Here is a 283078-nt window from a genome sequence, read left to right on the forward strand (position 1 = left end):
TCAGTGGCTTGTATCCACCCAGTAATTTTAAACCAACTGAACTGTTCTCACTGACACTCGTGTCAGCATGTATGAAAAAAGACAAGATTTTCAGAAGAGTGTATATCTGATTTGCATACACAGTTATGGAGGCAGCACATGTAAATCATTGAAATTTACCATTACTGGCTGCTTGTGACACATTTGCTAACCAAATGGCATGGGACTACCAAACCTGAACCAAATGCCTATTAGATACCTTGCTTGGGGGAGAGAAGAAAGACTTGCAAAAATAAAAATGTTGCAACTATGAACCCAAATTACACTGAGCTCCCTGCCAGGCACTATAGAAATACACAACAAACCCCAGATTCTACCTCCAATTAGAGATGTGCGTAATAAAACCTGTGATACCCTATTTTTGTAATATGGCTGCTTTCTTACAGTAAATTGCATGAACACCTGCATGGTAAAACACTGCCTTGTTCTTAGTAGACAATATGGTATGTCTTTCTGTTTCTAAAAGTTTTAACAGTTCCCATATAAAGAGATACTTGTTCTCATAATAACAGACAGACACTTAACTTTTGGTGTTGTCTTGTCCCCGCCTCTTTCAGACCATTAGGTATCTATGGTGGTTTATGTGTTATCTTCTCGGAAAATTCCAAATGCTTGCAATGGCTTCATATGCTTGTCATATTACAATGCAGCACTGGGAGTTTAGAAATCCATTTAGTATAGGCATATGGTTAAGTAATATCTTACTATAAATAATAAAAAAGCAGAAGGAGTAAGAGATTAAAAAAAAAAAGCAACATTACTTCCTTTCTGCACCAGCTAATTCAAACAAAGCCAAAACACAACCAAGACATTTGGAGACAAACAATTTCACTGCATTATGCCTTTCAGCACAGTCAATCAGATAGGAAAGACCTTGAGTAACCTGATTTTCACACACTCAGAAAGCATGGGTGCATTGCCATTGCTCTGTGAAGAGGCCACAAGCCAGGTCACAGAGTTAATCACTCAGAAAGCTGTGAGGTCTGAGCAGAAAGAGATCCACAGTTACAAGGAAATAATGTGCGCATAATCAGTGAAATCCCCTGTAATTTTGTTGCATGCATTCAGAAGCTGAGAAAGAGGAAGCCTGGGGATCTTGCTAGCATTCCCACAAATCTGCTTTGGCTCCTACACCAGTTGCAAGACCTAACATTTTGCTAGCAATCCAGCTAGCCAAAGAGAACTACAGCAAACAGTACAGCTGGTCTTGGGTTAATAAGGAGCCACTGCCATGTAACGTGATTTTTCCTCAGCCCAGTACAACCATTTCTAGGCTCTGCTGGAATACAGCACACACTGTAGTGCTGTTCAACCATGGAGAGAGCTTGGAGTGAGGCAGAATGGGAGAATGGTTTATGCCAAAGAATTTATTGGCCAGGCTGGTTTAGATCTGGCTCATATTTTGTCTGAAACCTCAAAATTTGTTGATAACATGGCTTGGATGACTTTGATTACGGCTTATCCTTATATGTCAATGCCCATCCTCTAAGATTACCTGTTTCACCCCTTATTGGCGTGGGTGTGTTTTCCATATACCACAACCTCACACTGATATGTCAGTCTACAAAGTATTTTACTCCAGATTAAGGAAAGAAACAGAGAACAAGTACAGGTCTCTTATGTGACCCGTCCTCTAACACATACCTGTAATTTGTATGTAGAATAACCTACAGTTTCTGTCAGCAGATGGCAAGTTGGTTCATGTAAAGATACAGAAAGCAGAAAATAGGATCAGAATCTCTTTCCTATTCTAACATTGTAACACATATGAAAGTTTAGCACAAGATACATAGACAAATATTAAAAATGTCCCAGGCCTTTGCTCTCTGTGCCAATGTGAGATTGAGCCAACATGTCATGGTAAGATTACTGTGGTAGCTGAAAAAGGTACTTTTCTATGGTGTGAACCTTGGCAGCCTTGTTCACTGGTTAGCTTTTTCTACAGTGCTAAATCCAAGCATTTGGAAGCAAGAATAGAGCTTCCCAAGCTATCAGATTGCCTTAAAAGGCACGAGTTTTTACAGAATTTAAAACTGCTGTGTTCTCTGTTAGCCTCAGTAAGGATTCATGTTTTGAAGGTTTTCTCTCCAATCTCAAAAGCTATGCATCCACTTGAAAATGAAAGAAATGCTCTCACAAATCATGGCTACTTTCCTAAAGCAGTAGTGGCATATCCTTAATGACAGGGTACGTGAAGCCAAGCCTAGAAATTACTTGTTTCTAACCAGATGTCACTCAAAATAGCTCTGACTAAGGAGACTGAATTAGAATTATTTCATCCAGAGGTCTCATAAAAAAGTGATCACATACTCTTCCTCCACTCTTCTAACATCTCTGTACTTTGATGAGAAAACAGGAAACACATTTATTTTTTAAATGATGAGGACAGATAGGACAATATTATGGTTAAACTCTATGGAACTTCAGAACCAACGGGACAACACATCAATCTTTGCAAATAACCATTTATGATCCCAAAAAAGGGAAGAAAAGATATGCAGCCTTCAAACTCAGTAGCTACCAACCAGGTAATCAAACTGCTAGGAACAGCACTGTGAATATGGCAGATACACATATATTTGCACATGAGTGTGTTATGTCTATTTTACAGCCTTCTAAAGTAAAAGCAAAAATGTCAATGTTGGCCTGTCAGAGAAAGAATAGCCATCAACATGGTAACGGTGGAAGAGACTAGGAGTTCTGCCCTTTACATGGTTAGGGGTGCTTTTGGTTGGTGGTTTGACATGGTATTAGGAGCCCCTTTGCCCTCCTGATAAGTCTCTACCTGCTCGCTATATCATAAAAAAAGTTTTAGTCTACATTACATTTGAACAGCGCCTTCTTTCACCTGAGCACCCAATGTGCCTGGGCTTTCCAACACATGGCATAATATCTTAATGTCTTCCAGCCCACATAATGGCTTAATCTCCCAAGACACACAGTTCTAATGTCAAATTAGACACACTCAGCAAACAGTGCTCTCATCACACTGAAATGAGATTTTGCAACTAACTGCAGGGAAAGAATAATGGGTTTGGTATCATTCTCAGAACTATTTTCAGAGTCTTTTAATTCTTTTCCTCAAAATATTTTATGATCACATTAGCTGTTTTTCTGAGGGAGAAGGTGTTATGTGGCTAATTCAAAAGCAACATAGACTAGCTCAACATTATTACTGAACATAGCACCGTGCTGCATACAGAGTTTAATTGCATGATGCGATTCATGGTTCAAGGCATACAAGGAAAGAAGCCTTTCAAGTAGAACAGAAGGCAGATAAACAGGGAAAGAATACATGTATCTGCATGTATGTGTTTGCAAGTGAATTCAGTGCCAATTACAATTACTATTAAACTGATGTAAAGAGCTAGTTGTAGCAAATATGTCTGTAGTGCAAGACATAAATCAAGAGCATACAATGCCTAACAGGTGGACACAGTTCACAGTTTGTATAAGCTACTTCCTTGGCAAGAAGCTTCTCTGGATTTCTGCCCAAGGGCCAGGTGCTCCTCACTGATTGACAGGGCTAACCTCACAGAACTTCCCCCACTGGCATATTGCTACATATTTTGCATTAGGAAGAAAACCTCACCCTAAAAGAAGATGCAGAATGGACAGGAAAATTCTTGGGAAAACAGCACTGATCTGTACTGTAGCTCAGTTCCCAGCCCAGCATTAGCAGAAATTCCTTGTAGATCTTCTTTTCCCTTGTGCCATTTTTAATCATTTCCATAGGGATTGATTCTATTTATTCTACATGGCTTCTAGCTGTTTTCCCTGCTGTCCAGTAATGTACTTATTAGTGGATTTCCCAGGGGACTCCACATTTGATTCACTGTCTCAGCTCTGTAAATTTTTTCCAGTTCAACACTGCATGCCCTAAAATCAATAAATCCAGATGGTAAAGTTCTCCCATTGCTAACAGTGTAATTGAGGTAACTGAAGGATTACTAAAACAAATTATTAAGTGGGTATTTATATGAGTATTTGGGTGGTATTAGCAAGACATTTCATCATGAGGTTTATACACAGTTCTCTCCCTCTCATTCCCACTGTTTTATTCAAATCCAGATCTCAGACCTTCTGTATCTTTCTGACCAACATACTGCCAGCAATCTCACACTGAACTTGCATTCCTACCCAGGGCAGCTCTGTAATTTGAGAAAAGGACACTGACAATATATCTAAACAGCACCAGGCAATGTCATCATATGAAAAAAAATCCTTTGACAGGAGAGCCAATATAGCTGTATTTACACAGTGCTGTGCCAGACAAATTAGACCAGCTGTTTCTGTAATTAGTCCACATACAGCACTCCACTAATGCACGGATACTCTTCTACCTCCACAGTCATGCCTCTGAAACCTACAACAGTACCCCTGCACAGTGCTGATATTTTACCTTTTACCTTAATATTTTACCTTGAAGAAATTTACAAAGGGTAATAGCCATATATGGAATACGTGAGATTTATACAATTCTAATTCAATAAAAATTAAATTCTTCTTTCCTTACAAAGCCAGCAGGACTGATCAGGTTTTCAGCTGTCTCTCTTACAAGGTAACTTGGACTTTCTTATAAAAAAAATCTGAAAAACTAACATTTTGGCTAAACCCAAAATCTACAGTTTCATATTTTTTGCATTTCAGAGGATCAGCAATATATCCAAAGAAAGCAGACACTTCTCCCACAGAGTAATTTTGTTAAAATCCCACATTTCAATGAAAAACAAACTAGAGATTTTTTTTTAGTAGTCCTCGCAGAAGGAGCCCCTTACTGAAAGCACTAGTGGTCTGGTATGTATTGGGTAGACTACAAGACTCACATGACTCAGGACTGTAAACCACATCTTCAGATGTGCTATACAGAAGCAGGTAAAGGCACTTCAATCCTGAACTGCAGTCTCTGCCTATTGTCATAATAACAAATAATATGTAACAGTAATAGCATCTGTTAGGAGTATAACAGTGTTTAGACAACCAGAGATGCAATAGAATCTAAAGATCAAATTCTAAATCTAAGTGTTCACATATCCAAATAGGATTACCTTCATGGCCTATTTTACTGAACACCCACTGCTCCCACTGACTGATATCACTGTGTGCTTCTGGTCGGTAGCAGTGCTAAAAACAGTCATTTTAAGAAGCTTAACATACTCAGGCTTGAAAATTTGAGACTATTTTCCTTTTATAGTCTTTAGAACCATGTTTAGGCCAGAAAAGCTTACAATTACCTAAATATATATAAACATTAGAAACAACTTGCCTTTAAAAAAAATAAGTGTATTTATTTTTTAAAAATAGCAGCCAGAGTGAGAGAGCAGATGGGAAAAATATTTTTGCCAATCACTGCTCTTGACTGCAGAGTGAGAAGTCTAATTGAGTGGAAAGACACAAATGAAATTGAGTAGCTCTCACACCCTGAAGTGCCTGAGAGGTGGAAGACCCAGAGCTGGATAATCACTCACTTGCAATTTTTCCTGTCTGAGAGGTGATAATGAGACTTTATTTGCCATGCAAGCAAGTGCTAGTTAGACTTGCACGTATCTGAATGCCACAGGACTGCCTTGTTACACACTCTATCTGGTGCACAGAAAAGCCTGTTTTGCATTGTATTTTGCTTTTCAACATAGGTAATAGTGTAACTATTCAGATTTTGTTGACAGAAACCTTGTATTCAGTAAAAATGAAGGAAACAGAACACTAAGCTACCAAAGATCCTGTCTTACAATATAACAAAATCCTGTCAGAATTTCTTAAACCGAAAAGAGTTGAACAACGTTTACAGATTTATAGGATTTAGCAATTGCTTTCCACCTCTGAAACACACGCCTGTGCATCGGTCCTGATTTTGCTTACAAGTGGGATGACTTCAGTCACAAGGAGAGCTATTAGTAGCACCAGGAATTAAATTGATAAATGACCTTCTCTCTGACCTTTCATCTGATCTTTATATCTCATCATTTCTTGTGAGAAACTCAGAGAGTCATCAAGAAATGTCCCCGGCTTTTACCATACAGTACAGATTTTATTCATGCATGTGCAGAATTCTTCATGTTTTTCATAAAGCTGTTTTTCAAGACAGTTCCTTGGCTCCTTGATTCCGATTTAAGACGACTTGTTTCCTTTCCTCTCAGCAGGAAAGGCTTCCTCTCTCTGCTTATTACTGTATTCATTTATTCTCGATTTGCTGTTAGGTATTCTTTAGAGGACTCTTCATTTAAACAAAAGGAGCTTTGTTCTGGTTTTGCCTCTTGTACCTTCTGCCTCCTGGGCCAGAATTAACATGTGCAACCCAACGGGTCTAGTGAGCTCTCCAGTCACCCTTATTTTAATTAAGCTTCATTTTCTTTATCCTTCCAGTGTTTCACAAATACTTTATGAGACTAAATATTACTGGAACAAAAGAAACATATCGACAAAACTGAAGTGTGTGCGTGTGGAGAAATTTGGGGTATGGGACTGATTCTTTCTCTCTCCCTCCAGACTGGTGAGTTTATAAAGTGCAAAATGATTTTTCTATGCTCTTGTCACTGGAAACTTTTCCACAACCTACTAGAATGTGTCTGTCTCATCATAATGTTGGCTCTTTCGGCCATATTTTTAAAACTGGTATTTTAGTGCTCTGGTTTCCCCCTATATCTTTGTACTTCATTACTTAAAAGCCAGCTACCATTTTAAGGAAACCTCCTATGCAAAAATTTAGTTGCAATATGTTGTACTGACATAGAAGGAAGGAGCTCTTAACTGTCCTGATCTGCTGTTATTAGGAAGCTTGTTCAATCTGAAACTGAAGTGTTCTGTAATTTGTTCAGTCAGTAGAGTGGCAAAATAATTTCTGTATCAGAGGTCATTCAGATGAAATGTGGAGACGCAGATTTACTGAACCCACTGCCCTCCACCCTTATGCACACACGTATTGTCAATGACTTCAGCTGGACTATTTGTATGATTACCTTGCACAAGCTTTCTTCGTTGCTGTGACCTGGTGCATAACAAACAGAAATCTAGCCAAAGCCTAACTTCACATGCAAAACACTCTTATACCCCTCTAGAGGAGCACAGGAAAGATGGGGCTCTGCAGCGATTTTGGTGCTTGAACACTGAAAATACAGCTCTAGTGCAAGTCATGCCCAAAGCATCAGCCATTCAAAAAGTGTGCTTTGTCTGCACACTTTCTAAAGAGGTGTTTCCTCTCCCTGTGCTTGGGAGAAAGCAAACGTAAATGGCATTTTGCCATCTTCCCCAGGAAATGGCAAAGCTCAGGGCTGCTGTCTGAAGTCTGCAAGGACTTTCAGAAGAGTCTGAATTGTGGAGGTCCATTTCAGGTCTTGGGACTATTTATGCAATAAATCATCGTGTAGATCAGCAATACGTGTAAAATCCGCTGCACAATCTAGTTCAAGTCAACATCCTCAGAAAGGGAAAGAAAATCCTGCTTAGCATTTTGTACTTTATAGTCGCTTAACAGCAGGGTGCACCTATGAGCTACAAAATTCAAATGTCATGCATGCTGAAGACAAACACCTTAAGACTTCGGTAAGCATTTTTTTGTTTAAACAAAGCATTCTGTAACATGTTAGCTACATTCAGTTCAAATTAACTCCCCCCCCCGCCCCCCCCCCCCATCAATTCCGTCATAGCATTGAGTCTACATGGTGATATTTTCCTACAGTTTTGAAAAGGAAAGAGTATTTTTTCACTTCTACTCCAATCAAGCATTCTAAACAAAACTTACATTTTTTACCTCTGGACTAGAAGGGTTTGGCCAAAATGAGGATTTCTCAAAAGTACTGAGCTTCTGAAAGCAAAGAAGCCATAACTGACATGTTTGCCATTGTTAATGCAATTTTGTTGTTAAGAAAAGCTGCAAGAAAAACAGATCTGCCCCATTTCCTTCCATTTTCAGTCGAAGACCTTCTGCATGCTGTGTTCTGGGCCATTAGTGTTTACACCAAGTTCCATCTTCTGTGGCAAAGCATGTAGGCCTCCTAACTTTAATCTGCTATCACTGGTTTCCTGTTATGACTTGTACAGCATTTACACTGTAATTCAAATGAAAGTGTTCTGTGATTTCACGAGTGATACTGTCAGTTTAACGGCATTTTTATTGCTACATCTAATTTTAATGTTTCTGCACAAAATCAGCAAGAGAAAAAAAAAAAAAGCCTTCTTTGAAAATATCAATAAGGCAGAAAAAAGTCTGATTCCCATTCTTAGTGGGACTGTTGTAGTCAATTAGTATTCTGTTAGAGCTGGGTGATGATTTCCCAGAATGTCTTTCTACTCCTACACTGTGAGCTCACAGCCCATGCACTGACCTTATATAAGTGGTTGTAATTCCATGGACTGCATCCAGCATTGATGCACGCAGCAGGGTAAAGCTATAGTTTCACAAATGGCTTTAAACTGATCTGCATATGAGTTACTGCCAAAGGAGGCAGTCCCATCCTTCCCCCAACCCTGCCCTTACCACAAGACCTTACGCCTCCTCTCATGCCAGCAGTAGCTCTCAGAGATTGCACACTGAGCCAGTCAGGGAGCAAATCTGACTGAAAAAGGACCTTTTGTTTGTTTGCCTTCCGGTTAATTTTCATCTGGATCAGCTGATCAGTTGCTGATCCCGTTCACCACAGTGTCACAAAGGATGTGGTGAAAACATGCAGCAACGTAGAAAGGGGAAAAAGGGTAGCTCACACTTAGATTGACTCAAGTCCAACCATAAAACCACAGTCTAAGTTACAGAAAGGATTAAATTTTTCCCAATTACATGAAATCAGCCCTATGGATATAAAATATGTGCGCTACAATAACCATGGAAAGAGTTTTACCCTGAATAGAAGATGCCCAGGGAGACTGTAAATGGCAAAGTTATGTATTATGACAAAGCTATCTATTTTGTGCCAATGTGATATCTAACTGTTTCAGCCCATATTTAGTAAAAGATCTTTAGTTTATCAAATGCAGACCTTCCTTACTCTTAGTATTTAGTGGAGAAGAGTTCACATACCATATCACAAATGTACATTAGGTTACTCATGTCCTCCACTATTAAAAAAGGGGGAAAAAAAGTCTATCTGACAAAAATTGCAGGTGCGGACAAAAAACAGAAATCACATCTCTGTTCAAATACATTTGGAGCAAGACCAGATTGGACGGGGCTTTGAGCAACCTGGTCTAGTGGAAGGTGTCCCTGCCCATGGCAGGGGGTTGGAACTGGGTGATCTTTAAGGTCCCTCCCAACCCAAACCATTCTGTGATTCTGTGACTCTACACTGAGTGTCAAAGCAGTGGCTGATGCAGCATGACGTTATGTCTTGCTCCTTTCCCTTACACCAGCACAGGGAGTAGGCCCCAGCTGAGTCAATCACTTAAGCATGATCTGAACTTGAGCATGTGAATGATCCATCAAACCTCTTAATCATGTTGCAGTGGAAAGCCAGAAGACGACAGATTGCTGAGCTGTTGCCAATCCCTAGCCCCCCAAATCAAGATCCACATCTTCAAAACCACTGAGGTGCATGGGAGAAAGCAGAGAATAAAACTGGAGAAAAGAGCAGATGGGTGGATGCCTGCTGGATAGCATGTAAAACATTTTCTCTCTGATCTTCAAATCTCTGCTCCATGAGCTCCGGTTATGAAAATGAGTTTAGAAGTGGCTGCATGATTCTAGTCTCCACCTCTTCATTGCCTTTTTATATACATTGGTTGTGCTGACACAAAAGTAGGTGACTTTTCCTGCAAGATGTACTGATGGTTGAAAATAATACACGTGCCATTAGGAAGAAGCAATTTATAAACAAAACCAAGCACCATCATTCGTGTTATTTTTTCTTCATGTACTTATAGAGAAAAAAATACAAAAGGTGACTTTTGCTTGGTTGTGTTAGCTCAGGGCAAATACTTACTTGCAATACAATCTACAAAAGTTCCAGCAGTCTCTCTTAGTACTCCCCCAAAACAATAAATTTCATAAGAATGTTTATTTGTCAGCAAAAAATGTAAGGAATTGCAAACTTGTAAAAGGTTTCATATAGGAAAAAAAATCACTTAATTGACTATTTCATCAAAATCTGACAAACTTCCAATCTGCAAAATAAAAAAATGTATTAGCAAAACTAAAAAAAATCATCCTACTTCAAGCATATTTGTTTGATTCATCTTGTTTTCCCCACCCCTAATTCTGGTGCTTGAGATAAAAGTACCTAAGCCTTCTGTCAAGACAATGTTTCTCAACTTTAGAGGGTAAAGAGCATATCACATAACATTATATGTCAGGAATAATAGAAATGTTTTCTGTACATTACTTAAAACCAAAATTGCTTAAAAATACCCTGAATTGAGCAGACCTTTTGATTAATTAAACCAAAAATCTTCTCTCAGCTCAAGAGCCCAATGAGAACCCTTAATTACATAATCAAAAATTACGCCAGGAAAGAGCATCATGAAAATCTAATTATGCACTTTTTAGTACGTGATTAGTTTTAAGTAGGTGGGTATGATTGAGGAAGAGCAAAAGAAGGGAAATATGATAAAAGAGGTGAATCAGGCAGTGGAAAGAAAAGAGGTATCAGAGAAGTGAGTAATAACAAATACAACCTCCTCCCAGGGTGTCTTCAAAAATTGGGTGTCTTGATTATAGAATGTATGAAATAAGACATGCTTCTTCCTCAATTATATGCATTTAGGATTTGACACAAAGCTCACTGAAGCCTATGAAAAGGAAACAGGCTGCATTTCCAATTAATTAGTGAGTTCAATACCAGGAATATGTTCAAAAATTTTGTCTATCTCACCTGACCTTACCATGGAAACAACTGTCCATTCTCATTGTGCTGTCCCTCTGCTAAGTGAAACTGATATAACGTTTTACAAAATGTTGTGTGCAGGTCTCATGACATAGTTTATAGTATCTCCCTCTTCTCAAATCCTCAATCCTTTTTGTCATGAAGTTGTGTTAACCTTCAGTTTTCTCTGGGATATTAGAGTTATCAAGTAAGTAGGTGCATGGGGACGCCACGGAGAAGCACAAGCTTCAGCACTGCTGTCTAATCACACTCCCAGATGGCCTGAACAACACCATGGTTAAAGTCTGAGCTGCTGACTGGAAACTTGTGTGACATCGTGGGGGCCCCTTTGAGTGGGCTCTGTAAGTCGACGCTGGGAGTCATGAATTCCTGAATTCCAGCTTTGCACATATTGACACTGTGTTCTTGGGCAGCCACTTCAGCTGTCTATATCTCAGTTTCTCCATTTTCAAATGGACATAATAATACTTACCTCCTTCTGCCACACACTGTGAGTCTAATTAAGTGCTTTCAGAGTTTAACTGAATGTGTGTACAATATTATCCTCTAATCAAAGAGAATTGCACCCAACCCTGCCTAGCAATTGTTTCTTTGTTCTCCGTGCTCACTCTAAGCCTCCCTCTATTTGTTCCAAGTCACTCTGCAGTCAAGTTACCCAAGCATTTTTATTCTAAAATTATTTTTATGCTGATGTTAAAAAGGGAAATGCAAATGCTCCACTGGCAGTCTAGGTTCCTGGAGAGTGAGAACCTAAGAAATTATTTCTGAAAAGCTTATTGCAAAATACCTCTGTATATCTTGCCTGAAGATAAATCATTTGTAGAAATCAAAGGGATTAATTCTTAGCTAGAATAAATCAGCAGTGGCTTTAGTGAAATCAGTAAGCTGCAATGAATTATATAGCGGTAGGTGAAAGGTGATTCATGTCCACTACACACAGGCCAGAATGTGATTTCAATTACACTGATGGAAATCTCTATTAACTACATTATTTTGACTGAAGTTTCTAGAATTACTCTGCATATCTACAGAAACAATGACGGGTTTTAAATTAGCCACTGCCATTCAATAAACAGTTCCTGGAGTCAGGGTTTATTCTCTGCTCAGCAGCAGCCATAAAAGCAAGCAGCATTTTAGAACCTATATGGAAACATCATACAGGACATCATGGTACCACTGAACAAGTCCCTGACACACATACATCTTTAATGTATTGCAGAAGTCCATTACTGCCATCTCTAAAAGGATATAGTAGAACTGCTATAGGTAGAGAAGGGCAATAAAGATGGTCAGCCATGCGAAATGGCTTCAATATGAGGAGAATCTAACAGATTAAGGTATTTCAAGTTCACGTGGACACCACTGAGAGGAAATATACTAAAGATCTGCAAAATCTTAAGTGATGAGTAAAGCATGGACAGTGACTAAGCTCTGTTTCTTGCAAGAGTTAAAGTGCAACCCAGAAAATGATCAGATCTGAAGCAAAAGGATTTTTTTTTTTCATACGGTACATCATTAAATGTGGAACCAACTGGTAAAGGATCCTGGAAAAGCCAAAAGTTTAAATGTGTGAAAAAGGCTTTAGGAGCATTCGTTAGGAAATAGGCCCATTGGTGACTATTAAAAACAATGATCCATATCCAACCTTTAGCTCAGGAAATCCTTAAACTACCTTGAGCCAGGTACATCATACACAGGGCTTGAGTGCCAAAATTGTTTTTGGGATCCACCAACCTATTGATTTTCCATGAGTCCTTGGGCACTTCTGTACTGCTCAGTGAAACGGCCTGTGGATTAGTAAATGCTGAACTGAGATGGTAAATTTAGGGTGCCCCGTGGACATCATGTACCAGCTCTGGAAAGAGTGTAACTGTGATGATGTGAGCAGCAGCTCTGTGATGGCCTGCCTTTCTGCAGCACTTACTAGCTCATACGCAGCTCCACGCAAAGCTTGCTCCCAGCTTTAAGCTTCTCTTAAAGTTAGTTTGGACTGTTTGAGACCCATATGCACTAAGAGATCCAGACAAACCACCTTGTACACTAACGTACAGGAACTTATAATTCAGCAGCTCTTTTAACACAACAGTAAGACCATCCACACAAAGACCCAGTGCAGATCAATACAGGAAAGTAATGTTCAGACACCTTGTCTCTTAGATGCACACTGTACCCAACACTCTTGATTGTCCACATGCTTTTCACCACAGAGAGGCTCAATAAACTGTGAAATTGCGGTGTACTAAATTCCACTGAAAAGCTGTATAAACATTTTCATAAATCAAAGCATGTGAGGCTGGAGTTTATTTAGCACCACAAAAAATAAATAAATGTATGGGATTGGTTCATATAAATCATATATACAATGTGTGCACAGACAAGGCGTCATGCAGAATGTGTAAAGCACTTGAACATCTGCCTTTGCCATTAAGTCACATTGAAACTAAGCATAAGTGGTAATTTTTTGATGTCAGAAATAGGGATTTGATTCAAAATTTCCTTGAGTTAGCAGAAAGAACATCATTAACTTCAGCAAACTTCAGAACGGTATGCTTTTGGGCAGCCTGATGAACAGATACTCCTTTCAGAAAGAAGGTACAATGGTTAAAGGAGAATAAAAAGACACTGGGGAAGAGGCAGGTGGGTGGTTTATCAGATCTTCCTTGCTGAGGCTAAAGGGTATATCAGTATAAATTAACAAATTCTACAATCACTGTGGATTTCTAAATCTTATTCTACAGCAAATAGGGTCCCAATCACATCCCATGCAACTCTCTGGGAGCTTTCCTAGAGCCTTCAGCAGGCCAATAGTGAATAATGTTTTCTCCTGCAAGAGTGAATACAGCCAGTAAGCAGACAAACACGTAATTGATGATTATTTTCTTTGGTACTGTGATACCATGTAGCGACCTTACCACCTTGGTGCTACTGTGGTAGACAATGTACAAATATCACAGCCCCAAACAACTTACAAGGACATGTAAATTAATTACATCTTAACGAAAGATGGTGAATTTCATGGTAATTGATATGTCAGCCTCCTGATAATTGACTCCCTGACTGTTTTACAAAGTAGCAGCATTTTTTGTTTGCTTTTGAAGTGCTCACTTGAAAGAATTACTGGCAGTAAAAATTCTCTTCAAAACTGAACAGTAGTTGTAAACTACTTCCTTTTTAAAAATATAAAAAAATGAAAAAGAAGCAAAAAGAAAACAAGCTAGAAGGGACATATATTCTGTTGAAGCTTCATTCAGTTAACACACAATATCCCTTTAAAAAAATGAAAGGGCTTGCTGGCTAATTACAGATTTTTGTCTTTAAAATGAAAAGGCTTGCTAGCTACTAATAAAGTATCCATTCTGAAGTGAGGATTATGTGTATGTCTGAGATAACCATTTCTAAAAAGAGTGAAAAATCTCCCTTTAATTTTAATGTAAACTTTTTCTTAACATTTTAATCTCTGCAGCCACAAGTAACGTCCTTTTAAAAATCCTTACATAGTAACGCTTCTAATGCTGACAATAAAGCTAGAAAAGTATTTTGACGCAATGTAGCTCACACATAATGTCAAAAAAAAGGCACACACACCACAGCAGTTCAGGCATTGCTCAGATAACATCCCACTGATTCTATGATGGTCTCCTGTCCCAGTATTTGCTATGGAAATGAAATTATTGTAAGACTTTTGAGGCAAACACAAGAGACGGTTAAGAAATTAACAACTTTAACAACTTTCTCATTCAGCCACAGGGTGGGGGCGTAGCTTTGGGGATGCTGATTTTTTCTAACAGTGTATTGTTATTTAAACAGGATCTTTTAGAACAGAGTCTTGCTACTTTCCCCAAACAGCAAAACATTCGATTTTTAAAAAGACATCAGCTGGAGACACAATGAGTAAATAAATGAAAATGCTGTAGTGACTTTCAGAAGAAATCGAAAGGTTAAATATAAACAACTTGAAAGAAAACCAGTGAATTTAGAGTCTAATCTGACTTTCTGAAGACTTTGCTTCCCTGTCCTTGTCTCAGGCCTGTGCTGTGGTGCTCTTCCATCCCCCATAGTGCTCCTCAGTACAGCTGAGATCTGCATAAAACCCAGAGTTATCCCTTGCTATTCCCTTCCCCTCAGTGCTTTTCCCCCAGAGCCCCTACATTTAGGGACACAAGAGCTTTCCCGTATTTTTCTTCCCATTTTGAGCAATCGTGTTTCGGACTGACTTAGAGTGAAGGAAACATTTCTCGTTGATGAGGTTGCAGAAAGTGGTATGACAACGTATCACGAGTCATGTTTGTGAAGGTGCACGTTGTGCACCTTGACCCGAGGCAACATCATAAGGAGACGTGGCAAAGTAATATATTATTGTTACTTGATAAAGGCAATTTCCACACCTAGGACTGAAAACATCTTAGATATTTTCTTTATACTGCAGACCTGCAGCCTGCTGCAACTATATCTTGACCAAAGAGCTGTTTTTTCATTTCATGTAATAGGATATCCATGAAGCCTTCAGGATGACAGGATTGTCTATGTTAGACTGCCACCATTTGCTCCTGAATAGAAAACTTAACCAGAATAAAGAAAATCAGTCACGACAGAAAAAAAGTTGCTGTTAAGGTAGAATACCCAAAGAGGTATTTTGTTTTAGCCTGAGGAAGATGATGATTTATTACATTATTTGTGTGATTAAGGGAATAGATTTGATGTGTCTCTACCCTTATGCCACTTAAAAGTTCACATTAAAATTTCCTCTTGAAACTATTTTTCTTAATTCAAAATAAATATGTATTTGTAGTTTGACAAAAGCATGGCAGCTTTCTTATGGTGCAATGAAGATGTTTGGGTACGAATCAAGTTACCTTTTTGGAAGTCAGTGGGAGCAGCACTCAGTCACAGGATTCGGTCTATTTTTGTGCGCAATTTGCCCTGTTCACCCCCCCCCCCCCCATGCCTCGCGCTCACTTTGCACAAGCAGTTACAACTAACCTAAAAAACCAGTTATGAAACACATTTGTCGTGTATATTCTCTGTTGGCATGGATGTCTCGATAGCTATTTCTGCGTATGTGTCCGTTCTGGTGCGTGTGCTCCCTTCGCGCTCCTGGGTTCGAGTTGTGTTTGTGTGTCCGCCCCTCGGCGCTGCGCGGGGCGGGGGGGCGGGGGCACCCTGGGTGCTCTGTCCGTGCAGAGCCGCGGGTGTTTCTCTAACACTGTGCTAATGTGAGGGGGGGGAGGGGGGGGTCCCGTGGCCGGGTGTGCTGTGTCAACGTAGTGCGTGGGGTGCGAGTGCGGTGTAGGGGGTGCAGGTGCATGTGGAGCGCGGGGAGATGGGGGACGTGGGTGCGGGGTGCGCGAGGCACGTGGGAGGGTGTAGGTGTGGGGGGTGAGGGAGTGCGGGTGCGAGGCAGGTGTGAGGGGGTTTGTGCTGTGAGGGGCTGCGGGGGGGGTGAGGAGGGAGCGCGGGCGTGTGCGTGTGTGTGGGGGTGTGTGTGTGTGGGTGTTGTAGCTGTGCGGGAGTTGGGGGGGGGGGGGCCAGGACGCGCTCCCGCCGCCCCGCCCCCGCCGCCTGACCCCCACCCGCCCGCGCTCTCGCCCCGCCAGGCCGCTGCCCGCCGCTGGCCCGGCCAGGCCCCCAGGGGCCGGGCTCCGCCGCCTTCGCCCTCCCCGTCCCGCCCTCCCCGCCCGCCTCTCGCTCCCCCGCCTCTCCCCGCCGCCGCCGGGGCTTCCCTTCCCTCTTCATTCAGCGCTGCCTCGCCGCGCCGCTACCCCGGCATGTCCCGCAGCCGGGCTCCCCTCAGCGACCGGCCCCTGTAGCGCCTCCACCCGCGGGCGAGGCAGGGCCGAGGGGCGGCAGGGGCTGCCGTTGCCCACCCGCGCCGGGCACCGCGCGGCCATGGGGGGCTCCTGAGGCGGCCGAGGAGAGTGGCGGGGAAGCGGAACGCCTCGCCCCGCGGCCGCCACCATGGAGGCGCCGCCGCCGCCGCCACCCGGCGCCCCCAGCGCCGCGGAGCCCGCCGGCTGCCCCAAGGACACCGACCGCCAGCTGCGCCTCCGCCTCTGCGTCCTCAACGAGATCCTCAGCACCGAGCGGGACTACGTGGGGACCCTCCACTTCCTGCAGTCGGTGAGCGGCGCCGCGGGGCGCGGGCGGGGGAAGCCCCCTAAGGGGCACCGGCGGGGCTGGGCGGCCCAGCGCGGAGCGGAGCCGGCTCCTCCCCGCGCGGGCCGGGGGCTGCGAGTGTGTCGCGGCGGCGCTTGGCACAACTTGTGGGAAGTACCCGGGGCCAGGCCCGCTCCGCCGAGGGGGAGTTTCTTCAGCTCGGGAGGCTGGGAGCGGGGGGATGTGCGAGGGGCCGGCGTGGGTCCGCCGCGGGCAGAGCGAGACCGCCAGCAACCGCGTTTTCTCCTCCGGCGAGGACGAGCGCCCCGGCCGGGGCGCGGGCGGGGCCGGCTCGGGCCGCGGGAAGCACGCGGGTGTCGCTGCCGAGCGGCGGGGGGACGGGGACGGCTCCAGAAACGAATGTGCCTTTCGGAACGCCTCGTCCCTTTTGTTGGTGTGGTTTAGAAGTTGCTGTTACACCCACTTGGAAACTCCACCCTTACTGCCTGTTATTTATAAATAAATATTGTATGTATTTTGCTTTAATGGTAAACATAAATATGTGATTGGGCCGGGTGTGGCTGTGCATGTGGAGACGATTATACCCGCCTCTGAAATTATCCGTGGACTAGTGCAGAAGTAAAGCTCCATCTGGACATTTCCTTTTTCTTATATAGGTTCTAGATGTGGAATTCATCAGCATACCACCACACTCCTGCAAATAACCTAGAGCCTGCAGTAAAAGTTACTAGATAACAGATATGCCATAAAAAAGAAGAAGAATAAACTATTTGATCACACAGAGATCAAGAATCAAAGCAAGGGAAGTCTCTGCAGAGATTTCAAAAAGATTTGGACAGGGCAGAAATTCTTTTTGGTCTTTTGCTAGATAACTGCTAAACCCTGATTTCATCTAAATGGGCTTAGACTCTGGACCCTTTTTGACTTGTCTTTCTGGCAAGGTTTTTGTTTGGTTTTTAAAATTAGTTTCTCTTCAGTGTTTTTCAGATTCACCAAAGTGGCAAACTGTCTAGCAAAAAAACCTGAAAAGGATGTAGTTGCTTTAGGAACTAGTCTCTACGTAAACCCTCCATTTCTCTCTCAAATAGTTGAACTCAGAGTCTTTCACTTCAGAAAGCTTCTGACTGAAGTGCCAGTTAGCTTCCTTTAGAACTGGGATTCTGTCTCAGTGGGAGGAGATTCTTAAAAAAGCTGCAAGTTGCAGATGTGCCCCACCCTACAGACAAAACAAAACAAAAAAACCCTCAGAAAACTCCTCTGTCCTAAGTACTGAATTTGAGATTTTGTCAGCTGCAGGCTGGAATGTGGATTCAAGCTGCCTATATTTTTAGCTTCAGTTCTTACAGCTAAATGCATTCACAGTGTTAACTAATGGCATTTTCGTATATTAAAAACCAAAACAAGTCTTTTATTTATTTATATTCATTAACTTGGCAGTTTTCATGAGAGCAGTAGTGAGTAATATGCCTTAGGTAATGGCAGGAGAAGATGCAGAGAACACTTGGCTGTGATCTCAGGATGGCACTGCAGTCAGAGGCCTTTGCAGTCACTTTGTTATTAGCTACTAGGTGTAGCTTGACTGTAGTAGTATCTGGGGGGGTTGATTCTGATAGTATGGCTTTACCCCCTATGGAGTTTGTGTTTTGGTGATTAAGTTTGAATAAAGCACTGAGGGATAGCATCTTTCTGATCTCTAGGCCTTGGTTTAGAGCAGCATTCACACACAGGCTTAACTTTAAGCATGTGTCGAATGTTCATGTGCTGTGCTAAATAATGACAGTTTCTTCAATCACTGACCTAGTTCTAATGGGCTGAATCTCTGTACAACTGCATTCAGATAGTTGAATGGTGTTGGCACCAAGGAAGGGAGAATGAGGATCTACTGCAGTATGTAAGGGTAAAAAGAGCAGTAGTGGGATGAAATTTTTAAAAATAAAATTTGGAGTGAGAAATATTTTCTGTATAAAGTTCGTGGATGACCATAACTTAAAGCCTCCTAACAAGATATCACAAATAAAATAATTCTGCCCTACTCCCACAGCTGACGTGACATGCAAGGATAAGGTCATCTAGATGGTCACTGGAATTGCAGGCAGTTATAGGGCAAAAGTTTTGCCTTACGACAACAATTAAAGTAATGCTGTAGCACTGGGACCCTGTATTCTCAAATCTACTTGGGCCTCACAAATGAAGTCCACTTTACTCCCATTAGTTTGTTTTTCTGAGTGCTCTGACGTTACTGCATAGGAACTGCTGCTCCTGCCCCATGGGTCTCTTTCTTATCATCTCATGTTCTATGTGAGTAGCACTTACCCAGTGCAAAATAAATGTAAACTATTACACCTTCTGGGGTAATGCACCTAGTTAACACTCAGATGTGGCTGGGTGATGTTAGGGCTTTTTTTAATAGTGTGAATTGTACTGAAAGTGATTATACTTCCTTATGTTGCAGAAGCAATTTTGACTTGTGGAGAAAAGACTGCAGTTCCTCTGTACAGGACAGCTGCAGTTCCCAGATCTTATGGAAACTTGTTCCTGTCAAACACGAGAGGAGAGATATGCAGGGCACAGGTTCCTTTGCTTAAGAAACTTTAATAGCTTTGATAAGTAAAGGAAGGCTAAATCTCATATATTTCTATCGTCAGAATGAGTTTTCTGGACAGTTGTGCTTTAGAAAAAGGTTAGGTGAGGGAATTTGTGCTCTTTGTTAAATATTTGCTATTGAAGCCCTAGTCCTCATTAAGTATTCTCAATAAACAATGTTCTAAAAAGCAAACAACTAAATTCTATGGGTTTATTCACAGCACTGAGGTTGCTTGCTAGCAGCAGCTTCCTGTGTTCCCTAGTAATGCAGAAGAATCTCTTAAGTGTTTTAATACTATGGATTTGAAAATAAATCAAAGTAACTTCGATTTATTAGGAGTATTTTGGTCCTTTTTAGAAGACCAATATGTGACCATGTTAAAGGAAAAGTATGCTTAGAAACCTTTTCTTGCTAAGCTGCAGGAAAAGTAGGTTTGCTGTAAACATAAGGGCTCAATCCTTATTTGCTTTGCCTAAAAGATTGTGGTCTTATTTTGCTTCTATAGATCAATAAAGTGGGTATCGTTAAAGTTATAGAGCATGGAGTTCTCTTTTCTCACGATAAAAATTGCGTTACTCACCATGAAGAACATTTTTGCTGTGAGATTTGTACACATTTAATAAAAATGCTCCAGATGTTTACCTATTTTAAAAAAATTTAGTCTCTAGAATCTGTTAGATTTCACACCTCAAGTAATTTTGACAAATATCTGCAAATTTAACTTAGATGTCCCATGCCACTACAGCTAAATTAGGCTTTTCAGTCTGTTAGGTTTAATACATACAGTTATTTTTCACTGTGTATGTTGTTTGTAACATTTTTATTACATTGAGTTTTGGACACAAGAAGGCGTTCCTAGCCAGTTTTGCTCCCGTTTAGTTTCTGGAACTCCTGTTGATAGGTCGTGTTACAGTATTATGTATCAGAACTGTCAAGAGAGTGAAACCCAGTAGTGTTTCTCTGTGGTTTGTTCCAGATCTCAGAAGATGAGATGATCAATTCTGAGGGATACAGCTTTTTTTTTTTTTTAACCAGTCTGGTTTTTATATTAAATGGTAATACAATACAGATATGATACTCATGCATCTAATGGTTTTGATGGTCTTACTTTTCCCAGATTAAGCCTCAAAATGAGGAGTTACCATGCTGAGAGAAGACTAACTCTTTTCCAGCAGCTCATAGCTGATGGTCTGAAGTTACTAATTTAATCATGAATATCCACAAGCTGTGTTGTGTCCTGTCTTATCTGCCATTTTGTTAGGTAGGTATGATGTTGCAAAATAGGGGCTTCTCCTTGAAGAAATGCTGTGTAAATCAGGAGTATTAATAGATAATACTGCAGATATGTTACTAACTTTACTAATAAAGGCTCGTTACACAGCCAAGCCTTTTAAGCAGCAGGGAGAACTACAGGGAATGGATGAAAAGGTACTGCTGCCAACGTCATTAAAGAACTACTGATCAAATAAGAAGCAAGTGGAAAATTGTTAGAAGCTAATGGAACTTTACTAAAAGTTACTGATGGAGTAAGATAAACTTCAAAGAGATAAAGGCAGATAATTCTGTTGTAAGTCTCTGGTGAGATCACAAACCATAAGGATTTTCAGTCTCCAGACTTCAAGATTCAATTAATCCTTTGGCCTCTTTTAACTCTGCAAGGTACGCAGAAATGTTTACATTTTATATGTGATCTTGTAAATATTTCTTTTCTATGTGACAAAATTAAACCAGGGGAGAATTTAGTTTGAGTGACCAGTTGGGTAAATGTCAAAGCATTTGTCTGGTGCCATGCAGTCTTGTACATGAATACGCAGCTGACAGCAGAGTCTTTGGGAACCAAGGTGCAATGTCCGCATGTTGCAGCCCTTAAGCTTACCCATTTTCTAGGTATCTGTTCTTGCCTGTGTTGTCAATCTGTATGGAAAAGTCGCAGACAATTCATTGAGAAAAGAAAGGTTGTGGTTGGTTTGAATGCCACATGGTCATTCCACAGAATCCCAGTCAAATCTGTGATACTAATATTGCAGTAATTAAAGACCAACTTTCAAGTAAGGAGATACAGGAGCCCTGAGCAATTTCAGACATACTCATTGACCATCATTCTACAAACAGGTTGAATAGTGGCCACTCACTGTTAGATGTTTATTTAAAGGTTTGGTTTACCAGTTTGTAGATATAATCATATGAATTACATGTGGAAGTGTAGTAACAGTAATTATCCAATACACTAGATTGCAAAGGTAGGTATTTTGTTGCATACACATTTTTTTTTTTTTGCCATCCTTTAATTTCACTGAGGACTTAGCTCTAGCCTGCATATGCAGCTCCCACAACTTAGGTAATTGCAAGTATGGAAAGCCAAATTCTTCTCCACATTGTATATAAATGCAGCTCTTTTATCTTTCCAGAGACAAACCACCAACTTGTAAATTTTAATGTCAGAATGACAGGATGTACTTTGGCTTGAGCAATTGCTGTGTGTTCTGTGCATGCATGAAAACTATGAAAGTTGAACTGTCTTTATCAGACAGGTATCAAGTTGGATAAGTAGTTGTACCAGGACTATTTTTAGGTTTTAACATTATGCCATCCTTTATTTTTATATGAAGGCTTGAAGTCTTTTTCCATCTTATTAGTTGTATAAATATGTTACGTTAGGACGCGTGCCATCAGATAAATTAACCCACATCCTACAGGCTCAAAATATTTATGTTATGCTCCCTTTTTTTGCTTGCTTTGTAGTTGTAATTGATCTAGTATCTCTGGATTTTGCACTCCACCCATCTTGAAATATGATAAGTATCACAGGCTTTTTTTTTTTTTGTATTTCACAATCTTGTTTGCATCCAAGATTAGGGCTCTGGTGCTCAGATAGAGTAGCAAACAGACCATTTGTCTCAGCTGTGAGGTGTGGTTTCCTGTCCTACCCTGTTCTCTGCCTGTTTCACCCTCAGTAGATACAGATAAACTCTGGTTATGGAAGGTGAACCATATGGTTTGGGTAATGTTGCTCCTTTATTATAAGACAGCTAAAAGAGCAATTGGGGCGAGGAAGGAGAAGGAAAAGGAAATTTGTTTGGAAATGACCTAAATTAGCTTTGCTGTTCTGTTATTTCAGTCAGTTGGTCACGTGCAGTCACCTATAGCCAGTTATGATTGCAAATGATCAAGATTTTCTACTGTTGAGACTTAACATGGGACATTCTTCTTAAAAGTCTGGTTCCTGACATATGTAAATTGAGGAAGATTGCAGCTTTCATTTTAAATGGCACGTTTGTAGCCCTCCTGGTGGTAAAGCAAAGTTTGAAGATATAACATTAGGGTAATATAAATGCTCATGAGCTTTTAGGGGCTTGTGTCATGACTCTTGAATATTTGGGACCGGAAATTCTGCTGTTGGAGTTTTCTATTTGGACTAAATGTAGTGCAAAATTAGCCGCTAAAGGCTGAAATGCAAACAGATGAAAAGGTTCTTCTGCACTGGATACAAAGAGAGAATGTGAAGAAAACAGTCTGGATGTAGAAAGTGAAGCAGAAGTGAAAAACAGAAAAGCAAAACAGCAAATAGAAAGCTCTGAAAATATTTATTCATCTGAGCCTGTGGTCTGCAGAGCGCAGTTTACAAGCCACAGGTCTAAGAGCAGCGATGGAGGATACAGAATTCCCATGTTTTCTTCTGCTCTGAGATGCACATCTGAGCTTAATTTTTCACTTGGAAAATTGTGTGACCAGCCCATGCCTTTTGCAATGAGGCTTTGCAAATCAAAGGTATATGGGAGTACAGCAGATTTTTCATATGAACAAAGTTGTTTAGTTCTTTTTGCGCTCCACAATGAGAAATATCAATAAATCCCCTGTGTAGTTTCACTGGCTTACTGCCACATAGGTGAGAACTAAACCTCTTTTCTCTGTGCTCCCCTTCACTCTTTCCAGCTTGGTGTGTATCTGACCCTCGTTATCCTTTATCTCTGGCCCACTTTGGTCTCATTACATCCTTCAGAATGAGGTGTTTGACCTGACTCTGGCTCTGCATCTCTCCCTCCTCTCAACTGCAGTGATATCATCAATCAGTCCTATTGCCATTTGTCCCTCCCTCTCACTTCAGGGATGCCAGTTGTTGGCTGAACATGTGTTGTGATCTCTGGGGGGGAGGGAGAGGCTGCCCTGTGCTTCCCAGGCCCACACTGGTGCCTCTGCCACAAAACTCACTTGCAATAGTAGTCTGGGAGCTGAGTGAGTGTAAGGGAGGGACAGAGACCCTGGGCTTTGGTAGGAAAGGGCATGTGGATCAAAAAGTGAAACAAGCATCACAGCAGAAATTATTTGAGTGAGTTGGATGCATGTTTGTTTTTACACAATTTTGGGCTGATTTTTATAGGAAGCAGACTGATACCCATTACGGGAGCTTGTTTGTCCCTATAGTAAGAGAAAAAGTTTGAAAGCTTTACTAATTTTCCACTTCCCAGGTCACACAGTGTTTGTGCTGTAGGCAGGAATACTGCCTTGCAGGGATGGGAAATGTGGTTCTACAATTTTACATCATAGAATCATGAAAAGCAGTCTTGGAGAAGATCTTGACAAACCATCCCATCATGTTCTCATCTGAAAGGAGGATCATTTCTGATGGTTTATCCTGGTGTTCAGATGTCCTTATTAGAAATGTCTTTCTAATGCCTAGCGTAATGGCTAATGCCCTCTTTTTGCAGTGAGCACAGAGGTAATCTATTTCTCATAGAAAAATGTGCATCAAACCCTCAAGTATGTCATGGATGTTTTCACATTTTGTTTCAAACTACACTAAATTGTCAAATTATTTAACTTTTTTCCTCAAAAACTATTTAATTTTACCTCTGATAATTCCTGTGCTATTATCTGGGTTCTCTAATCTATATCTTTCTTGAACTCTAGTGCCTGAAATGCAGGCACGAGACACTCTGAGGCTTTAGCAGTACTGAGTGAGGGAGTGAATTACTTCACATTTTTTGTTCATTATACAGAAGTATTATTGTGGCACAGGAGCCTTAAGAAACATTTATCTGAGTTTGTACCTATGTTTGAGGACAACTCATGGCTCATACCAGTGACCATGACTAGGTGCCTGCATAGTGGATTTATGGAAGCGGTCTAACATTTAGACTTCTGGGATGTACCACAGTGTTCTGGGCAACACTGAACCCTACTTATTGGGAAGAGAGTGATGTGTTTTCAAGCCAGCTTTCCTATGTTCAGATCCTGGCAGTCCCAGAGGCATCTCACTCTCTCAGAGTGAGGCTTGAAAAAGCAGGATCTCCCAAGTGAAGTGTCTGCCTACAGGCACCCAGATGAGTCCGTGACAGATGAAGCTTTTGAGAAATTACTTATTTCTGTTGCCTGCCTATTGTTTCCTTCAGGCACTTGCAAGAAAATATAAGGGACTATGTGTGAATTTCCCTCTTTTTCCAGCTATAGAATCCCTTTTCTGTTTTTGTTTTCAGCCTCAAATGGATTTGCAGCCTGCAATGGGTGTTTTCCTGCTAAAGGCCTTGCACAGTTGTGATGTGTTTTAGAATGTGAATGGCAGCGTATATTTTGACTTTGCACAGTGATTTCAAGAATCACCAATGGCAGTCTATACTGGTCACCACCAGAGACCATATATCTGCTTATCCCCTTGGCCTTCATTATCTACAAAGACTACCATCAGTTTTCTTGTATGAAGTGGGGATTTAATGAAAAAGCTTTGCAGAAACCTTATTTGACTTCTTGCATCTTATTGGACCAGTCCTTTCCTGTGGCAAAGACTTTCAAATCTCCTGCACTTCATCTCCTTTATTGAGATACTCTTGAAATTAGGAAATAGAAATATATTCTGTGGCCTCATCTAGTTTGTGAAGATTTTTATTTTTCATTGGCAAATAGCAATTGCCATGATTGCAGAAATCAGTTTTGTGGATCAAATCTTTGAAATTGTCCCAAATGGTTGTAACTCCCTGTTTCTCTGACTGCATGGCTAGGTTTCTTTGCAGTCATCTTTCAGCTAGGCCCTTTTGTTTTGTGCTTTAGATGACATGAAAGCACGTGTAGTTCACTAATGCTGCTGCTTATTACCATTGCCTTTGTATTGTGGTGGGATACTTAATCCATATTTACATGGCAGTATTTCCATTAAATGCTCTGAATTGACAGATGATCCCTTGATTAGCGTAATCAAAGGTGATGCTGTTTCAGAGCGCATGAAGGCTGTTTGAATTAAGGACATAAAAAATAGGGTTGGACTTGTGGCACAGGCTGGCTGCTCTTTCCTCCTCTGTCAGGGTGGCTTCAATCCATTCCTCCCCTGCCCCCCTTTTTGTCTTGTCTCAGTGTTTTGCGTTGTGTTTTCAACTTGTGTTGAAGCAACCAGTCCTGTCTATTTGAAGGATGGACTGGAAGCATCACTGTCTCCCCATGTTTCTTATCTATTTTGAAGAGTTCCCATTTAGCAGTGGGAATGACTGCAGCATTCTCAGCCTTTAACAGCTAGAGGCAAGAAAACGATTTGAAATAAGCAACAGTGTAATTTCTCAATCAGCTACAGAGACTTCATTGTGGAGCAGTGCAGTTCATGCAAAGCCATCTCTCATACAGAGACTGAATGCTACCTTTTACTACTTTTCCCTGCTGGATCACAAACTGAGGCTTGGACTGGGGGTTGCACCAAGAGCGTGCTTAAGACCAGAGCAAAGTCTTGGATTTTAATATTACTGCAGATGAAGATTCCTGCTTGATTGCCTAGCCAAGCCTGGTTAACACTGCCTTCTGCACATGTGAGTGAGTCAAGCTGTAGCAGACATTCAGAACTGCAGTAGGTCTGTACTGGGAGAGAACCTTAAGGTTGTTATCTGGAGACTAAAATGCCTGACTCCTGCATATACGCTCTCCTTCACCTTTCTGTAGAAGCCACTCATCTGAAGAGGCCTTGGCTCCTTTTGAACTGCAGATCTCAAGACCAGAGTAAGCGAAAACAGCTCTGTGGCAAGAAAACAGTTCCTTCACTCTTCCTAATGAGCCCTCCTCCATAGAAGAGTAACTCATTGCTTACACAGCTGATAGCCATATGTCAAGCCATGAGATAGCAATTGCCCAAAGCTGAATGGGAGCTCTGATGGGTCCCTTGAAACCTAGTGACAGAAAGACAGCTATTGACCATTTTGGGCATCATGATGCTTATGTATGAAAGCCCACCTGCTTTTCCACCCAGTGCTATTGGCAGAAGAACTTGTCACAAACTGGTTGGCAACGTGACTTCCTACAGTTCCGGAAACAGCTGCAATTTTATGCCATGTATCTTTGAGTTGCAAAAAGGGCAATAGATTTCAACACCTTGGTTATTTCAAGGTAGGGTGGTTATTGAGATGATGGGACTGTGGAACTGAATTAAAGGAACATCTCTGTTCATGTAAGGGTATTGGGCCAATCTCACTGCTATTGCCATTGCTATAATTATTTTTATGGAAGCATATCAGCCATACAAATAATACCTTGCTGCAACTTATCTGATGTCTCGTGACTCACTGAGTAAATTTTGTGACCGTTCTCAACCCAACTTTCATTTTCTACTTCTGGTTTTGCTTGTGGTCAGTTCTTGTGCCAACAGGTGAATTTGTTGGTTCCCAAACCACTTAGGTTATGTAAAGTGAAGGCACTTTTTTTTTTAACAGGTACTGTATTTTAGTCATTAAAAATCTTTGTAGACTAGTCATCATTTAGTTGGCCTAGTCATACAGTGGTGGTTTTTTTTTTTTTTTTTTTTGAAGGAGCAAACACTCTAATATGCTGGGTGCTGATTATATATTCCCTGTGGGTTTGTCAGTTGTTTAGTTGCCACTGTCTAAGAGCTAGGGCCAACATTTTCAGGGCTTCTTCAAGGATATATTAGGAACTGCTTGGTTGTATGTTTTGGGTGTGAACTTGATGTGATTGGGCTAGGAGTCTGACTTGCACAAATCAGGCTGCTGGTTTAATTGTGAACCAGTGTCATTACCAGTGATACCAAACCCACGTTCTTTCTGCTAATGTGTCTTCCCTTAATGTGTCAGAATGAGCAAATATTGATAGTTGAAAGGGCACACTACTCACCTCTTCCCTGACTGGACCACTTTTAAAGAGAGAGGCTAGCACAGTCCTCTGCAGCTGGTGACCCTGACTGCTGGGATTGCCACCAAGGAGTGATGCTTGTCTTTGTGATCTGAGCAATTTATTAAGAAGCAACTTTGAACCCGTGAGACTTATTTTACTGGATGGCTGTCAGATGTTAACTACCTTTGTACATGATAGAATGGGCTTAGATTTAAAAAAGTTTAACATCGTCCACATCTTCTTATACATTTTCTTATCTACAATCACTTCGGTGATAACACTTTTGTGTTGAAAGTTTTGCCTGCTCATACTTCTGGCATCCTAGTGTGGTTTGAGTAATTTGAAACAACCTGCCATGGGATACATGAGGGAAATACATGTCAGGAAAGAGGGGAAAACATTAAAGGTTGCATTTGGGGTTAGTTTGGAGGCTGAAGAAGCTCACAATGAGAGGAGTTCCCTGATATTCAAAGTGTTGTGTGTTGCTGGTGAAGGCCCTGCTCTGGGGAGAGTGTCCTGATAAGAATTTGCATTTTAGTGAGTTCTTATCTCGGATAGGTGGGTGGGTTTTAGCTACACAGCAAAGTCTCTGGTCCCATGGGACTTTCTGTCTAATCTGACAACTGCTTTGAATTCATCACCTCACAGGGAGCCGTTTTCTGTTAACCTCATCACTAGGTGGCTAAAGAAGCCCCTTTCATTTTGTTTGAAGGGGCAATAACAGAAGGTTGTAAAACTTTTGACCTGGTAAAATGTTTCGGACTCTGAAACCCGATTCTTAAACAGAATCCAGGTGGTTCTGAGAACAATGGATAAGCCTAATATATTAGTAGGCTGTGTGCTATTTAATATGTAGGTCACAGAGGAGAAGGCATAGAGGCAAAAGTTTATCTGTCTTGTTAGATCTGATCAGTGGTTAATGCCCTGTATTGTTAAGCAAGAGACGTAGGCTACAAATGTAGTAAACAAAACAGTGCCAGGCTTTATTCTCTGTCCCTGAGGCCGACTGGCATGATCTGGTCTTGTCTAGTACCACTGAACTCTCCGAGTCTCAAAGTAGGATGACTGCATTCAGACTGCCTACTGGGAATGGTCCTTGGCCCATCCTAATGCTGGCACCGTGCCTATGAATTGTTTAGGAGAATGCTAGTAGGCTGGAGCCAAAGGGTGTCAGGAGTATTCTAACAGTTTTCTAACAGAATTGCAGGGCTTAGGTCCGTGTCCTGGCACTGTTAGCTTACTAGTATAGGCATAGCATGAGGACCCACCCCAGGCTGTGGCACATCTTGCTGAAACAGGACTCTGGTAGAACAGTGATGCCCATGTCTGACACCCAGGCCCAGTGCTAGCTTTTCTGGTGCAAGTGGGTTTATTTCCAATGCTTTGTTATTATGTGAAAGTTCTAGGTGCCAGGCCAGAAGTGTTGGAAATACATTTTGTCAGCCTTCCTTGGATTTTTGTTATTACTGACTCTGTTGTCATCATTACTCAAGGTCTTCTATTTTCTTGATCTGTGGAGGAGACAGAAAGGAAATACAATTTGAATGTGTGGGGACTACTTTAGGACAGTGTGAAAAGGAACTGGATGTTAATTACCAAATTCTGAGTGTCATTAATAACAGTTGTGAGCTGAGATATTGTAGACTGAAAGCACTTTCCTCCTTCACATGAAGTGCTGCTTGCTCACTTCTGTTTTATTTACTTCCCTGTTTAATGTGGAAAATCAAAGGCTTTAAATGATAATCACTGGACACTTGCATATAATTTTCTAGCTCATATGCCTCTGGGTGCTGGTGGTTCTGTCTCTGTGTTACTGACGCTGTGCTCAGAAATCAGCTCAGATGGGAAGCAGCTGTTTGTGAGGAGAGGGTGTTGACAAGACACAGAATAAGGGAAGAACAGCAGGGGAAGATTTCCAAAGAGAGCTGCAGAAGTGTGTTTGCTGTGAGCATTTAGTTGTCAGAGGCATGATCCCTCAACAGGAAAAGGAGAGATGGATTTTGGGAAGACACTTTGTTCCCAGAGTTTGGCTCCTTTGTCGGCTCTTAAACTATCCCTGTTACAAATACATATCTCCTTGTTTGTATTGGCACAGGTGTTTTGCTCACATGAGGAGAACATGTTCTGAAAACTTAGCAGTAAATAAATAATGATTTTCAGGCTATATGGACCAAAGATGGTTTTTTTGGGAGGTATAGTTGAAAAGTGAAATTGACCAATTAAGTTATTTATACAAGGCAGAAGTACCACTGAAGTTTCGAATTTAGTCATTAAATGGTACAGTGCATGCAAAATCCAGTGCATTTAGTGTTGCAGTATCTGTTTTGCTGGGCTTTTTACTGAGTCAGAGCTCCAGCATTGCCACCACTGAATTTCTAGATTTCTGCTGCATTCAGTCTTCTGGCCTTCATGTTGCACTCACATTCTTGGTTTACCATTGCCTTCCCTTGCAGTGAATTGCAAAGCCATTGCACAAGGACAGATAATCTTACTGCACGTGTCTTTCTCACTCCTGTGCATTCCTTTCTCTGTTCAGCACTTACAGAATAACTGCACTTAGAACTGAGGGAGTGAGAGCAAAAAGCATTTAGAAGCAAAAATGGACCAGTAAATTTAAAGTATAGTCAAGGCTTTCGAACTAAATGCAATTGGAAAGAGTATTGGTTCTAGATGAATGGAAGAAGTCAAAAAGAAGGACAGATCAGTACTTCTGGAATTAGAACAGGTCATTGCAGACATATTACGTCATTACATAGTCTTCCACTGTTCACCAGCTATGATGGTTGTGTGAAAAAATCAGCTGTGGGCAGTTCTGTTATAAATTAAAGATTGTGCACAGTTTTTATTACTTCGCTTTGGTTTTGGTTGTTGGTTGGGTGTGAGTTTTTTGTATGTTTACCAAATGGGGCAAAGCTTTCTCAATCTTAGTGAGAAAAACATTCCCTGGAGAAATGCATGTTTTCCTCTTTTTTTTTGGACTGTTAAGCCTCTCTTCCTTTAAATATTTAATGTACTCAGCTGCATCTTGATTCTGACATGGTGAACAGATTAAGCTGATGAAACTTTGCTTTAGGGGTCGATTTGCTGGTGAAGGGTGCTGGAAGTTTTCTGCAGTTACACTGAGTAGAAGAGGAAAAAGAAAAAAGAAAGATTACTTAGGATGATATTCTGTTTGCATTATGTCTGGTAGAGCACCTTTTGAGGATTCTTTTATGTCTATGGAGCTTATCCTGTGGGGTGCTGAAGCCAGGAGGAGCTGGGAAAGCTCAGCCTGTTCTAGCAGGTGCCTGTCACCTTGCAGTATCAGCATTTTCTTTGTATAGAATATGACCATCATAAACAGCAAGGTACATCCGGGAATTTCACTTTGACCTGTTTCCTTCCCCATTTAAAAACAGCTTAATGTGCATCTTGACATAAAATAAAGCTAGAAAGAACAGCCAGCCTCACAATTGGTTTTGTCTGTTGTTCTATGTATGCAGTATATATGCATGTGTCATAAGAGATCCTTTTGCACAATAGAGTCCAATGCATCTTTCTTAAGCAATTGCACAAGAAAAGCCACAATATTTGGAAAGTAAAGTATGAATCAAAAACTTTTACAGCACACAACCAGAGGAACTGAAATTTGCAATCAGCAAGCAAGAATAAAATTGCAGTGGCAGCAGTTGCTATGTCCAGGTGGTGTGTGTTTGGAGGCAAGGCTGCATGACATCAGTACTCTCTTAATGTGGTTCTGGGTTAGCTGCTGGGGCAGCATGGTATCAAAAAAACAGCTTAACCCAGTGGAAAGAAGAGTCTCAGGCTATTTTAATTAGAAGAAAATTTTGCTTTGAAGTCCATTAAGAATAAAGATACTAGTCTGTGTTTATGCAGCACTTTTTTGGCTGTATTATCTCAGAATAGAAAACTGGTATTTAGCAGATAGAGAAACTGAGGCACAGAAAGGCAAAGTGACTTGTCCAGAGGTTGCAGGGGAAGTAACTAACAGAGTCAGCAACTGAAGCTAAATATCTTGTATTCATTCCTTACCTCTTTTAGGAGAAAAACCTGAGCAGAAAATGTCACACAAGGTATACATATTTTTTGTGAAAAAGTGCAACAAAAATTTTCATTCTTTAATTCAGTCTTCTGGCAACCAGCTGACACATCCTTGGCAGTTAGTTCATGATGGATTGATGGTCTTAGCTCAATTCCAGGGGGACTGTTAGGCATAACCAGAACTGGTATTGACAATCTCTGTGCACAGACCAAGAATCAATGGGGATGGGAGGCATTAATGATTCTGCGTTCTGGGAGCACCTCTGCTGGATGCAAGAGACTGCTGGGAGAGTTTTCCTGCTGTAGTCCTGTGTGAACATACGGTCTAGAATGTAAGTCTTGGCTCTTCAGGAATTGCCAGTCAGCAGCTTCCCATTGCTCTCAGTGAGTAATAAAAATGTAAATAAAGAAGCTATGTTATGTCTCAGAATTACTCAATGGCAGTTGTCTGAACAGTTGTGCTTATGCTAGAATCTCAGCAAGTGCAAGCGCACTCAGACATCTGGTTGTTTCACACTTGCCTAATCTGCTTGTGTATGTGTTAGCTGCTGAAACTAACTCTCTCAACACTGTGCAGAAGTACTTTTTAAAGCAGCAAGTGCAAGCCTGAGTTCTGCAATCTAGCACACATTGAGCACAAAGGGTGTAAAAGACAGAAATGAAGTGAAAATGTCTGGTTTGAATGTACTGCTGGTGCTGCCCCTGTGTTCGCTAGGAAAAGCCAGTCTGTTTCAGCAAACTGTCTAAGGCCAAACTGAATCCAAGGAGAGATTTGGAGAAAGTTTAGTTATGAAAGTCAGTATAGAGAACATTTCACTTGTGTGGCTTCCCGGCACTTCTTGATATTTGGTGAGGAGCTGGAACTTCAGAGATGCCACAGAAAGGAAGTTTCTTTCTCTAAGTTTTTAGCTCCAAGGTTCAGACTTAAAGTTTGAAGGTGAGTTAAAGAAGTAGTTGAATCCTGAAATTCACTGTACAAGCCTGTCCTTCAGAAAAGGAGGGTTTATTTTTGGTATGTGTTGCACTTCTCTGCACATTTCTGATCTTCCAAGACTTCGGCTGCCTCCTTTTCATTAATTTTGAAGATATATCTTCAGTCAACACCCTTGTTGGGTATTGTCCTAATTCTCCTTATTTTCACGTAAAAAGACTTTTGTTTACCAGTTATGACTCAGAGGCCACTACTGCGTTTTTCAAACTAACACAGTACCAAAATAAAAACAGTAGCCTAACATAACTCTGCAAATCATGATACTATTGAACCTTTTGAATAAGAGATTGGTGAGATTTTGAGGGAGAGTGGGTTGGGGAGAGGTGAAGTAGTGCCCTCATAGGAACATTACTTTCCTTTTCTCTCACCCCAGCTGATGTGATAGACTTATGCTTGAGACACCTGGTGTGATGGGTACTGTAGCCCAAAATGGTGTTATATTGCTTTTCTCCACCTAGTTCAGCATCCCTGCACCAGTACAACCTCCTGCCACATCTTGTTTCCCACATCACAAGTTCTTGGTTGTTCGCGCTTATATTTGTATTCTGCTCCACTCCAGAGGTGGGGTGGAGGTACCTTTGTCTAGGGAGGAGAGGAGAGAGCATAGTGTTTTCACTTTCCTTATACCTACTGCTGGAGCAGACAAGAGGCGTTGTTGCATGACTCAAAGGAGACGGACACGTGAAGGTCCACTGGGACTGGTTGGTGCAGAGCAGAACACAATATTAATATTATGAATGCTTTGGGATTATAATTTCAGTATTTCCTGGCCATTGCAGACAGTTGGGAATGCCAATATATGTGATATGCCATTATCCTGGAATCCCTATTTCACATCATTGTCTTAGAGTACCGTAGACCAAACCAGAAGATGTTCCCACCAATTTCACTCCAATTCACTGCTTAGGGCTTTGATTTATGTTTGTAAGCATGTTTAAGTGGATTGCCCATGACAGTTATCACTGTGCCTGTTTGCCCTGCCACATTCCTAGAAGTTGAAGTCCCATGGTACAAGTGGATGTCTGGGGTTTGTATCCTCAGTTGCTATAGTTTACATCTTAATGTATAAATGCACACTAAAGGCTGCAGTGGTTTGTTTAAATGCTTAAATGCTGAGTTGTAGAGGGCAGAGCTTAAGCAACAGATGTATATTCTGTGCAGCCTTTTCTGAGACAGAGGTGTGACCTTCAGGAGAGGAAGGAACAGAGAGTAGAGGACAATAACTGCTTCAGCTGTTTCATTTTGCAAATGAAAGTCAGAGACCTTAGCCCGAATGGATGTTAATTAACAGTTTATAGTTATCTGTAGAATGGCAGCTGGAGCTGCTCACCGTTAGGCATTTACCTATTTTGCCACGTATACTTAAGACGGAGTGAATGCTAGGAAGGTGGTGGGGAAGATACCTGGGGGCTTTCAAACACAGTATTTGCCAGAGGTTCTCTGTTGGAGATCTGAGTTGGTACCGTGTACCTGGGCTGGCTGAGAGTATGTTATGGATATTGGTTTTATTTGTACTGTGTGAGGGCAGGAGCTGTGAGGGTAGGAGAGCTCAGGCACAGCCTTGCTGTACGACGGCTTGCTCCTAGACTGCACTCTGATGGATCTTCCAACCCTTTGCTGGTCACCTAAGTCATCTGCAGTGAACCCCCACCGTAAGACTAGAGCTTGCTTTTTGGAATCAAGAAATGTTAAATACAGAAATGTTAAATACAGATGATATTTGAGGGACAATGTCAAAGGAGGAAGAGAAACGTGCTGTCTTAGTGTGCTTCTGTTTTCTAGGCTTATGTTATTTTCTTATATTTGCTGTGTAAGCAAGTTTCAGCTGAGGTGGTGGAATTGGTCAGAAGGGTAGAGACTTTCAGATGAAGTGAAAACAAATTCCCTAGTGTTTTTTTGTGATTTTTTTTTTTTTTTTTTAATGTGGGGAGTAATTTGGGCTTGAGTGTACTTTCCTGTGACTAATGATACACCAGCTGTGGCACTAATGACAGAAATATCATGATTTTTAAATTGCTGAGCTTTTTATTTAGAGATGTATTATTACCTGTCCATTCTAATGTGCATTTAAGTGGAATTTGGCTAAATGAATAATTTCTGTCTTCAGTCATCATTATATAAATCTTCTCTTAAAGGAAAAAAAAGTCTGTCTTTCCCAACAGTCTGAACACCAGGCAGTGACATGAACTAGTTACAGTTTCCCTGTATGTGGTGTGTCTTGGTAACAAGATACTCAGTTGTCATACCTCCCTGTTCTACTGGGGCAACTCTGCTGCCTTTAGAAGCTTTTGGGTAGGATGCACAATGCCATCCACCAGGAGTGTCACTCCAATTAGAGACACCCAGCATTATTTGCAGCACATAGCATCACGGAGCCTCACACAAAGAGCTGTCAGGATTCTGGGATGCCTCTCCAAAGGGGTGATCTGCTTTGAAGTACCTGGAAGAAAACAGTTTGATGCTCCATGATACTTAGATCTCTTTAACAACACTCTTCTGAAAATGTGTGTTCCGTTTGTGCCTGATGGGGCAGCTTTTATCACACTTTGTCCTTGTTGATGGAGTTATTCAGTTTGTAGGAATGAGGGAGAAGGGAAAGAAAAGATGTCGATCCATTTCAGATTAGTTTCAAATATGGAGCGATGTGCAGTGAAATCCTATAGCAGATTCTTTCTCCACATCTTTCTCTAATCAGCACTGAAATGAGATCTACATGAAGTGTGCCTGTTGTGCATACCAGAATTTCGTACCCAGTGAAGAAGTTCTCATTGGTTTCGGGCAGAATATATTTCAAGAGGGAGATGGAGAGAAACCATGAAATGCCAATTCTCCATGTGTCCTGTTTCTTCCTGTAGAGTTATTAGTGTGGTCAGGGGAGGGTTAGTATGAGACAGAAAAAGTTTTTGATCTCGGATACCATCAACTAGGAAAGTTTTCATGGGTCTAGAACTTGAGGAAAGTAATTGTATAAAAGTCTCCTGACTCACGATCATGGGAGAATGCTGAAAAGTTGTTAATTTAATCTTCAGAGCTATGGGGCAGGTTTTTTTGTTATTTTTGGTGTTACTTGCACAAACCTCTACTTTTTCCTGGATTCATCTGACCTTGCTGTTCATTTGCCAGCTCTGATTGAAGCTGCCCCTATAGCAATTATAGTATAAAATAACTATTTTCAAAGTGACTCTAGTACTTATTTTAACCTTCAAGGTGATAAACAGAAGGGTGTGAAGTGCTGAGAAATCAAGTATTCTTTTTTCTTCATGTAAAGATTCTCACTAATTTTGCTTATAAAGGAAGTACCCAAAGATGTAAAGAAGATAGTAAGAGAACAGAGTAGAAAAATGTATTTTGCATAGTTCAGATTCAGCTGAATTTATAGTCTGTGTATATATGTAAAAACATTTTTGCAGGCAATATTACCAAAGCAGGAGTGGTAATATTTCTAAAACACCTCTGACATTGGTTTTCTGTGCAGTAAGTGGTGAATATACAACAGAAGAGGGAAGAGATTCAGTTAGGTTTGTACCCACACAAAAAGAGGTGTTGTGCAAGTCCCTGCCTGCACAGGGCCTGGGGTCTGCCCGCTCCACAGCAGGAAGGTACTGCACCCTGCTTTACTGCCCAGGAGGAGTAAAACACGAGGCCTGGCTGGAATACTGGCACCATCCTACCTAAACATCTTGTTTGGCAGTAAATTGCTGCTAGTTTGAGGCAGTTGCCTGCTTTCTATGTGTCTATGTTTTTAGTTCCTAAAACTTGTGCCAGGATAGTTCCTCCCACACCACATATGTACTTTGCCCATTTATTGATGGAATGTACCTTCTAGACTATAGCAGAGTTATGGGATTCTTGTTTCTTGGTAGTGAATTCTTGGCTATTACTGATTCAAGTGGAGTCTTGACGAGTTTACAGAGCAGTCATAACTCCAAATTCATAACCTATTGATGTGTGTGATGTGTGGTACCAACTGCTAAAGCATTCATGAGCTGGAAATCTTTGCAGAGTCTGGAGTGAGTTAGGGAGGGTATTCATGCATAAAGAGTGTGGTGCTAAATATTGGATGATGCTTCTCCTCAGCAGCTCATATCTGCTTTCCAGGTCTTGAATTCTCCAGTTGCAGTGGCTGTTTCTTCAATAAAATGAATAAAAATAAAACAACAACAAAAAATCTGCAATTTTTTCATATACCACTATGTAAATCTTTCATTCGATAAAATGTCAGAGAGGTATAGAATCACTTCAGTGGTGGGAACACAATAGAAACTTCAATCCCTGCTGCTCTGAATTTTAAGACAAAAAAATTGAATGTACAAATGAGTGGAGGAAACAGAGGCCAGCAGTTCTTCAGGGGCAGAAATAACTCAAACAGAATAACATGATTGCTCCAACGTCTGGTTATGAGGGAGCAACAAGAAAGCATTTCTGGGTGATAGCTTTCTTTGTTGGAGAACAGATGAGCTCACAGCAGAGCCAAGAGTAGGCACAGTAAGGAACAGGCATGCCCGTGGAAGAGAATTAAAAGAAAGGATTTTTGAAAAGAGAAGAAAAAGGCTAAAAAATCCAATCAGAAGATCAGGAACTGAGATCTACTTTTCCCTTGCAAAACAACTGAAGTGCCATTAGCATGAGAAGAAACTGAAATGCCTTTTGTCTGACATATTACTTCATACCCTTTCCTGTGTGTAAACCCTAAGAGTTTGTATACAAGAGCAGGGAGGCAATCTATGTTTCTCTGTCTGGATTTCCCACCTAGAATGTACTGCTTGGACGCAGTGCTAGTTGGCGTATGCAGCCTTGGCTCTGATCCTTAGAAAATGAGCTTGGTGATCATAGCATTTACTGAATAAACAGCTGAATACCATAGTCTGTTTTTTTGTTTTTCTGTATTCGTGACAGACATAATCATCATATAAGAGCACAAGGAAGGCTATGGGAGACAGTCTGGACATGGGAAGAAGATTAATGGGCTATAAAGCAAGTATGACTACATTCTGGAAAGCTCTTTTTAATTAATCTGTTACTGTTAGAAATCAGGCACAAGTAATAAATTCTTACATCTGTACAGCTAAAATTGAAAGATTTCTTAATTTAATAATTTTATTGAAGTTCTTTGCTTAACAGGACGTCTAGTTTGGTGTTAAAACTTCCCAAGTTGTTGGTATCCAGAAAAGGACAACAAGAATGTTCCAAAGCAAAACTTGAATTCATTTGGATTGGTCAGGCAGAAAATGTTGCTGGGATGAAGAGAGTAAACTCTTCTCTGTGTACATGGTTGATAGGACAAGAAGTAATGGGTTTAAATGGCAGCAACTGAGAAAATTAGGAGATGCTTTCAAAAAGTCAGGATAATGAAGCAGTGGAATAGATAAAGGGAATGTTGTGAAGCATCTGAATCTCGTTCTTGTTGAGAATGAATGAGGCAGACTGCTCACAGAAGTGTAAAAGATGCTGTGTGCCTGCCTTGGGGTACAGGGTGGCATTCTGATCTTGTATAGTCCTGATTTCTTTCATTCTTTGATTTTAAACAGTGGAAAGGAATTAGTCAAAGGCTTTTAAAATTGCTTTTAGGCAGCCTTCCTTTGATTATTTCCTCTTACCTTACTTTATGTATTCATAACTCTTATCCTTTTGGTCTCACTGAAATTTGTGAGGGCTTTTTAATATATCTGAGTGAGAAGTTAGGGAGTTGTCTGACACTATGCCAAAGCAAAGGAGTAGTGCGCACAGACTGGCTGAGAGCAGACATGGTAACTTCCAGCAGCAAAGTGGTAACCGAGTAGAAGGGGTGGTGAAGTCCTAAATCACTCCAGTCCTTAGCAAAGTAAATGACTTAGCTTTGTAAGCTACTCTAAACAAGTTAACCTAAGTTCTCCAAAAGCCAAGCATGTTTAAAAACAGAACAAATCCCTAAAACCACATAAAAAGTGTGGATTTTTTTTGTGAAAAATAATAGTAAAACAAGTGAAACAGAAGTAACCTTGGAGCTACAAATTTCCCCAGTCAGGATGTGGAATCCAGTTTTATGATGCTGTTACCAATGGTAGAAAGGGGTACCATGGGGACATCCTGTGATACTGGGTGGATGTTTCACATTTGGGGGATATTAGTAATTTAAAATTATTGTCTAGATCCTCCCTTTTTGCCAGGTTATTTCTTGTCTTTCCAGTTTCAGATATGTCCAGCAAATATGGTGATCTGAAGATTTTTGTAGCAATCTATATATCATGTTGGGAAGCTCTCACCTTGTACAAAATTGGCCAAAGTCTCTTTAAGTGAGCTGGTTTATATATTTTAAATTCAGAATGTTTCAGAAAACTTTTTCGGTTATATATTTCATTATTACCTGAAAAGTATCGGCTGGATTTAAACTATCTTGGCATCCAAAAGACAACAATATAAATTTGTGACTGGACTGTCAGAATGCTAATAGCCTCCATCATATGAGGAACACTGTTAGTTATTTTACACCTGTTTGTGTGCTTTTGTAGATACACAAAATCACTTAACTTTGATTAAGAATTTTCTCCTTTTAATTGGGAAAGTGTGCAACTCCCCAGCGTTTCTGGCTAGTCACTTGGGTCAAAACAGTAACAGCATGTTCTGTCTGCCTGGATTCTCAAAGGTATAAATCACTGGACCATTTTCAATTGTACATTGAAATCCTCTTTCCAGGTTCTCCCCAGAGAACTAGACACTGCCTGTCAGCTTTCCCTACAGGCCTGGCTCTGCTATCCCTGCACAGAGGAGCACCATAGTAGAATGGAAGTTTGCGGTGCAGATGAAAGAATATTGCCCATTGCTCAGAAGTTACAATTTAGCTCCAGAACCTGGCTGGTTTCACCTTTTTTGAATATTCTTGGCATTGAACTGCCTCATTTCCAGTCATCTTTGTCCTGGCTAGTTTTGTTTTGCTGTGAAGTGGCTTCCTCACACCACTTCCTTAGTGGTACAGCTGCATTTTTCAGTCTTGTAGGCAGCATTTTCCCCTTAGCACTCTTGCCTCTCAGCCCAATATTCCCACACTTTATAAATATGCTTGCAGTGGTGCCATAAGCTGTCCCTTCTTATTTATGGATAGAGTTGCAAATTTGATCCAGATGGTGCTGTTTTCTAAAGTCTGCTTCTGAAATCTGTTTGCAAGATACGATCTGCCTGAGCATATGCCTGATCGGCTGTTTTCAGGAGATCTCCTTTCAGGACTCCTGGTTATTTTTGCTGTATCAAAGCTGTGTTTCCTTAAATGCCTCGAGTCAGTGGGATTGGATCCTTTTGTTTCCCACAACAGCACAGGCAGTGTCTAAAAGCTGCTTAGACTTAATTGTTATTTTGTCATAATTGTTTCCAAGAGACTTTGTGCTCTTTGAGCTTAATGAGAACAAAATATTATTTTACAATATGTAGTAAAATGACAATTAATGATACCATTAGTAATAATTACTAGCTTTGTATCAAGAGACATTTGACAGTAGCTGTAGCTATAATAGGGGATGTGGTTTCTCAGAATGCCTAGCAGAGTGCCAGCCACATTTAATGGTATATGTGCTGACTGGGTGTGTCCAAACTACCCAAGACCACTTGCAGGTTGCACACTAGTCCGTTGGTTTCTCTTGTGGACTTAATCTCAGACAATTCGTATTGCTTCTTTTTCTTTTCTCTCCCTCTGTTATCTCTTTATGTGCTTACATTCCTTTGTTCTCAAAACTGAAAAAAAAAAAATTATCTTTGGAGTGTAGTCTTAAGCATGCAAATTATCACAGAAGGCCCTGAGGAGGTCTTTGACAGCTTCAGTTTTACAGATTTGTATGTCTGGAGAGCAGAATAAAAAAACCCACAATTGGACAGCAGAGGTGTGTAATGAAGTGTGGTGAAGTCTGTGCTTCAGTCAAATTGAGACCAGCTTGTGGAATAAGAGTGTACCAGCACTGAAAGGCTCAGAATTAAAATACCACTCTCCCCATCCCCCACTCCCAAAAAATCCCTTCCAAAAAACCCTTTTGATTTTAAAGACGGCTAAACTCTTATGGTTGGAGGGCTCTGTATCGTTTGTCCTGTAGTTCATTTGTTGGTCCATAATTATCTGTTTACACATTGAGCTGCTTGTTTTTCTAGGTAGAAATCATATTGGCAGTTTAGCAGGAGGAGCATGGGTGGCATTGTCTTCTTCCATGGTAAGCATGAACTGTGCTTCTTCATGGGACAGAGCTCTGGTTTGTCCATACGTTTAAGGCTTTGAGGAGACTGAATAACTAATGACTGTGTGTGTGTGGGGGAAGTAATGCGAATGGCTTTTGTCCTGAGCTTTTAAATTACAGTGATTCCATTGCAAAAAAAGAGACTTGCAAAATGGAAGTGTTTTACCATCACCTTCCACAAATTTGGGGTCAGGGGAACTTAGCAAAACCTGCTTTTGAGTGTTAGTGCCACGCTGCACAAAGCATGTAGGACAGTGACCCAAAACCTCTTTCGGGTGACCTCCAGCTGCTGTTGACAACTACTGAACAGACACATGCTTTGATGTATTGAATTGTTGAGGCAATTTGACTTCTCTGTTTCAATGGATATAAAACTTCAAGAGTGTGTTAAGTGCTTGGTAAAAGAGAGGCTGGAGCTCTTCCTGCAGCAGAAGGGCAGTTGTTCTGTTGCCTTGCATTGGTGTTGCAGCTTTCTGATAGTTCTGTTTCCATAACCTTTGAACACAGAAGCAATGCATGTATCTTCACACAACCTAAGACTAGCCGCTGGAAGAGGTTGTGATACCAGAAGCCATTGTTATTTGTGGACCACTACTTGATTATTTGGCAAAATTGTTATGTAGGACTGGGAGAAGAGTTACTTCTGCCTCCTCTATCTTACCAAGAGTCGCCATCCTACAGTGACAAACTGTTAAAAATTCATTCTTCTGACAATAAAATAATGTTAACTGAGGGCAGTCTTGAGAGAAGTTTGACTTTGCTGTTGCCACTGCCCCTCTGTGTGCAGCTCTGGAAGTGTTGTGAAGTGTCATATGCATGTCATGAACGCTCTCAGTCAGAAGAGATGAGTGTAGAGCACAGAGAGAGAGAACACATGAACAAACTGATGTGGCTGCCTTCTGGTGTTATGGTGTTATTTTTACAGCTCTGCAAAGAGATGATTACTGCTCCAAGTTGTGTTCATGTTCGTGAAGTGCTGAGGCAGCATATTTAGAATATGGACTTGTCCTTTCTTTGTGTGTTGTGCAGTATACTGCTGAGTAAACTTTGTAAATGTTTGTTTTAAATCACATAGATCTCCAAAATTGGGGAGAGTTTTCTAAGTCCATGTCAATATTTGCTCAAACAGCCACATTAAAAATATAGACAATTATGCTTTCTCACAGCAGAACGCTCAGGATTGTACTAACCCTTGCTGAGAAGGCCTCCTCCCTTCTGCACTGCTTTTTAACTAATTGGAATAAAATATAACAATAAAATGTTCTTTTTTTATGTCCTCAAATCAGATTTGCTTATAGTTTTTATAATTTTTGTTGTTATTAGCAGGGAAATCATAACTAGTTTCCACATGCCTTGTCTTTTATCGAGCTGCTGGGGCAGGACCTGAGTTGTTGGGGTCCCGAGGATGTGAAAGAAAGAAGGGTGTCAGAGAGGTGCCTGGTTGCCCTTTTTTAACTGATTTGAAAGAATAAGTTGTCTTGATTTCATTAATATTTTTGGAAACTTTATGAAAGAAACAATGGATGAATTTTCTCTGCTTCCCTTCCTCTCTGCTGCCCCACCTTTAGATTTTCTTTTGGGCAAATGCTCTTCCATATACCCATAAAGCAGATTCTTCAATTGCTCCTTCCAAGTAAGGTATTTGAAATGAAACATTCTATCATCATATGTATAGCTTAGTTGAAAACTAAGATGTTTCCTGATTTTATTTTCTTTTTTTTTTTCCTGCAGATCATAACATTCCTTTCTCTATATGAAGATTTTCACAAACCCCAGGAATTTCCTACCACACAATTAGCTTGATTTCAGATTTCTGGTTCAAAGTTTTGGTTTTTTACATTTTTATGTTGAAAGAATACTGGGAGTAGAAGACAGAGTTTTCCTGATGAGAGTTTTACTTCAGTAAATCCAGTGTTTTCAGTGGGGAAAGTATTTAATCTCAAATTTGTGAGTTAACTCTTGTGTCAGGTGGCTGTCTCTAACACTGGCAGGTGATGATTTAGGAGCCCTTTCTAATAGCTGACTGCTGTTGAATGTCGTCTCAACAAGGGCTGAGGCAGGAGCCTACAGTTTCCAATGCTGGGAGCTAGGGTGGGAGGGCTGCGCATCCTGATCTTATAGAGGGTAAAAGCAGTTTTGTCACTGATTTAGCGGACTGTGGGCTTCACGATCAGGTTCTCTTCCTGCTTTCACAGTGGTTCAGCAGATGGATTAGACTGGGCAGTTTACTCTTCTGTGCCTGCTTCTGTAAAAAAGGATAATAACTACAGAGTGGTTTTGAATCCTACTTAATTGTTTTCTGTAATATATCTTCGGAAGTCCTGCAGGACGGTAAGTTTTAACACTAGTGTTTTGAGTTTTGTGAGCCAGAGGTTCAGTGAACAAGGATTCGTGAGCAGAATGACAGGGGGAAAGAGTAGTACAATGGTAACCCTGGTACACCATGAATTTGCTTTTATGATTGTTTTGGGGCGAATTCTTTAGTAAGGGCATAAAATCATGATGATGTAGGTGTCCAGAGAGCTTGGAAAGAGGGGAGATGGAAGAAAGCGGTGAAATTTTGGTTAACATATGGCACAATTAACTATTTAGTGCTGGGGGTTTGTGTCTTGGGTTTCACTGGGCAATGGTTGTTTTACTGTGGCTCTTGGTTTTGGCACAGATTTTCCCCTTTTTGATATAGCAACTGTCAAAAAAGAGGCCAATGTGGACTCTAGCTCCTTTCACACTGACACCTGTTGCAATAGTTATTTCCTCTTTTTTTTTTTTTTTTTTTTTACACTGCAGACAGTGGTGATAAACTAGTTTTGCCCAGTGAGAGCAGAAAGTGACATCACTGCAGTCAGAATTCATGTCTGGATGAGTGTGTGTTGTTTATCCTTACTGCTTCTTCTCCATAGTTAACTATTGCAGAAGTAACAGCTTCAGTTTACATATTTTCCTTTGAAACTTGCTGTACATCCCAAAGGATATCCCACCTTTGCAAAGGTTTAGTTATCAGTGAACTGCTGTTCAGGTACATTAACACGAAGCAGCCTGCCCACGCATTTAGCATGAGAGAGAGCAGTGGGTTGTTTCGTTATGTTCTGCCACAGACTTTGACACAGACTAGAAATTCCTGCAGAAGCCTGGGAGCCATTTTAAGAACAAGTGCCAGGGTTTGAGAGCTTTGCCTTCCCTCCCCTGCCGCACATCAACATCTCTGAGACGTGTGAATTTGATTTATAGGGAGACAGAGAAAGAAATGTAGGATGGGAAAGGGAACAGGAAAGAGAAAAATTAGTGAGGAGGGAGGGGGAAGGGGAGAAGTGACCAAGGAAGGGGAAATGGAGACAGACAGAGGCACAGACAAAGAACTGTTTCCCCTTTTATGAGGAAAGGGAGCCTTCAAATCAAGATGACTTAGTTCAGCTGTGCAGGCCACTTAATACCCATGAACTTGCAATTAAATGCGGAAGTGGCAGACAAGAGGCAAGCTAAAAGAAGATATTGTTAAATACTCAGCATTGGAGGATACAGGGGGAAACTCAGAAAATGGACAGAGCCCAAGTCATGAATAAGCACTCAGTTTCCTGGGATTCTGCTGCTGGTGGGAGGAGTGCTGGAGGTGCTGGAGGCCTCTGTCATTCAGAAACGCTGCAGTGGCAGAGGCCCTTTGTCCTTCTCCCCTGGATGCTGCCACAAAGAGGTTTTATTCAATTTCATGGTGCTGAGTCGACAGGCCTCTTTCTACTAAGCGAACGGTTTCTTCCCCAGGCCAAGCTCTCGGAGAGCTTTGCAGAGAGGCTCTGTGAACCTCGATTGTTGTTTGGCTTGGAAGTACATTGTTTGCTGCTTGAATTTTTCTTGATCTTTTGCCTAGATAACCTCAACTGGTTCCTATTTTGCTTTGGAAAATTACATGTGCCTGATCAGTTTTTCCTGGATTATTTTACAGTATGGAGACACCCAAAAGGAGTCAGGACTGTTACTTTGTGGGCTGGCCAGAAGGTTCCGAAGTGTTTTTGTTTTCTTTTGGGTTAAAGGGTAAGAGCTTACCTACTCTCCTAATGACAGTTTGCACGTAATTTGTGTGTTTCTGGTAACCTCTGCTGGCTGGTGAGAGGTGATCCACACTTATTCCTGTAAGTCAGTTTTACTTCTTGCTTCTAGCCAGAAGGTGAACTCTTGCAGTTGAAGCATCAGCTAAGACTTTGGAAGCATTTTGGGATTCTTTAGGCTGGAAGATGCTGGGTGTATGTGAGATTCCTGGGACGCAGGAACAGACAGTGATTTGACAGGATAGGATAAAGCTATCATGTTTATTCCCCTGTCAAATGCCTTTTGAGTATTGGAATGGGAAAAGAGTTTCTTAATGTTTATGAAGACCTTAGTGGAACACAAAGGATGCTTTTCTAACTTTAACAACATCTGATCTGCAAAATTCATAACCTCTGAGAGCAAAAAGGGGGTTCTTGCACCATAATCTGCCAAACTCACTGAAGAAAAGGAGGTTTAACTTCAATAAGGGCTTAACAGAAAGTGAACACATTCTTTGGGATCAAACCTTATCTCATGAATCTGTGGCAAGCATCTGAAATGCTCATGTATTAAAGATGTTTCTGTAAACTAGGTTTTTGATTTTTTTTTTTATTACTCTAAGGACTAAAGCAATATTCAGATTATAGCACATGATTTAAATTGAAGTGTGTATATTATTAATAGGGACTAGGATGTGTCTCAGCTTGTAGAGAGTGAAAGTAGGTCATTCTGACTCCTCTGTAGCATTACAACTCCAACACCAATTTGCCTCAGCATATGAAATGAGGCTTGAGGGAAGCCCTTGAATGGGGTGGTTATTTTGATAGCCTCTCTGACTGGTACTGTCATAACATTCTGCCAATTCTTTTTAACTTGGTTCTCTTCCCAAAGTTGTGTCTGTTTGGAATGGTTTAGAAGGTTATTTTATTTCTTTCACATGCACAGGGTTGGGTTTGAGAGGCTGACCTGTGTTAGTTCTGCTGTGGAAGGGACAACAAGCAGTTTTTCCTGCTATCATTTGGCAGGGAAGAGATCCAGAAAGCTGATGCAAAGCTAGTAGTTCTTTTTGTTACTACAGTGCTGTGTGGATTAGGCATTGTTGTAAAGGAGACATTTGGCTGCCTGATACCAGTTGTCTGCAAATTGTCTCTACAATGCAAATGTAGCTGTTAACTGTTGTATTTATAACTTCTCACAGTCGAGTATACTGGCACTGGATAATATACTGCACTACCCACTATCGAATATAGATTCCTGGTAATTACAGACATATGGTGGGACCAGCTTTGTGTGATTTCTTATTCTGTGTCCATCACACCTTGCTACCCACATAATATGCTCTGTCACACCAACAAGGTGCACCCAGGCATGACTGGGATAACTACTGCAAATTTCACCTCTTGTATCAGTATAAGCAACTGCTTTGATCGCAAACCATGAAATGATTGGAAGTCTGGGAATGACATGCAGTCTTAAGCATGTTATGACATTTCTTTGGATTGGAGGAGCCCCCTAAAAGCTTTATGGAACATTTCAGGTTTCAGAAGAACTGCGTTGGTAATCACAGAACAGGATGTGTCTTAAAAACGCGCTATCAATATATGCCTACTGCTTGTAATCAACACTGTCAGACCTGGATGGAATGTGAAATAAAGCAGCTCCCCAAACTGAGACTGCTTGTGTCTCCCAAACTTTTGTTTGTGGTTAGGGAAAGCATTGCTGGGAATTTTACTCAGAGTAGTTCATCTCTCCCATCATTTCCAGCTCTCAGTACTCCTGGCTAATTTGGTGATTTGGCCCTTGTGCAAAGATTCCTGTCTAAGGGAAGAAGTGTCTGTTTATAATTTTTATTTTGTTCCTCTCCATTTTAAAGCATATGGAAAAACTGTGGAATAAACAATGTTGAATAAAATTGCTCTGCACTGTCATCTCCACGATTTAGTCACAAACTACTGGGCCTGCATTGTGCTTTGCTGGCATGAACGTTTTGTCTCATGAGGCCTTTCAGGCTGCTGCATGAGTTGTCTTTGCTGCCTAAACCAAATCCCTGGAAAGGATTATTGCCCCATGGCAGGCAGCCATTTGACTCTTTCTTGAAACACCCAATTCCAGTGGATAGTTCTATTTCTGTTACTGTGGCCAGTTGGCCAGCATGTAACCTGTGATTCTTTGCTTGTGGAAATGGACAGTGGATTCGTGGGAGGATGGGATGAACAGTGGGTAAAAGGACAAGATTAAATTCAAGTGGGAGTCAAAGACAGGTAGAGGAAATAAACTTTTTTTTTCCTATCAAGATTGATTACGCATTAGCAGCTGGAATAGACATGTGTCAAAGATCTCTTTTGTTGCAGTCCCACACCAACAACCATATGGTAGCACTGTTAAGGAGTTACACGTCACACACAGTCCAGCTGTCCCTACCTTCAGTTGAACTCTCATACTCTTTTTGCCCCTATGTAAACAGATGCCCTTTCTGCTCTTACTCATGTTTCACTGGGATTTCAGAATAAGGAGACAGGAATTATTTTCTTGGTTTGGGTAATACTTCTTTTTCAGTGTAGATCATAGAGCTGTTAAGAGCCCAGTGTAAAGAAACAGTATCACAGTAACAACTTGAATTGTATCTTAGCAGGACTCTCAGTAATGTAGCATAGAATACAAACAGATGCAGCAGCCAAAATGCCCCTGGTAACACCACCAGCATTTTAAAAACATACACACATGTGCATGTTTAAATGGGGAAGTAAGAAAAGATGGCAAGGAAAGCTGATCAGTATCAGCCAACATCTTGGTAGAGGCAAGGGCAAGATCTCAGAGTTGGGTTGGGTGAAGTGTTGCAATGGAGACAGATTGTCCTCTACTGTAAATTGGCTGAATTATCTGATGCATTCAGTGCAGGCAGACGCTTTTCAGGAAGAAACTAGTTCTGTCAGAGACCAAAGCACAGTCATAGTATACAAGGAGAGAGATCCAGCACTGCGAGTTAGCATGGCTGAGTATCCTGTAGCCAGGACGAGCAGTGTTAAAGAGGAAATACTGTCTGTTCATGGAACACTAAGGGACACATCTGCATCCTAACTCAGCGCATCTGAGGTGGAATAAGTTACGTGATGGACTTTGTGTATAGCTCAAGTGCAGATTCAGCGGAGCTTAGTAATATCACACCATGGTGTGCATTATGTCTTTCCTGCGCTCTTTGTGTTTCATGACTGTTGTGACTCCCTTATTTTCTCCTGGGAGTTTGCATCCTTTTGCATATGTAGACCTGACCAGCCTCACCGATATGGGATGTGTGAATAAAATCTTGCAGTTGAAACACCTTAATGCACTTCTCTCTAGAAGGGTGATCTTCTTCCGTGATTCCTCAGAATGGTCCTGGCTAGTAGTCCTGTTGGCATTTGTACAAAAAGTTCAGGCTATTGTGAGAACAGATACATGCATCTTTCTCTCTGCCTGAAGAATGCAGGGCTGCAGCATATTGGCTGGACAGTCTTGAGATCTCAAGTGTAAGTGGAATGAATTTTGTGTTCTTCTAAAGTGTGAATCCAGCTTTTTTTATCAACACTTGAATCCTGTCAAAAATTTTTTTTTTTTAAAACCTTAATGAAATCTGTTGCCAAACAATTTTGCCTAAGGATGAAGTAGCTGAGGGCAGTAGAGTGGGATATAGAGGATCAAGAAAACAAATTTTTCACTTTGTAATGTCTGGTACAGGTTCTGGAGTCACCTGGATTTTAGCTGGGAAAACTGTGAGCAGAATGTGATTTTGTAATTTTGTTTCAGTCCTGAGTGAACTATCAGGTGTTCTTTGTTCTTGCAGCACATGTATTTTTTAATGATCTGAATCTTTCTTGACTAAATCTGTGTTGTTCTGGTACCCCCACAATGCTTTTGAAAGCTGGAGCACAGCAATGGGCTCACTTAGCTGCTGTTGGCTGGAGCTCCCTTGGCACTTGCTGTCGCTCATCTGTTGTTGTACATTTTTCAGAGGCAGTTGAGTGGAGACAGTTTTATACAAGTTCACAGGAAGAAAATGAGGGCAGATCTCCAGGAGATGGTTCTGGCTGATAGTAAGTTCTCCCAGATGAGACCACTGCAGAGAGGAGCTGCTCAAAATGATTGCATTTCCTTCTCATAAGTTACTTGTTACGGACACCAAATCAAAGTGAGCTCAGGAATAATGCAGAGGAGTTTTTAAATCCTCATATATTCCCTGCATCTTAAAGACCTTTTGTAGTTGTTTAATGCAGCATTTACAAGGTTTAAGGCTGTGTCTGCAAAGATAATGATAAATAATAAAAATACTTAGCAAGACCCCAGAGTTTGGCAGTGAATCACTGCTACTCACAGGATTTATCTATCTGAAGTCTAAAGAAGTATCTTAAGTTTAGAGGACAAAGGGAAAACTAAACAATTAATCTTGCTTACAGTCTGAGATCACCAGGAAGTTTTGGCACTGATTCTAAGGGCAGCTATAGGAAGTCTGAAGGTGTATGTACATTACACCCTGGTCTAAAAACCAGGTGAGATGTCTCTCTGTATTGTTTCAGTATTTTTTTATGTATCATCTATGCTAATTTTTTTTTTTTTTTTGCTGAGGTACCACAGTCTTACCAGCAACTATTTTGGTGGGAAAAAAAGATCGTTTTGGTTTAGTCTTCCTGAAGAAGCTTTGTCAACTATTGAATTAAATGTCATCTCATAATTAGCCCTTTCTATGAAAGGAATATGACATCTGAATCCAGTCAGTGACCTAAAGATCTCGCATTACAGCCTTTAATACTAAGGGGGATATTTTGTATAATAACAGACTGGTTCTCACCTTTAACTGACATTCCCAGGTGTACTGCTTTCTCTTGTAGTCACTTGAGCCAGAGGATGGTTTCATATCTGCAGCCTTGTTTTGCATCTGAGACAGTGTAGGTGCTAAATATTTACTGTAACAATAACATTGACATATGCAAACAGAGCTAACCTGTATCATTGTAATTTTATTATGTAGCCTCTATATTTTTATTGCTTGCAATTGAATTAATTCCAGTGAACATCATTCCGCTGCATCAAATGAAATCAAACAAATGGAATGCTGCCCATAGAAGTTTTGGAGCCTTCTTCAGTCTTCCCTTATCCCTTTTTCCTGCATTCATGTATCTTACTGGAATAATTTCTGGATCAATTGTGTATTTCCAGGGGCAGAATTAAAAAAGGTGTTGTGAATTCTAAATCATGTTGTGGCCTGCAGGCTGCTTTTGTAGATAGCTTTGATTTCATGTATGTTGATGTTCAGCACTTGCTTTGACTGCTCTGTGTTGCTGCTGGAGATGAATAAGACATGTTCTTTGCAGCCTAGTAGTCGGGAGAGAGGGAGATGGACAAAGACAGGCCCATCTCATCTGTGATTTGTAGCAGAGAGCTGTTAGTTGCTGGAAAGGGGATGTGATCTTATAGTTAACTGCAACAAAAGAAGAAACTGTACTTCATGTGCTCTGTAGTTCAGCAAGAGAATTATGCTGTAGTTTGGATCACTTTTCTGTGCAGAAAATATTATTTTGCACCTCTTGGGGTTTCATAGTTTCTGGATAAAAGCTTATTTTTTCCTGTTTTTCTATATTCCTTTCATTGGATCAGATGTGGTTCCCAGGATGACTGCAAACAATTCCTTTAGAAGGAGCTTCATGTGGCAGTCTTGAGGCAAATTCAGCACATAGTGTGTAACCAAATGGTCTGCTTTATGGTACGGACTGACTTTCAATATTCCCCTCTGCAGTACAGATGCGTGCTTGCAGAGGGCTGGAATGATGATGAAACTGCACTGAGGCATTAGGAGGAGGAAGCAAGTCAGAAATGAAGCAATAGAGAAGGTGAACCAGTGGGGAAGTGGACTGGGAACACTCTCCTTTTTTCATACACACCATTAGGAACAGTGGAAGTGACAGAAAAGAAATGGAACTGAAGGCGTTAGATACAGCCATGACTTTTGCTCATGGCCTATCTATTTTTGCCTTTTCTTCTGAACCAGCTCTTCTTAACATGCAAGCCAATAAATGTGGTTACCCAGAAGCATCAGGTTTTCTGTACACATGCAGCATAGACAGTATTTTCCAGGAAGCGATGGGTTCTTACACGCTACTCCAGTTTGGCTTTGAAAAGGAAATCCTATGCTTCCAAACACAGAAAGAAGATAGATAACCTACCTATCCATCAGGTTAAATACCTCTGGCTTAGAGCATCAAACAGTGCAAGGCTTTTCCAGGCAATCCCCTCGGGAGCTGCTGCCCCAGCTGGAGGTTTTCTGTTGCCACAACAATTTTGGAATTGGTTTCCTGCACCCTTCCCTCCTATTTTGTGTGACTAATTGCTGTGGTAAATCTAAGTCCTCTCACCCTGAAGGGTTAAAAATGATTTCTCAAGAACTGCTTTGTATCACATCTCTGCTTGGGGAAGTCTTTCTTTGGGATTTCTTGCCACTAGGAACTCAATTGAAATAAAAACAGGCCTGAAATCCAGGGCCCCATGCCTATCAGGTAAGTGCTGTGATCCCCCATGGAGCTCTGTGTTTGAAATTATTCACAGCTTGGCCAGACTCCACATAGAGGGAACAACGCTATCTCTGAATTGGTGTCTAGGCAGTGTCTAGCAGTCTAGCTCTCACTGTGTCACCTCTACTGATAGATCCAAATGTCCTTGTAGATATATCAGTTCATTGGCATTGCAGATTTGCTGCTGAGACTTCAACACTTCAGCAGGGGGTGGAGTAGGTCGGGGGTGTGTGGGGGGATGCACAAGGACTGCCCATCAGACAGCTTGGTAGTTAGCCTCCTTTTCCTTCTGTTATCCTGTAGGAGATACCACAGTGCCTAATTGCTGAAGCAGATGGCTGGGTGGAACCGGCCTCAGAGTGCCAGCACTTTAGGCCTACATGCGTATACTTAATGCCACATCATAGACTGTGGTATAAATAGAAGTGTGATGCTGGAGTATCCTGAGAAGTCAACCCTAAATTAGAGGTGTAGTCTGAGGCTGTTCCCATGGGTGGAAAGAATAGGGAAAGGAGAGACTTCCATAACGTGTACTTTCCTGTTTAACCCCAACAGTACTGGTTAATATGTTACTTTGGAGGAAATGAAGTGCAGAGTAAAGTAGCTTAGTGGTTTGGGGGAGGAGGAAAAGAGAAAGGTTTAGATGACACTCATCAGTGGGCTGTAGATCACAGGTATCTATAATTTCCTCTTAGGAGAGTGGAAGAAAAGCACAGTGCTAACTTTTGGGGCGTACAACTGACTGCACGGCTCGGGCATCTTTGAGAGGAGTCAGACTAAGAAGCTAAACTTTAAAGAACCCAGATCAATTCCTTTAGCATGTTATGGAAGAATCCAGAGTAGTTATACTGACTGGGTAGAAATTATCCTCAGGGAAGTCAAGAGCCAGTTAGCTCTGAATGTTTTGCTCAGAGAGATTTTATCTTTTCTCTGTTTGGGTAAATCCAGGTAATTCCACTCTGTATTTAGGTAAAAGAGAAGCTGACGTGGCTGCCATTTGCGTCTGTGCTAGCCAATGCACGTGCAGTGGGCAGGATAGACTATGCTTTTTTCTTGTATAACTCCCCTGGGATCCTTAAAGACTCCATGGGCACAATGGAGTGACAAAGAGAAGAATCAGGCCTAGTGATTTTCTGAATATTATGTAAGAATTTAAATGCTTTCTGTCCTGCTTAGTTCAGAGGAATAATTGTGGCTGCAGTAAAGAAAGTGGAGGTGCGTTGCAGTGAGTGCATGGATGTTACTCATTTTAGGAGGCCTTTAGACTCACTGTTCCCTGCTAATGCATTTAGGACTGTGACGCATTACAGGCTGAACATCTGGCTTGGTTTTTACAGGCATCACTAGAGTGTCATCTTCTCCTGAAGTGTTAAATTCCACAAAATACTGTAATTCTAGCCAAGCTGAGAAGTTAACCTCTACAACATCATGAAGTTTGAGCTTCATATGGCTGCTTGCATAAGGCTGGAAAGCAAGCAAACATTAGTTGTGATGCCATTAGGAATTGTACAGGACTTAAGTCAGGTAGGTAGTAACTCTCCCTCACTTCCTTCCATAGTAATGTTTTAGATGTGTCTGAAAAATATATCCCAAATCAGCCATTGCTGTTGGTATCTTATTGGTTTCACTTCCATGCAATTTTGGTGAGGCTGATGGGCTTGACGCTTTTTGAGACTGAGGCTGTCTGTTGCAGTGGGGCAAACACAGGCAGTAGCAGCACACTTTATTTAACCTTTCTGTTTGAAAGGAAAGTGAAATTTCTCTCTACTTGGACCACCACCAAGATTGCAGATGAGTGCCTACAGCAGTGGTGGTTTTAGAAAAATTAATTTGTGACCCATAGAACCTTTTTCATGCAGTTGCAAAAGGAGAAAAATATTAGGACATTACTAGAGTGAGCTAAATTCAACTTGATGGCCAAATTTTTACATAACCATATAAAAATTTAGATGAACGTATTTTAAATATTCTTTACCAACTCCAAGCCCCTGAAGTACCTAGTCTTCTATTCCCTGTATTGTAATTGATTAACAGTTGTAATTGATTAACACTTGTACAGCAGCAGGATGTATCAGCTTGTGTCTTCACACATCTTGTCCCAGGTGAGACTTGCTGCTGAGATGGTAAATAATTAAATTACAAAAGGGTCCCTATTCAAAAGAAGGAGGGAGATCAAAGTAAAATGTTGGACAAATGATGCTACAAAGTGTCACTGAAGGTTTGCTGTACTTGGATAATGCCAAGGTGATCAGCTGATTGTTCTGGTACATGCCTTGGCTGCCAGAAGATGTCAGAGTCATTGAGAAAAGATGTCACTTCTGAGGTATGAAGGCCATCAGTTCTGCAGGAAAATCTTGAAATTATTTTGGCCATGGTGTTTATGGAATTCTAATTCTTACTGAGGTAACTCATGGCATCATCTTACTTTTTTCTAGATAATCTTGATTTTTTTTTTCTCTTGACTAAAGAAAAGAGAAGTCTCATGTACTTAAGAGTATGACATCAGGTTGAGCAGTTCTGTATGTGCAGCCCTTGCAAACGTGTAATTGTGCACATAATAGGATGACTCCATTTTGTGGATCTTTGGGCCTCTCCGATTTCCTCTGGAAGTGATTTCCCATGAGCTGAGATGGATTTTAGTAAAGCAGAGAGAATGTTCACAACAGGGAGCCACTTGAATGGTATTTTTTGTACAGGCATAACGTGAACAAAGCAAAATGATAAATTGACATCAGCATGTCTGTCTTCCTCAAAGGGTGATTTGGTGTCATATTTACCAACAGATTCTGAGGTCAATTCTTTGCTAGAAACAATGGGTCTGTTGTTCAAAAGCCACTTCTATAAAACAAAATTTAATTAACAGCTACAAATGACAGAAATGTAAAAAGATGTTCAGTATATGTGTGTTTAAATCAGTTAATTAAGGAACCTAAAGCAGGTCAAGATAAATGCATGGATTCTTGAGTTGTAAGCCAGAGGACACATTTGAACAGAAAGGACAAGTAAAGAAAGAAGTTTTGCTCAGTTAGTCAGACCTCAGGACCCTTTTGAAAACAAACATAGCATTGGATGAAGCCATACGAATCAGCACTGGCTATGAGAGCCTGGATCCCACCACGGCCCTCGCTATTCTGTCCTGTCCTAGACAGCATCTGCTTCCATTTTGTTTAAAAATTAGCCCCAACTTGTCTTCTGTGTGACTAAAAAGAAAACATCACAGCACATAGTTTAGAGATGTCTGCTGTTGTGATGGGGTAAGTATGCTAGATATGGCTACCCATATATTGCTAAATGCAGTGTAGGTGTACTTTTGAGTCTGCAGAAAGCCTGAAAGAGTAGATCTGAGATGTGTGACGTAGGCCACATCAAGTGTTGCACTGTGAGGACACTGTTAGTAATAGCAACTGTGTTAACATTTTTCCTGAGACGTGAACAAAGGTGAGGACTTATCTGCAGAGTTTACTGTGAGCAGCATCACCTGGGTACCATGAGTAGATCACATGGGGAGATCCTACCAATTATTTCTAAAGAAAGTATTCTCCAGTTATTTGGATGGTGAATTCCAATATAGCCCTTTAAGAGACACAAACATGCTTTCACTCCCAGGGCAGTAGGAGGTGAATGCAGCTGATGTCTTGCACTGGTTTTCTCACCCCCCAGCCAAAGTGTCCCTAGCGCAGCTGTTCAGGAGACAGTGGATAATGGGGACAGATTGTGTAACACAGCTCAGTGGAAGCACAGTTATAAAAGGTGTTCCATATTAGAAAGGAAAACCATCCAAGATCTATCCGAATAGTTACCTGAGTTTCAGAGCAGTTTGGCGTCCAGCAGATATCACTGGTGTCACTAAGCAAATGCGTACTCAGGATGCTGGAAAATTAGATATATTTCTGAAGCTGATTGGAGCAAGTGAAAGTTACTTTTCTGGTTTGGAAACTGCTGGCCTAAACCCTTGTTTCTCTGTTATTGTTTCTCTATTAGTACAACTTTGAGTATTCAAGAATAGAATTCATGAATAAACAATAAAATACAGGAAAGATGGGGAGGGACTCTTTATCAGGGAGTGTAGTGTTAGGATGAGGGGTAATGGTTTTAAACTGAAAGAGGGTAGATTAGATTAGATATAAGGAAGAAATTCTTTACTGTGAGGGTGGTGAGACACTGGCACAGGTTGCCCAGAGAGGTTGTGGCTGCTCCCTTCCTGAAGTGTTGGACCTCCCAGGGCCAGGTTGGACGGGGCTTTGAGCAACCTGGTCTAGTGGAAGGTGTCCCTGCCCATGGCAGGATCTTTAAGGTTCCTTCCAACCCAAACCATTGTGTGATTCTATGAAAATTTACATGTTATAATTAGTACTGACTTTCAGTAATTTTGTTATTATGGAAGGAAGGTTTGCATCTTGAAAATACTCTTCACTTCTTAAGTGCATGGTGAATACGTATGTATATATTTTGAAGAATGGAGTCTTGATTGTTATCCAGTGAAGACCCTTTTAGAGTAAAAAAATATGTAATGGAAAAGTTTGTACTAGTTTCCTATTATTAAAAAATGTATCTCCTTGTGAAATGTGTATACTTTAGGGCCTGACAATGTTTTTAATTATGAAAGCATTCTATAGCATTTACTGAGAGATGAGAGACTGTATGCGCTTTCATGCGGATCGTCTACAAAACACTCTGTCCTCCACTGCTTGTTTTACAGAATTTAAGTTTTGTTCTACGCTAACCTCATTAACTTCATTATGCAATCCTCATCTCTTCCCTAGAGACTTGTCCATTGTCAAGGGCAGCTGCATTTGCTTGTTACAAGAACCTCAGTCATTAGTAGCATCAATACAAAGCAAAGCCTTTACTAGAACCCCAGATTACAATTGTAAATCAATCCAAATTTCTTTTTAAGTGCAGTAGCAATATATAGCTTTGGATTCATTCACCCTAAGGGATGCTACTTATATGTATTTAATTGTTTTTTCCTTTAAAATTGTCTTCTCTGAGAGGTGGAAGAATAAGTAGTTTTGTGCCTTGACAAGTCAGATTTTATTTATTTACAAGATGAATGGATAAAACTGAGAATCCTACATCTGTGGAAATTTGTGTGTGTCTCAACAGTTCTCAGACATTCTAGTCCATTGCTATGAAGCAGACTGAGTATCCTACATGCAGAGCTGGTTGAAATTCAGATCCTGCAATTCAAATAGATGCTCTTAGATGTTAACTTCTAATATTTCAGAAAGTTTTCTCATTCCAAATTAGGACTAATTGGCTAGCTCTAATTATAAGAGGAGTAGGTTCTACCATGAAGGATGAATCAACATTTCTTTTGCTCATTGTGGGGATAGGTTATAAATTGAGGCTGTCCAGGAGGAGCTACCGATCTTAAGGCTTATGCAACATGATTCCATATCTGTTTAGGCCATAGTTTCTTTTTTTAATCATTGTTTTGCAAATTACTGCTACAGAATCAATGCACAGAAATAATACATGGTAATGCTTATGTAGTAACTTGGACAACAGAATGTGAGAAGCAAGCAATGCAATGTAAGCTCTTGGTCTCAGTCCAGGGCAGTGAATTGCTGTGTTAAGGGGAAAGCCTGAAGTGTCTTGCTATTACACCATCCCTCTGGGTCGAAGGAGCTTTGCTTCTTGCCCACTGTGGAAAGAGGTGGTAGAATTTCACCAATCCTCTCCTCCTGGTGCCATATACTAACAGTGCACTGGAATTTCTTACGTACAAGTAAATCTAAAGTCTCTGAGGCAGGAGACCCCTCACATCAGAACTGGAATCAACTTTCTAGGCATGTTTCCAAGATTCAAATGTTACTGAATGCTTTGGGAAGAACTTGGAGCTGACATTTCTCTGGGAGATGTTAATGAAAGGAAGGGGGTGAGAGGCGGCTGGTTTCCTTAGGAACACAAAGACCTTAATCATTCCAGTTCTGCATTCTTGTATTGGTTGCCTGTAACATTCTATATTGATTTCAGGATTCTTTTACTTTCACTGTACTGCAGTAATTAAGAGGTTTGCAAGCATTTGACTAATGTTCTGTCATCTGATGTACATTACGATTAAAAATCCCTGGATTGTTTTGCGTGTCTCAGTTTGATTATCAGATCAATTTACAACACTGCTTGAAAGTAGAATTGATTTTTCTAGGGACATCTGTGCTGATCAGTTGCTCATCTTATTTATAACAAAACTTAAATAGTATGTACACTTCTCCTTTCAAGTACTCTGAGCACTGGTAATTTTGCTTGCATTTAGTAGTCAGATTTCCTGTGGCTTCTTTTGTGGGTACTGAAGTTATAAGTGCATTTTTGTTGATAAGACTTCAGAAATAGAGAGAAATGCAAGCCCTCAGTGAAAAAGTCTGCTGTGTGCAGAAATACTACTAGGAATATCACTTGCAGTGGGAGACTTACCTCAGTCTCAGTAACTACCTCATTGTAGTTACTGTAATGTAAAATTGATGCTTCTGGGTCAGTGACAGCTTATGTTGTTGCCATGTGACACTTTGGTAACTGAGCCTATCTTTCTTTGTGAGGAGAGGCTTTCAGCTCCTCATATTTCCTCTTAGTGGGTGAATACTGAAGAGAGCACTGTTTAATGTGGCAGCAACTTTGGAGGCTCTCGGGAATCCTGGAGTTACAGTAATCCTGGAGTTCCCAGAAGGGAGAGTTGCTGAACTACCAGGCACATAGATGAGATCTTAACTTTGTACATTCTCCTTCCAGATAAATGTCCAAAGCCAGTCAGGCATGCCCGATGCTTTCACTTTGTTAGTTAAATGCCCCAAATCCTGGGGATGCTGGAGATTCAGGAGAGAGAGCTTCATGATCTTCATGAATCCTCAGATTTTAGAACTAGAATAACATCCTTTTTCACCATCTGAATATGTGGTCCTTAATGAATAACAAAAGAGCTTTGGAACAAAGAGGAAACAGCCGTATTTTTTGAGAGTGTTTGTAGGTAGCATCAATTATAATGGTTGCTATGTGAGACTGAGGCCTGGAATCCATCCCTGTGTTGCTATGTGACATCAGTGTCACACTTGATACCTGAGCAGTAAAATCACATTTCCTATTTAAAATGCCTTTCCAGATTTCACCCCATAAATATAACCTTTATGGGATGATTTTAGAATTGGAGCTCCTCAGGAGCCAGCATCATTGCAATCAGCACACACAAATAGGTTACTTGAAGCTATGAAACTGGGCCCTGATCAGAATCTTGAATCAAAGGAACTGTTGGCAATGTTATGCAAATGTCAGCCTGACAAAGGCTCATACTTTTTGGTGCTCTCATTGTGACTTGAAGCAGACACTGAAAGCATGGCTAGAACTGGACTGTGGCTTCTTTTATTATTTTCATGTAGCCCTCTACGAAAAAGTATTCATTTCTTCCCTGAATTGTTTCCTCCCAACTCACTGCCACCCTTTCTCCTTACATGCAGACTGTCACTTTACTCCTCGCTTACACAAACAGATGCACTCATGTAACCCGAGAAGTGTTTTTATACCTTTTGCGCTACTCTTGTGCAAAACCTCTTTTAGCAGTGGTTATTTGCGTTTAGCTTAGATAACTGGGAACAGTTTAAAATTAACCTGATGTAAGATACTTCCATCGAAAGCAGAGTGTCTACAGAGGTTTGCACCTGTGTAACTAAATCCCTTTAAATCAACAAGGTCAAAATACTGCCCTGTCCCCACATTTGAAAAATCTGATACTTTGTTGTCACTTCGTCTAGATATGAGTGATTGTGTCAGCTCAGTTATTGTAACTGCCTCATTTCTGGCCCCAGTGATGTACAGTATTTGTCAAACTCAGATAGATCAGTGCATCAGTAAAGCTAAACCTTTGCAAAGCATTAGCCTTAGCTTCCTCAGCAACCTAAGCAGTGAAACATTAGTTTTGGCTTGGTGAAGGATTTTTACTAATTTATTTAAACCAGTGGAGACTTGTGTACAAATAATTCTTTACATTCGCTGGATGAGCTAAGGAGGTTTAGGATTTTCATAAGCACTCAAGAGTTCAGTGGCTTCTAGCTAAAGATTTTTTGGACTTAGTTGCAAAATTTGGCTAGAAATTGCATGACTTATTATTTGTGTTTTTGTGATGTTGCCATATTTGTGTAGTTACATTTTTCAGCACTGAAGCTCAGAGATATGTGGATTAAAAGAGTAAAGAGGGGAAAAAATAACTGAACATCATGCAGTCAAAAATAATGTTGACCACAGGCTTCATCTTGAAGATTAGATCTGGTGACATTTTTGTTCATCAGGCCTTAATTTCATTCTCTCCCTTCTTTTGGTTTCTGAGAAAGCTGTCTTGTACCTGCTTGTTGAAGGTGCAGTTGTTCACAAAACTGGCTTCACTGGGATGCTGGTTCCTCTCTGGCATTGTTAGTGTAAATTTTTCTGGATTTGTACCTTATTCACAAAGATGTTATGAAAATTAATTGCTGGAGGAAAATATGCTGTATAAGTTGCAAAATTGTTTTTGTCTTTGATTCTTCTTTCTTTTTAAAAATCAACATCTATTCAGAACGTTTATTGGAAATTTTATCTGTCCATCAGATCTTCCTCTAGGAGTTGTGTTTCAGCAGAATTTTCACCAAATGATTTCAGCTACTATTGCTTCATTCTGGAAATGCTGAAGTTCATGTTCACTCCCTTCTCTCACTTTCTGTTTGAAGGGAAATGGCTCTGATGTTTGATACTCTTCTTAAGGTTTTCTGTTTCTGTAAAATAACTAAGCATTTTGCTATAGTTGTTTTAAAGGGAAATGTTAATAAGTCGTGAGGCTGATGGTGATGACCAAAATTCATATAGATATCTACATAATCTTCATAATAACTGCTAAATTTATTAGCATATTAAATAATGATAATAAATGCTAAGTCAGGATTCTGCCAACTTAGTGAGGAGCAAAAGACCTTTCTCTTTTAGAAGAATCACTTCCCCATAACATGAACAAGTGATTCCAGGTATACCAGAGTACTGTATTGCAGGGTGTTGTACTGAGGATAGATTTCACCATCCGAGAGCAGGCGCTATGTTTTCCCATTACAAACTTAGTGTGGAACTACTTGCAGCAAAAGAACTCCTGTAGTAGAGCCATGAAGGTGGAATAAAAGAAGTAGCAGCCCAGAAGAGCTGATAACTCAGTGATGTGCCAATGAATAAAATGTCTGGAACTGTTCAGACTAGAGGGTCTGAGTTCTTAACAAAGAAAATAATTTCATTGCTTTTCTGCACAGGGCTAAATATGGAAAGAATATGCTAGGAGGATATCACTTTTATTCCTCTTTCATATTTTGAAATTGCCAGGCTGATAGGGTCTATGCTGATTTCTGTGATTGACTTAACTGCGTTCATTTTGGCAAACTGCTTTAATTTTCTGTACCTTATTTGTGGAACAATGTGTATTGTTATTTTGTTATTGTGTTTGTGCTTTGCAGAGGGTTGGGGGCTGTAAAAACATGATCGTGGCTTCTGTAAAATGCCTTGAGTACCTCTGACAGACTCAAAAGAAATGGAACTTTTTCTACTTTTTTTTTTTTTCACTGTCATGGAATTTAAGTAATTCCCCAAATGTCAATACAAAGCACAGAGTCATTCCAGCAGCTGGTATTACATCTGAGTAATAATACCTGCTTTTAGCTCTTCTGTTCTCCACCTAGATCGTAGATAAGATATTTCCGTCTTCATTACAGTGGAACAAGATGTGAATGGAGTTTTGATGCTACATTATCCCACCACTGGTACACTTCATGGAGAAAAGAATATAGTTGGCTCATGGTTTTAGCAGCCAGCGTGTTGATGGTATCTATAAGAGCCCAGGGATACTGTAGAACCAGTGATTTTTAAGAGCACCTGCTTTCTACAAAGAAGCTGTAAATCTCTGAGAGGCTTGTCATTTCTGGTGTACGTGGTGTAGAGGGTTTGGGTGTTTTGCAGAAAAAAATGACACTTCCCTGTCCATGCAGCCAGTTTTCAGAACCAATCTGTCAGTCCCAAAAGATGATTTACAAGACCCAGTTGTATGTTCATGTCCTACAAAAACTATCAAAAAATGTAACATGATACAGGACATGGAAAGAGTAACTTGTGAGGTATTCAGCCAGTTACAGAATTGTCTCTGGAACATGCTTAGATAGGACAAGAGGTTTTACGATGATCGAAGTTTTATCTGGTGAGTCTGAGCATTTAAGATATCCTTGCATGACTCACTGATATTACCTGGCATAAACCTTCCCATAGTTAACGGTCACCATAAGCCTTTGGACAACACTGTATGTCTTTTAACCTTTTCTTCTATGGCTTATGTGACAGAGGCTAGCCAACACTAGTATATGTGAATGAATCTTTTAAAAATCTGTTACCATGAAGTTTTTTAGAAGGAAAGCAGTTGGAAAATGTTGTTCCTCCATTACTACTTTCTTGCTGAATTTTGAAGCATGTCAGTGACTGGTGTGTTGACTCAAAAGGAAGAGGCACTTAGGCTTTTTTTTATAAACTGTGCGCTTAGTTCTTGAATGCCAGGTGAGAGTCAGCAAAGAAGTTTCCCCTTAAGGGAAGCAGTATTTCCCTGCACGTTTTAAGCGGATAACTTCTATTGCCTTGCAGTTCAGCCGTGTTGGCTTCTATTGCTATGTAGTTCAGTCATATCATTTTTATCTCTAAGAGCTTTGCTTTCCAGCCTGAGGATACTACAATGGAAAAATAATAATGCAAGTTAGACTTTCTTGGTGAGTGGAATGGTAAGGAGAAAGGATTTAAGTATATTTGCCAGTGTTTTTAGATTTTTCTGTGGTATATTCCTCAGTGGTATATCATAAGGTATATGCTGATTAATTTAATCTTTTGCTGAATAGTTTGAAAGAGCTCAACTTCCACATTGTGATCAAGCAGCTTTCTGGTACCAGCTTTCATAGGGACTGCTTAAGCTACTCCATGAGAAATTGATGGCACCTGTCATGAATAGAAGGTACTTCATGAGCAAGACAGTTCCATAAATAGGAGGTGTATATTTTTGTGTCCATTCGTGAAGTTAAGAGTAGCTCTGTGTTGTCTTTGATTTTGTTCCCTTATGTTATCCTGGAAACATTTTTTGATCATACCCCCCTAAAATCTGATGCTTTATCCATTGCTAGGATGTGAGTTTTCTACTCTTTCTTCTCAGATCCCTTTTTGATGTTCCCTTACTGGGTTTCTTTTATGCCAGGGTGCCAGAAGAAATTAAAACTAGAGGGACTTCTATTTATACCTACTCCAAAATCTCTATCTTAAACCAGTCCCTTAAGACCGTAAGTAGTTGAAAACAAGAACTAATAACTGGAGACGGGAATGGCTCTGTGATTAGAATGGCTGGACTCTAATTCTAGTTCTGCTGCTTGTTTGTAGTTTGATTTTTGTAATCCTCCAAGGCCTACATTTCATGACAAGTTTGCTTCCATTTTTAATTGTCCAGCCTCTATAGCTAGTGCCCAGTTTTCACAGGTAGTCACTACCATGGCTTGTGTTCAAGTCGGTAAGAATTTTGCTGCAAGACTGGTGTCTCTTCTCTGTTCATGTTTCTCTGTTGATCATAATTTAAGGGCAGCTCTGCACAAGGATGTTTATTGTCATGATGGTTTCTCTGAAGGGTTTAGCTTATTCATATCCTGTTTCTCTAATGACTCTCAGCTTACCAGCCAGTATAGTTCCTACAGCTCTGACATAGTTTAAAAGCATATTTCCCAGTATGTGTTCTTTTAATATTTACATATACAAAATGGGGTCGAAAGTGGAAAAACAAGATGGTAATGCAGTAAATGGAAAACTGTTCATGGAAATCTAATATTCATTAGAAAAGAGAACACGTAAAACCTCCAATGGGTAAAGGAAACAGAGTAATAGAGACTTAGAGTTTAGGCTTTCTTAGGGGTGAACTTTTCACCTCAATGACATACCTAGTTACCCCACTGACTTGATAGGATTTCACCTATATTTCACACATGAAAGCAACTAATCTACTCCCCAAAACCGGATGCCAAGTACATGGAGAAGAGGTGCCCTGGTGAGTATTAAACATTATGATGTGAATGTCATTTCTGGAAATCATCAGAAACTAGGAGAGTATGCTGGTGGAATGAGCAGTTTGTACTTGCTCTCTTATACTTCTTCCTTATGCAACTGCTCCTTGCCACTATAAGAGATAGGATGGATAGGCGTTGTCTAAATCTATACAACATTTATGTTGTCACGTAAGGATACAGATAAATTATGCTGTTTTCATTTCACAAATTAGGAAATACAGGTGGAGAAGTTGAAGTGATTTACTGCAGGTTGTAGGTGGATTATTCCAGGTTATAAATGGCAACACTTTATTAGTGGGATTTAAATTCAGGCATTGCTAGTTTGTCTTTCTGTGTTTAAATTTAACAACACTGAATAGATTGTGACTAGAGAACAATAAAAATGAACCCTTGACACTGAAAGACAATGACTTTTTCATCAATGCAAAAATATTTTTCTCTAAACAATCCTGTGTATTCTGGCAGGGGGTGAAGTAATTCCCTTCTGTTAGGCTAGTCATGTTGATTTAAGAAACTGAAGTCTCTAGAAACAATACAGAAGAAACACAAAGGGTAAGAATAAGCTGGACTCTCAGGAGAGAAGCAAATGAGAAAAAAGTCTCTTGATACTTCCTGTGAAATTCTTCACCCAAACAAAAGCCTTGGACAACTGAAGAGAGGGAAAGTGTAGAACTGGTTAGAGGAACTGAAGATGTATACATGTTTGTATACTTGTTAATATAAAAAAAAAACCCCATAAACCTTGGTATAAGTCAGGTATTTTGGTTTCTATAAAATCAAAATCCTTTTTAACCAGTTGTAAGTTATATTGGTGGTCTGACAAGCAAGCCATGTCCCATGGTGTCTTACCCACAGGGAGTCCCCATGTTAAATATCTATCTGAGAAAGAGGTAGGTGGTGAGTGCTTAGCATGAAATTTGGAGATCCAAATGCAGAGAATGCAGAGTCACCAAGACAAGAGAAACAGATCCTGCCAGATCGTAAACCCAAGACCATATCTTGGAGTAATGTGAATCAAAAGGCCTAGAGTAGTCAAGTGTGTCTGCTGTCTTTCAAGAGACCTCTGTGAACTGAGCCAGTGTGGTTTGTGTTTTCTGTCCTCATGAGGCCTGGGAAAAGACTGTCCCGTCAGGAGAGCAACTACCTTCTGATATAGAAGTGATGCATTTGCTTTCCTCTTTCCACTAGACTAGAACAAAACATCCTATTGCATACTGTAAACCCAAAAGTAAGGATGTTATAACTGGATTTATCAAAGAGCAAGAAAAAAACCAATGGTGCATAGAAATCTTAGCAAGGTTATGTGTGTTCCTAGACAGTGCTTGTATTGCCACCATAACTTTTTTTATTGTGTCAAAGACAGCATTTAATTCTGGTTTAAATTAAAGACAGCATTTAATTCTGGGACAGCATTTAGGCACATTCTAAATTTTAAGGAAGGGTTTTCTGAAGTCAGTCCACTGAGACGTAGACTATTTCAAACTCCAGTGCTATCTTATACCAGGGCAGTATGCGAAACTTTGTAAGGAAAAGTTGGCCTTCTTTTTACCTCCCTCACTTCTTTACAGGTCTGCCTTTCTCCTTCACCCATATTTTCTATTGTTCCTTCTGCTGTTTCTGAGAAAGACTGAAGAAAAGAAGTTTGAATTCTGGGAAGGAAATTGTCACTTGTGCTGTAACTCCTTTTAACAGGCCCTTTTGGATAATTGTGATTACAATGTGAAACATGTATATAGGTATCATTAAGCTACTTTGAAAACAGTGTGCTTCAGTATCTATAACATGTCTTTGTCCATGCCTAGCTGTACTGTGATTTTTTTTTTTTACTTTGTTATCCAGTTTCTGATCAAAATTCCTCTCATAATTAACTGAAAAAACTTTGGTTTTATCTGTTTTAATATGATCTATATTCTAATTGTTTTACAGAGGGGTTTGAAATATTCTAATATTTTGCATAGAGTTTGCTTGACCCACATGATTCCTCCCTTGCAAATGAATGGTGATTTATTAAGCTTTTGTAGGAAAGATAACAAAACCCAAGTAGTACTTAAAATAGATTTTCCTGTAATAACCTGTGGTTATTTTGTGGCTTCAGCATTCAGATCTAAAAAATTAATTATTTGAATTAAATGGAAATGATTATTATTTTATTAAATACTTAGAAAAAAGAGAGTCAGCATCTTCTATGATAGAAGAAAGGCATTTCCTAGAAGTTGCTCTACTACGTTTGGGGAATAAGGCTCAATATAATTTGTTACAGCAGTAAAGTTATAATGTTATTTAGTTAAAAGCAATGGATTTTGAAGGGAATGCTAGGATAATGGGGAGGTTTTGTAAGTATGGGACTGTAATTAATTGTCTAGATTCTGAACAGTCATTGCCATTAGCTTCCTGCCTCCTCTATAAAGTGCCAGCAGCACTATAATGCACAGGAAGACCTTGGATCCGAGGCTATGGGTTACATCTCAGAAGATTTCTGGCATCCCTGCATGCATGGTTCATTCCTTTAAGAGTTCTGCCCTAAAGATGAAGTTTGGTTTGTGACAGTTCTTCTGTAATTAGAAGCACTGCTGGCAGCTCCAGGGCAAGGCACAAGATAAAGATGAGGGACCAGCCTGCCTCTACATTCAGTAATTGACAAGGCATCAGGAGTGATGTGATGAAAGCTATGTAAATTAGCAGTACGATAATGAGTCAGAAATCCCATTAATAGGAAAGGACCTGTTACCTTTAAGGCTGAGGTCAACACTTCCTAATTCTGTAGAATTATGCTAGTTCAATCAGCATGTGCATTTGAATCAGAGATTGATCCTTTATTACATGGTGCCAATGAGGGAAGAGCAACCAATTAAGTGAGGGTCAATACAGACAGTGAGTATAGAGTTATTCATGTTGTCTGTGGCGTCTCAGTCTGTGCATCTGTATTGATAATTACCCTTAATATGTCCTTCTGTCTGACCAATGCAGCTTTTTAAACTAACAAATAGTATGTATTTTGGTGACACCTTTGCATGCCAAAATAGCATTTCAGACTTGTGTTTTTATGCTAGTGGCATTCAGACACAGCTCTTAATCTGTTTGTAGTGCTGAAGTGCTCAAGCAGCATGCCTGAGATACAGTGCCAGCACGCTGAGGAATTCATAGAGTCTTTGTTTGAAAGAGTGTGCTCGCTTTTGATCAATATGATGGGTGACCTCTCTTTGTCTTTCTCTCAGGAAGTTCTCCCATGATGGGGTTATGCAGAAGTAATAGCATGTTTTTCTTGTCACCCAGTTTTCTTGTTTGTAGCTCTCATGAACTTGTGGGAAGGATACTCGCTGAAGATATCCTAGTGCAACCAGTCCACCTGCACTGATCTTTGAAACTATATGGTCATGCATAGCTTTACAGAAGTCTTCAATAAATAAAGAGGCTCTATACAGTTTCTATATCTAGCAAGCAGTAATAAAATGCTTTGCTTTTACTGTTTTCTGCTCCAGTTGCTAGAAGTCGTAACAGAAGAAATAGCATATAGACTTTTGCGGGTAATCACATCTTGCCTTATGTTGCTTTCCAGAGTAGTAAGGGAAGCCAACAAATGTTTGGATTCCTAGCTGGAGAGAGCTGGGAGTCACTGGAAGAGTATTACAGCAGGCAGCAGCCATTTCCCATTGAGGTGTCTTGCATGGCCTCAAGGACTGTGCTACTAGTGGGAGAGGAGAAAAGAAGTCAAAAGAAAAAAACCATCCACCTTGCCAGGGATTGCAATGCTGACTTCTTACAGGTTCCACTCAAATCTAGAGGCACTCATAGCATGACAGACCATATTTCTAGCAAAACTGAGAAGATAGCAAACATTGGAGTTGAATTGTACACAGGCACCTAACTTTAACGGTGGTGTGTTTCCAGTTGTGGGTTTTTTTTCAGTAGAGCATGCAGGCATGGGCATTGCCCTGAAGGAGGCTTTAGTTTTTTTGGAGGAGAATTAAAGAATAAGTAAAACAAATTATAAAGACTTCTTGTGACATCTATGCTTATTACTTCCTGCTGTGGTTTCTCAGTGTTTTGCATGGGTGTTTTGTATCGCCTACTTTCTGTCTTTAGTGGGCGGCTGACAGCAAGAGCAAGCCACTGTTCTTTGGCATGGCTGTTTTTATGTTGTCAGGAATGTTGGTGTCAGAGCTCTGTATTGTTTTTTCAAGTTTTTAAGTGCTCTGAAGATTTTTTTTTTTTTTGATTAGTTCTTGTTTTGCTTCCCTTCTGCTTCCTATCTGGGAGACTAACAAGGCATATTTTCCCTCTGGCTGAGCTTTCCTCCCAAGACATCCAACAAAAGTTATGCCTTTGGCCACATCAAGGCCATGGCTTTGTCCGGCACACAGCCATTGCTGAGTGACGCAAAGCTGCACCAGTGCAAACCTTTTGCAGAGTGGCAAAAGTTCCTATTGGCACCAGCTTCCCTAACAAAACCTGAGTAAGCTGCTCCAGTGCCAACTGAGGCTTTCAGCAGTTTGTCCTGTATACGTTAGGGTAAAGCAAGGATGACTTGTTTCTGGCTGCTGATGGTCATGACCAAAACCAATCCCTTGGTGCAGGCAAGACCTGAGTTATGTCTCCAAGTCTTTCCTGTTGTTGACTCTTTGCCCACTGCTTTGTGTTCCACCTTAACAGGTACAAAGTGAGACATGTCCCAAAGTTGAAAAGCCTAGTGTACTCTTTGGAAAAAAAATCAGGGCAAGTGAAACAGGTGGCACTGTATAAAATAAAATGGGGAAGTTATTAAGTACAGGGAAGGTCAGATTGCGGAGAGGCAGATACCATGTTTTATTTGTAGCTTCATCACTGCAGAGCTGCCTGTTATTGTTTTAGTTTAAGAACAAGCAGGCTGCCATTCTAAGAGAAAAAAAGCTGCAGTGTTGAAATTAAAGCAGCTCTCTGTACTTGAGTGGATGGATGGAGAAGACTTGACACTGAGGCCACATGCCTTTGTTTTTGAAAATTTTAGGGAAAAAATGTGTGCCCTCCCCCTCCCTGAATATCAGGGCATGCTTCTTAGGTGTACTTGCCAGTCAGTTAACACTTCTGCTCATGCAGGCACCAACAGGGTGTTAGCCACAGGATGTTACAGCAAACCCTTAAGCCTCTTGTTTGTTTACTTCTATAGTAGATTAGTGTAGCAAGTTCTCCTGTCACTTGAGGCTGGATGCATGCAGAATTGTCAGCTGTCCTGCTCTACTGGGCTATACTGGGCTTCAGAGACAGGATGTAAATCTAAACTGCGGTTTATACCAAGCATTGCAGCCTCATCTTCACCATCGCCCCAGTTTAACTTGAGTAGCTCTGTATGTTGTAGCAGAAGATGGGCACTCTCCAGTGTAAGTTTTGGAAAACATGAGGAGAGCTGTGGGTGCAGTAGTTTAAATAACTCTAATTTGTGTCTAACTTGCTTACGTACATTAGCAGTAATGCTCAGATGAGTGGGTGATGAGGCAGTTCAGGAAGCTAAGGTGGCTGTGAGGGAATGACTTGATTTTTGTGTGGTTAGTGTTTGGCTGTTTGAGTTACCTCAGCCGGCTGCAATCAGGCTACAATTGCCTAATTGCATAAGCAGCAATGTTGGTACAAGGCAGAGGATAGGAACGGGCAGCCAGGGACTGGGTGCAGAGGGGTTTTGGTTGGTGTAATTGCTTGTGGAATCACACTCTTATTTCCATTTTGTATTGCTTCTTTAATACCTAGGCTGCAGAAAACCACAGAACAGCTTTCAGTGTCAGTAGATTGGAGCAGGAAGATGAGCTCTTTCCAGGTCAGAGTGATTCCCCAGAGTACAGAGAGCAGGCGACTCTGCTAGCAGAGAAGGAAGAGTTGCAGTCCCCCTTTTACTCTTCTCTCTGCTTTATCCACCATCTGTAGTGCATTTAAACACAGTTCCTTAACTTGGTACATGGCTCAAAGAAAAATAAAAAAGGTTTTAATAAAGGATCCTATATTGAGGTGATAGTTGATGGAGCATCCAGAATTCTTTTCGTGGGAACTTGACTGTACAAGAAGGCTGAAACAAACTGTCTAGAACACATGTTGCCTCTATAAGCTTTCAGAGTAATTTATATACACACTTATTCCTAAAAAGCTTTTATATCTATTGTACTTTCCATGGGAATGACCAATGCTTTAAAACTCAGATGTCTAAATACAGTTTTGTATGTGCATTTTGCCTTTAAGTTGTCTTATGCAGTTGTGCTTAGGTATGCAAATTGGATGTGTTTTTTCTCTGAACAGTCAGCTATTTAGGCAAAGTAACTGTGTGAAAATACATCCACAAATGGAGCCTATTTACAATCCAGGACCTCACACTTTATTTCGTATAAGTAAAATTGGTTACTGTTTTAATACAAAACTGAGTTAAAACAGGCATTTATTTAATTGGCAGAACTTGAAAGTCCAGTTTTATTTATGTAGGGAATTCCGAGCATCTGAATAGATGCACCACAAGTCATTGGCAATCTGAGACTGTTGCTTTTATTAAATTCTGGGGTGTTTTTCCACTCTAAATATTTTATTACAAATAAAAGCCATGCTATGTGTGAGCACTCAGTAACTGGCAATCAGCTGGGTTCACAGATGCGGTTAGGACCCTTGCAAAGGCTAAATTCAATCCAGTGTGTAAATGTGGTGGATGAAGTGTTAAATAAGCTATTTGCCTTGGCCCAGCGTGGACCTGGGCTTTGGCAGCATATTTAGAGGTTTGTTCTTTGGGCTGGTAGAGATGGGTCATTGAGGGAAGTAGTGCCAGCAGTGTCTGAGGTGACTGACGATGGACTTGGATGGGGAGCTGCTGCACTGACAGATAGGATGAATGGCAGGAGTATCGGCTCCAAAGGGAACTCCTTGTGTGAATTTCTTGGCTAGACAGTAGGTGCTACTATTCAGCCTCTCATGAAAAGGCAGCTGAGGGGAAAATATTTGAGAAGAGAAAATGGCAGCCTGAATGAATGGACTGCTAAATGCACCAGTCAGTGCACTGACACGTAGGCGGTGTGGTCATTGTCCTTTCCTTAGCAGGGACAATTCCTACAGCTGGATGAGGGTGGTGGGCAAAGCCATATCTAATCCTAGCTCCAGGTCTGGCGATACGAAGTACCTGCATTAAAAATAGTTGTTCTAATTTTCAGAGGACTGTCCTGGTGATAGGGCCATAAGCTGCTTTAATCATTCCTTTTGCAATGCAAGGGAGAAACAGGTGGCATTATTGAGAAAAGGGCAGGTTGCAGAAACAGAAGTTGGATTGGAGAGATGTGCTTCATGTCTCCTAGCAATGTAACTCAGTTGACTTAAGAGGAAGGGAGCTCAACTTCTAACTGTTTTTAATTTAAAAACACCAGAACACTTTGAACAAACTGTTTTGATAACAACACCAGTTTTAGTAAAATTAAAATTTTAGTAATTACTTTTAAGTTTTTCCATCTATTTGCACCTCTGTAAAGGAAGAACAAATGGATACCAAAGCTATATTTTTAGTTTTGCTGTAGAATATACATAAATTAGAAACACAACTGCTAGCTCACTTTCAGCACTGCCCTCCTAACACAGCACAAAACATTTGACCCATCAGTTCTAAACAGCTCTAAGTGAAGATGACCTCTTCATATAGCCTGTAGTGAAGAGAGCCCTGTCCATCCTCATACGTACCTCACAAACATTCAAAACAAGTCAGAGGCCATGGGAATGCTGGGGAGGGCAGTCTGCTTGCTGGAGCCGTTCAGTTCAGGGTCTGCTAGCAAGCTTCACTCTCTCTCAACTTCCCCTTTATGTTTAAAATATAATGGTCTAATTCTTTGCTCTGATTCAGAGGAAGCTGGGGTTTAAGACTGTGTGTGATATGATTGTGTTCTGCAAGAACATGTGTGCAGAGAAGAAATGCCACAATGAGAGGGAGCTTTTCTTTAGTCTGTCACAACAAAATAAATGTACATGAAGGGGAACTATGAAACCCGGCTCTTTGGCTGGCTTGGGGCAGTAGGACAGGCAATATTTTTAGACTGTACTCTTGTCTAGCTCTTTGACCTGGCAAAATGGCATAATTTTCCACTTGTCTGAGAAGGAATGGGACAGGTTACTGTTGAGTATTGGATGCAGTGAAGAATTTAGGTCTGGCTAGGCACCCTAAACTGGTGCTTTTTTGAATAGTCCAAATGTTTTAAGTCTGTAAAACTGGGCAGGAGCTCTGACATGAATAAGCCTTCTGAGGATGTTTCTGAGGTACTCTGTGGACAGAGGTTGGCTCCAGACCACTCTGCAGTAGGCTTGTGCTTCTCTGTAGAGCTTAGGGGTGTAGTGCTATTTGTGAAAGAGAACAAAAAAAAAAAAAACCCAAGGCCCATAAATAACATTGTTTGCCTTCAGGGAGATTTCTGGTTTGGTTAAAATTTTGGCATCATATTTCATAATTAATTGAGGATTTTCTCCTGCCTGTTTGTCCAGTTCAGTCTTTGCTTACGCATTTATTCCAGTATCGGAAAGATGGCTGGAAAACACTGTGTGCCATCGCCATGAACAGCTGCAGTCAGATGGTGCACACTTTTAAACCGTGCAGACGTTGTTAGATTGGGCTCAATTAGGAAAACGAGCTCAGATCAGCTACTGTACTTTCAGCAAGCAGCTTTTCATCAGCTAAACTGTTTGTTCCTGCTCAGGGCTAGTGACGAAAAATGTGCTTGTGAGGTTAATTTTTCTAATTCCTCTTTGAAACCAACATGTGAAAGATGCTCTTTCTTTTTTTCCTCTTTTTTGTGTGTAAATAATTGCAAATACATCAAGGCAGATTTTGCAAGGTGCAGCTGTGTCTGCAACCCATCTTTCTCTGCATGCAAGCATAATCAGCAGTTGTGTGTGAGCACCAACAGAGGGTAAAGCACATGCAAAGTAGCAGCTCTGAAGCTGTGTTCCTTAATTTTCTGTGGCAGGAAGTATAAATGCATTGTGTTTCTTTGAAGAAAAAAAAAAAACAACAAAAACCAACCAACAAACCAACTCTAAATTAACAGCTTTTTTGACTGGTTAGATTTAGTCAAATGTTGAAATACTTCCTGCCATGTTGCCTGGAAATATGTCTCCTGAGATGAAATCATGGCATAGCTGAAAACAGACAAAACTCTGTGGGTTTTTTTTTTTAATTAATCAAAGTTGAGTGAAAAAATCTGAGTGCTTGGATAGAAAAGGTGCATTAAGTGCTGAGTAGTTTTTGCAAACTTATTCCCTGTACTTACTTAAGGAGAGGTTGATGGTCTGATCAGAGACCAGGGACCTTTCATTCTTATTTACAGCATTATTCCTCAGTGAATTATGAAATTGTAATACAAAGAAATATTTACTATGTAGTCAAAATACAGAACTAGGTATCTCCGTAAACAGATACTTTCTTTTCTCAGAAGGCGTGTAGCGTGGTCTAACCAGCAGTTTGTATAAAGACAAAAAATTGAAGACTAAACTTTGCTTTCATTGATTTTGAGGGGGTGATGTGTCACATTGCCTTGTGGCCTTTGTGTGAGGACGATGAAAATTCAGATCAGTGTCCTTCTTGAGATTCATTTTCCATTTACCTGTAGAAGTTTAATCTATTAGCTCACAAATAAACATAGCCTAACTGTGGGTTTTATGAGATGGGAGAATTCATAGCAGGGAGAGCTTGACATGCTGTTTGCTGCTTGAAAGCAGCCTTAAGCCGCATGAACCACACATTATCTGGTGTGCTTTGGTAGGAAGGGGAGAGAGAGCTGATTCCATGAACATCAGCCCATCCTGCCTTTAACAGTAAAGACTTGGGACAGGCGGAATTCCCTCTTTTTCCACCCCCTCCTTCCCCTTCTGGGATTCTACTCCTTTTCACCAAATCACATATTTTTCCATGCATTTGAAGTTCTTGGAAACCTTTCACAGGCTACAGAGAAACAGCCGCTCTCCTCAGGCTCCAGTGGTGAGAATCCCAGAATGTCACAGCCTTTTGTGGAGTTTGTAGTGCCTCCACGGAAAGCTGCGTTCCCCATTGTCACACCACAGGCACTTAAGCAGATTTCTCCCAGCAGGAAATTTCAAGCTCCAAAGGCCAGGAATGCTAATACTTGTATCCTGCACCAGAGCCCCACTTGCTGGTTATGAAGAAGGAAAAGTTCCATAAGAATTTATAGCCCTAGCCAGGGAGCCCATACAGACACTGCTGCCTGTAAAGAGCCTGAGGAGAGCTGACTGTGGTTGCTGCACAGGCAGATATGGGGATAGTCTCCTAAACTAGAAATAACTACTGCACCTGTGTCTAGTATACCTGCATGGAGATTCTCAAATGCAGTTACTTGCTGCCTAAAATCTGGTGGCCAATATGTCTGAACTCAGGAAATCAGGACAGTTTCACTGGGATTTCTAGTAGTTGCTGCCAATTCCAACACTAGTTTTCTGGATAAGGCACCTACAGATTTCACGGCTTCCCATTTTACCTCAGCTGTGAAGACTGATTAACAGAAACCTGTGAGTGCATAAACAGATCCGATGCAAGTACTTCTGAGGACCTCTCTAAAGTGAAATGCATATTTTTGACATTTTGATTGGTTCTTTTGTAGCTCTGAATTTTATCGGTTGAGAAGGTACAATTCTGTTCAGTCAGCTTGTACTCTTGGGCCCTTTTAAGAATCAAGCACAACTATTTATACATTATATGTGCATTTGAGAGTTTGATTTGATAGACAACCTGATAGAAACACAGCATGTGTAAGTCAGTGCATGGAATACTGCTCGTTCAGCTTGTTAACTGCTTATACACACATGAATTGAGGTCAGATAGATATCTTCTTGAGAAGATACCCGTAAAAGCAATCTCAATATTTATATCCACGGTCTGATGCAAAACTGGCTTATGAGACTCTAAGTACATATCAGCTGGGCATAGACAACATGTTCCTAGTGAAACAGGATCCTGAGATTTTGTTACGTGTTTGCAATGTAGATCAAGTTTGTGGGTCACCTGAGATCATGGTACTTGGGCCCAGTGTAGATTCACAACATAATTTAGAACAAGTGTCAGTGAACCTGATGGCAGTAAGCTGAACTGGTCTGCTTCATTCAGCTCAGAGATTCAATCTAAGCTTGAAAATTGGTATTATCAATATCATCACATAAACTCAGTTGGAAGACTAAGGGCCAGATTGTCAGGTGGGTCTACTCACATGCAAATCAGTAAAGTTATGTGGATTTACACCCCTGCACATACTGAGAGTTCTGTTTGTCTGACTATTCACTTGAAGCAAAATTGTTAACTTTGTGGCTCTGAAATGGTTGGCTCATTACACATATTCAGAAACTGAGTAGGCAAGACAAGATTCAACATTTTTAAAGCCTTTATCTATTCTCTATGATCCTTACCTGCTGAGGATGATAGCACTGGTGAAGCCCTAGCCGATGTTGCAACTAATGTAAAGATTCCATGGACTTTAATGATACTGTATTTAGTTTTAAAGTTTTTCTCTGTCTTGTCTATTTAGTGTTTAATATATTAAGACACCATCACTGGAAAGAGAAAGAGTTGAAAAGGGAGAGAATAATCCTTCTGATACCAAAGTTCTTTAGCTTAGATTAGAATCTTGCTTGCTGCAATTACATTCAATGTCTGGACTTTACTGTTTTTGGGGACCACTTGATGTTTCTAGTTACTCTGATGCTTCTACCTCCCTCTTGAAAAAGGAGTAGCTGTATAGAGCCTGAAACATGATTAAACATTCCCTGGTACTGATAGGATCTTAGTAGCTGGAGACATCACTAATCTAGAAGTGGTTGCAGTCTGCAGGCTTCTCTCAGTTATGGACATAGTGAATGTAAGTAATATGGGTCAAATCCTGAAGTATTTATGTGTAGTTTACTGGGCCCTTACTCCTGAAGCACACTTTTGTTAAAGTAGCATAAAAAGCTAAGCAGACACAGACTTGTCAGGATTTATTCCTCTACATAAAAGAGGAATGAAGTAAAACACACTATTCAAACACCCTGCATCCTGAAAGCATTTTGAAGAGTTCCATGGTGTCGTAAGATCATCAAAATCATCTCATGATTGTAGGACAGGGAGAAAGACATGAAGAGGCCAGTAAAAGGAAGAATATTCCAAAGGTTTGAGAGAATTAGGTGCATAACTTTCTTAAGCTCCTTTGCAAATCCAAACAAATACATTTTCTGTTGATATTAAAAATGAGCTGGAGTCATACAGGCTTGATACAGAAGGCCATGTTTAAGCTGTGTGTCTGCAAAGAAGAGGGTGTGGTTTTTTTTTTTTACATCTACAAAAATGATTCAAAGCAATTTAGGGGTAGTGTTGGAGAGGAGGGAGAGTATAAAGAGGAGTCAAGAGAGACAAGGTACAAGAGATACAAAGAAATTAGTAGAAATGAGTCCTGAAGGATTTCAAAGGTGAAAAATGTAGCTTTTGTTGCACCCTGAAATGAATAAAGATCTTCTGACCTGCCTGAGGATGCAAATAGTGACTGAGGGGAGGAGGAGATAGCAGAGGTCAGGGCAATGGTAGAGAAGAGACAATGGACCTCTCTGCAGCACCAGCCTCTCTTTCACTTCACAAAAAGTTTTTTGTAATTCAAATGAAAACAAGCCCTCCTTAAGAAAGGGATCTCTTTGCAGTGAGAAACACTGCAACGTATTTCACTCTCACTTCCCTTTGCTTTCACCTTCCTTCATCATTCAATGCATGAATGAATTTGGTCTGACCTTTTTTTGTTGTTGCAGAATTCCGGTGTAAACATCAGTACACTGGAAATAAAAATATAGTCTGGGATTTTTTTGGAGCTTTCTTTGAAAATTACTTTTTCTGGGAAGTGCTGCTAGATCAATTCACTTGTGATGAGTCCCAGAATACTACTGTGTTGAGAATGTCTGTGCGCATTAATTTTGCATGTGTCAACTTGCAATGCCCCCATGTTTGTAGCATCCATGCTGAGAGACACAGTCACTGGTTCACATTTAGAAACGATTCAGTAACACTCATTGCCCTGGAACTTTGCATTTGCAGATGCTGTGAAACTGGTGCAGGCAAGGAGGGTGGTCTAATCTAAACTTGTCACCCAGGCTCTCTCTTAATGGAAAGAGAAAGGCATTTCTAGAGGGTAATTCAGCCTTTCTTCTTAAACATCACTCCTAGAGTGCAGTGACTCATCCTCTGAAGTTGCCTGCCCATTGGTTTTTTTTTTTTTTGTAGAGGGAACCTGTATCACTAACTTAGGGTAGGCTTCAACTTTTAGGTGGGTGCAATTAGAGGAGGTGAATCCTAGCCACAGTGATTTGTTGCCAGAAACCATTTTGTGGTGGACCCATGTCAAGAGAGTCTAAGTAAAAAGCAATTGGAATGTCTGACTCCCTCAAACACCATTGGAAATCCCAGTGCTCTGCAATGCCAGTGTTTTGCAACTGTTTCTCATTAACTTTGATGTTATAGACAGTATAACACTCAATGGCAAGACAGATGTAAGATAAATCAGAGAAGTGTGGTCGTAACTGCATGAGCCTTAAAATGCAGGATTGGTTAAGGACAAATCAGTTCGATTTTTTTGGAACCATCTCAGGCATATAGCTTACATAAGCAGTGGCTATTTCTCTTATGCAGTGTATAAAGAAATAATCCAGTTTATGTATTCAAGCATTTTACACATACATACACTTACATAATTTTAAACAGCTGAGTTTCTGAATGCTTCACCATATTTCATTTGGTATTTATCAGGATTCACTGTATGTCAGACTAAGAAGTGGGGAAGAGGTTTCAAATTGCCATGATCAGTGTTCAGTTAGTGTTTATTAAATTGTCAGTATCAGTGGGAGTCTTGTAATAGGTATACATGTATTTATTGCTTATGTGTTTATCCAATTATAAAAAAATACCTGTTGAAAGCATGCTTCAGATAAAAAAGATCTCTCCCCTGTGATACATCTGGATTTTGCAGCTGAAAGCTGCATTTGTTTTCTGATGGTCTTTGAAGTTTCACCTGAGATGGAGTCTACTGTTTTTGCAAATGGTCATGCAGTCTTCTGTGGGAAGAGATGATTCATGCTGTAACATCCATGCTTTTGCACGTGTGAAATGATTGTTACTCTAAATGACAACACTGGAATGAAAAAAATCTAATTAAAACAAGGAAGTGTGGGTGTGAGGAGTGGAGTTGGGGCATATGAGCAAGAAAGTCATTGTCCCCAGAGATACAGGAGTAATCGTTCTGAAGACAGAGATCTTTGTATTTGCTTTCAAAAATAGTGAAATGAGTATCACAGAGCATAGGTAATCGGTATAAGTAGTTAAGGGCTGTAATTTTTGGAAAAGAAGTGTCATTTAAATAACTGTACCGTAGAGTCTATTTGACCTTCTGCTTAAGGTAGGCAATGATGCAAGCTTACAGCTCAGCCTGAACTGTTTGCAGAGAATGTGTTTGATATTCTGTAATGTACATGACTACTCTTTTTTTTTTTTTTATATCATCTTGGTTAGCTAATAGTTTAGTTCTTCTTCAGGGGATAGATCAAAAAATAAACATGTACCAATAAGCTTTGAGGCTTTCAAGCCAATTTGATACACAGGAAGCCTGAAATTAGGGCAATAAAAGATATTTCTGATGCTATTTCCTCTTACTAAACACCTCTGCCTATCAGGCAAGTCCCGGTTCAGCTGTTTGCTGATGAATTAATTTGGCTGTAGATGTGAGCTACTTTTTGCAGAGTTGCTCACTGTCACAGCTGTGGCTCTTTATTGTTTTAAGAGGATCTAGAGAAAAATATTCTTCATAGGTGAAATACTCTATGCAGGAATTTCAGTATAATGCACTCGTCTGATGCTTACGTTCTTTCTTCCTTTACCAGATGCTGATAATTTAAAATGTATTTTTCTATAAAATGTTAATATAGCAGCCAGTAATTGAGCAATGAGTGAACACAGGGTTGCCATTTTACAGTGTAAGAAGTACAGTAATATACTCTTTAAAAGTAGTAGAGTTGCTTCAGTCTTGCTCCATTTTACATGTGTAATGCTATTGAGGTCAAAGAAGTTGCTTCTGATTTCCAATATTCTAACTGAAATTTCACAATTGAAAAACCTGAATCAGGCCCGGTATTCTACATGTATATGCTAGCTTTTGTCCAGGAAGGTAAGAGACGTTTGAAAACCAATTGTCTGAATTTACACAAGAATGTCTTCATCTGTCTTTTAAATCCAGCTGTCTCTAGAATGGAAGTTAGTAGATCTTGGTTAACAGCGCACAGGACTGCAGACCACTCTAGGAACAATAGAACTGAAGTAGGTTCACCTCCAGTTGAAGTGACTTGATTCCTAATTGGTTGGTAACCCAAAGCTGTGCTACCATTCAGTGCGAGATCTGCATTTGGATATTTACAACATACTTAAAGGGAAGTGCTGAAAGACTTAGTTTTCCATAGAAAGGCACACTTAGTTGTTATGAAGGGGGGAAAAAAAGTTGTGATGGAGTTATTTTGTGTAAATAGCCCTGTTCAGTCATTGTTATGCTATTTTAAGATTATTTATTGCATTGTCTTCAAGACTTCAGTGCAGGTGAGAATGGCAGTTCAGATGTAGAATGCAGGATATTTGTTTCCTGTCATTTGTGTAGAGCTTTAGCTTATAAACTGCATATCTGATAGAAAGCAAAAGAACATGATCAGGATGACAAGGTTCAAAGCTAACAATTGAGTAACACGAGCAAGGATGCACATGCTCTTAAAACACGAACTTCAGCAAACATTCATTTTAAATCATCAGACTATTTCAGTAGAGCAAGTCCACAGGACTTTCAAACTTATTTGCTAAAGAGAAGGGAGTTTTTTGGTATCTCACTTGTACTGCAATGGAGGCAAAGGCTTATCTAACAGCCGCATTTAGTGGCAACACTTATTCAAGTGGTGAAAAAAAAATAAATTGAAATTTTATACTTGCAAGTTCTTGTTCAAGTCTTTATGACAAGTTTTACTCTGTGTTGTCAGAGACAGATTAATGCGTAGCTCCTGTGCTTGTGATGGTCAAATGATGAAATTCATTGTCTGTCACCTCTTCATTTTTCACTGTGAGCATGTTTTCTTGGAATCAAAATGTCTGCACTTGCAAGAAGCTTTAAACAATTGATTGCACAAGTGTAAAGCAATTTATTAATTTTAACACTGAAAATACTAGGCTAATCTAGATCCCTCCATTGTTCTGAATCAGTCCTGATCACAAGTTTAACAAAATTGTCTCACTCGTCTCTTAAGAGCAATATGACATTTCAGTCACCTCTTCAGAAAACGGGTTTCATAGGATTGTGCTTTCAGATACTGCTCCTTCTGGGTATGGTAGCCAGTTGCCTCATCACTGTTTTGTCTGTTTCTGTTCTCCCTTTCGTTTCCCTTGGGCTTATGCACAGTTTGCCTGCTTTGCTGTTTAATCAGAAAAATCTCTTGCTATTTCTGAACATTTGAGGAAGTACCTGCCTTAGACATGAATTTTGAGAAGGGGCACGAGCAAACTCTCACTGTCTCATCTCTAGTCTTTGCCATGTGTTACTTATGCTACATAGAAGGTGATAAACACTAATTTTCCCTCATGAAGTTAAGACTGCAAGTTAAAGTTCAATAAGGGCCATTTGAAAAGCATTTGAGAGAAATCCCAGTTGCTTCAGTCTGTTTCGTGTAAGAACAACTCACAATTAACAGATTCTTTGCTTACAGTATGCTTTGTGCTTTTGTGGTTCAGAGGTGCAGCAAAGACACTCAAAGCAGCAAGGTTTCATTGCAACAGTAGATTGTAAGGATAGTCAACTGAAGAACAAAACACCTTCATGAAAAAGTGGCCATTAAAAAGTACTTATTTACTGAAATGAACTTTTTATACCTAAATTGCATTCTAGATTTGTAACATGTTTGTATTAGTATTTATTGGAAGGAACCTATCCAACATGACATGGTGCAGAAAGGAAGCATTTCACTCCACTCATTCTAATTTGTCATATATTTGGTTGAATCCTGCAAGGCATTTGTACTGTAAGACAAAATACAAACCGTGTTTATGCATGACATGAGGAGCATCAGACATGGCCTGCTGAGTTTGGAAGCAGCAGACCTCTAGGGCAACAAGTCACAGTGCACAAATAAATATTATGTTGATGCAGCAGTAGAATTTTAAACAAAAACAAATCCTCTGTGGGCTGTTTTTCTAATGATTAGCACATATGCACGAAAGAGGAGACCTTCACAGACCTTTATCAGGAGAATGAAAATTTATCAGCATGATTTCCCATTTTTTCCCTACATTGTGCTGTGACCTGTTTTTGTTCTGGACCCATGGGCTCTACCAGTCCTTCTCCCCTCTTCTGTTGTGCAAGCAGTAGTCCACCGTACAGCTTGGGTTGCTCGGAGACCTGGCCCAGTGTGAGCACATCAGAACACTACAGAAGGCAAGAGAGCACATGCAGCATCTGTGGGGATAAGAAGAAAAGATGACATGTTTTCTGCCATCTTCTCATCTCTGTTTTTTTGTGAAATTTTTAACCTCATATCAGTCCTGACTAGCATATAACAAGCAGATAGAAGGAAGCAAAGTCTACTTTTGTTGCCTGTTCATCTCTTCCTAGCTCTTCAACAGTATCTTACTGATCTGATGTGTGATTGTTGTTTCGGTATAGTGTGTATCATAAGCTGCTGTCCTTCCCTGAATCCCTGATAGTCTATAAGTGAAGGAAACCAACAGCACACCACAATAGAGAGTTCCGCTTTGTTTGCGGTGGAGAGGTGATCGTGATAATCCTGCTGTGTCCAAGGAACGATTTTCAGAGTCCCTAAGGTCCTAGGAATGTTTTTCAAGAGCTCCCAAGAAAGCTGGCCCCTATGCTTTCGAAGATCTCTGGAGGATAGTGAGCTCATTTTTGCAGAGATCAGAAGTGTTGTGGATGAAGAGGGTTATACTGAGGGGTCCCTGAAAGTTCCTGATGGAAAACAGTAAGGACTAGACCCCCTGAATTCATGTGTGAGTTGTGTAGAGTGTGAAGAGGTTGGAGCAGCCAGGGAGAGCATTTGCCTCAGAAACATTTTTAGGTGACTCTTTAATAACAATATATTTTGGAATATAAACAAGATATGGGCATGGCAAGTTTTCTAATATTCACCATCACCCCCCTCTCTCTTTTTTTATCACCTTTTTCATGTCCTGGCCCAAATACCCGTCTGATTTTCCAGATAAATCAATAGGTCTAATAAAAGATCCTACCACTCCCTGTAGCTATGTTTCCCAAAGAGAGTTGCCTTCTACTTGTATAATGGGTCTTAGACTCTGTGTCACCAGGTGAATAGAGGGATGGTGTTGATACAGATGTGCTTAGAGCCTAGTAAAACCAGTAGCACAGAAAATCACTTGAGAAGTTTGGAAAACACTGACCTGAATGTCTGAACAACATCTCTGGGAAAAGGGCTGCTTTTTCCAGGCTAGAAGTGGTTTGGAAGGAAAGTGGTATTGTCATGTGAACAGGGCATGCAACGTTAGCTCTATGAGCTGCTGTTTCATAGCTTGTGTTCATCATGCTTTGTTGCAAAAGATTCTGTTTGCACTTGAGAAGGTGTTGAAAACTGGGGAACAAGTAGTTCTGCATCCATTATATTTTGATGTTTTTGGGGAGTTTGCATTTTGGAAAGTAGACTACTAAATTTCTAGGACCAATATCTCTTGTAACTGTCTTGTTTTATTATTACTTGAGAGGCTGCTGTTCATGCACATCAAGACAAATCAGAGGCTGTAGAAGATTTGACAAACTATACAAAGTTGACTGCCTCTTTCCCTCTTATGTCTTTTATCCTTTCTACTCTCTTCCTGCTTCTATGCCTTTATAATTTTTTGTTTGATTTTTCTCTTTCCTTTTCTCCCTTTCTCACGCTCACATTAAATGATCTTTTCAGACAAGCATCACAGAAAAGCTGTTTTTTAGATTAACACAGACTCTGCTTTTTTATTGACTAGCCTGTAACAGCTAATGTGATTTGCACTTCTGTTTACCAGCTTTCTATTATTAGACACACCATACTGGGACTAAAATGCAGGTAACTATTAGTCACCAGTGGAGCTGCTAACCCTGTAGATTATTTAATCATTTGAAATGGATTTGTTGTCTCTAAACAGAGATGTGATTAAAGCAAGGAAAAGTCTGCCCAGCTTATCTTTTGAGAATGAGTGACTTTAATATGATGTGCTACCTCATATAAATCAGATGCCTGATTATTAATGCTCAGATATCACACCCAACACCGAAGTGGGAGGGCAACAGCTATTCCTGTCAATCCTCTTGCCATTAGTCATCATGCTGAACACTTCATCTCAGACAGTTTCCTGACTGTTGCCAAGGTGCTGGGCAGTACATTAACATTGCAGCGGTTCCTGACCAGATTATTGGCAAGGTAGACTGGCTGGTTCTTATAAAATGCCTCTTCCACTTCTGGCACACGTCCTGTCCCCTTAACACAGGAATCTGTTCTTCAGACTTCTTAGTTCACACAACCTGCTCTAAGCTCTCCATATCTAGCTGGAATCTAGCCAGGATCTCCTTCCTGTTTAGCAATACAAGAGGAGCAACGTGGTTATAGTCCTTGAAATTTGTTCAAAAGCAGGTTGAGAATTCAGGACTGAAAAAAAAAAATGTAGGGCCTGTGCACCTCATTAATTAATCTCTTTTTTTATTGGTGCCTGTCCTGTGAAGTATGAATGGCTGACAAATGACAGAGAGCCATGGCTAAGCAGAGAGAGAGATATCCCCTTTTTAGTGCTGGAAGTCAGACAGAGGGACATGCTCTCTGTCTTCCAACCAAAATACCAGAGGCGAAGGCCTCTCTAAGTTTGGTTCAGTGACATTGCTTCTTATCAGGTTGTAAGCTGCTGCCAATCCCAACAGGCAAAAGGAAAAAAGAAAAAGCTGAGTGTGCATCAGCTGACATGGGCATTGCTCAGGAATAGTTCAACTTTTAAAAGCCTTTTATTTTCAAGCTGTAACAAAGCTGCTTTGTACCATAAATACAAAGAAATGACCCGCTTCCCCTCTCTGTCTCAGGTAGGTAAGAAAAGTTCCTTTCTTCCTTGTTCACAGCACTCCCCAGGGCTCACTCCTTTGTGTGGGAGGCAAGTCAGAAACCACTAACAAGAACAGAGAGGAAAGCCCTCTACCCTTCTGTGCATGGGTCATGTAGTTTATCACAGCAGCTTCTGTCCTCACTGGCTTCCCTTCAGTCTCACCTGCAGGTATTTGCATCTCTCTCTTCTGATGCCTGTGGGAGGTTGGCTCTCAGCTGGCCCTTTAGCCAATAGTTGCTAAAACAGTGGAGATTTGAGGTAGAAATCCCATGCAGTGTGCTTTGCTAAACCCTTCCCACTGAATCAAATATGTGGGTATGTTCAGTGCAAATGCAAGTAGGTCCCAACTTCCAGTAGGCAGACTTAGGCTTTGAAGGCTGAAACTGGGATCGCTGTCCATTTGTATTTGGCCCAGAGCTTTTTATTGATTTGTCTGTTAAAGCCAGAGTTGTGCAGAGCTGAGGGAAGGGGAAACCAGGCCTTGGTGAAAAGTTCCAGCATTGCTTTGTCCATTTTTAACCAAAGTAAATACAGCGAACAAGATAATGTGGCCCAGGCGTTGTCTGGCAATTTCCATTTCCCTTCCCCACATATTGAGTCTGTTGAACTTGTCCATAACCCTAGCTTATAGCTCTGACATGCCTCAGCTCCAGCAGCATGAATGTCCTTTTGTCGTCCTTTGCAGTCCTTCTTGCTGATATACAGATGTGTGTCAGGCATGCTGCCTCCAGAAGTCAAACCAGCTGCATCTTAGAGGGGAAACCTTCAAAGAAAAAACAAACAGACCCTCGCTGTAGTCTATTGGTAGTAACAGATAATTAAGTCTGAAAGTTTCAACAGAGGGAAGGCATTTATTGCCAGGCAAAGCCCAGCAACACTATAGGAAATGTCTTTTGTGTTGCGCTGAATGTAGCCCTGAGTCCAAGAACTGTGGTAATGATTTGGTAAATGTTTGCATTCTTTCAGTCTTAAAGGTAATCACCAACACTGTGTTGATGGGAACCTAGAGGATATAAAAGAGTAGAATCAAGCTGTATCAAGCCATTTGAACATAATCTTTTTTTATCTCTGTAGGCATTTCTTCACCGGATCCGCCAGAATGCTGTGGACAAAGCTGAGAAGTACATAACAGAGGAGAATGTTAAGGTATTTCTTCTATCTTCCCAATTTTCTTGGTAGGGAAAGTGATACATAACAAAAGGCTAGATTCAGGGATATGAATATCAAATATCCTTATGTCATATTGATCCTTATTATTAAACTGCTTCCCTAAGGAAAAGAGGCTCATGTTGACAGTTTATCTGTCAATCTGTTTGCCCATTCATATAGCTGTCATCTTCCAGCAATTTTTCATCCCACCAGCTAATTTCAGTAAAATCTGACAACAGCGTAGTGTTGTCAGAAATACTAACTTTTGGCAAGATTTGTGAAATGGTGGGTAGAGGACAGAGAGGGCTTTTCAATGTCTTTGAGAGGAAAGGCAGGGAATGCACAGCCCTTGTCTGTTTTAGCCAATTTGTTTCTGCTGTCTTTTACGAATCTCAAATTGATAGGATTTATGAGAAGGAGGCAGGAATATTCCTTTATGTTCTAGTGGGAAGGAATTTGGGTTCTTGTGGGAGGGCTGAGTAACGTGAGACCCTTGCATGAGGGAGTTCCTGAATGAATTTTACGCTGGAAAGAGATAAAGGACATGTACCTCACAGCTCTGTGGTCTTAGCTTCTCTAGAACCTATGGTCACAGGAGACCTTGCTGTTTGTTATTTTCATAAATACAAGCAACGCTTTCTTGTAGTAATTTGGCTTAAAAATGCTCCTTGTACACATATGCATGTGAAACTAAAACCCTCTTTGTACACATATGCAGGTGAAACCTGATGATCAGTGGGACAGAGTGCAGTTTGTTTGCCATTAGGGGCTTACTGGGCTTGCATTTGATGCTGTAGCTCCTAAATCAACTTTACCCTTTACACTTGGAGTGGGGCACAGCAATAATAGGTATATCACACCAGCCAGCACTACTGCAGCTGGCATGTGTTTCCCCAGGGCTGGTTCCTCCATTTCTAGTATGGTTCCTCACATACTAGTATTACTTGAATGCACAGAGATCCCAGCAGGGCTCTAGCCCCCATTTTTGCTGTTCATTCTATGGGCTAGCAATACTGTAGTATTGACAGACTGGCATCAGAAGGGGCTGGTAGCGATACAGCTTGGCAGCTTTGTGGAGCTAAACCTCTTGCTGTCTTCAAATTTGGAAGTCCCCACTCGCCAAGAACTTCCCATCTGGAGTCTGAAGTAAGTTTGGGGGTGGCTGAAGAGAAAAGTAGACAAGTGATGAGTGACAATAGATATCGTGTGTGAAGAAGTGTGCAAAAAGTGAGCTCTGCCTGAGGAATAAACCTACCAACTATTTGCCAATTTGAACAGCTGCAGATGTTGATGAAAGTTATTATTCTATTATTATTCCTGTATCATCAAAATGAATATTAATTATGACTGCCACATAATCAAATGCAGTTCCCACAGAGCCTGTAAAGAGAAATCCATATTTTCTTTGCTGATTTAAATGTATTTGTATTTGAAGCTTCATCACACTCCTCTGGGGAAGTACCACTTCATTTTTGTGTCATTCTTGAAGTGCCTGGGGGGTCTTTTTGAGGCCATAGTGAGACCTCATTTATTCTTATTATTACAATACCCAGCTTTCAATAACAGAGCTTCTCTTCAGTAATAAATGGCCTAAACCTATTGCTGGTGAAATAAAATCACAAAGGCACAGTTTTTGTGATCAGAGTCAATATTTTCTCCCCCTCCCACCGCCCTTCTCCCCCTACCCCAGATAATTTAATTTTTTTTCCTGCAGTTGAAAGGTATTTGTTCTTTCTTTCCTTCTCCTTTCTCACTCCTTGCTGGTAGAGGCAGGACAAACAAGGTGATGTTGGGACTTCTGGTAACTCTGCTTGCTAATATTATGTCTCTTGAGTTACCAGAGAGCTGCGAAGTGGCTTGTAGCAGCAAAGATGGTAGCAGAGACTGTATAAATGGTTTGGAAATTTCTGAAAGGAGAAGCCTGTCTTTTCCTCTCTTCATGCAGCAGAAATGTCTAGAGGAAAATACAGGGTATTCTGGAAGTCACTCCCCTCTGAGCAAAAGGAGAAGGTGCTTCTTAGGATAATTTGTGTTATTGCTCCCAGTATTATTTTTGCAGGTTTCTCCTACAGCTGGTGCAAAGCACTGAAGATTACTGAAATCTTAGGCCACTGTATCCCGTTCCAGAAAGGCCACACTGAGTCCTGTGCCAGGCCCAGATTTTACAATACTCCAGTGACTAACAGCTGCAGCAACATCATTAAAAAATGTTTTTAGTTTATTTGCTGCCTCATGTGGGAATAACTCTGTTGATATGTTAGTATTATGCTACATTCACAGTAGGGCAGTGATGTCACTTTACTGGTAGAGTAGATTGAAGGCAGTGCAACGTGAGGGTGTATGGAAGCTGCCAGACATAGATCCTCACCTGAGGCTTGTAAACAGTAGCTGTGTATTAGATAGAGAAGCACATGCAGTCAAGGTTTCTCTGCTGCCTTGATTTCCAAGTGATTATTCTTGTCTGCAAATTCTGCTGCAAGCAGAGCTCTACTGACCACCATGGAATTCATTAGATTACACAGATATTCCTTGGATCAAAAAATACCCCCTGAAGACTGCTTGTGATGGGATAAAATCATTCTTGACAGATGTTTTCCTCTTCCTTGTTAATCCCCTTTTAGCACAGCTTCTGGCAAAGCCATGCAGACAGAGGCTACCATGTCATCACATCAGTTTCAGCTGTGTGACAGAACCATCCTATGCTCTGCTTGAATTAGCACGGGAAGTTTTCTGGAAGCAAATGGTCCTAGCTCCCTGTCCTTTATTTTGGTTCAGAGCCCATTCAGTGTATTGGAATCTTTTAGTTTATCAGAGCTAGAAAGGAGCTTTGAGGCACAAGTATGCAGTAATGATGGTGCATACTACTGTATCTCAGTATTCCTGAAGTGAGAGCAGAGCAAAGACAAGGAAGATGCAACAGGCTCCTCTCTGCACATGCTTGCAGAAGGAGTTTGAGAGAAATACTCTGCCCATCCTTGAATAACAGAAGATACAGAGTTGAACCTGGGTACGTGCCGAGAGAAAGGCTCCTTGAATTCCTGATCTTGTCTACCCTTGCAAAACCAGAGAGAAAATGTTTTTTAACTAGGAATTGAGGTTTCATTCTTGTCTTTAATGATTAGACTTAATTGACAGGTTATTGTTTTTCTGAATTACTGCCACATCACCAGTCACCAGACTGAATCTGTCACATCTGGTGAATAAATTCCACTACATGAAGTTGAAAAGCTTAGTGTTATCATAAGGTGCTTTGGGAAGTGTTGGAAGATGTTAAGGTTCAATCACTCCCCACATTGAACACCAGAAAGATGAAGGCTGGCTCTGTGAGGCTGCATGCTTTGGGGTTCAGAGGAGTGTCACCCACTCACTGTGCAAGACCTGGGAGGCTGCTTCCAATGTGAAAGCTGATTTGACTTCTCTTTGCAAGTGGCATAGTTAAAGCAAAGTGATAGAAAATGTTGTTGGCAATATGTATGTCACTGGAGGCTCCAGGATTTATTTTGCCCATTCAGGCTTTCTTCCAGTGGCTGTCAATCCTGATGGCTGTGTCACCATGCATCAGGACTTCTCCCCCTGTGTAGGTAGCATTCCATCTCCCATATGTGTATTCTCACTTTCTTCTCATATTTTGTATGAAAATTGTTAAGACTTAGAAAAGTCATGTGTTTATCGCAGCTTTCACCCTGGCAGTTTATTTCCCTTAGCACATGTATATTTAAATCATTAGGGATCATTGAGCTGCGAGATTGCACAATTACCTTTTAGTACATGTCTAAACTAGGGGCCTCTATCCCATTACATACACCTTTGAGAACCACTGAGATCAGTGAAAGGGAACTCTAAAATGCTGCTCTTGTGGTTTGCAAAGTGTTTTCCACTATTCTGTACTCCTGTCAGTGAAATGCTAGATCCCATGTGGCAGAGATTTAGTCTCTTATTTAGAGGTGCATCTTTGTGTGTGATAGCTTCAAGTGCCTTTCTTCCAGAAAATGATTTCTGATGCATGGGAAGGAAAGGCAAATGGCTTTCTGCTTCTATCTCCTGCAAAAGTGTGTTTGGTCCTAGCGATTCTGTTCACCTGGTTGGTCTCGTATGAAGTCTTCTCTAGACTTGAAAGAGGTTGCTCACATTCATCATGCTCAGGTGTCTGGAAAGATAACTTTAATTTACAGCAGGTACTTCAGTAGCAATAAAAATTTCCGTTGGGGGCCAGGAAAGGGGCAAATACAGTGTAATTCACTCTGTACAAGTCCCTGTCTGTTTTAGATGCTATCATGGCAAGTCTAGAGCTGCAATATTTTGGTGCTACTATTTTAACAAAACACTCTGAGATATACTAACAGCTAGCAATATTTTTATCTTTATATTTCAGATCTTATTTTCTAACATTGAAGACATTCTTGGTGTTCACAAGGAGTTCCTGGCTGCCCTGGAATTTTGTTTACAACCAGAACCTCAGTCTCAGCATGAACTGGGAAATGTTTTCTTAAAATTTGTAAGTACAATGACTTAACGCTATCTGAAAATGCAGTTTCCTGTCATAAGCTCCCATGCCCTTTAGCTAGCCCTAATCTCGACGGCTTGTGGCAATACTATGACAATGTGCGTCTTGTATGAAAGTTGTAGGTAGGGTGGGAAAAAACTTGTGAATGAGGTTAGAACAATGGAAACCACATCAAACTCAGTTAAACAACAAATTATTTTTAGAAACCCTTCCTTTTCCCATTGAATAATTTTTTCCTTTTTTTCCTCACCCAGCTGATCACATTTTATTGCTGAGAGTTTGTCTTCTTTGGTTCCAAATGTTTCAAAAAAGCAGTACAATCTCAAGTAAATGAATAATTATGTGCATCTTAAAATTTTTTAAAAATTTGAAAACCTCAAAGATCAAAATTAAAAACAAAGGAAAATACATCATTTACAGTAGTTACTGTCTGTGCATACATTTATCCTTCAGTAAATGAAAGGTAATGTGCGGTGGCTTATCTTGCAGAAATGCAGAAAAAGTTACAAGTTACAGCCTTCTACCATGGAATAAATGAGTACCTGCATTCTGTAGTTCAAAATTAATAAATAAAATCTGGCTTTTGGACTCATAATGCTAGCTCAAGAGTGCCAGATACTCAAAATGTGAAGTAGTCGTATGATACAAATTCACTCTGCCAGTTCCAGGTTGTTTAGAACGTTCTGATGAGTTACTTTTGTCATCTGACTTCATGCCTGCTAGCTGTATTACTTGTTCTCCTGCTGCATCATGTGTGCCAGCCTGATCCAGTCAGATTGGTACTGCTAGGTGATCCAGGAAAGCACTGTGCAACTGCAGCTTATGATCCTACCATTGCTCCTCTCATTGTAATTTATTTGTTATACTGTGAAATTCTTCCTGTGGTGTATTTGTGTTTTGTTTTTAACTTGGCCCAATTTTCAATCATGTATGTGTGCCATTCTCTGACTAACGTGTGAGCATACTGTATATGTGAGATCAGTTATTATATACACCTAGTTGCAAGCTGGACTCATTTAAATGCAAAGTTACCTAATTTACATGTATAATAGTTCGAAGTTCCACATTTTTTTTCACTTGGAGCAGCCCTCCTGAGATGTTTGAAAATTAGAAAGCACATACATAATAGCCATTTCTTCAAATTCTTATTAACTGCATTAAGCCACAGGCCAACTTCCTATCAAAATACGTTCTATTATGCTTTCATAATCAAAATTCGTGCTCTCGTAGTTCATCGGGTTTGAGTGGACAGCAATTATACAGCCATTTATTACTCATAGAGCTTTACCAACAACCCCCCCCTTGTTTAATTTTTATTTATGCTGTGACAATTATTAAAATAGTGTTGGAAAGTGTTATATTGAGACCATGCCCAGAATTGTATTAGATGTGAGGACTGAGTGTCAGCTGCTGAAAAACATACTGGTGAACTTACTTAAAGCCTTGAGTACTCACTAGAATCATTGCCTACCAACAAGATGTGCTGTACTAATATATTAGTATTCATTAGGGAGGGTATCAAAATTAGATGGCTTTTGAGTGATGCTGTCAAATTATCTGCTGTGTTTCAGAGTGGTACTGAATAAGCAGAAATGTTAACATCCTGTCATTTGACTGAATTCAAGCCTGGTATATGTAGTTATTGGTAGTGTTTTCTTGTATATGAACATATAATTTTGTAATTTTATTACCGTTAAATGTACTAATTAATGTAATGTTCCTTATTTATCAAACATGCAACAATACAGGAATTATGAAACTGTAATGCATAGGAATGAGTGCGGGTGAGACTTTGTCTTCTGATAGAGGCAATTTGACTGAGATCAGCTTACGTTGCTGTCTGTGGAGTGCACTGCAAATAATGTGAACATCAACTGTTTCATGATCCACTAGGGAAGAAGCAGCTTATGCAGAAGGAAGCAGAACATATATTCAATTCAGAATATATAGAAAAAGCTGGTCTCATTCATAATTACTTTAAGGAAGTGTAGGAATACATTAGAAACATTGTGGTACCTCAAGTCTGAGTAAGGAACAGTCAACAGAAGATTATAAGGAGAGGAGAAAATAATCTGTCCTTGTGTGCAGACTGTGCCAAGGATTTAGAAGACGAGATTCACTGTGGGTATTTGGGAGTGAGGGAGGTGGGATCTGTGCCCTGTTACAGTAAAGGGTTCCACAGTGAATCTCCAGCAAGTGACAGGGAGATGCCAGTGGCAACTGTGGTTCAGAGCGAGTCTTAGTTCCTTTCTACTTGGGCTTCCAAAGCTCCATTTCCCTGATTGGGACTGTTCTGGTGAAGCAGAGGCATTCATAAAAAAACCCCTGTGCCTCAGAAACAATACTCCTGAAGGTGTTTCCATGGTGCCAAAACCAGGTTTTTTTAAATGGTATACGCCATTTTGCACCACCAGAAGTCCTTGCAGCACGCTTCGGCTGTTCTGGAGAAAAAGCCAGCTGTTCTCTTGCAGTGATGCACTCCTGCAGCATGGCTGAAGAGCTTTTTTCAGAGTGTATGTTGTACTTTACCCAGGGAAAACATGGGTAACGTATTTTTTTTGTCTTTCGTTTTGGGTAAGGTTCTCTTGTTACAGTATGCTTAGAAGTGCTAGGAAGAACACCCTCAGTGCTGCTTTTTCATTATCATCAAATCACAGTGTGTCCTTGGGGGAGTTTGCAGTGGGGAAGTGACATAAGGCCTGTGAATCTTGAATGTATCAGTGTATTTTTTTATCATGATCATCTGGCAAGGTCATTCTCTAGTTCTGATTATGAACCCAGTCCTTGTCAGCAGCCAGATGTTAGCACAGGTGCTTTTCTTCAGAAACTCAATGTTAAAAATGTTCATAAAGTTGGTGAACAGTTTGAGAATTCCTGAAGCACTGTTTTTTCCAGACACTGCATTTCTTAGTGGTGCATGGTTTCTGTAAGTTCCCTTGTATCATATATCCTTGATAGAGATCCCCAGATTCCCCATGTGGAGTTCCATCAGACTGCAGTGTTTGGGTTCTGTTCATCTGCAAGCAGGCAGATTTTGCAGGGGTTCCAAAAGAGCAATCATTGCAGATGTACTTTTTGAAATATTTTAACAGATGATGGAATGCACTTGCTCTGATATTTGGGTGTGAAAAATTGTTTTACATCAGAAGACAGACATTGTTTGCCCTAGTTGTACTCCATTTGATCAGATGATCATGAGAAGTTCATTTGTCTGATGCTAGGTGCTAGAATTTCTTCTGGACTCATAGTTCAGTATGACCATAACAAACGGTAAAGAACATACTTAAACATTCATTCAAAATCGAATCTGCAGCCTTAAACAAAATCGCATGTAGAACAAGTCTTTAACATCAAAGAGAGCATATACACTGAACTTGGAATAATGACACCTCATCAGCATAGGCTCCTTTGTGCAGGTCATAAAGACGTGTGACAGTCTGCAGAGCAGAAGGGCAGAGAGTTGACGTGCTTCATTTCTGATCTTGCTGTATTGCTAGAGGTTTGGTGACGTAGGAGCTAGAAACTTGTTCGAGGGAAACGTGTTTTCTTCTCATTTTTAGGGGCGATGTTATGTCAGTGATCAGTTTTGCTGTCAAAGTCATCAGGGATCTTGTTTTGTTGAGAACTATATCTTCTGTTTTGTTTAGGTTTTTCACGTTGACAAAATTGGTTTCAGCCTGCTTTGAAACAAGCAAATGCCAGGCCTTGTTAAAAATACATCCAAATAAAATTGTTACAATTTTCAAAATGTCTTATTTGCTTTTTCTAGTCAAAGCTATTTTCAAATTTGCACTAATTTGTGGGCAGTTCTAATGGACCCAAAACAACATATTTGGAGAATAAACTATTGGTTAAAGATTTATTTTAACCAAACTAAGAACAGTATAGATTTATTTCTGTCACTAAAATCAGGTCTGGCTGTCTATCCAGCAGATTTGCTGAGTAAGAAGGTGCCATTTTTATGTGGTCACATCTCTGACCATAATTGCACTTTAAATTGGAGTAACTGCAGGTTCAGAATTCCTGGGCTAACATCTGTAATTATGTAACTGATAATTTCCTCACCAGGGGATGGGAGAGTCCAGGACTGAATGTCACCCAGAGAGGAAATTAAACACTTCAGACACTGAGTAATTTAAAGCATAGTTCTCATATTTGTGGGTCTCATGCATGAAGGACAGCTGGAAAAGACTTGATGAAAGCACTCTGGTGTGCGTGTAATTATTGTACTGACTTGAGCAAAGGGATTTTGTCATGATCTAAATATAATTTCCCAAAACTCCAGGCACTCAAAACTGCAGTCAGAAACCTGAGCAATGACATTTTGTGTGCATTTATGTAACGGATGCTGTTGCGTTAATGGTTACTATTTTTAGTTTCAAGCATGCTGCTTGTGTGCATCCAGGGAGTTGAGGAGAGGTGAGAGGAGGAAATGTAGGAGAAACTCATATATCTGTCTTCTCATTCTGTAACTCTCCAGTTTTTATGGTTGTAAACAATCCCATGCCTCTCAATTGCCTCCTTTCTACTGTGCTATGGACCCAGCCTTGCCTTTTCCTGCATCTGGTCGTCAGAAGCCTTTGTTTCTTTTCAGCTTCCCAGTATTACACTCCAGTACTAATATGAACAGCTGTAGGTGAAGGATAAAAGTCTCGAACATCTGCATTCCAGCTCTTTGCACCATACTCTTTGTGGCTGTTGTTTTATTTGCTTTGTACCATTGTTGTTGTTTTTGGAGATACATCTATTTATTATCAGTTCTTCCTTTGGAAGTATAAGGAGAAAAAATTTCATCAGATTAGTGATAAACCAAACCCCAAAGCATTTTACAGTCTCTGAGCATGTACATCTCGCCATTGAGCATCTGACCAGAATTGCAAATTCTCCTAAACTGATACTAACACAAGAAGGGAATGCTCAGTGAGTGCAGCTGTATTCCCCTGGATTCATGTTACTGAACTCCTTCAATTGGCAGTAGTTTTCTGTTTGGATCACCATGAGCTGTCTGAAAAGTAGCTAGATGCTGCAGATATCTTCTGCTGATGCGGGAAGCTCTGCATCTCTGAAGAGTGCTAGGAGTCTAATCAAAACTCAAAAAAAGTTAACCTGCTAGTTCTGGGGAGATGAAAAGATTCAGATAGAATGTTTTCAGGCCTGGATCCTAAATAGAAAATTAATGATGTGAATGCCACAGCAAACTCTGGAGGGCATTGTCTACATGGCATGGTGCCCTGAGATGCCAGCTCTGAAAGGCCTCACATATTACACCTGGCCAAGTGCCACGCTAATGCATCTAGATTACTTTTGATATGCAAAGCAGCTTGTCTGAGTACCTCTGCATGGCACCGCATTGTGGCACAGAAGCTGACCTGAACCAGGGAAGAAACTACTATTGTGAGAAGCACCCAAAAAATTATGGGTTTTGGGTCTTTTTGGCTTCTGAGTCATTTAACCTGACTACAGCCTAATACAGTCTCTTGACTCCCCTTTTATTCCAGTGAATGCAATACTGGAATCTCGTAACATAGCTGCTGGAAGTTCAGCGCTTCCCAACAGCCTTGAAAAGATTAACTCATTCCTTGCCTGAGCTGCTCAGGCATGGAAATAGTTATTACTGTTTCTTTTGTGAGTCATTTCAGTGGTTCCAGATATCCGATGTTTGCAATGGGTTCAGCATCTCTGATCATTTTAGTTCAAGTTGCACTAAATGGTTCTGAAGATCAGTAAAGCAGAACTTGGTACTGCCAGCTGACCCTTGTTTCTTAACAGGGTATTTCATTCCACTACATGTGCTGGTGGGTGTGACATGTTCCAGTGTAAGTACCTCAATCTAGTTGTGAAGTTACATTTCCCTTCCTTTAATTTCTGTAATATGTTGGGGGTTTTGTGTGTATTTGATGAAATTCTTCCATTTAGGGAAGCTGTTATGGACAGCTGACCCGCTGCTTAGTGTTGCATTGAAATAGTGAGGTCTGCTGCTTGTTTCAGAACATGAAGTGAACCAGCCAACTCACTGGGGGCTCCCCCTCAGCCCTGAAAGGCAGGGGATTTCCAGCTGGTTGCTTTGTGTTATAGTTCCCCTCCATATCTCTGACCTTCTTCCAGGCCTTGGTTCTTCCCTGTCATCTCTGTTTCTGCCTCCTGCAGGAGTGCTCAGCCCCCTTGCTCCTGGCTTTACTCTGCTGGAATATCCTGACATACATGGAAGTACCCCTGAGACAGCAAAATCCATTCTTTCAGCAAAGAATATATTATTTTAGTGATGCATTAAGAGGAAAAGTGCTGAAAGTCTCCGTGCTTAGAAAGCTGATGTTAACATACAACAGAGTAAGTTAGGAATCAGTGGAACATGTCTATACATTACTTAAATTAGAGGAGTATCACGCGCTTCATGCAAACTGCAACCCTAATGCCACTCTGAGTGCACACCCTTTGTAAAGAGTTTGGTATCAGACTGTCACAAAACAGACACTCCAGTTTTGTCTGAGTCAATAAGTTACTATGTTTTTCCTTGCAGAAAGACAAATTCTTTGTGTACGAGGAGTACTGTAGCAACCACGAGAAGGCACTCAGACTGCTGATGGAATTGAACAAGATCCCAACAGTGAGAACATTCCTCCTGGTAAGGACCTTCTAGCACTCTTGACTTAATGATCTGACTTTGCACTGTACTCATAATAACCCTTCGGTATCCCAGGAACGCCGGCCATTTTGCAGACATTACCAATTCCAGGTATGCAGCAGTCAGGATGGATAGGTATTGAAATCACTGATGAGTTCAGGCACAGAACTAAGCACAGCTCTGGTATGAATGATTGTGGAAACAGGGAAGGATTTTTTTTTTTTTAAATTTTATTTTATTTTTTTAAAGACGTAACAGAAAATTTGAGCAAAGATTGTGAAAGAAGTAATGCAATAAGTCAGCAGCAGAGCTGTGACTAGTTCCCAGTGGATCTGATTCCCTACTCAGTTCTCTGACCAATTCACCATCTGCAGACCCACCAGAAAAATGTGGCTTCCTTCTGACACCCTTTTCCCCATGAGTCCAGTTGTGGGCAAGAAATGTAGTCTGGATGAATTGTTTTGACTGCGTCATTGCTGCTTGTATCAAAAATGACCTAACTCCCCATGCAACCCATGATGTATTAGTATCTGTGTTGGGAGAGACTGTGGCATACAGCCTTCAAATGCCTCTATAGAAGATGGGCTGGGAGGAGAAACAACCAGTAGACAGTGCTTTCTGCCCAACATTCCTTATTTTTCATTCTTTTCTTGGATGTTTCTCCTTCTAGCCTTCACCCCAATTCTGCCTGAGTTTTGGATGTCTTGTTTTCCTGGCCATGGATGCATGGCACTTCGAATGGGGTTGGCATGTAGGTGAGGAACTAATTCAGTGCATTAGCTTTTTTTCTTAGTAAATTATATGAGGTAAAAGAAAGGCTGTCTTTTTGTAAAGGACCTGCACTTCTTTCTGTGCTGATTTCTGTGCTTTTTTCTTTCTGCCAAAGGTCTGCTCTTTCCCAATATAGCACAGCAAAAGAAAACTTCGGCATAAATGTCTGTCACAAACAGGGCCAGAGCATTCTTTTAGCCACAAAATACAGGCCTCAGAGGGAGCAGCAAGGACAAGCACTCATGCTATTGGGTAGTCAGAATCTCTGTCATGTCTGAGTTTTGATGAACCTTGGTAAACTATTAGTTTGAGTCACCAAATTTTTCCTTGTTCCTGAGTTCCTCTGGGTGCTCCTGTTGAGGGAAACTGATGAGAAAGAGGAGATACAAAAGTGCATGTAAACACCATCCTTCCCAACATTCAGTGTTCTCCACTTCCACTGGATTGGCAAAAGCCTCCTGTCTGTGTTACCGGCAGCAGCTGGCAAACTGATTATGAGGCACATAAAAGATGTCACACTGTCTGCTGTGGCTTACTGCAGCACCTGAATCCAAGAAGCTCTTAAAATAGCAGCAAATATGGAAGGAGAGGCTATACTGAGGTGTCTACTTTGCTGTGGCTGCTGTAATTTCTTCCAGGCCTCCTTTCTCTTCTCCTCTGCCTCCTAAAGCCAATGCTATAATGCCACCATGCAGAGAAAGCGGCATTAAAATACAAAGCTTTGCTTGTGAGGATAGATTTGGCCTGATTGCCCCCTCACAGCTGCTGAAATATAGAATGTGGGAATGTGTTTGAAAAATCAGTAAGTGTTAAAGGGCAGTTTTGAGCCCAGAGCTAGAGAGAGGGCTGAAAGAAGAGATGGGAAGGACTGAATCACTCGAGACTTGGAAAATTGGACAGGGAGCATTGTGAGCTGGTAGCCAACGCCACAGATCTAGAATAGCCTGGGGAAGGGTTATTTTACAGACGATTGTCTGTAAAAATACCAGTTAGGACTAATGAGATTTATGTATGATGTCTGTGAACATTCCTTGAAGAGGAGGATTGTTGAACTACAGCCAAAAACCCACTAAATTTCAGAGTGTGTCTGAGCCACAGCACACATTTCACAGGGGAAAATGTTATCAGTGATGCCCCAAAGCAAGCACATCTTGGCTGAACTGAATTTAAACTTCAGCTTCTGTTGACAGGACAGGTTTGCAACTGGGGTGATCTCTGGAGCAAAGTTGTCCAGATTCATGGTCAAACATAGGAATGTAGACTAGTTTGTCTGAAACAGATTTGTTGTCCACTCGAGTCCACTACCTATCTCTGGCAGCAGCGAATAACAGAATCTTCAGGGAAATGTATAAAAAGTTTACAGTAGGTTCAGTATTTGTTTATCACACAGAGATTACAGATTATTGTGATAAAATAAGGACCGGTCAAGGACTGTAGATTTTCCATTTTTAATGCACTACCCTTCCATGTCAATCCTGTGAAATGAATTTCCATGATCTATGGAGAAATTGAACATCACTTGTTTTGAGGTAGTGTGTGCAAATTTGTCTGTGAAATAATTCTTCTGGAATGCAGGGCCCCTCCAAATTTGTGTGAACTCATTGTGTGAGTATTGCGAGGGTTGATCAGTTGCTGCTTCTGTTCCTCAACCTAAAATCTATTTGGACTTGGATTTCTTTGGTGTATTGGTCTAATACTTGTCCTCTTCCTTACTGTGTTTAAACAACACTGGGATATTAGTAATTTTGCTAGGTAAGGAAATGCCCTTCACCTTCTTTCTGTTTGGAAGTCGCAGAGCATCACAAAACTAATGCTGAAACCCTTTTTTTTATTTTTTTATTTTTAATTAGCTGCAGAATTCTTGAAACCTGACTTCCTTAAATTTCATTGCCTCTTGCACCTCCTACCTACAAGGTAGCCTTGCTTGCATGTCCCATAGCTTTTTTTGCTGGCCAGGCAGCAACATGTGCTGTGACAAGTTAAGGGCTACATGTGTGCTGGTTAGCCAGCCAGTGCGCCTATGCTGTTTGTCCAGCTGTGCTTAGACATAATGTTTTGCCAGAGAATTGGTGGGTGTGATGCAGATGACTCATTTATTTCAATTCCACTTTGATTTCCTTCAGACATAAGGATTGGACTAGAGTTAATTACATGATCACTAGTTAGTAGGCTTTATGTTAGCCTTGAAGAGTTTTCTGGACCAACAGTACAGACTTTGCACAGTGAATAAAGGCAAATGATTGTATCAATGGTGGGGGTAGGCTGGATTCTTTTAGGTAATGGTGCATCTAGTTTTGCTGATTGATTGTCATCATATTGTTATGACATTTTTTGAGTCACCAGCTGTGTAATAATTCTCTGGAAAGATACATTTCTACGCAGCCACTGTTATCCATAGCAACATTTTCTTTTGCTGATGTACGAAGAACTTTGCAGGCTTGATGGCTGTATTTCAGTGGTGAATGAAGTCCCATTTCTGGTATCCAAGGTGTGGCAAAGTGCTTTCTGACTGTAATATGCGTTATAGGAATTCAAAATCTTGTCAAAGAGCATCTGAAAGCTTTGTGTCTGAGATAAAATTTTTCCTTTTTTGATTATAGGGTTGCATGCTTTTGGGAGGCAGAAAGACGACAGACATTCCACTAGAGGGTTATCTGCTGACTCCAATTCAGAGAATTTGCAAATATCCACTTCTGCTTAAGGTAAACTAAAGAAAGTATTTCTCCAGATGGTTGTTTTATTCTTGGAGTGATTCTGCATTTTTTTAGCCCTGACTTTTGTTGTCACTACTACCTTCCCAGTTTGCACTTCTAAAAGTTGGATCCTCTCTGAAGAAAATGGCTTTTTATGTGTAGTCAGAAAGCTGTCTGATGCTGACAGGCTGCTAAATCTTGTAATGCTGTGGGTAGACCAGACAGGGTAACTTACTAACTAATGCCTTCTGACTTTGGTTCTCTTGAGATGTTTACTAAGGCTTGTGAGTGCTGTTTTAGCCACTTCCTGAAAAGCTGTGTTCAAATAGAATTCTATCAGTGTTCTGAGGGACTGGATGGCTCTGGGGACTCTAAATGGGATACATCTTTCATCACGAGGTCTCTAGTTTGAGTGTGTTCAGGTCAGTAATGATCAAAATACTGTATCATCTGACAGCTGTTTGGCAGCTTGTTTGAAAACTGTTTGGTCGACTCAGACGAGTTCCCAAAGGACTGGTGTCATTGCAGAAATGACTACTGCATTTGGGACTAATTGGCCCCCTTGCTAGTGTTGTTAGTGTAGGGGCTGAAGAATAAAAGACCTAAAAAGAGCTAACTTGCCTCTCATCCCTCCAAGTCAGGGCTGGGTCACATGCCTGGTGGGGACAAGGAGAGGAAAAAGGAGAAAGCAGTTTCTGGGAGAGCTTGCATCACTGGTGGCCTTGTAGCTACTCTGTGGCTAACAGCCACAAATCTTCAGTGAAGTCAGTCTCTTTCTCAATCAGAATAACATTACATTTACTAAAAGAAAAATAATTAATAAAAAATGTAAGAAGAAATTGCCTCATATTTTGAAAGAAAGGTCCCTTTCTGAGTTGTGGAAGAAAGTAAGAAACCTGTGATGATCTGGTGCTCTTGGTCCCAGGCTGACCACATGAATCAACTGCATGTCATGTAAAGCTGTTGCACTGCTGTGTCCATACATTCAGCGTGTTTAAGGGTTTTCATAGGTACAAGCTTGTTAGCTCAATACTGATCTGTTGTTCCATTTAAAATTGGTTTTTTATCTGATAAATATTTAAATTCTTTCTTTCCATCCAACTGAAGCTTTCAGAGCCGAATTTTCAAAATATGTCTTTCCTACAGGTGGATTTATTCTGTTGTCTATGCAGCTGTGCACAAACCCGTCTTACAGCAGATGTTCATGCACCCTTCCTTATGGACTTAGCTACTGGGGTTTATGTGTATATAGCCAGTTTATCAGTGCAGTCAATCTATCCACAACTCCATTTACAGTTTGAACAAACAAAAGCACACACAATTTAGGCACATAGCAGAAGAAGCTAGTGTGTGAGACTGCTACGAACATTTCTTCCAGAGTATTAATAATAGTCAAGACAGGGCAAGGATGTCTAGATCAGGAAAGCACGTAAGTGGCTCCAGCTCTGATTTATCTTCAGAGAGGACTGGTTATGTAGAGATAATTGAAAACCCAGTGATGCCTCAGTTTGTCCACTGTGTTTATTTGGGGTTAGTATGGAGAGAATTTGGTGCCTGTTCAGTCTGCAGATCTGCGTGATGACTGTGAGCAACATCCATGTGCACAGAAGGGGAGTTCCTATGGCGTCTGATACGGTAAACAGACCAGGGGATGTGGAGACCTTAAAATGTGCATTCCTGACCAAGTATTTTGATACTGTTTATGTTTTCTTGTTTTCAGTCTGTGGTGTATTCTGTGATTCTTATCTAGCTTTGTGTTCAAGAGTGAAAATTGGAGACTGTTTTGATTCCTTAGAGAGATCCCTTTTCTATTTTCCAAGAAACTTCAACCAGAGGAAATAGTGACTGGGTTCTTGATTTTGAACTGATCTCTACATTTGTGCTGCTACTAAAAGATGAAGTGTTAATCTCCTGCAGATTTCCTGTCATGGTTACCCTTTCTATGAAGGGAGTCATTAATGAGTACAGAGCCTGAAGACCAGGTTCCTTCATCTATTTATTCCATGCTGGAGATATCGTAATCCAGTCAGCGTGGTCAATATCTGGTGTATCCTTGCTATGCGTATCTAAAAGTGATCTCTAACCAGTTTTATCCCAATATTTTCCAAACTTTTTGGACCAAAAGATTACTGGTAGTACTCCATATTTCTTCTATTTTGCTCTGTCCTTGATAAGCTTGAAGTAGCTCTGACTTCAGTGGGGTTTCATGCATCGGATCTGACCACTCAGTATGTGGACCACCAGTCATCTCTCAGGCATGGTTTGGGGATCTCAGCTCTAAACCATGCACATGGCTGTCTTAGAGAAATCTCTACGTTTCTTCTGTACCTCAGTGCTGCTTCCTTTTTCTTTTTAGAATGACTTTGTTGCTGAATCACACATTGTTAATTAGACCTGCTTAATTTTTAAGCTTTTTGGGAAACATAATTATGAGTGGTAGACTTCTATCAGTTTGGATAATCTGTAGAATTTTTATCTACTGACAGAAGCTTGACTTACAAATTAAAATCTCTATTCTGTTTTGAAAGCTTTAAAAATATTAGAATGGCAGAACCTGCCAATACTACAAATTTTCCTGAAATCTCAGGGCTTTTACTCAAATGCTATGAGGATGCTCGCTACAGAAGCACACCTAAAAGAAATGCACACCTTTGATTACAAGGTTGTAGCATCATCAGTGCAATGACACTTTGATATTCTTCAGTTTAAATTTTCTCATTCCTCTGTACCATTCTAGGGCAGGTCTTTTGGAAAGTATGGGGTTCTGTGTTGGGGATTGGAAGAGCTACAAATGGACCAGTTTATCTTGCTTTTCTTTTTGTTTTGGAAGGGGGTAGTGAAAAAAAGACTAGAATAAAAGATTTCTAAACCTTAATTCAGATCTTTCCAAGTTCAATGGCAACTGTAGTCATTGGGCTCTGGGGATCAAATATTGGCCTGTGGAAATAAACTGGTGGTTTCCACTTTCTCACATGTGTACAGTTGTCTATGTCAAAAGGCCTGGTGGCACAAACCTCCTTTCTTTGAAAGCCAAAGCCAAGACCAGCAAGGCTAAGACTGAAACACTGTTTCTTGCCTTCAAGGCACAGTGGGGTAGAATAAATTTGTCATCTGGTGCCAACACTATGCCTTCCTGCTGGGGTGGGGACTCTGGTGTTTGGCTGTGGTGGGGTTGACCCAGACCCATGCGTACTTGTTGACCAAATAGCCATGAAGGGAGTGAACGGGAGGAGCTGTGAGGAGGTGTCTTGTGGTGTTGCATTCCATTTTTCTATGGATTTCTTTCTGTATACAGCCTGATAGAAATCACACACTGCTTAGTACTTGAAATTTCCTGGACAGGAAATAAAAGTTTTAAGAAAAAGCTGAGAGGAATTTAATTTTGGTTAGGCAACGAATCTGCCTCAGTGAGTGAGATTATGCCATTACTAGGGGTTGTTCAGCTCAGAAAATAGCTGTGATCATTAGAAAGTGTAGTTGATGCTGGTTCTCAAAGGTAATGAATTCATAGGGAATAAGTTGTTTCCCATTCAAGACTTGTTTGATACTTGCTAGCACAAAATTACCAGAGTGGACACAAATGTTTTACGCATGAGAGCAGCTAGGGGAAAACACAGGCTGATTCTCTTAGTGCTGACCAGGAAAATGCAACTCTCCAAGCAAGAAAAAAAAAAAAAGGAGATTTAAAAATAACACGACCCTCAAATTAAGTGTTTGCTCTCCCTTTGCTACTGAACTGCAGTTATTGCTCCTGAAATAGCTGTTTTGTATTCATGGGGATTGGATCTTATTTTATCTAATTCCCAGGGCAAACAGATACTATTGTATTCCAACTGATTAGAAAAGTCATAGACCAGAGCTATCCTACTTTCCTCTTTTACTTTGCTTTTAGCAAGAGTTTGTGAGCATCCAGATTTTCTGGTAACTTTGATATGACCTTGTTATAGCATAAGTATTTAGTATAGCTAAGTAGTTAGATTTGATAAAGATAGTATGAACAAAGTAATTCAGACTTGTCCGTGTTTGAAAGTCAACCTAAATTAGTAGGGTAAGGCACGTGTTTAAAATACTATAAGTGTTTTTTATTAATACCATATATGAGTATTCTTCTTCAGAATAATAGCATCTAGCATGAAATTAATTTGGGTTACTTAATTAGGAATAATATACTGGAATATTTCCCAAGTGCAGATACATTTTAAGCATATATTACCAATAGTTTCCAATATAAAGTAAGGCATCCTACTACTGGTGATCTTCTCTTTTCTCGTCCTCTGATGAAGCTATTTGGTTTTTTGAACTAACAAATGATGGAGACAGAACAATGATTCAAATGATGGTGACTGATAAATGCAGTTTCCATTTTTTGTGAACCAAACATTGCAGCTTTGGAGTGGCTGACTGTAAACAGGGGCTTTGGTTGGGTTTTTTTGGGTTTTGGGGGATTTTGAGTTTTAAAATTTTGGATGCTTTTGTTTGGTTTAATTTGCAAGTCTTACATAAGGTGTGAAGGATGGGACTCAAACCTAGCCATGGTGTTTCATAATCTCTGTGCAAATAGAGAAGTAATGAAATTAATATTTTTGTCTGTAATGCAGTTTTTTGTCTGTTTCAGACAGCATGCAGTAAAATTAGTACAGAATTTGTTGGTCAGTAAATTAGTTTTATCCCCAGTCTGAAACCTCTAATGTGACTTTCACTTCTTTTTCTTGCTGTGAAACTTCAGCAAGTGATTTGAAGTCTTATTTAGGGATATAGAAGTTCTGAATATTTGTTAGTGATAAGCTCCATTGTAAAATTTCAGTAGAAGTGAAAAAGGGGCTTGGACTAGTCTCGAACAAAACAGAACTGTGCTTGCTGTGATGGCCATTATAATTTGGTAAGAAGAAAAGCAGCAAACAGATGCATATACTGTGTGAGTGACTTGAAACTCCAGTGCGTTTAGGTACACTGGAAAGCTTGCCAAGTAAATATTTCTAGCAGAACGTTTTGGATTAAGGCAACTCTGTCTCACCAGTAATAATTGTATGACTCTGTATTAATTAGTGTGAACCACACTACTTAAGAGTAGAAGCAGCTGTTGTGTAAACCAATCTCTGAACAAAAATAGCCCTTTTCCCGTAATAAAGAGCATTTATGTCAGCAAGAAGAAAACCCTAGGGGAGTGGTGATCATGAGTTAATCACACCATTGGGGGTGGGGATTAGGAGCAGTCTCCTTCCTCCCAACACAGGAGGAATGTGCAGCACATGATAGCCACTCCCCTACGGGCTCCTGCTAGCCCAGCGCATGTCACAGAGGTTGTTTCTTGTTTGATGTCTATTCTCTTAAGGAATTGCTCAGACTCCAGCCAGAAATGCACATTCCACCTCTGATCCTCTAAAAATTTCTCCTAATGTACACAGCTCCATGGACGATTTAGGGCAGTAACTGTGTATTGCTTCATGTGATGGAAGACTCATTGGTCCTAGGAGGGACAGAAAAACCTGGATGCAAAAAGCTGAGTAACCAGATTGAGCCCTCGGAAAGCCCAACAGTAGGGCACACACAGGCCTTAATAAATGCAGTGCCTGGATTTTGAAAGGGAAAGATGGGAAGCCAGTGGTGTGGATACAGAACAGGATGAAGAAAGGTTAACTCACTGTGTTGCTCTTTTCTCCCTCTCCATTCTCCTCAGGGATGTTTAAGAAACAGAACCTTCTAATTGGCCAGAATTGGATTTATTTTATCTTTGGGGGTTTGGGGTTTTGTTGGTGTGTGTTGTTTGGTGTTTTTTTTTTTCCCCAATTCCTTTTTTCCTTCAAGAAAAGTGATGTTGCTCTTAGATTCATGACATTGGTTGAAATCCAACTCTGTGTAGCACAACATGAAAAATTATATATACCCTAGAGTTGCAAGGAACGCTGCCAATTTATAAATCATACTTCTGTCTTCCACACTTTTTATATATAATCACAAATAACTGGTAATATTTATAAAACTGGAAACATGTTTTTGTTACATTTTAATTTAGTGTGTGTGATAGATTTGATGGCACATTGAATATAATCTGTTTTACTGATTTATCATTGCTTGTCTAGTCTTTACCCTGCAGAAACATTGACATAAATCATAAATTTTAAAAATATACAGAACAAAAAACCCTGCTATGATTGGCACGTACACAGAGCCTAGTGTAACATTTATTTTCTGGTTAGTTTAAGTGGAAAATAAATTTTAATACAAGCAAATATTAAAAACTCTAAAATAGAAATATAGAACTCCTGGAAACATTTATATTCACAGAAAGGCTTGTTGTTTTTTTTTTTTTTTAAAAAAAGCACATTTTGAACTGTTTATTAACACAACTTCTGGAACTGATAAGCAAAGAAATATGTTGTCTTTGTTATCTCTGTAATCCTGAACTGTTCAGTAGGTAACCAACGGATGTATCTCTGAGACCGTATTTTATGTATGCGCTGGTTTGTAGCGCAAAGCGAGACAGCTTGGCAAGCAATGATTTGCACCAGTCAATGCACAATGTTAACATTCATTGTGCAAAATCCATGTTAAGCCATGTCTGAGTGGCCTCAGGAGTATAAAGATAGGAGGAAGGAATTTTTAAAATATAGAGACTTGTAAATTTCAGCTGCAAAACATGTGTTGGGTTGTCAGTTGTAAGTACACAGACAATCATTTTTGTGTGGCAAGGGAGGACGTGGGGAAGGATGACAGAGACTTCTTTTTTAAAAAAGATCGGTGAAGCAGAATAACATCCTTTTTTCTAGGAAATATTAAAATTGTGTTTGCATTAAAAAACCCTCTGGTTTCCTCTGCCTGCATTGTTTGCTCATCATCCCTCCTGCCACCTCTTTGCATCTTCCTATGTAATGTTCTTTTTGTTGAGTTCTCTCCCCTAGTTTGTTTGTTTGTTTTCTTGGGGGTTAAGTACAATTAGCAAATAGACAAATATATGAGCAGCTGATATGTTTTACTTCTTATTCGATTTAGTTCTTATATTTAGATTCTGTAATGTTCAGAACTCTTTTAGCTTTAAGCTATTTAAAGCTGCATCTGAGACTGAAATACTTAAGTTGGAAATCATTTTAGTCCATTGTATAATCAAAACCTGGCATTTCTGAGTAGATCAGATGTCGATGTCCTACCCTTCCTTTCTGTATGCTGTTCAGGAGGACACTACAGCTGGATGTAGATGTCTTGGAGTGCTCTGTTACTCCCTTTGTAAAATGAGTTGTGTTCTGTGTGTAGGTGTTATGAGTGGCACAACCTCAATCTTTGCAGCTGTGAAAGAGGCATCAAATAAAAGGAGAATTCTGTGCCCAGAGGACACAGTTCCCATTTCTGTCTTAGTTCTTTAAAGAACAGAGATATTTGTTTTTTTTCCCCCTGCCTTATGATAGGGAATAGCTTTGCAACTTTTTTCTTTTTTTTTTAAACTTCTTTTTAGATTTAGATTTTTAGATTTAGAGAGAGGATTTGGAGGATAATGGTGAAGATGATTGAGGCTGTGAAAAATACCAGCTTTTCTGTTCTCCACTACTGGTTAGTCTGAAGGATTAACAAGTCTGTAGCTAGAAAGTAAATGTGTTTTATGAATTACTTAAAGAAACTCTTTGCACAGAATAGTTTTCTGCAAGTGACAGCAACCTCATTTCCTGTCTCTATTAGTGCACAAGTTGCAATACATAAGATAGTAATTCCAGACAACAATATATATGAGCTCTATGGAAGACAAGACAGTCATACCCAAGGTTTGCCATCTGGTCTGTCTCTCAGCTGCCTTTCAAAATGTTGTCAAATGCTCTCAGAGTTTACACATCATGAATCTGTCACTAAAATAAACAAGTACCCGGAGCTCCCTGACTGCGTTTCAGAAGTGCTAGGCTCTGCTCTTTTGGGGAACGGCAGTGTCGAAGCAGCATGGCTCTTCCTCAGACGGCTTAAGACTAGACAGTGGTGGGACAAGTTCTCTGACTGTTTATGCTGCTTATGCTGTTGAGGCAACCAAGTGGCCCAGCCAGCACCATCCCTGCCTTTTCCAGCCTCCTCCCCTGCTCCTTGGGCAGAACTGCAGACAGCTAGCGGGAGTGGGGAAGATGCTGTTTATGGCAGCAGAGGATTGTTGTGAATGAAGAGTTCTTTCACTGTGTCTTGGTGATATTTCAGAAAGGGATGTTTAGACAGTGTTAGTGTATACATGCCTGTTTCCACAGCAGTGTGGGTGACACTTGAGCTGCAGAACTTCATGGATTTTTAATGAGAGTCATGTAGCAAAAATACTGCACTCTGTTTTGGAAGCATGGAGCAGAGGTTAGTGTAACCAAAATGCAACACCTCTCTTCTGCCTTTTCTTTTTTAACACTTACTTTTCTTGGCCTTATCTTCAGCAAAAGTGGAGTAAAAACTTGCGTAGGGAATTTCTTTTGTGGTATCAACTGATATTTGTATTAGCCAGCCTCTTTCTCCTGTGCATGTGCTTACTCACTCTGTAAATCAACCAAAAGTTTAAGATCATTAACTCCTCTCTCTTAATGGTTTTCCCAGCTGTCAGCACATTACCCATCTCCTCTGTCATCCGTCTGACAAGAGCCATTGTCAATCTCCACTTATAATTTTCTGAAAAGAGAAATTTTAGCTATGAGTAAATTATCAAAATACCAAATTTATGCAAAGAACTGAGTAGTTATATTTCATTGGACAGACATCAACACTCCTGTCCATTCATTTGGGCCTTTCTGTCTCCAGAATATGTCTATGTGGGAATGAGAGCACCTCCCATTGCCATATTTTGATTCTCTTGAGACTTGTCTCTTGCATTACTTAAAGGAGTCTCAGTGGCCAAGTAGTTTAATCTCAAGATGCAAATTTCACTTTAAAAGGTTATGCAAAACTGAGAAGTTAATAAATAAATACTTAAAATACTTTGCATTTCTGTAACACTGGGTCTCAAGATAGTTTACCAGTGCTAGTGAATTAAGTCTTGCTCCAACCAGTGTGAGGAAGCGGAGAGGAAGCACTGAGAAGGTCTGTGCGAAGGTGGAAACAAATCTGTACTACTTTTAACTCTAGCTTCCTCCTTTCAAATATGCCTTCCAATTTTGCTGGTATCTGAACAGCCCAAAGTCTGATTGTTTATTCTACAGGTACTCCTGCTAGTGGAAAAGTACAGCTAGGTATGCACAAACCTGTCACATGCTAAAGGTGACTTGTCTAAAGGACTTTGTAGAGTAGATCTATGAATCAACACTAAGGCAGAGAAAATTCCTTGATTTAGTAGCTCAGAGTGTCTGGATTAGCAGCTACTATAGCCACTATAAGTTAATGCAAACTTCAGCAGAACTTGAACTTCAGCACACATCCCTCCAGTCTGACAGGCCATGTAACTCAAGCCTAAAAGTACCAGTTAATTTGATCTAGAGGTTTTCTGTGGACATAAGTAAGTTTAGGAGCAGTGCCTGTATTACAGGCTGTGTGACCAACTCAGGCAAGGCAAGCCCCAGTAGTACTCAGGGTCATACCTGAAATCAGAGTGTATCAGCACCAAACAAGACAGCATAGCACAAAGACCTTTAATGCCATTATGGCAAAATTTTTTGTGGTAAAGAGACACTTGCTGAGGTTAACATGCTGATGTGGAGAAGCAAAACACGAATCAGAGCACAGACTAAGCCTAGTTGGAGGCTATGACAGGCATTCTGGGATTGTAATCACTTATCTTGGGTGGACAACAACTGTAGCAGGCTGTCTTTGCCCTTAGCTGTGGGAACTATGGATTGAAGCAGTTTAGCTGTGTTCAGACCACAGTGCTGTGCAGGCTCTCTGGCTATATTCAAACTCATTCTTGTGTCTCATGCAAAATGATGCAATTCAGCAGCAGTTTGCTTTTTAGACGCAGGACTTTAAAACAACCAAATAACATGTTGAGGCAAAACAGAACACAGTGAGAAAGTTAAATATTCCAGGCAATCTAAAAATGTGGGTCTTAAACACTATATTATATATCAAGATGAAATTACCAGCCTTAGTTAAGGTTTCTTTAATGTATTTTTATCCAATTGTGGCTGACTATAAAATGCTATTGGTCTAAAAAACGATGAATTGTGAGTTCACAGTGGTTACTGCTTTTGCCAAACTGGTTAATATTGTCAGGTCCCAAGGTTTCCCACTGCTGTTTTTCAGTGGGCAGTGTTTAACTGGGCTGTTGTGCATTGAATCAAGAGAAGCAGAGTCTCTCAGGAACTCTTTCAGAGCAGAGATGTTGTTAATCTCTGTGTTAATCTCTCTAGTTAAAACATGTGCCCCAACCTCCTAAACATAATCTGGGGAAGAGTCCTGCTGCTCTCTTGGTCTCTCTCCCAGTCCAGCACTTTTTCCCACTTTGCCTTTTGGGGACACCTCCTCACCTGCCATGGGCCTGTCTTGGAGGTTAAAACACTGAACTGAGTGCCAGAAAGTCTTGGTTCTGCAAGTGATTTGCCATTGGACAAGTTACTTTTCTGTAAGTCAATTTCCTCCTTCAAAAAGTAATGTTTTTATGTGTCAGGAAGTATAATAATGGGAGAGCTGTGGCTAGTGAATTTCCCTGCAATTTCTGGACACACAGACTCATCGAGTGCAGAGCTGTAGGTGCTTACCTGCATGTGGTGGGTTGACCTTGGCCGGCTGCTGGCTGCCCACCCAGCCACTCTCTTACTGTTCAATGGGGTGGGGGAGAAAATAAGATGAATAAATGCTTGTGGATTGAGATAAAGTCAGGGGCATCACTTACAAATTACTATCACATGAAAAACAGACTTGACTTGATCTATTGCCAATTAAAAAATATGTGGATAGTGAGATAGCCAGCTGAACATGAGCCAGCAGTGTGCCCAGGTGGCCAAGAAGGCCAGTGGTATCCTGGCTTGTATCAGCAATAGCGTGGCCAGCAGGGACAGGGAAGGGGTCTTACCCCTGTACTCGGCACTGGTGAGGCCGCACCTCGATTACTGGGTTCAGTTTTGGGCCCCTCACTACAAAAAGGACATTGAATGACTTGAGCGTGTCCAGAGAAGGACAACAAAGCTGGTGAAAGGTCTGGAGCACATGTCGTACGAGGAGCGGCTGCGGGAACTGGGGGGGTTTAGTCTGGAGGAGGCTGAGGGGAGACCTCATCGCCCTCTACAACTACCTGAAAGGAAGTTGCAGAGAGCTGGGGATGAGTCTCTTGAACCAAGTAACAAGTGATAGGACAAGAGGTAATGGCCTCAAGTTGCACCAGGGAAGGTTTAGACTGGATATTAGGAAGCATTTCTTTCCAGAACGGGTTGTTAGGCGTTGGAATGGGCTGCCCAGGGCAGTGGTGGAGTCCCCATCCCTGGAGGGATTTAAGAGTCGGGTTGACATAGCACTCAGGGATATGGTGTAGTTGAGAACGGTCAGTGTTAGGTTGATGGTTGGACTAGATGATCTTCAAGGTCTTTTCCAACCTAGATGATTCTGTGAAACAAAACCACTTTCCCTCCAGCCCCCACTCTTTTCCCCAAGCTCAACTTCACTCCTGCATTCCCAACTCTACTTTTCCCCCAGCCCTGGGCAGTGCAGGAGTTGTGAGGAATGGGGGAGTGCAGTCAGTGTGTAACATTTCCTCTGCTGCTCCTTCATCCTCATGCTTTTCTCCACTCCAGCATGAGCTCTCCACAGGCTGCTGTTCTTCAGGATAAACCTGGTCCATGTGGGCCCTATATGGGCTGCAGTTCCTGTCAGGAGAACCTGCTCCTCCATGGCCTCTCCAGGCCAATTCCTCTTCAGGGAATAGCCACCTGCTGCAGCGTGGGGTGCTCCGCAGGCTGCAGTGTGGGTATCTGCTCCATTGTGGTCCTCTCCATGGGCTGCGGAGAGATACCTTCTCTGGCTGGGTGTCTCCAGGGGCTGCAGGGAAATCTCTGCTCCAGTGCCTGGAGCACCTCCTCCCTGCCTTTCTCTCAGACTTTGGTGTTCACCGGGCTGTTTCTCACACACTTTTCCTCTCTGCCCTGCTGCATTTTGCCCTTTCTTGAACACATTTTCATAGAGGTGCCACCAGCTTCTCCAATGGGCTCAGCCAGGCCCTGCTGTGGGTCTGTTGTGGAGCCGGCTGGAACCGTCACGAGGCAGCCCCTCGCCTCTCCTCAGAGGCCCCTGCAGCCCCCCTGCCAGTGCCCAGGTACAGACACCCCATACACTGAGGTATCTGAGTTAGGAGAGGTGTCTTGCTGGAATCCCTCTTTGGTCAGTGGAAAGAGACGGGCTTCTCATGAGGGCAGTTCCACTCCTAGGTGAATCTGATTTATGCTTTGGTTGTATTTCTCTGTTGGTTATAGATCTAAACAGCCTAGGTCCTAAAGCTTCATGTGGGTTGGGATTAACCTACACCTGATCGTTTCTGTAAGTACTGTGGGTGGGGTGTACAGCCTAGCATTATTCCTGTAAGGCCATAGTTCATGGAAAACCCTGTTTCCATAGCTCTAGTTGTTCCTGATAAGACGTGCTACAGGCAGAATTTTTATCGGATGGAAGGGGCCTGGTGCAGCATCACTAAAATACTGGATGCACATCACTGGGGCCTGTATAGCATCTAGACCATGGTTAGGTCAATGGTCCATTGCATGTCTTTGAAGTGCACAGGGTGTTTTTTATGTAACCTTGTAATTTATTTGGCCTTGGTTCATGCTGGAAGCAAACATGTGACACAGCAAAACGTATTTGGCTTGAGCTCTCTTAATTCGGCATATTTAACATGAGCAATTGCTTCATCTATTTAGCAGCATTCATATAAAACGGCAACCCTGCACAGGTGAAGAACAGAGAACAGCATCTACAGTAACATGTCCACAGTTCTCTGATTTTGCGATGGTTCTGGCATTTTCCTATGGGATTGCACACTAATACTTGTGCATTTCCATGAACCGCTTCTAAGTTTACATTGCATGTTTTCTTTTCTTTTCTTTTTTTAAAGGAATTAGCTAAGAGGACTCCCTCTAAGCATCCAGATCACCCAGCTGTCCAGAACGCATTACAGGCCATGAAGACAGTCTGCACAAATATCAACGAGACCAAGAGACAGATGGAGAAACTGGAAGCCCTTGAACAGTTGCAGTCCCACATTGAAGGATGGGAGGTATGATGTAGGACTAGTGACCTCCCTGGAGGCAGTTCGCTACGCAGTTTAATGGGCTGAAGTTTAGTGACTCACATGGTGTACAGGGATTTCCGTTTCTTACATGATGTGTAAATGCCCTTGAAGGTGTGGGCAGCATCACTCTGAGTTTAGAATTTAGTGTTTATTTTGGGTGTGCAGGCTGCTGCTAAATTATAGCAGAACAAATGGGATTATGAAAGAAAGAAGAGTGTTAAAGCTAGAGTGGACTGAAATTTCAAATGGGCAGATATCCTTTGAAGGACAAATAGGTCTAGAAGATGAAATCAGGACTGGTCTAAATAACAAGTTTCTTTTTCCATTGCTACAAGCCTTTGGTTTTTTTGGGAGCTTTGAAAGTTAGTTTGCTTAGCTTCATATGGATTTCCTGTATAAAAGGTAAAGGTTAGATTAGCAAGCATTAGGAAGCAACTGGTATATTTGTGTTTGCTTCAGTTAAGTTACTCATGGATGTGTTTCTAGTGATGTGTTTATCAGTAGGTAGAAGCATTTACTGTGGAAGGGAGAAAACTAGAATGTGAAGCTTGGGGGAAGAGGAAATCTGGAACAAGAGCCACAGTATAAATACTGGGAAGTCAGGATGGTGTGCAAACGGTTGGCAGCTTATCTTGTGATGACTTTAGTTGAGGCCCTTGAATCAGTGGAGTTGGAAGCCTCTGGGAGGTGCACCATAGGGAGTCAGTGGTGTTAAATGGTCTCATGGAGAGATTGGCGTCGGTGTTTAGTGAGACTGACATCTAAAATGTCGAGGCTGATCATTGCCAGCTGAGGATTTCTTAGCTGAGGACATTTTGTTAGAGGTCATGTAAACTTCCTCATGTTCGGACTCTTGGGTGCTCTCCATGACTCTCTTTTGGGTTGTTTTTTATCTTTCATGTATGTTTTAAACCTTGCTCATTTTTTCCCTGAAGGATGTTCTTGGCATCTAGCTAAAGACGTGAGAACAACCCAGATATCCAGCTGTGTAATTTTTGGATAGCAAACTCAGCAAACAAAGTCATATAATGTTCTATATAGCAAGACTTCTAGAAGCAGTTAAAACCATTTCAGGTTAAATTCAACTCCTGGGTCATCTAGGCAAGAGGCAGGGAGCCTGAAGAATGACTATTAAAGTGTCCATGATGCCATAAATGAAGTGGTATCCAAACTTAATGTTTTTTTTTTTAGGGTTTAACTTATCTACGACAACACCCTGGGGCTGAAAACCCTTTCAGATTTGTTTATATACACTGTTTTGTAACAAAGTCACCTAGGTCACTCGGCTCAAAATTTCAAAAAGGAAGAAGTGTTTTTCCCTCCCAGTAAGCTGTGGAACATATCTAAATTATTCTGGTGGCATACTAAAAGGAGGAAAACTAGCTTTATACATCACAGATATAGGCCAGTGCTCAGCATGGCGGCGTTTTTTTCTTCTGTACATGTAAAGAAGTTTGAAACTGATTGATGGTTTCCTACCTTCACAGTGCTAGGGGTCCTATGAATTGTAACTCTAGAGCAAAGTGCTATGTTTGTAAATAACTGTTTTTAGTTCTTTCAGGTGTATTTCACAGTTTATTCCTAATGAGAAGAGCTCCTAACTTCTATCTATGGAAAGCTGCAATTGCTGAATTAAATAAATTTTTAGCTTAACAATGCAGTGCTGTAAGTTACAGAGCTGGCTGTAGAAGGAAGTCTGTAAGGCAAATTTATGCCTGTTTTTAGTTTATCTGATGGCCATCTCTCCTGTGAAATAGAAAATTTCCCTTTTCTGTTAGCATGGATATGGATTCTGAAACACTGGTGCCCTGTACATACATTTCTATGCCATACATACCAATCGACAAGGCCTACAGCTTCCAGCTGTTTTAATCCAAGGCATCTAAATTGTCAAAAAGTAGTGAAGATCAGCTTAATTATGACCTAGTATTTTACAATTATAAGAAGTGTAGCCTGAATCTGGGAGTGTGCAAGCAGCCCAGCATAAAGTTAAGCGTTAATTTGTTGACATAATTTGGAACAGGCTCCACCTTGTCTAATGTTTCTGTTGAACCAAACCAGCAGTTTCACTGGTTTCTATGACTTTGCAATTATTCCAACTGTCCCAATGGACCATACCTGGTCCTATTGCCATCCTGTTGCCATCAGTGCCACCCTCAATATTTCTAACATGAAGAACAGTGTAACATCATTTTGTTTCTGCAGAGTCTCCTTGCTCTTGAGTCATCTGTAACTTCACTAAGAGCAGTAGTTGTTTTTTAGACCAATTTCCTCAGTTCAACATTTTTTCTTCAGCATCTCCACCCACCAATCCGCTTCTCCCTCTCTAATACAACATCACTATCACTGTCATACACTGAGCATACACTGGCATCATCCTGTCAGTCTCTTTGAGACAGATTATAATGAGGGGACATGTTAAAGTAGGCCAGATCTGGGAAGGCGCTGAAGGCCTGCAGCTTAATCAGAGGTCTGTTCATCAAAATGAACTCTGCTCAGATTCATTCTTTTGGAATGCACAGAATCCTTGTAGATGTATGTTATGGATTAGGCTCAGACAGGTCCGTTTGATTCTGGTTAATCCTTCTGGGAAACAAAGATTAGTTTAAACAAAGAGGAAAGAAAAGTAGAGGATGCATGAGAATACTGATTGTTGTATACAGTGTTTTTGTTTGCTTAGTGAAGAACAAGTTACTATGCTGTTTCTATTAATTATATATTGATTTTTGTATGGGGAGAGCTCCTCCTCGTAAGTCCTTGTGAATTATTTTTACTGAGCAATTGCTACATATCCCCAAATTCTCCCAGCCTGAAATGCATAGGGAAGCAAAACCCCCATCACAGAACAGCATGAGTTGCAAGATATTTGTTAGTTCTTAAGCAGATCAATCATTTTATAACTGGCTGTAATTTTCAATTCCGCCAGCTGTCATGTTTGGTTTTTTTTTTTTCTTCTCCCCCCTGCAGCTTGGTCCCACTTAGGAAGATGAGAAATTCTGTGTTGTCTCTGAAAATATCAAATAAATCTTATTCTGTTTCTTACTTTGAAAAACCTCTCAAATCAGTATAAATGTAAAGTAGCTAGGTCAACAGCAAACAGGAAATGCATCAACAGCCTTTAGATACCATCATGATGGGTCTGATGGAAAAATAAAGATTCTTAGATTTCAGGGCAAGAAGCAACCATTGCAGTCATTTGCTTTCACTTCCTGCACAAAATAGGCCAGATAATTTTACCCTGTGATTCCTGTGTCGATCAAAGATTGAGTCCAATTACTGATGTCACTGAGCGCATTGCTTTTGCTGTCTTTGGGTATCTTCTGGAAAATTAAGTACTTGATGTTGAGGTGCACTGAAACCTAGATTTCTGCGTGGGCAAACCATGTGAGGGGCATGCTTTTATGTTGTACAGTCAGTTGGTGTCTGTTCCTATTTGTATTTGTTAGCAGGCCTTTGGGGTCATAATTCTGAGATACAGTGATTTCTTCTGGAGATAGTAATGGTCAACAGGTCATTTTCAAATTAACAAGTGCACCTTTCTGGTCATGTATTAACTCTTTCTATAGAATGATTAAGAAAATAAAAATATATCAGGACAGCAGATGGAACTATTTCATCTAGCTAGTTCCTGTATCATTCTATCCAGAACATATAGACACACATATGTGGAACAGACAAATTGGTGTTGCATACTTGGCAGCCTTTAAAGAATAGCTGCTTCCTTGTTAACTAAAAGCATGACATGGACAGCACAGCTGTCAAGGGTCAATTTAGAGAACTATGTAGTCAAAGCTTCATTCACACCTTTAGAGTGACTGCATTGCATTTAGAAAGGCTGATTTCAATTGAGTGATTTCCCTTGCATAGCTTGATGGCAGCAGACTGCGCCTTCCTCAAAAAAATAAATAAGCAACACGCATGCAATATCTAATATAATTCAAACCGATCTTTCTGGGGTGACTTTCTAGATGGAGCTGGATTTCACGCCTGTGCACAGAGAAGTCTTCAGTTTCTTTTAGTGGGATGAATTGTGTCTTACAAAATTTTTCTATTATTTGTGAGTATAGGGTTAATGGACCTCTGGAAATCAAGCAGTTCTGTTGATAATTAATGTCTTGCAATCCAAAGTCAGTTCTCCTTTCCAGTAAGACTCAAGGCAGTGGATCTTATCGTCTAATTTACCTCCTTATCGGCATGCTGACCATGGAAGGAAGTTACTGTTACCCTAAGTTGTTCTTCCTCCTAACAAAAAGAGAAATGCAAAAACTAACAGATGATCCAGAACTAGGTGGTGAATGTTTCCGTGGCCTCAGGGTGTTTTTTCTGAAAACAGACCTTTATTGATAGGATGCTCTTGTACCTTCCAAATAATACTAGATCAAGGAATTTAAGGCTAGTGCTTAAGGTTTAGACAAACCATCTTGTTTGGCCAATGGAACAGTTGAGGAGCAGATTCCCAACTGTGTGCATTCATAATGTGCTGATATTTGGAGTTTGCCTGTCCTGAGAGCAACCTGGGACAGTCCTATAGTTGTTTTTCATTTGGGCCCAACTGTTTGGTCCTAAAGGCCTCATTTAAGGGACTGTATGATCACTTTTCCTAGGATAATCTGAGTAACAGGTTGGGGAGTGAATGTTTTAGAGTGATCTGCTGTGGTTTTCAGCTTGTGGGCATCCTCAAAGGCTAAAGTGTCTTGAGCACCAAGCTCAGTTGTCTCTGTGGCTGTCTAGTGCATATAATGGATTGCACATAACAGCTAGCACAGTGTCCAGGACTCAACCTCTGATGTTCATGGTGATGTTTCTAACTTGCATGTGTTTATTAGAGCTCCAGAAAGGAGAGCACCTGTGTATACTTCTAATGAAAGAGTTGGAGAGATGTATCACTGCTGAGATGACTTCACAGAGAGATAGTTAATAATGATGTTTCTCACTATCAGAGCTACAGCGTTAGGGAAATGCCATCATTCTTTTATAAAGCATTCCTAAAGCCATCACTTGTGATATTTGCAATGATAGCTCATGGTATGAAGGGAAGACTAATGGTCTTGAGAGACTCACAATACAGCTGCTTTGAGAGTGAAAGATTTTTTTGGGAAAAAGTCTCCTGGAGTTTAATAGGGAAGATTTATTGTGGTGTATAAGGGCTCCAAAAAAATGTTTGCAATACAGAGAAAACATGATGTGTTTAGCCACATTAAGAAATTGAGCACTTCCTCCTTATGAGTGTATCAGTTATTTCAGTTTAATGACATGCAGATAAAATAACAGCGTTTTAGTAAAAATCCTTCACTGCACACACACACACACAAAGTTAAAAATAAACAATGTCTCTTTTCTGTGTTTCAGGGGTCAAATCTGACAGATATCTGCACACAGCTATTGCTCCAAGGGACTTTGTTAAAAATCTCAGCAGGAAACATCCAGGAGAGAATGTTCTTTCTATTTGATAATCTACTGGTGTATTGCAAGAGGAAATCCAGGTGAGTCCCTCTGTGTTTATGGTTTTATAATGGGACCATTCAGAAGTTCTGTAAGTTGAAAGTATGATCAATTACTGATCGCTCACTGTATTCCCTGTTGCTCTGCAGAGCTGAGTCACAGGCATGACTTTCCTCTGTTCTTGACTATTGCTATTATTTAGACTATATGAGAAAGAAGTCACTATATGATAGAATAAATATGCCAGACAGTAATGGGGTCCCCACCCTGAGAAGTGTGCAATCCAAAGACAGAAGTTGATACAGTGCAGAAAAAACACAGAGTTCTTACAGCTGGAAAGCTTCCCAGAGCAGATGGGTCTCCAGGAGTGATGTGAAGAAGGAGGCTTTGCCAACTTTCATTGTGAGGTTATTCCAAGCAGAAGAGGGTGACGTGAAAAATGATACAAAGCCAAGAAAGGGGAAAGTGGAAGACTAAGAAAACATAAAATAGATGCAGAGCATAGAGGAGTGAGGAAGAGATGAAGATTAGCAAGTTGCTGTTCAGCATTTGCAGCCCATGTGCTCTGTGCGTTGTCTTCCTTTCTTATCCTAGTAACAATTTTTGCATCATTCCACCTTATAAAACTTAAACATTATTAGAACCTACTGGTTATTATTAAAATAGCATTGGCAGAGTGGAGGGCAATTGACTTCTGCAGCAATTATACTGTATTTCAGTTCTTAAGCTTTTCACCTTCACAGCTCCAGTCTCGTTCTCATGTCTTGGTCCTTTCTGAGTTTACAATACATTCTCTACACTCCAGATTCTCCTCCTCCTTTCCTGTAATATCCTCCCCCCTCTTCAAGTTACATTTCTTTACTGGTGATAGCCAAGTAGAATGGCCAACCCAGTTAGAAATTCTCAAAACCCAGAGTGTTCTCTCCAAAGAAAATTATCATATCTCAAAATCTGGGTTTATTTCCCACATTTTGTTCAATGGAAATTTTGGTGCCATTAAGCTGGGAAAAAAATTTCAGTAATGATCAGACTTTCTGTGTGGATAATGCTGAAACTATACAACATAAATACAAATTATTAGGTGAAATCTACATTAGAAATTATTAGAATGTAATATAAACATTTAAACTAAATTAAAAAACCCCCCACAGTGCAATCTTATATGACTTTTAATATTATCTAACTGAAGCTCTCTGACTCTGCTGAAATGAAGCAAGAGATGTGAAGCTTTTTGACACTTTACCAGATTGTCAAAATCCAAACTTGCATATGAAACAGAGTTCAGAAATCTGTGTGTAGAAAACTATTCCTTAAAAAAAAGAAATCAATTTGATATCTAATCTTTTACTTCTTCAGAGCTCTTAGAAACTGATGTTCTAGTCCTGTTTGTAGTTCAGGTTAACCTAGCCCCTCCCGCACTGTCCAGGCATTTTTCCCAGAATACTAAGATGTAGAAAACAAAATGTTCTACTGCCTTTTAAACAACTCTCTTTTTGTACAGGAGACATTACTGAGCTACTCTGTAGTTTGGCTTGATTTTGGAGGAGGCTGCAGTAACACTTTGATTTTCCCAAAGGACCAATATTGTTTATCTTTGTCTAATAATGTAGCTTGAACTGATGAAATGTGCAGAATCTGATTTCCATTAAAAAGTAGAATATTTTATTAAGTCTGCTGGGAGTTGCCTAATGTAAAAGATATATTTAGGGATTGCTGAACGACTTTAATTTTGGATATTTCTCCTGTCTAGCTGCTATTTATAATTAGTCCAGGATGGAAATTAATGTCTATCCAGTTGTGCTGGTGTGATCATTTGGCCAGCTGCTTGACAAACAACTGACATGTGAGTGGGACACAGATTTTGAAAAAAAGCACCAAAAAACTGTCCATGTCTGTTTCTAATTTGAAATTGAATGTCTTGGTTCTTATCTCACTTATGCTATGCTTGTCTTGTAGAAATCACTGGAGTTTTTCTTGATTGAAAAGTGCAATCAGAATTCAGGCCTCAATCTTTGATAAGTAGTCAACAATACAGCTATTTGAGTTTGGGCATCATATCTTTTCACAATAGCATAAATTAGGAGTAGTGTTGTTGAGACCAATTTAAGATGTGTTTAGAATCAGAATTAATCTGTGATTTTTAGATCTAAGACTGCAATCTCATCTTTTGCAGAAGCTTAGGGAAGTCTGACAAACTGATGACAGATTTTCAGGGCTGAGTATTGTTTTGTGTTTTTTAGTAGAATCATAGGCTGCTGTTAAAATTGAATCCTGATGTCAGGAACAATGTTTCATGTGGGGAAATGGGTTGAGTATTTAAAGGGTTTCACTAAGGCTGCCAGTACAGCTTTTCTTTTGACTCCAATAGTCGTCTTTAGGAAATGATCTAATAGCCCCAAGATCTCAGTCCCTGTCAGTCTGATTGGATGTAAATATATGGTCATCACTATATGTATATTTGTCACTAAAGGTAGTTGTAAAAGGAAAAATCATTCAGAAAAACTTGGTGATTCTCCTCTCACCTCAGTTTATCATAGCTATTTCACTTTGACAGAAATTTTCTCCCCAGCTGTTTTTTATTGCAATATTCTTTGAATCTTATGAGCTTCTGGCAAGTTGCCATAGCAATCCCTTTATTGTACAGAGTTTGGATGCTTGCCATTTCAAATGATGATCATTTGACCAGTTGTGTTTTGGTTCACATAGCAGGGTTGTTCTTAGATATTAAAGCTCAGCAGGTGTCAGTTAGATAGGTTTAAACCTATTCTAAAGTCAGAACATAGCTAGCAATGAAAAGTACTTTCCTGAAATTTTTTATAAAACACTTCGGCAGAGAAGCTATAAAGCTTCTCTGGATAAGGATGTAAAGTTTGGTGCAAAACTGCCACAGCTGCACTTTCACAAATGCCCCATACAATGACATTTAACACACCTGTGACAGACCATGTGACACTAGCCTCTTCGCATGTTTCATTTCATATTTGAAACTTGGTACACATACCACAAATTTATCAAAGCTTTAGGCAAACAAAGGAGGCAAATGTAACATTGTGTCAGGTGATATTGCAGTTTTCATCCCAAAGCCATGTGTAGTTCGGTTGTACTGGCATTTCAGTCAGTCATTGAGAATGTAAAACTTGAAAGCATCCCAATCTTCACGTAATCTTGCAAAATAAGCTCTTTATCACTGTACCGACACAGTTGTATGCTTATCTCTGTGAGCTGATTGAGTATTCTAGTTAATTAAAATCAGAGCTGTGGTCAAATACCACAAAACACTATATTGGAATCCTTTTTTAATAGTTATATCTCGGATTGATTTATGTGTACATGTGTTACACTATTTGCTTATGTGTTGCTAACAGTCTAAATCTTAATTGCAGAGTTACTGGGAAAAAAGCATCTAAACGGACGAAGTCAATCAATGGATCCCTTTATATCTTCAGGGGGCGAATAAACACGGAAGTCATGGAGGTGGAGAATGTGGAAGATGGAACAGGTAAGAGACCAAATGCTGTCTTTTAGCAACCCAGCAAGTCCAGATCTTATGTTGGAAGTTCGTACAAAAGTACTTATCCATCTCCTTTAATGAAATCTGAAGTAAGCTATGTAACTTCTGATGCCTTCATTATTAGACCAGCTTATGTAGCTGCTTTCAGGCACTAGTCCTTCATTCTTAAATGACCTTATGAAGAGTTTGTGTACCCAGAAGCTTGTCTATTTTTTCTCCTAATCCAAGTTAATTTAGTAAAAGATACTTTATCTTCTTTCCATCCTTTCTTTTCTTACATCTTAAGCCATTACAGCTATCATAACAGAATTTCTGGATCTTCTTCTCACTTAGAATACTACCAAATATTAGTCTTAGCATCCAATCAGTATCATGGAACGTGGCCATGAACCAAATGTGGGAATGGCAGTTGTGTCACGATTCCTGTGTTCTGACACAGGCAGGAAGACCAGATGGGTTTCTGAATTCATCCACAAAAGCCACACCAGCCCCTGCTCCTATTGTAATAAGTCAGAAATTAATATTATACCCTTAAACAGTTGACACGTAAAGAGTTCCCATGCCCTGTGGACAAAAATCTTTACAGTGCAAGAAGTTAGCGTGTCCCCAGAAAGTTCAGAACAAATAACCTGAACAAACATCATAGACTTTTTCACTCTTGTAATCGTATTTAAAATATTTCAGTTGTTCTTCTGAGGTGAAAGTCACGCTTAGGACTGAAACATTCAGTCAGTTTGAACAGTCTAGCCATGAATACTTCTATTAATATTTGTATTTCCACAGTGGTAAGTACCAACCAGTCACATGGACAGCCAGTAAGACTGATGCATCAGGAACACCTCCAGAAATCAAGGTCTTCAAAGAAGAAAATTTTAATTAAGGTGTTGCACACTGATTTGATTAAAGTAGCAGGACTTCTGTTCACTGTGTGCATTGTGCTTTGGGTTTTTACAGCAGATTACCACAGCAACGGCTACACTGTGACAAATGGTTGGAAGATACACAACACAGCCAAAAACAAATGGTTTGTCTGTATGGCCAAGACTGCAGAGGACAAACAGAAATGGCTGGATGCTATAATCAAGGAAAGGGAGCAGAGAGAGAGTAAGTGGATAATGTATTTTTTAATGCACTGAATGAACTTCCGTACAAAGGAGAAATGTATATGCGTGTGTAAGTATCTAAGAGAAAAAGATAAGGTTTTTCCTCCTTGGACAGAATTAAAATCTACCCTTAATGACAAAGAAAATCAAGTGATTGAAAACAAATATTTCTGAATGTATACCTTGAGGTTTCTATGGACTTGTGTCAGTATATTTATCAAATATTTTTATTTACCAGAATCAGTTTCTTTGGTGATTTGTGTTACTGTGAAAAAATTACATTTAATCAATTACATTTTTTGGTCTTTTATTTGTAAATAAGATAAAATTGTATTGTATTTATCAGTAAAAGGAAAGAAAATGCAGCTTGAAGCTTATTTCCAGAGACAGTGACACAAACTCGTTTTCACAAACTCGGCCTTCATGATCTTAAAATAAACAGAACAGTTCATTGAGTAAAACTCTAGAAATATTGCGCTTAGACTGAGAACAGTGACAAAGGTATGCAGATGCTTGTCACTTTTATCTTTTCTTGTGGAATGAAACAAAAACTAGGCTTATCTTGGAACAGTGTTGCACAATAGAGGCAAGCTCACAAACCCATGAATCAGGGTGGGTGATAAAAGTTCTGAGTTCCTTTAAATGTCGGAACTATCTTTCACAAGTGAACCTACTTCCCTCTTTGCTCAATGGGAAAAATAATAGCTCATTGCCAGCGACAATGACACTTATTTTAAAACATTCTGGGCCTGACTTTTGGAAGTGGTTCCCCTTTCTGAACATGCAACTCCATTAAAGATGTAATTGCTCATCTATGCTAGTATTGGAAGAGGTCAGTCTGAAACCCTTTTATAGTAGTGTGTTTTCAGAACTTGTACTTGCTAAGCAATAATGCTTTAGATTTTTAAAGTATTTTAAGAAAGTTACAGATCTGTCACTGAAGTTTAATGAAAGCAGATAATCTAAATCCTTTAATGTCCTTTGAAATCCAAACCTTAGTTTTTATGTTGCAGTACTTTGCATTTAATCTGCTAAACACAATGTGCGTTGCAGTGTTATTTGTTATCATAGAATATAAAACATTTCTAATGTACGTTATCATATATAAAGCCCAATACACCTTTTGATAATAGCAAGGATACTACCTACTACTTTCAAAATGTAGATCAGGCATGGTGTAAATTCAAAAGAACTACCTGAAGGCAACAGAGAGAATCTGTTTTGATTTTCGCTCATTGGTCAGTTCTGCACCCCACTCTACTGTAGGGATTCTAATCTCCCACATGATATATTCTTTTAATAAAATACGTTTCTTGGCTCTTATTTTTACTCTGAGTGCTAAATCATATCTCTAAAAGATCTGCAAGTCTGTATTTCATAGCGAGTTTTCACGTTGTGAGGTCACTAGTGCTCTGCAGAATTTCATGTACATCAGGTAAAAAGTGTGAGGAGAGAGAAGGTTCAAGAAGAAGTAAAAAGACAGGACTAGAAAAACAGACTATATATAAACAGGGAGCTTGAGAATATGGGGAGGTGACTGAAATAAGTAGTAGGAGGGGAAAAGAACTGTTCCTTAATAGAAAGTTTCTCAAAATGTTCCATGCCACATTGGCTAGTAAGAGTGGTTTTTTTCTGGTGCTTTTTGTCATACAGTTTTATGATGTGGCAGCTGATGACAGGCACTCAGGATAAGCGTAGATATTCTGGCAGACATTCCAGGCCTTATTGGAAAATCTCCTTTGAATCAGAGTACTTGCAAAGTCACAGAGATATCAGTGTTTGGATTAGAAAACTTGGTGAGATTCCCAATTCTGCAGGATGAGTTGGGTAGAATGTGCATTCCAGTCTGCCATTTACATCAGAGCCTGGGGAATTCAGTGATGTAAGACCAGCAGGAAGCATGTATACTATTACACAGGCTGTTTTCTATCACAAGTTCACATTGCAAATTATCCTCGTCTACACGTGTCAGCATTCGTATTGAATTGGATCACAGTATTGGGAGAGGAGGAGGATGGAAGAATAACGGCAATAAGCCAGGGGATTTGTGGAGCCAAAACCTTTAGCCAGATATTGGACACATGAAAGAAATACTTACTTGAAAGACAAAATGTTGTGCAAGTCTAATTTCTGGAACGTGCATTTCAAGCCTATGCATTAAGCGTTTTCAAAAAGCTAGAAGGCAGCTCTGATGACACAGAAGACTATTAATTCTTTCAGTATCTTACCATAAAGCAACAGGATTTATGTCCAGTTAGGGTGAACTGCTCTTCCCAAAGAATGTACGGTTTTCATTTTCTAGCCTTACACTGATCACTCAAATTCTGCCTAATGTCAATCTCTGTAAAAATTAGGCGTAGAAGTACAGGATCAATTCAGGCTGCCTGAATTGTTTTTTAAGCTCATCTTAGAGATGTTTAAAATTTGTGCCTCTGGTTTGGACTCCAGATTTGCCTAGATTTGCAAGTTCTAGAATAACATACCAATAAAACAAACTGATTTGTTCAGGCTAGAAGAGACAAAACATCTACAGCAAGCAAAACAGCTTTTCTCATGTGCTGTCCTTCTAAAGCAATTTGCAAATCTAAAGGGAAGAGTGCCAGAAAATGCAAGTTATGATGATAGTTGTAACATAGACACCTATTGTTTTCAGAAATTGCCCTCCTGACTAGCAATTTTCAAGTTAACATGAGCTATGTGGAAACTCATACAAAGTAGATGTGAATTTTTCTTTATATCCAATTATCTATCATTCTTTAAATCACTCAGTATTTCTTTCATTGTCGAACTGTATTTTTAGCCTAGGAGTATTAGTAAATAGGCTAATTAAGAAAGGATAAGAAAATAATGTTCCTGTCTAGTTTTGACTGATGTAAGGATGTGAGTTTGATTTCAGAAGTTTTTTATTTTTGGTTTCAAGTAGTAGAACTCTCAAAGTCGTCTGCTCTGTCAAGCATTTAGCTGACTTGAACAAGTCTTATGCCAGCAGTTATTCCAAGGTCAAAACCAAAATTGCAACAGGAAATCAGTTTCAGAAGGTATATGTTTTATCTTGCTTTGGAACTTCTTCATGTTCTGTAAATCATTCAACATTGTGTGATGTGATGTAACTATAAGTTTAAAGCTACTTTTTAAAATAGAGAACAAAAGCTGCCAAGCATCTTGGTGGTGCTGAACTCACCAATGACAGTTTTGTACTCAGATAAATAAATGACCCAATTTCCCCCCCATTTGGAAAATAAGTCAGTTAATTTTTACATTTCTACCATTTTTTCTCTTTGGCCTCAGCTTTTGAATTTGAGCAAACACTTTATTGGACGTTAAGGATCTGAAGGAGTTTCTGCTTTGTATTCCAGGTTTAAAACTGGGAATGGAGAGGGATGCGTATGTCATGATTGCAGAGAAAGGAGAGAAGCTGTACCAAATGATGATGAGCAAGAAAGTGAACCTTATCAAAGACAGGAGGAGAAAATTAAGTACTGTTCCCAAGTGCTTTCTTGGCAAGTAAGTGGCATTTGAATTGAAAAGGCCCTTTCATACAATTAAAAGAATGGACTCTGGATTTTCTGGGGGTGGCTTTGAGAGGTCAGATCAGATGTGCTTTGGTGCAGCTTAATTGAAAAGGTCATAACCCCCATTACAGTTGTCATTTATTAAAATTAATCATTGATTTCTATTTTACACCATACACAGCCTGTATAATGACAGCTCATTCTATTGTACAGTAACTCATAACAGCTGTTTCAAATCGGCAAAAGGAATAAGAAAAAATACCTTAACTCCCACAAGCTCAGGGCTGTTGGTGGCCTAACCTGTGTCCTCTTTTCTATAAAAGCAAATGCTTACCAGGTGATGTTTAAATCCAGCAGAACTGTCTAAGTCTTGGGATTGAATTTAGAAGTTTCCTGTTTGCCAGTGTAACAGATACACAAAATTTAATTTCTATCAGGAGACCTTATGCATTTGTTAGAAGTGTAGGGCTTTATTGTCTAGGAAAAACCTCTTTCACTCAGGCTACATATTACAGAATAATTCTTAAGAATGACATGTATGAGGCTGTAGAAGAGAGACCCTGTGGATGAATCAGATCAGAGATTAGATGTGGTAGCAGTGGGGCTGTTGTAGGGAAATGTCCTGCATGGCGCACAGGGAGACACATTAGTTGACCTGAGAAGATTTTTTTTTCCTCCTCAGCTGTTTATGATTGAAATGATCAGCTGTGGGACAAAATTCTGAGAGGCAGATCATCCATTCATTTCCCTTCCCTCCCCCTGGTCTCTGTAATGGCAGTTTGCAGGCAACATTCCTTGTGTACGGGGTGTGGAATGATGCGTTGTCTTCTGCCTGACAGAAGGCGATCTGGTAGCATAGGCTGGTGATATTTCAGCTATTTAAAAAAATTCTTGACTTTCTGAGATTTGGTTGCTTTTTCCTTCTTCACACACACATGCCCCACCCCACTCCCATTGATCTTGCTGGATTCAAATTGGAACCTTTTAAGCTCTGATTTTGAAGGTATGATATAGCATTTTCTATCTTCTTTGCAACAAGAAGTACCAGATCAGAAACTTACGTTCTTCCAGTTCTGATATGAGTCTGTTGTGAATTTCCTGATATTTTGCCTAGTCTCAAGTCTTACCTGGGATTTCCTGCTATTTCTTTTTCTTATAAAACGTCTATTTTCTTACATGCTCCACAATCTGTACTGCTCATTGTCCTCTCAATTTGCTTGACAGCCACCTGACACTCCAGTAGTGACAACTGACTTAAATTTGCCAGTGGGTAACTGAGCCCAGACTGAGATACCTACAGGCATCCTGATCTCTGACAAAACCATTATTTCTGCTAATGTTCCAGACTTTCCTGTAGTAAATAATTCTGCAGGTATCTTTTCAACAGTCACTTGTTAGTACAGTCCTGGGCAACTCAGTTGAGTGCAACTCCATCAGTACAATCCAGTCATGGCTCGCAGACTTTTTGTTTCATTCCTGGGGTTTCCCCTGAACAATGCATATTGGCTGTGACCTACTAATTTTTTCAGATATTCCTGCCAAAGGGAGTCACTAATAACTGTGCTGAGATATGCTTAGTGGTTTTCTGCTACATGCAGCTGAGATTAACACTAAGGCCACAAGAAAAATTTTTTTCTCTTGGCCTTTGGATATCAGATAGCATCTAATAATTCAAGAGAGAAAATGTGTTTGCAGGAAAAAAAAGCATGAACTAATCTTACTATCTTCAAAAATACCATATGCATTTATTTATAAGGCTGTTTATTGAACTTAACTTCAGCAACTGACTTGCTTGAGTGCAAATCCATTTTCCTAACCACTCCTCAGGTGTACTGGCATTTAGGCATGTGACTAGTGATACACTGCACTAAACTGATTGCAAAACCTTGAACTGTACTGAGCTTGTAATAGAGAGGATCTGTTAACCTCAGGAGATTCCAAACATGTCTGATAAGATTGCACAAATCTGGATGGGTTGGATTTTCCTGTGTATTTCTTGAGTAGAAACACAGCTGTTCTAAGTCACTTAATTTCAGAGGTATAGTTGGGAGATGGTGTCCTGACTTGCATGCCAAATGAGAACTAAGCACAGTACCACTGCAAAGTGAGGATACTCTCAGTTATACTGGAGAACTGCTTAGGACAAGATGAGGAAACAAATCAAGCTTTGCCATCCACTTTTTGAGTTGATGCTTTTTTAGCAACAGTCCAACATATATATACACACCTAAAAACCCCCTTGGAATGTTTCTGAATCATGCAATTTTCAGTGTTTATAAAGCCTTCAGAACAAATGATTACTGATTTTGCTTACAAATTAAATGCCACAGAAGTCTTAAAGTAGCTCTTAAAAAAATCATCCCATGGTTTTGAAGCTTCATAGCTGTGATAGTAGCATTCAGTTCTTTTCCTTTTTCAGCTTGCAATTTCAAACTTTAAGACGACTGCCTTACATTTTCGATCCAAATAAACTCCAGGGACACAGTTCCAAATAAAAGCAGCAGAAAAGCTAACAGGGTAGCAGTGCTCTGCTGAAGTTTTGGGCAACTATTTAAGTGCTGTAAACTGCCAGAGACCCTAGACCTGTTGCACTTGATGGAAAAATGTGTAGCAACTGAACATCTACCCCGGGTACTTAACATGGTTATAGTCATTGGCCAGCATGTCTGTGATGGAGCCCTCCACAGAGTGTGTGTCTTGTGTTCTCAGTAATGAGTGTGGAGGATCATTCTTACTTCTCCCCCCTCTGCAGTTTCTATTCTGTTTCAGCTTTTAAATACTTCTAGAAACAGTTCAGAATCACTGGGAAATTGAGAATGAGCTTTCCTTAGGAGATAATCTGACTCATCACTACAGTACTCTGGCTTTAGGAGTTTTACAAAACTCTACTGGTTTCCATGGGACTCCCCTGGCATAGTTGAATAGATTCTGCTGCTTTTTCTACACTATGACAGTTACAGAGTAGCCCCTCAGCAAACTGAAGACTTTCCAGTACTGAAGTTGTTGTTGTTATTCTAAAGGCAAAATGCAAATACTACCTACAGCTTAGATGAGTCAGCTCTGATAAACATGAAGAGACTAAAAATACTTCATTTAGAGCCTGCAAGTGGAGGCATGGATACTGATTTTGATAAGCAGCAACCCTCTGCACATTGGCAAACACCCAAGTAGTTTATTGAACTCAGATTTCCCATATGTCGCTCTACTTTCATATATTCCTTTTGTTCTTCTCTATGAACTTAACACATTTCTAGTATAATTGCTAATTAACCTGGCAAACAACTCAGCCCCCTAGGGCTTTGGCAGTGCCGTATTCATCAGGCTTGCAATGTCCATTTTTCTGTACTTACTGTTTCTAATTGAGTAACATCCTACATATCTATCCATTTTTGGCTTTTGTTCTGCCCATATGTGCAGATCTGCCCCTCACCAGAGAGAGGTTTTGTCTGTGCTGCATGAGCAGACAGACTTGGTGCCTTTTCTCTATAAACTAGAAGTATCATTTATGTATCTGCCAGGCACCAACTCCAGTAAATGACATTAAATTAACCTGTCAGTGGGACTTATTCTTTCTCTTACTGCTCTGTGCTTGAATTCAGTACATTGAATCTTCTGTCCTAAGTCCTACTGTGATTCCGTTAAAGCCAAGGCAATTACACCACTGAGGGGAGGGAGCAGAAATCAGACCCAGTGAAGGAAGGTGAGCCTATGTAACTAAGTCAGACCACGAATACTGCTTGGAGGGATAGCTTGGATAGAAGCAGCTGTTTTCTCTACTGTCCAACTTGTTTTTAAGGTCATCAGTTAATGTTGCTTTCCTTTCCCCCCTTGGATGTCTGGATTGCTCAATATAGTAAGGATTTGCAGCATCTTTATAGATCCAGACAGGTGGTCTTACCTTTTGTGTGCATGCTACTTATGATGAGCTAAGGGGAATAGTGGGAAAAGTCACAGATACGAGATCTGGATCTTCTGCGGAGCATTTCCTCCAGAAATGTAGGAAATTGAGCCACCTAGTAGAGGTATCATCAATTACAACAGTTTTCACACTTGCTTCAAGGAGAAATTCTCCTGTGGTTGACTGATGACTTGCAGAGGGGCTTGTGTCTGCTTATATTCAGAGGAAAATAGCTAATTGTTTCTGTTCTGCTTCCGTTTGCAGTGAGTTTGTATCGTGGCTCACAGAGATTGGAGAGATAAGCAAACCAGAGGAAGGGGTCAACTTGGGACAGGCACTACTGGAAAATGGAATCATTCATCATGGTGAGTGCTCCATGCCATAAAGAGATGCCAGATTTCAGTAATGCCCTGGAAATTAAGGTGGAAAACTGACTGCAGCTGTTCACATGACGTTCAAATACTTTCCTGCCATCAAATCCTCAAAACGTTTAATGACTCTTGGGATTAATGAGTAGGCAAATTTATGTCATGAAAACAGGACTTGTTGGGTATCTTGAAAGTGTTTATGCCTGCAGTTGCTTGATTTCTCTGCAATGTCTTTGTTGTGGACTATATCGGAAATATATTCCTTTGTACTAAGTGTGTTTGAAAATCTGTAATGATTAATAAATACAGCTTTCCATATGAGACATCGGCAACATGGAGAATAGTCGAGCAGTGCTCTTTCAGAATGGAGCACAGGTACAAACAGTGAGGGGCTCCAGACGATGGGTCATTCTTTCTAATGAGACTGCTTGTTATAAAGGAAAGAGATGATAGAGGGTTTTGTGTGGGATTTGTTCTTTCCAGCTCATTTGGCAAGAATGTCTCTCTTTTTAAAATAGCGATGCACCATATTTCTTTATCACACCCAGCAGATGCCCTTGAAGTGTTGTGATGAGGGGTATTTTAGAAGAGTAGAACAGTGCATGCAGAAGTGCTACATGACCAAAGTAGCACAAGATGCTTGTTTGAAAATTTTCTGTGCTATCTGCGTTTCTACCAAAATAAGGTGTTTCTCCAGATTACAGCCTTTAAATCCAGATTTGTCCTGCTGTTTCCTATTGTTTTCATATTAAGTTATAAAGACAGAGGAAGACAGCCCTATTTTAGTTAAACAGCAGATGCCCCAATTTCAACATTCAGATGAGTTTAGCTGCAAAATGCACATCAAAGGAATATGGTATATAGGTCTTAAGTCACCAGTGGTCTACCTTTCCATGCAGTCTCTTGGAAACCAATTTAAATAAGGGAGCCATTTAATTAGACTAGTCTTGCTTTAATCTCTTGGTAACTCAGCTCCACAAACTTGTCTTTCAGGTGACAATAAGACTGTTAAGAAATGACATCTGTTATCTTCTTTTAATTAACACATAGAGAAACCTAATATGAGAGTACCATAATCCTTCATGCACATACGCTTCCACCCCCAGGTACCAAGACATACTTTCAGGTACATTCAGACTTTGAAGGGCTTTGAGCATGAGCTCAAAAGCACTGAACGTCTAACTGTGGCTTTGGAGAACAGGAACACTGGCTCCAATGTGTAGGGATCCCCCTTTGGATGAAAAATACTCTTTTGCACTCACACCTTTACTTGCCTACGTTCTGAATGTGTACATTTGCACTCTTGGTGGAAAAAGCTCTCTTGAGACTGATGATGACTGTTTACCTTGCCATAACTTCATGCTTTGACACTTGCAGCAGTGTCCCTTTTCTCTAAACACAAATTTACAGCTCAGAGAAAGTTGTGATGATATATGTACTGCTCCCCTTATCCAGATGACCTGGGTAAGATCCATCTGGTTTGGTTTTAATGTTACATTTACTTAGAGTTCCTGATGTTAGTGTCTCCAATGACAGTTATTACTAGACATTGGAAGGTATTTGCAACGCTGCATTTGCTTAAGGAAACAACCCTTGAGATTTTGATAAATCATTAAACATGAAAGTATCCCATTATGTGTCTCCTAATGTAGCAAGAATTTAAGCACCATAATGAAGCCCTTACCTCTACTCTACATTAGGCAATATCTTTTATCTTTTGTTTTCACTTGGCATAACATTACTGTCAGGTGAAAACTGCTGATCTCTCAGCCTGCCTGAGAAGCAGGGCCATAGAAGATTGCTAAGTGCTGAGCTCTGTGTGTTTTATCACTCGGTTTCCTCTGTATCTCCTTTACTTCTGGCTATTTTATCTGGGACTGCTGATGTGGAACTTCTGGTACCTGTCACAGAGAGCAGAAGTGATCAGAACCTGATCTGTGTGCCAGACACAAAAGATGCTTTCTGCAGACTCGATTCTCAATTCGATTTAGAAATACAAAATCCAGAGCACGCAGATACTCAAAGTAGTCAATAGCTTACACAGCTTAGAGATTCCACTGTATACAAAAGGACATACACCAGATCCTGCAAATTTTGCTTTATGCTGCCAAATTAAGGAAAAATATCATGGAAAGCAGGAAACTTAAAGACCAGGATGTGCTATATAATGAGGAAAAGTCTTAAGAATTTCTGGTGCCTGCCTTCTAAACAATTATCCTGCCCACTCTGCAAGGGGCAGACTGAATCTCAAACTGAGTTCTGATACTTCTGAGTATGCCTAACCCAGTTCAGTCATCCAGTGCAATCAGTTTTCTCAGGTTAATCAAACTCAGGCTAAGATGCATCTTAAATAGTGTAAATCCATATTTTCTCTCAGTTCATCCAATGCTGTGCCTACGCTATGAAATACCGCACCCAAAGTATTCACGGGTGCCCCAGCACAAAGATCTGGCTGTGGTTTTATTACATTGGCAAAGGCAAGAAAGATTACAGTGCCTAAGCTACCCCACTTCATCTGCTGTCTGCTTTGGTTGCTCTTCTCTAGATTTCCTCCTCCTTTTCTACATAGTTGTCACTGGTTTCCATTAAATTAAGCTGTGAACAATGGCATTTCTATAATACGTACTGTAAAATCTGGAAAATACTTCATTATTACTTTGAATTTGAACAGTCGTTGGCACTTTCTACTTATAATTACAACTTACTTAATGATCAGTGAAACAAATAATTTCTACTAGTTATTAAATTACTATGTTCAGTATGAGGATTTCCCACCTCCATGTTCTATTAAAATAGAACCTTAGAATAGAGACAGGATAAACCTACATATAATTGGATATAGACTTCAACTCTCTTCCAATCTGGTGCATCGGATAAATCTGTTTGAAACTGGGTATGGTTTTTAACTCTTTTCCGATTTTGGCCAGTGCTTCTTTTGGAATGGTTCCTTATCACACTGAAACATCTTTTGTGTCCTTGTCTTTAAAACCTATCAGTATATAGCATTGCCCTACTGTGGAATGGCTATTCTGGGTGAAAAAGCAGTCTCTCAAAAACACTATTTAATTTTTAGAAGGAACTCATTAGTAAATACAAGAACCATGGTAGAAGAATGCCCCTAACAGCTGTAGTTCCTCTTACCAGCATGCTTCTGCTTTTGGAATTGCAGAACTTCAGGCAGCTGCAAAAATTACTTCAGTGCTGTGATTGAAAAAAGTCATATGGTCCCAACTACCTTCACTAGGACTGTTTCTAAAGCCTCACATAAATTGAATCTGGTGTAAAAGGAAGAAATTTCAATTTTATTGGAGCTGCAGTATTTTAGAAAACTGCTTTTGTTGATGCACATAAGCATATATATATATAGACAATAAGGGGAAATTTGAAGAGCTGAGTCTCCAGAAAATGATAGCTACCAGCAAATACTTAGGTGTAGACATACCAACTGACCTACGAAGAATATGACAGGGGAGAAAAGACTAATTTTAATTATCATACTGGCGGTTTAGTTTCAGATAAGCACCAGTTTAAGAATGAGCAGGTGATGTACAGATTTCGCTACGATGATGGAACGTACAAACCAAGAAGTGAATTGGAAGACATCATGTCCAAGGTTCGTATTACCATGCTTAGTTGGAACCTCATGATTTGCATCAAAAGCATTTGCTCTACTTCTGAATGTCATTGACCTGTTGTATAGGAGATCCCTCATGCTGTTTATCTTTATTGTATTCAGCTATCCATCCTAATGCCATAGGAGACATTCACCCTAGAGAGAGGAAGCAGAGCTTAGCAATAAATAACAGTACAGTTGTAACTGCACCCAAGACTACAATCCTAATATAGTAACAAAAGGTCTTAAAACAGTAGGCCATAATACAGCATGTCTGCTGAAAATCTGGGCATTATGGTTCAGGGAGATAGAAGAGATCAATATTTAACTGCTGTTCCTGATAATTGTATGTCAAATGAGTTCTGTTGATCCCATATCTGCCCACATACCTTTTAATAAATTGGATTTCTTCTTATGGACATCAGCTCATGGGTTAATTGTGAGTCAGGATTAATGGAGAAAATGTTGGAATGGAGGTGAATAGAGATAAAAGAACAGATTTTTTTTTTTTCGTTCTTCTTTCCCTGCCTCCAAAAGCATGTTTGACAGAGAAGATAAGGGAACTCTTTTGAAAAACAGTTAATCAATGATAATTCCAGCTGAGTAGAGATGTCAATGTTCAGGTTTTGCTAGCTTTAGCTAGTCAGTGTTTCTTTGAAAAGGAAAAAACTGATAATACCGTGCATCTTTCCTTCTTCAGGGTGTGAGGCTCTACTGCCGACTACACTGCCTATATACTCCAGTGGTAAAGTAAGTTCACCTTCATGATCCCCTTGTATATATTACCTGGCTTTGTTAAAAGGATGACATGTTACTCTTGAAATCTTTCTTATTTCTTATTATAAACAGTAATTTTCTGCATTTTCTTGGCTCTTTTACTACTCTTCTATTTCCACAGTTTAGATCTGTAGTTGTACTTCTGCTGGAGGATGTTGGAACTGGGTACGGGGAGAGTGAAAGGCCAGTGTTACTGCCTTCCTGACATTTGCCTTCTCTGTTAGTTCGTGAGAGCTGTTACCATGACACAAGTTTATTTGTTTACTTTGGCATTTTCTATGAGTTAAAGTAGGTGTGATTAATAAGTGACTGCTGATTTAGGGCAGATTGTGTGGTGTGATTGTAGCTGCTGTATTATTTGGGTTATAGAAAATGTAAACAGATGCTAAAGTGATGTAAACAGATGTCAATGTGATGGTAGGATTCTTTCATTCAAAGCACCCTAAACAAACACAAACCAATCTGAAGTCGAATAAAACCTGAAGCTGTAAATTAAAGAAAACCCTGAGAATTTTGGGTGGAATCTTCAGAACTTGGCTCTGTATAAATAAACGCTAAAGAACTGAGATAATCTGCAAGTGCTAGCTAACTGTCTTCCCAGATCCCAGGAGATAATTTTCAAATGTTTTTGCGTTATTGTGGCATGAGGTGAACATTTCTGCCCTATAATGGAAACCACCCTGAACCATGTAGGTGTTCTGTTTAGGTGTTTATAATTGAAAATTAGGGATTTTCACTTAGGAAAACTTCATTTTTTACATACAAAAAGCTGCCGAAGAAAAAAACTTCTGGTGGGCGTGTCTGGAGTCCCAAATACAACAAAACTGACCTCTTGTCCCTGAGTTGTACAACAGATGTTTCACTGAGAGATGCCATTGTCATGCTAAAAGGAACTGCAAAGACAGTTACAGTTCATCAGTCATAAATTTGCCTAATTAGATCTCTGCTTTTTTTTTTTTTTTTTTTTCCAAAATAGCCATTCTACAGTAGTATAGATTTCAATTAGCCTAAATGGTATGGAGAGACCAGGAAAGCAGATGCAGCCCTTGGTAGGCAAGGTGGTTATGTATATGCATGTGTGTATTTGCACAGACACGTTTCACCCCGTAAGATGGCAATTCACATACAGAGTAGGGGTAATGGTAAGCAAATTCAAAAAATTTCACTGACCTCAGGGTACCCACAAACTGAAAGGGATGTAGTCTTATGTTTTAGAGAATCAACTAGGACAAAATAGCTACCATAGTCCTGTCTTGTGGTGTTTTATCAATGTGCTACTTTTGTAATAGAATCCCCGCTGGAGAATCTTCTACTATCATGATTAATCTGTGTCAGTGACAGCATGAATCTAAACTGTGTATGACCAGTGAAAAATAGCAGACTCTTAGAAGTTTTTAAGATTCTTCTGGATAGACTTAATGTTCTCAGTATGTTTAGGCTCTTCTTCCCACCATTCCCTTTCCTACTCACTCTTCCTTTTAGAAAAGAACTCCCTGTTAGAAAACTGAATCTCCTAGGCTGCCATCCTTTCATGTCCTAGTCTCTCTTTTTGCTTCTGACAAGCCAAATGTTAGCCTAAAGGAGCTAGCTTTCAGCCAAGTTAGTTGTGCAAAGCCTATTACTTTCTGCTGTGCCTTTGGACCACTAGTTTATCTGACATCTTCAGACTGCTGATCCCTGAAATCATGCTAGCAAGCTTGATGAGGCCTTTTCTGGTGCAACCTTCCTTATAGAAAATTGGCAAAACTGCTTGGAGTAGCAGGGGCGTATGCCAAGAGGTTCTGGAAGAATCATAAAGTTCAAAATTCAATTATTTTGTTGACAACCTTGGGATGTAGTTTTGCTTAGTTGTCTTCCCTGGAAACCTGGGAGTTTCCATGTAGCCTTTGCCTTTATAGTTTTCTTTAAGTAAACTCTGACACTGATGTGCTTTGAGGACAAGATGATATACCCCACTGGAAACAAAGCATGGTACTTTGGGGGTTGATACATAAAAAGTAAAATATTCTGAAAAATCTTAGATGTAGAGAAGGTTCTGAATATGTCTCTGATCTACTTCAGGGAAGTTGTGAGGGTGGGAGAACTTGCTCCCACTTACACATGTGATGGACAGTACTTCAGTGTGTAGATGGGCTAGACCCTGTGAAGAATATGATATTCCTCTAGTTTCTGTGAGTCGGCAAGGCTCTGCCAAAATTTCAATGGTTCCCACATCTATATTTGACTATTCACCTGCAGCTCATGGTTCTGGATAGCGTTCCATGATTCATGCTCTACTCCTGCTTAGGCTAGATTGAAATGGGGGGAAAAGTGAGTGAACTAATGTTGAAATATTCATTCTGACAAGCATTGAACTACAAGCAGTGAAAGACTGGGCCTTGGACCAAGATCCTGATGCCAGCTTATTCAAAACTCTAGTTCTATGTCAGCATCTATATGAAAATGTTGGGAGTGGCTTCTCACAATCTGGAAACCCCTACTCATTAGTACTCAGTATTTTAATGCTTTCCTGTATTGTTCTGACATTTCAAAAGCACATTTTCACAAGATAAGAGTGCAAGAGGGAAAAACTGCCTAGAAAACTCCCACAGCTTTGTGCTGGGTTTAGCACATTACTGGAAGACAAGTCGAAAAATGTGTGTAAGCACTATGAGGAAAGCTTTTGTCCTGAGGACGCATATTTCTGGAAATAGTGTCATGGGGTTTTTTTTGGTTTGTTTGTTGTTGGTTTTTTTTTTATTAATCCAAGTTCTGCAAGTCCTGCTTCCCTTTCTAATTTCTCACACCCTGCATTCTGCAAACACACAGGCATTTCTGCTGCATTTATTTACAAAAGCCAGTCACAACATATTTGTATCTGTAGATGATTAATAAAAGGAACATGAGTAGGATGAATTTTAGATGGTGGTTTGACATTAGATTTTTAGTTAAAAGGAAATATCAAATAGCGTGGTGCTAATGAAAGAGGTTGATTTGATAGAACTGAAGAATAAAGTCTTCTCTTGAGCTGCCATATAGATATATCCGGACTGTAAAACAGTCACAGTGGATGTGAAAGTTCCCTTCCACAATCATGCCAGTGGACCTCAAGCTTGAAATAGAAGGACCACCTCCAAGGGTGAGAGGGGAATTAATTCTTCATAGCCCATTCAGCATTTGGCCCCTCTGCTGGGACTGTCAACAAGAGAGAGCCAATTAATGCAAATTAATTGTGGTAACGGCTTTTGTGATGTGTAACTAGGAACTGGATCAAGACCACAAAATTTATTTCACATGAGCCAGTAAACAACCTTAAAATGGAAAGAGCTTTTCATTCTCTCATGAGCTGGATTAAATCCAGTGACCTGGAGGTGAAAGGTGTTAGAGCCCAATGTCCTGAGCCACATAGTCCTCTTATATTTGTATCAAAATTCTTCAGAAGTATTTTACGAAAGACTAAAAACATCAATTATCTCCATGGCTCTGAGAAGAGGAATTGAAGAAAACTGCAAAAAGCAGCAAGTTACAATAGGGTTTCTTTTCCTTACTTCAGAAACAGTGCTGCTCTCTACAAGGGCTGTGTGTGAGATGGTGCAGGTTGTGTTACAAGACCTAAATACAACACTTCTTTTGTTATTTACAACGGCTGAAATTATCTAATTCCATAAAAGAACACCGAGTACTCTATTTGTATCTGGCTACTTTGTCATATTTTGCTAAAGAAAGTAAAATCTGAACAGGTATGGAGAATCAGGAAAATCTATTGACAGAGTAGGCTAAAAGGTGCTTAATTCAGTGAGTCTAACAAAAAGGGGGCACAGAGGGACTATGTAGGGTTACTGTCCATGAATACATTGATGGGTATACACTAGAAGAGAACTATTTAAGCTTATATATGGGGCTGAGCCAATAAATGTAAACTGGACATGAACGGATTTAGGATGGAAACTAGAAGATGACTTCCAGTCAGAAGAATGTGATTTTCAACAGGACTGATGGTGGCAATATTCTAACCTGAATTAAAGCAGCAGCTCAGTACATCTGTGAAAAAATGTCCTGGTTGCCTCTGGCAGAAATATGAGCTCACTGAATATGGCTTGAAACCACATCTAGAGAAATTTGAACTAACACTGCTCTGTATTGATCTGAAATATCTTCCTAATTCAAGTTGTTAGAAAAGTTTAAAAACTAGTCCTTTCTTCTAGAGAAAAAGGATATCTGCTTCTTATTTTTTGTCTTATTTATTTGTGGCTGGGAGTCTAATTTTTTCCCCCATATATAATTCTTTTTCTTTCCTCAATAGTATATGTAGGTTTAGATTGTAAAAGAAATGTTTACCTTTTTGTCCTGATTTTCCCTGAACTCTCTTTCCTAATTAGAGACCGTGACTACCACCTAAAGACCTACAAATCAGTAATCCCTGCAAGTAAACTAGTGGATTGGCTTATTGCACAGGTAAGAAAATTTTAAGATACTGCTGCCTTTGATGAGGATCTTAATTTTTCAGTTCCATTTAAAAGTAAATAAACATTTATCTGGAGAATATTACAATGTAATTGAACATATTATGATTCTTTGAACTTATGATCTTATACTTTCTGTTATTGTTCATTTGGTGAAAACTTGTTATTTGGCAGTATAAAGAGGAAAGTTTTTTTGTTAGCCCTAGGAGTGGTGAACTGGCTGTTCTCAGGGATCTTTTCTATTTCTTGTGATTTTTTTGAAGACATTTAAAGCAACGTTGATCTCATTTAATCTAGTAGAGGTGTGGTACAATTTTATTAAAAAATGAATCTAGAGTTTTACACCAATAACTGCACAATTGTCCTTAGAAATTGTAGTTGCCCCACATTTACCTTGTAGTTACAGAGAAGAGCCTGTAGCTTGAGAAATCAAAAACTTGGCTTTGATAGTCTAAAGCAATCTAAAGGGAGAGTGTGCCATGTTGCTCACCATCACAGAGTCAACTGCACATTCTGGTTTTGTCCTAAATGATGCTCTGATTCACAATCACATTAAATTCTATATTGCCAAAATGACATAAACGGGGGCTAGTTAGAATGAGAATCAGGCCTCTGACAACCAGGGATGTTGTCTTTCAGAAATGTTTCCTGCAATTGCATTTGACATCATCCTACCTTAATAAGATTGATATGATTTAAGGTTATTCTGTGCCAAACAACTGAATGAGAATGGAATGGTCAATTTTTTTTTTCCTGTTAAGAGCATAGAGGAGAGGAGAGCAAGAATATTAGTACTGAGGTTGTCATATCAGTTACATGTGATTTAACTGGGTCTTCTTCATGGAAAGCTGAGGGGAAAAAAAAGCCTGCTTTGGCCAAAGAAAAGAGATGTAATCAGGCTAATCTGGCCAATATAATAGTTAATCACAGAGCTGTAGGCAGTAGAAAGACTCAGATAGCAAAGTAAAAAATGTCAACTCTTGGTCTGGAAAAGGTAGCTCATTTCCTTCCCCATTTTTCTTCATTCTGGTAGGTTAATGTGGCTGTTAGTGCTCCTGTTTACTGAACTTTACACTAAGATTGAACCAGAATGTATTAAGCCAGATATTGAGATATAGAAGACCGTGTAATTTATATTGTGTATATGTGTGCATACATACATGTATACAGATGCAAAGACAAGGGAAATTTTTTCTGTACTCAGTTAAAGGGGAACATTGCTAAACATGTAAATCACTGTCTATGACTTAAATGAATTCCTATCTATGTGGCTATATCAATCTTTGCTCGTAGATCCTTACAAATAGTAATTTTCATGGAGATTTGCTTAGAGTTTTCATACTAGATTGAACTATTTCATAGCAACCATTCATACTTTGGTCATATTAGCTAACAACAGATTTTAGTGGGAGCTAATGAATACTCAGCTTTTTGCAGTAATGCATTTATTTAACTGCTCAAATATCTACCTTTCAGTTTATCTTTAGGCATCTCTTCTTGAAAATCTTGGTGATGGCATCTACCTGATAACTACCTGTTACACAGAAATGCTGGGAAATATTTATTTCTGTTTCTGCCAATCAATTTGTATCATGGTTTTAGTTTAGAAGCAGTGCACAAAAAAAGTGAGGACTGTTGTTTCTGTTAGATTTAGTGACGTAGGGATGACTGTCTTGAAGGATAGTCTCTCATTTCTGTTTGCAATTTAGACTATAAATGCCAGTGGAGCCCTCCCTAGTAAGAAAACTGTTTTTTATTTCCTTGACCCTTACAAATATTCGTAAGACTGAGCAGAGCAAAAGAGTAAGAACTTTTTTTATAATCAAAGAAATGGTGTCAATTGTATGTTGTACCCTGACCCCCCTACCTGGAAATTGTTGGCTATTATACTTCTGATAAGAGAGAAGCTGGGTCATCAGCGAGGCTTAATCTTGTGTACATTTGAACAGTTGTATTCAAATGTGATATATGTTATTATCCCCTATGTATTGTGTGCACTCAGAGTCTGAGACTGGATAGGCATTAAGAGCTCTTATTATTAGAGTGCAGTGCATTTGTGGCTCTGTAGACATCAGGGGTCTGCAGGAGCTGAGCATCTATGACTATCAGGTTTATTAAGTGCCCTGTGATATGCTAGCACAGATTATTCACTATGAGAGAGTTTTTGCATGTGATAGAAGATGGTCAAGGGATTTCCTAATGATTTAGAGATTCAACGCTGAATTTGCTTTATGTCTTTTTATTGTTTATAGATCACAATACCTGGATCCTGTGGCAGTTATCCCCATAGTATGTCTTAGGCAAATTGTGCGTGAAACACTAAAATGAAGCATTAAGTATGACAGTGGAGAGAAGCACATATGAGCATAAGTGCTGATTGGAGATGAATGTGTTTGTGCCTCTTCTTGAGGCGCAAAGTCAAATCCTGAAAAACATAATGCTGTATTAGAGTTCTTTGTAGGCATTACTTTAATGACCCTCTGAGTATAACAGGGAAGTGGTTTCAGCAGTCAAAGCCTGAAAGGAGAAACATGGATGTAAGCTGAAAGTGTCTGTGAATTAAATTGTGGTCCCTACATATATTTAGAGGTAATCCTTGAAGGGAAGGGGCTCGTTCTTTTATTGATTCTGGACCTTCTCAACTTCATTTTACAACCTAATCTTTCTCCCACTGCTAGTAGACAGAGAACAGAGGAATACAGACCTCACTTAAAATGCCAGAGCTCTTGTACTTCACAGAATCTTACATGCTACTGAGGGTGCACTAAAAGACTGCACTGCCACAAACCCAGTACTTTTGTCATCTGGCTGAAGATTTATATCCAGACGTCCAGAAATTATCTGTGATAAAACTCTACCAATTGAATCCTCAGTCCAAAGTCTTAAGAAACTTAAAATGCCAATTTTATGAAAGGTAGAATGGAAGTAAAGGGACAAATGCAAAGTAGAAACCTGCTGGTAAGATTCTTTAGGTCTTTTGTTCCAGTGGGTCTCTTATCTCTTTCCATCCATCCATATATTGTACCTCTGTTCATTGCATTACATTAGGCTTCCTTCCCACTTGGAAGGAGCACTTCATAATCTTAACACTTTCCTTTTCCATGATACCAACAAAATATATAAAAGTGGTTTGGTTGCTGTTCTTAACTTATCTGTGTTCATCTGCTTTCTTTTCTCCTGCATGTGGGTTGTAAACAATCTAGGTCAGAGACCATCTTAATTGTTGGGCTTATGAATCTCAGAACTATCAGCCATGGACCATGATTAGTGCTTTAGACATCATATCATTACCAGAATTAGACAACAATAATAATAGTAATGGTGGCAGTAGTAAGGGTAATAATAACAGTGTGCTCTAGATGTGATTCTTCACTATGGTACTGACTGTAAACTGTTTCTATAATTCTGCTGACTCTAATTCAGTGATTGTATTTAAATAAACCTAAATTATCTTGTCAAAACTAGTGTACCTAGTTTCACAGCAGTTTTCTGTATGAAAAAGTTATGAGACACACGTTCTGTCAAGATCATTGATTCTAAGTGGTTCATTTTTAAGATTTTTGTTACTGCTTTCATTGTATATGGACAAATTGCTACACAACATTTAGAAGTACAATCAGGTGAGCTGAAATGATCTATTTTAAGTTATATTTTACAATTAGAGAATGCTGTTTTGCTAGGGGAAAGTTTTGAGGCCAAGTTAACATCATCAGGAGTAGCCAAGTCTGGTTGAGAGCCTTCCTACACAGATTTTTGTTGCCTAAACCAAAAGTAGATTCCTAAAGGTTAAGAGAATAACACTAGAAGGCATTTCTCCTTCAGTTTATTTACAGTTGAAAGAATAAATTAGATTTTTAAGTCCCAGCTTCTGTAAAATAAACTACCCATTTATCCCATAAAGTAACACAAAGTGAGTGTTGAGAATTGTCACATGACAGGATGTTGAGAATAAGGAAAGACTTAGGAAGCCTTGAAATTAGTTTATAGTAAGAGTTAAACTTTGGGTTTATTAAAGCCCTTTTCTTGACTTTCCTTGTGTGGTTATGTAATCATGCAGTTCTCCAGAACTGCTTTGGTCTTTTTCCTACCAAGACAACAGTATTTAGTTCTTATTTTGTAAATGTTATATTTCATGCCTTTTTTTTTTTTTTGTCTCAAAAAGTCTCTTCAACAAGAGCTATAGTGCTGCTGACTGGCAAGAGCTGATCCTGTTTTAACCTGTATTTAAATAGTATCTTTACACCATAGCGATGTTCTTTGCCAGTATTTGCCTGGTAAATAGCTACTGCTCTCCTTAGCGGGTCTTGAAGTCAGACTGATGTTCTGCAGACAAGATCAGAGGGCTCTTGGTCTGCAAGCTGGTTTGCTTAAAACTAAGTCAGTATGCTACCCACTAGAGCTTCAGGATATCTAGTTCTCCAGATGGAGGGGAGAAAAAAAGGTGTAATACTTGTGTAGGATACAGCTTCTAATTTAGCAGGACTGAAAGTAGTATGCTGCAATTGCTTCTCTGCCAAAGCAGCAGGTCCCCTACCTGCTGGAATGATCTGACCAACTGCTCTTAGTGAGATAGCAGCTCCCAGGTTCTTTTGTGCACGTCTGGGGACTGGGAAGCAGGTAATCTTGCATCAAGTGGGCAGTGTTAACAATATTTTTCATCTGAGTAAGACCAGTAGTGCCTGCTGACTTTTACCAGTGCTATCTAGAACTGATACATCTGCCTAAAAATTATAACCATCTTGTTTGTAAAGTCTTCACTTGTGGCTGCAAATTAGCAGATACGTAGAGAAAACTAGGCATTTCTTGTATTTAATTGAATTGTAGATGCAAAACTTAATGCTGCTATTTCAGGTAAATTTGTAAATTTGCAAGTCACCTTTGGCACCTGTTTTGAAATATATACTCAGGGCTTCAGGTGGTGAGAAACTGAAGCCTTTGTTTGTAGGTCTGCTGTGTAGGAAAGGAATGCCACTGCCATTTTAACCAGTCTGACCTTTGGAGTTCCCATACACTGGGTTTACTCAGGTTTTTCTCCCTTCAGGTGAACATAGATAAGATCTCTCAACTTCTCTCTCTAAGAGCGAGTTTTATTGTCTGTGGCTAATGGGTCTAAAGTCCAGCATTATGATTGCAAGTAAAAAGTCGTTACATTGAGATTATATTATGTTCCTCTGTGGGTTAAACAACTACTTTCCAGAATCCTGGTCTTTGTCCTCCTAGTTCCTGTAGGAGGCAAGAGATGCTATATATAGGAATGAATAGGATTTGGGCAAGGGGGTAGCTATTTTAATTTCTTGCTATTGTTCCCTACAAAGAGCATCCTGCTAATTTCAGAGCCACAAGCTATGCGGTGGGGAAGGGGAATAATTTAGCTTAGGAAGTTGTCTGAGATGTAATATTTATCCTCTTGTTTCTAGGGAGACTGTCAGACTCGGGAGGAAGCTGTCGCACTGGGTGTTGGACTCTGCAATAACGGGTTCATGCATCATGGTAATACATTAATATTACTTCCCACAGCCAATTAAAGGAGCTCTTACTTCAGTCAGATTAGCTGACTGACTGAAAATCCCTTTTCTACGGGCCGTGCCATACATGCTGACGTGCATACAATTGCAGGCATCCCAGCACCTCTTTCTAAAAAAGCAGCCTTCGAGCTTACACAAAATGTCTGAGCCTAGTACCTTCCCAAGTGAATGCCCTTGCTAATAGTTACGATGAGCCCTCAAGTGATTAGACAAGCTGGAAGGGGCATGGTTTTTTGCTGCATCTCTTTCAGAGCCATCGGACCAATGTACAAGCCAAGTACTATCCTGAAATGTCACCAAGAAATGTCAGGTACAAAGTAAAATTGCCTAGTTCTTGCCACTTGGACAACAAGCACAATCCTCAGTGCTGAATCTCTGAAGCTTCCAAATCTGAAGTGCCAAATCCATCCTCAGCGATGCTGCTACTAAACTGGGAAAATAAACAAACCACATATGTCTTAGTATCAAATAGCACATACAAAGTCCTAAGAGCAAAACATAGTTTGTCCAATGAAACATCCAGTTTTAGTCATAAATAGCATTTGCTCCCCATATTTTTGAATAGTGTGTTTGAGAGCAGATTATTGTAAAAAAAACTAATAGAGAATTTGCATAGTACTTGATAGAAATGTAAGAATAATTTATTTTCTTTAAAGAATTTGATTTGTTTTGAGCCCATTGGCATTCATAGTGTCCTTTGGCAAGGAGTTCCTTTGTATAAATACATGTTAAACAAAGAAGTTGTTTCTCAGGTTTTAAAATTGTCACTTGATGCTTTTATTTGAAGCCTCTAGGTCTCATGTTTGAAAACATGATGAAGAACTTTGTCATACTTTACAGAATTTTACAGATCTCATTTCCCTTTTAATTTCTTTTTAGGTTGAAAAGCCTTAGTCTATTTAGCCACCTCACCTTTAAACAGCCATTTTACTCCTCTTTGCTCCTTTTATAGTTTTACCATATTCATTTTGACATGGGAAAAAAGCATAAGGTTTTGAGTAGCATCTTTCTTCCAAGAGGATCTTCTACATTTTATTTGCATTCTACATGCCAGGAAGGTCAAACATCCTATCATTAGCTACTATGCACTGTGAAGAAAAGTATATCCCTAAAATGGAGCTTAAAAATTACAGAGCTGAATAGCTGACTGATAGGGATGCATCTGGTCTTAGTTCTGTAAAGACTGGGGAAATATTTAGGATTTCCTTAAACTTTCTTTTTTGTTTCTCTCTTTCTTTCTCTGTGTAAATGCATGTATGTATTTCTTATATGTTGTTTCCAGTCTTGGAGAAAAGTGAATTTAAGGATGAATCCTTATATTTCCGCTTTTATGCTGATGAGGAGATGGAAGGCACCAGTTCCAAGAGCAAACAATTACGTAATGACTTCAAGCTCGTGGAAAACATCCTGGGAAAGAGTCTTCTGGTAAGAAATTTGTTAATGTAAACCTTGACATTTCTGTGAAACTATATTAGAGGAGAATGAGAAGAAAAATTGTGATAGAGTAGAATTAAAATGGGTAATTGCACCTGTAGCTAGACTTTTCTTCATTGCATAAATACTAATTCTTGAGCTACTTTGATGTAGATCTCCAACTTCTGTAGCTCTGACTTTTTCTAGCTGGGCAGACTACATAGCTTATTCTAGTTGCAAGAGAAATCTGTAAGTTGCAGGCTTCCTTCTCTAGCATGTGACCATCCTACTGCACTACGCGGGAGCTTTGGATTTATAGCTCACACACACACACGTGCAAATGCATGTAAGTTCCTGCCTATTTCTGATAGGTCTCAAGAAAAGAGGAGACTCAGAGATATGACCGTTTCATCCAGTTCACAGCCCAACCCCTTTCTATTCCCATGAAGCCCTTGAGAGAGTCTGGAAGCAAGCTGGGAGCTTGAGATCTTGTTTTAGCAGTCACCATATGTTTCTTGAGCTTGCTGAGCAGGCACCACAGTGTTGATGTGGTGGAGGAGAAAGTAATGGGCATTACCATCTTGGGAGAGGTCTGCCACCAAGTTTAAACAGAGTTTAAACACCCTTATATGTGAGGTAGATTCAGATGGAAGTTAAAAGACTGATAAGTACACAGATATTTCAGGACATCATTGTCTAAGTGATTATGAATATGCCCTGCATTACTGGAAAAAGTATCAGCTTTACTTTGTTTATAGAAACCATTTCCAAAAAAATATTGTTCTTTATGTTCATGCTTTTGCAACATTACTGTATCTCCAGATTCCCACCTCACTAAGTGCCATCACAGTCCTTACTGCACTGAGATTATTCTAATGCTGTTTGGATTTGGTAGTCAGATTGGTGAAAACTGTTTGTTCTGATCCTTGTTTACTGCCAGTGGCTCCAGGCCCATCTTTTTGTCCCTTTGAACACTGGCAAAATGCAGGAGCAGAGTAAAAACTTGGGTCAGAAACTACAAAAGCACAATTGCTGGAAAAGATCCAGAGGTCCATTATATGGGAAAATTTTTCCTGTGGTTCACACAGACTTCACTGTCTCACTGTTGTCTTGTCTCCCAGGAGATCAATCTGTGTTTGTCTCAATGACCAGAAGTAATATTTAAAGCACCATGGTCCCTCAGAATTATTCCTCTGTGCATCCAGTGCCAGAGACTGGAGTGTCAAGTTAATATGATTATCCTCATGGAGAGCTGTTGGATAAAGGGAAGCAGTTAAAATGTGATACACTTTGAGGTTTTTTATTGTGATTTGCAGAACACTCAGAGATCAATTTCATGTACGTTAGTGGGAACTGCCTTTGTTCAGGTATTTTTAATTTTCTACCTTATCAAGACAAGACAGTTTGAGGAGACAGATTGACTAGTACGTCTCTTCCACTTTTTTTCTGTTAGTTCAACGCACTTTTGTTAAAATGCCAGAAGTCAATGGTAATATGTTAGCTGTGAAATGAGAGATTTAAAGTTCATTGATTCTGTTTTCTGTTAATGTAATAATCATTTATTAGTATTCACTAGAGACAGAAAAAACAAGCAAATCTTGCACATGGACTATTTACTAGTGATTAATCATAACCTTTAATTGATCCTTCCAGTCACTCCATAATTTGGTAACTGAAATATTTGAAACAGGAATAATTTTAATATTACTATTATATTTCTCAAGTGCATCAGTCAGCGTCTGTCAAAATACAGTCCTATCTCAAAAAGTAAACAATCTGAAATGAACCGTACATGCTGAGTAAGAAATCTCCTACTTAGAGGGCACAGATTTTTGTCAAATGAGTAGTAGTAATGCTAAAGCTATGAGTTGCCCTCATTCTCACAAATAAGTTAGCTGTCCCCCAAAGTTTGTGAAGAAGACTCCACAAATAGCAGTACGATAAATACATTGCACTTATCCACAAAAAAATTTGTGCCGGACTTTGATTTTATTCTCTTTAGCAAGAGAATCAAAAACATCACTACTTACCTCTTTACATTCATGATACAGAGCACTGATCCTTCCCATCCCCTGATCCTACCATAGGAAGTTTAATGGAAATTCCTCAGCATTGGTTTTTGAAACATGCTTTTCTACTGCCATGAAATCCTAGATGTTTAATGGGCAGCTTCCCTCACCCCCTTCATCTAAGTTTGCTCTATCACAGAAGAACTTTCCCTTGAAAACAGAAAACAACAGAAACTTTGGCAAATATATCATTAGAAATGCCAAGGAAAAAAGTGCTTTCAGTCTGAAAAAATGCACTTCAAACAAAATTTAATACTCATTTATTTGTGCAATTGTTTCTTATTGAAGGACATAAATCATGACAAACTGAAAAAATATACAACATTCTTTGCATAGTTGAAGAGAATTTGGACTTTGGATTCACTCCAAACATTGTGAGCTGGTTACTGCAGTGCGCTGTTAAATTATGATCAGCACCTCTATTTGTTAGCGCAAGCCAACCACAACACGTGTTAAAGCTGGTGGCTTGGAGCTGAATATCAGACAAGGATAGTTGCCTGCAGAGATGGGCCTCCATCAAAGTTGGCTAAGAGGTTTAGTGCACACACAGTGCTAGAGTCCCCAGAAGACTCTAGTGTATCACTTCTCTGATCTCAGAAGAAAAGCATTTCCAGTGATTTCTAAAGATGATGCCTGTGTATGTTTTATGGAGCATTCTCAAAACTGTCATGCTGGATTGGAGGTCTGGACTGTAAGTCTAAACCTCATCAACTTTCCAGACCTGTGATACCTCCTGCATTCCTCCAGGGTATCCCATATTTTTTATTCTCACTAGTGTGTTGCAGTAGTTGCAGGAGAGAGTGGTTGCCCTGTCCCACTGCAGTTCACAGCCAGGGCTGTGGCATGTCCTGGAATTCAACTCGTGCAGGGGCCTGAGTACTGTAGCATACTTGATGAAAGCCAATGGTTTGAGCACAGAAGTCAGGGGTACCTGGATTTTAATTCAACTTCTTATGTGAACTCACTGTGTGGCCAGGGCAAGACCTAAAGTCATTCCATGCCTCCGTTTACCGTCTGAAAATTAGGATGCTAAATCTCATCTATCCATAGGGCTTTGCTACTACTGTTACATCTAGAATCAGCTTTGAAAATGAAAGCATTCTTATAATTCAGCGTTTCAGGTATCAAGTTTTTAGCTAATAGGTAGTATTATCATTTGAGTTCATGTCTTTTCCATTTTAAATCAGCTAATCCAATAAACATAGCATTCACCTTAAAATTCTTATAAAAGTGTAAAACGCATTTCTTCTAATCATGATAAATAATAGTAATTTTTATTGCTCAAATAAAGCCATACTTGGTCCTTAATTAAAATCTCTTCCATCTTTAATCATTCCAGGAGAATTACTTCTGTGTGTTGTGCTAATATAAAATGACCTAACTCTTCAAAATTTCAGCAAAGAGAATAAAAGAGAGATTTGCCTTTGTTCTTCATCATACTAGTATCCCACAGTCTATTGTAGCTTGAGAATTCAAATCACTGATTTAAAACACCCCTGGGAAGAGAGCCACTAATAAGACCCCATCCTCTGGGGATTTCTGATCTCCCACAGAGACAGGCTGGCAAGTCAGTAACCAGAGGCATCATCATCCAGGTGTATGTGGCCAGATAAGGGCTTTGAGTAGATTCAGATACTAAAAATTACAGTGAACTCTGAAGTGAAAAACATCCTCTAGGCTGTAAATCTTCCACTGTTCAGAATGAACAGTTCCATTTCAGTGCTCAGTTCAAAGCTCACAAACTGGAAGAAACTTTAGTCATTTTGTGTATATTAAACCTATTTTGCTAATGTGGCAAAATACACCTTTAAAGATAATAGCAGGAGGGGTGGCTTAGATTCTGGAGTTTCTCATTGGAAAGAAATTTTGTCTTTTCAAATTTTGTTTTAGTGCCCCAGAGCTGTGGACTTTTGAAAGGCTGGGGAGACTGGAACAACCTGGGAGATGAGGTGGCAGGAAAACAGCTCTCATCAAATGAATGCTGCTGAGGGCCACAGAAACCTCCTCAGTTTTGTGAAGCATTCAGACTTGACATTATCTGATAAGTCACTGCTCCTTAAGAAGTTGTTAACTAAGTCAGACTGTTCAGGTGTGTCCAACAGAGAAGAGTTCATGCCGGAGAGCTGTAGGGAGGGCTGTGAGAGAAGGATATGCATCCTGGACCCTAGTTTAGGAGATGGCGGTTGATCTGCCTATGCTGCCTCTTCTGCTGCTGCTGTCCCCAAGAGTTTAGGCTGAGAGTTCCTGCTTCTGCATGATACAGGTGTAATAGACCATTTTTGCATAGCTTTTAGTCTCCCCACTCCCCGCTCTCTGCCAGTATGTTCCAACTACATTAGCCCTCTGGTTTTGATTAAACATGTTTATTTCTCCTATGGTCTCATTTTTTAACGTGGTTGTCTTTCAAGATTAAACAGCTGCTGCCTTACCTTCAAAAAAACTGATTGGCTTTCAGGGGCACAGAAATAATTCTTGTAGATGGCAAGTTAGTTAATTGCTTTGGACTCCTTAGGGATGAATGATGTTCAGCTGTGGAATTGCAAGGTATTACTACTTTACAGTAATGAATAAATGAATCATAGCCTTCCCCAAGTATTGCATATTGAATATTATCCATAGTCTACCTTTTCATAAAAGAGCATCCCAGTACAGGAGCATCAGTGCACAGAATGTGAGATTCCTTTCTTTACAACATGGTGATATAGTTCCTGATGTTGCTGCATTTGAGTTTTTTTAAAAGTATTTTGGTTCTTTGCTTTCAAACAATACATTTTTGCAGTACTAGTGAACAGAGAAAGTTAGGTTATTAAAAATGATAGCATATAAAAGAACTTCATGCATAGTAATAGTAGCTGCACCCAAGAGAATCATGTAAGTTTGTGTAGCTGCTGGCTTCTTAAGTTTGGCAAATCAAAGACTCCAAATTTTCAAATATCTCTTTTTCACATATGCTTTCAAAATCCAACAAAAGAAACTGAACAGTCCCTTCAAGTGTAAAATGAGAATCGGAGGGAAGAGCTATCCTAGTAATTTTCTATTTAATCCCAAATGTGAAGTGATAAAAGTGCATACTGTATTGGGCTGAAAATCATTACACTTGCAACAGTAAAAATCTAACTAGTAATATACCCAATTTTCTAAGCTGTCCTTTTACTAAACATGCATAAATAGCATTGTTTCTGAAAATATTTTGTTAGAAATATCCAAGAATGGCAAAACTACCTTTCAGTATTTTTACGTTCCTGTCCATCACTTAATTTGAATATCATCTGGTGAGGATTTTTTCCCTGTAGATATATTACATCATGCGTTATTTTAACATGGCTGTATGGCTCCTGCAGGAAATTATGATTCTATTTCTCTAATTTTTTTTCTAATGTGAATTCCTGTAAAAGCTCAAAGCTTATAAGCTGATGGCATTGACTTCAATAGACAAAGGACAGTATTTTAAAATATGCAGGAATCATCAGAATCAAGGAAATAATTCTCAGCATTTGTTTTTCTCCAGTGGCATGCTAGGTTATAGATAGCTTTATTTTTCCTTTTAACTCAGTTCTGTTTTATCAGATGGTTCTTAAATGTGTAGTGTTTACTCAAATGCAAGATGTTTATCTGTTAGAACTTCCACTTTGTCCATTTACCAGTGGCCAGGCTTGCGTTATTTTTTTTAAATGAGAAGTGATTTGTTAAGCTTTTCTTTCATTGTTAATAAGCCACTAGAAAAGGATGATTGAAACACATATTTGCCATGATTGATACGATTTTTAAAAATATTTATAAGGTGGGTCTGTATGACCTCAATGCAAATAAGAGGAAGCAGACTCTTAGTAGCAAGAGCTACTGAGTCTTCTGTCAACCGTAAAAGGTGCAAACTGAGCACGATGTGAGTCCTGTGTTTTTTCCCTAACACAAAGCTTAAGTGCCTGTTCTCTAGAGGACCTGTAGATGTCAGAAATTGTTCTTTCACTGCTCATCCAGAATTTTAGCCAGCAGACCAATTGTTATGGTGTAGATTTATGTAGTGTGTAGTCTTATCTGTAACAAATAGGCCTGAGATCCCAAATTTATCTGAAACTGATCACTAAGAAGGACTCATAGATTGTTCATTATTGGGCATGTGGGATATATTTAAAAAAAATAAATGAATTACTACGCTTTGATCTGTCAGTACATTCACCAGTGGAAAATACTGAATATTGATGAATTCTGTAATCTAAAAGTGAAAGAGTTAATAAAGAGTGAAGGGCTAGAAGTCAAACCAAATGCAGTTTCTAATAAAAGAGTTGATTAACCATTGGAACAAACTCTGAAGGGTGGGAATAGATTCTTAAAGACTGCAGATCATAACTGGATAACTCTCTGGAAATTCTGCTTTAGTATAGTAAGGGCTCAATGCAGAAATAACTTGATTAAACTTTATGGCTTATTTTATGTAGAAGAGCAGACCAAATGATCTAGTAGTCCTTTTCAGCCTTAAGATATGCAGGTTAATGTCAATCGTGCCTTGCTCATCTCCATCCTTCAGCTTTTCAGCTAACTCCATATTTATGAAGCATTACCTTGTGTTCTTTTTAAGATTTTACCAGAAGAGGATGACTATGGATTTGACATAGAAGAAAAGAACAAAGCAATTGTGGTGAAGTCAGTTCGACGAGGGTCTTCTGCAGAGGTAAGACCTGACATTCATAAAATTTTGGTTTTAGTACCTAAGAATATTTCAATGCTTTGAAAAGGTACAAACCCATCCTTTTCAAGTCTGTTTCATTTTAAAGGCAGCTAATAGAAAATTTGGTATCTTCAATAATTCCTGTGATAATAAACTGTTTCTGTAAATTACTAAGTGTTTTGGCATCTTTGGGTGACTTGCTGTATGTTTTTCGTAAGGGATAGGACAACAGCAGTATCTCTGTGTGATGATAGCATACCTCAGGTTCATTAGCAACTTAAATTTGAAGAGGGAGGGAAAGTAACATTGTTTTGGTATAGAAAAGATGTTCAACAAAAACAAGGTTTATTTGGGTGAAAGCTGTATTTTTAGATTTGTATTTTTTCCTTAAAAATCATGGACTCATTTCTCTCCCTGGTATTTTTTAAGAGCTCTATAGAATGTATTTACTTTGTTTCTTTGAGACATGTAGATGGCCCAAATGTCATAGAATCTGAGTATTTCATAATAATTTGTTTATCCATACAAAACCCTTGAGTGGATAACAATGTGATCCTCCGTTTACTGAAAATAAGGCACAGACAGACTGAAAGTCTATTTTTTTAAAAGCTCTTAGGTGCCTTTTAGCACCTATGAAGGTAAGAGAGGACTAAATGACTTATCCAGGGTTTCACAGTAAATTGTGGCAGCACACTGACAGTACTTCTAATTAAAAGTCCAGGACAACCACTACAGAATTTTTTGATGTCCACATTAATTTGTTGGTCACTGCTTTAGGCTACAGATAACTCCTGGATGACTTGCCCAATGCAAACAGCTGAAGTGGACAGGCTGATTTTAGTGAGTTGAGAATGTCAAACAGGAAGGAATTTTGAACTGAAGTTTAATATGAGAATTAAATGATTTCAGTATTCCTGATTCTTGTTTGTTTTGTGGTCGCCAAAGAAACCAATCCTATGCTCTACCTCATGCTCAAAATCAACATTGGTTGGCCAAAAATGTTATTAATCTAAACCTCTGCTGTAAATCATTGCCTGACAGATAATCCTTCTGCCCTTTCTTTGGCTGGGTGCCTGTGGAATATCCTGCAAATCTGTTGTGTTTTAAGACAACAGAAGCACACAATTTTCTAAGGAATCTTTTTCTTGATCTTCCAAGACAAACTATCTGTGACCATGAGCCCATCTTTTCAACTTAATCTTAAAATATTGCTCCAGAAAAGAACTAAATCTGCATCTCTCTGAACCAGAGGGCTGTCAGCTCATTCTGGAAAGACCTGAGGCCCAACAGTAATGCGTTTCATTACATTCTTGGCCTTTTTTTAATTGCCTTGTGATACTAGAAAGATACTCAGCATGTAGTTCTGTGTGGCCTAGCAGCTGTAGGCCGTTTAGAGACCCTATGCCTGCTGTCACACTCTTTAGGGCCAAAAATTAAGACATGCAGCTTTGCTTCACAGCGCCCATCACAGCGCATTGGCTTCATTAGGACTGTCAGACTTTAGGTCAGAATAAGATTCCAGGTTCACCAGTTAAGTGGGAACAAATCTATTATTACTTGCATGGATTTATTCAAGAGTAACACATTCTGTTTGAGTTTGGGATTGTGATCTCTTTTTCCTAGTATACCTGGAACAAAACTGTCAGGCACTAGTTGTGACAGCACACAACATTGAACTTCCTGCCTGTGCAACAAGGGTCTCTGGGGTTTTTATTCAAAATCAGAGTTGCCAAGCATTGTTCTTTCTATTATTAGTGTATTTTTTCTTCTCAAGATTTTTTAGAAACTGTTTTGTGAGCTGTTAGATTTTTCTATGCCAGAAGCAGTCCCAAACTGTGTTTAAAAGTTGTTAAGAAAAGAATTGCTGGAACATCAAACTCCTGTACTGATAGGGTACTTGAACTGCAGTTTGGGAACTCTTTGCCTGATGTGTGTGTTCAGCTTCTCAGTTTTGGCCCTTAGATAGAATAGTACTGTAGTGGGCATTACTTGTGCACTTTCTCTCCTGATTCTGAATGATGAGCAGCTCTCAGCCCGGGATTCTTATCTGTGGGAATTGTCCCCCTGTGCTTCTGGCAGCAGCAGCCTGTGACTATTAACACTCGCTCAGCTCACCTAGACAGAGGGTCACAAAAAAATCGTATAGCAGTGCTTGGCTGATGTGGACTGTGGCACATACCATGCCTATCCCAAGTTCATGTGTCTTCAGAAAGTCAATGTCTCCTCAGTTTGTACCTTACCTTCCTTTCTAAACCAGCTCACTTGCAGGTTAATTGTAGCTGGGCTTGTTCCCACAGGTTTAAATAATGGTGCTGGTTTATGAATGTTACTCTATCAGAAGGAAGCAACAGTGGAAAAAATTATCCTTTTAGGAGGTGTGGTTGCTGTCTTGCTCTGAACAGCCAACTGACAAGCAGATGTCTGGGGTTTGAACAGAGTGTGTTCAACAAGCAGCCAGCAGTTGGCCAGTGGCCATGCAGATGAATAGCAACTAGCAAGCTGCTGGCGTTTGGCAAAAAACAGTGGCCTTGATCCAGACAACTGCATTGAGTTGTCATAAGGAGCATCCGTTATTCAGAAGCTCTGTGACACTGTAGAGTCTTTAATCTTAGAGACATGCTGTCTAATCTTCCTTAGCCTGGTTAGTTATATCCCAGTAGAGTACCAGATTTTTATTTGGAAGTTGCTAGTTTGTAGGGTTTAATATGTGACTTTGTACCTCATGCATTCATAGATTTGCTATGAGTGTGTGTGCAGCAGACAGGTGTCCTGTATGTACAAGCAAGAAGTTAGGAATATGAAGAGGTCATCCACAGGTAGAATGATTGCAGGTATGCAAACAGTTTAGTGCACTGCACGTACATTATGTGCATGAGCTACTTTGGGAAAATCAGGCCTAAAATGTAATGACTTTAGAGATTTATATAATAATTATTACCTTCTAAAAAACTCATCAATATAAGTAAATGCAAACAACAGAAACATTTCTGTTGACCTATAAATCAAAGTTTGTCAAATTCTATCATAAGTTAAAAACTCTATTGCTATTTATCCCTATTATGCGTTTTGGAGATTATTTACAAAAAAGAAAGATGAAAAATGATATTTCCAGGTACACAAGAAGATGTTGTCAACTGTAGAGAGCTTGAGAATTAAATCAAGGAGAGTACTTTGTAGGTTTTCCTTTTAATAGCTTTGATTTGAGGAAAAAAAAGTATAGTTTTTTGGAAGTAAACTGATCTCTGACTTTCACACCACAAAATATATTTAAGAAAAGCCAAGCCGTGTATAGACATAGTCAGCAGGCTTTTCCCGTCCTATGTTTCCAGATTAATTTCTGCAACAGGTCAGATTTCATATGTGGGAGTAGTACTGTTTAGACCTCCTTTTTCCAAGTCAAGAAATTTGTCAATGGATTCCAGGCAGATTAGGAAAAGGCTTTGTCACATTTAGAAGAAAGCCCAACTGCTGGACCTTTAAGTGGTAGGAAGTAATTCTAACCTGGGAAGGGTTAATAATCTTATTTTTTCTTTTTACTCCATTAAAGGGAATTTTATATTTCCTTGATATCCTAACTCGTAGTCTAAGTGCTGCTATGCCACATTTTAACTGGTATAGATTATCAAGAGGTATGTTTAGGGTTATTGTCCAGCGGGCAGAATAGGGGATCTCAACTCTGTCATTGGATCTGTCTCTGACTTTCTGTGTCCCCTATTAGTCCCCTATTAAAAAAAAAGTAGCAGAAAAGTACAAAGATACATCTGTTGCAAAATAAGATATATCTGTGGAGTGGCATATCGTTGAAATCTCTTTGTTTTCTGTAAATGCAGACAACTTTAAGGGTGACTGACAAATGATTTGATGAACCAATAATGTGTATATGGTATTCCATATGACAATAATCCTAGGAATGTCTGTAAGTAGAGAACAGTTGAACCTTGGATCCTGAACTTTCGGAGGCGCTGCCAATGATCTAAAGTTTTCTGTGGTGTTTGTTTCATTTGCAGATGGCTGGCTTGCAGATGGGAAGAAAAATCTACTCCATCAATGAGGACTTAATATTCCTACGTCCTTTTTCAGAAGTGGAAACCATCTTAAACCAGTCCTTCTGCTCACGAAGGCCGCTTAGGCTTCTGGTAGCCACCAAATCAAAAGAGTAAGTGCCAAGATGGGCAGACAGAAGATTATCTAGAAGATTCAATTACTAAATATTTCTTCTGCAGTTTGTAGTGAAAACTGTGTAAACACTTTGCAATGCAGAAGCTGTTCAATAGGGAAAGAAATGACATAAATGAAAGATACAAGAGTCACAGGTTGTTTTTAGTGATGAACTCTGTGCTTCAAAAACAGGTTAGGATGTATTCTTTTTACACTGCAGTTAAATTTTGGCTTCCTCGTGGAGAAACAGAATTAAATCACAAGGACTGTCATCCTGTCTCAGGTGTGAAGCTTCTCAGACTCTTAATACATGTGCAAGGGAAAGCAATTTCCATCCCATTAAAGCTTGACTTATTTTTGTATGACTCTAACAATGTCAGCCCTTACAGTTTTCAGTCCATTATTGTATTTTTTGAGGCTTGGCCCTGTTAATGTCTTGTGCATTATTAGATTCTATAATCCCAGAATTTGCCGTAGAATTGTACATCTCAATGAACACGTGATGCGGAATTCTAGTCCAGGATGTCTTCTCCAGTCTATTTTATTTGTTTTAATGGAAAAGATCCTCAGCTGGTATAAGTCAGCACAGCTGCACTGAAGTTTGCCTAGAAATGGAAGTAAATATAAATACCATCAAAAGTTTCTGTCCTGTGTTATTCACTTAAGGATGTAATAAATTTGGAAGTGCCAAATTTTAATTAACAGAGAGAATCTCTGGTCTGCCTTGGAGAATGAAGACGGGGTGGATGATATCTTCAGGTCTGTTTATTTGTTATTTATTTGTAAACTATGTGGGTGCTTTCTTTAATCCAAAACACAGTTGTGAATGCCAGGGAAAAAAGCTGTTAGAACTGCCCAGAGCTCTGGCAGCCTAACTTAAAATGCTGCTTCCTCTTCTCCTTGATTTACCTGCAGGATTATTAAAATCCCAGACTGTCCTGAAGCACTTTGCTTTCAGATACGAGGAGCAGCACCACCATATGTTCATGCAGTAGGAAGAGGTAAGTGGAAAGACTGTGGTACAGTTAAGCTTGGAGTACAGCTGAATAGGTATACATGTATATATGAAGTGTGTGTGTGTGTATATATCAATTGAGACAGATCCAGGTTCATTGTCAAACTTGTTCTAAACAAGTTCTGACAACTTACTTTAATGACCATAATGACTAGGAACCCCTGTCATAGAGAAGGATTGCATCATATATAAAAGCATAGAACAAGATAGTTTCTGCCTCACAGTGTTTATAATCTGAATACAGTCTAAGAAAATGGTATCATTATTATGAACTGAATGTTAGGCCACCAATCCCATCAACACAAAACAAGGAATAACTTAGTTCTGCAGTAGAAGAAACTGGTGATACTTCAATCTACAGTACTGTGGAAAGACTCTTGAGAAAGCATTATCACTTGAGCTCTTGCAAGGTAGAGGTGCACTTGCCTAGTGAACCTGACCTTGTTTCTTCTAAGACTACTGAGATACAGCTTTACAGCCACAGGGAATAAAAATTTAAAACTGAGATGGCTGAGAAAAAGTTGAGGTGTAATGCTGTCTGTTGCTTCCTCTATATTTTTGCCTGTGGTCAGCCACAGTTTGGATCCTTGTAGTTCTGAATGTGCTGTGCGATCAGCAGGTTGGTAGAGAGATCATGTTTCTTAATGGACATCACAAAGTGTAAGACTTGAAGACTACTTCTCCCTTTATGTTGGCTTGTACTGCTATAAATTATCAATATAAGATAGAAGCAAACTGCTTTCCTTGGTGTTTTTAAAAGGAGAAAACACAGTTTAACAGAGATATTTACTACTTCCATAACTGAAATGTGAACTGACCTACAAATAAAGCTCAGCTCTAACCTTTATTTTCAGCAGATGCAGAAAATACGACGTTTGACGTGTACCACTTCCTTCCTTCAGAACAAATATCCAGATATGTGCAGTTAGTATACAGACAACAGGCAGCACCCAAATACAACAAACGATGTTCTCAGGGAGACACATTTATTATACTCTTTGATAACAGACATATAGCCACCTTTTAACAGTCTGAAGAGTGCAAACTGGAAGTGCCAGCTGGAAAGATTCTCCTTTTTCAGGATTTTGCTAGCAAAAGACAAATTGCATTTGGAATAAAACTGTATGAATTTTAAATGATGGTGCCTTAAAGTTTATCACCTTAACTGTAGATTTCTAGGGGCTGAATTTGGGTCTGAGTCTTGTTCATGTGAATCTGGAATAAATCCATTGAAGTTGGTTGCATTCTGGACTTACTGTACTTTGCAGTACATCATAGTCTTTTTCTTAGCCCATGGCAAATTGCATAACATGCAAGTGTTCTGTATCTTTCAAGTGCAACAAGCTGAAACAAATGTAACTTTACATTTAAGCAAGACCTCAGCTAATGTAATCATAAGGCTAGAAGAGCCATATAAGAATCCCAAATGATTTTCCATAAGAATTTCAATTTCTAGCGTGAATGCATTTAGATCTAGGAGGTCTCTGTTTTTCCCAGCACTACTGAGAATACAAAGGATAGATGCATGATGTTTTCCTTATGCAACAAAGCTCTCAGAATAAGTACGTAGCAGCAGAAACATGACAGCATTCAACCAGCTCTTCTTATTCTTCTTAACCACAAACCCTTTGCAGACTTTCCAGTTTTCTCTTTCATAGTCATATGGCTTTACTGTCTAACTCCTCTCCTGTTTATTTTTCAGGTTCTGAGGCTGCAGCTGTAGGTCTTCATCCAGGGCAGTGTATTTTGAAAGTTAATGGGAATATTGCAACACATGGAAATTATATGGAAGTTCTGGAGCACTTTACAGCCTACAGGACCAGACAACAGGAAGCACTGGTATGAATACAAAACCTCAGGGGATGTACATTAATTCCTGCCCTTCTGTCTTCCCCTTCTGTGCTTTTATGATCACTAAATATTCAGAAAAACAATATATACATGTCTCTCTTGACTGACTTACTCCCATGCCAAGGTCCTAGTATCACTGAGGGAGCTGATCACAGTTGCATATAGTTGCAAAACACCTACAAATAACATGTATGCCAATTCATACGCTGCATACAGTACTAAATATTATTAACTATTCTAAAACTAGAAGTTCACCAGATAATGATCTAATTTGTATATTCTCTGAAGTTCAAAGGAAAGATGGGGGAATATTGATATTTCAGTCAACTTAGAAGATATAAAATTGACAGCTAGATTCACCTTTGTAGTCCAAATATACAAAGATTGGGCATTTTTACTGAGGTCAGAGCTGAAGCCTGTATCTCTTGAAAGGGATTGTACCGCTGGGTGTACAGGACACATGAAGATGCTGAAGAGGACAGAGTTCAGCAAGCAGCATCCACTGCATATCTGAATGGCAGTCATCCTGGCTCCAGCAAAGAAGACTCTTCACTGGAAGGAGGTGCAGAATTGGATCCCCTTCAAAATAGCCAACAGGAATCAGGTAAAGGTTCTCATGGAGGGAGGAAACCTAGGAACAATTCAGGGGTTCAGGAAGGAAAACTGCAGTAGAAATGTAACATAATTATTGTAGAATATGTCTTGTCTTTGTAAAGCTTTGTAATAGAATGAGGTCTGCCAGAAGAAGTACTCTTATGCTACAGTTTATTTAGGAGAAGGAAAAAATTGAGATACACATAGAAATCATACCCCTGTGACTCTCTGATCTTTACAAGACAGCCAGTTACCGGAATGAAAAGGCTCAGCATTTTTAGAATTATTTGGTAGGTTCTGCAAACCAGGAATTTATGAACAGTAACAGCTGGAGAGGGGAGGTCTGCAAGTCACTCCACCTGGAATAATCTAGGTTTTCTGTGATTAGAGATTAAGATTTTAAATTACTTTGATCTGGAGCAAGTTTTCAGAGCATGTTACCACTGTGTCAGCAAAAAGTGTGGGTGTATTTCCTCCAACTCAGAAAAGTGGAACACAAAAAACACTGCTTTACCTTCATGTTGAGAGCTTATTTGGAAAAGTAGATGTTAGGGGAGAATACTTCAATCCAAAGGACTGATCTTGGATCTCTGAATGCCACTGGCAACTTCTCCAGGAACAGATGCACATCTGTGTGGATCCCATCTGAAGTCTGGTGAGCCTGGTAATCTAATGGTCAAACAGTGCAGCTCTGCAGTGGAACAGCTGGAGCAGTGCCCTGGCAGAGGCATATGAGCAATTCTCTGGCAAATCTAAATCTGATTATGACTTAAATCTGTTCTCTGGTGACAATAGCATTGCTGTGTGCAAAAAATGTTATCTCTTCACCACACCCTTGCCCTGCTATCTCAGTCTTATAGCCACACAGAAAATGCCTCTGAAGCATTTCCCAAAACTGTACAGAGAAGTGGCAGTCTTCCAGAGGGTCATTACAAACAAGACTCTGAGATTAACATACTTCACGTCCCTTTAAAAGCTTCTGCTGGGGTCTGTGTGTCTGAATGCTGGCCAGAACTAAGAGTAGTGTCCTGTGCATGGGTGTGTGCATGCACACATGGAAGAACATCAGAATGTGGATTGGAGCGTGTGGATTGTCTAAACCTCTGTCAGTGTCTCCAGCACTGGCCAACAGCAAATGTCTTTCTCGGAATATTCTCCCAGTCTCTAGCAGTACGTAGTTCAGAGACTCCTTGAGCCAAAGGTTGTGTCTTTGCATTTAATAATACCTCTCAACAGGTTTCTCTTCCCTATGCATGCTTGTATTCATGTGTGCTGCCAAACACCTCTAATGACTGATTTTAGTTCCAGCCCAGACACCGCAGACCATCAGCTCTCCACTGGTCATTGGTGAAGAAACACCTCTCGTTAGCCTGACTGTGGATAACACCCACCTGGAGCATGGAGTGGTGTACGAATATGTCAGTAGCGCAGGAATCAAATCCTTTGTCCTGGAGAAAATTGTGGAACCAAAAGGTTGCTTCAATCTCACTGCAAAGGTACTGGAAAACATACATGGGCAGCTTCGCTCCGAAACAGAACAGGGAAGCCAATAATACAAGTGTTTTTCTGGTGGCTTGGCTTGGCTCTTTGGATGAGGCAGCACATGGTCTTCTCAACTCTGCTTAGAGTTTTCTTCACTAGAATGCACCAAGTTATAATAGCTCGTTTGGTATGAGCAAGTTGGCAAATGCTTCCCGGATTTCAGCTGCTGAGGTAGAGGGAGGGGAGCCCTCAGCTGTGGAATTCTTGCTTTTATCTGCCTGGTAACATACTCTTTGCTGATACTTGAGATTAATCTTTTCAGGCAAGAATTTGCTTTACCTTGGAAGAAAGTCAAGCGACTTTTTCCCATCTGATAGGCTGGATGGGTCACTAAAGGAGTCAAGTAGAACTGCTGCTAGTGGAAGTATTTTGGTCATCTGTGACAGTAATGAGCTAACAGTAAATGTTTCTGTCACATCCCAGTAACATTATTGTTATGTCCCATGAAAGTACACCAGAGCAGGTAACTTTGACAGTGCACAGTGGATCCACTTCAATTATTCTAAAAATTTTTGAGGAATATTTTATGACTCTGGGGATTAGACATGATAGTGGTTCTCAGACAGTAACAAAGGCAACTTGTTCTGAAGGCAGCTTTATTCAACCATGACAGCATGGGGGCTTTGCCACTTACTCAGTGGAAAAAAACTGTATTTTCCCTCCCTGTCAAATCTCATATCTCTGACATCCTGTCTTTTTGTTTAGATTTTAGAGGCCTTTGCTGCAGAGGACAATCACTTTGTAAGGAATTGCAAGAGACTTATATCCCTAAGCAGTGCTGTGGCCACCATGCCCCAGTATGAGTTCCGGCAGATCTGTGACACTAAGCTGGAAAGCATTAGCAGAAGGCTCACAAACTACCAAGAGGTACAACACTAGTAGTTATTGGTAAAGCCTCAAGACAGTGCTTCATTGTGATAACTGGGTCTTAGTATTCTTTATTAATGAATCTGAACTGCTTTAGAGGTAGGTGTCCTAGAGGTATGAAAACAGCTCTGCAAGTTGTTGAAATGGCAACTTTTGAGGAAAAAAGACTTTATCTGTAAATGACTCCTTTCAGCTTGTCAGAGCTGTGGGTTATAACACATTATTGCAGGTACTTTTCCACCATATCAATGAATAAATGTGACAACAGAATGATCAGTGTGTGATTTAACATATCATAGAATGGTTTGGGTTGGAAGGGACCTTAAAAACCAACTAGTTCCAACCCCCCTGCCCTGAACAGGGACACCCTCCACTAGACCAGGTTGCCCAAAGCCCCGTCCAACCTGGCCTTGAACACTTCCAGGGAGGGGCAGCCACAGCTTCTCTGGGCAACCTGTGCCAGTGTCTCACAGCCCTCACAGTAAAGAATTTCCTCCTTACATCTAATCTAAATCTACCCTCTTTCAGTTTAAAACCATTACCCCTCATCCTATCCCTACACCCCCTGATAAAGAGTCCCTCCCCACCTTTCCTGTACCCCCTTTAAGTACCGGAAGGCCACTATAAGGTCTCCCTGGAGCCTTCTCTTCTCCAGGCTGAACACCCCCAACTCTCTCAGCCTGTCCTCACAGGGGAGGTGCTCCAGCCCCCTGAGCATCTTAGTGGCTTCCTCTGGACCCGCTCGAGCAGTTCTGTGTCCTTCTTATGTTGGGGGCCCCAGAGCTGGACACAGCACTGCAGGGGGGCCTCACGAGAGCAGAGTAGAGGAGGAGAATCCCCTCCCTCGACCTGCTGGCCACACTGCTCTTGATGCAGCCAGTTGGCTTTCTGGGCTGTGAGTGCATTGCTGGCTCATAGACCATTTTCCATCCACTAACACCCCCAAGTCCTTCTCCGCAGGGCTGCTCTCAATCCACTCTTCGCCCAGCCTGTATTATGTGTGAACATAAATACAGTGTTTTGTAGTGTAAACAAACTATGTGTGCTTTTTTGTGCGATTACCTGAGCTGTTTGAAAAGAGAGTCCTAGAAGGTATAGCTAATTGCTTTCATTTGTTGTTTTATGAGCTTTTTTTTTAATGTGTTATTCCAGCTGCAGCAGAAATCATATGATTCTGGATTAGGAGTCAGGAAGAGAAAGGATTGTCTGTATTGCATCATAACTTTTTGCAAGTGAAGTAGCACACGCTTGCTTTATTTCTCCCAGTTTGCAGATGAATTGAAAACAAAGGTGAGCCCAGCCTTCAAGCAAGCCATCATGGAACCACATTCCCTCAACAGCATGGATTTCTGCCCCACCAACTGCCATATTAACCTCATGGAGGTATCATACCCCAAAAACACTACCTCAGCAGGGAGGTCGTTCAGCATTCGCATTGGACGGAAACCCTCTATTATTGGTCTTGATCCAGAACAAGGTAATAATTAACTTTCAAATCATACTGATTTTATCTGCATAAAAAGTTGTGTCTTTCCACTGCTCAGCAAGGTCAAAATAAGTTCCAAAGAAACACAGTCCTGCTGGTACCCTTTTTTCCTCCTTAAAATTTTACAGTAAAATGACAGCATCTTTGTGTTGTAGAATAGCAATGCCTTTAAGCATCAAGAGACTTCAGGTCAAATGTTTTTACTAGCTAAGCTGTGTGGTCATCTCATGATAATGAATGTCCTGGAGTGTTGTTTGCACTTAGCAGAGGTGACTTACTGACCAAAAGAAAAGTGAATGGGGGCTGATAGTCATGCTAGTGCTGTGAAGAGAGGCCGCATTCAGTGGGAAAACAGGAGTCAGTCAGATTGTAGTGCTGTTTTCTTTTGTCATTACTAAATAAATTCCGTGCACTGAAGCTGAAAGTATCTACTCTGTCAAGAGGATCTATTTTCTGATAAATAGCTGCTACATAGCATTTGTCCTACAACCTGATTATTTGAATTCGAACATTGCATCATCATGATCTCACCTGATACGCTTCTGATTCATTGTCTTGTGAAGGTCAAAATGCAACAATGTTTGGAAGAGACACAGGGAACTGTAGACTAACCAACTTTCTGAAGAATGGCATTGACTATTCAAAATGAGGTTGATAAAGAAGCCCTGCTTGCTTGAAGATATTAAAATTCCATAGTATTATTAATGCGAGCTAAGGTGGTTAGCAAAGTACCATACCAAGACTGTCAGCATTTTTAAATGAAAGGGAATTCTATTTATCTTCTGTAAGGACATAATCCTATTTATATATGTGTGTGTGTAAATGTTTGTAAAGCTGGAATAATAACACAGACCAACTTCTGAGAACCTGAATTCATTAACATTTCAACAAATGCTTTTGAATACTATCCATGTTGTCTATATATGTGTGGATAGTTGCTGTCTTCCGTAATTTAACTATTTTCTGGACTGCAGTAAATTCAAAACATCTAGTTGGCATGCCAGGAAAAGAAAAGAAAAATACGGGTTTTTTTAAAGAATGTTTTTTTTCATAGAATGCAATTATATAAAATAATTCTGTGAAATTTTATTTTTTCCCATTAAAATTCCAGCTATCCTAAACTATCATTATTGGGGTGAAGTGTGGAAAGTCGTGAGAGGCATACTAACTAGACCCTTCAATGTTTAGTAGGTACCTTAAATCCAGTCTCATATACTCAACATTGCATCACCACTATGGCTGCACCATCCTGGAGATGTCTGACCCCAGAAGATGGAGATCTTGATGGTAGCTTTGGCCAGCAGAATGGACGAGCAATTCAGGAAGAAAGGGGACTCAGTTTTTTGCTGAAGCAGGAAGATCGGGAGATACAGGACTCGTACTTGCACCTTTTTAACAAACTTGACATTGCAGTGAAGGAAATGAAGCAATATGTCATTCAGATAAATAAGTGAGTAAAGAATCCTGTATGCACTGCAGAGAGCAATTCTGATAAAATTGGAGGGATTGACCTCAGAAAGCACATTGTGCCTCTTGGCCCCAGCTGTCATACTCTTGTACTCCCCTGTTCACACCTGTGCTTGCATTACAGCTCCTTGCTGGTTGTGTCAAACCTACTCCTGTGCAGATCCACCAATGTATATATTAGTGTCCTTTGCTCCTAAAAGTCTGCCTGAATCCAACAGCCACTGTTTTGCTTACTATATATTCCAATAGAAGAATCTATTTGGTGCCAACAGAGGTTTTGGAATTCCATACAGACATAGACCCTACCCTTGAGATTTTGTCTGTCATAAGGCAGACTAAGCAGAACGCATCATTTCAGGCAGCTTTCTCTATGGCACCTCTGTTTTCCTTTCCTCTTTTTGTCCTTTCCTTTTTCTCATCATGTGTCTCCTAGTAGTAGTAACGAAGGATTTGAGTAGCGCGTCTTTGTATTGTGCACAAGTGGCAGGGTTTTGGTAACAGGGACTGCAGGGTGGTCTGTGTGGGAGGAGGCCAAAAGATGCCCTAAAGCCGCTCACAGCCACTTCCAGGAATCCCAGTAACAAAAACCAGCCCATCGTGCACCAGAACTTCAACTGCCCAGAAAGCCTGTGGAGCCTTGGCTCAAACGTGTTTAGGAAAGGGCAGTAGCTGCTGGGTAGAGCCAGTGAGCTGAGGCACTGCCCCAGAGGAGAAACCCAGTGCCTTGGATGGGGAAAGTGAGGACTGTGGTGAATTAAAAACTGTGGTGGTTTAGCCCCTGCCGGGGTCTGAGACCACGCGGCCGCTGCCCCTCCCCCACAAAGGGAGTGAAATACAAAGCCCCAAGACTGAAATAAGGAAAGGTTTAATACAACAGTGCAATAGCAACACAACAAATAACAACAATAACAATAACAGTAATAGTGATAGCAGTGAACAGAGCAAAATAGCTACCAAATACAGCAGTGGGAAGCACGATGTACAAAACCACGAGTGCACCGCGCTCCGCGCCAGGAAAAATGTGACCTGCCAGGATGTGACGTCCGCATGGTATCTGAATAACCCGGCTAGAGCTCCCCCCCACTGCTGGGGAAACTTAACCCTATCCTGGTTAAACCAGGACAACAGCCCTTTCAGGCCACTGTGGTTACAGTGATCAAGCTATACCTTATGGAGGTATATATGGAAACAGGACCTTTTGTGAACTGAGATTCATGGATTTCAATGAACCCCTTTCAGAGCTCACACTTTTACATAGCTGTAGTCTAATGTAAAATGCTGGCAAGCTTGCTTTTGATTCCAGCCTTAATCGTTATACCTCATTTGTGAGACTACGCCCTGGTCCCTGAGAGCTGTATGTTCTACTTTTGCAGACTTTTGTCCACCATAACAGAACCTACAGAGGGTGGTGCCTGTGAGCCACCATCTACTGAGGAGACATCTCCACCTTCCCTGGGAACGGAAGAGAGTGATCCTGACAAAGCTGAACATGGTGGAATCAAGAAGGTCTGTTTCAAAGTTTCTGAGGAGGACCAGGAAGACTCTGGACATGACACAATGAGTTTCAGAGACTCCTACAGGTTAGTCTGAACATTGTGCCACTTTTACCGCACTAATTTAATGTTTTGAAGTTCTAATCCAGGTAGGGATTCAACAAGCAGGTTATTTTCCAGTCAGTCAGTTATTCTCTATTCACTTAGCAAAGTATTCACTAGCCATAGTTATTTCATTACATTTATTTCCATGGAGACATACACAGCAAAAAACCTGTTCTCATAACAATGCCAAAATACCAGTACTTCTGGAAAATTAAGTAAAATGAAATAAATAGGTCTAGTGTGACTTTCCCTTTCTGTATGGTATAACTGGAAACTACAAAAGCTCAGCAGTTTGCAGACTGCTTGGTCTTATAATAGCCACTATTGTAAGGGGATGCTTCCATTCAGTTCTACAAACAATTTTCTCGAATGTGTAAGACACTGAGAAACAGAAATGGACATTGAGAGGTTTTATTTTTAATGGGCCTTTGAAACCACAATTGCAAATGTTTATTCAGGTGTCTCAAAATCTTGTTTCTGGGACGTGATTGACTGCTGCTTCCCTAGGAATATTTGCTACCAAAGGAAATCTCACACACTCCAAATCTGTCTTTCTTGGGAAGAAACATTTGGAAACTCGGCTTCAGAAGAAATGGAAAACCAAGTTGTAGTCCTGTCTGACCATTGCAATTTTAATAGGCCGTTTTTACATTTATAGTAAGGCCATAGGACTTTGCCTCTACGAAGGGGTAGAGATGCTTTAAAGTGAGTTGGGAGGATCAGACTAACCTGAACGAATGACATGTCTTTGAAACTTCCATGCTGAAGTTTCTTTACTGATCTTTACTTGCTGTTGGTTTTGTACTAATACAAGTAGTAATATGTTACATTCATGCCGGGCAGCAGAAATGACAGAATCGGAACAGCTGGCATTGGAAGGGGTCTCTGCAGCCCTCGTGGTCCAATCTCTCTCTCAGACCAGTCCAGCAACATTGATTGCTCAGGGTCTTGTCCAGTCAAATATTGAACGTCACCACGGACAGCAAATATGAAGTCAGTAAAGAAACAGAACCAGCACTTACAGTGTTGAGATCTGTAGCATGTATTTATCGTGCTAGATTTAAATCTGCACATGTGCTCTGAAGCTTTTTTTATTAAAATGTGCTGTATTTCTTTCATTGTTAATAGGAATCCCATTCATGAACACTGTTTAGTTTAAATGGTTTCTATAATTGAGGCTAATCTATTCTGGGTAACAAAGTGACATCACACACAGTCTCTGTGGGTCTGTCACCTGTTCCAAAATTCTACACATAAATGTAAGATGAGAAGGATTATAATGTCTTATCTTTATTAGAGGCAGAGAATTAAGCTTATATTACAGATAATAGTTACTCAAGGGGGAAAAAGTATTTTGATGGGTTTTGATCTGAAAAACTGCTGAGGAGCTACAAAAATATGCATATTACCAATAAGAAAATATCTTTTTTGCATTAGCCATGCTTCTTTCTCCAGGATCATTTGGAGGTGTAATTCAAATTTCAGTAGTGTTTGTACTGCAGAGTAGTTGCCATAATTATTAATCTTCTTCAGAAAAAATAGATTTCTTTGATAATAGGTTTAACAGAGGGCAGGCAAGAACCGTGTTAGGGTTCTTTCAAGTGCTCTTACATTTTTCTCTCATCTCAGTCTAAAATAAAAACAGAGGAAGAGACAATATGGAGAATTTTATAGGCTTTTTTTGGGGTTGTACCATTAAAAACACTGTGCTGCTTAATTGAAGGAGGCCAGACTAAGATCCATAGACTTTTTGATTACTTTTGTTAAGTTATAGTTAGTGTAAAGTGAACTTTAAACAGAGGAGATTCATAGTAGAATTTTCCAGGTGTGCATGAACCAACATTGGTGTGAAGCCAACTGTAGTGACTCCTCTGCTTCCTGAGATAGTTTTAGGATCTGCAGTGCCTGATTCTCCAATGGCATAGATTCCTTAAATTTCCTCTCCCATCTCCAATATCTGTGCTACTGCAGCTTCAGTACATGCTGGAGTTGGATGCTGTAATATCCTGAGAATTGATAACAAAGGCTGAGTTTAGTGGAGACTCAATCTCATAGATTTTAATTATTTCTCCCCTACTTGATGCTCATAGAGCATGTTTAATGATGCGACCCAGATGAAGTCTGTGGTGAGAAGTCCATTTTCATTATTCACAGGATCGAGGTGATATATTAAGCATTGAATGGTCACTACAAAGGGAAAAAGACATCCTCTTACAGTGCCAGCCCCAGAGGCCTTGCTTAATTGTTGTTCTGCATGTAATTAGTTTTTCTTTTGTATATGCATAATAGAATTAGTTTTGAGTATTGCAGTGTTAATAAAACCAGAATGATAGTATATCAGAGACTGGGTGTAAGGACAGCTTTTTTTCAGTCACCTTCTTTGCTTTTCTTTCTAGTGAATGTAACAGTAACCGGGACTCAGTGTTGTCCTACACCAGTGTCCGGAGCAATAGCTCTTACTTGGGCAGTGATGAGATGGGATCGGGTGAGTACATGCATAGGTTACATGTGTATTTCTCATACCAGACCCCTTAGAGGAGCTGGTAGGTCTTTGCTGATTATAAGCACTTGCATGTTTAAGTTGCAAATGTGGTTTCTTCAAAGCTAATAACAAGAACATTGAGATAGAGATTTGTTCTTTTCCTAATGAAGCACAGTAAATTTGAAATATAGAAGAGGTATTAGGCAGGGATAAGCTTCTGTAGTTATTGGACATTTGCATTATATGAAAAATCATGAGTATTTTGATCTATGAATTAGAGATAAAGCAGCAATCATTTTTCACCCACTCCAGTGTGAAGGTGTGCTTGTGTCATCTGTGGCCTCATCATAGATTTCTTTTGTAGCATAGTTAAAAGCTTTTAATCTTTCATTTATTAGGAGATGAGCTTCCCAGTGATATGAGGATTCCTTTAGACAAGCAAGACAAACTTCATGGCTGTCTGGAACACCTTTTTAACCAGGTATGTAAAGCATTACTCTTATACAGAATTGCTTTCTCTTTATCAATGTCAATACAAGAAATTGGAAGGATCAAATTGCTTAATGAAATCATATTTTGCGGGAAGGCAAACTATCAAGATTTTGGGGTACAGTGTAAGCAAGTCTATTATAGGACATTTTGAGGAATCAGTTTTGTCAACATTCAGGTTGCCCTGTGTGATTTAAGCAAGGTTGACTTGCTTTATCTCAGGCATTAGACTAAGGGAAAAAAAAGTTTTAATGAAAAAAAGGAAAAGGTGAACAAAATTCTAATACCTTGTATGAACTAAGTAGATCACATTTACATATCTCAGGAGAGTCCTCGCAAGTTTAGCCAGCAGGTGTCTTTATAGAAGGCCAGGTTGGACGGGGCTTTGAGCAACCTGTCCAGTGGAAGGTGTCCCTGCCCGTGGCAGGGGGGTTAGAACTGGGTGATCTTTAAGGTCCCTTCCAACCCAAACCATCCTATGGTTCTATGTGTAGCACCAGAGAATTGTTTGGTATTATCCTCTATGTCACCAGCATGTAGAGCATCATTGTGCAAAATGCTGTATTCAGTGTGAGAGGCTCTTGAGGCCAGTTCATGGTTAGAAAGTCTTCAAGCTATTTGTCAACAAGAAATCATTCCAAAATACAAATAGTGTAATGGCTTTTGCATTTTCCCACAATGGTTCTGTTTAGATTTTCTTCTGCAAGTCTTACACTGATTGAAAACATTCCAATTGTAGGTTGATGCAATCAATGCACTTCTAAAAGGACCAGTAATAACTAAGGCCTTTGAAGAAACCAAGCACTTTCCAATGGACCACAGTTTGCAAGGTAAATAAAAAGGTTGTTTGTATTTAACTACATGATTTGCTAGGACTTAAGAGCTTAACTTGGATGCTGGCCCCACAGTTACTTCGTGACACAGTCTACCTAGTCATATATTAATGGCAGGTACCGTGTCTGACCATTGAAATTTTGCATCTTTAAAAGGTCATTTTCATATGAATTCCTTCTGAAACACACAGGACACTTTTCTGTTACATGCCACTGAATCCTCACAGATCTTTTGTAAGTCTCCACATCTTTGAGTACAAAGTAGAGATAGGTCAGATAGAAGGTAAATGAGCACTCTGATAAGCTGATGTGGGGCTGACCACTGTAGATCTGAGGCACCATAAGGTTCTGCCTGAGTTTGCTTAATGACTTATTCTGCTTTTCTTCAGATGGATAATTGCCAGAGTAAACTCATCCTCACATGACACTTATTTTGAAAACTGATTCCCATAGAGAGCAAACAAATGATACCGTGTTTTCTTTTTCCTCAGGGAGCATGATGAGACTTTGGTCTTAATGGTTTTGAGGCCCAGGATGTGGTTTCTTCTCTCACTGAATTACACAAGACTTTATTTTCTGATAATTTGCTGCATTTCCTTTTCCACTTGAAATCTGAAATGTTTCCTACTATTCCTACTATACTTCAGGTGCTGTAGTCACGCTCCAACCGTTGACAAGCTCTATTTTTAAGTTACAGTGGCAAACTCTAAAAGAGGGCTTTTTCTGTTCTTTTTTTTTTTTTTTCCCCCCAATTCCAGAAATAACTCCTATGAAGTTCTGTTACATGAACTCATCTCTACAAACATATTCATATTTATGTAGAATATCTGTTACTCTTTCCATGCACTGTTTGAATGAACTGAAGAAATAACAGACACCCTGTGTTCGCTTCCTTTATTTTATTTTGCTTAAACAGAGTCTCATTTATTAAAACTAGATTAATTACAGTGAGAGAGTCTTTTAGTTAACTGAAGTTAACTGATGATCCCATATTCATCACACTAAGGAACAGACAAGTCCTGCTTACATTCAGCTGGAATCCTGGACCAAAGTGTCTGTTTAATAGCTGCCACAGACACCTTTCAGTGATGGATGTAAATTTGAATGCCATCCCATTTCTGTTCAGCAGCAGTTGTTTGGCACATATTTTCTGTGTTTCTCTGTCTGCTTATGCATTTCATCACCAACAGTGAGGTATTTGGCTTAGCTACATAGCTAAGTCATGGAGAATAAATCTTCTACTCTGTAATTAAATAATTAGATTCCATCAGGTGAAAGAAAGCAGAATATTTCATAACTTCTCATCAGTATTATGGGATGTGACAGCTGCAGCCAAAAAGTTGATCTGATTCTGCACAGCCAGAGACTCTAGATCTACCCGATATAGCTGCCTGCACATTATTGAAGGCAGAGAAAACAAGGGAATTCTGTGCTTTGTGAGTAGTACAGAACTCCCTTCACTGTGTGTGTCACCTGTGTACATACTCTTTAGTCCACATACCTTTTAATCCTGAAAACAATGCTAGGAGACTGCTGATGGTGAGATTATAGGAATAGTCTTTTTTTCCTTCTGTACTAGATCTATTTAACAACCTTTTCCATTCACAGGTGTTGTTATTGATACTGTATCTCTACTTTCATCCGTATACACATTATATAAGCCACTCTCAGCTATGTAGCGTTTCCTTAATGGCTAACAAACTCCATTTTTTTTTTTTTCTAGAATTTAAACAGAAGGAAGAAACCACAGTTAGGTGCAGGAATAATATTCAAGCCAGCATTCAAGAGGATCCATGGAACCTTCCACTGCGCATCAAGAATCTTGTGGAAATCATACAAAAACACGTGGAAGGTCTGTAAATAAGGAATAGTTTGTTATCAGCTTCAGGGAGAAAAGATCTTGATCTAATCAAGTCTAGCAGTTTATTTTATCATTTTATCTCAATTTGTAATAAGGCTGCACTGGGTTCTAGAGAAGAACAGGTAAAACAGGTTATTGTTTGTAGAGTCCCAGTGCTGTATGGTAAGATCTCACCTGTGCAGCAATTCCAAAGACCTTTCTCTCCCTTATTTTATTTCATCAGCCCGTTCAGACAGCATGATATCAGACTGATCTATTTCCCTGTGCTTTTTTTTAACCCTTGTAGAAAATGGAGAGAGAGATGCTTGGTATATTCCAAAATGAAATGAACTCTAATCAGATACTACAACATCCTAAACCATTGCAGTCTGGTTGAACTGGAACAGGAGCTGAATCTGATGTTTACAGTCCAGTGCAAAGCAGTGGAGAGAAATCACCTCCTTAGGGATTCATCTACCTGTGCAATTTGTTTCCATTAATTCATGGTAGTTAACAGAGCATTTAGCCTGGAAAATGCTTGGATTTACACCTTGTTTCTTTTTCAGTCATTAACATGTCTGTGCCAGTAAGGACTACTAGAGTAAATAGAAATGGCCACGCAGGGGCCAGGGATTGTAGGGAATGAGGAGACTGTTAACTAAATGCAATCAAATCTACCTTGGTATCACGTTGACTAGAGCATTCCTTTTCTTCACTATTTTAGATGGGAAGAATCAGCTGCTTTTGGCCTTGTTAAAATGCACAGGTAAGGGGTTTTGATTTGTTGCAAAACAACATCAGATATACAGAAGTCCCTAACACTTACAGTTTTATACGCATGCATGTGCATGCATCAGAATGTTATGTTTTTCCTTAACATTCAGTTTTTTCCCTGGCATTTTTAATAACATTTCTCATGTTCTGCATCTAGGGCAGCCTTTCCATGCATCTGACATCTGTTCTTCAGTTTACATTATTTCAATTCACTGTAGGCTGCTTGTGTTACCTGGCTGTTCGCTGATGTTTCACAAGCACTGTTTTTGCTGTCTTCATTTTTTCCCTTGTACAATCCTCCTTCCCAGATGGCCTTTGCTGTTTCCTGCTGTGGTAAGAACATGCAGCAAAAATGAGACCTATTGCACAACTTTCTGTGAGACCACGGACTCTGTCATCTTTCCAAACAGAGCAGGCGTTAGGTGTTAGGATCATGTATACTGAAATTATAGCCAGGAGCAGACTAAGAACCTAAATGTGCAGGCAGCACCTAAATAAATACACTGTGGACATCATTAAGCTGTTACCATGCACAAAACATTGTGCTCGCAGATCAAGGGACAGGCCTTTCCCAGGAGTGAATGTGCAGTCTTTTTGTAATTGAAACACCTACTTGGTGTACTTTTGTTTAAAAATGAGGTAATGAATAACTGGAATAGGCTGTTGTTATTTCACTGTGCCAGGCTTGATTGTCAGGCTTGTTGAAGGCGGGAGATCTGCATGGCTCTGTCACCTCTCAGCTCCTGCCAGGGCTGGTCCATGAGTCTGTCCAAACCAGCCTGTGGCATCAGTCTGGTGTCCACAAAGGCTGTTGTAGTGACAGCAGATACAGTGACTCCCCACACCTCTACCTGTGCCCCATCTCCTGCAGCATTTCCATGAACACCCTCTGGAAAGAATGGAGGAGCAGATGGCGCTGAACTGGCTTATGGCAGCTTTATGGCACCAGGGATTCCCTTGCCTCGAGGGAGCTCTCTTTGCCTTGCTTCCAGCGGTACAGAGGTGTGCTGCCAGAGGATTGGTTGCCCTTAAGTTGAGAATATGACCCAGAGCCTGGAGTGTGTTAGATAGTCTATTGTGTTCAGTGCTTTATAAAAATAATCCAGATCTTCCAAGCCTCTGGGTGATGTCTTCAGCTTCTTTCTCTGGGGAACAGTGCCTTGACAATGAGAGACTGCTGCACTGCAGTGCCTGCCGGAGGAGCCCAGGGTGCCTGGGAAGAAGCTCTTCACTTATTCATGTGCCTCTTTGGCCTGCAATCCCCTTAAGTGTGACGAGGTTGATTTGACCAGCATGTGGCTGCCTGGCAGGCGGACTGGAAGCAAAGTTAACACAGGGGAAATTCTCCCAGGAAACATAAACCAATTGGTACCGTATGGGCAGGCCCAGTTAATGCATTAAGCATATGGGAAGCCCACAAAATACAGATGGATGGGGGAAGATGAATCTGTAATAGCCCAGGAGAGAAGTAATGGCTGAGACCTTCTTTCAAGAATTCTTTTGCTTCTGTAAACATAAAAAGAAGGGAATCAGTCCGGATATGGCACTAAGGAGTTACAGCTCTTCCCAGTCAGAAGAATGAGCATGCAGATGGCAGAGGTAGTAATAAACGGTCAAGTGGACTAGAAAATTTTCAAACATGCATGTACTCCAGCTATGCTATCTTTATCTGTACAGCCGGGTCACACAGCAAGAAGAGGTTATCTGTTAAGCCTCTGCAAAGCTACAGCAAAAGCCAAATGTCATGCACACACACACAAACTGCCTCTTTGGTAGTGAGATTAAAGACAAGTATACTCATGACTTCTTTGTGCTTCTCTCCCCTTCTCTGGCAGATACGGAGCTGCAGCTGAGACGTGATTCCATCTTCTGTCAGTCTCTTGTGGCTGCAATTTGCACCTTTTCAGAGCAGTTACTGGCTGCTCTCAACTATCGATACAACAACAATGGGGAATACGAAGAGAGCAGCAGAGACGCCAGCAGAAAATGGCTGGAACAGATAGCAGCCACTGGTGTTTTACTAAACTACCAGTCTCTCCTCTCCCCCACTGTGGTAAGATGAAGAGTTGTGGCACCCTTGGGTCTGCTCACGCATGCCTGTGTGCTTCTCTGCCTCTCACAGCACAGCCAGAACCCTTCATTCTAGCAGCATGCTTAAACTCTCACTACAGCAACTTCTAGAGATTCCTGCTGCTGAAATCATGTGCCAATATTCCATATCCCATCATTTTCATCTCCTCACAGATACTGCACCCACTGTCATACTAGAACACTATACGGATCTGTCTGCGTTTGTATTTGGAGTAATGCTGCTGCATTTAGGGTGGTTTTACTCCTCAGTTGCTGGTGACACATGTGTGGCCTGCCATCTTCTGGTGAAAACACACATTTCAACAAATAGGTGAAAAAGTTTGGAGTATTTCAAGAGTGAAAATTTCAACATGAAAATCTAGACTCTTTTATACACTGGACACCTTTATAGACTAGATAGGCTGCAATCTCTGTCTTGCTTCCGTGGTGCTGGTATTTGAGGCACCATATCTAAGGAGGAGAGGATCTGGTCTTGCACTGTTCATCTGCACCTAATGAACAGATAAGCCACAGCTACAGTAGATAAGCCACTGTAAATGTAAAAATGGTAAGAAAAAAGGAGCATAAAAAAATAGAAGTAGCTCTGATGCTGTAGAGAAGCAACATTTTTTTGGACTTCGTAAACATTGTAGATTGAGTGTGTTCATTTTCTGGTGTTTTTTTTTTTAAAATACAGTTCAAACTATATGCATATGTAACTACTATTTCTTCACATTGCACAGAATGTATGGACGTTTATTTCGCAGCAGCTGTTAGGCTGTTCTTCACATTTGTAGGTATAGAGTTTGGAGAAAGAGATCCCTTTGAACTTAGTCCTTAAACCTCTCTACTCTCTGTGAATCACATCAAATGACACCTAAGCAAAGTGTAGCTAAACTTGTATAACAAAGTTAAAGAGCATTTAGTAATTACTTGACTGGGGTGAAGTTAATGGAAAACTCCACATTCTGCTCTAGGTCTCCTGAACCAAAGCATGCCCGTACATCTATACCTTCCTGTCAATGATCTCTTTCTGGCACATTATAACCTATTTATATCTGTTTCTTTGCTCTACAGAAGGAGGAGCGTACCATGCTGGAAGACATCCAGGTCACTCTGACTGAACTGGACAAAGTTGCCTTCTATTTCAAGCAGCTGGATGAAAGTCTTGTAGCAAGTGAGTATTCTCTGTTTCTTTGAAGCTCTTTTTCTGGTTTGTTCTGGTTTTTTTTCTGGTTTGTTTTATCCTCCGTGATTATAAATCCAACAGACCATGTCAGACCTGGAGAGCACTGAGCAGTCCCTCAGCTGCCACTGCAAATACACGGCATAAAAAGCAGGACTGACATCGTGGGACACTGGTGGCTCGTTCTGTGATTTGTAGCTATGGTCTGTGCCAGTGTACCTTACCTGTGTGATTTTGCACACAGGGGGATATGACAGATGATGAACAGTTCCTGACAGATGTTTGTAAATCACCACATTACCTAAGGTAGAAGCCTGTCCCTCCCCAGCGCTTGTGTCCCGTGTCCCGCCCTGCCAGATCTTTCTCCATGTTTAGTGTCAATGAGATGCCATAGAGCAAGATGGAATTTTAATTATTAGCCACATTTATTTTATTAGCATCAAACATCATGCTAGGTCATGCTAACTGTGTATCTTTTTAAGTATAATATTTTCGAGCCTGCGTTCTCTCAGTAAAGGCTCTACCTTATTCATCTAATGGTGGAGATGCGAAATGTCATTAGATAATCTATCAAACTCAGATAGCAGTGGTTTCACATTTCTCCTGCTGTGGTAAAGCAGCAAGTGTTTTATCTTTATTTTTGCAGATACTCATGTCTTCTACCACATTGAAGGAAGTCGTCAGGCCTTGAAGGTTATCTTTTATCTTGACAGCTGCTACTTCTCCAAACTGCCTTCTCGGTTTCAGAATGGGGGAAGCTTGAAACTGCACACAGTGCTCTTTACAAAAGGTGTCTATAAAAAGCTTTCTTGAGAAAACCAAGCTAACTAATGATGTTGTAAGACTCAAAATAAAGGATGACCATGAAGCTCTTAACATAATGCAGCTGTGAACTACAGACATATTTAAGAAGCAGATGTTTCTATTCTAGGAAGACCTCGGTAGTGCTAGATTTGAGAATAAGACACAGTCGTGAGAACAAGATATGCCAGTTTGGGGCTTTTTTATGCCTTCCTGTACAGGCCACAGAGACATTGTATTGGACTACATGGACAATCTGATCTAGGAAGGTATCAGGAGATGTTCCCAGGCTACAGAGAAGTGTTTTTAAAAGCAGACACCATGACAGAATCATCTGGGCTGGAAATTGACTTGATAAGCAAATGCTCACACCAAAATAGAATACAGGAAACTTCCTTCAAGGGATTATTAACAGGGAGTGATTGCTGCTAGATAGAACTGCTTTTTGTGAGGCTCACCTTTATGATACTACCACTATATTCCTATACTGGGAAATGCATTAAACTTGTGCAGTAACAGAATCAGCCTTGACATGATCAGTCATTTGCTGAGCAGTGAGATGATATAGAGATAAATATATGAATTAAAAGGAAGTTAATAACATAGGTTTAGTAAACTGTTTTCTTTTTCAGCTCTGGAGAGTATGGAGGGGCAATCACAACCAGTTGGCTCGTCTCTAGAAGAACTTCCACAGCAAATTAATGGTATTTCACTTGAAAAAGTGCAGCAATACTACCGTAAACTCAGGTATTTCATGCTTCTCCTTTGGCTTAAAAGACATTGAAAAGAGTGCTTCTTGCTAAGGACCTTAAAATGTAATGAAAAGGAGATTCTGTTCCTGATGGTTTCTTGTACAAATATGATTATTGGAGATCCTAATTGTGTGGGAAACCTGTTAATATTTTTTCCACAGTTAAGCTCATTCTGAAGTAGTGCACTGTACAGGATGAAATTCCCATCTAATTTTACTTCAGAATTTTGTGCAGAGCGAAAATTACATAAAAAAAGGTGGTTTGGAATGTTTTACTACAGATTCTGTAAATTTCTGCAATCAAAATGCTTCAATAAGAAAGCAGATCTTGAAGTACAAGATTTTTAGCATGTTCTTCTCCAATGTTTTATACAAGCTGCTAATACATACATGTGCTTGAAATGAGACACACCAACTAATGTGGTCCTTGCTGGCCTTTTTGCAGGACATTTTACCTAGAGAGATCAAATTTGCCCACTGATTCCAATACTACTGCAGTGAAGATTGACCAGGTATTGTTATTGTGTTTATTTCTACTATAAATTCTCTCATAGAAATAGTATTTCTACATCTCTAAAATCCCAGTCATGGGATACCCATATGGCAGACCTGTACAAACCCAAACGTTCCCTACCCTGAAGAAATGATCTGAATTTCTGTGAAGCTTGTCTGCAGTTCTTTTGTTTAGAAGAAAACGTGGAAAACTGGGGTAGACACAAATCCCTTATCTTAGGCACTAATAAGACTCCGTATCACCCTGACTGCCCTGCTAAATGCGGTGTCTGATGTTAGACAGAATGAAATAATTTTCCTCTCCCACAGATTCATGAAAATGAACAAACGTTCAATTTGCAAGTTATGCTTTGTTCACAGTTATAGAGCATCTCATGTAAAGACAATTTGTCTAACTGGGCAGGTGACATATGTGAATGTAAGGCATTAAATACTACTGCAGGGAAGACAAAATCAGAGACTGTCTTTGCAATTGTAATATACATTGTAAACAATCCATGTGATTTATGATAATTGCAAAAATTGCCTCAAACCTAGGTAATTGTGTTTTTCCACTTCCAAAGTTCATATGTATTCTAAATATTTGTTACTGTGTGGCAGTTAATCTTGTGTAGATTATTGTGTTAGACATAGAATAAAGAATTGTAAATGTCTTTATAAGTGAAGGTGTAAGTATGCCACTGATACTTTTTTTTTTCCTATTGCTTTGTTTAGCTTATTCGCCCCATTAATGCAATGGATGAGCTTTGCAGGTTGATGAAGTCTTTCATTAATACAAAACCAACCCAGTCAGGATATTCTAGCAGTACCACATCAGGAGCTGGCCTGCTGCCTATATCCTCTGAGCTCTGTTATCGACTTGGAGCCTGTCAGATCACTATGTGCGGCACCGGGATGCAGAGGTGACGTTTAAGAAACCTATGTGTTACTGGTGTGATGAGAATTGTCCTTTCTGGAGATATGAGCAAAAGATCTGATTCTTTTCAAAGCAATAGAAAGGTAGATCATAAGGGAATATAATAAGAAATCTACTGCCGTCTTTATTTTAGAGTAGGTTTTGACTTTTAGTACTTTTGTTAATAATTAGTATTGACACACAAACTTTTTTATGTTTCAGCACATCAACCAATGCAACTGACTGAGTGATCTCATTGCATATAACTTTCAGTCAATGTTGTCTTCAGTCACACACTGAAAATGTAGGAAGTTGCTCAAAAATAGCTTTGGAATCTTGGTGTGTGCAAGCATTGATTCTAAACACACCACTGTTCTTCCAGTATCTCAAAACCATTGAGTAAAGAAAAAATTCATTTGTGAATAACTTCATATGAATCAGTGCAGAAGAGCAGCGAAATATAGCCTTGTAGTAATGATGCTGGGGACTCAAAACAAGTGTAGTATTGAGGTGTAACTAGACTGGAAATGCAGGACTGAGGTTGCGTTATAGTTTTGTAAGTAAAAATACGAAAACAGTAAATATAAGGACACTAGCTAATAGAAGTCATATTTAACAGGTAAGTGTCCTGTACATATCTGGTTATACATTTTAAAATATGATCTGTGATTTAATATCTCTTGTTCCCGTGTTCAGAAGTACATTGAGCGTGTCCCTGGAGCAAGCAGCCATCCTTGCTCGAAGTCATGGACTTTTGCCCAAGTGCATCATGCAGGCTACAGACATCATGCGAAAGCAAGTAAGTATTTGGGTGTGTGTCTGCTGTGTGCCACCATTTTCACTGCAGTAACGTCACTGCACAGACACCAGTGTATTTTGATGTATTTTGTGTACTACAAACCAATATAGCCAAACTTCTATTGATGTCTGAATAGCTACACGTATATTTGACAGGAAGAAATTAACTTTTGCATGTACAGCCATTACAGCAATTAAAATATGTACCTTAGTGTACATAATATGAGGTGTGTGCCTTGATGGATAGAAGGTGGAGACTATCCAGTATATTTAAGACAATTTCTGTATATGAAAAAAACAAGTCTCACTCAGTGTTAAATAGTAGAAATTCCCTAGTGCTAGACAGCAGTGCTTGTAAAGTGCTTAGGGACTAATTCCATCTTTTAAGTAAACACAGATGACTAATGTATCCACCCAATGGATTCCAAATCTTCTAAAAGTAGTTAATGGATTCTCAAATAGAAACCATACTCCCGTTATAATATTTTCCCCTAAGGATCAGATGCTTTATCGATACTGTCAGTACCATAAATTCTCTGTTTCCTTAGGGACCAAGGGTTGAAATCTCTGCCAAGAATCTGAAAGTAATGGACCAAATGCCACAGTGTGCACCTCGGTAGGTTATTGATTATTAATGCATTTTATCTGAGTGCTGGTTTTATGTTTCTGTAACAATTGTGGAGTTCCTGTTATAACCAAAGATCTCCTTTGATCTTTGCAATAGTGGAAAAAAAGAAAAAAAGTCCCTGTTCTTTCTTACTGTTCTAAACTAAGTGCACTGTAGATTAATTAGCTTTGCTGCTTACAGTTTGCAGATCATTAACCTCAAAGGTTCTTGCATTTTGTGAATAAAATGTAACATCAGAGAGAAGGGTCTTTTTTGGACTGTTGCTGTGAGTTGGCAAAGCTAGTGATTGACAGCCATCTGTGGAATGCTTAGAAAGAAAATTCCCGAATGGCAAATCTGACTGCAAATATACAAAGATAATTCATAGGCTAATACTATTGTGTGCGTGGAGGGGCTTGACTGTTTAGTTATGGCAGAGAAGGTTTGAGAGTGAGCACTTCAAGTCAGAGTCACTGTACAGTAATGCAGCTCTAAGGAAGATCAGTTGCCCAGGGCTATATGTTTTTGTCTAGAAGACAACTTTGAAAAGCACTGTACATTTGTGAATCCTACTGCACCTAACAGGAGCTAGAGATGTTCATCATCTCTCCCTACAGGACAAGAATACCCTTATTTTTAAGAAAAGTATCTCTTTCTGGTCAATTTCCTCCAATTTCATATATCAGAGTGAAGAGAATATTCTTTAGTAAACTGTAACACAGCATTTTCCCACAAAGGTAGTAACAAATAGTCATGATTTAGATGACAATATATACAGAATCAGTCTGTAAAAATATCAGAGAAACTTCTGATTCTACAATGGGGTTGTTTACGTGAAGGCAAAACAGTTCTGGCATGCAGGAATCAGCGTCAGAAAAGATCTGGGAAAGGCTGTGCCATCCCTTCAGGTAGAGCAAGTGTATTTGCTAGTGCTAGAGTCCTCCAAAGAACATACTCCTTCAGTGTCAAGAAGACTTCCTTAACCCTGATATCTTATTCACCCATTAAGACTTCTGAGTTAGTCTGAACAAGCCCTGCCTCCTTTTTTTTCCCCTATCTACTCCTCAAAATGTTTATAGGAAATTATTTTAAGCCTTAAGAGACTGTGATAATGCTTACTGTAACAGTCTGGCCTTGGTTTATTTTCTCAGAGACCTTAAAAAGAGCAATATTTCTCATTTAGAACCTTATCCTCCTGTTGAATTATAATTGCTGTTTCAAGAAAGAATAAAATAATAGCCTGTGTTGACTCTTGTACTGTGTCCCCAGTGTCATGCATCAGCGCTTTAGCAGCATGGTTATTTTGCCTTATTAATGGCCGTACATTACTTTGGTTCCGTTTTTATGATCATAACAGCATGGTATGTTCAAAAAGAAACAGCTTTACAAACAAATAATAAGATGAGGCATTTCTCTTCTTTTGTGTACCTTCTAAATCACAGTGACAAATTCCAGGACTATTTACTTGGATTATTTCCGGGCAATAAATGTGTGTTCCTACTGGGTTCCATCATCATAATGTGAAATAAAACTGAGCAAAGTTAAAAGGAGATCTGGTGAATTAATGGTAATTCTGAGGATTATATTTCCTAGCATAGAGGTTTGCCAAACTCTGTAGTAGCAGTCTTAAAAGAGAAGTTACAAAAGACTTGAGTTTATTCAAATGTAAAGTAGAAAAAGCCAAGAAAAAGCTACCACAAACAGTCATATATGAATGACAGTCAAGATGTGCTTACATTTAACCACTGGCCTCAATTTGCTAATCTTGTGATTCAAAACATTTCTCTGAAAACATGGTTACTTATTTTAAATTTTGTTCAACCATGTCAACAAGCAAATACGTTCTTTTATCTGTTTGGTATCCCAATCTGTATGAGGGGTGAACTCTTTTGTTCAGGAAAAGTGCTGAACTGGTTTTAAAACAAAATAAATAGAAAAAGAGAGAAGAGACTGTTGAAGACTCAAATTGGGCCACAGTTAAAAGGGAGTGATGGAAGGTCTCAAATAGTAGTTAAACAATGATAGTAAATGCTTTAGTTAATAAATAACTAGTGTCACTTCTAAATTTGCAATTATTAAAATCAAAAATAGTGGTATTCTGGAATATCAGATTACTGCTAAAGCTTGCAGAACGGTACAGGCAAAGTTGACTCTCATATACTATGCTGGTAGCTTTATGTTTTCATCCTTATGATATTTAATACTGTACTCTTTATTTGCCTTAAAGACTCTATAGGTTGTGCCAGCCACCTACAGATGGGGATTTATAAAAGTGAGAGGGCACCTACGTTGCAGCACCGTTCAAGCGTTCGGCGGGGAGCAGCCCTGCCTGAGGACCCACGCGAACTGACACTGATAGCGCTGAATCCAGAGAGGAAGAGCTCTTGCTCTGGTTTAGCAGGAGACAAACCTGCTGCACCCAGGCACTGAGAACCGCCTTTGAACTCCTGCAGCACGTGCAGGGATTCTTGTATTGCTTTGACTTCTTGAAGAAATTCTTGAAACAAACACCGCAGAGCTAAGCTGGATGTTACTGCCGTTTGCTAGATGCCTGGAAAAGTGACGATTCTTTTTCAAGAAAGCGCAGTTTTACTGATGACTTGTTTGTGCTGCCACCTAAAAGTTGTGGACTTGAAGATACGGATTGGTTAGGAAAATCCAGAATGATGCATCTCTCTCTCCCTGTACTGCATCTGGCATCCATTTAATTGCCAGCATAATTTTGGTCAGCATCCTGGAGCAGTAGCTGCATAAACACCACTTTTTCATGAACTGACCTGCACTTTTGAACAATGAATAGCACAATCTATGGTTTATTCAAATATGAACATAAAGAATTTCTTCTGGAGTAATTTTCCACTTCAGCCCAGTGAGAACCAATCTCTCTATGCTGCAGAGTATACATTCCATAATACTTCTTAACATTACTGCATTTTACTTACTGTAGCTTTCAGGTTTTTGATTAACTCTTTTTACTAATGCTCTACTACTACTAGTGCTCTGGAAATACAGTACTATTTAAGAGGAGAGATTGGGACCGAAGGATTTTAAAGGAAACTTTACAAAGGAAAAATACAGTCTTATAATCTGATTATTTGAACAGATGTAGTTTTTAAAACAGGTCAGAAGAACTATACTTATTTATGTGGAGTGGAATATGTGTTTTCGATCATGTTATTATATATACAAGATTTAAATAAAAATTATATTGTTTAAAATGGGACCAATATGCTGGCAATTACACAGCTACTCCCAGTTTACTGAAAAAAATCTACATTATTTAAAATCTTTCAATATTTAAGTAGTCTTTAATACAGTTATTAAGATGTATTAGGGATGCTTTTAAGTTAAAAGAAAAAAGGAATCATGTATATAATGTACTTTATTTTTTCTTGTTTGAAAAATTGTTCTCCATTCTGTCAGTATTATCCTAAACACAGTAATTTTTTCCAGATTACTGGTTGAAACTAATTGAAACATGTCAGCAGTCTCAGGACAGAAATAATGTTCTTTTGGAGCAAGTGCCTTAATATGACCATCCATCCCTAACGAATTTCAGTTGTAGCAGGTGTCAGCAGAAGGGTGTGTAGGGACTTACTGTTCTTCTGTTTCTCTACAGCCTCGTTTAAAACAGTTCCTAGTTAGGAGATCCAGAAGCGCTTTGCAGTGATGTATATTCTAGAAAAATAAAGGTTTGGGGGTTTTATTTGTGATGTTGTTTGAGTTTTAGCTGGCTTAATTTTATTTTATTAACATCCAAACCAACTCAAAAACTAAAACTAGACTTTTTCTATCTGGATATGAAGGTCTCTTAAATTTTTTTAATCTACACTTCAACACAAAATGGCTTATGACAAGTTTGGGAATACGGATTGTTCTGAACCTTGTGGGTTTTTGTTTTTGTTTTTTTTTTTTCTTCACTCACAGACCAAAATAATTTTTGGGAAGTAACATGTTTTGTTTAATCTCTTATTTTTAACTGTTTCCTCTGACCTACAGCAACCTGTTGCAGGGAACTGGGACAACCCATCAATTGCCAGCTGTCGGATACAGGGGTTTGTTACTGAGTATCCATTTTGTACTGCAGCCAGATGAACAGATCATTGTTTCAATGCACTTTTTGTTAATTTTGGAAGAGTTATTCTTGCCATTTGCTGTTTGAAGAAGAAAAGGATGTTTCTTTACTGAATCCTCAACTTAAAATGTACTCTAGTATTTTAAGAACTGTAGGAACACCCAAAAATAAAAAGAACACATAGGCCAAGATCCTCACTTTGTCTACATCAGCTCTGTTCAGCAGAACTGCAGCAATTTATACAGCTGGTGAGGATCCTGGCCCACATTATGCAGTCACTGTAAACATTAAAGATGCATAGAAGAGTATCTAAGGGCATTTACACTGTGCACTGTTTTACATTGAAATGTGTATGTTATTCTCATTGAAAACGTGATAGAAGTTTTTATTATTAAAAGTTGGTTTATATTATAAGGAAAGAAGGTATGATCTTTTTCTGTTATACCCTTTAGTTCCTTAGCTCTAAGTTCTGTTGAACAGTTTAAATTCTGATATTTGTATGGAGTGATGAGAAGTCAGAAGTTCAAACTGCAAGGGAAAAGTTGGGTTTGATATCAGCTCAAACTGGCAGTGTAGAGCTAAACTCTTCCTGTTTGTGCAGTGTCGGCTACAGATGTGGTTTTGCTGCAGACTTCCTATTAAAATAGAAAAGAAAAACTGGTTTGATACTGTAAAATTGCAAGGTTTGAATCCCGTGCTGGAAAAAACAGGTTAAAGTGGAGAATGAGAGCAATGCACAAGCCACCCTGGAAGTAAAGGGAGTAGCTTAGGTCTGCAGAATTTCCATGGCTGAAAGCAAAGTAAGAATCGGGCCTGCCACAACCAAGCAAGTGCAGATTTTGTAGATCTGGAGGATCTGATACACTGGAAGTGTGGAAAATATGGAAAACACAGTTGAAATAGAGAAAATAGGAACAAGCAGTGTGATGATGAGGTGTGTAAGCAGCTGGCTAAAGGAAAGAAGGCAATACTGAAAAGAAAGTGGGGGCTGGGTGGCAGCTGGAAATGGAATTTCTTATGTATCAGTCTTGTAACTGAATTTGCTTAGCATTTTCATTAATCACTGAAGTACAGATACTGCAAGGCTGGGGCTGATGATAAGTTTGGAGGCACTAATCTAGAGAAGGATCAGGGTACACACAAAAAAAACGCTGGAAGACTTTGAACACTGAAGGCGATGAAAAGAATAGGTTGAAATTTTACTGTACAAATACTAGCTCATGCACTTGTAAACAAAGTATTTTGTTATATTTCTTGTTAATTGATAATAAAAGGACCTTGGTTATAGAGTCTGTCACAAGATGACTCAGATGCAATTTGATACAATCATGAAAGCTCGGCCTGTGCTAGGAGACAAATTTCCAGTTGGGATGGAGAAGTATTCAAGCTACTGTGCAGAGGCCAAATAATTAAATGAAATTGCAGTAGCTAGATGTTGAGGAAAGATACTGGAATGGTATCAATAAAGTGGATACAATTCTGTAAGATAAGACCAAGAGAGCTTGATTTATTTAGCCTAAGACACAAGTATAATGAATGACTTTATAACAAGATAATAATGAGAAAGATAAAGACAGTTCAATCTAAACATAAATACAGCCACAAGGAGAAAAAGGAGTGCAAGCAATCAGGGATAAACACTGGCTGAAACTTGTTCTGGACCCTGGAAACTTTTTTTTTCCCCCAGTCAAGCTCTGACAAAAAAGAAATAACTTTTACAAAGAGGCTTATAAACATGTCGCAGTGGTGCCTAGAGTCACGGGAGAGCCTTGGCGAGTGGGACAAGGCAGCCTGTCCCCGTCCAGCCTGTTTGGCTGCAGAAGTTGTGTTTGGCTATGACAGGAGATAGTGTGAACAGTCCTGCTTTGTCTGAGTTTGTCCATGGCATTTGCAAAGGTGTAAATGGCTCTTCTAATCCAGACCTTGGCTATCTGTTAGCATGCGATATTTTCATATTCCAGTATTCATTTGCAGACTGAAATACTGGGATTTTTATATGAGAAATACATATCTTATTTCCATTTAGAATAAAAAACATTGAAAAGAAAAGAAAAATCTGCCTGCACTCTGTAAAATCCATTTTCCTCTGTCATCTTATCAGCAAATGGTGCTAATTTGGGAATATTTTGAGCACTAATTATTTCATGGTTCTAAAGTGTTTTGAAGATATAAAGCACTGAGGTTTAACAATCAGAATTTTAATGTAAAAATAATTTGAAACACTCCTGCTTCCATAACAGCATATATAGTATTTCATCTGTCATAACACTTGGCATTATGAATGTCTGATGCAGCTTCTAAGCACCCTAACCCAACAACCAGCTAATGAAACCAGTTTATTCACAAAAGCAGAGCACATAGACCTATTGATAAGATACCATTTATTAATCAAATCACCCAGTACAATTTGTACCTAAAACTAGTGTTTGTGTAGCAGTACAGTGTTCAACTATGAAGTTTAAATCTGCTATTCAGAGAAGTCTGCAAGAGCTATTTGTCTTAACGGGGGGAAAAAGCCTTCAAACAGCAAAAGGTATTTTTGCCACTTTTTAGAATGAGAGTCCTGGCTTTGATTAGCACCAAGAAACCATTGTCATGCCACTGGGTTCTGATCCTTCTGTTTCTTCCTATGCAAAAATCCTTTCTGTTTCATGTTAAATAACATAGTGCAATAGCAGTTTTGATGGTACCATCGCAGCATCACTACACTACATCACTAAAGAGGACTTTGTTTAATACTGACTGAAATAATTCTAGTGTCCTCAAAGCATGAATTTCTGAGTGCTCAGTCTCACCATGCCCAACTTCCTTTGCAGCAATTTGCTTTTCCTCCCTGCTTCAGTTTGGGGAGGGAACTGGGGAACTATTTTCTTACCACTGATATTGTGAAGACTCAAAGGAGAAAAATTGTAAACTGCTTTGAAAACTGACAGTGCTTAACATGTATAATGTTGTTCTAATGACTTGAAAAATAGGAAACTAGATGGAAAAAAGGCTAAACATCAAGAGACATGCATAAAAATACCTGCTTTTAATTCCCATAAATATATTAACTGAGAGTACTTTGTATAAGGAAAGACCAATGAGTATATTTTTGATGTACTTGTTCTGCCCCATTTCAGGCTTCAGAAGTTCTATGCATTGATACCATCAAGGAACTAATTTAATATATTTCTCTTTGTTAGAGAAAAAGAATAAACTCATATTTATGTGTGAAGTTTCCTCAGACTCCCTTATCATCAGCAGTTCCTGCTCCTTGATTTGAAGAATATCGGAATTCAGACTATAAGTAGATGTTAGGTGAATACTATTTTAAAAATATGGTCTTGGCAAAAGGATATTCAATTTGGATTTCAGAGTAGCACCTTTTAGTTTTTAAAAGACTGATTATTCTTTTATCACACAGCTTGACATGAGGATAATACTGCTTATTTAAGGTCCTAATTGTCAGCATATATACGCTGAGAATCAGGCTGTGATGCACTCGCAATCAGCTATACCACAAGAAAGATTTGTTGGTACCTGGACCCCAATCAGTTGAATGGGTTCCACCTTTGTATTCTGAAGCCTACAGGGCTTCAGTGCTGAATTCAAGACAAGGACCTAGTTATCTTAGAACAATAGGTTTGCTTTTCATAGTTAACCTTTCACAGATGTTTCTAGATGAGCTAAGACCACAAGATGAAAATCACTGCACTAATACAATGCCATGGGATAAACAACTCATTGAAGAGGACAGAGGACTTTGGAAAGGCCTGCATTTTTGCCATTTTTACAAAGGGTAGGAATGGCCACAGTAGTCTTACCGTAGGTTAGGCCAAATTTAAAAGGGTTTTAAAAGTTAATTGATGATCAGCTACAGGAGCTCAAGAAATATTGTTAGAGCATTACTGCATTTACCGCTCATTTTGCACCTGAGATCAATTACCTCACAATTGCCTGAAATGACAAAAGTTGTACAGTATGTTTTTGCATGAAACAGAACTTTTAATGGTTTTAGGAAAAAGTTCCAGAGATGGTATTTTTATATCAGTTTATAGGATTGGCATTTTCAAATGTTTTGTAAAAAGAAAAGAATGTACAGAGTATTTGAGAGGGTTTTTCCAGTTAAGTTTGAGGGATTCTAGTGTGCTAATAGTGTTATATTTTTCTTCATGTTTCTGTATTTTTAACTAAGCATGTGTATCCTGCATTAAGATAAAAGTCTTAATATAATTTGTTCAACTTTGTGTTGTATCGTCTAATCCATGTTGTCACTGTAGTATTACTGATCTGGGTGGCTGTGGTATGCTCTGTGCCTGTCAGAGCTGAAACCGAGCTGCTCAGAAAACTGCGCAGGTGGTTGTAACGATGGGTCTTCTACCAGCCAGGATTCAGAGCACTCCTCTTGGGTTTGGAATGTTGAAAGGTATCTGAACAGACGACATTTCTATTGGGTTATTAAAAATACTTGGGCTATTGCTTTAAGCAGAACCTTTTGAACTTCAAGAAGGGTGAGAAAGTAAAAAGAAAACTGTATGTGATGGTAAAGTCCTTTTTTGTTTTGTGGGACAAGGGACAATTAAAAGAGCTCTTTCCTGCTGTGTACAAACTACATTCTGTCTTTATAGGGCATGAACTAAAGAACTAGATCTCTTTCCCCTCGTCTGCAAAAGAAAAAACAAAAACTAGAGCCAGGAGAATGTATTTCTGCCTTTGATTCCCCCAACTGTGCATCCAAAATTTCCCTTGACCCTGAAACAGAGACAGGTCCTGAGTTTTCCCTCAGAGTATTAAACTCAATTTTTTATGTTCTGACACTTATTCTGAATATCAAAATTGGTTACAACATTTATTATTTCCATGGTGTATGTGTTGCATCAAGAGCACAGCAATCCAGCAGTTAGAATGAGGAGGTTCTGGACAGCCAGCCAGACTTATCTAATCATAAATGCCTCTTGCTTTTGATGATACACTCAGCTTGTCAGTGCTCTCAGCTATCTTTAAAATGGGAACTCTTCATCTTCCTGTCTACCAGGGGCTTACATTTGGGAAGACTTTCCATTCACTGAAAGGATCAACTGAAGAAATTAAATCTGCACACCTGAAAGTGTTCAATAGGTTTCCGTGAAAGAACGGAATAACAGGAAGAGTTAAATCCCTTCATCCGTGTCTCTGATCAAGATACTATGATTTGGGCTTCCTTCTCTTTGTAACAATAGAGAGAAACATGTCAAAGGAGAAACTCAAGAACAGTTTTGTTTGTGGCTTCCTGTGTGGTGAAAAATGAATTTCTGTTTTGTCCTATTATTGCATGTTGAGATGTGTTATGTTTTGGTTCTTAACCAAAATCACCCTGTCAAATTCCCTAAGTCCTCAAAGTCTAGTAGCCTGAATGTTGTTATGAGGCAAGGACAAGCCTAGTTTTTAACACTGGTTTTTAACAGTGGTTTAATTTCCACTTCACTTTCAAGAAATTTAAAGAGGTGCTACTGGTTCAGCAACTCCTGAACGAGAGACCCATTTCAGCCTTAAAAGAGTTGACACTGGGACAGAAACCAAAGAGAAACAAACTAAGCCAACATGCCATATATAGTATAGTAATGGGCTACCCTTCAATTAATATTTTATGCTGGAGAAAATGACAGGAATCAGAGAATAAGGTAGTTGGTGCATATTTCCCCTCTCACTAACAAGTTATAGAGAGCTGTCTGGTCATGCCTCAAGATTTTGGAGATACTATTCTGTTTCAAAGGCTACTTCTCCTACATAGGAGGAAGAGGAAAATCAGAAAAATAAGGTAAACAGGCATAAGGAATTCAGATTAAGAAACAGAGAGCTCAGATCAGGAAAGGGACACTAGTCTTACAGAGTGCATCCCAAGCCCAGTGTTTCTCAACCCACCAAGAGCCCAACATTTTCCACTTGCTTTCTCAGCGTCAGTTTTCATGAAATTCCTGTCCTTTTCCCTGGTGAATTTGACTGGCTTGCTTCCCAGCCTTCTTTCTCCTTTGATCCTAATCACCTGGGCAATCAGCTAGTCACTAGAAAAGGAATTAACTGCTTGCTTATTGGAAATCAATTGAGATGGCTGTGGGTTTTTCATTTTACTGTTCAAGAGAGATGAGGGGCAGGAACTGTGACTGTGCCAGTACTCTGCCTTAGAGTCTTAATGGCACATTCAATAGCCTAGTCTCATAAGATGTCTTGAGCAAAGAACAAATAACACCAGGGAATCTTCAAAATGAGAACTTATACTAGTACTCCCAGTACTAAGCCTACATGGCTTACATTGAAGTGATATGAAGTCAGATTCTGCTGTCTTAGAATAATAGGGCAAAAGAGTAAGTAGTCCCCGTTCAGAGCAATAGGAACTACTTTTAGAAGGTCTCTGACAACACTTTTTCCTTGTACAGCTGCCAGTAACAGTGGCTCACCCAGGGGCATGCTGCTGCTGCTGCGAGTGCCAAGGGGCACTGCTGACAAACCGTGCAGCGCTTGCTGTCTGCTCTCAGCTCACCAGCTGCTCTGAGCATCTGTAGGGAGACGGCTGCAGCACAACCAGACCAGGACCAGGGCACCCCAGAGACCACCCGCTGCCAAACTTTCCCTGTAGGGAGACCTAGACTTCAAACCTGCCAGGCTAGGGGCTGCCCACCTCCTGCAGCCACAAGTATACAGGAGGAAATTTTGGGAGGAAGACACAGTACTTGTCCTCTTTGCCCAGTGTCCACCTGGGCACTACATCATGCTAGGCAGTTTTTTGCTACAGCTGACATATGGCCTTAATCTTCAGTGTTATTTCCTTTTTTTTTTTTTTTTTTTTTATTTTATTGTTGTCCTGTGCTCATTAAAAGGCTGGGAATACTCCTCAGTGATTAACTATTTTCATTTTACAGATAACCCTATTAAAATAAATGTCTGTCTGTCTTGTATGGGTTGTTCTGTTTTACACTGACAATTTAACAAATACATCATGATTTCCACCCGTTAAACAGAAAATAACAGTTACCCCAGGTTTATCCACTGGTGTCTACACAGCTTCAATAAAGTATCTTCCCCCCCACCCCATTTCAGGTCATTACATTCACACAGAGAAAGGTGATGTTTGGACAATGTGTTTGCTGCATTGAACAGCTCAGTTTCTATTTTCAGTTCTGTTCGCTTTATCCAAAGGTCTAGTGAATGGCTGACAGCATTTTGAGTCAGTACAAAATACGTTCTCTATGGAGCAAAAAGAAAAAAGATTACCTTTTTGCAGGTTTTCCTTTGCAATTTAAATGAATCCTTGTCAAAACTGTATTTCTGTTGATTTTTCAGTCACGGAAGCTGTGTCCAGTTCTGCCTGTGATTAAGATGGATTCTCTGAGGACCAAAAAGATGAGAAAGGTGAAACTGATAATTGTAAAAATGTAGGCTGAACAGGAAATGTTCCTGAAAGTATTGTTGATAAAATGATATAGACCCCACCTGCAGTGCTGTGTCCAGCTCTGGGGCCCCCCAACATAAGAAGGACACAGAACTGCTTGAGCAGGTCCAGAGGAGGCCACAAAGATGATCAAGGGCCTGGAGCACCTCCCCTGTGAGGACAGGCTGAGAGAGTTGGGGGTGTTCAGCCTGGAGAAGAGAAGGCTCCAGGGAGACCTTATAGTGGCCTTCCAGTACTTAAAGGGGGTACAGGAAAGGTGGGGAGGGACTCTTTATCAGGGGGTGTAGGGATAGGATGAGGGGTAATGGTTTTAAACTGAAAGAGGGCAGATTTAGATTAGATAGAGGAAGAAATTCTTTACTGTGAGGGTGGTGAGACACTGGAACAGGTTGCCCAGAGAAGCTGTGGCTGCCCCCTCCCTGGAAGGGTTCAAGGCCAGGTTGGACGGGGCTTTGGGCAACCTGGGCTAGTGGAAGGTGTCTCTGCCCATGGCAGGGAGGTTTGAACTGGGTGATCTTTAAGGTCCCTTCCAACCCAAACCATTCTATGATTCTATGATAGTACAATCCCTTGGGTGGAGTCCTGATCACCTGGGATTTACAAAGCACACAGTTTGAGTAAGCAAAATTGAGCTATTGAATTAGCTTCAGGAACAAGGGGTAAAACCCATGGGTTATACTAATCAGTATGTTACATGATGGTTATAATAATCTCATTGGGGTTTAAGATCTACTATCAGAAAAATTACTGATAGATTATTGTATTTTTTCTTAATACATCATGTAGGACCACTTAGTAATTGGGTTAAACTCTTTATGGTTACATATGAAAAAGGTAGTCTTTTCCCAAAGGAATTTCCAATCCAAAAGTTTGTCAGGCGGGTGTTGGTATTCTCCCCAGTTTCTAACAAAGAGGCTAGCTAGTACAGACAAGCTAGACAAAAAAGCCACCAATAAAACCATCCTATAGTTATAAGGCTGTACATTCCAGAACCAAATTCTGAAAAAAATGCTCAGATTCTCTATCCATGTCCAACTTGATTGGAAAGAAAGCAATAAACCTCCTGATCCTTACATTTCTAAACTGACCTAAACCGTTCCCTATCCTATTCCAGTTTGTCTCAGTAAAGCTGGCTGTTTGCTTCAGGATACTTTTTCTTCAGCTTACTGTCCTATTGCCAGTAATTAGTTAGCAGCTCTCTGGCTAGGGTGAATAGCAAAGAGTTACAACAATTTTTCCAGTCAACCTGGAGAAGCTGAGCTGCCACTAAACAGGGCTGCTTTTTCTAAGAAGTCAAAGCTCCCTCGTAGCTCTTTAACAATCCCTTCTGGTAGTCATGATTCACCGTTTGAAAAATACTTCTCCATGCCAAAATAATGACTCATTTTGTAAAATGTCAATTAATGCCCTGCAGAGTTTGCAAAAAAACAGGTCTGGTTTTAATGAATTAGGATTAAAATTAGTAATTAATGTTTGAATCAAGTGATTATTTTCTTGATCCTGCTTAAAATTAAATTTGGTTATAAGCGCTTTGAAGGCAATGAGCAAGGAATCATTATTATTTAAGCAGCTTTAAATTACTTACATAATTACTTACATGAATGACGTATTTTCACCCTGAGATAATTAAAAATAATTAGTATGGCTTTATCACAGTTTTAATGTGCAAAAATCAAATTCATGTTATTAGTGGTGCTTGAATACTTGCTTTTTTGGATGGAATTTATCTGCAAATTATTGCATGAAAGTTAATGAAGCTATCACATGAATGCATTGCTCGGAAAGAGTGATTTGGAAAGGATGCATCATCTCTCTGATGAACTCAGCTCTATTTTATTTTTCAGGGGGTTTTATTAAAGTTTTCTGATATAATAAGCAATTTTATAGCTAGTACAATACATAGTGTGTCTTGCTGCAAGAAATAACAAACCTTGGGCTTTATTTCTTTTGCCTACTCTGGCTTAAATCAAATGTAGATTCCATAAATTCAGTGGAATCACAATGCTACAGAGTGTATATAACCCAACCCCAGCAACGACTGACAGGTTTGAGTGTATAACTCAAACTCAACAAAAGTTTCTAACTTTTTGAAGTGTGGACTAAACATTCACCTAATTCTTTCCTATCTATATACTGTTGCATAAATTATCATGCATTCTCTTACTAACAGCATATCATCAGTTCAACTATCCAAGAGACTTTGCTTAAATAGGAAGGCAAGATTAGGAAAATAGTATTTTTACCTTTTAAAGACATCTAACTTTAAAAGGCAATTTAATTCCCTTTTAAAGCAGTTTAACAGATGGAGATAAAAAAGAGAAGCCAGTATAGTGTCATTAGCCAGAAGTGCTTTATGGACCACATTTATTAATATTTCTCATTAGAGAATTACACTAGGGTTTTGAGATGCAGTCTAGACCATGGCTGTGGTTCCCTTATTTTTTAAAGAGGAGATAATTACAAAGTTCAGAACAGAAGTTTGCCAGTTGCTCAGGATCTTTGGGGTTTTCACACCTACTTATAATAAACAATCCTTATTTACCACCATATTCCTCTAGTTTCAGTGGTTAGTGAGTGCCTCAGCTGAATCTTTTGCCACCAGCTAGTCAACATAGGGCTATATTTACTGGTGATCTCATATTTCATCTTCCGTTACACATCCTCTTGACCACACCACTCTTACCAAAGATGCTGCTGTTATGCCTACCTTTGACATTTTGCTGCAGTGGAATAAACATTTTCCTTCCTGCTCACTAAGGGTATTATCTATAATAGCAGACCTAGGAGTGCCTCCCAGCTCCTAGTCTGTGTGATTGCCAGCGCTGGGTTGAGATCAAGCACTTGTTCTATCTCCTCCTCCTCTGACTGCAGTTTCTGACTAGCTTGCAATAATATTGTATTTATGTCCACAGCATCCCTATAAAGTAGGAAGCACTATTTCCCCACTGTACAGATGGGTAATGAGAACAAGATCTGAGACATTTAATTTTAACTGAAATGACTGCATTAAAAGTTGTTGAAAGACAAGAAACAAATGGTAGTTTTCACACAGGATGGGTGTGATCAGCACTACACTTCTCAAATCTGTCTTGGCATCTGCCAGGATGTTCACCAATGATTTGAAAAAAAGGGCTAAATAATCTTGTGAAAAATATTCAAATTATAAAATGTAATTTAGGATAACAAAATCCAAAGGCACTAATAGGAAAGAGCTGCAGAAGAATGTTGAGGTAGTGAATGGCTGAAGTGATTAAATGGCAACTGAAATTCAATATCAGTAACTGCAGAGTATTAGTCACATGAATAAATAATTAGGCATAGGATGTACAAAGTCAAATTTTAAATTTGATACCCAAGCTTTGGAAAATATTTCAGAATATTTGTGGACCATTCCCTGGAAACATTAGTTCAGAGTTCTGTGGCAATCAACAGAACTAGAGCAATACATTTATTAGGAAAGGAAATGAAACCATAGCAGAAAACCTTATTAATTCCATGGTGCCCCTGAGTCTTAAACAGCACAAGAATTGTTATTATGGTTTAGGCCTCCAAACAGTTTTGAAGACCTTTGAGAATCTGCATGCCAGCAATATGACTGGTGTCATACAAGAAGTTTCTTTTGCAGCATAGAAATAACTCAGTTTCATAGGAACCTAGGCTTCCTCTGACCACTGAACCATCCTTTACATTCAGCGAGTGTTCCTCCTGCCCTTCCTCTCTGTATATACTCCAGAAAGCTTCTTGTTGAGAAGCTCTGGCCTTCTGCCATCAAGTTTGGGGGTTCTTCCCCATTAAAAAATGTCAGAAATACTGTTTAGAATCTGGTATAACTTGATAGTTAAGACTGTGATGTGTCTGGTCTCAAAGTGATGAAAAAAAGCCATAGGTAACCACATATTTTTGGCTTCATTCCTCATTACTAGATAAGTTTTAGTCATAGACACTCATAAAATACATTAAATCTCATGGAAATATCCATATTTAGCAGCAGTAAGTAAATACTCTGCTGGTTTCAATGGCCTTTTTCAGACAGAAAAGCAGGCAGGGGAAAAGACTTTATGATGAGTAGCCATGACTTACAAAACCATAGTCCCACTTAGTATGTCTTTTTATGGTAAAGGTTTCAAGAAACTCCCCAATTTCCAATTAGAAGTGGAATTAAAACTACAACTTCAGCATACCTTTGCATTAGCAATCCATAGCAACTACAGAGGCTGTGCATTTACTGGGTGATAAATAGCCTTATCCCTCTTAAATATAGAGAAGGTAAATGCCATGTTAAGGTAGCAAAGGAAATAATAAGATTCACCTCTTCCTCGGTCTGAAACTTCTTCTGCTGTGCCAAGTCACCTTGTTTACGGCTTCCAGAAAGTTGCTGGTGATCAGTACACAGTCTGTGCAGGCTTTTTCTTCTCCCAAAAGAGCCAAATACTAACTAACCATTAAAGTTGTGTAAGTTTTTATCACAGTTGAAAATATACCTCTGGATTCATGTTCAAGGAAAGTCATGAAAGGACACGTGCGTTCTTCCAATTTAATGCTGTATTAGATGTGAATCTGAAATTTGCATTATCAGATTTTGAAAAATGGCATGGGGGAGGAATTAAAACTAAAAAAACCTGTTAAGCAAAGAAATTTCTAGTATCTCTTTACAGTTATGCTGTCTATATCTAAAGCTGAAAGGAGGCTGCATTAAGAATACTAGGCTAGATTTCAATGCTGCCTGGAGTAGTTGGATCCCCTAAAGAGAGAAAAGGAGTAAATATTCAGTTAGCTCCACTGGGATAAATTGGCTATTTTTGCCAGTAGGACACTTCAAAAGAGTAATACATATAGCTATATGCACCCACACACATGAAATAACGAGTTTTCCAAAACAGATACATATAGAACTCAACTTTTCTGTGCAGAAAGATTCAACAGACCCTGTAATGACAAAGCAGGTAAGTTAGCTGTAACTGCCTTAAACTGGTCCTCCCGGTGGTATTCTTTACTGCAGTTGAATGACACTCAAACAGATGTGAAATTGTTTCTTACCTCTGAAAGCCAGAGGAAATGAAGGGAATCTCTTCTAGTCTCTCTCTCTCCGAACGAATTTTCCCACTTATTACTATGAGTAAGAAGCAGACATGCCAGCAGTCACAGGAAATTGTTTTCGGAAAGCAATTTTTGATCGATACAATTGAATGATCACTATTAAGGGTGATTATTAAAAATGAATTTCACTGTTCATATCTTTTTGCACATTATGTCATTCACGTGATTTGTTGTTTAATATCACTCCAGTTATATTACTTTTTTTCCCCCTTGCTCATCTGGAGAAACCACAGATGATGGACTGCTATAGAGACTCCCCATAACTACCTTCAAACATGTTCAGCCTCACTAGATTTAGGCAGACCAGCCCATAAAAATCTTCAAACATACTGAGAGGTTCCATGTGTGTCCCAAAGCCAATATACGCAGCAAACTGCAATCTGTGTAAAACTGCAAAATCCCTCAAAATAGATTTAAGACAGCAAAACCTTCTACTCCCAGTCCTTCCACATTATTGCAACAGTATGACTTGAATGCATTCGGACTAGTATCACCAATAATGGAAGTTGATGCCAGTAGGTGCTGAAATGTAATGTCTTTTCCATACACTCCAATTACATTAAAGTGGCAGAGGTTTGGATTCTCAAACTATTCAGTTATTGATTGGCCTTTAGATAGAGAGCATTTGTTTTCAGTTTCTCACTTTAACCCTGTGTTCCACTAAACTCACTACAGTTAGCACTCAGAATAAATCGCATTTTGGACGATTAAGTAAGTCAGATGGTAAGGCTGAGTGCACAATCTATCCTCTCTCTTGCCAATCACTTATGGTTCATCAACTCTTGCAATAAAAAATGAGAAAGGTAAAAGTCTCAGAAAGAGCAGGGTTAAAAGGAGATGTTACAATCACCTGACCTTCCTCCCCCCTCCCCCCTTTCCACAAAACAGCAAAGAGCATGGGACTGCCAAAGGGAAGACTGAGACATTCTTTCATTTCCTGATTGAAAATACCAGAAGGGATGATTGCTTCACAAAACCATGTCAGGATGCTGTTTTTCCCATTTAAGCCAGCTTCCTCATAGGAAGAATGATCATTTGATATTAAAATTAAAATCACCGCTAAAGGATCATTAGCTAATCCTACAGGTGAATCTCATCAACAGCATCTAAAAAGCTTTTGGCTAATTCTTTTTAAAATGTGTCTCCACTGAAAGCAGTGAAAGTATAGTCAGTACAAGGGGCAGGAGAATTGGTTCCCTGCATTCAGATCACCCTGTATACAGCTGTTTCAGTCCTGCAGTGCATGCTATGGTATGATTTAATATGGGATGCTGTGCAACAAAGATGAAAATATGCCAGATTGTAAAATAGTAAATTCCTTCTTTCTATTTATAGTTTCTTCACAATCTTCTATCTTATATGGGAGAGATTTAAAAAAAACCCCAACTGTCTTTGCAGAACCACAAACCATCATCACTTTATACATATGACAGTGAGAAGAGATAGGCTGGCATCTGCCCATGTGATTGACATGTCCTGCAACACTGAAATCGTTAGCTATTGTTTTCTTTCCCTAGAAAAAACTTCTACAGAAACCAACAGGTTTCTGTTCATTTAATTTAGTTCCCTGAAAAATCCCTTCCTTTGATTCTAGATGCTTCTTGGCAAAGCAGTTAATGTATGCTTAAATGTAAGGTCAAATGGGTTGGTTGCCTAAGAGCAAGGGTACACAGTGTACATGGAGAGCCACTGCTGCAGCCAAAAAGAAGAGGTCCAGCTGCACAGTTCTAGCCCCGTCCTGTGCTGGTTTTGGACTGACTTTTCTGTGAGCTGATTCAACTTGCTAACTCAGCATAAATCTATTCATTCTTTCGCTGGTGTGTTTCCTGCTCAGTTAGCAAGCTGAATCAGCTCACAGCAAGGTTCAATGAATCAGTGCAAGGTGACGGAGGAAAGCATGGAGTGAGGCATGGGGGAAGCAGGCTGTCCTCCTGTCAGTAGAAATGAGCTGTTGTACTGCCTTCTCCATGTCAGGTAACTTCACTCTGAGGTACTTTAGGAAAATCTAGTATTCACGTCTCTGAAACTCTGGACACAGACGTACCTAAGAAAAGATTTTCCTGGTGGCCAGTTGAGGGGTGTAGCCATAGACACTATAACTACCATGAAGAAGGCTGCCAGCAGCTAAGGGTCTATTGCTAGGGGCTTACTGTTGCCACCCTGCTGCAGCTCAGGGCCCTACATCTGAACAAACAGCTCATGCCAGCACAACCCACCTACTTTATCTCACTTTATCCCACCATTGAATGCTGTGTGGTAAACTTGGGCTGACTTTGCGATAAAACGCACCATGAGCAGATGGCTAACCTACCCTGTCAAGCCTGTTCGTGCCTCCACCAACGGCATAGCGAAAACTGTCTGGTAACATCCAGCATCTTTTGCATAGTGATCATGGCCTTCAGTTTTAAACCACGGGAGGGAAAGCTGAAGGGAGATGAGGAGGTTCAGCTAAGTGAAGGACCCTGTGAAAAGATAGTAACAATAATGATTTCTTTTTCAGTAGAAAGGACCACTGTGGAGCCTACTATACCCAATGGCCCTGTACTGTTTAGAGATTTAGAAAAGTGTAGTCTTGATGGTAAACCTGAGGGATGAAAACCATTAGGATTAAAACCATTGCTGCCTTCAATGGTTTCATCCTTTGACCAACAGAAAAGCAGGATGCTGTAGAAGAGAACTGGAAAAAAAATGCAATCTTTCACTGACTCCCAGCTCAGCAAGTTTGGCAAGTGTTTTTTTGAAGTGAGTTTAAAGATCAGTTACCAGGTTAGAAGTGAAATCTTTTTCAATTTCTATCATTGATGAGGTCCAGAGAGAATTGCTTTGTTCGTAGCACCACATCAGATCAGAATGCATCTTCAGATGCTGTCAGTGAACCAGAAAACATCAAGAGGATTTCACAGGGGGAAAGAATAATCTTATGAATCTCTGAAATGAGTGCCCTGCTGGTCTGCTGAATGTGGGCAAAATCCATGATTAAATCTGCTACCATTCCTGCTTTGCTGTCTGCTGTTGTCAGGCTTTATATCAAAGACAGGTCAAAATCTTAATCTGCATTCATCTTGTATATCTACTGAAGATAATTAAAAAAACCCCAAAACTTACAGGGATCAGGTTTGATTTCTTCTAAATTATTTCCTGGTGATTGGCTTTTTACAATGATCTGTTCTGCTGCATTTGTTTTTTCCTGCACTATGGAACATTTGGCTAATACACATGATACAAACATGTGCATCTTCAGGGCATAACAAAATGCTCTGAGATCATTTATTTACTAGAAACAGTTAATGGGATGAGCAGAGGCCTACTGAGTATGAGAAAGAATGCCATAAATTACTCTCTGCTCTTTAAGAAGTAAGAACATAAAAACGATTAGACACAAAGTCCTTTATCCTGAAAAATCACACAGACTAGATGGTGGGGAATAAAAGACTATTGCACTTCATTGTAAATATGAATGGAAACTATGAATAATGAAAAATAAGATTAAATGCTGCTCCTAGTCTTGTTGAGAAGACATGTCAACTTCTGGACAAATTTTTTCTTGCATGCAGAGTCGATTGAGAGCTGTGGAATTAGAGCACAGGAAGGATCTGAACAAGCACAGTGATTCTAAATGTTAAGTCAAATGCTGTGCATGGCTGCAGGCCTCTGGTCTCATTCTTTAAGGATTCTTTTCTTGTAAAACACAAGCCAAACTCTCAAAATGCGGTAATGGTGCTTTGCAGATTTGCGTCCTTACTTAGTCTTTTCCAGACACCACAATATACAATGCACACTAACATTTAGAAGACCAACATTTATACTTCACTAGCTGGCAGATTCACTCTGAAGGCGGCTATACTTAAGTATTTTTTTAAAATTACTTATGCCTAGGAACTCAGAGGTCTCAATGAAGGCAAGGTATTGGAAGATAAAAAATTAGGAGATGATCATTCCAAACTGATATTTGGATAAATAAATATTTAAGCTGGTTTACATATCAGCCAGAATTTTCTGATGAAGAAAGATCACAGAAGAGGTAATCATACCAAAGATTAGATTCTTAGGGGAAACATAAATGCCTTATAGAAATGATTGCTCCCATTAAATGAATGGCAATAGTTTTGTCCCCTTTCACATGAAGTCGCAAGAATATTATTTAAACAGTAAAGAAAACAAACATAAGGCATTTACTGGCAATATATGACTAGTTAAGAGGAACTGATGCCATTCAGCTGTGCCTTTAGCCATTCACCCGAACTGATTTTTAAGCTCTTGAATGGACTGTGCTGAAATGGTCTCTTCAGGAAGCAGAAATAAAAGTACAGGCACAAGTTACATTGATTTGTGACACAAAGGGGTATTGTTGATCTGTAAGGGGTATTGTTGAAGAAGTCTAAGACATTGTGTAATGAAAGAATGCTTAAATTGTCCTCCTTTTATAGCACACATAATTGACTTGTCTCCACTCACATATTACACCAATGATGGAACCATGTACAAATCTCAGACTAGTCAGGACCCATTGGACCAGGCTGCCGACCTACGATGCGTTAAGTGTTCCCTTTTTCTCTGAATGGTCAGATAAATAAATGGTATAATTATCGTACCAGAATGACCTGCACCAAATCCATGGGGATCCTCACTGAAAATCTCTGCTTCCAGGGAGTGGGGTGGTTGTACAGCTCACAAGTTGGTGGAGGTGTTTTATTATTCCCTGGTGCTTGACCAGAAGATGGCGGTAATTCCCTTTGCATAAATGAGAAAGCTTAAAAAAGATACTCAGAAATGCAGCCAAGGCGTTTAGGGGAGGGGGAAGAAATTCCGAAAACAGCCTGCTAGAGCTAAGTGAATAAAATTATATTGCAGATAACAGAAGGAATATAGCTAAGCTCTTTTTCTTGTTCCTGTGACTATTTTTACTATTTCTCTGGTGTCTAAAAGAAAGACAAATTTTTGGAAAGGTATACAGCTCCCAGAGCTTCCAGTTAGGTATTATTTTTAGCACTAATCACATCTGCATATTGCAGAAAGAACAACACATTTCTAGCTGGCATTCAGCAGCTGTATGTTAATGTTATTTGTGAAAATATGCTCAAAAGCTTGTATATTAGAAAGATCTTAATATGCAGAAGAGACCACCTTTCCCAGCAGGCACCTCCACAGTGAAATGCACAATATTCTTGTACCAGTGCTGTGGCTCTAACCATGCAGCTTAGCAGCACTCCTCCATGCTATTGCCCCTTTGTGTTTTATACCTCTTCCTCCCTCGAAACTTTATAGATAGATCTCATCAATTATTGTGCTATCCTTAGGGCATATCTTGGGTATGTTCTGTAAATCCTCTTCTGCCTCAGTCTCAGCCAACCCCTTCACCCTACTCGCATCACTCCTGAACTTGCCTTCTGAAAGAAGCACTAGGAATTGTGTGCCTATGCATGAAACTCTTACTCTCTGACCTGAAAAATGCATATGCACAAAAAATTAATTTCCCTCATTTTCCTCAAGTTCTATAAATATTCTACAGAGGGAATATCCAGGCAGGACTGCTGAAAGATATAGTTTGGTGTGGCTATTAAAGGGTGCTAATGATAACCACATTTCAAAATCATATTTATTCTGGAAATACAAGAGTTATAAATTTATTAAGTTACCATGACATATCCATGTGTGGTATAATTGATACTGCCCCATTAATCTCAATCCAAAAGATAGATGCTGATTTTTACGAACCGAGAATCTGGCAGACTGGAGGAATATAACAGTTCCCCTTTGTCCACTCAAAAGAGTTAACATTTCAAAAGTAATGATGGACATTCCTGGCAAACTGCTCACAGAAGCTCCCATGAGAGACATTTTTTACATTAAGTATTCATTACATCATTACAAATATACACCACCAATTAGTCAACAACAGTATGTCAATGTAAGAAAAGGCAAGGGTCTTCCTGTAAATTATGTTTTGTGGATTTTAAAAGACTTCTGCAGGACAGATTATGTAAATAAGGGCTGTTGAATTAGGATCTTCTCTGAGTCTTTCTTATTTTACTTTCTGTAGGTATGAGTGATGATTTCAGTGGCCTGTTTGAGCCATGTAACTCTGCTGTCATCTGCATCTCATAGAAAAAATATTTATCTCTGCTTTGTCAGTCTAAACTCCTTCTACTACCAAGACATAACTTCTCAAGTTGTCTTTTTGCAGGCTGGCATTAGTTACTTCCATATCACCCTATCCTCCATCCCCCAGACATATAAATTTCATCCTCTTCAAGGTTATATTGTCCCCCAGGCTTACACTGAAGCACTGTGGATGGTACACCCTAAGTTCAATAGCTTTATGCTGGATCACACTATGGTATTTTGCAAGTAAAGTGAGCATACTCTGTGTGTGCTTCAAGCAAGCTGGCTAAAGATTTTTTAAGCCAAGAAGGTGAAAATTCACATTAGCACAGCCTGGAGCATTGTGGAGTAAATTCACATCACCCAGAGGGTGGAGGACAGGTATTGCCTTTCTAGCAATAATTCTTGTGCATCTACAAAAACCAGTCCAGTTTTAGCTAGTTGTGGATGCAACAAGTCTCCACTTAGGATCTCTCTTTATCTTAAGGGGCAATGAAGTTCTCTGTGATGGCCACAGTTCAGCCCTGTCCGGAGAGACTGTCAGTGCCTTCAAATGAGTTAACAATAAGTGGTACTGAGAGGTTTTTAGAGGTTTTTTTAGAGGTTTTTAACTTTTGAATTATTCCATTGGCTTTGAAAAGATTGCACTTGCATTTGGGTAGCTATTGCAATCTGTCATTAGGGAGAACAGCAACTTCTATTTCAGCCATAATATATAAATTAAACAAAGCCTTTAGTCTCTCAATGAACTGAAGATATACATCGACACTGGGTACCTCAGTGTATGTCACCTAGATGGAAGAACACTGCCATGGCGTAAATGAAAACAACATGGAGGAGGTTAGCATTATCTCTCCATCAGACTTTTATCATACTGTCTTATAACAATCCAAGGACAGAAATGGCAGGCTTTGTATTAATATTTATCTGCTTTATAGTGTATTATCATATGCACATTAAAAAGTGTTACTGTACTATTACTAATTACTGCACTATTTGATTAAGATAAAGAGTGAAGACTTTTCTCCCATTAGCCAGTATTTATTCACACAGTTTGCTTTTAGGAAGTTTTTTTAAACACTTTTTACGTTCTTTCCTATAGCTTCACTGTCAGTATTATATACTGATTATACAACTGTATTATATTATTGATTATATATTGGTTTAGATTTACTATCTCTTCACATTTACTGTTAAAAACACCAAGTTCTTTCCTTTTGTCTAATCAAAACAAACTGTGATTTAAATTGTGCTCCAGGCCTGTCATTTTCCAGTAATTTGTAATCTATTCCCTAATTAACAAGCATAATCCTCCTTTTTAATTTGTCCTTTACAAAAGCTAAGCCTTTGCAATTTTGGCCAGATACTTGCTGTCCACTTCCTTGATCCTAGTCAGAAATCATATTTACAGAAACTATATATTCTTAAAAGTTTAAGCCAAAGAAAACCAAACCCCATTAGGGTCAGTGATTCCATTTCAAACTTAGGGTCAGGACAGACAGCCTCGAAAACTACTCAGTGTGTCATCCAGTAAAATGATATCTGCTTCAATTCACTTGAAAGTTACGGCTCCAAGAGCACAATAGAATACAAAGTTCCCCACATCTGGAAATCAGAATCATGCTCACACTCAACATCAATTTCCTTCCACCCTAACTTTCAGCTAACGTCATTCCAACCTAAGCACTGGCATCAGCAGATGTGTCCCTTCACTTAACCATTGCAACTTTTTCCAAATGGCCTCTAATCTTGTTGGTTGTCAAGCTGCAGGATAAAAAAATATCTGTCAATAAACATAGCTTCAGCTTCCTAAATCCCTCTATAATTCTCGTTCCAGTCAATGTCAGAGTAATTGCAGTTTCATATGATCAATGTCCTAGCCCAAGTACAGTCCTCCATCTGCATAAATATTTCCTGATCTGTCTTTTCACCTAGCCCTGGGAGATCAGTAATTGTTTTCTATTATAATTGTTTTAACATTTCAGTCTTTAGCCTCAAGTTCAAGGTGTCTGAGTTGCCATCCATATGAATGTTATTTGGTTTTCAGAATAATGTCCTTCCTCATTTATACTGTCATATCTCCTTCTCCTTTCTCAGTGAGAATTGCCTGTCCTTAAACTCTGTATCTGGGTAATGTAATATTACAGCCTATTTCCTGAACTGGCCACGTTTCAGTTACTCCTATTACACCAGATTTGTCTTTAAGCAGCAGATGTCCTTGCTCTTCCAATCTTGTTTTCTGTTCCCCCTGTCATCCCCCCGCCCCGCCTCACCATGCCCTCCAGCACATGAAGTATTCACCTGCTAAACAATAAACAGAAGCTAGTCTGCCTCACTCAAGCATTTTTCATACCTGTCTAAATGGAAGAAGGGGTGGTTGTGAAGTTAGTATCTCTGCGAAATAGAAATCTACGATCTTATATCAGATAGGGATTAGCCCCGGTTTCAACAATAGGAGGTTGTCAGTAAAACCCTCTAACATAGACAAGGCAAAACAGTGTTATGCAGGAAGAGCTTTCCCATATTTGTAGATCATGTGAGCTCCTAGAAAGTCAACTAACTTTTCCCAACTAGAGGGAGGCCCATGTATCCATTGTAAAAAAGCATCTGTATCAGTTTCTGGTCACCAGTTGCTAAAAGCTACAACAAACATCAATGCACTTGTGACAAGACAGGTCCAAAACTCATAGATGTCTGTGGAGGTTTTCACGTCACTTGAGCGTTTCTGGATCTCAAAGTCAGGCTCTTTGTCATACAGCTCACAACATAGGTTTTGCCATTTATTTCCACAGATATGTCTGCATTAGCAAGAAGACCATAATATGTCCTTCCTTTGTCCTTAGGCTGGAACAATTACAGTCCATCTGTCACTCCGCCTTTTACTCTCAAGGGGATAGGCATGTAGTCTTATATTTTTCTGTTTTACATCTCCAGGAACCCTGACTGCACTAGTGTTACGACTGTAAACACCAGAGGCCTTTCCCCCTGCTCTAGGGAAATACAGCTTTACACCCAAGCTCATCAATGTTAGTCATAAAAATGGCATAAGTTTTTCCAGCTCACACACTCACTGCACATTTTATTTCATTTTTATTTTACTTGAATACATGTATTGCATATGCATTAAGCAGGCTATGCCAGAAGCATCATTCCAGAAACATATTTAACTCGACAGCCTGCTCAAGTGGAACAGCAGTGCTACTCATTACATATTGGACTGAAAGTCCTACCAGAGCGGAGACTTCCAACGGAAGCTTTCCTTCCCCTCTCTGACCTAACAAGAACAGAGGGATTGCTAATCTCTGCCTCAGTTCTGAGCACCACATCACCATGTTAGATTTAAAGTGGATGTAGTCAGGATACGACAACCCAGATAAAGGAAAATTTGTTTCTCAGAATATGCAAATAGGAGTAAAATTATAATCTGTTGTCTGCGAGTTCAATAAAAACAAACCAAGTTGTCTGTATTTGCTCTCACTAACATTACTTTCTGAGATATCATGGGTTAAGTTTAAATTTCTGATCTAACTACATTCAAATTACAGAGCAATGACATGTATGAACTTGCCCTTCTGTAATTTCTTTCATATGAAAACTACATTTTGTCTCCATTTTCTTGCATGTAAAAAAAAAAAAAGAGAACATTTGGCATTTTAAGTGCCTACAAATGAGTTGAAAGGATGCCAAAAAAATACATGTTAGAAGCGTGATTAACGTTATGTACCTGAAACACGTGAAGTATCAGTGGCGTGAGGTACTTACCAAAAAAGCACCAGAGGGTTTTCATTGTGGCATCTCTGATGGAACAATAAAATATCTTGAAGCCCTGAGAAAACAGTCAGGTGCGTGACCACTTAGTAACTTGAATTCAAGTACAAGTAAAAAAGAATATTATTAGAAATAATTTTTTCTCTTCTTTTCACAAGTCTAACCAATTTCTAGGGCTGAAGAGGAGCATAAATTAGCAAGGTCACAGATACTGTGAATATAAAAGGTCTAACTTGTATTAGCTCTTCTGTACTCTATAAATGGTAGTTAAATGATCCTCCCAGTTCTCAGGATTAATAACTAGCCCAATTTTACAAGTGGAAAAGAGCCAGCTCAGGCGCCCAGTCTGACATGGGCACAGGCATTCTTTTTCACTTAGCTATCTAGATTGAAGCAGAAGATACCTTGCCTTGATGAAAGTCAGATACAAGGGATGGAAAAAAAATCCAGGCCTGAAACTTCCATCTTTCTGCTGCCTTACTTTCAAAAGAGGAGGAAGAGATCATAGACTCATAGAATGGTTTGGGTTGGAAGGGACCTTAAAGATCACCCAGTTCAAACCGCCCTGCCCTGGGCAGAGACACCTTCCACTAGCCCAGGTTGCTCAAAGCCCCGTCCAACCTGGCCTTGAACACTTCCAGGGATGGGGCAGCCACAGCTTCTCTGGGCAACCTGTTCCAGTGTCTCACGGCCCTCACAGTAAAGATTTTCCTCCTTACATCTAATCTAAATCTACCCTCTTTCAGTTTAAAACCATTACCCCTCATCCTATCCCTACACCCCCTGATAAAGAGTCCCTCCCCACCTTTCCTGTACCCCCTTTAAGTACTGGAAGGCCGCTATAAGGTCTCCCTGGAGCCTTCTCTTCTCCAGGCTGAACAATGCCAACTCTCTCAGCCTGTCCTCACAGGGAGGTGCTCCAGCCCCCTGAGCATCTTAGTGGCTTCCTCTGGACCCGCTCGAGCAGTTCTGTGTCCTTCTTATGTTGGGGGCCCCAGAGCTGGACACAGCACTGCAGGGGGGCCTCACGAGAGCGGAGTAGAGGAGGAGAATCCCCTCCCTCAACCTGCTGGCCACACTGCTCTTGATGCAGCCCAGGACACGGTTGGCTTTCTGGGCTGCGAGCGCACATTGCTGCCTCACAGTCACTTTTCCATCCACTAATACCCCCAAGTTCTTCCCCACAGGCCTGCTCTCAGTCCACTCTTCGCCCAGCCTGTATTTGTGTTTGGGATTGCCCTGACCCATGGGCAGGACCTTGCCCTTGGCCTTGTTGAACTCCATGAGGTTTGCATAGGCCCGTGTCTCCAGCCTGTCCAGTCCCTCTGGATGGCACATCCCTTCCCTCCAGCGTGTCGACGGCACCACACAGCTCAGTGTTGCTGGCAAACTTGCTAAGGGTGCACTCAACATCTTGTGGAGCAGTGTGCTGTGCCCCCAAGTATTAGGCTGATCTGTCCAGTAGCAGTTAACTCAGCTTTCCTTTTCTAGGTTTAATTTGTCTATCATTATAAGGCCAGACTTGCTGCAGAGGCTGGGGAAATTGCAGTCCTGATGCATTTATATCATTACAGTGTTAACAAAACTCTCAGCACCAGCACTCTATTTAGAGCAGTGCAAGACCCACCTGAAACAAGTAAAGCTCACTACTGTTACTTTTGCCAGGGACAGTGGAGGTCTCTGTACTTTCCCCAAAGGTCATTAAGAGGTAATTTTGTATCACTTACATACACTGTGCACACTCAGACTGCAACCAAAACAAAAATTCTTATAGAAAAATTTAGCTAGCCTGCCTTTATGGATTATAATGACCATTCTTAGTCCTAACTGACTAGAAAAGAGATGGCAAATGTCACTTTTACCTGAAGCTCACAAATATTTTCTGTTGCTAGAAAGGAGATGTGATTTCCATCCTTAGGATAGGTGGTTTCCTTGGTTTCCTGGCAAGAAATGTATATATTTACAATACTAAGACTTAGTCAAGTATATGTTGCCAAACATTCTTGTCCTAGAAATACTGCTGTTTCCGATTAGTTATTACACCAACTATGTATAATGCCATATGGCCTTAATAACATGCCTGTCACTTTCAGGGAGTAATTACTTCAATTTTGGCAGCATTAATCTGCAATATTTGCTGTCTCTTTGGATGACATCGCAATGGTGCAATGTAAAAGTGATCAACATCTCCCAGACTGTGAGAAAGGCAGCATCTGAACAGATTATGATTTAAACTAGGCAAGGGCATTTATCTTGGAAAAACAATGAATTATTTTAACTAATGCTATTTTTAAGAACATTTGGGAAGGGAGGAAGGTACCACATTACTTGTATAGAATTGCTAAAATCCTCCAAGATTCAAAATTCGAATATTAAAAAAATGCATAAAAAACAGTTTCTAAATAAACTCCAAAAAGTAAAAAATACAACTGCTAAATTAGAAAAAATAATTTATTATTATATTCTGTGGTCAACAAACCAGCTAAGGACACCATTTACATTTGTAGGCTGAGTACAGATTTTAAATCCTTGTACCAATCTAATTCTGGAGGATTCTATTTTAATTGCTGGATAAAAGAGATGCTGTGGCTTTGTAACTGATCTGAGATCCTCTACAAGAGTCAATGAGATGGATGTGGCTGCCCTCTAGGTATTGCAAAACTCCTTCATAAACTTCTGAAGCATTAGTTCACACGTGACTAATCATATATATCAGTGTAGTGTCAAATTACTTATGACCTGATTTGGTCTCATTACCCATGTACTGAAGTGATGTCTGCCACTATTTTAATTGCTTGCAAGTCTGAGAAGTGGAAACAGAAGTCAATTTGTTAGCCTGCATGAACACCAAGTAAAATTAACATGCTGAAAGCCTGGACTTACATTCATTTCATCCAGTGCATACATAGACTAATATTCTGTCAAGACCTACATATGTTCTTAGCTTCCTTACCATTAGCATTCCTGCTGATGTGAACGGAAGTAAAGTTAGCATATGAGTCTGGGCAGAAGAGAAGCAGAATGACATTACCACAAGGCAAGATGAAAAGCTCAGAGATAGTACAGGGCTGTACCATATCTTCCTTGTCAAATCACTCACAAGAACCTGTGGAAAACCAATGGTATCAATCATAGTTTTGATATATGATCATACTTAAAAATAGTCATCCTATGATTATACATAAAAGATCTGTGTAGCTCTTTTCTCGGGAGAAAGTCCACCTGCTGTAAAAGACCAATAAAGCCTTTGTTTGTCATTCACAGAATGGTTTGGGTTGGAAGGGACCTTAAAAACCAACTAGTTCCAACCCCTCTGCCCTGGGCAGGGACACCTTCCACTAGCCCAGGTTGCTCAAAGCCCCATCCAACCCGGCCTTGAACAATTCCAGGGAGGGGGCAGCCACAGCTTCTTTGGGCAACCTGTTTCAGTGTCTCACCACCCTCACAGTAAAGAATTTCTTCCTTCTATCTAATCTAAATCTGCCCTCTTTCAGTTTAAAACCATTACCCCTCATCCTATCCCTACACTCCCTGTAGTGTACCCACCTTTCCTGTACCCCCTTTAAGTACTGGAAGGCCACTATAAGGTCTCCCCAGAGCCTCTCTTCTCCAGGCTGAACAATCCCAGCTCTCTCAGTCTGTCCTCACAGGGGAGGTTGTCTTCATTCTGTTGTCTTCAGATGCTCAGTCCTGACCATAAGCTCAATACCTCAGTGCACCTAAGTGTGGGAGTGTCAGCTCTGTGCAGCTGTGGGAGGTTCAATATGTTAAGAGTCAAATCACATGTTACTGGTAAATGATTAAGAGGGAAGTCAGCACTGGCCTGTCAGCCCTGCACAGCTGTGGGAGATTCAATATTGAAGAGCCAAATTGACATCAGCTGGTCAGCTCAGTCAGAGAGCTCAGTTTGGGGAGCTCAGCGAAGGTGAGAGCTCTGCTCAAGAGAACTCTGCTCAGCGAGCCAGGCAGGAGCTCTACTCTGCGCTGGCCTAGAGAAGCAGCAAGGTTTGGAGGAGAAACAGGCCTTAGGAGAAAGATAAGTCAGCTTGGAGAGATTATGGAACTGTTTGTGGGATAAGAGCGTTGATGACCATCTAGCTGCTGATTTGCTTATTATGAAGTAAGAGCTAAGGTAGCGAGAGCATAAGTATGTATCATTTTAATAATAAAGGATTTTCCATCTGCACCTCAATGGAGAGTCCGTGCCTCAGTTGCCACACCTGAGCACTTGTAGAAACTGCATCTACTGAACCCACTCATAAAGTCAATATCTATACACTTACACCCATTTAACATATTCTATATGTTTGTCGGTGTATGGATCTATTCCAGATTTTACAGATTTTTTTTCTTGGATCAGTACATTTATAGTTACAGTTCTATATTGAATTTGTATAGGTCCATATGATATGCTGATAATAAGCTATATACATAGCAATACAAATGATCTACATTCCATTGAAAAGGAAGATTATTAACAATATATCCTGTGTTAATCTGTCAGTTGGACATACATGTAGGGGAAATCTCAAGCAGCAATACAATTAATGCACTTGCACAGAATTCAAGTCATCATTTGTCATTACCAGAATACTGGTTGTTACTCAATACAGAACAACATCTCTACATTGAAAGGCACAGAATTCAGCTATGCAACAAAATCATGGCATTCCTAATGAAAAAATTGACTCTGGGTTTTCAAGGATTCCACTGAAACAGAATGGCCTTTGTCCCTACGGAATGAGAATAAGACTCACAACAGAATTTGAAAAGAGTGATATTGCAGACTTTGATTATTGAGAAGATACGGGCTTATTTCTAGGCCTGGCAGTTGGTTGTTATATATGTCAATTATCATTTAGTATGCACAAGAACATGATGACTCACTTTAACCTCCCACCACATATTTCATTGTAAACAAGGAATAGAGATGTTCCTTCAGTGTGTTCTACTTTTCACAAACTGCCACTCATGTCTGAAGCTATCATTACAGATTATGGCTTTTGTATAGGACAGAATGATTAATCAATCATTTTTGTGAAACCACACAAGCTGGTAAATGAAAGGCAGAAAGTACTTTAGTATAAAAATGTCATGTCCAGGTGGGCGCAAGTCTACAAACTAAAACAGCATTGAAGATTCTGAGGACAGTTAAGGTGTTACCATGGCCAGTTCCAATAATAAAAATAAGCTTTATTTTTATACGATATACCACAACATAGAGAGAAAAAGAGTCTCTTTTTGGTGGTTGTTGGCAAGTTAAATGTCAAAATTTGTATTTATTTCATGGGATGAATCCAAAACAAAGCAGAATGCCTATACCGCACACCCTCCTCTGCTGCTGCTTCATTGCTCTGCTCTACAAAGCACTCAAGGACACTGACCTGCTTTTCATGTTCTCAGATACAGTCAAGCAATTCCTTAACAGTATTTCTATGGCATATGATCTAATCCTGTGTAAAGATTTTAGGTACCTTTGAGCAAGAAATCCAGCACAGCAGAAGTCACATAATCATATTAGTGCAGCTCTCCACAGGGGCTAAATAGCCTTGTTGAGAAGGACTTTGCTGAGCAGGGCTTCTCAAGTCAAGCTTGGCAGCTCCCTGGTGGTAATTCAGCTATCTGCTTTGTGCTGTGCAGAAACCCCTTTGTTTTCCTTTGCCTAAGATCTGGATCACACTCGGCTTCTGCTGTTTCTTTCCCTAGCCTGACTGCTTCCACAGTCTTTTATTGCAGATCAAGAAATATACTTCTGATTTATGTATGTGACTGCTGTCAAGATTACAAAATAATATTAACTCCTTCATTTCAGTGGGAAGAACTGCTGCATAGCTAAAAAATGAAGACGTTTCCACACTCTGAACAAACACAGACTGTGCTTTCTTACTAGCAGTTCGCAGAAATTGTGGCAGCCCTCATGAGAACTTTAACATAAAGAAGAAAAGAAGTACTAAGTGTGCCGATCACTGTTTAAGGGGATGTCTGAGGTCTTCCATTGCTAATGGAGCTTTTTTTGCCCCTCTGATCACTGAAGTTTAGTCTGCTCTGAGAGGCAGCATAATTTCTGGTGATTACAGGTTTATTATAAAAGTATTGGTGAAATATTCCAGTCTGTTTTCCTGCTTATATGTGCCCTAGAGTACACCATACCCTAGAAATATGCCACTGAGATCAAGCCCAAATTATCTGTGGGGAATGAGAAAGGGCAATCCAAAATAACAGAGTGATCAATCTTCTATATGCAATAAGATGCATATAATGATCTTCACTGTCAAAAGTCACAAGACACTTGCTCAGAGGTCCAAGGAGGAGAGGGACTTTTGACAAGAGGTCACAGGCAGGAACTGAAATGACGGAAGGGATTTGGGGTACCTGCAGTTGGGTCCCAGAGTGACCAAGCACCATCAGTCTCAGCAGCCTCTGCTGGCTCACCTTCTCTAACAGCAAGGGTTCAGGATACCTATCAGACCTTATTCCAACAGCACAGCTATCAGCTCATCAGGTAACCCAGCCCAAAAGGGAAAATACATTTGAAATGCTCAGGAGCTGCTTAGGATTGCCTTTACCATTCTTACAGCAGTACTTTGTACTTCTAAGCCTTGTAGAAAATCTGTGAATTACAGAACTATATAGGACTAGCATGCTTCAATGTTTATAGAGCATCCTGAATGATTCAGCTGTGTTGCTGGGAATCTGGCATTGCTCAATTCTAAAAGGGTGCTTAGAATTAACAGCTCTAATTTGCTTGAGTTGTTGGGAATGATCAGTTGCTTCCTGCAACAGGTTTTGTTAAAAGTTTATGGCATGAAGAACATTTGAGATGCCACCAGCAAAACAGCTCCTCCAGTTGAACTGCTTGCCCAGAGCTCATTTCAGAAGGGTGGGAAGTCATTATGTACCAAAAAAACAAGCACCAGACCATTTCCTTTTCTCTTTGCTTCCCTGTTCCTTGCAAATGAAGACAGCAGCATCTACTGATGCAGAGATCCCAACAAAGGAGGTTCCTCATAAGGATGTTACTTAGTGAAATGGGGAGTAATGGAAGCATATAATTTTCTCAGTCTTGTTCCTATAGTTGATGGTCTTCTGAATCTGAAAACTCTCCATTGGTCTCTAGTGTAGAAATTAATAAAAAAACGAGGGATCAAGGCAGGTGGGTGGGGATTGGAAAACAGCATTTCTTAAAGAACAAAACTAAATACAGCAGAACAAAGCTAAATATTGAGAAAGTTTCAGGTACATAGTTCTAGTTATTGAAGAAATAGAACAGCATCCCCACAGATTTTACAAACCTTGTCATAAGGACAAAGTCGTTCTGACTGAATTGATCCACTCCAGAAACGTTGGAGATTAAACACTCCTCAGAACTCAGATACAGAATCAATTTTCTGTGATTTAAGTATTCACCATGCATCAAATACATACTACACTACACACATCTACACTGTGATTATCAAATGCATAGTCTTAGCCAGTAACAAATGTGAGGTAAATCAGTTAGAGTAAACCTGGGTGAAAGAGACTTAATTCTTTTGAATCCATATTTAGAACAGGCTAAAAGAATGCATGTAGTTTTACTGTTATTCAGTTGTCATGTGGTAACTCATTAAGCCATGTAACTCAATTGTGTATCAGATCCTTAGTGGCACATCTAATTATGTACACATGTTTAAATGCATAATTATCACTTCTTGCATGTTGCAACTGCACACTTAACTTTTAAATTAACATCCCTTTTATCCTTCTAAACATCCAAGTGATAGAAAATTATAGCGTATTTATGCAAAAGGCTAGATTGTATCTTAATTTTTCTCATATTTTTTCCTGTCCAAATACAAATAATTTAAACGAGAATTCTACATCTAAGTAAAGAAATCTTGTCCCTAAATACCCTTGTGGTTCTGTACCCAAATTACTTCTTTTGGCAGTATTGCACAGCCTTCCTGAAGATGGATGCAAGCACAGTGATTGTTTCAAGGTTGCCATTAAAAAGGAACAAGATCAATCCTGTAGGTCAGCACAGGAACTAGTGGAGGAATGCAGCACCTGGATGCAGGGTGTAGTTAGCAATATTTATGCCTACCAGGCTATTAATTCTCTATGGCCTGCAGTGTATATCTATAATTTCCCAAGACAGATCTGCCATTACACACATCACCCAGTGAGTGCAAACAGAAAGATTTATCAGCACATGAACAAATGTCTTTATGAACAGCAAACAAATATTTCCCTCAGTGAAATTAAAATTAAATGTCAGTGGCATGGCTGCCAAATGTTCATCTGCACTCAAATTGGTTTGTACTAAGATCAAGAATCAGATACTTTTTCAGCAACTCTAAATCTCCTGAGGGCCAAACTGTGGAAAGGGGACCCAAGGATGGATTGGCAAGTAAGCAGAGAAGAGAATAGAAAAGAAAAAGAAGAAAATAAATGAAAGACTAATGGCATTAGCAGTAATCTATTTGTTCTGCAAAAGATTTTAAGGTAACAGCACCACTTGTCTAATTATCAATGACAAATAAGTGCCAATGAGATTCAGCATTGCCACTGTTGTGAATACCACCAAGGAAATATGCTCAGTTATATGTGATCTCCAAAAATTCTTTCAAATACTATAGAAAACTATGGTTACACATAAATGCTCAGAAAGACTGACACAGTGGCATGGCATTTTATTTCACCCTAGAGTCTAACCACTTCAGAAACATGAACACCTTCTTCAGCAGCTCTTTCTGCAAGCTTATTCTTACATACATGAGAAGCAGGGACAAGATAAAATTTTCATCCTTCCCAAGCTTATAGTATAACTAGGACAGAAGAAGTATCAAGTGTTCTTATTAGTCTATATACAATACATTCACAATAATGAACCCTACAGATCCTACATAAAGGGACTGTGTCCCTCCAGTTTCTGTGTGAAATCTTACCAGTACCTTCTTCTGCTGGAAAACTGATTTTCTTCTGAAACTGCTGTAAAGTGAAATGGTTGCTTCAAATGCAGTAATGCACTGTGGCTGCAATTTAATTTACAAAATCCCAGCTCTCTTCATAGACATCTATAAATCTTTGCCCTTTAGACCAGAACTATCATGTATCCCAGCTTGCTAAGCCCTCCTAATTTAATGACACACATTTATTTAGAAATACTGTAGCAGAACAGCTTCAAAAGCATTACTTTGGCACTATTACACTGTGAGAAATTATGGTGGTTTGGGGTCTTCTAGCCTAATTAGATTCCATTTTGTTCAGTCATCCTCAAATGAAACTTCTATTTTCAAAGGATTTTGTGAACAGTCTGCTAATGAAAGAGAATTTATAGTATTTATGGGGCAACAGTATAAATGGAATTTAATAGCCAAGTGCCAGCAGGGAACCATCTAATCTTTATCAAATGCTGATTAGCAACCAAGGATTTCTGGTGAGATAATGAGCCCTGGACTGGCTTCTATCCAGTTTTTGACACTGGCACCAATATACATTCACTAATTGCTAGAGGAATACATAAAATAATTGAACTTCAACTAATTAGTGGAGTTTTAACCAAGTCATTGAAGTTTATATCTTTGAAATTCACAAAAATATCAAAAGTCAGATAATCACCACAGGCACTTAAGGTACACCTTAATTTACTTGCATAGGATAAACTAAGAGATGAATTTCAACAACTGGATGACTCCTCGAGAAACTTAGTGCTGCAGTGAGAATGTATTACAATAACTTTCATCAGCCCAGACCTAGAAACTAAAAATGGTCCCATGCCAAACTAAATAAGCTCTGCACATCTAGAGTGATTTCAGATCCTCATACCAGGATCTGCCTGTGAACTTAATTATCAGGTCCTGAAAGTTCAAGTGACCAAACCAAAATCACTGAATTCTGAGAATCTTAACATCTAGATCCATTTTTACTATCTTCACCAAGAAGGCCACCACACTGATACCTGAGAGCTGAAGTTAGACACTCGCATAGCCAAGCACAGAATTTTATGCATTTCTAGCACCAAGACCCCAAATTTTTTAAGTTTTTTATTTGAATGGAATTTTGTCTCGATTCAGCAATCCCCAAAACATAATTTCCCTAAGTGTTAACACACATCTAAAAATTCTTGACTACTTACATAATTGCAAAAAAAAATCACTACAAATGTCCGTAAAAATGTGAGTGACACTGAGTAAAATGCAAAAAACCCCACAAATCAAACCCAGCACAAATACTGTTTTCCTTCTCCTGGTGCATAAGAAACAAAACAATTCCAGAAGCATCACACTCACTGGTGCAGCAGGGCAGTGAGATTACCAATGGCATGAACTGACACCACTTGAATTACTCTGTCAGAATTGCCCATATGGAAGTTTTCAGTTTGTTAGTTGCAAAGTACTTTGAAGAATAAACCTCACTAAAATCACTATGGAATGATGATAGATAAGCACACACATTTGGGAAACTACTGGAGGTTTGTTAATTCCCTGAAGGTTTTTCTTATTTGTCTTCCCTTTAGCTTATCTACCACTAAACCAGAAATAAAGAGGTGAGAAACTGATTAACATTATGCAGGGGATGGGTAAAAAATGTCATGCTTCTCAGCATGCAAATCAACATCACAGTTTTCTGGAAAATTTTATCTAAAATCCTTTTGGAGCTTCAAAATCTCTGCAAAATCTGTATTGATGGCATGGTCTTCTACGGGCATCTCCTATAAAGAATCTTTCAAGCTCTGTCTCCTTGAACTACTTAATTAAAAAAAAAAAAAGAAAAAAAAAAAAGAAATTATATTGCAGTGATGACCCTCTGCATAGCTCAGAAAATAAACTTTGCTTATGTACCTTTGTATTGTAGCCTGAAGCTAATCTAATTTTTCTAATTAATTGATTTTCCATAAGGACTACAGTGACTAGCAAGTGATTCTTCACCTTCTTCCAGTTGCAAGATAATGCATACCAGGAGAGCTATGTGAGCTGTGCTGCTATTCTGGACACTACAGGACTGAACACCAGGGAGATCTGTGCCCTCCTAACTCTGTAATGAACGGGGTTTTTCTTCTTGTGTTCTCAGGAGAAAGGTGTATTTGTCAGTGATTGTAACCTGTGTTTCTGCAAAGCAAATTCTCCTAATTGGAGCTTTTTAAAAATACAGTGGTTACCATCACAGAATCACAGAATCGTCTAGGTTGGAAAAGACCTTGAAGATCATCTAGTCCAACCATCAACCTAACACTGACAGTTCCCAACTACACCATATCCCTCAGCGCTATGTCAACTCTACTCTTAAACCCCTCCAGGGATGGGGACTCCACCACTGCCCTGGGCAGCCCATTCCAACGCCTAACAACCCGTTCTGGAAAGAAATATTTCCTAATATCTAGTCTAAACCTTACCCGACACAACTTGAGGCCATTCCCTCTTGTCCTATCACTTGTTACTTGGTTAAAGAGACTCATCCCCAGTTCTCTGCAACCTCCTTTCAGGTAGTTGTAGAGGCCTAAGGACTGTGGGGCATGAAAACCTTCAAGAAAGGAAGATTTTTTTTATCTTTTTTATTTTCAGTAGCCCTGTCTCTCATTAAGAAAAAAACCCACAACACAACAACAAGCAGTTCTGTACAAACATAGGTGCTGTGTTTTTTTGCACCAAGCAGATGAATCAGGGTAATATACCACTTGCCAGTTGTCTGCAGAGTGCTGCTTTGGGACTCTTCAAGTTGGATAGAATGAGTCAGTGATTATTATTATGGCCAGAGATAATTATTTCCTTGGATTACATTGGCCCCACTCTCTTAAATGCAGATACCCTGAAACATTTCTCATGGTTGGACAGTTCAGACAAAATCCACACTAGTTCTTTCCTCTTTATAATTGAGAATTAGACTTCAAGTGGGCATGAATATTCATTGGTAACACAGGATATCTTCTGAAAACTCTTTTAATTTATCAAGCAGCATAGGGATATAACTGGAGACAGTAGGTGGCAGAAAAGTTCATAGCAATGGGTAGCTTCATGGGGTTTCTGGGTTTTTTTGAACTTTTATGACCAGTGAGAAACACCTCTGGTGTAGAAGGATATGCATATAAGATACCATTTCATAGACTTTTGTCTTTTTACAAAAGCAAAAAGCCAGAATGTGTCTTGAGTGTGTGAAGAACTTGGATGTCCCCATTACTGAATACCATTCCTATTTATACCCAGTTGGATATTTGCTTAACAAGACAGAGCTGGCAGGTTGAAAAGCTACTGTAATGTAGCTAGTGCGTGTTCAGAAAGTAATGTCAGGGATGTAAAATAAGACTATCAAAGTATTAATTTAAAGGACTTCCAGAATAAAATGAATTTCATTCTGTGTAACAATGTTTAAAGGCTATATTATGAATTTGTAGCAGATCTAAGGGCACAAGAAAAAATATAAACCCTTTGCACTTCTAAGAAGGTTTTTCTAATTTAGGTCCAGGATTTCAGTCAGAAATAAGAATTTTCACCCCTTCAGTCTGTCCCATTCCATCTGTATCTGGAATTTCATTTAAATCCTTTTCAAAACAGAGCCTTTCTCTACAGTTTTGATTTAGATTCATTTTCCCATAGAACCTTTATAAACCACTTCCTCTTATGCCTAGTGCTGAGATCTAAGGGGACTTGTTTCCCCTACAAAGTCAAATTACAAGCATCTGAAACAAATGGAGAGACTATAGAAGAGCGTTCTCTTTTGGACACAACTTTCTCAGTCTATTTTCCATAAATGAGCACTTGAATAAATTAAGAGGTTGTCTCTGACTTCTCAAAAGATGTAAAAAACAACAACAAAAAAAAAGCAGTGAGAAAAGAGCATATGATCGTATGGTAAAACGAGTAAGAGCTACCAAAGGCAATTGTTTAGTAAAGTAATCCCAGTGCGGAAAGCTCAAGACAGATGAAAAGTGTATACCACACTAGAGTGATCTCTGCGTGCAAAGTGGGTAAGGAAAAAAGACCCGAGTCTTTCAGTCACTGCAGTCTTATTTTTATTTGGCTTTGCTTAATAAAAAAGTTCAGTATATTTTAAAATTGGATGATGAGCAGCCTCATTAAAGGTATGCCTATTTGACCTACAGTGAAATATATCTTTTGGCACCCAACTTGGGAATCAGTTGTTGTTGGTCACAAGCCATAGTCTGAATATGCTTTATTCTGAAAGCAAGTGACAGCTGTTGCTCATTTGAATCACACTTTTGGTATATTCCTTTACAGGTAATCAAGGCAATTTGAAACATACATGATAAGAATGCTTTTCATCAGCAGTGTGTGCTATTCATGTGCTAGTAAGGTAGGAAAATGTTGGCAATATACTGGAGAAATATTGCAGAATCATCTCAAGATTAATTTCTAAGTAGTGGACCTTTCTAGAGTAGCTATGACCTATGGGTATAACTATATCTACTGTCTTTTCAAGACCAGCATTTCCAGACATTTGCTATTGGCTTTGTATTCTTCCAAAGTAAATGAAGAATGCAAAACTGAAAAAATGGGAAAAAAACCTGTATGTGGTGAACATCAGTTCTGCTGTAATCATAGAAGGTCATAAAACCTCATTGAGAAGTTTGGAATGCTTGTATCACCTTTTTTTGCTAATAGCATTTGGGTACTGCTGGAGATTATGTATGAGATTAGATATACCTCCAGTTTCATCCAGCCAGGAAATTCTTATGTTCCATGTTCCATGTTCCTATTGCTTTAAGAGATTAGGAAGACTTCAGCAGGTCAAAGAGAAAACAACAAAGGGAAACCTGGGACATATAAAATGTTAAGGAAATTAGTGGAAGAAGTGGAGTTATACACTTGTGGGTTTTGCTAGGTTCATAATTTCAGATTCATATCTTGTTACTTTTTAAAAGTATATCTTTGCTGTACACTGCACAAGGAAGGCACAATCTTAAATTACTAGTTCTGGCTCATTTTGTCTTTAAAGGACTGGATTCTTGTTTCTGATTTTTTATTTATTTATATCAACATATCCAACTGTTTTTCCTTCAGTCTTTCAGCCATCTCCAGTAACAGAAATGGCATCAAAATCTCATCAACAATCTTTTAATATATTTTCCTATTTTTACTGAAAAAGACATCAAAATGGAGAGACTGTCAGAACAATGGATGTCTGCTGCATTTTCTGTTCCTGCTAGAATCAGTTACGTAACAGTATGTTATCTCATGACTATATAATCACTGATATTTCCCTGCTCCTGTGGCATATTATTATGACAAGTACAGAAAAATAGCATCAACAACATTCCATTTCCTTGGCACACTGAAAAATACTGAATGGAAATGAAACAAAATGAACACAGACTACTAAGGCTTGGCTATAATATCACTGAGTTCTCATCATCCTCTAGGGGCTATATAGACTTATCTCCTGCCATATGTTCTACCTGCTATGGCTAGCTGGATAAACATTTTTTCAAAGCAGAACAAATATTTACTGTGTGTTGCACAGCCTTTAGGCTGCACTTATTAATTTGCAGGTCTTTCATATTCCTTCACAGAAACAATATATTTCAAGAAGGGCAAGATAAAGTAAGAAAGGTTTACCAAAATACTCCAAAATAATAGTTTTGAACATTTCATGACTACTTCCTGAATGTTCACTTTCACTATTAGGTCTCTTCCACATTCATTGGAAAATTAGTTTTTAAGAAATCAAACTGTTTTGAAGCTTATTTATATTATGGAATGAGCACTTGGTGGGGAGGAGGGTGAAGACGTGTCCTTATTCTTCAGAAGGAACAAATTTGTGCCTTGCTCATATCAATATGCCTGCCACAAAGTATCCCATCCAAAGATTATTATAGTTGATATAATTAAAAATCTGTCATTTAAAGAATGGTCTCCCTCTCTCATAAACATATGCAAGACTTACTGAAAATTAGATCTCTTAATTCACCCCCTAATTCAAAATTTCACATTCAACTAGTTTCATTTTAATCTTACCATATCATTAAAACACAAAACTCTTCATATAAAGAGATGAAATCTGGTCCCCCCTGCAGATGTCTTCATACGCTTTGTATACAGCAGAAATGTAACCTGGTAAGTGACTTTAATGTTTATTCTGTATACATGTAAGATTTGGTATACTCTATGTCCTCGGCTTGCTTAAGCTACCAAGATCTGGGCAAAAGCCATTATGATTACTCAAGGCCAACACTCAAATGTCAAGATAAGCTTCTTAAAATATGAATGCTTACTAGACAGCTCCATTTCTGGCTTCTCATTCTTCCAAACTTTGTCTGCCTTTAAAAATGATTTTGATATTTTTGAAAGCATAGGGTTACATTAATTTACTGTAATTGAACACAGAAATAGAATATTGATTTGCACAGGCTAATTGGGCACTGCCCATCCATTTACATGAATAAATGTCTAACAGGCACATAAAATTACAGCAACTATGCTTGAATATTGGGCACTCAATTCCATTCAGCCAGGCTTCTGAAGTGATGGAAACCAAGGTTTTGGATTGTAAATTCAAGTTTCTCCAAAATCTTTTTTGCCTTGCTTTATTATTGTCGACAAACCATGTCTGCTTTGTTTATAATGTTCACTGAGTAATACAAAGGCTTGATACATATTATACCTGAGATAGGTAAGTTACATGATAAATGGAGTTCATTTTTCTTATGTTGTTAATTTAAAGACTAGTAATGTATTGTTATTTCAAATAAGCTGCTGTGTTCTCTGAGTCTTTGACCATATATCCTTTGTACAGAGGTTATTTATTATTTTTATTGCACCACTGGTGTACATAGCTTCTTAGAATTACTGGATGACAGGAGAAAGATTTCAGTCAATCATGGCCAAGAGAAAAAGGTTATTTTCCCACCTCTGCTGATAGCTTTATTAGCATCAGTCTAAACTCATTCCTAGGTAACATCATTGATTCCAATAGCACTACAACAGCAATGAATTATGTGCTCACAACCCATTTATTTATCTGCCCTTTTACAGTTAGCCACCACAGCTTATCTCTTCTATGCCCTTAAGATGGACAGTCCAATTTTTAGGTTGCATTATTTAAGGAATGGAAGACTTCATTCCATTTTGCTTTGTACTGAACTGCCTCAGTCAACCCTTGCAGACGTCAACCTCGGTATCAATAGGTTAAAAAGCACTTCTGCATCCACTACATATGTTTTAGTTATTTCCACTAGATGAAACAGCCTCAAAAGGATGCCCTTATTCCAAGAGTACCCAAAAGCTGCTAGCAGGGCATTCTCCTGCCACATGGGATATCTGGATTCAAGACCTTGCTACAAATCAGGTTGAGTCTCTCACATCATAGAAGTGTGAATGCTTTGCAGTAGGCTCTTGAGTTTGATGAGGTGTACATTCACCAAATACTATACTCAGCTGCTTTCTCTGCAAAGCTCTGAGACAAAGCCCTGAAAACAGCTATCAGATAGACTAACAGATGGAAAAGAAACACTGGCTTGAAAATCCCATGGGGATTATTTGTGAATTATTTCTTTAGGAAGGTTGACAGTTTCAGCGGTTACAAGATACATGCTTCCTTACTTGCATCTAAGCTCCAAGAGGTTTTTGCTGCAGAGAAGCATGTGTTTTGCATCCCAGCAGTGCTTCAGTGTTTTCCCCAGACCTGAAAGTGATAGCTAGATGCTTTTATAGAAATCCAGAGACTTCACTGAAGTATGAGAGCAACAGTATTTATAAATTGGAGTTATGGCTTTATTTTAACAACTTACTACAAAGGCTGTTTCCCATCCTCAAATAACTAGCTATCTCCAGAAATTATTAAATAACAAAGATGCCTAGAAGACAACACCTGCTGTTTCTCTGGTCTGGTCAGAAAAGCAAAGGTCCCTTCCCTTTATTAAGTCTAATATCTGTTAATTTGTAGTGATCTCAGGTTAATTGCTACCTATATTTGGAATTTCTTACCTACTAAATTGACTTGTTGATGAACTGATTATGGCAAGCTTAGAAATCTGGATCTGGGTCAGTGAGAGCAAAAGTTGCTGCTGTTAATATCAGCTTTTAGAATACAGATCATTAAATCTAGTTCAGTTAGGGTTTTCCTTCTAAAGGTATGTTGTCCATCCAACTCTTTCAGCAAGAGACATGCAGCATCTTTTCGTGAACAGCAAAGTATATCAGTATCTTTCTTACTTTATTTGATTAATGTAAATGATTTGCCTGCAGCAATCAGACTCCTGTTTGCCACGATAGTCATTATACAGTGACAGAGATTAGTGAGGTACTTAATCAAAAACAGCAGTGATTGATACTCTGTCAGTATTGGTCTTTAATCAGTGAAGCTTTCATCCAATCATCAGCCATTAAAAAGTCTCATTTATCTGATTACTTTTGGAGTATTGGACTTAAAAAAGGAATATATAAAGGTAACCTATAGCCTTCCTATGACATTACCCAGATATATGGCTGCTTTTCCAACTTTCTGTAGCAGGGAAAAAATAACCCGTATCAACAACTATTTATACAGGATGATTTGCTCAGATAATTGGGATGAGGATAGGGAATTTTTCAGTTCAGCTATAGAGAACTGGTAGAATTTAGCCTCAGGTCAACAATGACCAAAACTCATTTTCATTTTATAACTCTTTGGAGGCTTAGTGTAAATAAATTGGTGGTCCAGTCCAGTTCCTAGAAAGTAGCAAAATTTCCAATAGATTTGTCACTTTTCATTTCTTCTCATAATGTCTAACCTAGATTACAGGGTGGAGAAACCAACTGAAATAACTGGAGTTTCTTTCAGAAAGTATACATAATTTAATATGTGACACAGAGTGAGTGAGCCAGCTCCTGGACATAACTTCCTCTCAACTTCCTCTGCACATTAGCAACATGTCTAATCACTACAAAATGGAAGATGTGTTTCACAGCGTGTAGCATGAAACTACATAAATCCCAAACAATTGTTCAACAGCTTTGAGAATCTTCCAGTTTTGATGAATTATGGTATAAACAAAGCCCAAATTGGACTGTCAGGTAGTATAGAGTTATTAAGGAGAAAGAACTTAATGACCAATTCTGATGTATAGAGAGGTGTAAAAACAGCTGGTGATAATTATGCAGTTGAGGTAGATCCCCTAGCAGGTAGAAAGGTAAATAAAATCAAAATAACAAAGCTGTGAGATTCTACTTCCTTCCAATAGTCACATTGGAATGGAACGGAAAGACAAAAAACATCAGTTAAACAACTGCAAGTGTAAAAGTACTGAAAAGACAGAATATAGGTTGTCCAAACTCAGTCACAGAATTAGGAAAAATATTCTTGTTTCACATTCTCAGGATTGTGCATTTTTTAAAATGCATGTCAATATATGAACTTAGCACAATGGTACATGTACTCATGGCATCCCCAAGCAATATTGACAAATATGAACATACATACTTTTCAGAAGCAGAAACACATGGATGGTTCTGAGCCTTTAGCCAGAATAATTGATTCCTAAAAAATATACCCTCTTATGCATATGATTGGTGCAATTGCATAATAGTAAATGAATTTACACAGGTGGAAAAATCAGAATATTTTGGAAAGCCTGAACATTCATATTAACTATCAATCAATTGTCACTAAATTAGGAGCATTGGAAGAATTCCTCAAAGCAGCTGCTTCAGCTACATACCCAGGTCCAGCAATAATTTGGCTGAGAGAACACGATCTGTTAAATATGTATCATGGTCTTACTCTTGGCTCTGTGCTAATGTGGAAGAGATGCATGGGTAAGAAAGCTTGGTGGTTGATAAAGGGGACAAGGATGTATGTGTGGCAGATAAATGTGGTGGTTCAGAGATGATCACGTTGAATATTGATATTCTACAAATTATGGAATTTAGTCACACCAGTTATATTCCCACTGCTGGGATAGAAAAGGTGCTTATGTTTAGAAAGGTAAGCATGATTTTTCTATCACTACAATCCTTCAAAACAATTACGATAAATTGCTTCAATGAAACCCCAGTTTTTATTTAACTTTTAAGTTCAAAAAGAGTATACTGACTGTATATATTCCTGACAGCCGGAATTAAAACCAGGCAAATTGCAATGGGACAATAAACCCACACAGTACTACTATGTTGGGTTGAATTTTAACAGAGATAATAAAAATGAGTAGTGACTGAACATCATTTTGTCCTAGACTTATGAAACAAAATTGACAGAACTCAAGTCTGCTTCCCAAACATGAGATCTCTGATTCACTGAACGCCAGAGAAAACCAGGACAATCTCCAATGAAGTTGGCAGCACAGCTATGCTATAACAAAACTGGAAATCAGAATACTTCAGGACTTGCTTGTCAGGAGTAAAATGCTGAAGTCAATAGTTAGACTGTTTCATACAAACTACAGACCAGGCCCAAATCTTACTTATCCAAATGAAGACAAACTCCCAATTTTGTACTGGTAGTTGGCAGAAGACTATAAGGCCTTTCTATTTTTCTGCCTTCCTCAGATATACTCGGGGACTTGACACAGTTTTGTAGGCAGTACATGAGGAGTTTACAGTTGCAGCCATCTCTTCCAGGTAAACCTCTTAATTTCTGTGCTCTCAGACTAGCCCAGGCACAGTATCATGTAAAGAACTGTCTCTCCTTCAACAGAGTCATTCAGTAATTTGCTAATGGTCTGTGCTATTACTCATCAATGACTCATTTTCTTGCAAGGCTCAAATGAGACACACAAAGTGACGGACTCAAAATGAAACACAGTATTATTATGCATATATGAAACTAAAAACCAGGGGGATACACCTTTTTTCATGTAAAGAAATCCTTGGTATAATCTCAGTCTTAGCATTTCTTTCTCAGATTTCTTAACAATACCTACCAGTTGTACAGAACTTTTCATAAGCAGACCTCAAACTGCTCCACAATGGAGGTCAGTGTCATTACAGCACTGGTCAAAGCCGAGTCTCAGGGGAATGTACCAATTTCAACAGGCTTCTGGTTCAGAATTATTTAATACTGAAACACTGCATTTGATGTTTTTATTTCAAAGAAACTTTCCTTGCTGTTCCCCCCACACACTCCCATTATAAACTTTCTATATTTTCCCCTTTCTCCTTGAGATAAGAGGAGTTAGTACCCTATTGTTAATTGCCCTGGGCAAATGAACTCCACAAGGTCATTTACCTTGAATAGGCTGTCCCTAAATTTTAATGATCTATCATGCTCCCTAGCATGTCAAGTTACCACCTTCCTCATGCTATTCTGAGTACAGCCTGAGGAAAGCAAAAACCCAACAATGTTTATGTCAACAACATTGAATTTTCAGATTCCTAGATCGTAGAAACTCTTCCTCCCCATTTCCTCATGTTATGTACACTGCAAAAGAATTCTAAAGATCATAACGTAAGAGCCCTTAACATCTTACTTTTTACTTCATTGCACAGATGGTTTAGGTACAGAATCTCTACTTTGTTTAAATTATAGTTTATCATAATTATTTCTTATACTATTCTTAAAGGATTGTTTGTCATATTGTTGCTACATATGGATATAAGGAACACAAGAATCATACAGAGATACATTCTTCAGAATCCCAATATATGACACTCAGCACTTGAAGAAAACTAAAATTTGAACAAGCTGCTTGACCCAATAAAAGAACACTTAGTTGTGATCAGGAGGTGTTGTAATGTGCATGGTTAAAAATAGGGTTAGCAAATTTTCCCCTCAGCCATTCAAATACACTGGCACTTATTATTATTGGCACAAAAATTAGGGTTACTTTCTTTATGACTCTCATTTACATTTATGTAGTTTCAGCAGAATGGTTCTGAAAGAGTGAAAGATTCATAACATTCAGACAACTAGTTGCTAACATATAGACTGGATGAATCATCTGCATTGGAGCCTGCTCTCAGTTGAGCTGTTACAGCTTTATAAATAGTAGCAATAACCATAACAAAATAAATCCACTTCAGCAAACAATGTAACTGTATGCTCGAATTCCTTTTTACTGAGAAACTATACAACTACTACTGAATCCTGAAGTTTGCTTTAAAACTGGTAGCAAAACTTCCAAAATTAGGTTAGTTTTGACTGTTTTTGAAAATCCCATTCTTATGTATACCCTTGAATACAGTTTTATTAAAGTTAAGCATGTGCTGAAGTGTCTTGCTAAATGAACAAGATTATATGACAGGATTAAATACAACAACAGGACATTGAATCCTGTGGGTCCCTGACAGTCTTATGTTCATATTAATCAAAGACAAGGATAGCAGCACAGCTAAATAAATCCTATCAGCTGGCCTGTAAATTGAGATACTGACTCCAGCTTGTCTTGCTATAGATGGAATGTTCTCAATTTTGGAAAGAGGGAACAACAGACAGTCAGAGTTTCTCATGTCACAAAATGGCAGGGGAATTAACGATTTCATTTCACATTTGTTTTCTTTCAAATGCCACCACGTGCCCATAGACAACATGTTAAACTTCTTTGCAAATGGCCACATGCTATGTATGTCTGCTTCAGTGATATTTCCTTCTTCAGCCAAGGGTGACATAAATAACTGCATTGCTAACCCTAAAGAAAGACATGTTTACAAATTTCAGATAATGAGTCAGTACTGGATCTCATTAAATCTCTCTGCTAAAACAGTGGAAGAAATTTAACCTGGTATGAAGAGTATAGGTTTCAATGAGTTTATGGAATTTTACTGAATGAAATTTGCTTTGCACTAATGATGGTATTTACAGGTATTTGCTCAAAAAGTAGAATAAGATTTTTTTTTTTAAGAGCAATTATGTCTGCAAATTTGTTTCATGACTTGCAATTTGAAAGTAATTTCAAAGGAAATAAAGGAGTATTAACCCATGCTTTCTGAGGTTTATTCTCCATTACATTCTGTTGAATTATTACCCAACAACATGTACCTGTTTTATACAATATGCAATTCTGCAAAGGAAGCCAACTTAGGTCATGATCTCCTCCCCATCTCTTGATTCAGAACCTATCTTTTGGTCTTTATACCTTATTTGAAAAGGAGTAGTCCCAACCTATTTTATTAGATATGAAATGGGTAGATCTCAAAGGCAAAGTAAATTTTCTGGAATTTCTAAGAAGAGGATAGATTTAATCAAATGGCACATCTCCCAGGATATGATCACAAGTGTTCTTTTAAGTGAAAGAAATAAAATATAACATCTGCTAAGCTTCTTGTAACTGTTTTTCTAACTTTCATGGGTCTGGTAGAAAAGAAATTTAAAACCAGAAAATTAATGCACACAAACCATGAGTTCAAATGTCAGCAACTCATGGCCATCATGGCCAATGCAGTACTGAATTCTGCTCTCCTAAAAGGAGCTATTGTACTTAACATCTTAATGGGTTCCTAATAAAAGAAAGGGAAAAGACTTTTTCATGGTTCCATATGAATGTACAGTATGTTAGTAACAGTATGTCTGTAAATTACTGTTTTTCCGTTCACAAATATATGATATTTTTTGATTTGAGGTTGCTCTACCCTGAAAAATAGCAATGCAAGTCCTCTAGAAATATCTCCTGAATCTCAGTAGAGATTTTCAGTGCTAACAAAGGATTTTCATTGCGGCCTAAAGAAAAAAAAAAAGGCACAAACTACAATCTCTGGCCTTCACAAAATATTGCTGTATGTTACTAGTACTATAAAGTATTAACTTCACTGGGGAAATAATGTAAGTTGCTGCACAGCTGGAACTTCAGTTTTATTGATTGTTCCTCTAGATACATTTTAAATGCAAAGGAGATTTTCTATCAGTCTAAAACTTACTGTGGAAAACATCTCAAGATAACATATTGGGAACTTCAAAATATGTGCATAAAAGAATAATCCTTTATGAGTTCATAGTTATTGTCATGTGTATGTTTCTTAAAAATTAGTCTTTATAAATATATACATATCAGAATTCAAAATGTGCCATTATACAAAGAAGAAGTTTCAGCTTGATTTCAAGGGAAGTGAGCTCAGGATGGAAGTATGCTAATACAAGAGAGTCAGAGATGAAGGCTGTTCATTGTGGAGACCGAGAGCAGGTATCTACCAGGCCTTAGAGAGATGGACTACCAGGCTTAAAACACTTTTCTTAAAAAAACTTACTCGGAAGTTATGCTTTTTTAAAAAAATCCAATCACTTTAGAGGGAAAAATGATGCAGCACCAAATAAGTATAGCAGCTATTTAGAATATTATTTTCAAATATGTACAAAAGAGTTAAAAGGTCATATTTTCATAGCCAGCTTCAAAACTGGCCGCCATATGTTTGACTGAGAGAAGAGTGAGGTACACATTTCCTTCGAACTAAATACAAAGCTCTAGAAGTGTTTGATGAAAGTTAGGAAGGATCTTAGTGCAGGAACTTAAGATGCCACACCTGTATCTCTGGAGGATCCATCCATAAGACTAAAATATGCTTGAGCTTGGACATCCTGAAGGCAGAGTGCATATCACTGAAAAATTCTATGTACAGACATGATTTAGGAAAGATCACTGGTGAACTGCTGCAATTTTTCTATGTTCCTACTATACGCCAGCCCAAAACTGTGATGAAACAAAAGCTTCTTTAGCTTCCCTAGGTTGCTACTTGTGTGCTACCCTGTAAATACCATTTGACATATCAAGGCATGCAGAAAGGTGAGGAAATCACAAAGCTCAAAATAAGGTTCCCCCACTCTACACAATTGTTCGTGAATGTAAAACTGGAACATAATTTTGTATACCAAAAAAATCTGCTTATTAATGCTGATCTCAACCAGAAGTGCTATGCATCTCATGAATGGAAAAGCATGTTCTTCTGCTAACAACCTGTCTATATCTTTTGCTAATTCTGAATACTTTCCTCACAGTAAGTCACTTGAGTTGCTATTGTAGATGAGTTAAGACATGATACCTCTTTTACTAAAGCCACTGACTGGTCATAGGATAATTAAAATTGGAAAGACTTCATTTAGTTCAATCTCTTTCCCCTAGCTGAGCTGGCTGTGAGGTCAGATCAGATTACTCAGGGCTTTATCCCATCTTTGGTGGTTGACTTTCATAAAGCAGGCTCAAAAATTAAAGATAAATGGGGAGATGGAAAGTATTCTCAAAAGAAATCTTGAGTTTGTAGCAATCTCAAAGCAGAAGACTCTGGATTTAACTAGATTATGGCTGGCAATGGCTTTGTGAGTGCAACGTCTGTAGATGTGATCGGATCATCTCTGTTGAATAGGCTGAGTATTAAAGATAAGAAATAGAGGGAAATATTCATTTGTCGAGTGAGTTCTTAGGTTTAGCTATGAGGTCTGTGAAGCAACTAGATAAGATCTCTGTTCATTTAACAATCTGAGGACATTCTAAGCTGCCACTATTATTCAATTGAACATGGACTTCTTAGCTGAGATTTTGAGAAGTGGTTATAAGAACAAGAGAATCTGAAATACGTGACTGCATCGATTAAAAGCAGAAGCCAGATATGTATACATAGTCACAGTGACAGAATTTTGATTGGCGAGTGACAATCACCTTCTACGTCAAAAATTATGAGGATGTTAGGCAAAATAAGTGATGACCTATGATCACAAGACGTAGACTATGGCACACCCAGTGATGGAAGCCAGACCTTTCCCTGGAATTCTCACTTTTATATCACAGCTGACGTCTAGAAATAAATGTGCTAGGGAAATGCAACCAAGGACCACTCTTGGAGATGAATAGCTCTGGGTTTAAAAAAATTAACATTGAATTCATAAAGAAACCAGACAAAAGTTTGTAGGAAATAATGGCTAGATTGAGAGGTAGTAATAATGAACTATAATCAAAGAATAAAAGCACTACAGAATTTCAGTATACTGCTGACATTAGAGGTCCTTAAAGACCAATACAAGTCGTGTGAATAGTTTAAAATCTAAGGGATGCAAAGAGTCCAAATGAACCATAACATTTATTTCATACACACTGCAGAAGAAGAATCTCTATGCTGAGATGATTAACTGAAAATCTCATAAAGTTGAACAACAAACTGCTACAAATAGGAACATTTTGACTGTCTGGATACAACCAAAACTTCCAGGGTAAAATTTTTGTATTTAGCAGCAGTCTATGATGAGAACAGATTGATTGTTAACATAAATCTCCTTTATATTGCCACCCCCCTGTAAAAGGGTGTTAGTTTAAATGAGAATCATATACTTTAAATCAAAGGAACAACGGATTAAGCAAAATAACTTCAGCCACATCTCAGTGAAATGTGTCTGAGCACACTAATTGGAGACTTCATTTTGAAAATTAACACTCAGAGAAAAGTTAGGACTATAGGAAAAGCACTGCAAGTGTCACAAAGCAATTTTCTCCCAAAAAGTCAATTTTACAATTATGTGGGAAATAATTAAACAAAGCAGGAAAAGTGGGGGAAAAAATTGTGTGAGAGGTCCAGGCTTATGTAACAAACCCTAGGCTCATATATTCCACAACCAACAGTAAATACACTAACATTAAAAAAGGGTCAACATTTATTAATGACCAATGCAAAGACTAACCAAGCTTATGAAAGAGGCTTTGGGGAGGAATAAAATATTCAACCGAGAGAAGTCTGAAAGGACAACAAAATGAAGATGAAGGCATACTCATGATGGGAAAGGCTAAGGTAGAAATTAAAGGATAATTACACACTGTTTAGAAAACTCCTAGGATATTTTCCTGGCATACAAAGAATGAGATGTCAATAGAAGAGAAAACTGACTCTTAAGAGACAGTCTGAGTAATTTATTGAGAGTACAGGATGATTCTGCTAAAATAATTACTTAATCATTTTTATCTACACTTGCAAAAAATGATTTGTTGAAAACTGACAAATATCTCTCCCAAAGAAACAAAACTGAATTATAAAGCAGATTATCAAGAAACACAGATCCCAATACTCATATTTGCTGTAATGCATGCAGAAAAAATCTTCATGTGCCAAGCAGGCGTGTGCTTTGTCCTTTGCTTCTGAGAACTGATTATAGCCCCCTCCATGTAAAATAGCATGGGATCTGGGCAACAGTATTTATAACAGCCTCCAGAAGAAGTGAAGTCTTTATGACAACAGTGTGAGAGTACAGTAAGTTCTGTTTGTATCCCTTCCCACTTTCTAATTCCTTGATAGATAAAATTAATGCAATTGATTCCATATCATTCATTCTCATTTGCTATTTCTACATGCCAGTGGAATTCCCAACTGGCCAGGAGAAGAAAGTTCAGGCAGCTTCATCAGATTCTAATTGCCAGTTTGTGAAATTATTAAAACTGTGTGTCTAAGTTCTAATCCTGAAGGAAGTTGCAGGGGCAGGAGATACTGATTTTCAAGTGTTCACATATTAATCTTCCTTCTTTGAGGGAGAGAAAGCACCAGTGTGGAGAAATAAAAATACATCTTTGCTGATAGCATACTGGTTTTATACCCATTTCTAGAGCCATCCAGCCAAGATGATGCAATTTTCCAAAGTTGAATGGCATTCCAGGCGTAAGGAAATAATCATATCCATATCACAAATTAATTTCCCATGTTGGTGTAAGTTAGTCATATAGCCACATGTAGAAATGCTGACATAATTTTCCAACCATTTTTACCTAACCCTATTCACAGCAGTACTTATTTACCTTAAGGGGTGTCACAAGGATTAGTCTGTTTACATTTGTAAGGCACCTTTGAAGAGAGAACGCAATATCCAGCATGAATGCTGAGTTCTGTTGTCCTTGCTGTATTTGAGTCTTATGAAACAAACAAAAAAATATTACTGCAGAGAAATTTAAAAAAATCTTTTAAATGTGAGTGGTATTAAATCACATATTGTCTTCTGTTCATTACCTAAAATATGTATATTCAAGGAAGGTATATTCAAGGACAGTACATCAGTTCTGCTACAGTTGCACCTGACCTACACTTTAACTTATGCGTATACAAGCCATGCCCCCTAAATATTTAATTAAAAGTACAGCCATTCTATCATATTGATCTATTTCCTTCCAGTTTAAATGATTCCAGTCTTAGATAAGATGTAACCCTGGAATAATACATGATCATAGCTTTAGATCAGGTGCTGTGCAATGTATCTTAACCCCCTACAGAAATGAAGAACTGAGCAAGTCTGTAAATCTGCCATGCCTTTGGGCTATAAGGAAGAACTGAAAAGGACAGGAGAGCAATATAAACAAATCTCAATTATTCAGCACTTACTGCAATGCTTTTTAGCTATAGATAGGAATAATACATGACAACTTTGGGAAGAACTGGATTATCAGCCATCTCAGTAATACCCAAGAGGCAACACACTCTCTGACCATCATTTATGAAAAATGGGGGTGGCTAAAGGGAAATTTCATTCACAACAAGGTTAGCACAGTTTTTGCTCCTTCAGCAAAAGGAAGTTCCCTATTGATTTTTCAAGTGGCCTGGCTATCTACAGATCACACAGGTCTAGCCTGAATCCCAGCGGTAAGGTCTGGGACAGAAATGGACCAGATGCTATTTCCACACCAAGCTCATTAACCACAAGGAGCATATTAAAGCCATTGACTTCAGTGGAATTACATCAGTGTAAATTAGAAGTGCAACAGCTCAAACAAGTCAGGCCACCAGATGGCAGATCATTAATAGTTTAAAGCCTACTTTGGGGTTGGTCATTATTTCACATTCCAAAGTTTCATGAATATTAAAAGGTATGGCTTCATTTAATAAAACAACACCAGCTTTATAGAAGAATGAACTGTTTTGGATAGAAAACCTTGGATTTCTGAAATAAATGTAAAGGAAGAAAGCCCTCTTGACTGTAATGTTTTCTATGCAAAATCTGTGAAATACATACAGGTTTACAACTACCTGTAACTGCAGTTTCTTAGCTGACAATTGGCCATGCTGTAACCATAACCAATTTGAGAAGATACTGAGAAACAGGACCTAATCAAAAATCTTTGTTAAGACTTCGCAATGAAAACTAGGCTGAGAAATACATAGTGAAGCTATATATAATATTTGGTACAGAGTGGATACAATAGAGGTACATTCTCCCTGCTGTCTGTCATCAACAGACACACAGCTAGTTATAATTAATGTGTTAAAGCTCTTACATTTCTTTACTACCTTATTGCTTTATTTTTATTGGGCAAGATATTTAGCACGTGTAAATTGAAATAACTTCATTTAATTTAATGGGGATATAGAAATAGATGCAGGCCAGGGTTCCAGTTATTATTTGTTGAATAGATAAGAGCTTTCTTTTCTATAGTGTAGTGTGAGAAAAACCTCAAGCAAAAAATTCTTCCCCATGCAGCTAAGCAAACCAGAATACCAGGCATAGTCTGTCAGCATTACTACTGGGTGACCAAATGGACTTTGGAGCTTCTAATCAAACCTCACCTCCCAACAGCGAGAAAGTTTCTATGACCCTGAAGGTCCTGAAGTTTATTTTGTGTCAACAGGAAATCTTCCCTAGTCTGTAGGTAAATTATGTTTTACTACTCTTCTTTCTCAAGTTCTAATAATCATATTTGGATTTTGGATCTTTAACAGCTCAAAGAGGGCTTTAGCATGGCACAAAAAGGAAAATGGCATGGTAGCACTCGTGTCTTACATTTATTTCAATTCATAGGGGTAAGTCATGCCAGAATTTGGGATCTAAGGCTTTCTTTTCGGCACTTTTTAAAAGAAAACAGAACTGCTGTTCCCTGAATTCTAAACTACAGCCATCGGTTCCAGTGACACACTACTCTCCAGGAACTGAGGCAGCAGCAGCAAGACTTACACAGCACGCACACCCATAAGCAGTATAGTTACAGGGACTTGTTCTCAGACCATCATTTGATTTATGGTTAGAAGCATAGGTATAAGTACTAAAATACTGTAAAGTCTCCTACCTGTGACTCTCACCAACACACTCTTTGAATTCAGTAAGAGGCTGGAGTTACTATTTCTAAGATCTAGACTTAACCTCTCTCATTGGCACATGTTTCTTTCCTCTATGCTTCAGTTTCTCCAGCTGTAACATAAGGATAATGCTTATCTACCTCAGCCAGAACTTGTGAAGTGTCAGCAATAAGCCAAAATTCTAAATTGACAGGTATTAACGCTATTCAAAGGCTGCAATGCAATGTAACAGTATATTCATCTGAGTTGCCTTGTATTGGTGGCTGCAGGACTAAATCTGTTCATCTAAGAAATCAGAAACATCTTTTTTGATTCCTAAAGCAAGATAGATGGTCATGTTAGTGAAAATAAGGCAGGAAGATTAGAGACAAAACCATTCCTATTTCACAAGCTCTTCTGAGTTTTAGTGCAAAGTCTTTGTTGCCTACTAAAGCAAGAGAGGACTAGCTTTATACAAAGTATACATGAAAGAAGTTGCTAGGATTAGTGTTGAATAGTCAGATCCCTCTCTCAATTATAACTGTGTATTGAAGTTGGCACAACTCTACCACAAAGTGGTTAAATAGAGATTTTTTCTTGAGAGATAAATGTGGTTATTTTTCCTCTCTACAATTTTTTTCTTTTTCTTGAATTTCCATTTTATTAGAATGTCCAAAGGAGGAATGGATCATCCGAATCTACTCTAAGAGAGCTGGGGTTGTCCTGTGTTTGTATCATAATATACTGTGCTCATACATACAGCAATCTTATTTATGTATCAAAGTAAGAGGATTTTTATCAGCATTCACCAAAGCTGGTGTTCTAGGCTGCGCTTTGGAAGTCAGATTTCATGAAAAACATTTATAATGGTGCATAAGAACAGTGGTGATGGTTTTGCTCAAGAGCTCCAAATAAAAAGACCATTGAGCAACCTTTCACTGACACAGAATTTTTTTTTTCCAGAAAGCTTTTAAAACTTCTCTTATGTAACTGAATCATAGCCAGTCTTAGATAATGAATACACTGTAGAGTTATATTTTTTTTGTGAGCAGCTGAGTTCATATAGATATACAATATATGTTATATGTACCATACACAGATTTGCCCTTGTGATGACGTATTTCAAACCTAGAGATTAGAGTCCAGGAAAAGCATGTAATAAATTTATGAAACTTAATGAAAAAGTATATTTATGGCTAGATTTTTCTTTGTACTTTAATATAACTAATTTACTAGGCTCAGTTGAATGTTAGAATATGTTTTTTAAGCACTGACATATACAGTCTCTGCAGCTCTGGAGACAAGGCTTTCAAGACTTGCTCTCCCACTCCATTTGAACACCAGGACTGAAATAGCAGCAGTGGATTTACAAAATACTGACATGCCAGGCAATGAAGTAACTCTTTTCCTTGCTCCTTGGGGAAATCCAGTGGGATTAAAAGGAAAATAATTGACCATGTTCTTATTAGGCTGGCAAGCATGAATCTCTGGAATAGGATCAGACATTGGCTGTCAAGGCTTTAGTGAAGTTGTATAATACTCCAAAACTATATAGCTGTCTCCAGGAAGGAGAATGCAATATGAAACCATTTTTCAAAACAAAAATCCCACAATTTAAAATCAGGGTCTGACGTAAATTCAAAAAGTCTTCTGTTGGGTGTTACATGAGGGATAAAACGGGCCCTGTTACATTAACAGTAAGTGGATTCTTCATTTTAAAACAACTATCATAATTTGAAGAACCCATAGTCCATAGCTGGTTAATTCTAAAACAGTTAATACTGTGCCTTCATGTTAAAATTAAAATCTTGTTTTGGCTAATATTTTCAGTTATGTCATTAATTATCACCCATTTCAGAATGGAAAATGGTTTTCGAAAAAGCAATCTAGCTTCATACAAATCTAAACCAAACCTATTATCGCACAGGATTTCAGTCATATCCAGTTTTATTCTCATTCCTAGTCAGATATAAAGGAACAAGCAGCTTCCATGCCCCCAGTAGTGTTTGGAAATCCACAAAAACATTGAAGCAGCCTGTTAGCATAGCGGTATAACATATTCATTATATGCCAGCTGAAGTATTGCAAAGTTTGCATCTGTTGTCATGAAGATAGATTGATATTAGATAGGATTCATTACAATTTTACACCAGTCTAGCCTGTATTGTCCCTGCTTTCAAGCTAAGTAAAGGGCTATTTCCACAACAACTACGGAAAAATTCATTTGTATCCTTTCAGAATGCACAACATCATTACCTCTGTGCCAAAACAACCTTCTGATGGAAGGCCCTTCTAAATGATAAATTGCACATTCAAGAAATGTAGCTTAGAAGACTACAATTTCAGAACTGTTCTCTCTTGTATTCCTAACCTGTATGTGTTGATGAGCTGATGAATTTTGATTTTAGTAACTGTATTTCACTACTGGATGTACATGGCATGCAAATACATTCAATCACAGTGCACAGATACCTTGTACATTAAACTGCAACCCCATATTTAGTTGCACCCACAGTCATGGGGAACTTACATATACAACTTAAAATCATACTTTTCTACATGTATTTGCCAAGTTTTTAAAAACATAGCCAAAATCATGCAATCTAGCATAACCTAAAAACTTGGCCAACCATACACATAGCTATACTCAAAAACTGCACAAACACTCCTGAATAGCAATTACCACAATCAAACATTTGTGAAACTGCATGCTGCACATGCAACTGAAGCTAGAGGAGTGATGAGCATTATCCATCTGATCAGCTATGCTCTTTCAAGTTTCAGTTTTCCTGAATACACATGTACTCCAAGATGAATTATCAAAATCTAATTAAAAATTTATAAATCCCCCACTATTTAAGACTCTCTATAGAGTAACAAATGGTGATAAAATAGAAGTTCATCAACATTTCCATTAGGAATTATATTGTTCAAATGTCTAAAAGTAATTAAACCCATAAAAAGTGCTTTAGTTATTTATTTGCATTTTTACTAGTCTCTAATACAAGAACACCATTCAACACCCTAGGTGCCCTTGGCAGTCTTCTGAAGAAAGTAAGAAAAGATAATAATACCTAGCTCTTACACAGTGTTTTCACTAGTAGACCTTAAAGTGTTTTACAGAGGAACTAAGTCTCTTTATAGTCTTTAGTTGCAGCAAGTGAAAATCATGTCTACACATGTGTATCCATATTTTGTGTGTAACAGTGGTGCACTAGCCATATATGTTATGATTATCTTAGAGACAGCTCAGTTTAAAAATACACCTACTCTAGTTTATTACACTCCTTAGGATTTGTTTTCCTGAAGACTGGAAGAAATACTGAAAAATGTTTGAGTGTTTCAGGACTGTCAAGTGTAACATATGATGCATTCATATTCCTGGAGGCTTATGGAAGTCAGCTAACATTCAGATGTCCATCCCCAGACTGTCATTCCTTGGTGTCAGGTAAGAAAACAAGATCAGCCTCTCTTGCCTACAGTACAGAAATAATAATTAAACTCTTTAATGGATGCACTGTTGCGAAATTTCAACACCTTTATAGTTCATAAATCTAATTTCTCTACTCAGAGACCCTGTGGGGGAGATTTATGCATTAAACAAGAACTACGATCACAACATAGTAACATTTTTGAAACGTGACCAAATTAGCTTCATAGAAGAGAAAACAAATGTTTCAAGGAGGACAAGATGTTCAGTAGCTGTCAAGCAGTATTTCAATTTTAAAGAGAAATAGCAAATGCACTTTGGGTCCTAGTTTATTTTTACTTATCTGTATGTTTGCCTCGTCTCATTCGAATGTATACACAGTTTGAAATACATCTCCATCTGTTGAGAACCATGGGATGTTGAAAACAGTGCTTTCATGATGATTGAATGATCTAATTCAGATCTCAGCTAAAGACCATCATAGTTATTCAGGAAACTCTCACTCCAAGTTTCTCCAACCACATGTTAGGCTTTGGCTCACCTCCTTTCATTTAGGAGAAGATACGTTAACCATGAAATTTCCCTTGTCTCAGATTAGGCTGAGGGTCACAGTGTATCAACCATGTTATAGCAGTTAGTCTGATATGCACCTGTACTTTCCTCCAAGATGACATCTTTGATAATAAAAGAGCCCTTCCTTCAATGAACAAATTATTAATTAGTGGAAAGCAAACATGTCTTACAAATAGTGAAAAATGCTAGACACACCTAGCTTTCCTCTTATGTTTACCAGTATCAACATACTAGGATAACCCATTCCTACAGAAACTTCCACAGATATCTTTCATGAAGTGTACCCTGTGAGTGATGCCCATGACACCTCCTCATGTTTGACAACTGTTTTTCTTCTTAAGAAGACCAATTTTACATCTTTAGAATCTCCTTCTTCCTGGCCAAAGGCCTCAGAAAACACACATACATGACTGCCTTATCTGGCACATCATTTTTACCTCCCAGGTGTTTTTCTTCATGAATGCAATGTAAGGTATAGAGCAGCGATATTCCATCCATGAATTTCTGTCACAGACCCTGACTCCATACTCATACCGCAGTTGCTGTCAAGTATCTCATGCTCCCTACTTCCCCTGTGTTTTGAGAAAACTTCCCACTTCTGCCATCTTCCAACCCTTTACCATGTTCCCTTCCCTCCTCTCCCACAATGTCTCCCCCTTCTCTTGTCCTCAGACACTCCCGAACAATCCTGAAATGTCCTACCACCCACTCATACTCCTACCCTCTCCCTTTTACAATAGCAAAGACTGAGCTTTTCTGTCTGTTCCCTATTTTGCAGCACCTCCCTGTCAATCCGGTTTTGCCTGCCTCCTCTTTTCAATTACCTTTTGCCGCTCAGTGTTCCAAAATGCAGGAAAAGACCTATCATATATGATTCAACTCCACATACTTTGACACACAGAGTACACCTCAAGAGGTAGTACAGGCTGTCTGGCTCATTCATAGTCCATCATTATTTCCATTAGGCAGCTCTTCCGTTAGAGTGGATGTGCCCCTTGGCTGTTTGGCCCCCCAGCCAACCTGCATGAACATATGTTGTGGTCAGACAGACATTTGGTTGTGGCATTGCCTGTCAGTCCTCAGGTAAAACAAATAATGCACGCTACCTCTTAACTGTTGATATGCCAAAGAAATTGTCCTGCAAAGCACATGCAGCACAAGTCTGTCACAGAGTCTCTCTCAATAACTAGGTGACATATCAATATTTCTAGGGTTTTACACAGCCTCATCTGTGGCATTCATAACTTTATTATATTTCAGCTCCCCTTCTGTCACAATCATATGTGACATATTATGTTTTATTTTAAAATATGTACATGCCCTAACTTTGCTTGAGAACTCTAAATAGGAACTTTGCAAAGCTACAGAACATATGTTTGCTTCTACTAATTGATATAAACTGTTTTCCTTTTTAGAGAGCTCTGTTCAAAATAATTCCAAAATAATTGGATTTAAACAGAAAATAAACTGTTTCAAGGTGGAATGGATGACAACAGCGTGCTGATTGATGGCCCATTACAAAGGAGGGATCCAGAGGGATCTAGAGATGGCAGTTGTTGCTCTTTCAAGATGTGACTATAAAAGCATCATGTTTAGTTTCCCTGCCTGCACAAATGGTAATAATATATGCCTACCTATTCTGAAGGTTTGACATCAGATTCTAGCACTTTTGTATAGATGATGAAAGTTATGAGCCCACATATGATGAAAATTATGAGCCCACATTCAGCTGTTTAAAAAAATTGTATGTATCAACATAAGAGTAAGATTATGCTATGAAGGAATGTTAACACTTACAAAAATATGGATGAAAATTGACTTGCACAAACAAATCTGCTAATATAAATAAAATATGCTAATATAAATAAAATATACAGAAAGTTATATAAAACTGCATGGCATGGTTGGAAAGCATGATTCTTTGTTAAAAAGGCCACTAGTGCAGCAATACTGAAGGAATAAATTTCTAGAAGAAGCAAATAATTGGTAAATTATTAAAATCTCTACTTGAAATGGACTACATGTTCTTTTACGCAATGAGTCCTTGTAAACCAAGTACTTATCAAAGGAATCCTCCATCCCATGTCTGCAGCTTCTAAAGTTGTAGCCGCACTGGGAAAGGCAGTGGAATCAGACCTGGAAGGCTGTGCCACACAGGCATGTGCCCCAGTTCCCAGCAGTGTCAGTCACCGGAATGGCCAAAAGGGCCATGCAGACTTCCCATACAGAACAAAACTTCAGAAGAATGTAAGGTACAGAAATCATTGAACATTTCCAATCAAGCCCCCCAAAGAGAAATCAAAACTATTTCTCCATAACAAACATGTTCTTAAAAATGGGATGAGCTTTCTAGGGGTTAAACATACTCTGGCTATAGGGACATGGGACCCTGCAGTACCTCAGTGGAGCCAACCAAGTCTTGACAAGAGGCCACTGCTTTATATGATGATTGCAGTCACTAGGGCTGATAGAGAGCCTGTCATATAGCAGGAGCTACAGGGAACTTTAAAGACATATCAATACAAAAGGGTTTTTCAGCTTGGGTTCCAGAAGAAATAGTTACAGCAGGAGCAGTAATGCAACACAAGAAATACATGGATCCATAGAAACAAACATTTTACACATTTGTAGGTTTGATACTATGATAAGAACATGATAATCAGCAATTAGATTTTAAAAAGGAAAAAAGGTGAAAAAATATCTCTGAACAGTCCCACAGATACCTGGAGTGGAGCTGAAAATGCTAGAATCTGCTGTCCACTGAAAAGTCATTTTCAGCTCCCTTGTAAATCAGTAGGATTTACCTTGACTAGAAGAGGAATAGGATCATACCCTAAGATAAAAATCACATACTAGTAACTACAACCAGCATCACATAAGATTACTCACCAAGTCTTCAAGCTTTCAGACAGCTGATAATTTAAAGGAAATTTTGATTAAAAAGCAGAATAAAACAGAAAATATGTCAAAACCAAAACAATGTACCTCATCTGTTTTCTCCACTTCCCTCATGATGTCTCACTCCCTCCTTACTTCAGGTGGTTCAAATAACAGGATTTAAGATTTGGTTTTGCAATCAAAATATACAGTCACCCCAAAACCAAGGATTAGGGCAGGAGTAGGAAGCATCTGTACAGAATCCTTTTCCCCACCTGCTACTCCCAAAACCACAAAGGAAAACTAAAGCAGAAGTCAAACAATTACATTGCATGTGCAAATTTTCACTTACAAGTTGCTATTTCCATTTTTTTCCACAGTTGGTACTTTAAAAATAGTTACTGAAATTTGCTTTATTTCTTTAGCTAATAAGTATTTAAACTGACTGTCACCATTTGTGCTAGCAAAGTAACAGAAATCAACTTTTTCACCTACAAATCCCATCCCCCAAAAATATGAGGATTATTGATATAAGTAGGATTGCCTACAAATGCAATGGAAGAGAAATATTTATGAAAGTGGTAAAGGGAACAGTCTGATGAATGATCAAAAGATTTCAGAGTATGCACAACACAGGGGCTGAGATTCTCATGCATAAGGAAATATGAGAGAAAAATGCTTGCCTGGGGATATCACCTCCAATCATCACATGGAAATGAACATAGAAAATACACTTTTCTATGGATGATTTTGATTTAGAGTAGGAAGAGAGTTTTAAGGTAAACGGCAAAATGAGGAAAAAAATAGTTTCCATATTTTTCAGAAAATGCGTATGAGCATACTCCTACTGGACACAATGTAAAGCACATAACATATCCCAGGCAACAGAACAACACATGAATAGGGAATGTGTCCTGCTTTATCAACTCAAATACTCACAGGCAAGAAAAAATTATAGAAGAAGAATAATTTACAATAGCCTGGAAGCTGTTAATTTAAACTGCAAAGAAGAAAAATGTGTCTGAACAGCAATAGTGGATCTTCATCTGAAGCAGAAAAAATGGGCAACATATATTGATTATCTCTTTGGAATGTTTGGAAGCCAAAGGTTTGCAGGATTAATTAGCAGTTGTGTTAATTAAGGAGTCAGATCACTGACACATCATCATCAGGCTTGGAATGGTGGAAGACTTTTCAACTTGTTTTAAATTTATGACCTTGTTGCTTTTGGTCCATGCTTCTCAAGCAGCCTTGATCTCAGAATTGGCCTCATGTTTAATTTGGTTTCCTTCTTTCTCTGGAATAGTGAATTTCAACTTGCCTTTCCATCTGAATGTTAGGTGATGCAGTGCAATGAGATCTTGGCACAGAACATGTTATTTTCCAATTCCTTCTTTTCCCATTGTGGTCTTACCTGTAAACATTTAACCCACTCTGAGACTCACAGAAGAATGCATGAAGGAACTAAGATGAAAGTGAAATAGCATTTTCATGAGTCAATTGTACTTTGAAAATAGCCTAAATGTCACCCTGTTTACAACCCTTCATTGTGTTCCCTTATGACAAACTGAGTTGGGCAGAGTCCTACTCTGGGTCAGAGGAAATGGCAGATTCTAACTCTCCCTCTTCCCCCACCATAAGAAATAAAAATTTTCCTCAGAATCTATTTTGACACCAGATCAGAAACAAAAGTTGAAATATAAGCATTAAACTAGCCATCAGACCAACCTGCCTTTAACATGACTTTATAACAACACAAACTCACGATCCATGAAAAACTGAATACCCTGTGAACCTGGGAATGTGAGGCCATGCTTTCTGCAGGGCTAGCAGCTTTGAGATCTCATGGTATTTTAGCCTGGCTCAATCCAATTTAATCCAATTTTCACTAATATCAGTGATATTTGACACTCAAATGCCTCAAGAATAAGTAAGTTCCTACAACCTTAATGAAATTAAAGATCTCAGTAAAGGAGAGAAACTGGAACTAAGTCTGTCCAAAGGGGTGAGACTATCTCTGCTCATTTCTCTCCACTTTAGGCCCCTTATTTTTGTTTGTGGTTACCCGGTCACCATGTGTATAGCAACACACACCTTTTGGCCTCAGTCACAGCACATGCTGCCTTGTGTGGTGCAGACAACAAGGAAATGGGAAGGAACACTGGGTATGTGCTGAGGAGCAGGGAAATGTGGGATGGACTGGAATCACTGTGCAGAGATGTGGGTTGTTGCTCTAGAGTGAGTTGAGGCACAATGTCGTTATGAACTAGGTTTCATTAACTTGAGTGCTGATGAAAAAATTGTTTTGCTGTTGTTTTTAACCAACACAACATAGACATTACTGCAAAAAACATGAATATGGAACAGTACTTTAATAGGGCATTCAAAATGAATCTCTACCAATGCAAAAATTTCATGTCATTAATCTTATTCATAGCAGCCAGCTATCCTGTCTGAAGAGAGTATGCAAAGTGTTTTTAAAGAAGTAGGCTTTTGTTCTATAACACCTCATAGCAGATAAAGAAGGTTGAAAGAATTTGATTAATCTGAGAGAAACAGCCTAATTCCACTATTTTTTCCATCGATAAACACCTGCACAGATTCTATGCGTATACTTGTATAGCAGTAACAACACAGGAAAGGCAAGTCACCATCAGTATTACAGTCAGCCAGCTATGGGTTGTTTAAATTTCAGGAAATCAATTCAAGTAACAAATTGCCAGACAACTTTGCTAAAAGATAAATATTTAAATACTTTGACAGTAAACTTTTCCCCAGATTCATATCCCATCCATTGCTGTTAAAGCAGGCTAAGAAGTGTCCTGGCAGATCATGAACCTGGAAATGTAAACTAAGTGTTAATTTTGTCCTTCCTCTACTATGCTTTGCACCTTGATGGAAATACACTATAATTAACCATATCTGTAATATAGAAAATAAAAATAACTGGAAAGAAAGGAGAAGTTCACAAGGTGATACTCCTCCATCAGTGTTTTTGCACAGGTCAGAGCACACCACAGCAACTTGGTCTGGTGCAACTTTTCATTGCACACCGTGGAAACTTTATATAAAATATCTGGTGGTATTCATCCTCCTACATGCTTGACTAGATACCTTAAATTACATATTGGAATTAGTAGTTAATCATTCTCTGTATCTGACTTAAAAAATAATAATCTCTCACATAGTCCAAAGACTGGAGGACTCCAACAGTCATTGTAAAGAAAAACATTAAGTAAGGAAGACATATAGGTGATGGACATCTTGTCTTTAATTTTAGTGTTACAGATATCTGTGATGATTTTATAATTTTGCTTTATCACAAATCCATGTTTTGATAACAATTTATGATGTTCTTCTTCTCTTACATATGACACACACCTGTTCTGGATTTGGCTTCAGAACAAAACCTTCAGAGCTCTTATTTCTCTCTCATTTTATTTCTGCGTTGAAATTCCAGGTCTACGCTAGGCCTTTTACTGGACATTTCTCAATATATACATACCTGTGTGGGTACTTTGTATTACCACAGTGAGAAGACATTTTCCTCTAAGGAAAATACTCACAATACAGCTCTTTGCGCATAGGACAAAGTACATTGAAAGGCTGAAATTTTACTTTATAAGACTCAGTTGTATGTAGAATATCAACCAGAGCCATCCAAAATCAATGGAAGCACTGTGATGAGTCAAGCACATGTTAGTGTGCTTCTAACGAAGCTCTGCATATACAAAGGTCTTACATGATACACATGGATGGCATCTGTGCTAGTTCACTAAGAATTTCACTTTGATAATGTTTCTATGACAAACATATGTGATAATTTTATAACAATTCATGAACTGTAAGTTTTAAATATGATTCCCAGAAAGAATGTGTAGTGCTACAAAGACATCAAACAATGTAAATAGTCAGCAAATATGGATTTTGTTAAGTCTACTTTGTCCCTTTTTCTTCACCCAGATGAATGCTTACTGAGGTGAAAAAAGGAGGAAGCTGTGAGGCATGAACATCGTGATACATTTCCTTTACCATTCAAAGATAAACTAGAGAAGAAAAAAAGCGGGCATGCTCAAAATAATCAATAAAAGTAGCTGCCATTTAATAAGGAAAATTAGATTGGAAAAATCTGCTTTCTAACTATCATGCAGAAGAGAGGAAACTGTAAAATCTCAGCTTTATCATGGTGTAAAGAAAACATGAACATTTTTGCTTTTTGAAGAAAAAGGTCTTCAGTGTTTTATTGCTGTAATCATCGCCTCCGCCACCACAACCCTGTGGTGCAAATAACTCTCAGTGTTAGCATGGTCAAAGCCTGGTTTGGTTGTGTTATTACTACTATAATATGTCTCACTGGAATAATGACATGACAAAACTTCCTGGAAAGCGAACTCTCAAATTAACACTGAACTGAAGAAACACATAAGTAACATATAAGAAGTGAAAGAGTTACTGGAAAAATTGACTTGGAGTTTATGTATTTCTTTAGCTTAAAAAATATAGCAGTTGGAGGAATTACACCATCAGTCTGGCATGCTGCCAGAATAAATAATTCAAAATACTGCTCTATACTCATGTTGCTACCGGTATAATTTCTGCATAATAAGTTACTTTTTTATTTAATTGATATTGAAAAAAGAGAAGTAGCATCTGATAGATAAGAGTCTTACTTACCTGTGGTGATTTCATTGCAATTCCTGTAAATGAGAAGATGAAGTCATGCTTTTAAAAAACTGACATACGATTGACAAGATCAGAATGTAATGGTACACTTTTGTAGACAGCAGTCTTGACCAACAGGGGAAGAAAACCCCATCAATTTTTTTGTTGAGAGAGATGTGAAAATCTATTATGCAAATGCTTTTGTGTTTAGGAACTACTGATGGTAATATTTATTTATAGGACAAGAAACAGGATTCTAAGCCTAAAGTAAAATTAATATGGTGTATATCTCTGTGTCCATTGGTCATATAATTTTTTAAGCTAAATATTGTCATGATTTAAATCCTTTTTTATGATGCCAAACCAACAATTGTACTTTATTTGCATTAAATTACTGTAAATTCATGGCCAGATTCACCACTGTTGTAATGAAACATGGCATTCTCAAAGGGTGTAATGAAAAGTACCCCAAGTGCAGTATGATTTGCAGATTCCTTTGGTGATGGTTAAAATCTCACAAAAGGACACTGAAGTCCATAGTTTTTAGCATTTAATGTGTCACTGCCAAAATATTAATCCTGATTTCATCATGACTCATTGTGAACAAAGAGTTTTATTTAAAAAATATGTGAATAACATAAAATAATACAACAGCATCAAAAGATCTCATCAGGGAAAAAAAACCCAACAGATTATCAAAAGCAGGCATTCAAAACATGCTTATGTACATTCATACATCCAAACTTCTGAAATGCTGGCTCTGAAAAATGAAAATTACATTTAAAAATAGTATCCAGTTCTTTAGTTCATGGCATAAATCCAGGGAATATCTTAGATAATGGATCCACAGTCAGGAATCTTTCTCCAAACTAGTCTATGAAAACTCAGGGATAAGCTTCAGAAAACAATCTTTTAAAATACAGCATCCTAAAGCTATACACATAAACAAGTGCGCTATTTTTTACTCCAGTAAGCATGAAAGTTATTAATATAGTCACTGCAACCTCCTTGTAGTGTTTCCCTTCATTAAGCTAAGGCCAGGTGTTTTATTCATCCTGAAAATAGGCATAATCCACATTAGTAAGCATTCCTTACCAAGAATTCTGACCCTCAAATCCTGTCAGTCAATTTAATCAGTCCAAGTGGAGAAGGTACATTGTTGAAAAATAGGTAGTAGTGGTAGTAACAGAAGTGGCAAACAATGAAAAGTCACAATTGTCAAGTATATCATTATACACAGTATCCTACCATACTCCTTGTCATTCTGAAAATATTAATAAAAGTGCAACTTCTGTGCAAAACCATTGAGATAACCAATTGTCAAGATTAAGCCCTGTATTTTCTGGGTTTTGTGGACCTAAATTTGTGAGTAGTAATGCCTTTTCTATTCCCCAAGCAATTGCTTCTGCCCTGAAAATAATTGTCTGAAACAATGAAAAGGCATTTCTGTAGTTTAAGGAGTTTTTTGACTGATGAGAAACAGCAAACATCTATTTGCAAGTATCGCAAAGTGGGAGCTTCTCAAAAAACTCTGCCTGTTTGGGAAGTGTCAAGTAACTAAATGCAGCTACAAGCTTCCTCACAAATACTAGCATAAAGAAATACTTTGATACAGTTTAGTTCAGATTTGCCACTCTGTAATTTTCATCCTTTTTAATGAGTTGAGATATATTTATGTACTGTGCTACACACTTGTACCAAGTGTTTCCAAAAATGTATACCTTAATCTTCTGTGGAACTTGTGCACAAGAGAGAACAGGAGGTGATACCAAATCTCTGCAAAGGTGATTTTTTCAACGCACAAGAGGATGAGCTAGATAAGAAATATCCAATAGAATAGTTTCACAGGAGATACAGGAATAGGATTATCCCACTTTTTAAAGTTTCACATAGGTGGAAAGGAAAAAAGGGTCTTATAGACATGAAGTAGTAATTCAAAGCCACAAGGATTGATATTCAGGTCAATAATCCTGTCTACAACTGAAATTTTCTGGTAATGCTAAATACTTCCTAGAACAAGAACCCTTAAAATGCTTTTTCATCAATGAGACACACTGGCATAATGTTAAGGTTGGCTTTTATCTATTCTCTGATGATTGTATTTAAATTCCTTAATAGAGAATATGAAAATATTCTGATATATAAATATCCAAAGAAACTCAAATACAAAATAAATTATTCAAACTTTCACACCTAAACTGTAAAGCAAATTGCTCTATGACGTTTTCTCAGTTCTTCCAGTGTCATTTACCAGCTTAACCAAGGAAATCTGAAAGGAGATAGCCAGGCAATGTATTCGTGCATTTGGAGCCCCGGGGAGTTCATGACAGTTATGACTTCATGTCATAGCATATTATAAATTTGAGGTGATTACCATACCAATAGATTAATTGTACTTCAAAGCTGCAATGGCTTTTTATTAGGAGACAACTGAGGAGCTTTCCGTGATCATGCCAAGTGATAATTTCCTCATCCACCATATTTCACATATGTTGTAGACCACTAATATAAAATCCAGGAGATCTGTCTTCAAGTTTCCATTTCCTACAAAATGTACTGACATGGTATTCAATGATATTCTTAACACAGAAAATCTTTATACATAATAAAATTTACAACAGCAAAATACTGCACTGGTATGTAATTTGGTACTTCTGAAAATAAGGAGAATGTGTAAAGACTGAAATCAGGTAGCACTGCTACAGGTTAACAGATTTTTAAACTAACCAAGTGTGTAAATAAGGGCTTGTGTATATATAAATGCAGCAGAACACATATACTGCAATGACTTGCATCCCTGACTTGCTCATGTGTCGGTCACTCACAGGTATTGATTACAAACACTACACTTCTACCATACTCACAGGCAAGGCCAAGAGGCACTAGTCTGTGGAGGGAGATGGTTGCTCCTCTCTCTTACGCAGCAGGTAAAAGCAACTTAAACAGCTGCACAGAGAACACGAAAGGCTTCTGATTCTTCTTTTACACTGTTTTGTGTGTAGACATTTTACTAGAGGATTGAGTACACTGAAAAGATTCTAGCTTTCACTATATGATTGTTTAATACAGTATTTGGATAAAATGAGGGTAACTTAAAGCCTAGAGCTCTCTTTACATGCCTGTGCAACTATGCAACTGAGTTTCATGCTGTGCCTATAACAGAATCAAATGCATAATACAGCTTAATTTCAGTGTAAATACTGTGGGAGAAAAAGCCATATTACACATGCTATGCCTATGGTACATTTTTTTAACTCGTGCACTTTTTTTCTGAGTAGCTGTAGCAAATCATTCACAACTTGGAAACTAGTTCTACCTGCACATGCACATACACAAACTGCATCTAATGTTGACTATCTACAAAATGCCAGGTTCTGTGTGGGTTAATCCCAAGTACTGTTTTTATTAACTGGCAATACTTATTTCTTCATTGCAAACACAGAGAGCTATTTAATATGTGACAACAATATTAATTTGCCATTTTTTGTGTTTGGCATTTTGAACCTATCTTTCTTAAGCTGGTTTTCTTGTAAGAAATCACCTTGATGGCCAATATTCCAGAGAGATTCAATAACTGTAGATGACGGGGTTTAGATTTGGTTGGTTCCTTGGTTCTCCTTTCTCTGGGGATGCTGTACTATACAGCCACTTGGGTCTCCACTACAGTAATGATGGAGAATCCTTACTGGGGTAGATAATGTGTCTAACAGTTACATTAATTGCACTGTAATCAGATGGCTTGCAGTACTACCTGTTTCCTGTAGTTTACCTGCCTTTTCCTTTCTCAATATCTGCCTATGCCCCCAGTTTGCAGGGCATTTGTCATTCTGGGTCCTTTGCTGCTTTGAATTTTCTTAGCTTATTTCTCTCATTCACATTAATTTAGTGCTATGCATTTCATGTTTTTATGGTGTTTATAATTGAGATCCCTTCAAAAATATTATTTCTTGGCACATTTTCTTGTCTTTGAGTTATCCAGATGGAATTTGCTGAGAGTTTACCTCATTTGGAAGTATTTTTAATTAGCAGAAAAACAACTTATTCTTTCCTTATAATCTTATTTTGAATTCTTCTTTAATTAAGAACTAACACATGAAAAGATTAAATACATTATATTAAAATGAAGATGTATTAACCAACAACATTAATGTTCTCATGGTCTGTGGGGTAGAAGAGTGGGAAGAACCCTCTGATACAGAAAATTTAAACCTGGCACCAGGGGACACATGCATGCTCGTTGGTATTTAATTAAAAATGTCATTGGAGACCTGCTGAATAACTTTCATCTTAAACAATTAAGCCTAAATAGTAACTCAGGCTTCTCTAGATCATTCATTAGAAGAAGCTCTCAGTGTCTAGGTACAATAGACTCATAATGTTAATGTCAGCTGCAAAGTAATGTTCATGGTATTCAGAGATACACAAGTTAAGTTATGTATCAGAAGACTACTAAAAAGTTAATTTTGTGGAAGGCACTTAATCTAGAATTGAAACATAGTTATGTCACTGGGCTGCCAAGGAGAAAGTGTACCTAATGAAAGAGTAAAGACAAAAAAAAATGAGGACAAGAGTATGTTAATAAAATTGCAATACATGTGCTTAAACAGATGTGAGCTTCAGTGCCCAGACCATAAATCTGATCTCTCTTGGCTTCAATTTCCAAACTTAGTGCTTCTGACATAAATAATTTTCAGAAGATACTAAGTCCATATAGGACAGGAATACATTTGGTCCTTAATAAGGAAGCTTGAAGCATTTGCTGGTGGAGACAGGGTAAAGAAGGAAGAGTATAGCCCTAACTGGTTAGTTCTGCTGGAGAAATACTGCATGATGTGGTCACTCTTCGTAAGCAGGGCAGGAGACGATGGCAATGATGGAACTGGATGGGTTTTTTATAAACACATAAGATTCTACAGCAATTAGAAATTGGGCTTCAGCTTAGTCTTCTGTTTATAACATTTTTATATGCATATTTACATGTCTATAGACAAATGAAACATTTCTCTGAGATGAAATCTCATTCTAAGATTTTGAATTTTATCATGAAGTACAAGAACAAACATAGGTTTTTTTCTATTTCTTCCTGAGATTGATGTAATCTCTGACTAAAATACTACATTATAAAATATTTTAAGGAAAATTTTTGGGACATTACCTATTGTCGGAAAGGGGTCACGTATAATATAGCTTGTTTATGGCAATGTATGATTTAAATTATTCAACTAACTTTTTAGGGTAGTTCATAGAGTAACAAGCTCAAAAAACATTTTTCTTGCATTCCATATCAATTTTTTTGCAGTAAGCGATTACATATAAAACAACTGATGTACACTTAAGAGCACTAAATTAACTTTTACCACTCAGGAGAAAGTCCCATATGTCACTGTGGACAATTCAATGAAAAACTTCTGTTTGACACAGATAATCCATCAGAAAGATCAGAGGTATTTAGAAAAGCATTAGGAATTGGCTGAACAATAATCCCCAAATCTAATGTCTCTGTATCAGAAGTGGTATACTCTCATCTGGAGTGCTGTGGTCAGGTATGGTCCCACAATCGTAAAAATGGTACAACAAGAAAAAATGGTTTTGAGAAGAGTGAAGTGCTGCCTAAAGGAATAATGAGATTCATGTGTGAGAACAAACAGATGAGAATAGGATTGCTTTGCTTAAAGGACTTTAAAAAAGAGGGGAAGGAGGGATTTGCAAGAGCAATTTGAGAGCCCAGTGCCAACCACCTTTGGGAACCCTGTGGGTCACTGATTTCCCATGGTGTCAGAAAGAGCTGGGGACATGCAGATACTCCTGGACTGTGGCATTGCTTGCCCATCATTTCTCTGTCTCTCAAGGTGAGCACAGAAAATGTTCTCCCTGTTGTTTCCTTCAGATGCTCTTTCTAGCTCCCATTCCTCTTTCAGCTTGTTTATTGCTGCTTTTATTTCATCGACTTCAGGGTTTTTTTGTTTTTGACTTGGCTCCACAGTACTATCCATCTGCTCAGTTTCAACTTTACTGCCTGTAACAGCCCAAAAATTTCAACTCTAATAAAATAACCACAGTCTTTGAGTATGTAAATATAATAAATACATTAAGCTGTTTAAATGCAATTTATCTGTGAAAAATAAGAAAAGAGATTCCTGAATGAAAAATCTGGGCTTTCCCAAAAAGGTGATTATATTTTCAGTCCTTTCACTGGGCTACATTCTCAGCTGGTTTAAGTATGTCCAAATCCATTTACTTGGATTTGTATTAATTCCCAGCGTCACAAGATATAATCCTCTTCACACAGAAATCAAATCAGATGCAGACAGTTATATGTATTTATAACCCACAATCAGATTTACATTCAACAAATGCAACACCACACCTATACACATTAACTTCTGTTACACTGAAAGTTAACACATAATTTAGAAACCACAAACTTTTAAAGAAATTCCAAAGCACCTTCTTTGTTTTCACGGTATAGAGGGAGAAACATTTCTACATGTGTGATTCTGTATCTGGTAATAATTCTATACATGAAATTACTATCACACCTAATTACAGGGACACTTGGAGTGTTGTGCTACACGTAGCAATGGCAAACTGCTGTGAGAAAAGGCTATCACTTTCATAAAATTATTAAGTTTCCTCATGTGATTTCCTCATGAAATTTAGAATAGATTAGTCACAGTTGGAAGGGACATCCCTGTGATGATCATCCAGTCCAACTGCCTGACTACTTGAGGCCTGACCAAAAGTTAAAGCATATTATTAAGGGCATTGTCCAAATGCCTCTTAAACACTGACAGACATGGGGCATCGACCACCTCTCTAGGTAAGTCTGTTCCAGTGTTTGACCACCCTCTCAGTAAAGCAAAGTTTCCTAATATTTCCATGAAAAAAGCCTGAATTTTACAATGGTATCGACAACATTTCTAGAACTGACTACATCCATTTTATTAGTGTTTAGGAGACAGTTTTTCCTATTTATTCTTTGTTTCTCAGATCATATAGCTATGCAATAACTCCTCTACTTCTTATTGGTCTGATATTCAACCTTCTAATAACAGACAAGCAGATCACTCTAAAAATAGAATGAGAAGAAATCAGTGGGCAGTAGGTAGGATACATTTAATTTCTACAATGTACTGCTTCAAATATGATAAGCTCTGTAAAAGAAAAAGATACTCCAAAGTGAAAAGCAAAAGACAGAGAAATATATAGCCTCCGTTAGAACATGGCTTCCATGTCAACACCTGCCTTCTGACAAATCAATACAGAATATGAAATCCAGTGTAAAAAGACTTAGGTTTTCATGCCCTCATTAACCATATTGCAACACTGACTTCAATTAAAAAAGAAAAAAAGGGGAAAAAAAAGAGATTTTCTGTGCCTATCTGTGTGAGAGAGAAATGGATAGGATCCATGCAGTTCTGGTTTCAGGTGCAATTCTGCTGCATCACAGTCCAACATAAATTACCACTGACCTAACTCAGGTTTACTGATGAAAAGCTATTAAGACTGTAGGTGAACTTCCTCCTACAGATGAAGAATGAAGCTCTAGTATGACTTTGTTTACATGTCATATCTTTTCTTTCTGTATCCAGTTATTCCATCCTCAATGCCACATAATTTTAATGAATTCTGCAGGATTTCTTCTCACAGAGAACTGTAAACACCGGAGAAGAATTTTGGATGAGCTATGATTCTTCCCCTCTCCCACCTTAATTAAAAAAAAACAAGCTTTAGTAAAGCGAATGAGAAAGGTACAACAAGTTTGAAATTTCACTGAAGATTATTAGTGCTACTTTTGTTCAGTCCCTGCTCCTACATTAGGAAGGTCTGGGTTACCATGAGAATCAGTTAGTCTCATCTTCTTCAGTACAAGAAAACAGTGTTGAGCTGAGCAAAAGAGTACAGAAGATGAGTGAGATGCAATGAGTGAGGTGAGAAAATGCTGAAAGCAAATTAAAGCCAAAAGCATCCGTGGTGACAACAAGGATAAGTTTGAGACTTGGAATCAATGTACAGATGGATGAAAAGGTTCTACCTTAAACAAAAATTGGGTTGCCTGAACCAAACACTAAGAAGTTATGCAACAGGTTTCTGTACAATTGGAAGCTGCCTTCTGTTGGTTTCCTGTTTTCATTTGACCCTTTATAAGAGCCATTCAGGGTCTGTCATTGTAAATGTAAAAAACAGTTCTAAGCACAAAGCTTTGACTATATGAGCAGATGGTGACCTTATCCCTGAATGTTAGTTCACCAGGCCGTATGCATCAGGCTTTCACATTAAAATTTAATCAAGATGACCGTACAGATGTAAAACAAAGTGGTTTCAAACAGGCACAGAGCAAACAAGGAATGTGTCTAAACTGGGCAGATTTGAATGGCTGCAAACAAAATAGCTTGTGACTTGTTCTTAATAGTCTTGTTCAATTGTCAGAACTAAAGAAAAATCCCCTCTGGCAGTTTAATATATATAGCACTAGCAATATCACATTCTCAGTTTATAGAAACATCAATTTTTTCTTATTTACTCTGGCATTCTTCAGATGATAATATTAACCTGTGTGTTGAAACATCCTCCAAATCCTGAAGACTAGAAAATATTCACTCAAGTTTTTCAGAATTAACCTTTTGACTAAACAATCAAAACAAATTTAAAGGAGAAAAATGTCTACCTGGCCATAAGGTCCACCAGTTAGAGCAGATACAAGTGAGCTGGCAAGTGTACTACACACCTTATGAGATCAGATCACACAAGTACAGTCGCTCTATAGTAGAGTTCACCAAAATACACAGTTCTTAGGTGGTACAGTGCTATATTACATAGATGTCACCCTCTGTGAAATCTTCATCTTCCAGGAGACAAATTCATATCCTCCACCATATATATCAGAACATACACACACATGCATGCACAGATTTCCCACATATGAGTCCCAAGAAAGGAGCAGGTGGAATGCAGATCTGTCTGCCTCCTTGCCAATCAGCAGATACAGCAAGGTGGCTATTTCAGGCAAAAGCACTGAATTGTATATGATTAACCATCATCAAGTACTTTCATGTACTGATCATAGACAGGATTATAATGTAAAATAATCTTGGAAACTGGAGAAGTAATTAAGAGAAGCAATGAATATGAAAACAGACCATAGCTATACATGACATGTAGGACAAATTGACTGTACAAAGAAAAGAAAGGTTAGGAGGCATCTGTTTATAAAAGATGTGGGGTTTAAAGTGAAATATCAGGCAACATACATTAAAAATGTCACTCTTTTGCAAAAAAATGTAACCAGAGTACTGGTTTGCCTAAAGACTGATACTACTTGCAAGACAGGCAAAATAATTATTCTGGGCTATTTAGCACTGCTAAGACCTCAGCTGGAATGCAACATCAAATTTTCCCAGAAGATATCAAGAAACACATGAACAATCTGGAGAGAATGGAGGGGACAGCAAGAATGACCAGAACACATGTCCTATAAGAAGAGACTGAAATGAATTGTCTTCAATCTTGAAGACCAAGGGGAAACGTGGTAACAGCTTTTAAATGTGTGTAGGGAATGGACGGGACTATTCTAACAGTAAGCAAAGTGAATCAGTGGGACAAATCACAAAGTGGACATTGTGATGGTTGTTAAGTACAGGTCAAGCAAACATATTGCAAAGGACAGTTGTTCCATGCTTGGAACTCAGGGAATGAGCTGATGATCTCTCAATGTCCCCTTCTGGCCCTATTTGACTAGGATACCAAAGCTAGAGAGACACTGGGTCAGTTTAAATTCAATTAAAATCTCTTGAATCCACTGAAGTGTTACTGAAACTGAATTTTTTTTTTTTCTTTTTCCTCCCTTTAGTTTTTTTATGCTTGGCTAATCCAGTTTTGGAACCAGTATAAACACACGGTTTAGAGTTGGGCTTTTCATTTTTGTTTCTGTAATTAAAATGTGATACTTGCACAATCCCTACCATGGACACCAGCAAACATATACAAAGGTTCTTTATACCAGTATGACAAACCCCCTTTCCATAGAAGAATAGTTATTGAAATGTCAAGTAATATGATATCCACACTGCTGCATCAGGAAGCTTGTGCTTTTTTTATGAAACAAGCTGTGTGTGTAAACAACTCTCAGTCTTTGGCAAGCATGAGCGTTCCAAAAGATACATGTGACCTTTGAATCGGAGGATGCTTTTATGGTTCCATCCAGAACCACGTAACATTATCCAGAGTCTCCCAAACCATCATGTCTTGACTCAGCCAAGCAGATGTCTCTGTTTCACAGCTACCCCATATACAGTTTTCATGCATTCGTTCTTTTAACATTTTGAGATACCACTTTCACAGTGATTAATAAGGTAAGCAGAAAATGTGAGAATTGCATACAGGAAGAAAAACATTCAACAGCCACAAACTAGTCTCTAGACCTATGGATGCAAATTGAATACTTCCATGGACAAATAACCATACATATGGTGGCCACAGCTAAAAATTTGATACACAACACCCTGAGCTAAAATGGTAGGCTCATATTTAGGTTTCATGATTCTGTAAGATCTTAATATGTGAAAATCTTTCATGTCTGTTTTGGTAGGCAGTTGAAGTTTTTCAGAAACAAATACATTTAATTTACTTGTTACAACTGAAGTAGGTCGGATACAAAGAATCAATACCCCTAGATTGGAGAAATACTCTTGAGGCTAGAAATTCGAAGATAAGACAGTTTTTTGAAATGTCCTTCTATTAACTGCTTTCCTCAGAGAAGTCTAAGAAGGCGTATTCATTAGCCTCAAATGAAATTGACCATGGTATGATTTACATCATATAACATAATGTGATGGTAATGAAACCCTGAAATGACAAAAAAATTCAATTTTAAGAATTTTCAATTAAAAAGGTAGTCTGTAAACCTGCAAAGTCCTATAAACAAAGAGAAAAAGGATTACAGCTGGCAGTGCTCTCAATGACTTAATTTACATGTGAAAGAGCTCAAATTCTAGTTAATTATACTGCAGACACAACCCTGAATATCCAGGGTATGGATACTCATTTCTCATTAGAAAACTCTAGCTTCTCTTTCTCTCCATTTTCTGTAAAGATTCTTCATCTCACTTGTGTTCATAGATCTGCAGAAAAATATCTTGTTAAATATACCAATAAAAGTGTGACAAATATTGCTATCAAAATTGCTTTGGTATGAGTGTCTTATTCATTCCAAGACAGTTTAGCTAAATATTCTGCTTATCTCTTCTTCCACTAGATGCTCCCATGACTCCCCTAAGCTTTCAACCTTTAATTCATAATTTACATAAAAATGAATAGGAATTCAAGAAATCTACACACACTTCGCAAAAAAATCTTTGGTCATGCACTCCTTTCTTTAAAATTCTTTCCATCTCCTTCTTCTATCTCTATTACCACTCAGGTTACAAACAAAAGAATTAAGGTGCAACTGAGTTCATATTCTCATACTCCACAGCAGTAAGTTTCCCCCCTTCACAGGCTCCAGATGTGTTGTGTTTTTCAGTGAGAGTTCTCTGGAAGAATTTACCAGAGCAAACAGTTTAAAATAATCTTCTTTCTCCTCCACCATACCATATTACACTAGACACATATACACAGTACTTTTATGGGCTTTTAAAAAGCATATTGGGATATTAAATTTTACAAATCTAGATTTCTAAGAGTGTGTGTTTGTGTGTATTTTGTGTAAAAATCTGGAAAGAAAAGGGAAGATGTTGTTCCCCTTCTTTTGATTGACTATTGATTTCCCCCATAGTTAAAGTCCCATAAACACATTCCTGGTTTTGCTGCTGGTCTAGCTGCCATTCTTTATAATCACAACAAATGTGTGAGCACTGACACTGGATACCCCTTTAGGTTCGTTATACGAGCTACCTGTTTGTAGTCAATGAAGTCTGTGAGAACCCACAAAAGTTTCCCTTCTCTTTCTTTCCCCTAGTGAACCTGAAAGACTTATCACCAGTCAACAGAAATATACCACTGGAAAAATGAGTGTAAACAGGGTGATTGGCACTTTCTTAGAGTATTTATTTTAATAGATCCTCCTCAGCATGGTTGCATTTGTCAAGAAATTACCATTAATATGGAACTTCCAGAGGACAACAATGTGCAGCTTTAAGGTCCTTTTCACCTTTCTGACACACAGTGCAAACTTCCAGCATAGTCTGGACAAGGTGAGGAACCTACACTGCCGGTTACACCACAGGCTGCAGCACTGGCAAAAATCTCCACAGAAATTCTGCAAATGTCTTTCAGACCATAACATGCCTGCTAGGCCTTCATGTAACTTCTTAGTTGTTTTTTTTGTTTGTTTGTTTGTTTGGTTTTTTTCTTGTAAATAGTTCAACAGGGACAGACAATGGGGTTAGCATCTTCTTGTACATCTCTACTGACCTGATTTCCCACTGCTTAAAACTTGTTGGTTGTTGTTGGGTTTCACTTTTATGGGGTGTTCAAGTGTATAAAAGACCATGTGAATTAAAATGAACAAATTTTACTTGTTCACAAGTAAAGAAAAACTGTTAGTCTGTATTCATCTATATGCACCAGCTCTAGGCAAATCCACAACAAACCTCAGCTGAATTTAAGAGCTCTGTAAAAAATAATGGAACCCAAATAATATTCTTTACTATATGTTTCCTAAAATTATATATGCATCTTCTGTCTCTTCTTCTGGGATTCTGTGACACAGAACTGATTCATTAAAGTTCCCCTATAAATCCATCTACTCACAGCTACTTATATGGAGGTTCACAACCAGAGTCTTCCAGCCTTTTCAAACACATATGCATAAACCAAGATTCCTAAACTGATACTGGGGCTTTTCTCATGGGCATGCTGACTGTTCCCTGATTTCAGCAGGAGTTTGCAGGTATTTAGAACATTTCATATACAACTCCACATATGGACTTAGAATCCTCCATATATCAGAAAATCCAAATTTGCCTATTCTCCCTTTCAACTTAACAGCTTTTCCTACTTCAAAGTCAATTGTGACACTGAATCAAATTTATTAATACAAAACATGGAGTTTGATATTTTTCATAGCTCTGTTCTAATCATACCTGCTGCGGGATGATAGGACACATGAATATGTGTTTACCCTCAACCTACATCTGAAGAGGAAGGACTTCTGGCACTGCAAATTGTCTGAAGTGCTATTTAACCTTTTCTGGTATTGACATCATTTCCTTTGGGAGTGGAACGAGCCTGCCATAGGTTATAGCTTTCATTCAGCACGGTAGATCTCATCTAGTCTGGCAAAGGTTCTTCTCTGGCAATTAATTCCATGTTTTATTCATCCCAGAATTCTTTAAAGCTCTTGCAAATCAAAATGCCACTCTGTGCATTGCTAACCACATTATGAACTGCCAGTATTGCAAATAAAGGTGCTTTTTGCATAGCAATCAGATTGCCTCTTTTCAGAGAAAATGAATTTAGCTCAGTATTTATCTCACTAATTGCATTCACAGCATTACAGACAAAGTATCACCCGCCTCAGATTTACATTATGCAAAACCTAATCTCTGTAAGTTACTAAACCAAAAGTGAGCCATACGTTTCCTCCTGAGACCCAGAAAACACATTGTTTGAACTGTCAATCTATATTAATTAGTTTTATCAGGAAAAAAGTTTAGATACCATAAACGATAAGAGAATAATCACCTCAGAGTATGTGTGTGCTGTAAATTCACTGCTTAGGAGAAAACAGGACAGCTGACCAAGCACATGTCACTGAATTTATGGCCCCCTAATAATTATAAAAGTGAAGAGGCAGTGTCTTACTTGAGTACAGTTCAGTTAAATTCAAGCAATAATGTAACATTTAAATGGAAAGCAAGGAGTGCTCTTACAGTTATCCCTCCCAGATGCCCCAAGGGCTCCATTAAGTTTATGGGTAAGGTTAGTCAGTTTTCATTGTCCCACTACAAGCTTGAAAAATGAAAATCTTCCATAAAGAGGTATATAAATGTGTGTCCCAACTAGCAGGAAAACAACGTTGCACAAAGAGTTACAATTCACGGGCCAGAATCTGCTGCTCTTATTTAGGCACTCCCACTGACGTCAATGGGTTCTTTGCTTGAAGCTGTTCTGAGTAAAAACTGAGAGACTGAACCCCAGGTTGAAATGCTGAAGCTTAGAAAAAGTCTGTAGGGTACATTATTGTAGCTACGTATTGCCAAGGGGTTTTAAGTACTGCTTTGTACTGTAATTAGTGCTCCACCTCCTACACTATTAGCTCTATCAGTGTGTAAAGCACTCTTCACAAATTTCTACAACAGAACAGATTTAGAGAGTGCATTAGAGACAGTGTTTTCATACTATGAATTCTTTTCCATTTGTAATTCTTTGCAAAGGTCCCTGTTCACAGGAATGACTCACAAGGTTGGTGCATTATTATTCCACAGACTTTCTTTCAAAGTGCCAGTTATTTAGACTTTTGAGATGAAACCATGTCACACCAGAAGCAATGTATAATGTTTGTGAAGTTTAATTGCAGCTTTTTCAGAAGGACTTTGCATTGACATGTGTTTGGTCATATTATGATATAAACATGAGAGACCGTAGGGTACTAAGGAGTATCTAGTGCTTTGGATATCCACATATATGCAAGACAAGACAGTAAAATTGATCTGTGTTTGGACACAAAAAGAATAACATTCAAATTAAGATTACAAAGCTAAAAGAACATAAGAATGGCAGGAAAGGTCAGACCACAGGCCCAGGTATCCCAGCATCCCGCCTCTCTGGCTGTGGTCAACAGCAATGGCTGAGTGAAGCTTACAGGGATACCTTCTCAAAATACCAGTTTACTGTATTTAGACTTCCCAAGTGAGAACTTGTATCTTGGTATTTATTGGCTTTCAGTGGATTTATCTTTCATCAATTTCTCCACTCATTTTTAAGCCTCCAGTTACTTTGCCTCCAAGTGTCTTCTAGCAAGTAGGACAGACTAAGTTGCATATGCAAATGAGATTTTTCTCTGTGCAAATGCATAAACCTATTCCACAAAGGTTTTAAAATGTGGCATCCATTATTTATTGCCATTGTAAACTCTGAGTGAAGTTACCGCTATTTTCTGTGGCACTCAACCAAATGGAGAGCATCACAAACACTAGTGAATTTACTTTGAAACATCTGAGGTAGGCAGATAAATATCTTAATTTTATATTATAGCATAAAGAGACTATTTGCCTCAATATGGCATTTGGTGGTGTGTGGGAAATCCAAGAACAGAAACTAGGTCATCAACTTCCCTATCTGTTCCCTAAAGTACAAGATAAGGAAGAAAAAGCACAAGAAAAAGCTTTTGACCTGAGTTAATGAAACTGAAAGGAGCTGTAGCTGTTTTTCTCATTTTTTCAGTATTTGTGCTTGTTCTGGTCTCAACAGCTACTAGTTTTGCAAGTGAAAGACATGGGTGGTGTTCTGTGCTCTTATAAAATATCTGTGTTTTCCTCTATACTGACTTCTTTCATAATATGCCTCTCTTTTAGAGTAAACCATATTGCTTTTGCTTCATTATTGGCTGAATGGAGTTTTGGAATATTTCTGTTTGTGGAATATTCTGCCTATGGGATAAGACTACTGGTTGGAATCCTTTGCAGATGGTTCTCTGAGGAACAGAAACAAGTCCCTGCCTTCCAAAATGCAATAAACATCTTTAATAATCCCTTGCAAACTAATAAAGAGACACTATAAAAACATCATTCATCTCAACTCCTTTAAAAGCCAAAGGAAAAAAATTACAAACATTGGACAATGACTCTGATGTGCTAATTCATGGAAATATTTTATGGGCATTTGATTCTGTCTCCTAAGCTTCAGCTGGTGGCAGGGTGGGGGGACAGGACACAGCAGTGTGGGGAGAAGGCCTGAAACCCTAATCTATATGTATTTCTTTTCACAGTAAAACCAGGACAGGGAAAAAAAAGGGGATAATACCTCTCCTAAACTGAATTTGTGATGTCCATTCTTGTCTCTTATTTATTATCAATTTTGAACAACTCTTTAGTGATGCTGCATGGTGCCTCATTATAGTGGAAGTGCTCTGTAATTTTACAGGACAATATGATGGAGCATATTTTCTCTATCATACAGTATTATTGCACAGAAATGCAGAAATAGACATATTTAGAAGAGGGAGGAACTGTTTGTCTGGCAGTATTGAAGAGAAATTACATAAGAGCTTTTAGACCAAGGACAATATTGTCTGAAATAGACCAAGAATATAGAACTCATACAGTTAAACCAGGAAAAAGTTTTGAGTGGTTGGTGAATTTCCTTGCCCTCAAATATAACATCTCTTTTTTGGTGATACACTGATATATACAGGTGCCTGTCAGTTGTGAAGCACTAAGGTATATTCATGTTAACAAGAGTTTTCTCTTTCTCACCTATACTTATATATTTTATATGCACATATTTTTTTAGATTTCAAAGTAGAGCTCAGTGGGGCATTCTTACTTTAAAGGTTCTGTTCATCAGACCACAAAGAGAGAAAGATACAACCTTCTTTGTTTTATCAAAGTGATTTCTGCTCTGAATAGTTTGTCACATCATCAGTCAGACCTCAGCTGGGCAATCCTGAAAAGCTGTGCATCAGATTGCATGTTACTGGTAGAGCTAAAACCCAACACTGCATGTAATATGTTTCCATGATTCTACTTAGAGTTTAAATGGTGTAGAAACTACAAAAGGTTGGGAATGAAGTTACACAAGATAATCTAAATGTAGTAAAGGGGACCTAATGCTCTGTATCATTTCAAGACAAGTGGCAGCCGGCAGCGTTTTGGAATTTTCTGAGTAATGGCACATTAAATTGACATTACTGAAAACTGTCCCTGATGAAAGTAAATGGTTTATAAAAGGATTAATAAAAAGTTGTCCTAATGATTAAGAGTCCACCATTTTCTTTCAGAAATGGAATGTCTGAGTTTAATATGACATTAAGCGATTTAATGACTTTTTCATTAATACTTTACCATGTTAGTTTACTAACTTTAGAATAAAAATTTAAAATATTTTTAAAAGCCTTAAAAAAGTTCTTATTTAGGTGTTGTAATGGGGATCAAGGTGGCAACTGACTATAAAAATCCATAGACAAACTATAGTAGAAAAAAAAGAATTTTTCTATACAGTAGAAGCTGCTGTATGACACCACTAATTTAAAGGCAGTACTGTTACTGCAGTTTGAACCTTCTTGTATGGACTACCTGATTTTTTTGCAATAGCTTATCTACCAAATTTCATGTTTTTGCTTTTACAAATTTTTAGAAAATTATTGTAAATAATGAATGGTAGACTGTGTCATGTAAATAGCAAAAGCTGTTTATTAAACTTCAAAGTTCAAACAAAGATTAATTTGCATCTTAGATGACAAATTATAAATTGTGTAAGCAAACTGTGTAACTGAAAGATAAAATTTGTTGAAGTAAACTACATAGGAATTAGTCACAAACAAATTTATGATCTGTTTAGAAAAGCAGAAAAAAAGGCTGACTTTTTCAGGAAGACGCTGCACTGGAACGAGTTAATACATTTCCAGCCCAGTGATGACTTGCTTTAAATTGTTCCAAGATCTGTAGCGCTCACTATTCTCACTGTCTGACTGGCTGCCCTTGTCATCTACTAAAGTGCCAGTGGTGTGACTAATGCATGTGGCTGTAATGAATGTCACAAAGTCAGAGCCAGCCAAACACAGCTATAGTTAGTATGTGAGCGTTGTTGCCACGACTTGGTGCAGGTACAGCTTCATACAGTTCATTATATGAAACATGACTAATTTTTGCACATTCAGTAACATTTTGAAAATAGGTACCTGCAGAAAGACATAGGCATTTTTCCTATACACATTTTAAAGTGTATTCTGTATTCTCAACATCGTGTAAAACTTGCTGTGGATGGAAGTGGAAAAGGTCAAACAGCTGTGTGTTCCAGTAATTCCATCAATTTTTAAATTTTTTTTTCTGGAGAACAAGTTAACAGCACTTTGGAACACTGTTTTAGTTTCTTATTAATTCCCTTATTTAAATATCATGTTTGCTAGTGACATCAACACTACGATATGGAACTCTGATCAATGCTGCTGGGCATTGCTTCCTTGCAAGAATGTATAAAATGACCTGTAGAACTCATCACTAACTTTAACAAGGCTTCAAAAGACTATAAAACATGAGGTTCATTATCATTACTGAAAACCTTTTGTTAGGTTTCAGTGTGTTTGAATCAAATTTTAATGAGTAAGCAGAGCCTCTGGATAATCTTAATTCAAAAGGATACAAATTACAAAGGCTGGCTATAACAAACTAATCACCAGCTGAAGGGAGACTCTCCCTTCCTTTCCTTAGCAATGTTCAAGTGTATTTCATGGATATAACACACACACACACCAGGTTAAGGCTGTATTCAAAAAGCACAAAATGCCAGCAAAAAAGATTCTTTTAAATACAATTTCCTTCTATTGCTCTACCTGTATTTATTTTGAGAGCCTGATAGCCAAGTCCCTTTATTTGTTAATTATACTCATTTAACTGGAGCAATAAAAAACTAATTTTCTAGGACTGTGAGGAGGACATACATACTAGTGCCTTCATACAAGTCTTTACCTTAGCAGGGATCCACATTTCACCTACTCAAATGATGTTGTCTAACAAAAGGCCTATGTTGTCTATATTAATCTGATGCTGGGCTAAGAGGGGAGGCTGGAGAACATAAAATTGCTGTCTCTTTTCAAGAATACCTTCCACCACCCACTCTTTCTCTGAACCCAGCTTCAGATGATGTCACCTACTTTGGGCAGGGGTCCTCTCAACTGTACCACTAGCAAACAAAGACAGATTTACAGTAAAACTTTTACTGTAACTCTACATGTTGTTTCATGACTGGATTTCAAAAATGAGGAAATAATCTTTAACAGATATTGCTAGCAATGTCAGTGAGAATTAAACAGAGTCCTAAACACATCTGTTAGAGGGCAGATAAAAGGTGTATATTTGCCATCTTTTCATATTGTTCACTTACATTTTGACAAAGATATCAAAGGAGAAGTTTAATACTGCAGCAAATGCTCAAAGGTTATTTTGACATATTACAGATAAGACACTGCTGAATCAGTTTCTATTATTCTTCAACTATTTTGATACAGAAGTATACAGGATAGATACATGCTCCTTTTCCATTTTTTTCAGTATCTTTTTCTTCTTCATATGTTTATATCCCCACATACAGACACATGACGTTCTTTCAACTGCCAGAGGTAGACCAGAACCCCCTCAAATGCAGCTGTGCAATGTCAAATGCCTCATCAGTGTTCAGCAAGTGATACATAAGATTTAACAATAACTAAAAAATTACTCCTCCCATAACTTCCTTGTGAATCTTGCTCGTAATTTTCTCCCATGAGAGAGAAAGAATAATACTGGATTCAAGATCTGACATGTAAATTAAGAGGTGAATTTTGGTGAGAGAATCTGTTATTTTCAATCCAGAGAAGTAAACTTGATATAACAAAATCACTTTGTAGGTTTACATTAGTTTTACTAGAGCAAATAATACATATAATATAATGGGTTCAGTAGAAGTAAACAATAGGTATTATGCTGCTATTAAAATAAAAAAACAATAACTTCAGTATTCAGAAACTACTTTTAAATTAATTTAATTTTGAATATGGACCCTGCTGGGATAACCACGGTGATTAAAGAATCAATATAGCATAAGCTAGCCTGAGGGAATTAGGGCCCGCAAGGATACACTAGGTTCAGAGCTCACTCTGTAATGGCATGTATCAGCATAACAAATCTCATGACAACCAAGAGAGGAAAACCAGATGTGGGGAGAAATACACAGATTACTACTATCCCATCCCCCAGACCTGCTGCTGCTGTATGTTTTGTCTTCCCTGTCACTCATCCAGCAAAATTTTATTTTCTCTGTGCCTCTCCTACCAAGTTTCCAGTTTTATTCCCTGGTACAACACATGGAACCAGAAGTTTATATCACAGTCCTTTGGGCAGTCCTTTCTATCCTCAGAAAGTAATAGAAAAACATGAGGCTGAACTTTTCATAATACACCTTGAGATCCAGGATTAATCCTGCTCTGCAAAAACAATGTTCTTCTGCAGTCAGATAATGTTAGTTCTGCAGCTCAGATGGAAGACATCTATACCATACTTATGGGTTTTCCAGACATAACCCTGCTGTTGGTGTAGGACAGGATAAGTACTACGCAGATTTCCTTTTTAATCTTAGGAAGACACACACATGCACACATGTACATGGACACAATTTCAAGGGACATCAATCTTACTGTGAAGTCAAGCAGTAGAACACACAATCCTAATTCTGCATCTTCGAATTTCTGCAATATGAGGGAGTTTTGAATCACAAATTAATATCATACTTTTTCCACATGATCCCTTCAATTCAATGAGCAGCAGAGCCAAACGACTATATTAAGACTACACAGATCGTTAATAAACTGACATATCTCTGTGCATGTTGGATATTCCCTACATATATGCACAACTTTGAACTGTAGTCTTAAGAATGCTTCTGAAGGTATTCTTCATGAACTGAGAAACACAAGTACTTCCAGCTAACTTAATCCAGACCGTGTTACTAGATAATATTAATTATATGATATGCAACAGATTAAAAGAAAAAAAATCCCTAAATAAAGCTTGCAATATGCCTTATGTTTCTCTAGTAAAGCACTAGAAATAATCACGGAGAAATCCACTATTTTCACTGTAAAATATTTCTGTCAAGTTTCTGCTGTGCTTTTGACTCCTGAAAACATTGATAAGTCTCACACTCTTCATCAGCCACTGGAGGCTCTCACTGCCTGGGAAAATTGGATGCTTCAAAGGCTTTATGCGCTGGTTGTAAAGGAAGAAGTCTTACAGAGAAATTTTTGCTGAAAGAGGCACAGAGTCAGATTTGCCTATTTCACAGTTCACCCAACTTTTACTTTAGGATCTGAAAAAATATTATTAATTTTATCTAACAAAACACTAAGAGTGCTACTTGGGTCACCTGGCAAACATTAGAGCATGTATTAAGTCCCTCATTTGGAGATAAACACTGCTAGTGTCAAAGCAATCCCTGACCCTGCCTGTGACGTGCCTCGAGAAGAACAGAGAAAACTAAACTGATTTAGTGGGGATTTTTTGTAACCTTTTAACCTTTATGTAAGTTATACCACTGTAAAACTACTACCTCTTAAATTTACATCTCTTCTCTAAAATCCTGTCACATAAGAGAAAGGATTGATATGCACCAGCAATTACAGATCAATACAGTGTTTGTTCATCGCTGATAGGACAGAGCTTTTCTCTCTCTAATGTCTGATGACTGAGGTTAATTTTCTAATCAGACTTGCATTTCCTCTGTAACTATGTTTCTCTGAAGACAATCATTTGGATGATATGAGACATAACAAATCAGTCATTTTTGCCATGGCATTTTCAATGTTAATGTAGTGACTTAGAATCCAATGAGTGCCTTGCACAGATGATGCCTATCTGGTTTTGTGCAAGTTTTGCATTCTTGCAGTTATAATGCAAAGCCAGATGGTTCAATCAATCAGTGCCTGGCAGGTGGATCCTGCTCACAAAATTGGGGAGAATGCCAGCATTCTTGACAGCATGGATGTTCTACCATCTCCACCTCCTGGCTTGAAATTTATCAGAGGTGAGAGTGATCAGAATTACACTTGAAGTCTGCACGCAAGCGGTTTTGGCATTGCACCACAGCTACAGGAAAAACAGCCAGGCTGAAGGCTTGAATTATGATCTTGCTCTTTCCCCTCCCGCCTTCCATTGCCAACTTTTTCTTAATGTCCTTTCAAAAATCTGGCATCATAACAGAATGTAAAAAAGTGGAAAGGATGATGTTCGGATTCTCTTGGATGTACTTCTTTGGTTGATCCCATCCACAGTGAGCAAGCAGCCAGCAAGTTTGCCCTTGGGGTTTCCAAGCAAAGAAATAGCCTCACATGTTATTTTCTTTTCTTTCTTTCTCTCTTCTTTTTAACAAATTAAGGTGTGGTTTGCTTTTACTTTTGGTTTTGTAGGGATTTGGATTATGAGAAATCAAAATTAGTGGAGGTTTTTTGCTGATTTAACTCAAAATGAGCCCTTGCATTTCAGCACCAGGAAGCATCAGGAATTGAAAGATAAAGATATATGATTGGAAAGTTCTGGTCCACATTTGAAAAATGTAGTCACTGAAAGCTTGTTCTCTAGAATGTAGAGCTAGAAGATATGTCAAGGGATTATTAGTTTATTACCCTACCCCAATTATCTGGATTGAACAGGGACTCACTTGTTTTCTTGCATTGCTTAAATGAGCAAGAGCTAAGACAGGCTATAGCAGTGCATAAGCCAGACTCTTTCTCATAGGTATTTCTCTGCAATGAAGAACCCACCGCCTCAAAGAGGGGTTTGACGAAAAAAACTCTGTTAAATAACTCCACGGAAACAGTTCTACAACTAGTAAAAGCTTCCACACAATAAGCCCAGTATCCTTCAGAGGACTTTTTTTTTGCTGGCAGATATGGTCCACCATAATTACTTTCCTCACTTTCTTACACACACAAGAGAAGAACACAGAGAAAATCTTGCAGCTGGATATGCAAGGGGTTTTATCTGTAATAAACTATGTATGGCATGACTAAAACATTTGTACATAATTTTCTGCAAACAGACTTTGGTATTTATGAAGCTTTTGGTTATGCATAACTGTATTCATAAGTATATTACAGCCTGGCAGGGTTTGAAAAACTATTGTTTTTTAATTGATTTTGTCTATTTGGTACTTTGTGAAGCTGCTTGTGAGTTATACGGCCAGTTATTGTTTCCTCCAAGCTGTAAATAAATCATTAGCCTCTTTTTCTTAACTGCCTATATACAAGCAGCCTTTCCCAGGAGCTGGGATGAACAAAAGCCTGTATGCATGAGAGCACAATGAAAAATAAAAAGGAAAAGCTGTCTGAGTGTGGTTGAACTGAATGCATTTGAATACATATCCATGAGTACAGCTTTACAGTATTTACTTAGCTTCACCCTTTAGCTTGTTTTTTTTTTTTTTTCCAAGGACTAATGAGAGAGGCATATGTTCCTGCACTATAATACGAGAGACACCACTTCTGCTGTCTTCTAGAAATTATATCCTCCTCCCAACTTAGACTTCATAACTGTTTCAGATATCATGACCCAAAATGTCTCACTGTAGCTCTAAAAGCAGAATGACAGTAAGAAGCATAAATGCTTCTGCCTGCAGTAATTTGAAGTGGAGCCTGTGCTTGAACACTTGCTTGTGTAGGATTTTCAAGCCAGGCCTTCAAAACCAGACTTGCCAGCCAACACTGGTCGTTTTGTTTCCACCAGTAGGTGTGTATGCACTAACACATCAGGATGTTCCATTTAAAAATTATACTTTTGGCTTGAGCTTGTCCCTTCAGTATAAACATATTAGCTCCTTAATGTTTATGTATCTGCTTGACAACTCTCTAGCCATGAGGATGGAATTCTGCCAAGCAAAATTTTCTGTTTCATCCTTAATGTAAAGAGTTGCTTTGAAGTGCTACAGGTTTATTGAATGAACAAATAACTTGTTTATGTAAAATATTCAGGGAAAATTTCACTACCCTTCTGTATATAATTGCAGTTTGCCTTCAGATTCATACAGTATATCAACAGGTCTCTTTTTATATGTACAGAGGCTCTCCTATACGGTACAACCTTTGAACAATGCTTGTTCTGCAAGATAAAACTGAGTGAGTAGAAAAACTGAGGAAAAAAAAGCAAACTGGCTTAAGCCAAAATATTAAAATCTAGATACCTAAGGTTAAGCACCTAAAGTCATACCTGTATACCAGTCACACAAATATTATTTTTAGAAGTGACTAGAATTTTAGAGGCTTCATAAGTGGCTTTCCTGACAAAGATAGTACTGGTAAATCAGTTTATCTTTCAGTATATAATACTGATTCTTAATAAGATTGCAATATAAATGAAGTAAATATCAACTGTATAAAAATCAGTTTTACTTGTCTCTCCATTGGGGCTGCCTCTTCCAGGAATGGTCCTCAACTGCAAGCTGAAGAAATCTCCCAGCTGCAGCCCCTTGTATCTGTCTGCTCTCTAGTCTGGACCCTATTTTCAACTTTCGCCACTGATCTGTACAGTGCACAACTGGTTGTTCCAGGAAGGAACAAGCCCACTGTACTGTGTATACTGTAGGTGCATTCATATGAGTGGGGTGGGGAGGGTAAGTTGCATAGTGTAGGATCTCACTCACAGCTGAAGTAAATATGTCTCTGAATGTGTCTCTGGTCTCGACTTTAACAGTCATCAGCAATAGCTTTAATCTAAGGACTACATTGTTCCCACTTGTATTTGTACCCTCCTTTTTGGTTTGGTAATTCTACTTTTTAATACACCATGCTTATTTTTACTAATTGAAAGGCAGGTTCCATTTACCCTCTGCTGGTTAAGATATCTCCTTAGATGGGCAAACAGCAAAAGTGTATAAATCCAGTGCATGCTTCTGAAAGTTATTATGGTTTTGTTAGCTTCTACAAAATTTCTTCATCTGGAAGAACATACATTGAAACCAAAGAAGCCAAACCAATTCTGTTTTTAAAAACTCTCTTCAGTAATTTTAGATTAATCAGGTGAAACTGTATTCTTAACATGTGCACGTTTAAAGACATTTTTAAATTCAAATATTACTAGACTGTATGAAGCATTTAGTGAGTGAAGTCAACTGCCACTGAAGTCTTAAATCCAGAGGTATTCTTGTACAGGCCTTACCTTCTAAGCACCACCAGTTAACCAACTTCTGTTTCTATCCATCCTGTGAAAGTAGGACTGGAAAATATACTTCACTTCTGTCAGCAAGGCCAGGTTCCAGCGAGACCTGGAGTCTCTCCAAAATCTGGGAAAGAAGCCATTGGGGAGTCCCAAAAATCGGTTCCTCCCAAGCAAAAAAGACATTGGCAAGTGCATCTCCTAACAGATCAACACTTGTAAAACCCTACCACATAGGAATATTGTCTTGGAGGGCATTTCATTTGTGATTTACACACATAGTGGTTAACTGCTTCTCTAACAGAAGTGGTTTCTAGCACTTGGGATACCAGTCACAGGATAAGACTGTTCTACTGTTCTATAGATCTTGTATTTTAGACCACTTTTAAAAAAATTCCCATTCACATTCTGATTCGGCTTGTAACTACACTTACAGATGACTAATACACTCTATTACCTACAGTCAATACATTTATCTCATTTACTAACAATAGTGTCATGCTCATCTATGTTACATGAAGAATAATCTCGACCATTTTAGGATGAAGAATCTGAATTAGATTAGGCTCCTGTTCTGTATTGCTCCTGTAAGAGATAGTGGAGGAACTATTGCTTTCTGCTGGCTATATAGGAATCCAAGGGAGACTAGTCTCTTAACAGGTTTTTAAACCAGATGCCTAACATTAAGCTGTGTGAGAACAACCACCTTACATGCTCATTTTCACCCTCACTAAATTAACTGGATAAGAATTCTCCTTGCTATGTTGTGTCACTTTCATGCATCAATAGCACGAGTTAGATCTGTAGTCATATATTACCCTTTAGTCTGTTTGCTTAGTATCTAGGCACCTCATTATTTAGGCACATGATGGATATAATGACAGTTGCTGCCATTAGGATGCCATTCATTCAAACATTTCAGACAGGTTTGAGAAAAGTGCTGGATAGTGTTATGACCAAAAGATAACTGCATAGTCATGGAAGATTATGATCAGGAAAAACAGTGTTACGGTTCAGGGCTTACTTACAGACTCCTTTATCTAAACTAGTAGCACAGCACAGACTGAGGGGAGAACAGTAACTGACGATCTTTTTAGTTTGCTTGTTTTCCAGTAAAATATCAGGAACTGGGCAAAGCTAGAGACAGAATGTTGCTCCAGATGTATCGGTTCTACACCAAATTCAAAAATTCCATAATCATGTATATTATAACATTGCTAAATAATGGTAAGTGGTTTGAATACATACGTGTGAACAGCTAACTTTTTATTTCATTGCTGACCTGGAAAACAGTTATTAAAGAAATTAGTTTCACACAAATTTCTCAAGGCTTCTTCCCTTTTTTTTTCCTCCGGTGAGCTAATATTTTTGTTTACTTCAGACTTATTAAAATTTTTTAATTCACTGAAATAAAATATGGTTGAAGTGTTTATATTTTTATTTTCTCATTTGAAAAACTGAAATGCCTTGTTTTCAGAAGGATCACACAAATATTTTTTACCAACTTCCTCCTTCTAACCAAAACAACTTGGCAAGAAGCAACAAAATTATTTAGTCAATCTGAATCTACATTTTACTAGGGGAAGTTTTGACCAACCAATTCACACAGTTCTAGCTTGGATAGATATTTCCTCTTAGGAATAGAAGGTCATTCTCCCTTCCTGTACCAACACTGTCAGATTTCCCTATTCATTCTCTTTCTTAATCCTACAGATATCACTACAACCTCAGTCTTTTTTTTTTTTTTTTCCTTTCCTTCTGAATGTTTTCTTTCTCTTTTTCATGCAATCTTAACTACCACTGTTTCTCCCTTGAATTTTCTTCTCTTTCCCCCAGTGATCCCACTGTTTATTTGCTAGCTTTGATACCATCCTAAATCCCTGCACAAATAAGATACCTCTGTGGTCAACTACAAAAGAAGTGATGGCAGGAGGAGGAAGATATGCAGATATGGGATTTATTCATATCTGTACTAACTGAAGCCAGGATATTTCATCAGGAACACTGTTCCCATTTACTGCCTCACTCAACCCTTCTTCAATCACTGCAAATTTTGGGTTTAGAAAAACTGAAATCACCTCTGAAGTGGAAGTACTTTCCAACACCCCCTGCATCTTACTAGCTGGGATGCACCCAGGGTCTCCCTAGCCCCTGAAAAGGAATGACTGCTCTGAAAAGCTATTGCTGTAAGTTTCTTCCTGCTCAGTTCAATTCTTTTCTTGTTCTTCATAACTGAACCACAGACTATCTTGAAGTGGCTCCAGCTTTCAAGGACCTTGCTTGCTTTCTGAAAAGTGCCCAAACAAATACCTGAGTCCCTAGCATACATCAATGACAAAAAGTTGGGGTAAATGCCAGCATCGTTTAATAACTAGAGGATGTGTCAAAGTGAGGGTTAAATATGTGCTCAGCACTGTGAATGGCTGCTTAGCCAATGTCAAAGCAAGTAAGCTCCACTTCAGCTGGCAAAGATGCACATGTAAAGTCCAGCTTACAAAGGTCTTTCTGGTCTTTGTCAAGCCCATAAAATAAAAGTATTCCATAACATAAATCAAAAGGAATTCAAAGTCTCTCTCAAGCTGCTAATGAAGGCCCCATTTCAGTTCAGCATTTTGTGCAAGAGCCAAACATGGCAAAACACACCAGGAAGAAAGGAGATGGGATCTCCCTTCCCCATAATCTTTTATACTTGGGTGATTTTAGCTGATTCTTATTCCTTAGACTCATTACTGGATTCTCTCAACTGGCCTTATTTTGTCTGCTTATCTGAAAGGCAGTAAGTTCCCATTCCTCAGAAAGATTTAACTTCTCCCCTTGTAAGCCCTGTGTTGAATTCATCTTCCCCTTCATAGCTGCAATACTGACTTCAGTTTAAGATGGTGAACTCAGCTGCTTAGTTTTTTGATAGACACAAACTCCCCCTTCTTCCCCAACCATATAATTTTCTCACTGACTTTAACTTGGTCTGACTGGGATATAAGCAAATTATTGAAATAATTTGAAAAGTCAATATCATTAAATAAATCTTTTCAATTCATCAATCTAAACTGATCTATTTGGACATAACTGAACCATGCTGTCTTCACATGAAGAAAGTGTTGCTTGGTTCTTCCTCTGTGTGATTTCTTCCTCAAAATATTTGCTCTTAAATAGGTTAATTATTTTCCTCTGCCCACACTGAGTCTATCAGGAAGGTAAATGCACAACTAACCTTAACACACACTTTCCCAGGAAAGAGAGTAATTTATCATCGCAAGAACTATAGCACATCTAGGAGACATTAATAGCTTGCCAGCCAAGTGACCTACATATGGCAACGTAAGGCTACAATCAGCACAAGAAATCTTATATACACAAAAGAAGCATGACTCCATCTGGTTCGAGTTGCCATCTTGCTTTTATCTCCTTTTGCTGAAAGTTTTGACTGCTTCTTTGACTGACCATCTCTTTATGTTTGATCCTAACAAGAGAGCAATTGTATGCAGCAGCACAGTGTTCTCACACTGTTATGATTATGTGCTGGTGGGAAGGTCTGGAAAACCACTAAGGGTGTATAAACAGCAATAAATTAGTTCCACCTTCCTTAAGTGGCAAGTGTAAAAGGAATAGTGCAAATGTGTACCAACCTAATCTTGAATAAAATAGTAAAGATTTAGAGACCTTTTTGGACACCCATTATGCCAATAACCACTGTTCTTGTCATGTATCAACCATCACACAAAACTGTAGGTTTCTTAATCTGCACAAGGCAGTGTAACACTTCAAGCAGTGTGTACCTCTAATGTGCTGGTTTGGACCTCTCTTCCTGCTGAAGAACACTCCCCGTGGCAGTTATCACCAGGTGGCACTATTGCACAGTCTGCCAAGCACTTTTCCCAATGTGTGAGCAAACGCCCATTCTTTGGAAGACATGTTGATAATAGAATTGCTGATTATACTTTTGTTAGGTAAAGTTTTGTCGTGTCAAAGGCAGGATAATTTTCTCTCTGCTTTGCTCTTTGATGGAAAACAATTCTTTCAGGCAAAATTACTCCCTGGCTGTGGGATTCTGTAGAAGAGGGCATCCATCCACTCTTTGTGACTACTGTTCCAGGACTGATGTATGTAACAAAACAAGTTACATTTAAAATACATCCACACTATGTCACTGATTTCTTCTCCACTGGGAAGTCGACCTAGAAGGCCCCATACATGTTTCCTACTATTCAACAAAGGAAAACCACTATTCTGAGTGAAAAGTAAGTCTTCAATTAGTCTAAAATTTCAAGTAGTCTGAAATATGACTTGGATGTAACCTGCACCACTGTGTCTATATTGAAAAACACACAAGTAAAAAAAGCACACACACACACACACAAGACTCACTTTGAGGCACTAAGTTAATTTCTCTTAGTTCATGGGGAATGGGGAGAGTGAGAGTGAGAATCACACTAGGTTTCTGTACATATAATTTTTATACTTCAGTGATCACTGTAGGTTGCTTAAAATCACATTCTGCTGGATGCCCCTCCATTGGCAAGGCAAGGAAGCAATAACATTTTTGATGGAGTTAAATGAACTATGTCTTGGTGTGTTGTTGAACGAACATATCTTAAAAACATTCTCTTCTATGATTCTATGATCTCAAATAACATTAACATAGCAATGCCACTGTAAATTGGGCAGCAGGCATTGACAACTACAACACAATTGCCTTTTTCATAGAAGGAAAGGAAGAATTTGTGAAACACAAGACCAGAAAATTCCCTGGAAATGCAGAGCAAGGGCTGAATTAATAAACCCTGTTAACCTCTCATGTTCAGAAAGCATAAGGCACACAACATTCACCATCGAAAAGTATGTTTTTACCATTGCTCTGCCACAGAACTGAGCTACTAGAATGTTTCTCTGTTTTTTTAGGAGTGTTCGCTATGCTGATTCTGCTGGCTATCATTGACTCTTTAACGTTCAAAACAGCAAGTGGGATCAATGCTACCCATTGAGAAGGATGGAGGCCCTTTTTTTTTTTTTTTTTTAATTGCTTGCATGGATAATTGCAGCAGTCATATTATCACATGTTTGGTCAGACAAAACTCCAAGTTTCTATGCAAGAACATACACATATCAGTCTTGTGTACTGTGACCCTTGGATTTCCCTGAAGGTAACACTGCTTAAAGGAGCACTACCTTCAGTATTCTATACATCAAGCAATCACTATTCAACGCGTATCAAACACTTTAACACTTAGTGTTATGGAAAGGGGTCCAAAACTGTTTTTGAAACAGCAAAGTCTACAGCTAACGCCTGTGATTTTGTTCTGTTGCTTTACCCACTTCTCCAACCATCACCTTTGAATGTCTCCTGTCTATTAATCAGTGAACAGAGTATGAACTGCAGAAATCTAACAGTGAGCACTCAGCATTTGTATATTTTCCTGGCATTTTCTGATTACAATAAGAATTTCAGCATGCAGGCCAACTGTTAATCAAGCTACTCATGTTTGTGAATCAGAAATTAAAAAAAGATCACGGTAGTGACCTACAAATATACCTACTCATTTGTTGAAACTTAGACTTGCTAGTACTTGTTTTCAGGACTTCCAAAGCAAATCAGAAGTTTTGCAGGACACGTGCTTGCATTTCATTCTCTCAAAATCTACACTGAACTGAGGGTCCTAGTGGTCTATTGCATGAACTGTAAGATGTTCTACTAGTTAACTTTTGAATCAAGTGCATTAAACATGCAGGCTATATTCATCCTCACTAGAAGGAGTTACCTGCCAGGGACTCACTTGGTCCAGTATGTAATAATTTGCTGTGACCGTTCAGTATCTGATTTTATCAATTGTTTCTGAATACAGGCTATGTAACTTGTATCATATAGCAGCTGATGGTCAGAGTACATAAAAAGAGTGGTTATGCCACTGTTTCTTTGCTTTTCTTGTTACAAAATTGTTTTGATATACTACATTGGTTTTACACTTAATTTTCAAGCATAATTTAGAGTTTGTGTTACTTGCTGCGATGTAATACAACCACCATTTATACAGCATATCCTGCAATAATATACTATTACACAGAACTAAACATTACTAAAACTCAATGATTGTTTTTAGCCTGTTATCCCTAGTGTGAGTAATAATATTTGGTACTTGTGAAACACGCTAAATGAACAGACTCTCCCTTTACCCATAAAAGAGGCATGATAAAGGCAGCCTGAGGTTTAAACATTCCCTGACCCTTGCCAGCATACCTCATATCTGACCTGGAGGTGGTTAGTTCAGCCTTCAGATTCCATTCAGTCCTTGACCTCCATGCTGAGACTGTCATCACAGGTGCCAATTAGTGGCAAAGCATTTTTCTGGGGGATTCTGTGACTGACCTGAGCATGAAGGACTCTGTATCCCATTACCTCTTCCTGCTCAAACCACCTCCCCTTTTTCACTTGCTCCTTACTAATCCTGCTCTGATGTGCTGTAGAGATTTAATTATCTTAACTGGCCTGTATTTGTGCAGTAAAGTGACAGTTCTTTACCACACCATTGACCTGTTCATTTCTCTACAGGTCTATAAGTAAAGCAGTGATTAACTTCAGCCATATCAAAAAGGATATCACCAGACATTTGGAGAGGCTTTAATAGAGTTATTTTCAGAAATATTCACACTGGGCCACATGCCATTTTGACCCTGAGCTCTGTGCTCGTATGATGAGTTGAAACAGAAGATTATTATTGCCTCAACTATCACTGCATTTAGGGGGATTCTGATTAGGAGGTGTCTAGTCATAATCCCGCAGAGAGCAGCCTTGCTTCAGTGCCTCCTCAGCCAAGCACTTCATGTATGTCAAAACTCAGAACCTGTGGTTCCTCTCGTATTGAGTATGAGTTTGTCTTTGAGGAATTTATCAACTAGATGGAGTAAGGTCTTTTCAAGCCATATGTGGCAGGATGATAAGAAACAATGGGCATAAACTGAAACGAGAAAGGTTTTGGGTTGATATAAGGAAAACCTTTTTCACCACTAGGGAAGATTTACCTAGAATTTGCCTACAAAGGCTGTGCAGCTTCTACCTTCGGAGATTATTAAGACCAAACTGGAGAAAGCCCTGAGGAACCTGGTCTGTTCCCACTGCTGACTGCTTTGAGCAAGCAGTCATACCAGAGACCTCCAATCTGAATTAGGCTATGATAATTCTATGATTAGCTTGACTGCTTAAAAATGTCCAAGGGCAGAGACTGCACAATCTTGCTAGGCAGCCTGTTGCAATGATTGTTTCAATTCATGTCTTCTGTCTCTTGCTCGTCCTGCCACACACTGCTGCGAAGAGTCTAGGTCTGTCTTCTTGATACCTATTTACCCTGTAAGTATCAGCAGGTTGCTATGAGATTGCTATTAAGCCTTCCCCAGGCTAAACAAGCCAGACTCCCTCAGTATCTTTTTTTAGCACATGAGCTCTAGTCGTCAACAATTTTCATAGCCCTTCACTGAACTTACTTGAGTTTATCTTTTTTTTTTTTTTTTTTACCGGGAGACCCAGAACTAGATGCAGTATTCTAGATCTGGTCTAATGAGAGCCAAGCACTGTAGTGTAATACATTAACAGAACTTTCAGCTTGCCATGGGTACCCAAAATGTTTCATCATTAACGTTTTGTAAATAAGATAACAATGAACCTATTTTGTTTGTGTACTCAGAAATTCACCAAAGACAAGGTCTGAAGCAACTACTTTTGTACCCTAAATATTTAATGAAGTGAAGAATATTTTGAAAGAAATTAATATATTGTTCCCCTTTAGGTCTGTCTGTTAATGCTGCGGCATGTCTGGGAAGTGATTAAGATGTCTATCATGAGGGAGCAGCATATTTTAGTGCATTGTATATATGTATATACACACATACTCAATATATATGTGTGTATATATACATAAAATATCTGTTCCCATGTACTTCAAGTGCATTTTGACCCTCCTCCTAGACTTGCGAGGGATATCATTAGTAAAAAGCACAATTATCACAAGATATAGCAATAATGGAATTCTATTTTTCCATGGTTTTCAGCAGTTATTTCCAATAGACATGTACCACCTCCATAATTTCTTTGACGTACTCTGTGTCAAATATATTCCCTACTTTCCTTCCCCTGCATACTAATGCAATTACTCAGTTGCCCTCATGAGCAAGTAATCTTCAAACAAAATGGTATACGATCAAAATATGGACAACTTTCAGTAAGAAAATTGGAAAGCTGATGTGACTTTGTTATCGTCTTCAAAACCAAATCCATGAACTCATGCTGCCAGAGTTACATTTTTGACTGACATCAAAAGCAATTGTTCAAAATCAGCCCCACTCAGTCTTTTAGCTTTAGTTGATCTTTATAGTGACTGCAAAACATCAGGTGCCCACCTGCTCTTCAGGATACAGCCAGGAACTAGACTGTTTTAGAGACTAATGTCCTAGCTATATTTTAGTTCAGTTAATTAGATTCATCCTACTAAATTCTTCCTGCAAATCACTTAAATATACAAGAATCTTAATTTTCTTTCCAAAATATTGCACAGACTGTTAAAAGATTATACTCTTGTATTCAAGATGTCTAAGTGCCATTGCAAGTGTTGAGTAAAGTGAGCACTAGTTACAATTTACACAGCCCAAAGCTTGTCTTCAAATAGTTGCTTAGATTCATCACAAAGTGACATTGGAAACACCCCAGTAACACCCTCTCATTTATAACCAGACATAAAGATGGCATCCTGCATCCTTGTGTAGCAATTACTGATGAAAATCTAGCTTTTGGAAGGTAAATACTGTGTATCATTCCAAGTAGGCATTTAAGGAATTTTCAGCCTAAAATCTAACATACAGTACATTACACCACTATATTTGTTACAAAGTGAGGCAGCACAGCTGCAGATGCTGGACTTACTAGCTATGCTCCAGATAGACATCTTGTAGCTAAAGTACAGATACCAGTGCCATAACTACTACATCTGAGAACAGAGTAGGTGCGACACTGCATGCTGACTTTTCACATTGTTTCTATTTGCTTATATGATCTGGGTTTTGGCTTTTAAAAATACATTTACTAACCTCTTTGATTTGTGGTGGATTTTATTGTTTTTCTTTTCTTTTTCTTTTCTAGAAAGTCTGTATCTGTGATAAAGCTGTATTCACAACATCCAGCAACATATACTTCTTTTGTATAATAAATCATCTTTCACATTTTACAGTGAGCATATTTCCTTCACTAATCATAGATGTAGAAGGGCCTTATAAAGGCCTGAAATGTTCACAGGATGGGAAATCAGGGAACTCCCTTTTCTGGTAAGGGCTCAACTCCAGCCTAGGTTATTCTTGAACAAAAGCTGTTAACAGTGGATAGCTTTTTTCTGGCCTCTTGTCTTGGCAATTGACAATACTGCTGACTGGCCCATAGCCCATCTGTATCAAGCCCACCAAAGCTAAAGCAAATTGAAAGGGCTCAAGGGCTGCAGCCTTCCAGATCATAACGAGGCTATTGGGTCTTAACTGAATGAGGATTATAGCTCTGTATTACTCTCTGTATGAGCAATAACCACTGTTACTAATCCAAGCTTTCTGCAATTGTTAAAAACATGAGATTTATGACTAAAATATTATCACATGTTTCAGGATTATCCAACTTACATTTTCACAGAATCATAGAATCATAGAACAGTTAGGGTTGGAAGGGACCTTAAAGATCATTTAGTTCCATCCCCCCTGCCCTGAACAGGGACACCTTCCACTAGACCAGGTTGCTCAAAGCCCCGTCCAACCTGGCCTTGAACACTTCCAGGGAGGGGGCAGCCACAACCTCTCTGGGCAACCTGTGCCAGTGTCTCACCACCCTCACAGTAAAGAATTTCTTCCTTATATGTAATCTAAATCTGCCCTCTTTCAGTTTAAAACTGTTACCCCTTGTCCTATCCCTACACTCCCTGATAAAGAGTCCCTC

The 283078-nt window shown here is 39.0% G+C and overlaps 1 protein-coding gene and 1 long non-coding RNA gene across 3 annotated transcripts; one reads left to right on the plus strand and one right to left on the minus strand.

Moving 5' to 3' along the window:
- The first annotated feature begins 16587 nt into the window (after positions 1-16587).
- On the plus strand, positions 16588-189752 carry PREX1 (phosphatidylinositol-3,4,5-trisphosphate dependent Rac exchange factor 1). Of its 2 annotated transcripts, none has more exons than XM_074887940.1 (40): positions 16588-16964; positions 84678-84749; positions 89125-89247; positions 95774-95878; positions 99250-99351; positions 112316-112477; positions 117842-117975; positions 121318-121433; positions 122400-122549; positions 125905-126052; positions 130223-130323; positions 133836-133939; positions 134640-134689; positions 139075-139150; positions 144576-144648; positions 145966-146108; positions 152742-152834; positions 156839-156987; positions 157905-157990; positions 159707-159843; positions 160288-160459; positions 161752-161945; positions 162697-162858; positions 164125-164335; positions 165533-165794; positions 167185-167391; positions 169806-169894; positions 170290-170372; positions 171120-171210; positions 172937-173065; positions 173778-173819; positions 175663-175880; positions 176975-177074; positions 177730-177873; positions 178517-178631; positions 179081-179147; positions 179863-180050; positions 180740-180842; positions 181390-181457; positions 183676-189752. In XM_074887940.1, exons 1-40 carry the CDS (start codon positions 16803-16805, stop codon positions 183716-183718), a joined length of 4974 nt encoding a protein of 1657 aa, XP_074744041.1. In that variant the 5' UTR covers positions 16588-16802; the 3' UTR covers positions 183719-189752. The 2 variants fall into 2 exon arrangements, with proteins under 2 accessions (XP_074744041.1, XP_074744042.1); XM_074887941.1 differs by having other exon boundaries at positions 165536-165794.
- A 759-nt stretch (positions 189753-190511) lies between these two features.
- LOC141951539 (uncharacterized) lies at positions 190512-207937 on the minus strand. Its single transcript, XR_012631378.1, has 4 exons — positions 207893-207937; positions 197969-198041; positions 192754-192867; positions 190512-190606 (listed from the first exon to the last, which is right to left on the minus strand). It is a non-coding gene; the product is annotated as an uncharacterized LOC141951539 (long non-coding RNA).
- Positions 207938-283078: the final 75141 nt, after the last annotated feature.

The sequence above is a fragment of the Strix uralensis genome, chromosome 18 (assembly GCF_047716275.1).
Source record: "Strix uralensis isolate ZFMK-TIS-50842 chromosome 18, bStrUra1, whole genome shotgun sequence".
NCBI lineage: Eukaryota > Metazoa > Chordata > Aves > Strigiformes > Strigidae > Strix > Strix uralensis.

What these genes read in the sequence shown, in the direction of transcription:
- PREX1 (XM_074887940.1), top strand. Translation starts at nt 16,803, where the DNA reads ATGGAGGCGCCGCCGCCGCCGCCACCCGGCGCCCCCAGCGCCGCGGAG. An exon ending in AAATAGCCAACAGGAATCAG is followed by an intron (nt 160,460 to 161,751) that starts GTAAAGGTTCTC and finishes GACTGATTTTAG; the next exon opens with TTCCAGCCCAGACACCGCAG. An exon ending in ATGCCACAGTGTGCACCTCG is followed by an intron (nt 181,458 to 183,675) that starts GTAGGTTATTGA and finishes TTTGCCTTAAAG; the next exon opens with ACTCTATAGGTTGTGCCAGC.